Source organism: Oncorhynchus nerka, linkage group LG27 (assembly GCF_034236695.1).
Source record: "Oncorhynchus nerka isolate Pitt River linkage group LG27, Oner_Uvic_2.0, whole genome shotgun sequence".
Taxonomy (NCBI): domain Eukaryota; kingdom Metazoa; phylum Chordata; class Actinopteri; order Salmoniformes; family Salmonidae; genus Oncorhynchus; species Oncorhynchus nerka.
Genome location: NC_088422.1, coordinates 43,322,750 through 43,555,249, shown reverse-complemented (window position 1 = coordinate 43,555,249; position 232,500 = coordinate 43,322,750). Strand labels below are relative to the sequence as shown.

Below are 232,500 nucleotides of genomic sequence, written 5' to 3'. Positions count from 1 at the left end.
CAAGCATGGTGCATCCAGGGGATGAGGTTGGAGGTTTATGCCAAATGTTTAGAACCCAGACAGGGATCCTCAGCTGCGCCGTGTCTCATCAAAACTAATGTGACGTGCAGTGGAACTCTTGGCTTTTTAAAGTTAATAACCTTTGCATAGCTGTCACTATGGAGACGATGAACTTTGAAGTGTTGACCCCAAGTATCAGAGAGAGACGGACGGCAGTTTGTTGTAGCAGTCCTGCTATGAAACGTTAAAGACTGTTGTAGAAGACTAATAATGTGACATGTGGAATGAGGAGAAGTTGTAATGGACCTCACATGACACTCCGAGTAGGGTCTCCAGGGTCATCCTTTTCTTAGGACACAGTCACAAAAGGAGGCGTAGAAACAGAGGCTTTTTGCCATTTTGGCTTTCTTCTAGATGTTTTTTTTTTGTCATTGCTAGGGCTAGCTGCGATTCAACCACGAATTGTCTTTTGACAAAAGTGCTGGGAGACACTTCGTTAAGAGAAGATCGGGAAGTGGAGACTGAAAATAACCCTACCCCCAATATAGCTGGTTTAGCATTTTTGGAGTTAAGCGGGCAATATTGGGGTAAGGTTATTTTCAGTCTCCACTTCCCGATCTTCTCGCGACAAAGTATGTCTCCCAGCACAATGGTTGAATCGCAGCTATGCTAGGACCAGTGTGCTATTGATGTGCTATTATACAGATGCAGTCAAATACACTGAACAAAAATATAAACGCAACATGTGAAGTGTTGGTCCCATGTTTTACGAGCTGAAATAAAAGATCCCAGAAATGTTCCAAAAAGCTTATTTCTCTAAAAATGTTGTGCACAAATTTGTTTACATCCCTGTTAGTGTGCATTTCTCCTTTGCCAAGATTATCCATCCATCTGACAGGTGTGGCATAACAAGAATCTGATTAAACAGCATGATCATTCGACACAGGTGCACCTTGTGCTGGGGACAATTAAAGGCCACTCTAAAATGTGGAGTTTTGTCACACAACACAATGCCACAGATGTCTCGAGTTTTGAGGTGGTGTGTAATTAAGCTACGGACAACGAACACAATTGCATTTTACCAATAGCAATTTGAATGCACAGAAATAGCGTGACAAGATCCCGAGGCCCATTTTTTTTAAGATACAGTATCGGTGACCAAAAGTGAAATCCATTGGTTGGGGCCTAATGACTATTTTCCTCATATGAACTGTAACTCAGTAAAATAATTGAAATTGTTGCATGTTGCATTTATATTTTTGTTTAGTAAATATTGGCACTCTTGCATAAAAATTAAATAATACTTTTTTGGGTGTGATTACACGTGTATTTGTTTGATTTACAGCAGCACAGGACAAATAAGAAAAACTAAATAAAAACAAAGGTAGATTTAAAGTCATAAATGGTCAGACAGTGCATTCGGAATGTATTCAGACCCCCTTATTTACATAAGTATTCAGACCCTTTGCTATGAGATCCTGTTTCCATTGATCATCCTTGAGATGTTTCTACAACTTGATTGAGTCCACCTGTGGTAAATTCAATTGATTGGACAAGATTTGGAAAGGCACACACCTGTCTATAAAAGGTGCCACATTTGTCAGAGCAAAAACCAAGCCATGAGGTCGATGGAATTCTCCTAAGAGCTCTGAGACAGGATTGTGTTGAGGCACAGATCTGGGTAACGGTAGCAAAAAATGTCTGCAGCATTGAAGGTCCCCAAGAACACAGTGACATCCTGCATTCTTAAAAAGTTTGGAACCACCAAAACTCTTCATAGAGCTGGCCGCCCGGCCAAACTGAGCAATCGGGGGAGAAGGGCCTTGGTCAGAGACGTGACCAAAACCCGATGGTAACTCTGACAGTGCTCCAGAGTTTGCCAAAAGGAACCTAAAGGACTCTCCGATCATAAGAAACAAGAATCTCTGGTCTGATGAAACCAAGGTTGAACTCTTTGGCCTGAATGCCAAGCCTCACGTCTGGAGGAAACCTGGCACCATCCCTACGGTGAAGCATGGTGGTAACAGCATCATGCTGTGGGAATGTTTTTCAGTGCCAGGGACTGGGAGACTAGTCAGGATCGAGGAAAAGATTAACAGAGCGAAGAACAGAGAGATCCTTGATGAAAACCTGCTCCAGAGCACTCGGGACCTTTTGTTTGCTTATATTTCTAAAAACCTGTTTTTGCTTTGTCATTATGGGATATTGTGTGTAGATTGATGAGGGGGGAATTATTTAATCCATTTTAGAATAAGGCTGTAACACGACAAAATGTGGAAATAGTCTAGGAGTCTGAATACTTTCCGAATGCACTGTAAATGGCCTGAACAAAATTATTCACATTCATTTGGTTTGAGGCAATGATTTTCGTATACTGTGTAATTGATCTCACCTGTGGTAAATTGCAGGGCCCTTTTATAACCATTGCGTAAACTATTGAGTAAATTTCACACCACATTTCTGAATGCGCTTTTTCTGAAAAGTCTGCATGTCCAGAAATATTGAGATTTATAAACTTAGCGCATGCCTTCCATGTAGGCCTATGCATGTTTCCCGTTAAATATGGGACCTGTCGTAAAACCGTGCGTGTGCGAACGGGTATTAAAACTCAGTTTCGAAAAAAACAACACTTTTTTTATGGTGACAATAACTCCCTGTATTTTGGGGATTATTGGAACTAGGCCATGGCCGTCTCTATAAGAAAGAGCAATGGCAATGTTGATCACATTGTCCGTAGATGTGTGGGCAGAATGTTTTGATATTTTCCAGTGAATTTTTCAAACATGATTTCATTAGCAGATGTGTGTGGAACGCGCAGGAACAGTAGCCTTCACGTTGTTACTCTTAGCTGCCTATATAGCAAGTGCTATGTCCGCGCATTCTGCAAGATAGATTGTATGTTCGAAACTATTTTAAAGTAGGCTAACTATATACACTTGCCGTATGTCCTGCCATAAACTCTGAGATTATTAAATAGGTTTATAATGTCGCACTCCTATTGCGCAGCATACTGTTAAAAATGCTACATAAGCTACCGGTCTATTTACTGTGTTGGCAGAATGTTTTAATCTTTTGCAGTAATTTAATTAATTCATTTTTTAGTTGTATTGTTTGTATAGCGTTGTGTTTGTGTGCTTGTCCTTGTCTAGCAGTGTTTTGTTACTTGTCATGTTTTGTATTGTAATGACCTGACTAGATCATAAATGAACAATTGTCCAGACAGAGGCTTGAGTTTGCGAATTGACGGTTTATTGAACCAACTTTACACAGGCTACTGTTTGGGCCGTAGCACACGCCAAATAGATGACAGATAACCCACAAGCCAATCGTGACCTTCTCTTGTGAAGCCCAGACGTAAGAGAGAGAGAACAAAGGCTGAACCTGGTCTTAACTTCCAATGCCCAACCCCCCTCCACGCCACTCCGCCAACCACCAGGATGCCCGGCATCAGAACATTCCAGGCATTCCCGTGATTGGCAGATAGCAGGTTGATTGACATGTCGGACCCCGCGAACACCGGGTACTGGTCAGTACAACACAACCACCTCCTAGCCTAGCACATAACACACAGCTGTCTGTGCGGGTCGCTACACAGCCCCCCCACCACAAAGTCCCTCGTCCCCGAGGGAACAAACAAAGTCTCTGAAGCGACCCGGAGGTCTCCTTTGCCTGTGTGGCCGTGATGGTCGCAGAGTGCCCCTCTGGGAACCAGGGGATGAAGGCAGGGATATGGGGGACAAGGAAGCGGGAACGGGTAATACAGTCCGTGGTTCTGGGGAACCACGCGGTGACACAGGGGGGGAGACCGGGGGAGTGGGCTGTCTGGAGCCTGAGGGTGGGTGCCTGGAGAATGTCATTGCCAGAGAGGGGAATTGTGGGGGTTCCTGGGGTTTGGGGAGAAGAGGCCCCTCTGTATGGGGCTAACCTGTCCCGGTGCAGTGCCACCTTTCTCCCCCTGGGAGGAAGCTGCACCGGTACACAACCTCCCCTACCCTCTCCAGGACACTGCAGGGTCCCACCCAGTGACTGTCCAACTTGGGGCATCTGCCTTTTTTCCTTAGGGGCTGTAGACCCAGACCAGCTCCCCAGCCACAAAGTGCCTTCCCGGGTGTGCACGTCATAGTTCCTTTTCTGCCTCACACCTGCATTCACCAGCTGCTCTCTGGCGAAGGTGTGGGCTGTCTCCAGGCGGTCCTGGAGTCTCCGGGCATACTCCGGCCCCGGAGGAACATGAGGGCTATCCAGGGGCCGACCAAACGCCATCTCCGCAGGGGTGCGGATCTCTCTCCCCAGCATGAGGAGGGCAGGCGTGCAGGAGGTGGAGTCTTGGACAGCGGAGCGGCATGCCATGAGGACCATAGGCAGGTGCTTGTCCCAGTCACGCTGGTGTTTGGAAGAGACGATGGCCAGCTGCTGTCCAAGCGTTTTGTTGAAGCGCTCCACAAGGCCATCACTTTGAGGATGGAGAGGAGTAGTGCGGGTCTTGTGCATACCCAGCCTCTCACACATGGTGGCGAACACACGGGACTCAAAGTTTCTGCCTTGGTCGCTGTGGATGGACTCTGCAGCTCCAAACCTGCTGAACATCCCCGCTGTCAGGGCGTCGACGATGGTCTCTGCCTCCTGGTCAGGCAGAGCATAGGCCTCGGGCCATTTTGTGAAATAGTCCATGGCCGTGAGCACCCAGCGGTTTCCACTGTCTGTGGTGGGGAACGGCCCAACTACATCCACTCCCACCCTCTCCATGGGAGCCCCCACTGGGAACTGTTGGAGCTGAGCATGAGAGCGGCCTGGGGGCCCTTTCTCGCTGTGCAGTTGTCACAGCGGCGACAAAAGTCCTCCACATCCCTCTTGTGCTGCCCCCAGTAGAAGCCCTGACGGAGACGGCGCAGTGTTTTGTGACCCCAAAGTGTCCAGTCCCCACCCCCCATGAGTACTCTGGAGCACAGCCTCCCGCAATGCTTTTGGGACCACCACCTGCCACCTCTCCTCTCCCGTAGCTGACTCCTTCCATGCCCGCTGTAGCACACCATCAGCCAGCCGCAGTCTCTCAAACTTCGACCACAACCCTTTGGTCGCGAGTGAGAGCGCTGTCACCTCTTCCCATGGTGGCCTCACCTGCGCCTCTACCCACTGTAGCACTGGCTGTAGGTCTGTGTCCCGTCCCTGCTGCTGCCGCCATTCAGCCACGTCGACAGTCTGCAGCTCACAGCAGACAGGCCCGCTCGCCCGACACACTGTGGCACAGACACCCTCCTCTGCCCGCAGCTCTCTCTCCCGTCCCTCTCTCCGTTCACAGTGGCGGCAGCCGTCTGCAGTACAGGGCCGACGGGACATGGCGTCGGCGTTGGAGTGGCGTGCCCCTGCCCTGTGCACCACCGTGAAGTCATACGGCTGAAGCTCCTCCAACCAGCGTGCCACCTGCCCCTCTGGCTCTCTGAAAGACATGAGCCACTGGAGAGCAGAGTGGTCAGTCCTTACAGTAAAGGGCAGACCACCCAGGTAGTACTTGAAGTGTTTGACGGAAGCCACAACAGCCAAGAGCTCCCGCCGGGTGACACAGTAGCGGCGCTCATGTTTGTCAAATGTTTTGCTGAAGTACGCCACCACTCTCTACCCCTCTGGCCCCACCTGGGCCAGCACCCCACCCATGCCCACATTGCTCGCGTCTGTGTCCAGGATAAAGGGCAAGGTGAGGTCAGGGGGGGCGAGCACGGGGGCCTCGATCAGTGCACGTTTGAGGGTGTTGAACGCCTCCTCACACTCCACTGTCCAAGTGAAAGCCTTGTCCTTCGGCAGCAGGCGGTTCAGTGGAGCAGCAACGCTTGAAAAGCCCCGTACAAACCTCCTGTAGTACGAGGCCAGGCCCAGGAAGCTCTTCAGCTGACGCTGGTCGGTGGGGGTGGGCCAGTCTCTGACAGCCCCTACCTTGTCCTCCATGGTGCTGATCCCCTCCTTCCCCACTCGGTGGCCCAAGAAGGACACCTCTCTCCTCATGAAGTGGCACTTCTCGGGGTGGAGCTTCAGACCTGCGGCAGCCACCCTCTCCAGCACACGCCGTAGCGCCCCCAGGGCTGACTGGAAGGAGCTGCCATGGGCCAGGATGTCATCGAGGTATACCAGACACTGCTGTCGGGGATGCCATCCAGCACCCTGTCCATCAAACGCTCAAAAGTAGCTGGAGCGTTGCACAGGCCAAAGCACAGGACCTTGAACTGCCAGTGTCCTCTGTTAGTGGAGAACGCAGTTTTGGCTCTGGCCTCTGGGGAGAGGGGCACCTGCCAGTAGCCGCTGCGGAGGTCTAGTGAGGAGAACCAGGAGGACCCCCTAACCAGGTCCAGCGACTCATCGATACGTGGTATGGGGTATGAGTCCTTCCTGGTTACCTCATTCAGCCGCCTGTAGTCCGCACAGAACCTCAGCTTGCCCCCCTTCTTCGGAACCATGACGACTGGCGCCGCCCAGGGGCTGTCTGAGGGCTCAATGAAGTCTGCCCGCTGCATCTCCAACACGGCCTTGTCTGCCGCCTCCTGGCGTTTCAGCGGGATACGGCGGGGACGCATCTTGATGGGTCAAGCATCACCTGTGTCGATCTCATGCTGCACCAGATGGGTCTGACCCACCTCTTCCTCACTCAACGCAAAGCTGTCTCTGAATTCAAACAGCAACTGCCACAGCCGTTCCTGCTGCTCGGGGTCAAGACCAACACAGTTCCTCCCCCATATCTCCCTCACTGCAGACAGTGTCCTCTCCTCTCCCATCTGGGGTAGCTGGGCTGGGGGGGGGTGCGGCCCGGGCTCACAGAGGGCTGTGTCATGGAGGTAGCTGGGGGAATGTAACACACCGCCGTAGGTGACAGGGGGACTGGGGAAAAGTCACACACAGCTGTGGGGGGGGCGCAGCCATGAGTCTCTGCTGCTTTAACTGTTGGAGTAAAGGGTTTGTTGGGTTGAGTGAATGTGACATTAGGGGGGGCCATGGTGACTTCTGTCCCTCCCTGGAAGCTCAGTGTGCCCCTATTTAGGTCTAACTGGCAGCCTGTGCTCCTAAGAAAGTCCAACCCCAGGATACAAGGGTCCTGCACAGCCGCCACCCACACAGGATGACGCACAGTCCTGCCCCCTACTGTCAGAGTCATTATTCCCTTCCCTTTCATGGGTGCCAGCTCACCTGTGACTGTGCGGAGCTGCACAGTTGTAGGCTCACACTGAGTCCAACCTGGCACAATATCTGGCCTCACCAGGGTTACTGTGGACCCAGTGTCCACCAGGGCGGAGCAGGGCACCCCCTCCACAGTGACAGGGACATGACAAAAGTCCCCAACACAGGTCCGGCCCACCACAACAACAGGCTCCATCCGCTTGCCCTCGTCTGCTTCTGGGGGAAGTGGAGCCTTGCTTCCCCGTCTGTGCCGGTGGGCTCCTCCTGAAGATGATGGTGGTTGGGATAGAAAGCCAGGGGTCCGCACTACCCGGTCTATGCGGACCCCGAGCCGTTTCCCTGAGCTCTGGGGGACATGGGGCAATCTCGGCGCAGATGGCCTGGCTGGCCACAACCCCAGCAGACCCTGGGACCAGGGCTTGTGTTTCGTGCCGCCTGTAGCGACACAGCCCGAATGAGTTCTGTCATTTCGGCCACCCAAGCAGGATTTTCCGGCTCCGGGCTGCTCTGCCCCCCAGCTCGCACAGAGGGTGTGTCTCCCTGCACCCCCACCAAAGCCCCAGCTGAAGCCCCAGCCCACACCAGCTCCCTCTCCAAAGCCATCTCCAAGGCTGTCTGCAATGACTCAGGATGAGCCAGCTGGGTCTGTATGCGCAGCTCCGTAGGGAGAGCGCCTGTATGAACTGGTCCCGTGCTAGCTCGCTCTGCACGGAGGGGGGCATGTGAGCATATGCCCGCCGAGAGAGGCTCTCAATGTCATTAGCTAGCACCCGTAGAGGCTCTCCAGGCTGCCTGCGTCTATTCCTCAGTTCAGGGCGCAGTAGCCCGGGCTGTACACACTGTCCATAGCGCCTCCTCAGTGCTCCCACTAGAGCACCATAATCATGCCTGTCCTCGGGGCTAATTAATATCAAACAGGCCAGAGCTTCATCCGTGAGGCATAAAGCCAACTGCAGTGCCCTTTCTTCATCCGACCACCCCCTAAAATGAGCTAACAGTTCAAACTGAGCATGAAAAGCTTCCCAATCCGCCTTACCGGAATACTTCGGGGTCTTAACAGATACGGACGCAGCCGGGAACTGGGCGCCGCCATGTTTGTTTACATCCTGAGCCCCAGATTCCTCGTCACGCCGCGTCGACGTCGCCACTTCGGTCCGCCCACCAGAATCCGCGCGAAATACACTCGACGAACCACTCATGCTGGCTTCAGCGGCCATCACTCTAACGTCCTCCCTCAAGCGGCCTCTGCGCTCCGACGCCCTGGCGATCTCCTCAGACAGAACCCCCGACGTCCATTCACACGCACCTCCTTGGCCATAATCGTCCCCTACCTCCACCTTCACTTTCGGATTCCCTCGAAGCATTTTCAATCCCCGTTCTCACCTACGGTAGCTAGCCACATAAGTCAGCTAGCTAGCTGGCTAACTTGTATCAACGTTTTTACTTTTGACACCAATGTAATGACCTGACTAGATCATAAATGAACAATTGTCCAGACAGAGGCTTGAGTTTGCGAATTGACGGTTTATTGAACCAACACAGGCTACTGTTTGGGCCGTAGCACACGCCAAATAGATGACAGATAACCCACAAGCCAATCGTGACCTTCTCTTGTGAAGCCCAGACGTAAGAGAGAGAGAACAAAGGCTGAACCTGGTCTTAACTTACAATGCCCAACCCCCCACGCCACTCCGCCAACCACCAGGATGCCCGGCATCAGAACATTCCAGGCATTCCCGTGATTGGCAGATAGCAGGTTGATTGACATGTCGGACCCCGCGAACACCGGGTACTGGTCAGTACAACACAACCACCTCCTAGCCTAGCACATAACACACAGCTGTATGTGCGGGTCGCTACAGTATTTTTGTGGACCCCAGGTAGAGTAGCCGATGCTTCTGCAAAAACTACTGGGTGTCCAAATAAATAAATAGATTTATGCTGTATACCACACACTTTTTTGGGGGTATATTTTGTACACACGCACAGTTTATAAATAAGGCCCCAGGTGCCTACAGGGTAAAAATAGCCATTCAAATGGGTTTGAAAAGAAAGAACAGAACATTCTGTTCCATTGCACTCCATTGTAAACTGAAAGGGTGCCAATATATTTGACTGCATCTGTAGTAGGATGGTGATTTATAGTAGAGCTCTTAGCTGGGTGAGGGAGTGGGTTCAACAGCTCTCTGCATGATCCCAACCTCTAAAAAAATCACATGGTCAAAAACCTGTCGGACAGAAACCAGTTGGAATGTAGGATGAGGGAAAAGGGCCTGTCCCAATACTAACTTCTCTACTGGGTCACATTCATTACGGCACAGCGTAGCAAAAAGTTTTGCAACGAGTTGGTCCAATCCACTACTAAGGTGAACTCCAGCGTTGACCTTCTATGTTCGACTTCCTCAGATATCCGAGAACTTCTACTGTGATCTGAACTCGGATCAGTTTAAAGGGTTCCTGAAACCCCACACGCCACAGACGGACCACTCCACCCTCTCCCGAGCAGCCATCTTCTCCATCACATACCCCTCCCCAGATATCTACCTGGTCATCAAGGTAAGAAACACCATCTTATCCACCTGCATCTATCTACAGTACTTGCTCATTCAGGTAATACGCATACCTATACTGTGCATAGATCTCCAGTTGTTGGTCATTAAGGTAAACATTATCTACCTCCTCACATATTTCCCATGGTGCCTCTATCGTTTGAGTTCATCTTAAGTTCATTGTTAGAACCTTTGTAGGAGCATCATTAAATCTCTGCGCCGTTTCCCAAAACCACAAACACTTGTAATCTAAAACCTGCCCCGGCTAAGTGTCGTTAGATGCTTTTTTTTTGCCCTCCCACATCACTTTAAACACACAAGATCTCCGCTAAACATAGAATCACATGGTTTGTCCATCTCTCTGTGTCCACCGATATCAGAACAAAGTAGACTACAAATACAAAGTTGCCAATGTTTTTGCAATTGATACGTATAAAAATATGCTTAAAATGAAAACCGAGATTACTGCATTCAAATATTAACAGTAAGCTATAGGCCTATGTCAATCATATTGAAATACACTTCTTGTCCAATCGCTTGAGTTATCTTTTGCTACTTGTAGGCTACTGTCCGTAATTTGCCCCAGTATATTGTCTAGCCTCACATGTGCGCAATGATGTGCCAAATTGGTGATTTTGTGCATTTGCAGCCTTAGGTGGTAATATCTATCTGGGAGCTGATCCGTCGTCAGTATTGTGAAATAATTATAATGTCAGGGAAAGATTTGAATGGAGAAAGCTGATCCGAGAGCAACGGCCCCCTTTACATCTTATCAGTATTGACACATGCTCCAACGACACACGTGGCGACCGGTCTCACGTGGTGCGTGGTGTTTTGGGAAACGCATGTCACATCTTCGGGCGTTGTAGGAAAGCTGCACTGTTGAAACACTCGTACGCCTAAGTTCCCGTCGCGACCGGGGAACTGGGCCCTTTGTGTTAAGGTAACATATTTTATGTCACTGACCATAGACACCTGTGTACAGTATTAGCTTGTCCTGGCTGTGTTTCAGATAGAGAAGGTGCTGCAGCAGGGGGAGATCAGTGACTGTGCTGAACCGTACATGGTCATGAAGGAGAGTGACTCAGCGAAGGTAGAGTGCCATGAGGAGGCGCGACACACACACACACACACACACACAGCAGCTATAGGTTGTAATTGTGGTTATGTGTGGTTCCCTGGATCAGAATAAGGAGAAGTTGGAGAAGCTGCGCAGCCAGTCAGAGACGTTCTGTCAGAGACTGGGTCGCTACCGTATGCCCTTCGCCTGGGCCACGGTCAACATCATGAACGTCATCAGCACCGCCACGCTGGACCGGGACACCACCGACTCTGACAGCCTCAATGGTCAGTGTGTGTGTGTGTCTGAGATTGTTTCATTGTTTTGAGTGCGAGTGTGATAAGCTGGTTTACTCTTGATCTGATGAGTCCAAGGCTTGTTGGATCGTACCTTACGTTTACCTTACTTTCCTTTTCTGTACCTAACTTGAGGGACTTGTCATGGTTCAATTCCCCTGTCCAGGTAAATCCAGCAGTCTGGATAAGAGAGGCCAGCTGCCCAGGAGGAACTCTGAGAGGTTCGCTACCATGGAAGACCAGTGTAACATGTCTGCCTTCAAACCTGCTACCATCACCATCAGCACCTTCTGCAAGCAGGTCTGGACACATGCGCTATAGAAAACAATACAAGCGCACACACACACACACACACACACACTACAATATAAGCATCGCTACAGCGATATTAGCACCGATATGCTCAACGTTGTGGGTGTCACCTCAAGACAAGAAATGATTTCATTTCACACATAATCCACAGAGCAGACAAACATGTGATAAAGCCTGGCCATATCTAACCAGATATCATATACACTTACCGTAAATTCTCCATAATATTTGCAACCGTAGATGGTAATCTTTCTCTAGGAGCTGCTCCGTCATCAGTATTGAGAAATAATTCTATTGTTGAGGAAGGAAGGACATAATCCACATAGCAGACATGCATGGAATAGCATCGCACAGCAAGGGTGCATTTTTCCATCCTATCATCATCTGTGGATAAGCCCAAGAATCGGTGTCGCACAAACTCTTAGTTGCACCCCTCAATATGTGCCCCAAGTATTTGTCACTTTCTTACAGTATGTTTAGTTGTTGGAAAAGATGAGAGGTCTGCTGTGCAACACTGCATCTTCACACTGTTTAACTCTTGAGACAGTATATCATCCCCACCACACCTCTTCAGCTATGCAGAAAGCCCTAGTTTTTAGCACATAGTGAACGATTTTTTGGGCTCTGCTTTTTCTACAGATGAACACAAACCCATGTGTATTTGACTGAACTAGGATCCTGCTGTGTTTCAGGAAGGGGACCGTCTGAGTGATGAGGACTTGTTCAAGTTCCTGGCAGACATCAAGAAGTTCTCATCCCTGCAGAGAAGAATTAAAACCATATCAGGTAATCCTCCATTCAACCACACAGAAAGACCTGGCTATCTCTGTATGCTGTTTCACTCCGTTCCACCCAACAACACGTGACTATAATGTACGAGTTCTAAGAGCTAGTTGTGTGTGTGTGTGTGTGTGTGTGTGTGTAAATGTTATGCCTGGGTTTATGTGTCTAAGTGGGACTGCAACTTTCCTTTACGTGTGACCTACTTTGAAATATCTCTCTGAAGAATTTGTGTAGTTTGAGACTGTGTTTGACTTATTTCTGACATGGTCCATGTTAGGTATGATTAAACTGGATGTGACCCCGGTCCATGACAACCCAATGGCATGTCTCTCTGCTGAGCTGATCCCAGTCAAACCAGTGGCTGAGAAGAACCTGAGACCTATCAAAGAGGTGTTGGAGTTCCCTTCCAGTGAGGTCTATGTTCCCCACAGCACTTACAGGTGAACACACACACACACACACACAGAGTTCATGACAGCATTTACAGGTTAGTTCACTCACTGCATCCCTCTCTGCTCTGTAGGATGAAATGCTTTCTGCTGTGAGATGTCTTGAAACACCTTTTCCAATATTGCATATTCTGCAGGTTCTCCTCAAAGCTCATTTCATCACTTCATTGTCGGTGGATATAGCCTTTAGCGAGTTAGACAGAATGTATTTACCAAAGAACAAACACTATACAGTATATCACAAAAGTGAGTACACCCCTCACATTTTTGTAAATATGAGTATATCTTTTCATTTGACAACACTGAAGAAATGACACTTTGCTACAATGTAAAGTAGTGAGTGTACAGCTTGTATAACAGTGTAAATTTGCTGTCCCCTCAAAATAACTCAACACACAGCCATTAATGTCTAAACCGCTAGCAACAAAAGTGAGTACACCCCTAAGTGAAAATGTCCAAATTGGGCCCAAAGTGTCAATATTTTGTGTGGCCATCATCATTTTCCAGCACTGCCTTAACCCTCGTGGGCATGGAGTTCACCAGAGCTTCACAGATTGCCACTGGAGTCCTCTTCCACTCCTCCATGACGACATCACGGAGCTGGTGGATGTTAGAGACCTTGCACTCCTCCACCTTCCGTTTGAGGATGCCCCATAGATGCTCAATAGGGTTTAGGTCTGGAGACATGCTTGGCCAGTCACCATCACCTTTACCCTCAGCTTCTTTAGCAAGGCAGTGGTCGTCTTGGAGGTGTGTTTGGGGTCGTTATCATGTTGGAATACTGCCCTGCGGCCCAGTCTCCGAAGGGAGGGGATAATGCTCTGCTTCAGTATGTCACAGTACACGTTGGCATTCATGGTTCCCTCAATGAACTGTAGCTCCCCAGTGCTGGCAGCACTCATGCAGCCCCAGACCATGACACTCCCACCACCATGCTTGACTGTAGGCAAGACACACTTGTCTTTGTACTCCTCACCTGGTTGCCACCACACACGCTTGACACCATCTGAACCAAATAAGTTTATCTTGGTCTCATCAGACCACAGAACATGGTTCCAGTAACCCATGTCCTTAGTCTGCTTGTCTTCAGTTAACTGTTTGCAGGCTTTCTTGTGCATCATCTTTAGAAGAGGCTTCTTTCTGGGACGACAGCCATGCAGATTTGATGAAGTCAGTGTACGGCGTATGGTCTGAGCACTGACAGGCTGACCCCCCCCACCCCTTCAACCTCTGCAGCAATGCTGGCAGCACTCATACGTCTATTTCCCAAAGACAACCTCTGGATATGACGCTGAGCACGTGCACTCAACTTCTTTGGTCGACCGTGGCGAGGCCTGTTCTGAGTGGAACCTGTCCAGTTAAACCGCTGTATGGTCTTGGCCACCATGCTGCAGCTCAGTTTCAGGGTCTTGGCAATCTTCTTATAGACCAGGCCATATTTATTTAGAGCAACAATTCTTTTTTTCAGATCCTCAGAGTTCTTTGCCATGAGGTGCAATGTTGAACTTCCAGTGACCAGTCAGTATGAGGGAGTATGAGAGCGATGACACCAAATTTAACACACCTGCTCCCCATTCACACCTGAGACCTTGTAACACTAACGAGTCTCATGACACCAGGGAGGGAAAATGGCTAATTGGGCCCAATTTGGACATTTTCACTTAGGGGTGTACTCACTTGTTGCCAGCGGTTTAGACATTAATGGCTGTGTGTTGAGTTATTTTGAGGGGACAGCAAATTTACTGGGTTTGGCGGATGCCAGGAGAACGCATCCTGCCCAAATGCATAGTGCCAACTGTAAAGTGTGGAGGAGGAATAATGGTCTGGGGCTGTTTTTCGTGGTTCGTGCTCCTTAGTTCCAGTAAACGGACATCTTAACGCAACAGCATACTATGACATTCTAGACAATTCTGTGCTTCCAACTTTGTGGCAACAGTTTGGCGAAGGCCCTTTCCTGTTTTAGCATGACAATGCCCCCGTGCACTAGCCTGCACAACAGAGCCCTGACCTCAACCCCATCGAACACCTTTGGGATGAATTGGAACGCTGACTGCGGGCCAGGCCTAATTGCCCAACATCGGTGCCCGATCTCACTAATGCTCTTATGGCTGAATGGAAACAAGTCCCCGCAGCAATGTTCCAACATCTAGTGGGAAGCCTTCCCAGACGAGTGGAGGCTGTTGTAGCAGCAAAGGGGGGACCAACTCCATATCAATACCCATGATTTTGGAATGAGATGTTTGATGAGCAGTTGTCCACATACTTTTGTCATGTAGTATAGCTTCAAGCACTGTTGGTCCATTACTTACTACCCCTAACAGTGTATTCACTGTCTCCATTCTTACCGCCATGTATACATTTCCCTTCATGTGAGCTTTACACATGTTAGACAGCCAGTCTCTAGGTGTGATTGTACTGACCACAGCGCAATGAGCACGTAGCTTCAGGCCTCATAGTTTCCATCAACGTTGTAAACACTTCTACCCAAGAGTCTGACCTGAGACAACCCCCAGTGCTGTCAACACTTCACTCCTTCCTCCTCTTTGCGCTAAAAATGGCACCCTATTCCCCATAGGGCAATGGTCAAAGGTAGGGCATTTTATAGGGAATAGGGTGCCATTTGGGACACACCCTAAGAGTGTGTCTCCTGTCTCAGGACAGATTACCACATCATGCATTTGACTTATTTGAAGTCAACTTCAATAAGGTAGGGACGTCCCAAGGATCCCGGCTAGCACAGACCTTTTCACAGGCTACAAGTACAGCTTGGGTTGCGTCCCTTTTAATATATCCTTTCTCCTGAAGTGTGCATTTACTCACTACTTCCCACAAATCTAAAATAATTGGATTAGTGGAGGCATGGGCTCGTGGGAGTTTCCATATTTCTTATGCCAGTTATTTCCTTTCGAATCAGTGAAGGGAAGTGAACAGGTGGGAGGAAGGAGAGATAATTGGCATATCCCAAGTGTTTTTCCTGGAACTATTATTCTCTCTTAAATGACCAGACCATCCCTTCCTCCATGAGGATGTACTGTGAAAAATCTCTATCTCGCTCTCACTCTCTCCAGGAACCTGTTCTATGTGTACCCCCAGCGGCTCAACTTTGTCAACAGGCTGACTTCAGCAAGGAACATCACCATTAAAATCCAGTTTATGAGTGGAGAAGACCCAAGCTGTGTGCTGCCTGTGAGTTTGACATACACACACACACACACAATGTGTGTCGCTGTGACATTTTTTGGGGCGTTTTTATCGATTTTACTCTGCTTTCTTTTTCCTCCTAGGTCATTTTTGGAAAATCAAATGGTCCTGAGTTTGTGCAAGAAGTATACACCCCAGTCACGTACCATAACAAGCAAGTGGATAGATACTAATAATATAACTACTGCATGAAATGCATATTACATTTTCTAATATAATAAGCTTCATTTTCTTCTGCGTGACTGGGACTCAGGTCCCCAGACTTCTATGAGGAGGTGAAGATAGCTCTGCCTGCCAGGCTGACTGAGAGACACCACCTTTTGTTTACCTTCTACCACATCAGCTGTCAACAGAAACAGAACCAGACAGCCACCAGTGAGACATTCATAGGATTCTCTGTAAGTCTGATCCCTCACACCTGGTCTCACCTGGGCCTATAGTCATGAAGTGCCTCAGAGTAGGAGTGCTGATCTAGGATCAGCTCCCCCCTGTCCATGTAATCGTATTCATTGTGATCGAAAAGGCAAAACTGATCCTAGAGCAGCACTCCTACTCTGAGACGTAATGGCTGCGTTTACACAGGCAGCTCAATTCTGATCTTTTTGCCCAATTATGGGCAATAGACCAATTATTGGCAAAAGATCAGAATTAGGCTGCCTGTGTAAACACAGCCTTTATAAATACGGTCCCTGGTCTCATCTGATCTGGATCACACTGGTTTCACGTGGTCTTACATGAACATGCAGCTACTCTACTGAACGTGGCGATGCACACAACAGTTCATTCATGTGTATGTATGATCAATATGTTTGGTAAGTGATACTCCTCAATGATGTGTAGATAGTCTATCTCCTGTACGTGGGTGTCCATAGTGTCTGTCAATAGTCAATGTGTGCTGCTAGCTGATGTACTGTCTATCCCTCTGTGTACTGTAGTGGCTGCCTATACTGAGTTGTGACAGATTACAGACTGGTCAGTACTGCCTTCCCATCGCCCTGGACAGACTGCCTGTCAACTACTCACTGCACTCTCCTGAGGTAACCATTCATTTGTCCATTTCAGTTCTCCAGACAACAGTTAAAAAAATTAAAAATATCTGTAGAATGTGAAGAGGAGTGGCTCCCCCTTGTGGATAGAATATACTTATTTGCCATTTATTGATTGATTTACTAATTTATTGATTGGGTTTAGATTTTTTGTTGAAGCGCAAGGCTTGTGAGTAGGCTCAGAATTAATAATATGTCTCACTCTCTCTCTCTGCAGAAAATTCCCCCTCAGGTCCCTCCAGTCAGGTGGATGGAGAGCCACAAAGGAGTGTTCAACCTGGAGATACAGGCTGTGTCCTCTGTACACACACAGGTGAGTCTATACACAGGCACACACACACACAGGTGAGTCTATACACATGCACACACACACACACACACTATTTTTCATATATTTGTTAACCCCTTCCCCACCCTAGGATAACCACTTGGAGCGTTTCTTCACGTTGTGCCATGCCCTGAAGGGCGGAGCGACGTTCCCACTCCGGGTTCGGGAAGAGAAGATTCCGGAGAACAAGCTGGAGCACGAGCTGAAGCTGAGCATCATCTCCCTGCCCTCCTCCAGACTAGAACCTCTGGTCCTCTACCTCCACCTGGTCTTAGATCAACTCTTCATCCTCATCATGCAGCCCATGGTCATCGCTGGACAGATAGGTACCTATATATAGGGGGACGTCACCTGGGTTTTCAGACAGACAGGCACCCAGGGGGACATCACTGTCCTGGGCTTTCAGACAGACGGGTACCTAGGGGATTTCACCTGGGTTTTCAGACAGACAGGCACCCAGGGGGACGTCACTGTCCTGGGCTACGGGATAGGGGATGTCACCTGGGTTTTCAGACAGACAGGCACCCAGGGGGACGTCACTGTCCTGGGCTTTCCGGCAGACTGGTACCTAAGGGATGTCACCTGGGTTTTCAGACAGACAGGCACCCAGGGGGACATCACTGTCCTGGGCTTTCAGACAGACGGGTACCTAGGGGATTTCACCTGGGTTTACAGACAGACAGGGTCACTGTCCTGGGCTTTCAGACAGACGGGTACCTAGGGGATTTCACCTGGGTTTTCAGACAGACAGGCACCCAGGGGGACATCACTGTCCTGGGCTTTCAGACAGACGGGTACCTAGGGGATGTCACCTGGGTTTTCAGACAGACAGGCACCCAGGGGGACGTCACTGTCCTGGGCTTTCAGACAGACTGGTACCTAGGGGATGTCACCTGGGTTTTCAGACAGACAGGCACCCAGGGGGTCACTGTCCGCTTTCAGACAGACTGTCCTGGATGTCACCTGGGTTTTCAGACAGACAGACTGTCCTGGGCTTTCAGAGCAGGACAGACACTCCACTGGAAGGACAGACAGGAAGTGGGAGAGTTTACCTGATGTGTTTGACCTGTGTTGTGTTAACCGTGTGTGTGCATGTATTTATTTCCTAGCCAACCTAGCCCAGATAGCTTTTGAGTCGGTGGTGTCCATCGTCAACAGTCTCCACAACAGCCAGGAGCTGGCCAGGGACCAGCAGGGTAGGAACGGTCTCCTAGCAACATACCTGTACTGGGTGTTCCGCCTGGCCGACTCTCCCCGGGATCTCCTCAACACAGGTAGGTACCACCAGACACGTTGTCATGGTGATGGGAGTAAGAGACTGGACGTCACTTTACATGAAATTTGCCTCGTGAGCACTACTAGAATATGCTTCGCTGAACACAGTAACTGCAGATAAGATACATGAAACAGTACTAATTTAAATGAAGGGTAACTATGTAATTACACCAATACATTGCTATAGTATTTTACCTAGTTCTTTTCAGATGATCTCATTTTGCTCTGTTGTAGCTTTGGCAACTGTGTGTGTTTTCTATCCCAGTTTGCTCCTCTCCCTGTAGGCTTTACAGACGCTCCCCACCCCTTAGCTGCAACCCTTCTAATTTAGTGTACCCTGCGCGCACAACCCATGTGGAATTTCTGGGTTGTGCGTTTGGAACTGCCGATCTGAAGTCAAGAATGCCGAGTTCATCTCAGCCTATGCTGCCCTTCAGTCCCTAGACTTTTTGGCCCGGACGGAGACATGGATCACCCCAGAGAACACTGCACAGGGCCACTCATTTCTCCGGTGGAGATTTTGTCTTTTCTCCATCACTCACCTGTCCATCTCCTCATTTGAATTCCATGCTGTCGCTGTCACTTGTCCACTCAAGCTTTACGTTGTTGTCTATCGCCCACCAGGTGCCCTTAGAGAGTTCCTCAATGAGTTTGACACCTTGATAACCTAATTTCCTGACGATGGCTCACCGCTCTTTGTACTAGGCGACTTCAACCTCCCGATGTCTGACTTCGATTAATTTATTTCCAACTCTTTCCTTCCCATCCTTGCCTCTTTCGACCTCACCCTTTTGCAGTCCCCTGTCACTCACAAGGCAGGCAATACTCTTGACCTCCTCTTCACTAGAGGCTGTTTGCCTGCTAATCTCAAGGCAACCCTCCCTCCAGGTCTCTGATCACTACTTTGTTTCTTTTTCAGTCTCCCTCTCCTCCAACCCTAGCCACTCAGCTCCTACCCAGATGATCATGCACCGTCGCAATTCTCTCTCTCTCTCTCTCTCTCTCTCCTCTCCTCTCCTCTCCTCTCTCTATTCTTTTCCTCTTCTATCATATCTCCCTTCTGCTAAATCCTCCTGCCTCTTCGACCCTACTAACCTCCCTTTACACATGCTATGACTTTCTCCTTTCCCCTTTCTTCCCGGCCGGCTCGGCCCTCCCCTCCTGCTCTGTGGCTGAGTGACTCATTATGAGGCAATGGAGGAGAACTTCACTTCTGGAGGACCTATTATCCTTTCACTCCCTCCTCTCTACCTTCTCTTCCTCTGTATCTGCTGCTAAAAGCACTTTCTATTGCGCTAGATTTCAAGCGTCTGCCTCTAACCCTAGGAAACTTTTTTTCCACCTTCTCCTCCCTCCTTAATCCTCCACCCCCCCCTCCTCCCTCTCTGCAGATGACTTTGTCAGCCACTTTAAAAAGAAGATTGTCGACATCCGCTCTTCATTCACTCAGCTTATTGAATCCACTGGTCCCACTCCCACTACCCTACGCCTTGACCTCTTTCTCCCCTCTCTCTCCAGATGAAATCCAGCGACAAGTGAGGTTCAGCCTCTTGACAACCTGCCCGCTCGACCCCATCCCCTCCTCCCTTCTCTCGACCATCTGTGGAGACCTTCTCACTTCCCTCATCCCAGACCACTGACTTAAAAATGTCCAGAATCGCTCCCCTCTTCAGGAAACCAACTGATGTCAAAAACTACAGGCCCTTCTTTCTTTTCTTTCATAAACACTTATGCGTGCTGTCTCTGACCGACTCTCACACTATCTCTCTCAGAACCATCTTCACCCTAACCAGTCAGGCATCAAAACGTGTCACTCAACCGAGACTGCTCTTCTTTGTGTCCTGGAGGCTCTCTGCACTGCCAAAACGTCATCACAGTTGACAACTCCAAGGTGTCCCCCTCCCAGAATGCAAAGAACCTTGGCGTGACCCTGTCGTTCTCTACAAACATCAAAGCAGTGACTTGCTACGCAGGTTCATGCGCTACAACATCTGTAGAGTACGACCCTGCCGCACACAGGAAGCGGCGCCGGTCCTAATCCAGGCATTTATCATCTCCCACCTGGACTACTGCAACTCGCTGTTGGTTGGGCTCCTTGCCGGTGCCATCAAACCACTGCGTCTAATCCAGAACGCTGCACCCCGCCTGGTGTTCAACCTTCCCAAATTCTCCCATGTCACCCCGGTCCTCCGCACACTCCACTGGCTTCCAGTCAAAGCTCGGATCCACTACAAGACCATGGTGCTTCCTATCTTCAGACTCATTCTCAAACCCTACACCCCAACTCCGTTCTGCCACCTCTGGTCTCTTGGCCCTCCCACACCTACGGGAGGGCAGCTCCAGCTCAGCTGAGTCCAAACTCTTCTCTGTCCTGGCACCCCAATGGTGGAACCAGCTTCCCCCTGAAGCTAGGACAGCAGAGTCCCTGCCCATCGTCTGAAAACATCTGAAATCCTTCCTCTTCAAAGAGTATCTTAAATAGCATCCCCTCCTCGCACTTGATTCTTACTTCCTCTTACCTGCAGTGAAGCCGCTCAACATTTACATTACATTCTGTCATCTAGCAGACTCCCGTCCAGAGCCACCCACAGGAGCAACCAGGGTCAAGCTCCCCACCCAGGGGCACATTGACAGATCTCCCACAAAGTCAAATAATTGGGGACCTGAATAACCTCTTGGCCACAGGCCCAAACTCCCAACCGCCAGGCCACCAACCATCCAAGATCCCCCACAGTTCCCCCAAGAGCTGCCCCTCAAGCATTCGAGACCCTCCCACAGCCCCCCTCTACCCCGATAAACCTCCCACTCCACTCCCAACCTCCAAACTTCCCAAGCCCTGTTTAGAGTGTAGGTTTAGTGTGTAGGTTTAGTGTGTAGGTTTAGTGTGTAGGTTTAGTGTGTAGGTTTAGTGTGTAGGTTTAGTGTGTAGGTTTAGTGTGTAGGTTTAGTGTGTAGGTTTAGTGTGTAGGTTTAGTGTGCAGGCTTAGTGTGCAGGTTTAGTGTTTAGGTTCAGTGTGCAGGCTTAGTGTGTAGGTTCAGTGTGTAGGTTCAGTGTGTAGGTTCAGTGTGTAGGTTCAGTGTGTAGGTTCAGTGTGTAGGTTCAGTGTGTAGGTTCAGTGTGTAGTTTTAGTGTTTAGTGTTTAGGTTCAGTGTGCAGGTTTAGTGTGCAGGTTCAGTGTGCAGGTTCAGTGTGCAGGTTTAGTGTGCAGGTTTAGTGTGCAGGTTTAGTGTGCAGGTTTAGTGTGCAGGTTCAGTGTGCAGGTTTAGTGTGCAGGTTTAGTGTGCAGGTTCAGTGTGCAGGTTTAGTGTTTAGGTTCAGTGTGCAGGTTTAGTGTTTAGGTTCAGTGTGCAGGTTTAGTGTGCAGGTTTAGTGTTTAGGTTCAGTGTTTAGGTTCAGTGTGTAGTTTTAGTGTTTAGTGTTTAGGTTCAGTGTGCAGGTTTAGTGTGCAGGTTCAGTGTGCAGGTTCAGTGTGCAGGCTTAGTGTGTAGGTTCAGTGTGTAGGTTCAGTGTGTAGGTTCAGTGTGTAGGTTCAGTGTGTAGGTTCAGTGTGTAGGTTCAGTGTGTAGGTTCAGTGTGTAGTTTTAGTGTTTAGTGTTTAGGTTCAGTGTGCAGGTTTAGTGTGCAGGTTCAGTGTGCAGGTTTAGTGTGCAGGTTTAGTGTGCAGGTTTAGTGTGCAGGTTTAGTGTGCAGGTTTAGTGTGCAGGTTTAGTGTGCAGGTTTAGTGTGCAGGTTTAGTGTGCAGGTTTAGTGTGCAGGTTTAGTGTGCAGGTTCAGTGTGCAGGTTCAGTGTGCAGGTTTAGTGTGCAGGTTCAGTGTGCAGGTTTAGTGTTTAGGTTTAGTGTGCAGGTTTAGTGTTTAGGTTCAGTGTTTAGGTTCAGTGTTTAGGTTTAGTGTTTAGGTTCAGTGTGCAGGTTTAGTGTGTAAAGTGAGGTGTGACCAGGTAGATCATGCCAGTGACATGGCTCTCCCCTGTGTGTCCAGGTCCAGATGGGGTGTTACCTCCCACTGAGGGCCGCTACAGTACTATGGGGCGGGCCTCGGCCTCCACAGTAGGAGCCATGTTACTGCAGTCTCGGCTCCGCAGCAGCAGCAACCCTGATATCCCTGCTCCACACAGTGCAGAGGACACAGAGGTCACAAACATCCTGTCAGCTAAGGTACTGATACACATGCAGAGCCGTGGTTGAGTGGGTAACACACACGGAAAATCCATGTCTGTGTCCCAAATGGCAACTTGTGGGCCCTGGTCAAAAGTAGTGCACTATATAGGGAATAGGGTGCCATTTGGGACGTAGGCATGTCTGTTTGTCTCTGTGTTTCTAAAGCACCAATAACCCAGATGGTTCAGTGTGGTTCAGGTTCTTCCTGACCACCCCGTTGTTGCGGTCTTCTCCGTCAGGGCTACAACAACCCAGGCTGTCGCATGTCCACCTATGTGGATTCGAGCAGCCACCCTCAGAGGTCTACAGGCGGGACCCGGCCCTCCAACAGAAAGGTAACGCATACCAGAAAGACCCACCGTAATAAATTGTTATTCACAACTGTGATACCAACAGTCACCAGTGGAGGGCAGTATTATACTGAGAAGGACAGAGCATATACTAACATGTAAAACTTCTGTAAACTACTGTGTCTTTCATACTGGCTAAACACTGACAATAACATCCCCATTTGCATTCTGAGTAGAATGCTATTTATACATCTCGTTGGGATGTTACGTAGTAGCCAGTAATATCTTACATATAGTGTGATGTGTGGTTCTATGGTTCTGGAGCAAACTACACTGCATGTGATATAGAAGCTGAACATGACGTTGACCTGAGGTTCTACACAGTCTCAGACTTAACAGACATCAGATTGTGTGTGTGTGTGTGTCTGTGTGTGTTTCAAAATGAAATCACTTTGAGACACTGTTCTTGTGTTGTCAGCCATGTGCAAATAAGACCAGACCCTTCCCTTGAAACGGTGTATCTGATTTCCCTGGCTGGGGTCACAGTGGATTGGCTAGCTCTGGTTTGTGTTGAACTGAGGATTGTAGCCACCAGCTATAATGTGACTGTCTCAGTCTCTTATCTCTCTATCTCGCTAGCTAACATAGGTTGTATTTAGCTTATAAGAAGTACCACTGAGATAGTCAGGATGGATGTGGTTCTTATAAAGAGTACGCTGTGTTCTACATGTAGGTTAGCAGACACTACTGTATTAGTGGTGGTAGTGACCCAAGGCTCTCTGTTTCTCTGACAGCAGTTCCATGAAGAGTTGGCTCTACAGATGGTGGTCAGCACAGGAGTCTGCAGAGAGAATGTATACAAATACGCCTGGTTCTTCTTTGAACTGCTGGTAAGTGTGTACAATATATTTTACAATATAGCCTTAGTGCGTTTTGCTTAATGGAGTTGTTCATGGACTACAAAAAGTGTGTGTGTGTGTGGGCGTCTCTCTGTGTGTGTGTGTGTGGGCGTCTCTCTCTGTGTGTGTGTGTGTGGGCGTCTCTCTGTGTGTGTGTGTGGGCGTCTCTCTGTGTGTGTGTTTGGGCGCCTCTCTGTGTGTGTGTGTGTGTGTGTGTGTGTGGGCGTCTCTCTGTGTGTGTGGGCGCCTCTCTGTGTGTGTGTGTGTGTGTGTGGTCTCTCTCTCTCTCTTTCTCCAGGTGAAGAGCATGGCCCAGCATGTGTCTCAGCTGGAGAAGCAGGACGCCCCTCGCAGGAGCCGCTTCTCAGACCGCTTCAAAGATGACATCGCCACCATCGTCTCTGTGGTTACCGCCGAGATAGGGACCATCCTGGTCAAACAGCAGAAGGTTCCGAACAGTGTATAATTCATATACGCTAGCACTTTTTGTAGACTCAATTCATCATATCATCACTTAACTTCCAATACTAATTTTAATCAAAATAAAATAAAATGTTTGATCTTGTGTCTCTCTAATGAGACCATTGGCTGGTATTAACTGAAAATCAACTGTTTGTTTTTGTGTTGTTGTTAGGAAATGGAGCAGGCAGAGAAGGTCAACATCAGCCTTGCCTTCTTCCTGTATGACCTGCTGTCTCTCATGGACCGAGGCTTCGTCTTCATCCTGGTCAAAAACTACTGCAACCAGGTCACTACCACAATACACTTCCAAGCCACAATATTCTACCGTCCTATTTTAAGTGACGCTACAAAAGATGGTAGTTACCTATAGGAAGTTGCTTACAGCATAACTACAAAGTAGGTGACCAATTCTAGACTCTATTTCTATGTCGCTGACCATATCCCATGTCAATAACTTAACTTAACCATGTGACCTGCCGTAACCTTTCTGATGGGTTATTTCCAGATGTCGGCAAAGAGCATTTCCATGCCAACCATGATCGGTATACGATTGGAGTTCCTGCGTATCCTGTGCAGTCATGAGCACTACCTCAACCTCAGCCTTTACTTCAGTAGTCCCGCCTCCGCACCCGCCTCCCCATGCCCATCCATCTCCTCACAGGTCAGTCTGCATGTCAGTCAAAATCCTATCGGCCAGTCCTCTCTCTCTCTCTCTCTCTCTCTCTCCCTCTCCCCTCTCTCCCCCCGTCTCTCTCCCCGTCTCTCTCTCTCTCCCCGTCTCTCTCTCTCCCCTCCCCGTCTCTCTCTCTCTCTCTCTCTCCCCTCTCTCTCTCTCTCTCTCTCCGTCGTCTCTCTCTCTCCCCCGTCTCTCTCTCTCTCTCTCTCTCTCTCTCTCCCCGTCTCTCTCTCTCTCTCTCTCTCTCTCTCCCGTCTCTCTCTCTCTCTCTCTCTCTCTCTCTCAATTCAATTCAAGGGCTTTATTGGCATGGGAAACATGTGTTAACATTGCCAAAGCAAGTGAGGTAGACAACATACAAAGTGAATATATAAAGTGAAAAACAACAAAAATTAACAGTAAACATTACACATACAGAAGTTTCAAAACAGTAAAGACATTACAAATGTCATATATATATATATATATATACAATGTTCTCTCTCTCTCTCTCTCTCTCTCTCTCTCTCTCTCTCTCTCTCCCTCCCCGTCTCTCTCTCTCTCTCTTCCCCCGTGTCTCTCTCTCTTCCCCGTGTCTCTCTGCAGAGCTCCAGTTCATGTAGTTTCCAGGAGCAGAGGATCCTGGGCCTGTTTGATCTGTCCCAGGAGTTTAAACAGCAGCACTACCTTACTGGTCTACTGCTCACCGAGCTCAGCGCTGCACTGGACATGGAGTCAGAGGGGTCAGTAGACACACACAGGGGTAAGGTCCAGATGAAGGCCATCAATGCCACCTACAGTCTGCTGTGTGCCCATGACCTGGACCAGCGCTGTGCCCAGCCTGAGGTCAGGGCCAAGGTGGCCACTCTCTACCTCCCCCTGGTGGGCATCATCATTGACTCCATCAACTACCTGGACTTCACAGGTACTGGCCTTGGCCACATTTCCATATCCACCCCTAGATCGTACCCATTGGCACTTAATGTACACTGGCTAGGGAGTTGGTTGATTGGTTTGGAACTGGGTTCATGTGAACTGTGTTTTGAGTGTTTGGTGCAGAGCCGTGGCTGGTAACAATCGCCGCTCTCAACAAATATGCCACTCCCCACCGGAGACGACCCTTTCAACTTTCTCCCCTCTCTACCTCTGTGTAACCCTTTAGTAACATCTAATCTGTCGAAATAAAGCTTGAAACTACTTTCAAAAAAGTATTTGACCCTTGTGTGTCTCTGTAGTGTCGGAGGCTCGCGGAGGGAAGAACAAGACGGGTGGATCAGACGACGACCCCGACAACGTCACGCCCATCAATCAGTCTATTGCCATGGCGATCGCCGGCAACCCCTTCAACACCTTGGCGAGGAATGCCCTGCCTTCCATGGCGTCTGTGGTAAGACTGTAGGAATGTTGCTATTGTTTCGTATCAGTGGGACTTTCTCTTTTCACCTCCGAGCACACACTGTATGTTTGAGTTCCTCAATCAGACCTGGAGGAAGCTTGCTTTTCAAACTGCATCAACGTGATTTTATTAACATTTCAATTAGAGGAGTCAATTTGCCCACAAACTTGGTGTGTAATTGCTCTGCGTTTTTGTGACTAGCAGTGTCCGTCTGTGTGTTGGCGCATTGTAACAGGTGTGCTGCTGTGAGGTAGACTGATGAGCTGTCAGATGCACACCCGCACTCCATCCATTCTGAGACGCCAGCTCTCTCTCTCCCTCGCTCTCGTTCTCGTTCACTCACTCACGCAGACACACACACGGGAGATGCTTTATGGGCAGGCATTATAATCATAAGTGACCTGGGCTGTCCTGAGCAACACAAGACATCCATCAAGCGTAGCCACGGCGACACTGCAGCCACTGAACACCTTCACTCTTGTCCCTCCTCTCACAACTTGCCTGTGCTAGATGAATGTGTGCCCTATATACGCTATACACAATGCTATCGATGGCTGGTCTACTTGGAGTATTCATCCAACTCAACCCCTTAGTGAGATGGGGGGGGGGGCACCTGTTTCCTCCAAATTGAGAATCCATAAGCCACACTACATCTCCGATCACATTGCAGTGAATCTGTCCACTTTAAAGTGTACATCTCTAATCCCCTTCCTCTACCAGTCTGCTGAAGGCCTTTGCAAGACTGTACCTCGGATTCAGTCTTTGGCGATTACCACGTCACACCGCGCGATGTTACCAAATGTGAAATCTTGATATCAACCTGGGCCAGATTTGTACGATTTTGCTCTGGTTCTGTCGTCACATTCTGCGATTGGCTTGCTAGGCGACGTCAGGCCGACATAGGCTACGTCAACTGCAGCGGTGTATTGGACCTGCGCATGTGCCCAGCACCGGCGTTGCAAGACTCACTCTATGCTTAATGCGCGAGTGAAGTGAGTTATAAAAGAAATAAACGGAAAGTATCCATCTTAGAAATTAGTTTTCACGTGCAAACTTTATATGAGCGTTTTATTTTGATGGCCCATTTTGTGCATTAAAACTTCTTATGGCTGGCTGGCAGTATTGAGTAGATTGGATGAATAAGGTGCCCAGAGTAAACTACCTGCTACTCAGGCCCAGTATTAGTAGATTTGGATATAAAACACTCTAAAGTTTCTAAAACTGTTTGAATGATGTCTGTGAGTATAACAGAACTCATATGGCAGGCAAAAACCTGAGGAAAAATCCAACCAGGAAGTGGGAAATCTGAGGTTTGTGGTTTTTCAACTCTTTGCCTATCCAAGATACAGTGTCAATTTGGTCCGATTGCACTTCCTAAGGCTTTTACTAGATGTCAACAGTCTCTAGAACCTTGTTTGGGGCTTCTACTGTGAAGGAGGGAGGAATGAGAGCTGATCGAGTCAGGTGTCTGGCAGAGTGCCATGAGCTCATTCAGGCGTGTTCCCGTGAGAGTTAGCTGCGTTCCATTACATTTCTACAGGCAAAGGAATTCTCCGGTTGAAACATTATTGAAGATTTATGTTAAAAACATCCTAAAGATGTATATAATCAATCATTTGATGTATGAATGGATTTTTTTTACATTTCGTCTGGCCTGCGCGTCGTGAATTTGGATTTGTGAACTCAAGGCGTGAACAAAAAGGAGGTATTTGGACATAAATTATGGACTTTATCGAACAAAACAAACATTTATTGTGGAACTGGGATTCCTGGGAGTGCATTCCGATGAAGATCATCAAAGGTAAGTGAATATTTATAATGCTATTTCTGACTTCTGTTGACTCCACAACATGGCGGATATCTGTATGGCTTGTTTTTGTGTCTGAGAGCCGTACTCTGATTATTGCATTGTGTGCTTTTTCGGGTAAAGCTTTTTTTAAATCTGACACAGCGGTTGCATTAAGGAGAAGTTTATCTAAAGTCCCATGCATAACACTTGTATTTTCATCAACATTTATGATGAGTATTTCTGTAAATTGATGTGGCTCTCTGCAAAATCACCAGATGTTTTGGAAGCAAAACATTACTGACCGTAACGCGTCAATGTACACTGAGATTTTTGGATATAAATATGGATTTTATCGAACAAAACATACATGTATTGTGTAACATGAAGTCATATGAGTGTCATCTGATGAAGATCATCAAAGGTTAGTGATTCATTTTATCTTTATCTCTGCTTTTTGTGACTTTCTGTGACTAGGTGCTGACCTAACATAATCGGATGGTGTGCTTTCGTCGTAAAGCCTTTTTGAAATCGGACACTGTGGTGGGATTAACAACAAGTGTATATTTAAAATGGTGTAAAATACTTGTATGTTTGAGGAATTTTAATTATGAGATTTCTGTTTCGCGTTTGGCGACCCTGCACTTTCACTGGCTGTTGTCATATCGATCCAGTTAGCGGGATCTAAGCCATAAGAAGTTTAACAATATCCCATCGGGTAGCCTGATTTCAGATGTGTCATGTACCAAGATGATTAGGGAAATAGTTTTTCTTGCGCAGCATGTAGGCTAAACGTTTACATCGAACTATTAGGCCTATATTAATCTGACTTCACAATAATCGTATGTGCCGGCCGTGTTCCTATTGGTTAGTCACCGGGATTGGCTCGTAGCGCCAGCCACACTACACAATTAAGGCAACAAAATTCGGACACTGCTTAAACTTTGTCAGAGCCTACGATCGCACGTAGCTGCACTTAATCGGCAGACGTTGACCCTGTCAGCCTGAACGAGCCAAGACCTCCGACAATCGTTTACGAGCTAAGAATTTGCCCACGTTGTGGAAATTTTGTCTGGAATAGCAAAATTGTTGCATAAGATGGCTGAAATCGTTCAGTCTTCAAAAGTCCGTGGCCACCCTGTGTGTGCATGTTTTCCTATAGTAGTATAACTCTGTCTCCCTCCTCTCTACCAGTCTGGTAAGGCGGTGGCCACCTTGTCAGCAGAGACCAGTCGTAACCTGCTGCTGTGTTTCCTGTGGGTGATGAAGAACGCTGAGAGGAGTCTGATCCAGCGCTGGACTGTCGACATGCCCTCAGCACAGCTCAACAGACTGCTAGAACTACTCACCATCTGTGTTTCCTGCTTTGAGTACAGGGTAACAATGTCTGCACCCTGCATGGAGTACATACCTAATTAATTTGTGTAAATATGATGTAAATGTACATTTTTCTCACTGTGTGTGTGCATGCCTCTGCACTTGTGTGTGTGGTGCAGGGGAAGCAGAGCAGTGATAAGGTGAGCACCCAGGCCTTACAGAAGTCCCAGCAGGCCAAGATGCAGCTGGAGGACTCCCTACTGAGGGGCATCGGAGCACGGGGGGAAATGATGCGCCGGGTTGGAGGTCAGTCCCACCCACTACTCTCTCTGATTGGTCAGAACTACCGTAGCTACATGCACAGTACACGTCTTCTAAGTACATCTCCTGAAGAGCAGCTGAAAAGGGGAGGATGGTACTCCTAGGCTGCTTTTTGATTGAACGAGAGCCTGTCTGCCCTCTTATCCCTGCCCCTTTGACCCGGACAGGAAGTGACCGCGCAGGTCAGAGAGAGAACCTACGCTGGAGGAAAGACCTGACGCAGTGGAGGCAGACCAACGACAGACAAGACAAGTGAGTTAGACACACACACACACACACACACACACACGGGTACATACGCAATTCTTGCAAACATGTATTACTCACCTCTCCTGGTAACTATGGCTCAGAAGACCAATTGTCAGGCAGTGTCTTGTGAAGACAATGTCAAGGAAGAGAACCCATAGAGGCAGAACGAGGTCTCATCCTTGTGCCTTTTTACTCTCAGAACGAAAGCAGAGCTGGACCAGGAGGCTCTAATCAGTGGGAATCTGGCTACTGAGTCCAACCTCATTGTCCTGGACCTACTGGAGACCATAGTACAGGTCACAACATCGCTCTCCTTATTGTTTCTCTACCTGTTCATCTTTCTTCCGTCCTCTTCGATCTTTCCTGTCCTCCTCTCTCCTCTCTCCCTCTCTCTCTTCTCTCTCCTCTTCTCTCCTCTCTCTTCTCTCTCTTCTCTCTCTTCTCTCTCTCTCTCTCTCTCCTCTCCTCTCTCTCTCTTCTCTCTCTCTCTCTCTCTCTCCTCTCTCCTCTCTTCTCTCTCTTCTCTCTCCTCTCTCTCTTCTCTCTCTCTCTCTCTCTCCTCTCTCTCTCTCTCTCTCTCTCTCTCCTCTCTCTCTCTCTCCTCTCTCTCTCTCTCTCTTCTCTTCTCTCTCTTCTCTCTCCTCTTCTCTCTCTTCTCTCCTCTCTCTTCTCTCTCTCCTCTCTCCTCTCTTCTCTCTCTTTCCTCTCTTCTCTCTCTTCTCTCTCTCCTCTCTCTCTCCTCTCTCTCTTCTCTCTCTCTTCTCTCTCTTCTCTCCTCTCCTCTCTCTCTTCTCTCTCTCGTTGTGTTGACGACTGCTGATTGTTTGTAGATCAGTCTGTCACCATATACCCACAATGCTTTACGAATTTGATACTCTCTCGAACACGGCCTGCGTCACAATGTCCTCTCTGGTTCCATTGGCTGACCGTATTCTTTCTCTCACTTGTGGTTGGTTGTCATGACAGTCTGTCTCCCGCACAGGCTGTTCCGTTGGCTGACTGTAAGGACAGTGTAGTGGGCGGAGTACTGAGGGTGTTGCTACACTGTCTCACCTGTAACCAGAGTACAACCTTCCTGTCTCACTGCTTCAGCACGCTTCGAGCGCTCATCGTCAAGGTAGGGTGTGTGTGTGTACACACTATGTACTGACAGTATTGTGTGCTGCGTGCGCGTTTATATACTGACAGTATTGTGTGTGTGTGTGTGTGTGTAGTTTGGTGACCTGTTGTTTGAAGAGGAAGCCGAGCAGTGTGCCGACCTGTGTCAGAAGGTGCTCCAGTACTGTAGCAGTCATGAGGGTGGAAACAGAAGCCAGGCCTGCGCTACCCTATACCTCATCATGAGATGCAGCTTCAGCTCGGCCAACGTGAGTACACGCACGCACACTGATTCTGTCTCATCCGTTTTCCTCTACCACCCAGCTTTAATGTCTTTTCCATGTCTATTTTGAGCTCAGTGGAGACATTTGCTGAGTGATGTGTTTCTGGGTAGTGAGAAGTGAACAGGGAGATATGTCACTGTCTAACCCCTGTGTCCCGGCCTTTCTGTAAGTAATGTGCGAGTTAGAAAAAGGGGGAGGTGGAGAATGAGACGGCGCGTGGGAGGGAGAGGGAAGGACAGAAGGTCATCTGAGCTTCTCCCCTCTTGGCACAATCTCTAATTCAGAGTGAATGACCTTTACCTCTTCTGTTTTAAACAACCTCCATAGCCGTGGTGTGAAGGATCTCCTTCACCCACCCTTTGTTTGTTTTCATCCCCCTCACCACCTCTCCATATCCCATTTAGCATCTAAATAAAACCATGAAGCAGGGGTCATATTCATTAGTGCACACCGTTGCAAAACGTAGCCAAGCGTGTTGCCACAAGTTTCTTATTGGACAAGTTCAGGTTGTCCCCTCCCGGTGTCTGGCCATGTTCCTCTGTTTGGTTCCTGGTGAAAAAGACCAAGGTTTTTCCAGGGAGGACATGGATACGAAGAGAACGAGTGAAAGAGAGGAGGGAGGATGGTGAATGAGAGTTTTTGATGGATTGCCAGTGCACAGTTGAAGTGAGGCCATCTTTCGGGATGATGGTGGAGAGAGGGTAGGGGAGATGGAGACCGAGTGAGGGGATGACAAATAGTGGAAAGAGAAAGGAGAAGGAGTGAGGTCATCGCTCAGAGCCCCCCACACAAGGACAACACACACACGCACACATACATGTACACACACACACATTGTATCAATGCCAGTGATGGCCGTTTAGGCCCTGGCTCCACGTTGGATTTAACAGAATGGGGCCGTAGAGATGATCCATAGGTGATTATGTCGCAGCTAATGGGAGATCGTTTCCCGCTTTGCTGCTGATGGTGGAGATAGATGGGGTTACACACACACACACACACACACACACACAACAATGTCAGGGTTAAACCTTCCATTACCTGGAGGAGACTGTGACACCCTTAACAACAACTGGACTGACCTAGAAAGAAGAAGAAGAAGAAGAAGGATAGAGAGAGGGACATGACCTGGACAGAGAGAGGGACATGACCTGCACAGAGAGAGGGACATGACCTGCACAGAGAGAGGGACATGACCTGCACAGAGAGAGGGACATGACCTGCACAGAGAGGACATGACCTGCACAGGAGAGGGACATGACCTGCACAGAGAGAGGACATGACCTGCACACAGAGCACAGAGGGACATGACAGAGAGAGGGACATGACCTGCACAGAGAGGGACATGACCTGCACAGAGAGAGGGACATGACCTGCACAGAGAGAGGGACATGACCTGCACAGAGAGAGGGACATGACCTGCACAGAGAGAGGGACATGACCTGCACAGAGAGAGGGACATGACCTGCACAGAGAGAGGGACATGACCTGCACAGAGAGACAGGACATGACCTGCACAGAGAGAGGGACATGACCTGCACAGAGACAGACCTAGACAGGACATGACCTGACAGAGACAGAGAGAGGACACATGACCTGCACAGAGAGAGGGACATGACCTGCACATCGAGACAGAGACAGAGAGGGACATGACCTGCACAGAGAGAGACAGACCTAGACAGGACATGACCTGACAGAGACAGAGACAGACCTAGACAGAGAGAGAGGGACATCAGAGACAGAGACCTGACACAGAGAGAGGGACATGACCTGCACAGAGAGAGGGACATGACCTGCACAGAGAGAGGGACATGACCTGCACAGAGAGAGGGACATGACCTGCACAGAGAGAGAGACAGGACATGACCTGACACAGAGAGAGACCTCGAGACAGGACATGACCGAGACAGAGACAGAGAGAGGGACATGACCTGCACAGAGAGAGACAGAGACATGACAGAGACAGACAGACCTAGACAGAGACATCGAGACAGACCTAGACAGAGACATCGAGACAGACCTAGACAGAGGGACAGAGACCTGACACAGAGAGACATCGAGACAGACATCGAGACAGAGACATCGAGACAGAGACATCGAGACAGAGACATCGAGGGACATGGACCGAGACAGAGACAGAGACAGAGACCTAGACAGGACATGACCTGCGAGACAGAGAGAGGGACATGACCTGCTAGACAGAGACATCGAGACAGAGAGAGGGACATGACCTGCACAGAGAGAGAGGGACAGACCGAGACACAGAGAGACAGGGACATGACCTGACAGAGACAGAGACAGAGACATCGAGACAGGGACGAGACAGACCTAGACAGAGACATCGAGACCTGCACAGACAGAGGAGACATGACCTCGAGACAGAGAGACAGAGGGACATGACCTGACCTAGACACAGAGACAGAGACATCGAGACAGACCAGACAGACATGACAGACCTAGACAGAGCACAGAGACAGAGACATCGACAGACCTAGACAGAGACATCGAGACAGACCTAGACAGAGACATCGAGACAGACAGACAGAGACATCGAGACAGAGACAGAGACATCGAGACAGACCGAGACAGACAGAGACATCGAGAGACAGACCTAGACAGAGACATCGAGACGAGACAGACATCGAGACACAGAGACATCGACCTAGACAGAGACAGAGACAGACAGAGACTAGACAGAGACATCAGAGACACAGACAGAGACATCGAGACAGAGACATCAGACAGACATCGAGACAGACAGAGACAGAAACCTAGAGACAGACCTAGACAGAGACATCGAGACAGACCAGAGACATAGACAGAGACATCGAGACAGACCTAGACAGAGACATCGAGACAGACAGAGACTAGACAGAGACATCGAGACAGACCTAGACAGAGACATCGAGACAGACGAGACAGAGACTCGAGACAGAGACATCAGAGACAGACATCGAGACAGACCAGACAGACATCGAGACAGACCTAGACAGAGACATCGAGACAGACCTAGACAGAGACATCGAGACAGACCTAGACAGAGAGACAGAGACAGAGATCGAGACAGAGACATCGAGACAGAGACATCGAGACAGACCTAGACAGAGACATCAGAGACAGACCTAGACAGAGACATCGAGACAGACCTAGACAGACAGAGACAGACCTAGACAGAGACATCGAGACAGACCTAGACAGAGACATAGACAGACCGAGACGAGACAGACCTAGACAGAGACATCGAGACAGAGACATCGAGACAGAGACAGACAGACCTAGACAGAGACATCGAGACAGAGACATCGAGACAGACCAGAGACAGAGACACCTAGACAGAGACGAGACAGACCTAGACAGAGACATCGAGACAGACCTAGACAGAGACATCGAGACAGACCTAGACAGAGACATCGAGACAGACCTAGACAGAGACAGACAGACCTAGACAGACATCGAGACAGACAGAGACATCGAGACAGAGACAGAGAGACTAGACAGACATCGAGACAGAGACATCGAGACAGACCTAGACAGAGACATCGAGACAGAGACCTAGACAGAGACATCGAGACAGACCAGAGACATCGAGACAGACCGAGACAGAGACATCGAGACAGACCTAGACAGAGACATCGAGACAGACCTAGACAGAGACATCGAGACAGACCTAGACAGAGACATCGAGACAGACCTAGACAGAGACATCGAGACAGACCTAGACAGAGACATCGAGACAGACCTAGACAGAGACATCGAGACAGAGACATCGAGACAGAGACATCGAGACAGAGACAACGAGACAGAGACATCGAGACAGAGACATCGAGACAGAGACATCGAGACAGAGACATCGAGACAGAGACATCGAGACAGAGACATCGAGACAGAGACATCGAGACAGACCTAGACAGAGACATCGAGACAGACCTAGACAGAGACATCGAGACAGACCTAGACAGAGACATCGAGACAGACCTAGACAGAGACATCGAGACAGACCTAGACAGAGACATCGAGACAGACCTAGACAGAGACATCGACAGACCTAGACAGACCGAGACAGAGACCTAGACAGAGACATCGAGACAGAGACCTAGACAGAGACATCGAGACAGACAGAGACAGAGACATCGAGACAGAGACCTAGACAGAGACATCGAGACAGAGACATCGAGACCGAGACCGAGACATCGAGACCGAGACATCGAGACAGACCTAGACAGAGACATCGAGACAGACCTAGACAGAGACATCGAGACAGACCTAGACAGAGACATCGAGACAGAGACATCGAGACAGAGACCTAGACAGAGACATCGAGACAGAGACCTAGACAGAGACATCGAGACAGACCTAGACAGAGACATCGAGACAGACCTCGAGACAGAGACATCGAGACAGAGACATCGAGACAGAGACATCGAGACAGAGACATCGAGACAGAGACATCGAGACAGAGACCTAGACAGAGACATCGAGACAGAGACCGAGACAGAGACATCGAGACAGACCTAGACAGAGACATCGAGACAGACCTAGACAGAGACATCGAGACAGACCTAGACAGAGACAGACAGACCTAGACAGAGACAGAGACAGACCTAGACAGAGACATCGAGACAGAGACAGACCTAGACAGACAGAGACCTAGACAGAGAGAGACCTAGACAGAGACAGAGACATCGAGACAGACCTAGACAGACAGACCTAGACAGAGACCTAGACAGAGACCTAGACAGAGACCTAGACAGAGAGACATCGAGACAGACCTAGACAGACCTAGACAGAGACCTAGACAGACCTAGACAGAGACCTAGACAGACCTAGACAGAGACCTAGACAGAGACCTAGACAGAGACCTAGACAGAGACCTAGACAGAGACCTAGACAGAGACCTAGACAGAGACAGAGACCTAGACAGAGACCTAGACAGACCTAGACAGAGACCTAGACAGAGACCTAGACAGAGACCTAGACAGAGACATCGAGACAGACCTAGACAGAGACCTAGACAGACCTAGACAGAGACATCGAGACAGACCTAGACAGACAGACAGACAGTCACACACAGGTGTGAAAGTAGTAGACCAACAGATAGACCCTTAAAGGGGAATATTTACAACCCCAAAGTCTACTTTATTAGTCAATACACGACTGAGCAATGTCATATCATTCTTTAATATGTCCTTTTTATAGCTTGCTTTTATGTATACAGCCAGCCATGCTAGTAAAACTGTAACGTTAGCCTGTGTTACTGTCCTGAACATCTCGAAAACTAAAAGTGTTGTATTTTTGTACGAAGAATTCCAGAAAGTTCTAGACCTCAGCTGAATCTGGTATTGAATAATGTGGCCGTTGAGCAAGTTGAGGAGACTAAATGACCTTGTTACCTTGGATTGCAAAGTGTCATGGTCAAATGGATGGTTGTAAAGATGGGGGACGTCTGTCTGTAATGAAGACCTGCTCTGCTCTTTAGACTCCACACAGCAAGTCCTGCAGGCTCTAGTTGTATCATATCGGCCTTATTGCCCGGTCATAAGGTCAGGTGCTGCAAAGAAGGACTAGGAAAACTGCAGCCGAACGTCTCGCTCTTCACTGTAATCGGAGGGATAATATCGCAACAGCTAATGGGGATCCTAATACGATACCTACATACCCTCCACTCTAAGCCCTGATACTGAGGATAGGCCTCCTCCCTGTCAAATCCACCCCTCAGAAATGACTGTCACAGAGGGCCACATAACAGGTGAAAGCACCCTATTCCCTATACAGTGCACTCATTCTGACCCGGGCCCAAAGGAGTGCACTATGTAGGGAATAGGTTGCTCTTTGGGATGCAGACTAGGTCAACCCTAGATGTTCATGTCAGTCCCTCTCCCTCACTGTGCAGAACTTCTCCCGGGTGAAGATGCAGGTGACCATGTCTCTAGCCTCTCTGGTGGGGAAGTCCGATGACTTCCATGAGGAGTACCTCCGCAGGTCCCTCCGCACCATACTGGCCTATGCCGAGGAGGACACAGAGATGCAGAACACACCTCTACCCTCGCAGGTAACGCACACGTTCGCACACGGACTGCGGGAATGCCATTCACAAACGTGTTGATATCGACCCTGGCCCTCGTCTGTGTAGGTGGATGAGCTGCTGAGGAACCTGAACAGTATCCTGTCAGACACGGTGAAGATGAGAGAGTTCCAAGAAGACCCAGAGATGCTCATGGACCTCATGTATAGGTACACACACACACACACACAGACTCCTGCTTTATGTCTCTGTGGTTTGGTTGTTTCTCCTCTGTTTGTTGCTCACTATGGAAACCATGTAGTAGCAGTTTGGTACAGTGATCTGGGTTTGTGTACGTACAGTAAATACATGCAGGTTGTGTGTGTGGGTGTGAATGCATACTCTCTCGGGTCACGGGTCATCTGCTTACATTCTGCATCTGTAAAAGGCCGTTGAAGCTTCAATTTACGTTAGGCTACCTAAAACTGACCGCCAGCCCTCCCCAGGGGTCAAGAATTTGGCATCACTCACACACTTCCTCCCCCCTCTCTCTCTCCAGGATAGCAAAGGGTTACCAGACGTCGCCCGACCTGAGGTTGACCTGGCTGCAGAACATGGCGGAGAAACACAAGAACAGGAAGTGTTTTACAGAGTCGGCCATGTGTCTGGTCCACGCCGCGGCCCTGGTGGCTGAATACCTCAGCATGCTGGAGGACCACAAATACCTACCTGTGGGCAGTGTCACCTTTCAGGTGCGGTACACGCACGAACACACAATACTGAATCTGGAATGTTGACTGTGGCCAGAAGGGGGAACTGTACACTGAAAACATAATATATAGATTGTTTGGCTGCTATCTTGGTTAATCACTTAGGGACAGATGTTTTAGTAAAAAAACGCTATATCAGTAACACTTGATTGGTTGGTTCCCTTTTGTAATACGCTGGATGAGTCTGATCGGTTGGTTGATTGATTGGTTGTGCAGAACATCTCTCCCAACGTGCTGGAGGAGTCGGCAGTGTCCGATGACGTCCTGTCCCCAGACGAAGACGGAGTCTGCTCAGGGAGATACTTCACCACCGGTGGGCTGGTGGTCCTACTGGAGCAGGCAGCAGAACTCTTCAGCCAGGTACGTCACACACACACACACACACACACACACACACACACACACACACACACACACACACACACTGAGTGGAGGACATGCGCATGCTAAATAATGGTACTGCTGCACTTACATAAACGCACAACAATCGTACACTATGTGGCCAAAAGTATGTGGACTTAAAATGACTTCAACCCCATCGAACTCCTTTGGGATGAATTGGAACGCCGACTGCGAGCCAAGCCTAATCGCCCAACATCCGTGCCCGACCTCGCTAACGCTCTTGTGGCTGAATGCTGCGGGGACTTGCTTCCAATGTTCCAACATCTAGTGGGAAGCCTTCCCAGAAGAGTGGAGGATGTTGTAGCAGCAAAGGGGGGGACCAACTCCATGTTAATGCCCATGATTTTGGAATGACACGTACGAAGATCAGGTGTCCGCAAACTTTCGGGCCATGTAGTGTATGTTGTCAGTGAGTGTCGTTGCTGTTGTTTTCAGGGTGGTCTTTATGAGGCAGTGAACGAGGTGTACAAGATCGTTATGCCTATCCTGGAGGCTCACAGAGATTTCCGGGAGCTGGGCTCCGCTCACCACAAACTCCAGAGAGCCTTCGACAACATCATTCAGAAGGTACAGACAGCCGCATGGACTACCGTTTACGAAGGGCTTTACATCCACAGTACATATGAAGTGTTTACAATCATGGTGAAATGCTTACAATGAAAATAGCCTTTTTTATTTTATTTTTTATTTTTTATACACAATACTGAGTCTCTTTCATGTGTTTGTCTTGTCGTCCCAGGGCCATAAGAGGATGTTTGGGACATATTTCCGAGTGGGGTTTTATGGGGCCAAGTTTGGAGACCTGGACGAACGAGAGTTTGTTTACAAGGAGCCAGGGATCACCCACCTGCCAGAGATATCCCACAGACTGGAGGTGAGAGAGGGTGTGTGTGTGAGGATGTGTGTGTGTGTGTGCCCACCGTTGTGTGGATGCTTTTACCGTAATGATAGAAGTACTGAATCTATTCACATGAGTACCGTATGCATTGCTGTTGTAGAACTTCTACAGTCAGTGTTTTGGAGATGCCCTGGAGATGATCAAAGACTCCAAAGACATAGACAGGAGCAAACTGGATGCTAACAAGGTACAGTATACGACACTACACTACCAAGTCATTACTGCCGAGTCCCATTTGACTACCTTCTCCGACTTGCATATGTCAAACAACAAGATGCATCTCTTCATTTACACCCCCCCCCCCCCCCCCCCAGGCCTACATCCAGATCACCTATGTGGAGCCCTTCTTTGACGATTATGAGATGAAAAACCGCCTGACCAACTTTGAGAAGAACTTCAACCTGCGTCGCTTCATGTACACCACGCCCTTCACCAAGGCCGGGCGGCGCGGCGAGCTCAACGAGCAGTACAAGAGGAAGACCATCCTCACCACCATGCACGCCTTTCCCTACGTCAAGACACGCATCAACGTCATCCAGAAAGAAGAGGTATGCTGGTGGAACTGAGCGCGTACAGCTTCTCAATGCCTGGGTCCCTCGTTGCCTTTTGATCATTTGATCATTACTGACTTTTAGGCAAAAATACTGATATTTTATCTCTCCAAATCTAACTCGCACACTCCCCCTTTCATTCTCCTTCCTCTAACCCCCCCCCATCTCCAGTTTGACCTGACTCCCATTGAGGTGGCCATCGAGGACATGCAGAAGAAGACCAGGGAGCTAGCAGTAGCCACACACAGGGAGCAGCCCGATGCGAAGATGCTCCAGATGCTTCTACAGGGCTCTGTTGGAGCCACTGTCAACCAGGTACCTCCAGTCACCTGCCTTGGCCCCTAAGAATGGAGTCTTTTCCTTGCCTCTCGTCTTTTCTACTCCCGCGTTTGCAGTTTAACATAGAGCTATTTCTGACTTATTGCTGTTACTCAGTGATTGAACGTTACTCCTCGACTCCACACAACAAATAAAGACAAAAAAACTAGTTTGAAAAGCCGACTGAAGTGGTTCGCATGGTGTATATAGCAGGCAATCGTTTGTGTTCTCCTGAATCCTCCTGAATCTAGAGGAAGCATCCAGTCTTGTAAGTTAACGTGACGATAAACAGCAGGTGGGAGACATGACACATCAAAGAGTCCGGTTCAACCCTAACATCGTCTGTACAGTGCCTCTGCTGATTCGTTTTTAAAACCTTAATTCACAACCTCTCCTTTCATGTCTGCGCTAAACACGGAAACCCTTTGATCTGATGGCTTACAGCTCCCGTCAAACGTTGGCTAAAACGCTAGAGTAATGATGTAGTTACAACATCAGGCCCCAGCTTTCTCTTGGATCGTCTAATCTGACAGCAACCCCTGCTTTCACCTGCTGACTGTATACACAACCTTAATGCTCGCGCCGTCCATAAACAAACACAGCCCTGGGCCTAATCAGTAGAGAGGCACGGTTCCCCCCCTCTATGTTCGTCGGTCCGTCTGTCTGTCCAGGCCCTAGCCTAGCACCTCTGCTTCGAATGCTCGTCAGGGCTCGTTTGCTATGCCTGGCGTGACCCGGTGTCACGCGAATGTGCAGTGGTTTCAGGATGATTAGAAGTTAGAATAACAAGATCCCAGAGAGGGAAAGAATGTGAGCCAAAATGGCTGCTCGTAGGCAGGGTTCAGGGGTGACCTTAGCCACACAGCAGGCCAATCCCGGGTCTCTCGTCTGATCTCTTGGCTGAACATCGTGGCCTTTGGACACATTGGCCGTGTCTCATATGGCACCCCGTTCCTTATGGCCTATGAATATATGAAGCTCTGGTCAAAAGTAGTGTCATTTGGGACACGGACATTATTAAGCCTTCTGTTAGGAAGTAGTTTCCTCTACTGAAAGCAAGGCATTCATCATCCACACTCACACACACACTTTCTTCCTCCCACTCCTCCCCGCTCTCCTTCTTCCTCTTTTATACCATTTTCTTCCTCTGTTTTCCTTCTGTCCTTCGCTCTCTCTCTCTCTCTCTCCTCCCTCCCGCTCTCTCCTCCCTTGCTCTCTCTCCTCCCTTGCTCCATCTCCTCCCTTGCTCCATCTCCTCCCTTGTTCTCTCTCCTCCCTCGCTCTCTCTCCCCTCCGTCCCTCCCTCCCGTCTGTCTGTCTGTGTAGGGACCATTGGAGGTGGCCCAGGTCTTTCTGAATGAGATCCCAGCGGACCCCAAGCTCTTCCGTCACCACAACAAACTGCGCCTGTGTTTCAAAGAGTTCATAATGAGGTGAGAGCCAAGCCAAACACCACAGAGAAACCCATGGCTCACCAGCCAGCCAATGAGAGCTAAGAAACCCTACCTTGCTTTGGTTGCAGTCCGATTCTCTAATTTTTTCCCAAGTGTGCACTCGTTATCAGTTCTGGCACGAATACAGTATTTGGTGGAATATACATTTCTGGCGTTAATGGTGTTAGTGGTGTCTTGAAGCACAGACACTCTCTAAAATAGTACTGTCGTATGGTGGAAATAGAAAAGGACACTAAAATAGTACTGCCGCATGGTGGAAATAGAAAAGGACACTAAAATAGTACTGCCGCATGGTGGAAATAGAAAAGGACACTAAAATAGTACTGCCGCATGGTGGAAATAGAAAAGGACACTAAAATAGTGCTGTCGCACGGTGGAAATAGAAAAGGACACTAAAATAGTACTGTCGTATGGTGGAAATAGAAAAGGACACTAAAATAGTACTGCCACGTGGTGGAAATAGAAAAGGACACTCTAAAATAGTACTGCCACGTGGTGGAAATAGAAAAGGACACTAAAATAGTACTGTCGTATGGTGGAAATAGAAAAGGACACTAAAATAGTACTGTCGTATGGTGGAAATAGAAAAGGACACTAAAATAGTACTGTCGCATGGTGGAAATAGAAAAGGACACTAAAATAGTACTGTCGTATGGTGGAAATAGAAAAGGACACTAAAATAGTACTGCCACGTGGTGGAAATAGAAAAGGACACTAAAATAGTACTGCCACGTGGTGGAAATAGAAAAGGACACTAAAATAGTACTGCCACGTGGTGGAAATAGAAAAGGACACTAAAATAGTACTGCCACGTGGTGGAAATAGAAAAGGACACTAAAATAGTACTGCCACGTGGTGGAAATAGAAAAGGACACTCTAAAATAGTACTGCCACGTGGTGGAAATAGAAAAGCAAGCGAATGACAGTAAAACCAGCTACTGTATGCACACACAGCATCTCAGTCTTGGTAATGTGTTATTACTGGAATACATTCATAGGTGATACTAAAGGAAGCTAGACAGGTAACTAAAACATGACTTAATACAACACAACAAGGTATTTCATTTCCCGTTGGGCAAATGAATAAAAGTTGTTTTCCCTTTAATATCATTCAGCTGCATTTGGTTTTGAATGGAACAGAAAAGTTTTATTGTTGCCTGGGGAGGTACATTTTTATTTAGAATGTTTTACAAATAATTTAAACCAACCATCTAAACGAATGAGGCAGGAGATGTGGTTATTTGGTCCAGGGTGTGTGTCTGTGTGTCCCTGTGTGCAAGAGTGTGTGTGCATCGCGTGGGAACGTATCGTTTGCCTCCGAAAGGTGGCTTTCATTTTGGAACCCTCATGCCACATTCCAACTGCCTTGATTCCTGCAAGCAGGCTGGCAAATATTTACCGTAATTTCAAAAAATGTTTATTTTTCTCCATAATCCATGCAAGCTGGCACGAGCTCCTTATATAGTATCCACTTATCATCCTGCTATTTGCGCTGGAAGGGCGATGGTTGCTAGCTACAGCACATTGAAGGTTTTTAAATGATTTTGTTTCCCCCTGTCTTTCCAGCAGTCCCTATGCATTTACCATATACCGTTAGATTACATTTTCCGTATTACTTGCACTAAAAGGGGAGAGATAAGTGCAACCATGTGTTTAGTTTTTTTAAGCATCCTCGTCTTTCCATTTCCCTGTGCCTCGTTTGTCTGTCGCCCATTATGCATGTTGTAATTGTGAATGCAGGCATGACCCTGTTCTCTGGGAATGAGGTTCAACCTCAGGCTAGTTTGTTTGGTCATCGGTCACTCTACTCCCTGCAACTCTCAGCACAGTTACTACAAGACACATTTCTTCCTCGAGCATTCCTGTAGTAAAGTGGCAGGGCTCGGAGAAAGCCCCAATCAAATACAGATGGACACACGGGGGTTGTTTTTAATAAGGTGAAAACATTTATACATTTCAATGTGAACAGATTTGGGGTCAAATCCATGTCAGTCACATTGTTAGCTCAGGAAATGAACTGGAATCCGTTAATAGAAAATAAGTAAATTAAATGAATTTACTCTGACAAATAATAAGAAGGTCCTGCGTAAAGACCTGACCTGAAATGACTTTTCAGGAGGAGATGAGAGGAGACTATTGAGAGAGAGCCTGCAGTATGTCTTTCCCCCCCCACTGTTCCTCTGTAGGTGTGGCGAGGCTGTGGAGAAGAACAAGCACCTGATCACGATGGACCAGAAGGAGTACCAGCAGGAGCTGAAGAAGAACTACAACCGTCTGAGAGAGAACCTGCGGCCCATGCTGGAGAGGAAGATACCCGAGCTCTACAAACCCATCATCAAACTACGCTTGGAGAATAGGTAACTAGTGCTGCGAGGGTTGACGGGTTTAGGGTCATGAAATATTGTGTGGATGAAGGGCTTGTGGGTAGCGGTTGGTTGAGTAAATATGTAAAAAAAAAAATCTAAATTGTATAATTCTTGTGCAGGCTATGTTTACATTTTCTTTAAATAATTTTTGGGCTGTGCCATTAGTGCATAAACCTAAGCTTTAGGGCCTAACTTTACGCGTGCCAAATAACCTACACACCAATTGCGAAACCACTTTTGGGAACAGGCAGAAAAAGTGAACATTTGAGCCACTGAGGCAAAAAGGACAACGCGTAAAGCTGCAAAATGGAAAATAAAGAGAAGGGAGGGCCAGAAAGGTCATGTTTGGGAAAGATTTGGTGACATGGTAAAAGAGGATGATAGCAGTATGTTATGTATTGATTGTGAGCCGCTACACAAATACCACAGTCACAAGACGGTGACTTCAAATAGGTCTAACGCACGTCAAGGGAACTGTAGCCTACTGTTTAGATGGGTTAAATGGAAACTGACATCTGGACACTGACTGTAGGTCTATAACCTTTCACACAGAACTCCTGCAGGATTAAGCATTTATTGCAGTAAAATGATACACCAAAAACATTTTGACTCGGGAACAGGAGGGGAGAAATAAGATTTCTTTCTTTCAGCATTTTGAGAGAATGCTAATGTGCATTTGGGGACCGTATGTAGAGGTGCCATCATTATCATAAAATCTGATAAGATTTCAGTTCGGCCTGGATGCATATTTTATGTGGCTTGAAATACTATCAGAAACATGGGTTGGGTTGTCTTCACAGCTTAGTATTTCCTGACAATCAATCAAACTGATGTAATTTGGAGATTTTAAACAGAAAATCTTTCACATTTTTGGGCTTAGTTATTGGATTTTCTCCCCGGTCCCTAAAAGTCTTTGCTCCGCGAAAGAAGCAGAGATGACAGAGCACTTTACCGATGTCAACTAGATTGAAGCATTCATTCAATCATTTATGACATTATTCTGGTGAGCAATGGTTTATTTAGTCTTCAAGGCCACATATAATGACAGAAGAAAAGCTGCATATATCTAAGTTGACTAACAAATAGCCTACCAAAATATCAGGAAATACAGTATAAGCAGAAACATAGCTACACTGAACAAAATTATAAATGCAACATGTAAAGTGTTGGTCTCATGTTTCATGAACTGAAATAAAAAATACCTGAAATTTTCCAAATGCACTAAAAGCTTATTTCGCTAAAATGTTGTGCACAAATGTGTTTACATACCTGTTAGTGAGCATTTTTCATTTGTGAAGATAATCCATTAACCTGACAGGTGTGGCATATCAAGAAGCTGAATAAACAGCATGATAATTACACAGGTGCACCTTGTGCTGTGGACAATAAAAGACCACTTTAAAATGCCACAGATGTCTCAAGTTTGCAATTGGCATGCTTACTGCACAAATGTCCACCAGAGCTGTTGCCAGAACATTGAATGTCAATTCCTCTACCATAAGCTGCCTTCAAAGTCGTTTTAGAGAATTTGGCAGTACGTACAACCAGCCTCACAACCGCAGACCACTTGTAACCACACCAGGACAGGACCTCCACATCTGGATTCTTCACCTGCAGGATTGTCTGAGGGGGTGTGGGGAGAGGAGAGTGCTGAGGAGTGTTTCTGTCTGTAATAAAGCCCTTTTGTGGCAAAAACCTAATTCTGATTGGCTGGGCCTGGCTCCCATTGTGGGTGGGCCTTGCTGCCAAGTGGGTGGTCCTATGCCCTCCAAGGCCCACCCATAGCTGCACCCCAGCCCAGTCATGTGAAATCGATAGATTAGGGCCTAATGAATTTATTTTTAATTCACTGATTTCCTAATATGAACTGTAACTCAGCAAAATCTTAAATTGTTTCATGTTGCGTTTTATATTTTTGTTCAATATATATTAGGCAACAACAACAGTGCACCCGTTGTTCAAAAATCATTCTGCCGTCTCTGACTGTAGCCTACAGCGCATTTTTCTTTTTGTTTTTTGTTTGGTAATAATAATTGCCAGCAAACATGAATACATACATACAAAACACCCCCCAGTCCCGCCCCGCCCGAGGACCTAAGGGATAACATTAAATAAAAATGACTAAAATTACAAAAGCAGCACATACATCATGAAGTGTTTCAGCAGTTCAAAGTGCCTTCTTTAGCTCCATGAATGCGAGCGGTAGGCAGCTCCATATAAATGACATCCCAAAAATGGAGGATCCCATTGACGGATAGAGAGTGAGTTTGGAGGCTTCCGTTGAACTGCAACTAAAACATTGAGCCACACCTGGAAGACCTCTTTACCATAAAGTATCAAGAGGAAGAGGTTTATAAGAAGTTGACATTTTGGAAACTAGACCCTTTGAGTTGAATAACAATCTGTAGGACGTAGCATCAAAGCTGACTTCCAAGGTACACCATGAGCCCTAAGGTCAGACCATGAGCCCTAAGGTCAGACCATGAGCCCTAAGGTCAGACCATGAGCCCTAAGGTCAGACCATGAGCCCTAAGGTCAGACCATGAGCCCTAAGGTCAGACCATGAGCCCTAAGGTCAGACCATGAGCCCTAAGGTCAGACCATGAGCCCTAAGGTCAGACCATGAGCCCTAAGGTCAGACCATGAGCCCTAAGGTCAGACCATGAGCCCTAAGGTCAGACCATGAGCCCTAAGGTCAGACCATGAGCCCTAAGGTCAGACCCAGACCATGAGCCCTAAGGTCAGACCCAGACCATGAGCCCTAAGGTCAGACCCAGACCATGAGCCCTAAGGGCAGACCATGAGCCCTAAGGGCAGACCATGAGCCCTAAGGGCAGACCATGAGCCCTAAGGGCAGACCTGAGACGTAAATAAAATAAAAATGATAAGGTAGGTAGATTTAAAACGGTCTTTTAAGATCTTGGCATGAACAATGTCCCTCATACCACTTACTACACAGATTCTCTATCCTTCCATTGAGGAAAACATATTGGTCGACGACCAAGTAAAAGACCCGAAGAACCCACATGCCATTTACATATACCACCATTTTTCTGCGGTGCGGCAGGTAGTAACCAGCTGTGTTTGTTACAATGGGACCAAAATGTAGCTTACATTGTTTGATAGAAATGGCTACAGCACATTTTCTATATTTGCGGGTTAGGGTTGGGTGCGGGAATCAGATTTTCACTTTATCGCATATAGTCGGGCGGAAGGGTTATTAGCAATTGCGGGCGGGTGTGGGTAAACAACTACAGGTAATGCATTATCAAAGTGTGCCATGCAGGGTTGAGTCCAGTTGGGACCAAATGTGAGGGGAAATGCCACCCTATTCCCTATTTATTACCCTATTTTTGAACAGATACCTGTGGGCCCTGGTCAAAAGTAGTGCACTATATAAGGACTAGCGTTCCATTTGGAACACTATTGATACCTGAATCTGTTTCATAAGAATGCTTCATTTAATTGAATGTTCACCCTATCACCAGTGCGGTTTGCTTCTGTCCTCAATGTGACAGTTGCTGTGTATTATTATTATTTTTTAAATGTTGCCTATTCCACCATGCAAATGTAATTAAACAGTCACATCCTCTCCCTCTATGCTCTCCCCTTCAAAGAGATTCCATCAAACGGCTCAGTTTCCGCAGAACCCCGGAGGAAAACTCCTGAGAAGGACAGATTTATCTATCTGAGAGAATCTCCAGAGGCCGGAGAAGTAAGGATGTTGTAAAAGTAGAAAAGGAGGTGAAGAGGAGAAGGGAGCTATCAGTCCTCATTCACCATGGAAGAGCAGTACACACATGATTACACAATGGAGGACTTACAATCATGTCTGAATCAACACAACATTGCAATACATTGTCATTGCTTGTTGTTTATTTTTTTATTTTTTTTACAAGAAGCACAAATACATTGTGTGAGACCATAATGAGCACATTACGTAGCAGGTAATGTGCAATATTGAGCAAATTTGGCATTTATCCGTTTTTTTACATTGCTAGTTCTCCTGAGTTCTATGATTACTGTGAGTCCTAACGATTCTGCAAACTGCTGTGGGTATGAGAAAGAAGGGTAAAAGTCCCACATTATAGTCCTTGCAGGGCCAGGGACTGTGTGTGTGTGTGTGTGTGTGTGTATGTGCGTGCCCGTGCACCACAATACAAGGGAACATGTTTTCTTTTTGTAAGTGTCCTGATAAGGAATGCATGAAATCTGACTCATACTAAATGACTGACGATAAATCACTCTGTTCTCTGCAAAAGTCCTCCTTGGACTTGCACTTGTATGTGTGCAACTCTATAGACTCTCACACTGTAAAAATAGAACTCTCCAGTTAACTCGTAATGCTATATTTGATATATACTTAGTGTACAAAACATGAATATTGAGATGCACCCCATTTTGCCCTCAGAACATCCTGAGGGCAAAATTCGTCGGGGCATGGCTAGAAGGTGTCGAAAGCCTTTCGCAGGGATGCTGGCCCATGTTGACCACAATGATTCCCACAGTTGTGTCAAGTTGGCTGGATGTCCTTTGGATGGTGGACCGTTCTTTATACACACGGGAAACTGTTGAGCGTGAAACACCCTGCAGCGTTGCAGTTCTTGGCGCACAAATGTTCAAAGGCATTTAAAAAATGTGTCTTGACCATTCACCCTCTGAATGGCACACATACACAATCATGTACACTGATTGAAGTGGATTTAATAAGTGACATCCATAAGGGATCATAGACTGATAAATTACATCCAGGTAAAAGCTATGTCATGGACAGAGTTCCAAGTGTTTTGTACACATTCAGTATATATATATATACAGTGCCAGTCAAAGGTTTGGACATGCCAATTCATTCAAGGGTTTTTCCTTTTTTTTTTTTTTTTTTTTACTATTTTCTACATTGTAGAATAATAGTGAAGACATCAAAACTATGAAATAACACATATGGAATCATGTAGAAACCAAAAAGTGTTAAACAAATCAAAATATATTTTAGATTCTTCCAATTAGCCACCCTGATGACAGCTTTGCACACTTTTGGCATTCTCTCAACCAGCTTCACCTGGTATGCTTTTCCAAAAGTTTTGAAGGAGTTCCCACATATGCTTAGCACCTGTTGGCTGCTTTTCCTTCACTCTGTGGTCCAACTCATCCCAATCCATCTCAAATGAGTTGAGGTTGGGTAATTGTGGAGGCCAGGTTATCTGGTGCAGTACTCCATCACTCTCCTTCTTGGTCAAATAGCCCTTACACAGCCTGGAGGTGTATTGGGTCATTGTCCTGTTGAATAACAAATGATAGTCCCACGAAGCGCAAAACAGATGGTATGGCGTATCGCTGCAGAATCACAGACAGTGTCATCAGCAAAGCACCATCACACCACCTCCTCCATGCTTCACATGGGAACCACACATGCGGAGAACATCCGTTCACCTACTTACAAAGACACGGCAGTTGGAACCAAAAATCTCAAATTTGGACTCATCAGACCAAAGGACAAATTTTCACCGGTCTAATGTTGCTTGTGTTTCTTGGCCCAAGCAAGTCTCTTCTTCTTATTGGTGTCCTTTAGTAGTGGTTTCTTTGCAGCAATTTGACCATGAAGGCCTGATCCACGCAGTCTCCTCTGTGCAATTAATGTTGAGATGCGTCTGTTACTTGAACTCTATAAAGCGTTTATTTGGGCTGCAATTTCTGAGGTGCAGTTAACTCTAATGAACTTATCCTCTGCAGCACAGGGACTCTGGGTCTTGCTTTCCTGTGGGGGTCCTCATGAGAGCCAGTTTCATCATAGCACTTGATGGTTTTTGCGACTGCACTTGAAGAAACTTTCAAAATTCTTGAAATGTTCCAGATGTCTTAGTAATGATGGACTGTCATTTCTATTTGCTTATTTGAGCTGTTCTTGCGATAATATATGGACTTGGTCTTTTACTAAATAGGGGTATCTTCTGTATACCACCCCTACCTTGTCACAACACAACTGATTGGCTCAAATGCATTAAGAAGGAAAGAAATTCTACAATTAACCTTTAACAAGGCACACCTGTTAATTTAAATGCATTCCAGGTGACTACCTCCTGAAGCTGGTTGAGAGAATGCCAAGAGTGTGCAAAGCTGTCATCAAGGCAAAGGATGGCTGCTTTGAAGAATATCAAATCTTTTTTTGGTTACTACATGATTCCATATGTGGTATTTCATAGTTTTTGATGTCTTCGCTATTATTCTACAATGTAGAAGATAGTAAAAATAAAGAAAAACCCTGGAATGAGTAGGTGTGTCCAAACTTTTGACTGGTACTATATACAGTTGAAGTCGGAAGTTTACATACACTTAGATTGGAGTCATTAAAACTTGTTTTTCAACAACTACAAATTTCTTGTAAACAAACTATAGTTTTGGCAAGCCGGTGAGGACATCTACTTTGTGCATGACACAAGTAATTTTTCCAACAATTGTTTACAGACAGATTTTTTCACTTTCCAGTGGGTCAGAATTTTACGTACACTAAGTTGACTGTGCCTTTTAAACAGTTTGGAAAATTCCAGAAAATTATGTCATGGTTTTAGAAACTTCTGACAGACATAATTTGAGTCAATTGGATGTATTTCAAGGTCTACCTTTTAAACTCAGTGTCTCTTTTCTTGACATCATGGAAAATCTAAAGAAATCAGCCAAGACCTCAGAAAAAAAATTGTAGACCTCCACAAGTCTGGTTCATCCTTGGGAGCAATTTCCAAATGCCTGAAGGTACCACATTCATCTGTACAAACAATAGTACGCAAGTATAAACACCATGAGACCACGCAGCCATCATACTGCTCAGGAAGATGAACATACTTTGGTGCGAAAAGTGCAAATCAATCCCAGAACAACAGCAAAGGACCTTGTGAATATGCTGGAGGAAACCGGTACAACAACATGTGTATCCACAGTAAAATGAGTCCTATATGGACATAACCTGAAAGGCCGCTCAGCAAGGAAGAAGCCACTGCTCCAAAATAGCCATACAAATGCCAGACTATGGTTTGCAACTGCACATGTGGACAAAGATTGTACTTTTTGGAGAAATGTCCTCTGGTCTGATGAAACAAAAACAGAACTATTTGGCCATAATGTCCATTGTTATGTTTGGAGGAAAAAGCAAGCCGAAGAACACCATCCCAATCGTGGCAGACTGATGCACTTCATAAAATAGATGGCATCATGAGGATGGAAAATGATGTGGATATATTGAAGCAACATCTCAAGGCATCAGACAGGAAGTTAAAGCTTGGTTGCAAATGGGTCTTCCAAATGGACAATGACCCCAAGCATACTTGCAAAGTTGTGTCAAAATGGCTTAATTAAGGACAACAAGTCAATAATAGAAAATGTGTGGGCGGAACTGAAAAAGCGTGTGTGAGCAAGGAGACCTTCAAACCTGACTTACACCAGCTCTGTCAGGAGGAATGGGCCAAAATTCCCCCAACTTATTGTGGGAAGCTTGTGGAAGGCTACCCAAAACGTTTGACCCAAGTTTAATCATTTAAAGGCAATGCTACCAAATGGTAATTGAGTGTATGTAAACTTCTGACCCACTGGGAATGTGATGAAAGAAATAAAAGCAGAAGTAAATAATTTTCTCTTACTCTGACATCTCACATTCTTAAAATAATGTGTCGATCCTAACTGACCTAAGATTGGAATTTTTACTATAATTAAATGTCAGGAATTGTGAAACACCTTAGCCAAATACATTTAAACTCAGTTTATGTAAACCTCCAACTTCAACTGTGTATGTGTGTGTATATATAATTTTTTGTTAGCCTATTATGTCTATGTAGATACTAACAAAGATTAATTTATTATGAGTTCACAAATGCATCAAGGCACATACATCATAACTGATGCCATCACCAACCAAACCTAAATGGCAAATCTGTATGTACACAGAGACTGAAATGCTATTTAGACGACACATCAGAGAATGCAAATACAAATGTTTACAGTTATGATACTTTTTATTTTATTTTCTTCATGAAAATATATATTTGAGATAAGATACAGTATCATCACTTTAGCTGGCAATAACAATATTGAAACAATGTTGTTTACCATGACTAAATGTGACAAAGCCAATGCACATATCAAGTTTGTTTTTGTTGTTGAAAAAAATGGTATTAGGTGCCAAAATAAAGACATCCTACAATCTATGTTTACCAACAAGACAGGTTTCAAGTATTTGCCCAGGCTCTTAATCTTGTTTGTTAATGTTGATGTCATGTTGTAGAATGTCATGTATACCAATAGAGAAACCATTTGTAATACTACTGGGAAAACGCAATAATCTGATTAGAAATACTTATGGACAAAGAGACATATATTAATATATGGCTCTGCATATGGGTATTCATTCACATTATATTCTGTGTTCTGTTACAATGTAGCTGCATAATAGTACAGTAAGTGAGTATAGGACATACTGTAGGTAGTGGCCTACCAATAAACACTGGATTCCTTGTTTTTCATTTTGTGGTATTTTGAATCTGTTGTTCATCAGTGCTTTATTGAAAATGTTGGATTTGAATGAATTATAAAGCACACATATCAATGCCATTCAATTGTGTAGGCTACATCTTTGCTGTGGTCATTATTGCCCCACTTATCACTACATTATCATTAGACTTAGCATAGACTAGAGAACTCATGATTTCACAATCCACATTCTTGCAAATATATATACTTTCGTCATTAGCTTAAAATGTTGGATAAATATCCACCTTCAGTTACATGGAAGCCTGAATTGGAATTTAGAACATCTCGAATAGGCCTACAGATTTAACTAGATTCGTAGTATACCCCTCTGCTATATTCCGATAAGCAACCTCGTTTTTATTTGACCAGTGCGCAAGAGCTCCTTTATATAGCTCCACCTGGAAGATTACAACAATAGTCTAGGTACAGTAGGTTAATTCATGAGACATTTTAAACATGACTAGGTTTACTTTCGTATCATAGAATGCATCATATAATCCACATTTCCACCTATCCGTTTTTAATCATAATTCACTGAAAAAAATATATATACAAAAGCATTACACAAATTGAGAAATTATTTTAATACACGGAAAATACACCACTGGTCAGAGTATTTTCCGCGTGAAAAACAGGCAACGTCCCGGGCGCGCAATTTTCCCCACCCTGATGTATATTTTGGATTTGTACTTTAGCATGTGTTACTTTGATTTTCTTTTACCATTGAAGTGTTTTGTATGTTATTATCAGGTTATATTAAGTTGCACTGAGATTGAACTACAATTGTTTTTTTTGTTTTTTATACAATTGCCTTCATACTGTATAGTAATAAAACATGCAGGGAACAGGTCTCGAACCCTCGACCTTCTAGCCCGTGGTCCGGCGCGCTATCGACTGTGCCGCAAAAGCATGGTCGATCTACTTCACGTCGCCTGAATATGACGGCATAAACCCTTGCCATGGACATGCTCGTACTGTCTGTGCCGGGAACTGGATGCAGCCACTCCAACCAGGTTAGTGCCTACGACAGTCCACAAAACAGAGCATTACTGTTTTCGTATTCGCCATAAGATCTTCTGTATTGAATGCACAGGTCTTGTCTCCTTTTACAGAAAACACTGTTAGGAAATTACCCCGCTTTCGTTTTAAAACCATGCACATGTGGCTGAGGCTCCAGTAAGTTTTCCGTCATCGGATGCTTTATTTGAGAGACGACCTGCCACCTCCCCTCTCTCACCACTAACGAAAGTAGATTAATATAATATATAAATATGTAGAAACAAGTAAGAGTTTAGCCTACAAACCTAAATGAAGCAAAATGCCGCAATGATGGAAATACCTTCAAGTTGACATACATGTCAATGTGACATTTATCATGATGTAAAAGTACCAACTATTCACAGTGCATGAGTGGCAACCCAAAGTGTGGGTGGAGTATTAATTATTATAGGCTACCTACTCATCACATAAAGGTTTACTAACGACTGCTGTGAAACTAGAGAGAGAGCAATAGTAATGTTGTTGAACAAAGCCTATGGGAAAATGAATGGAATTTTTGGTTAAACGCCAAAAATATGGTCTCTGGTAAACACCGGCTTAAGAGCTCTTAAAAGTTTTGTTCTATGAAATAATCTTCAGCTTCCAACATCACTTTTTGTGAATTTTGAAGCATTTATGTAATAAAATTAACACAACGCACATAAAGGCTTTCCAAATTCACAAAGGTCGTGTTAACTGACTGATATTATCTCACAGTACAAAACATATCAGATCTCTTAAGCCTGTGTTTACCACAGACCGTATTTTCAGCGTTTCGCGGCGGCCGGTAGACTAGTGGTTAGAGCGTTGGGCCAGTAACCAAAAGGTTGCTAGATCGAATCCCAGAGTTGAGGAGGTAAAAATCTGTCATTCTGCCCCTGAACAAGGCAGTCTACTTTCCATCAGACACTTGGAGAAGAATCCACCTTTCAGCAGGACAATAACCTAAAATGAAAACGGCAAATATTGTATAATCCAAGTTTGCAAAGCACTTAGAGACTTATCCAGAAAGACTCACAGCTGTAATCGCTAACATGCATTGACTCAGGGGGGTTGAATATTTATCTTATCAATATATATATATTTATTTTCCATTAACAAACATTTGATAAAAACATTACAGAGTATTTTGTGTAGATTGTTAACAATTTGTATTTTATTTTAATCCTGCTTTGTAAAACAACAAAATGTGGAAAAAGTCCAGGGGTGTGAATTCTTTCTGAAGGCACTGTATGTCTCTGTGTCACTTTGTTTTTATTCTCCTACTTCCTCTCAGGGAGAGACATTTGAGGAACTCACACTGTACAGTTTAATTGCAGCTTTGGCCTGCCAAGCCTCCATAACCCTGAGGCTGGAGCAGGGGAAATGGAAATGCTAGGTTGTAACGGCAAAGTGGCTGGCTGGCTGGCTCTCATAGGGGACCTTCAGTTTACTGTAAAACAGTTTGCTTTTTGGAGCTTGGACCTGTAGGCCTGCGGATCCATTTCCTCCCAAAATAAATATGTATACAGTATATATATTAAAACATTTTTGGCTGGGGGACTCAGTCGGGGTCTGAGTCCCCCAGCCAAAAGTGCAATTTCGAAAAAGTGCAATTTCGAGATGTGGATAATTAGTTTTTCTCTTGTTATGTTAGTCACAGACAGTCACTCAATTAGCCCATGTCAGCAATTATTTTTGATTGGTATTGTATGTTTGTCAGGCCTATATAGAGCCTTCGGAAACTATTCAGACCCCCTTGACTTTTTCCACATTTTGTTACGTTACAGCCTTATTCTAAATTCTAAAATCCCAGAGCGCTAAGAACCTTGGCGTGATCCTGGACAACACCCTGTCGTTCTCAACTAACATCAAGGCGGTGGCCCGTTCCTGTAGGTTCATGCTCTACAACATCCGCAGAGTACGACCCTGCCTCACACAGGAAGCGGCGCAGGTCCTAATCCAGGCACTTGTCATCTCCCGTCTGGATTACTGCAACTCGCTGTTGGCTGGGCTCCCTGCCTGTGCCATTAAACCCCTACAACTCATCCAGAACGCCGCAGCCCGTCTGGTGTTCAACCTTCCCAAGTTCTCTCACGTCACCCCGCTCCTCCGCTCCCTCCACTGGCTTCCAGTTGAAGCTTGCATCCGCTACAAGACCATGGTGCTTGCCTACGGAGCTGTGAGGGGAACGGCACCTCAGTACCTCCAGGCTCTGATCAGGCCCTACACCCAAACAAGGGCACTGCGTTCATCCACCTCTGGCCTGCTCGCCTCCCTACCACTGAGGAAGTACAGTTCCCGCTCAGCCCAGTCAAAACTGTTCGTTGCTCTGGCCCCCCAATGGTGGAACAAACTCCCTCACGACGCCAGCCAGGACAGCGGAGTCAATCACCACCTTCCGGAGACACCTGAAACCCCACCTCTTTAAGGAATGCCTAGGATAGGATAAAGTAATCCTTCTCACCCCCCCCGCCCCTTAAAATATTTAGATGCACTATTGTAAAGTGGCTGTTCCACTGGATGTCATAAGGTGAACGCACCAATTTGTAAGTCGCTCTGGATAAGAGCGTCTGCTAAATGACTTAAATTTAAATGTAAATGTAGATTAAATAAATACAAATCCTCATCAATCTACACAAAACACCCCATAATGACAAGACAACATTATTGCAAAAAAAACTGTGTTAAGCCAGATTTCGTTAGCCTCCTGAGGTTGAAGAGGTACTGTTGCTCCTTCTTTACCACATTGTCTGTGTGGGTGGACCATTTCAGTTTGTCAGTGATGTGTACGCCGAGGAACTTGAAGCTTTCCACCTTCTCCACTGCGGTCCCATCGATGTGGATAGGGGGGTGCTCCCTCTGCTGTTTCCTGAAATCCATGATCATCTCCTTAGTTTTGTTGACGTTGAGTGAGAGGTTATTTTCCTGGCACCACACTCCCAGAGCCCTCACCTCCTCCATGTCGGCTGTCTCATCGTTGTTGGTAATCAAGCCTACTACTGTTTTGCCATCTGCAAACTTGATGATTGAGTTGGAGGCGTGCATGGCCACGCAGTCATGGGTGAACAGGGAGTACAAGAGGGGGCTGAGCATGCACCCTTGTGGGGCCCCAGTGTTGAGGATCAGCGAAGAGGAGGTGTTGTTTCCTACCTTCACCACCTGTGGGCAACTTGTCAGGAAGTCCAGGACCCAGTTGCACAGGGCAGGGTTCAGACCCAGGGCCTCAAGCTTGATGATGAGCTTGGAGAGTACTATGGTGTTGAATGCTGAGCTATAGTCAATGAACAGCTTTCTTACATAGGTATGCCTCTTATCCAGATGGGACAGGACAGTGTGCAGTGTGGTGGCGATTGCATCATCTGTGGATCTATTGGGGCGGTAAGCAAATTGAATTGGGTCTAGGGTGGCAGGTAAGGTGGAGGTTGGAGGTCGACAGATTATGATTTTTCAACGCCTATACCGATTATTGGAGGACCAAATAAGGCAGATTTATTCATTTGTATTAATGACAATTACAACAATACTGAATTAACACTTTTATTTTAACTTAATATACAGTGGGTTCCAAAATTACTGGCACCCCTGATTGGCAATGCACAAACAATGCTTAAAGAAACATAAACAATATAATTATAGAGAGAAACTCAAAATACCAACATGTGAGAAATACTGTACTTTATTAATGTTTCAATGGAACCAACCAAAATAATTTATTGATTTAATTAAAAATCAATGTCCTCCAAATCAAGGTTTCACAATTAATGGCACCCTTAATTAAAGATTATTGTAAATAACATCTACCAAAATTAAACCACAAATTAAATTCCACTTAAGTTTATCTAAGTCTTAAGGAACTATATTGAGCCATTACATCACTTCCTGTTTCACTAGGGTATAAAAATGAGGTAACACGCATGCAATATCCCGCTGTCATCCAACACTATGAAGAAAACAAAAGAACTAGCGGTTCAAAAGAGACAGATGATCATAAACCTTCATAAATCTGGTAATGGCTACAAGAAGATCCACAAATGATTGAATATACCACTGAGCACTGTCAGGGCAATTATTGGAAAATTCAGAAGATATGGAACAGTTGAAAACCTCACAGGTAGAGGACGCAAATGCATTTTGCCCCCCAGGATAGGGAGGAGGATGGTGAGAGAAGCAACAAAATCCCCAAGAATCACTGTGAAAGAATTGCAGGCCTTGGTGGCGTCTTGGGGTCACCAGGTTTCAAAAAGCACCATCAGACGCTACCTCCACATCCACAGGCTCTTTGGAAGGGTTGCCAGAAGAAAGCCCTTTCTGACCCCAAGACACAGACGCAAACGCTTGGAGTTTGCCAAACGTCATTTAAATTATGACTGGAAGAAGGTGCTCTGGTCAGATGAGACCAAAATTGAACGTTTTGGTCAGATACAGCATCGACATGTTTGGCGTTGAAACAGATGCATACAAGGACAGGCACCTCATACCCACGGTGAAATATGGTGGTAGGTCAGTGATGTTTTGGGGCTGTTTTAATTCCAGAGGTCCAGGGGCACTGGTTAAGATTGATGGAATAATGAATTCTACCAAGTATCAGGCAATTTTGGCTGACAATCTGGTTGCCTCTGCCAGAAGGCTGGGACTTGGCCGTAGGTGGTCTTTCCAACAAGACAATGACCCGAAACATACCTCAAGATCCACACAGAAATGGTTCTGTGACAACAAAATCAATGTTTTGCCATGGCCATCTCAGTTGCCGGACCTCAATCCAATCGAAAATCTGTGGGCTGAGTGGAAGAGGGCAGTTGATAAGCGCAAACCCAAGATTGTGAAGGATCTTTTTAGGGATCTGCATAGAGGAATGGTCCAAAATCCTTCCAAATGTGTTCCTTAACCTTGCCTAACATTACAGGAAAAGACTCCATGCTGTTATCCTTGCCAGAGGTGGTTGCACTAAGTACTAAATGAGGAGTGCCAATAATTATGAAACCTTGATTTTGGTTAAATTGATTTTGTATTAAATAATTGAATGATTTTGGTTGGTTCCATTGAAACGTTAATAAAGTACAGTATTTCTCATATGTTGGTATTTTGAGTTTCTCTATAATTATATTGTTTATATTTTTAAGTATTGTTTGTGCATTGCCAGTAATTGTGGAGCCCACTGTATACAATACATCAATCAAATACATTTTCCCTCAAATAAATAATGAAATATGTTCAATTTGGTTCAAATAATGCATAAACAAAGTGTTGGAGAAGAAAGTAAAAGTGCAATATGTGCCATGTTAAAAAGCTAACGTTTAAGTTCCTTGCTCAGAACATGTGAACATATGAAAGCTGGTGGTTGCTTTTAACATGAGTCTTCAATATTCCCAGGTAAGAAGTTTTAGGTTGAGGTTATTATAAGAATTATAGGACTATTTCTCTCTATACCATTTGTATTTCAAATACCTTTGACTATTGGATGTTCTTATAGGCACTTTAGTATTGCCAGTGTAACAGAATAGCTTCTGTCCCTCTCCTCGCCCCTACCTGGGCTCGAACCAGGAACACATCTACAACAGCCACCCTCGAAGCGTCGTTACCCATCGCTCCACAAAAGCCGCGACCCATGGGGAACAGAGCAAGGGGAACAACTACTCCAAGTCTCAGAGCAAGTGACATTTGAAATGCTATTGAAATGTTATTAGCGCGCACCCCGCTATCTATCTTGCCATTTCACATTGGTTACACCAGCCTAATCTCGGGAGTTGATAGGCTTGAAGTCATAAACAGCGCAATGCTTGAAGCATTGCGAAGAGCTGCTGGCAGACGCACGAAAGTGCTGTTTGAATGAATGCTTACGAGCCTGCTGCTGCCTACCACCACTCAGTCAGACTGCTCTATCAAATATCTAATTATAACATAATAACACACAGAAATACGAGCCTTAGGTCATTAATATGGTCAAATCCGGAAACTATAATTTAGAAAATAAAAAGTTTATTCTTTCAGTGAAATACGGAACCGTTCCGTATTTTATCTAACGGGTGGCATCCATAAGTCTAAATATTCCTGTTACATTGCACAACCTTCAATGTTATGTCATAATTACGTAAAATTCTGGCAAATTAGTTCACAACGAGCCAGGTGGCCCAAACTGTTGCATATACCTTGACTCTGTGTGCAATAAACGCAAGAGGAGTGACACAATTTCCCTAGTTTAATATTGCCTGCTAACATGAATTTATTTTAACTAAATATGCAGGTTTAAAAAATATATACATCTGTGTATTTGATTTTAAGAAAGGCATTGATGTTTATGGTTAGGTACATTCGTCCAATGATTGTGCTTTTTTCGCAAATGCGCTTTTGTTAAATCATCCCCCGTTTGGAAAAGTTGGCTGTCTTTGTTAGGAAGAAATAATCTTCACAGTTCGCAACGAGCCAGGCGGCCCAAACTGTTGCATATACCCTGACTTTGTTGCACAGAACGCAAGAGAAGTGACACAATTTCCCTAGTTAAAAGAAATTCATGTTAGCAGGCAATATTAACTAAATATGCAGGTTTAAAAATATATACTTGTGTATTGATTTTAAGAAAGGCGTTGATGTTTATGGTTAGGTACACATTGGTGCTTTTTTCGCGAATGCGCTTGTTAAATCACTCGTTTGGCAAAGTAGGCTATGATTCAATGATAAATTACCAGGCACCGCATCGATTATATGCAACGCAGGACAAGCTACATAAACTAGTAATATCATCAACCATGTGTAGTTAACTAGTGATTATGTTAAGATTGATTGTTTTTTATAAGATACGTTTAATGCTAGCTAGCACCTTACCATGGCTCCTTGCTACACTCGCTTAACAGGTAGTCAGCCTGCCACGCAGTCTCCTTGTGAAGTGCAATGTAATCGGCCATGATCGGTGTCCAAAAATGCAGATTACCGATTGTTATGAAAACTTGAAATCGGCCCTAATTAATCGGCCGACCTCTACTGGAGGTGATATGATCCTTGACTAGTCTCTCAAAGCACTTCATGATGACAGAGGTGAGGTGCTACAGGCCAATAGTCATTTAGTTAAATTACCTTTGCTTTCTTAGGTACAGGGACAATGGTGGCCGTCTTGAAGCATGTGGGGACAACAGACTGGGAAAGGGAGAGATTGAATATATCTGTGAACACACCAGCCAGCTGGTCTGCACACGCTCTGAGGATGCAGCTATGGATATCATCTGGGCTGGCAGCCTTGCGATGGTTAAATGTCTTACTCACGTCAGCCACGAAGAAGGAGAGCCCACAGTCCTTGATAGCGGGCCGCGTCGGTAGCACTGTATTATCCTCAAAGCAAGTGAAGAAGGGGTTCAGCATGTCCGTAAGCAAGACGTCTGTGTCCACAACGTGGCTGGTTTTCCTTTTATAATCCGTGATTGTATGTACACCCTGACACATACGTCTCGTGTCTGAGCCGTTGAACTAGGACTTTGTCCCTATACCGACGTTTAGCCTGCTTGACTGCTTTGCAGAGGGAATAACTACACTGTTTGTATTCTTCCATATTCCCAGTCCTCTTGACCTGGTTAAATGCAGTGGTTCGCGCTTTCATTTTTGTGCGAATGCTCCCATCTATCCACGGTTTCTGGATGGGGTTGGTTTTGACCTGTTTTGAGTGTAGGGGGCAATATTTTGATGTTTGGATGAAAAACGTACCCAAATTAAAATGCCTATTTCTCAGGCCCAGAAGCTAGAATATGCATATAATTCAGATTAGGATAGAAAACACTCTAAAGTTTCCAAAACTGTCAAAATATTGTCTGTGAGTATAACAGAACTGATATTGCAGGCGAAACTAGGAAGTGCCTCTTATTTTGAAAGCTCCCTGTTCCATTGCATGCCTTCCCTCCATTTAAAGGGATACCAACCAGATTCCTTTCCCTATGGCTTCCACATGGTGTGAACAGTCTTTAGACATAGTTTCAGCCTTTTATTCTGAAAAATGAGCGAGAACGATCACATCGCGTCAGTGGAGTTTTGCATGAGCAACAGCTTGGAGCAGACATCTTCTCTCTCTCTCCTATTGAAAAACCTACGGTCCGGTTGAAATATTATCGATTATTTATTGTAAAAACAACCTGAGGATTGATTATAAAAAACGTTTGACATGTTTCTACAAACTTTACGGATACTATTTGGAATTTTTGTTTGCCCCGTTGTGACACATTTATTGTGTAACTGGGAGTCTTGTGAGTGCAAACATCAGAAGATCATCAAAGGTAAGCGATTCATTTTTATTGCTTTTCTGACTTTCGTGATCAATATTCTTTGCTGCTAGCTGTTTGTAATGTTTTGTCTGCTGAGATAGATGTCCTTACATAAACGCTTGGTTTGCTTTAGCTGTAAAGTTTTTTTGAAAGCTGACACACCAGGAGGATTAACAACAAGCTAAGCTATGTTTTGCTATATTGCACTTGTGATTTCATGAAAATTAAATATTTTCAAGTAATTTAATTTGAATTTGGAGTTCTGCAATTCAGCGGATGTTGACGAAAATTATCCCCCTAACGGGATGGGCGCGCCAAAAAGTTAATAGGCACAGTGGTTACAAGATCTCCTATGCACTTCCTGATAAACTCATTCACCGTATCGGTATATGTGTCGATATTATTTTCTGAAGCTACTCTGAACATATTCCAGACCGCGTGATCAAAACAATCTTGAAGCGTGGATTCCGATTGGTCAGACCCAGCGTTGAATAGTCCTTACCACGGGTGCTTCCTGTTTGAGTTTCTGCCTATAGGTAAGGAGGAGCTAGATGGAATCGTGGTACGATTTGCCGAATGGAGGTCGGGGGAGGGCCTTAAATGCATTCTGGAAGGTAGTATAGCAATGGTCGAGCATTTTAGCAGCATGAGTACAACAATCATAGAATTTCGGGAGCCTTTTCCTCAAATTGACTTTGTTAAAATCCCCACCTACAATAAATGCATCCTCAGGATATGTGGTTTCCAGTTTGCATAAAGTCCAGTGAAGTTCTTTGAGGGCCGTCGTGGTATCCGCTTGAGGGGGATATAGACCGCTGTGGCTATGGTTGCCGAAAATTATCTCGGGAGATAGTACGATCGGCATTTGATTGTGAGATATTCTAGGTCGGGTGAACAGAAGGGCTTGAGTTCCTGTATGTTACCACAGTTACGCCATAAGGCATTAATCATAAAACATATACCTCCACCCTTCTGCTTCCCGGAGAGATGTTTGTTCCTGTCGGTGCGATGTACTGAGAACCCAACTGGCTTTACAGAGTCAGACGGTATATCTCGAGCGATCCATGCTTCTGTGAAGCAGAGCAGGTTACAATCCCTGGTGTCTCTCTGAAAAGCAACTCTCGCCTTGAGCTCATCAATTTTATTAACCAGAGATTGGACATTAGCGAGTAAAATAGTCGGGAGCGGTGGGTGGTGTGCATGCTTCCTAAGTCGGACCAGAAGACCGCCTCTAGTACCTCTCCTTCGCCGGTGTTGTTTTGGGTCAGCCTCTGGAATAAGTTAAATTGCTCTGGGGAGAGCAAACAAAGCATCCGCTCCAGGGAAGTGGTAATCCTGCTCGTAATGCTGGATGTTCTGGTGAGTTACCTACGCTCTAATATCCAATAGTTCTTCCCGGCTGTATGTAATGACACAAAACAATTCCTGAGCTAATAACGTAAAAAATTGTACATAAACAAACAAAATATTTTAGAGTTGTATACAAGCTAGTCGCGATGTTGACATCTTCGTCGGCGCCATCATCATATCATGTCAGTGGCCTCCATCATTCTTAAAAAGAAGAAGTTTGGAACCACCAAGACTCTTCCTAGAGCTGGCTGCCAGGCCAAACTGAGCAATCGGTGGAGAAGGGCCTTGGTCAGGGAGGTGACCAAGAACCCGATTTTCCCTCTGACAGAGGTCCAGAGTTCCTCTGTGGAGATGGAAGAACCTTCCAGAAGGACAACCATCTCTGCAGCACTCCACCAATCAGGCCTTTATGGTAGAGTGGCCAGACGGAAGCCACTCCTCAGTTAAAGGCACATGACAGCCCACTTGGAGTTTTCCAAAAGGCATCTAAAGACTCACAGACCATGAGAAACAAGAATCTCTGGTCTGATGGAACCAAAATTGAACTCTTTGGCCTGAAGCCAAGCGTCACGTCTGGAGGAAACCTGGCACCATCCATACGGTGAAGCATGGTGGGGGCAGCATCATGCTGTGGGGATGTTTTTCAGCGGCAGGGACTGTGAGACTAGTCAGGATCTAGTGAATTATGAATGGAGCAAAGTACAGAGAGATCCTTGATGAAATCTTGCTCTAGAGCGCTGAGGACCTCCGACTGGGGCGAAGGTTTCTTAGATATTACTGCACTGTCGGAACTAGAAGCACAAGCATTTCGCTACACTCACATTTACATCTGTAACCATGTGTATGTGACCAATAAAATTTGATTTGATTTGAGGTTCACCTTTCAACAGGACAACGACCCTAAGCACACTTCGTGACAAGTCTCTGAATGGTCTTGAGTGGCCCAGCCAGAGCCCGGACTTGAACCCGATCGAATATCTCTGGAGAGACCTGAAAATAGCATTGTAGCGACGCTCCCCATCCAACCTGACAGAGCTTGAGAGGATTTGCAGAGACGAATGGGAGAAACTCCCCAAATAGAGGTATGCCAAGCTTGTAGCGTCATACCTAAGAAGACTCAAGGCTGTAATCGCTGCCAAAGGTACTTCAACAAGGTTCTGAGTAAAGGGTCTGAATACTTATGTAAATGTGATATTTCAGTTATTTACTTTTAATAAATTTGCAAAAATGTGTATAGTGTGTAGATTGATGGAAAGAAACAATTTAATTAATTTTAGAATAAGGCTGTAACGTAGCAAGATGTGGAAAAAGGGTCTCAATACTTTCCAAAGCCACTGGATGTGGACCACCTTACCTGGCTGATAAGGTTGATATGTGCTGTATACTGTACATATTGATTGAACACTCTATCAGTTGATTGATTGATTGACATTGCGTTTTCCTCTAGAATTAAATAGATGACCTCTGAAATGGATGGTGATGGTGATATGGACCCAGGCAGGGACGACTTGCCCCTCAGAGCCAACACCAACCACATCCTGGTCAGACACTATGTCTTGGACCTGGACATAAACCTCCAAACTAAGGTTATCACTGGTACTGTGGTGCTCTTCCTGGAGCCAGGCCCACTGGCTGGAGATGGGAATGGGGCTGGGGAAGGCGCCCCAACCCCACCCCAAACATCCCAGACTGATGACTCCTGGGAGGATGAGAGCCACAGAGACTTTACCTTAGTTCTGGACTGCTGTGACCTCACTGTGTCAAAAGTAGAGGAGTTGGACGTGACCTCTGTGTCAGATATGCAGGGTCTCCTAAAGGAGGTCAAGGGTGAGGGGTCAGGTGTTGGCCCACAACCAGACAGCCAATCAGCTGTGCTCATTCAGAGGCTGATCTCCCTACCGTCCACCCAATGGAAAAAGCAACACCACCTGTACTTCCAGTGCAGTCATGCCCCTGCTTCTGAGGGTGGGAGACCCCTCATCTTCCACATTGACCGCTGGAGCCTGCAGGTGAGGAAGAGGGGGGTTCGGACCATCCAGGAGTTCCCCCGAGCCCTGAGGGTCTGCTACAAGACCAAGCCGGAGGGAGGCTCTGTCAGGTGGACTAAAGATCAGGACAACAGGTGGGACATCAATATCTACTGTATGCTTCATGCTCAGACTGATAACATATAGGACACCAGTTGTTTCCATCTGTCTACTCTCAGGGTGAAACAAACTATCCAGTAGATAAACCAAGATAAATCTGTCCCATGAACAGTACGATGAAGGAAGTTGTTTACCGTTTACTCCTCTAGGTCATGTGTTTACACCGCCGGCTCCCCCATCAACAACCGTGCCCTCTTCCCCTGTCAGGAGCCTCCTGTCGCCATGTCGACGTGGCAGGCCCAGGTACGAGCCCCTAGGGAGTGTGTGGTTCTATTGAGTGGAGAGAACCAGGCCCAGCCCACACACCTGCACCACACAGGTACTACACTCCTGATCAGTGTACAGCGGATAAGTGCAAAGTGGTACAGTTCACCAGTTCACTCACCCACTCTCTGTCTCTCTCTCCCTCCTCTGTCTAGGTCTCTCTAGCTGGGACTACTATGTAACTATGCCTATGCCTGCCTCCACTTTTACCTTGGCAGTGGGTTACTGGCGCCAGGCCACAGCACAACTTTCCACAGCACAGCTTACCCCTCCTGTGCAGGGTACAAGGGCTGGGGCCTCCCATACGCATGCTGGCAGGTATGATTTATTTCCCATAAGACCCCTCCTCTCTTGTCCCCCCCCCCCTCATGGTTTCCCTCCAACCCAGCCATACCAGGCGGTAGAACCGGGTCTTCCCCAGCAGTGCTTTCCCCTGCCCTGAAGAGTTCACCACAGGCTGAGGGTTTGAGGGCTCCACCACCATGCTGGCAGCTCTGTCATTCTTCCCGTAATACCACCCTTTCTACCTCCTCCTCTCATGGTTTCCCTCCAACCCAGCCGTTAACCCCAGGGCTTCTCCTGCTACAAGGAGGGCCTTTTTATCCTCAGTGAACGGCTAGAGGAAACTTGGAACACATTTGGGTTTTGCAGTTCCAGTACTGAGATGGAGTTACTGTAACTGAATGGAAGTCCAATTAAATGTAATGTTAGGGTTTTCTCTGGCTTTCCTGTGTGATACAATGTTCCATATTTCCATCCCTCTCGTTTCTAAACCCGTAGTCAAAATAGCGAAAATACAAGCCTGAATTTTTTCCCCCCCTTCTCCCCATCACACAGCTTGGACCTGAATCCATTCACCAACATGGACCATCCCATCATCACCAGCCCACAGTCTACATTAGTCTACTCAGGCCTGAAGGATGAGAAGCACTCTGAGAGCGACTGCTCAGGTCTGGGCGATGACAACTTCACCTGTTGCCATGCGGATTACCCCTGTCCATTCACCGACCCATCCGCCTGGAGCCAAGAGGTGGTCCCTCACCGGATGTTTGTCCCGTCCTCTCTGCTGCAGAAGGCCCAGGTCCAGGTCCTCCCCCTTCTGCCTGGCTGCCTGGCTGCAGCCCACGCTACCCTGGGTGTCCATCCCTTCCCCCGCCTCGACGTACTCATCGTCCCAGCAAGCTTCTCTAGTCTGGGCATGGCCAGGTAAGACTGGAGGGAGGACTGGAGGAAGGGATATGTATCGAGGAATAGATCATTTCACCACTCATGCACGCCTGTTTTGTTACTTTCAAATCTGCTGTTTTATTTACATTTGCAACTCGTTGACATGACTACTTTGCATTCGTGAACACTCGTAAAGCACCAGTGGCAGCCATGTTTCCCTCGTGTGTCTATATCCTTAATGGAAATATACAGATTCCACGTTCGCAATAAAGCTGAATAGCAGACAACCCCATGAACCCCAGTCCAACACCCCAACCCTTGGTCGACCCTCCAGTTGAAAGAGCCTGCTAGCCCCCATTCACCTCCTCGGCAGTGCTAGCTCAGACAGCCAGTCAATAGGGCTCTGTGTGTGTCCATGTTGTGTTGTTGACCTGGTCTCCAGGTACACTGGTCTGTTTGTGTTGGGCTGTTTAGTCTGCAGAGTGGAGGTCTGATGTTTAGAGGAAACCCACGGGTTGGCACACTGCTTTACCCCATCAACAGCCCCCCCCCCCCGTATATCTCACGATGCTGTTGACCTCTTTCTCTCTCTTCTGCACAGCTGTCTTTCCTATTTTCCTCCAGTTCTCTCCTCGTCTTCCTATATTAAGGCCTTGGGGGTTAACCACCACTCTGTTGATGTTTTGACTGCCCTGAAGCAGTCAAATTGCCCTGTTGGACAGCTACTGTAGCAGTTCACTTCATCCATGCATTCATACTTTCATATCCCATTTTGCTCATCCTTATGCAGTAGCTAAGCTACATCTTTCTCTGTGTGGGCTAGACAGAGTTTTGTGTTGCAGTTTTGATGAATGGTTCTTGGTTTTACTGAGAAGGCGGTAGCTCTACTGAATTCATAATATTATTGTTGTATTGCCAAGTACAGTAGATTCATTTGCAACAACATTTTGGTCCAATAACCTTTCTTAGACTGCATGCCCTTAGTTTTACTAATAGTCTACATGAAGTCTGAGAGGCAGTGGATGTTTCGAAATTTGTGTCAAATTATTTTCCTGTAATTTAATGAGGAGATATGCTTGGTACACATACATGCAGTCCCCATTGAATGTTCTGTCGTTTAGATTTTGGGGAAATTAAGTTATGTTTTTCTATGCAAAATAATTTGAGCACTTTTTGTGTGTGTGTGTGTGTGTGTGTGTTTTTTTTTATGGGAGTGAAATCCAGCCAGTGTCATTTAGATTAAGTTTGACTGAAGTTAAAATGCGAAGTTTGGGCCAAATAAAAGCTCAAAACGTCTGCTCTTTTTTTTACCATGCTCTCGATAAAATAAATAAATGCGTCTTTTGGGTGGCCAGTGGACAGTGGCCCAGTGTGTGTAGGCTGCCAGTGCCAACACCCTCTCTCTCTGCACCAGAACTCTGTCTGTAGTCTTCCACAGGAAATGAGGTCAGAACTGAATGTACTCCACAGGTTATGATGTCATTGGGAGGGGATCAGAAACATTGTAAAGGACAAAAGGTTTCCAGAGGGTCAACAACTCTGAGCCCAGAGCTCCAACTCACATATTTACAGTGGCAAGAAAAAGTATGAACCCTTTGGAATTACCTGGAATTCTATATAAATTGGTCATGAAATTTGATCTGATCTTCATCTAAGTCACAACAATAGACAAACACAGTCTGCTTAAACTAATAACACACAAACAATTATACGTGCAGGGTAGGAAAAGTATGTGAACCCTTGGATTTAATAACTGGTTGACCCTCCTTTGGCAGCAATAACCTCAACCACGTTTGCTGTAGTTGTGGATCAGACCTGCACAACGGTCAGGAGGAATTTCGGACCATTCCTCTTTACAAAACTGTTTCAGTTCAGCAATATTCTTGGGATGTCTGGTGTGAACCGCTCTTTTGAGGTCATGCCACAGCATGTCAAATCGGGTTGAGGTCAGGACTCTGACTGGGCCACTCCAGATGGCGTATTTTCTTCTGTTGAAGCCATTCTGTTGTTGATTTACTTCTGTGTTTTGGGTCGTTGTCCTGGTGCATCACCCAACTTTTGTTGAGCTTCAATTGGCGGACAGGTAGCCTTACATTCTCCTACAAAATGTTTTGATAAACTTGGGAATTCATTTTTCCTTTCGATGATAGCAAGCTGTCCAGGCCCTGAGGCAGCAAAGCAGCTCCAAACCATGATGCTCCCTCCACCATACTTTACAGTTGGGATGAGGTTTTGATGTCGGTGTGCTGTGCCTTTTTTTCTACACACAAAAAAGTTGTGTGTTCCTTCCAAACAACTCAACTGTAATTTCATCTGTCCACAGAGTATTTTGCCAGAAGCGCTGTGGAACATCCAGATGCTCTTTTGCGAACTTCAGCAATGTTTTTTTTGGACAGCAGTGGCTTCTTCTATGGTGTCCTCCCATGAACACCATTCTTGTTTAGTGCTTTACGTATCATAGACTCGTCAAACAGAGATGTTAGCATGTTCCAGAGATTTCTGTAAGTCTTTAGCTGACACTCTAGGATTCTTCTTAACCTCATTGTGCATTCTGCCCTGTGCTCTTAGTCATCTTTGCAGGACGGCCACTCCTAGGGAGAGTAGCAACAGTGCTGAACTTTCTCCATTTATAGACAATTTGTCTTACCGTGGACTGATGAACATCAAGGCTTTTAGAGATACTTTTGTAACCCTTTCCAGCTTTATGCAAGTCAACAATTCTTAATCTTGGGTCTTCTGAGATCTCTTTTATTCGAGGCATGGTTCACATCAGGCAACGCTTCTTGTGAATAGTTCTTTATTGGGCAGGGCAGCTCTAACCAACATCTTCAATCTCGACTCAATGATTGTACTCCAGGTTAGCTGACTCCTGACTCCAATTAGCTTTTGGCAAAGTCATTAGCCTAGTGGTTCACATACTTTTCCCAACCTGCACAGTGAATGTTTAAATGATTTATTCAATATAGACATCATGTTTATAAGGTGCTAACACCTTAAGGCTGATTTATTCTTTGCATAGCGAGGTTTGAGGATAGCTTCTTGCCCTGACTGTTTGAACTTGAGCTACGTAGGTGTAGTTGACAAAAAAAGAGACTCTGAGGATTCACTAATCCCAGCAGACTCCTGCCATGCCTGCCCCCCAGTGCCCCCTATTTTCTTGCGTGGGTCACAACCCAGCCCCCCCTCCCCATCTCTTTGCGTGTGGTACACTCCTGCAGGCCTCCAGACTTAACCGCAAGGCTACGCCACATGCAGGAAGGAGGGGGAGGTCGACAAAACATGGACCAGAGATGGAGATTGGGAGATGGGGGTGGGAAAGAAGGGGCATGGGAGGTCTTGAGCCAGACCTAACCACAAGACTGCCTACATGGAGGATGGAGGGAGGTTAACAAAACATGGAGATGGAGACGGGGTGGGAGGAGGAGAGTTTAAGGAGGGGTTTTAGCCATGGATCCCCCAGGATGTGGGAGAGGATGTGTGGATTATTCCCAGCAACAAAAGCCATTAGTCCCTGGAAGGACTTCAGAGGCTGCAGCTCTTTAATCTACAGATTGGGAAGTATGTGGGCCTGAGTTCTTGGGGCCAGGCCAACCGCTGCTTTTCTAGCATGCCCCTGTATAAAGAACAACAGGGGTGGCTGATGAGAGTAGGGGGAGGCAGGCAGGGGGCATTAAGTTATTGTGCTGGGATACAGGGAAAGGAGGCAAGGGGGGGGGTTAAGTTTTTGTACCCAGATACGGAGAGGGAGGGAGGGCAGGAAACCAAAGATTAAGAAGTCAAGTAAGGGCAGGTCTGGACTGACGGCCTGTGCCATGTACATTGTGTGCCCACAAATCTGTGTGACTCTGTAGTGTATAATTAATACTTGCAAAGAGACAGAACACCGTTTACACTTGCAAACAGTCAGTGAGCTACACGACTTTACACCAGCCTCTGTCAGAGCAGATGTCAAATTAGTTGAATAGCCTATTTAGTTTGTTTTGTTATATATTTTATATTTTGTGGTTTCTGTCTGTTTATACACGCCATTCATAAACAAACACTCCTTACCTGGGCCAAATCAGTAGAGGGTTCCCCTCTGTTGGTCTGTCTGTTTATACACGCTATTCATAAACAAACACTCCTTACCTGGGCCAAATCAGTACATTTACATTTACATTTAAGTCATTTAGCAGACGCTCTTATCCAGAGCGACTTACAATAGAGGGTTCCCCTCTGTTGGTCTGTCTGTTTATACACGCCATTCATAAACAAACACTCCTTACCTGGGCCAAATCAGTAGAGGGTTCCCCTCTGTTGGTCTGTCTGTTTATACACGCCATTCATAAACAAACACTCCTTACCTGGGCCAAATCAGTAGAGGGTTCCCCTCTGTTGGTCTGTCTGTTTATACACGCCATTCATAAACAAACACTCCTTACCTGGGCCAAATCAGTAGAGGGTTCCCCTCTGTTGGTCTGTCTGTTTATACACGCCATTCATAAACAAACACTCCTTACCTGGGCCAAATCAGTAGAGGGTTCCCCTCTGTTGGTCTGTCTGTTTATACACGCCATTCATAAACAAACACTCCTTACCTGGGCCAAATCAGTAGAGGGTTCCCTCTGTTGGTCTGTCTGTTTATACACGCCATTCATAAACAAACACTTACCTGGGCAAATCAGTAGAGGGTTCCCTCTGTTGGTCTGTCTGTTTATACACGCCATTCATAAACAAACACTCCTTACCTGGGCCAAATCAGTAGAGGGTTCCCCTCTGTTGGTCTGTCTGTTTATACACGCCATTCATAAACAAACACTCCTTACCTGGGCCAAATTAGTAGAGGGTTCCCCTCTGTTGGTCTGTCTGTTTATACACGCCATTCATAAACAAACACTCCTTACCTGGGCCAAATCAGTAGAGGGTTCCCCTCTGTTGGTCTGTCTGTTTGTCCGGCTGTGTCTGTCTGCCTGCCTCTGTCTGTAGAATCACCATGGTCAAACTGTTAAAGGCTTTGGTATGTGGAGGCACTGTGCGTGTCCTCTCCTGGTGCTGAGACAAGAGGAGGAGAAGGAACAGGAGGAGAGAGGGGAAAGAGGGGGGTGAGGAGGAAGAGGAGGAACAGTAAATGGGAAACATCAATGCGGACAGCAGGGGAGCTACTTAGCTCAGAAACACTTCCACACTTTAGTTAAAAACAACTCATTGTCTACAGTGGATGGAATGACATGAGAAAGTTGTAAAACTGAGACCTTGAAAACACTGAAGTGACTTTGAATGGCTTCTGCAGATAGAAGTCATTCAGCACAAGTCATTTAAATGTAAGGGTGTAATGTTCCCCAAACTCACAGTTCAGTGCTTATTGCGGTTTCGGGGTCACAGTTCAATTCGGTTTCGGTACAGCCGGATGAAATGAAATGCCAACCATTGCTGTAGTACATTTTTGTTTATTTAAGAAAATACAAAGTTCTGGTATTCCTGTTTCCGTATATGATCATGAGTCATATAATTCCTGATGAGAGCACAATCAGGAGTAGCAACACTTTGTATTTTCTTAAATGAATCCACACGATTACTCATCAACAACGATACTAAAATAAAGTGCACCATGCCAATGGGCATACAATGTGATAAAGATGTCCTTTACTGGTTGAAACCAGATCACAACCAGATTAAAAACGTATTTTTCATATTTTGGTTGATATCTGTTTTTGGTAGAAATCTGATTCAACTAAATCAAATCAAATGTTATTAGTCACATGCGCTGAATACAACAGGCCGACCTTACAGTGAAATGCTTATTGATAAGAATAAGGTAACAAGTAATTAAAGAGCCGCAGTAAAATAACAACAGCGAGACTATATACAGGGGGTACTGGCACAGAGTCAATGTGCGGGGACACCGGTTAGTTGAGATAATATGTACATGTAGGTAGAGTTATTAAAGTGACTATACATAGATGATAACAACAACAGAGGGTAGCAGCAGTGTAAAGGTGGGGGAGGGGGTGCAAATAGTCTGGGTAGCCATTTGATTAGGTGTTCAGGAGTCTTATGGCTTGGGGGTAGAAGCTGTTTAGAAGCCTCTTGGAGGCTTCTGACCAGTTATCTAAATGCTACTCAATTAATAGACACCAGTCTATATATACATGTGCAAAGTGTTTGTGATCCATGCACCCATTGCATACAGTGCATTCGGAAAGTATTCAGACCGCTTGACCTTTTCTACATTTTATTACGTTACAGCCTTATTCTAAAATGGATTAAATAAATGTTTTGCCTCATCAATCTACACACAAGACCCCATAATGACAAAGCAAAAAACAGTTTTTATTTTTTGGGGCAAATGTACCCTTTGCTTTGAGACTCGAAATTGAGCTTGGGTGAATTCTGTTTCCATTGATCATCCTTGAGATCTTGATTGGAATCCATCTGTGTTAAATTCAATTGGTTGGAAAGGATTTGGAAAGGTACACACCTGTCTATATAAGGTCCCACAGTTGACATGTCAGAGCAAAAACCAAGCCATGAGGTCGAAGTAATTGTACGTAGAATTCCAAGACAGGATTGTGTCAAGGCACAGATCTGGGGAAGGGTACAAAAACATTTCTGCAACTTTGAAGGTCTCCAAGACCACAGTGGACTCCATCATTATTAAATGGAAAAAGTTTGGAACCACCAAGATTCTTCCTAGAGCTGGCCGCCAGGCCAAACTGAGCAATCGGGGGAGAAGTGCCTTGGTCAGGGAGATGACCAAGAACCCGATGGTCACTCTGACAGAGCTCCAGAGTTCCTTTGTGGAGATGGGAGAACCTTCCAGAAGGACAACCATCTCATCTCTGCAGCTCTCCACCAATCAGGCCTTTATGTTAAAGTGGCCAGACAGAAGCAAAAAAGCACATGACAGCCTGCTGGGAGTATGCCAAAACAAAATTCTGTGGTCTGATGAATCTAAGATTAAACTCTTTGGCCTGAATGCCAAGCGTCACGTCTGGAGGAAACCTGGCACCATCCCTACTGTGAAGCATGGTGGTGACAGCATCATGCTGTGGAGATATTTTTCATGGGCAGGGACTGTGGGACTAGTCAGGATCGAGGGAAAGATGAACGGAGCAAAGTACAGAGATCCTTGATGAAAACCTGCTCCACGGCGTGTCCTTGAGGGCCCAGCCAGAACCCAGACTTGAACCCTATCTAACATTTCTGGAGAGACCTGACAATAGCTGTGCAGCGACGCTCCCCATCCAACCCGACACAGCTTGAGAGGATCTGCAGAGAAGAATGGGAAAAACTCCCCAAATACAGGTGTGCCAAGCTTGTAGCTTCATACACAAGAAGACTCTAGACTGTAATCGCTGCCAAAGGTGCTTCAACAAGGTACTGAGTAAATTGTCTGAATACTTATGTAAATGTGATATTTCTGTTTTACATTTTTATTTTTTTTAAAAAAAAGAGTTGTGTGTAGATTGATGAAGAAAAAACAAAATGTGGAGAAAGTCAAGGAGTCTAAATACTTTCTGAATGCACTGTATAAGACACTAGAACAATTACAGTTATTAAAATTTGAGTAATGTTCAGCAGGGTTTGCATGATTCAGCTTAACACACTTGGCATACAACAGCTGGCAGAGCACACCAAAGCCGGTTAGAGTCTTGGGCCATACTGTACCCAGTCAACACGCTGGGCTCGGGCCTATTCCGTTTGAGATGAATCATATTACTCTGGGTTCCGGCTAATGGTACTTGGGCCGATTCCACTTCAGCTTATCCAGCCCGATTAACTTTTTCAGGAGTAGGGCCATTTGAGGAATTTTATTTGGCAGGTGATGAAATACCAATTTAATATACAAAGTGTTGTGATATTTCACCTCCAAGTCATCGAATTTGCTAGGTCATTAAAATGTCATATTTGTGACACTATCTGGGGTCATGTACTGTAGCTATGAGAGATGGTCCCTAATTTAGAAAATCTCCAATGCTATAAATGCATTTTTTTACTACAGGCTATGGGAGTGTTTTTTTGTACTTGCAGTCCACCCAATTGAAAAGTGCACAGTCACTTCCATAACATTTGTTATAGGCTACCAGCATGTAAGATGAACATGCACAATATTACAGGATACCCTTACAAGAATGCACTGCCGTTAAAATGCAATAAAACTGCAGTACAATGAAATAATGTTTTTTTTTAAATTAATGATATCTGGTAGCTTGCGGTGTGTATTGGCTTCTAATTATAATATTTTGTTGATGTCAACTGCACTGTTTGTGTTACACATTTTCTTTTGTTCCACGGAATGCAATTTTGATGTTCTGTTATGACTAATTACATTTGTTTACAGAATTTAACAAATCACACGTAGGCCTGTCTTTTATTTCAATATCCTACTACAATCCACCAGGGTTTACAAAACCCTTCTTTTATTCCATTTATTTACATCAATAACGAGTAAGAAATTATTGCACCTGAATTTGACCCTGAGAATGTGACAAGTTATATTTCCCCTTAAAGCTTTTAAGTAATTAACGTAAATGTGTTCAGTATTTCCGAAGTAAAGCGGCGGTTTGTTGGAGAGAAGAATGTCAAAGAAAGTTTTGCTAGCTAGCTAACGTTAATAATCTATGGACCTGGTAAGTTTGACTTTGTACCTGTTGTAGCTAGCTAGCTAACGTTAATCATCCATGGACCTGGTAACTTTGTACCTGTTGTAGCTAGCTAGCTAACGTTAATCATCCATGGACCTGGTAACTTTGTACCTGTTGTAGCTAGCTAGCTAACGTTAATAATCCATGGACCTGGTAAGTTTGACTTTGTACCTGTTGTAGCTAGCTAGCTAACGTTAATCATCCATGGACCTGGTAACTTTGTACCTGTTGTAGCTAGCTAGCTAACGTTAATCATCCATGGACCTGGTAACTTTGTACCTGTTGTAGCTAGCTAGCTAACGTTAATCATCCATGGACCTGGTAACTTTGTACCTGTTGTAGCTAGCTGGCTAACGTTAATCATCCATGGACCTGGTAACTTTGTACCTGTTGTAGCTAGCTAGCTAACGTTTTGGCATTTGTATATCTGTTTAGTTATTGACAGTACGTGTGTATGTGTGTGTTCTCTCTCCATGTGTGTGAGAGAGAGAGATGATGATCACAAAAACGTATGTAAAATGTTGTCGTCATTGTGTCATGCTAGCTGTGTGTTTGTGAGTGTGAGAGAGAGAGAAATGGTTGATGAATATACATATAGGGAACAGTGTGTGTGTGAGAGAAAGCGAGAGTGTCTGAGCTAGCCTAATTCTTGAAACATGTATTCCCCAATATGTATGTGAATTTTCCTGATACATCAGGGATACTTGTATTTTGTATTTGACAATACATTTAGCCAATCCCTGCTCCCCCCAACACTCATTCTAACGTTACAACTCTCAACTGCCCTTTTCAATTCTTGATTATTTTTTTTGCAGGAATCTTCTAGCTTGGATTGAGGAAGGAATGAAAGGGAAGAAGTGCAGAAGTTATCCAACTGACTGACTAAGAAATGTAAATAGCTTAGGTTTTGCTGTCTCTCTCTCTCCTGTCTGCCAGATTGCTGAGGGGTAACATAGTCAATGTACTTGCTAAGCCTAACTTAGTGAAGACCTTACGCAATGGTTAATCATGATTCGTCTCTGTCTTTACAGTTCCTGAAACATGTCAATGACCTGAGGCATAGCTTCTGTTACACAATGGCCGCCTACTCAGTTACCAGTGACCTATTCGGCCACATCCCAGTAAAAGGGGAGAGCAGCACCACCACTCCTTAAATCCACATGTTGTGACTAAGGGGCAGTATTTTAATTTTTGGGAAAGAAACGTTCCCGTAGTAAACGGGATATTTTGTCAGGACAAGATGCTAGAATATGCATATAATTGACAGCTTAGGATAGAAAACACTCTAACGTTTCCAAAACTGTAAAAATATTGTCTGTGAGTATAACAGAACTGATGTTACAGGTGAAAGCCTGAGAAAAATCCAATCCGGAAGTGCCTCCTGTTTTGAAAGCGCTGCGTTCCAATGAGTCCCTATTGAGCAGTGAATGGGCTATAAACTCTTTCTCCGTATACCCGAAGGTGTCTACAGCATTGTGACGTAGTTTTACCCATTTATGTTGAAGAATACCCGTAAGCGGCTACATTGCGTAAGTGGTCACCTGATGCTCCCAGAGAGATTCTCGCGTAAAATACAGAGGTAGCCATTACTCCAATCGGTCCTACTGAAAAACAAATTGTCCCGATGGATATATTATCGAATAGATATTTGAAAAACACCTTGAGGATTGATTATAAACAACGTTTGCCATGTTTCTGTCGATATTATGGAGCTAATTTGGAATATTTTTCGCCGTTTTCGTGACTGCAATTTCCGGGCGATTTCTCAGCCAAACGTGAAAAACAAACGGAGCTATTTCGCCTACAAAAATAATATTTTGGGAAAAAATGAACATTTGCTATCTAACTGGGAGTCTCGTGAGTAAAAACATCCGAAGCCCATCAAAGGTAAACAATTTAATTTGATTGCTTTTCTGATTTCCGTGACCAAGTTACCTGCTGCTAGCTGGACAAAATGCTATGCTAGGCTATGGATAAACTTACACAAATGCGTGTCTAGCTTTGGCTGTAAAGCATATTTTGAAAATCTGAGATGACAGGGTGATTAACAAAAGGCTAAGCTCTGTCTCAATATATTTCATTTGTGGTTTTCATGAATAGGAATATTTTCTAGGGATATTTATGTCCGTTGCGTTATGCTAATTAGTGTCAGGCGATGATTACGCTCCCGCATGCGGAATGTGGAGTCACTAGAGGTTATTAAATCCATAGGAGTGTATATTTTGGTAACATCCTTCAGGAACTATAAAAAAAAACACAATGTTTACATCTTACAGTTAATATAAGGGCACAAGGCGAGACCCAAATGCAGACACAGGAGGCAGATGGTAGAGCTCCGATATTTATTATAATAAAGGGAGTAGGCAAAGGCAGGTCGGGGACAGGCGAGAGTTCATTAACCAGGTCAGAGTCCAAACAGTTCAAGATGATAGGCAGTCACTGATGATCATGACATTTTTTTCTCTGCATCAGGTCTTACTGAGACTGGATTCCCCAAGAGACATGGTATGGTACAGCTGCCCATGATTGCCTGATCTTACACTCTTAGAAAATAAAAGCTGCTATCTAGAACGTAAAAGGGTTCATCTGCGGTCCCCATAGAACCTTTTAAAGAACCCTTTTTGTGTCACCCCCTGCACTCGAGGGAGCCAGGCTGCCCTACATTACGTACACTCCTGCCACCATCATTACGCACACCTGCCGTACATCATCACGCACATCAACGATTTATTGGACTCACTTTGGACTCAATCACCTGTTTATTACCTCCCCTATATTTGTCAGTTCCCCAGCTCTGTTCCCTGCTGCTGCATTAATTGTCTTATGCCTGTATTCCCTGGTTCTGACGCTGTTCCTGTCCTGTTCCGATTAAAAAAATTCCGACTCCCCGTACCTGCTTCTCTTCTCCAGCGTCATACCTTACATTTTTGGTTCCATGTAGAACCCTTCTACCTGGAACAAAAAAGGGTTGTCATATGGGGACAGCCAAGGAGATCCAATTGAAATGGCACTGCTTCTAATAATATAAGTTTGTAAAGCAAATAAAATCCCATTTCAACTTTAATTGCAAAAACCTTGTGTCCTGATTCAAGACTCATCCACTGGTGAGTCATGTAAAGTTTCTCCCATTTGTCTCTAGCCCATTCTCCCTATCGCTCACTCAAACTCACACACGTGCACAGTTGCAGAGAAGAGGAAGAGATTTGCAAATTACACCCATTTCTAACAATGTTTGTTGCAGGATTAATATGACAGACAAAACTTAGAGTAAGTGTCATGAAAAGCCAGAAAACTCCGGAGGTTGATGTGTTGCGGGCCCTTTGGAAAGTCCTAAAATATGCCCGGACCGCCATAGTGGAGGACACAAAGTATGTATATGATTAAGTTGCTCTTTTTTGAAGACATCTCTAAGCTATAACTTCCACAAATTTCTTCAACTAGTACCATGGAAATACTTTGAGCCAGCTGAGTCCACAAAGTTTCTTCAGGAATGTCCTCAAATTGATAGTTGTTATGTGCAGATTTTCTTCACTACAGCTCTGACCCATCACACCACTTATTAATCAAATGAAACAATTGGCCTTTATATACCCTGTGTCCCGATCTATCTATGCATGTAATGCCTGTGGGTGAATTATGAAACAATTACTGTATGCAGATGTGCAAAAAAAATGGTTGCTTGGTCTATTTTAAAGTAAGAATATGTTGCAGATTTAAACTTATTGGTGACTAATGGAAACAAATAGAAACGTAATGAACAATATTTTCAAAATCCAACTTTTTCCTCTGCAATACTTTTATTCCAGTAGGTAATAAGCAAAGAAAAATATGTCACATTCTGGTCAGTAATACTGAAGTCACACTGACTTCCTTTCAACCAGGTTTTGCCAACTGGGATGCTATAATGTTAAAGAGAAAAATATGCTCACTTGTCTGACTCTCATAAAAGGGGGCATGTCTGTAGCACAGTACTTCTCATTTTCCCACTCTGGGGTAATGTGATGGGCTGTCACTGTTAAGTAGCTCTCTGTAGCCCTGGAGGTCCATCCATCTGTAGTAAGTGCAACACAGGGTGCATTGGCCAATTCATTGACAATTTCATCTTTAGCTTGCATATATAAAGCCGTGCATGAGGGCAAAGTTCGCAATGTGGCTCGAGCACTTTCACAGGGTGGGGGCCCCAGCATACCTACTGAACGGAGCAAAAGTACCTCAAAGTTTATTCAAAAACGTTTTGGGAAATGTGTCGTTCGGTAAAAACCATTCTGCAACGTAGAAACATTCAAGCAACTAAACGCACCCCTTGTTTAGGGCCTAGTTGGAACAAAATCCTGCAGTACCGGTGGCACTCCAGGAACAGGGTTGCATACCCCTGCTCTAGGGTCCTGTGGTGAAGCAACTACTATGCAAGGTTTTGGGCAACCGCTTTCTTCCAGGGCCCATATTCACAAAGCATCTCTGAGTAGGGATAGTGATCTAGGATAACCTCCCCCTTGTCAATGTTATATTACTCAGTGTGAAGGCAAAACCGATCCTAAAATCACTACTCCTACTCTGAGATTCTTTGGGAATAAGGGTCTTGGCCTGTCAGCATGTTGGCCTGTCAGCATGTTGGCCTGTCAGCAATGCCATTACACCTGAAATGCAAAATAACATGAATAGGAATTAGCTTAGTCAGTAATTTAGCTAACTAGGTAATTAAACACTTATGTAAATGTGCACAAGCCTAATTAGCCAAATGATATGAAAACAACACAGCCTATTTGAAGTGAAATTGTACTGAACAAAAATATAAACGCAACATGAAAAGTGTTGGTCCCATGTTTCATCAGCTGAAATGAAAGTTCACAAAATTTTCCATATGCACAAAACGTTTCTCAAATTTTGGACACATGTATTTACTTTCCTGTTAGTGAGCATTTCTCCTTTTCCAAGATAATCAATCCACCTGACAGGTGTGGCATATCAAGAAACGGATAAATTTTTTTTACCATGAGCCGCCTCCAACGTCGTTTTAGAGAATTTGGCAGTCCGTCTAACCGACCTCAAAACCGCAGACCATGTGTAACCACGCCAGCCCATGACCTCCACATCTGGCTTCTTCACCTGCGGGATCGTCTGAGACCAGCCACCCGGCCAGCTGATGAAACTGTGGGTTTGCACAACCAAAGAATTTCTGCACAAACTGTTAGAAACTGTCTCAGGGAAGCTCATGTGTGCTCATTGTCCTCACCAAGGTCTTGACCTGATTGGAGTTCGGCACGCTGGAGAAGTGTACTCTTCACCGTTGAATCGGTTAGTGTAGGTAATTGAGTAATATGTACATGTAGGTTGGGGTAAAGTGTCTATGCATAGATAATAAACAGTAGCAGCAGCGTATTTGAAGACTGTGAAGGAATGTGAATGTATGTGTGTGTGTGGCGGTAATACGCGTGTGTGTGTTGGAGTGTCAGTGTAGTTAGTATGTGTGAGTGTGTGGTTAGAGTCCAGTGAGTGAACATTGAGACTGCAAGAAAATCAGGACAACAAAAATGTGAATAAATAGGGAGGTCAATGCAAATAGTCCGGTTAGCCATTTGATTAACAGTTCAGCAGTCTTATGGCTTGGGGGTAGAAGCTATTATGGAGCCTTTTGGTCCCAAACTTACCGCTTGCCATGCAGTAGCAGAGAGAATATTCTATGACTTGGGTGGCTGAAGTCTATGACAATATTTTGGGTCTTCGTCTGACACACCGCCTGGAATAGATGTCCTGGATGGCAGGAAGCGCGGCTCCAGTGATGTACTGTGCTGTACGCACTACCCTCTGTAGCGCCTTGTGGTCGGATGCTGAGCAGTTGCCATTCCAAGCGGTGATGTAACCAGTCAGGATGCTCTCGATGGTGCAGCTGTAGAACATTGAGGATATGAGGACCCATGCCAAATCTTTCCAGCCTCCTGAGGGGGAATAGCATTGCTGTCATGCCCTCTTCACGATTGTCTTGGTGTGTTTGGACCATGATTTGTCAGAGCGTATATGGCGTCGTGTGGGCAAGCGGTTTGCTGAAGTCAACGTTGTGAACAGAGTGCCCCATGGTGGCGTAGGGGTTATTGTATGGGCAGGCATAAGCTACGGACAACGGACACAATTGGATTTTATCAATGGCAATTTGAATGCACAAAGATAATGTGACGAGATCCTGAGGCCCAGTGTTGTGCCATTCGTCCGCCGCCATCACATGTTTCAGCATGATAATGCACAGACCCATGTCGCAAGGATCTGTACACAATTCCAGGAAACTGAAAATGTCCCAGTTCTTCCATGGCCTGCATACTCACCACACGTCACCCATTGAGCATGTATGGGATGATCTGGATCGACTTGTACGACAGTTCCAGTTCCATCCAATATTCAACAACTTCGCACAGTCATTGAAGAGGAGTGGGACAACATTCCACAGGCCACAATCAACAGCCTGATCAACTCTATGTGAAGGAGATGTGTCGCGCTGCATGAGACAAATCGTGGTCACACCAGACACTGATTGGTTTTCTGATCCACGCCCCTACCTCTTTTTTTAAGGTATCTGTGACCAGATGCATAACTGTATTCCCAATCATGCGAAATTCATAGTTTAGGACCTAATTCATTTATTTCAATTGACTGATTTTCTTATATGAACTAACTCAGTCAAATCTTTAAAATTGTGCATGTTACGTGTATATTTTTGTTCTGTGTAGTGTAGCAGGTTCAAGGGTGTGGGGTTTCCACGTCACCAAGTTCAATAAATAAACACGAACAAGGAGCACAACTAGAATGCAAATGGGGAGTTTAATAGGGTGTTTTGCACACTGGGGAAAAGGGGGAATTCACCAACCATTTCACAGTCCACAATCTGTTCTCGTTGTTCGTTCCATTCTCCAGGGGTAATCCTAAAACTCGGGTCCTCAGCCAAACTGAGTCGGTACACAGTGGGGTAATCAGACAGTCCAAGTCACAACATGTAATCACACAGATATTTCTCTCTCTTCTCACTCTACACGCTTCCCTGTCTGTTCTCTGCCCCTTTGTGCAGGCTGCTTCCTCTTTTATCCCAAAGTACTCCCTGGCTTAATGAGCAACAGGCTCGCCTCATTGGGGCAGGAAGTCCATATAAGACTCGGGGGTGAAGCCAGCGGGCTGCAAGATATCCCTTCAATAACCACTCACCCACCCTGCTGTCTGCCACACTGGGAGGGAGTGGCGGTCCAGCTCCCTAGAGCATCCCTCCTGGAGAGGGCATTGGCATTTCCATGGGCTGCACCTGATCTGTGGGAGAGAAGGGAGAGAGTCCTGTTGACGCTTGGGGCACTTCTCGGATCGAGAACATCAGGTAGGGTAGCAGCTGATCCCAATTCCTTCCGTCCACCTCCATCACCTTCTTTAGCATCTGCTTTAGGTTTTGATTGAATCTTTCCACCAACCCATCGGCCTGCGGGTGATACACCAAGGTTTGCAACTGGGTTATTTTCATTAGTTTGCATAGATCCTTCATGATTCACGACATGAACAGGGTGCCCTGGTCGGTCAATATCTCATCGGGATGTTTACTCAGGAAAACAGCATGACGAACTCATGTGCAATTCCCTTGGTAGCCATGGTGCGCAGAGGAATGGCTTCTGGGTACCTGGTGGCATAATCCAGAATCACCAGGATATATTGGTGCCCTCGGTTGCTCTTCTTCCCACCAGGTCCATTGCGATCCTGCTGAAAAGGAGGGAAATAAAGGGCTGCGAAAGTGGGGGTTTGGCGCTACCTGCTGGCATTACGGGCAACTGGGGCAGTAATCTTCCACTCTCTTCACCCCCGGCCAGTAAATCGTGCCTTGATCCCTTCCATGGGCTTTCTGTCCTCCACGGTCACCTGCTGGAGAGCGCTGGCCAAGTTGGGATCCTCCAGTTGGGCCGTGCCGAACCGGCCCACTAGAGAGGCGGGCTCTGGTGCCACCTCATGGTGCATCGGGAACATGTCTTCCAGACTCGCCACCTCTCCCTTCAGTCTTGCGCACCCTCCGAGAGGGGTTCTGTTGAAACCTGGGGGTCCACTTCCTGGAATCCACACATCCGGGCATCCCTCCTTCTGACTTCCCTCCCACCTCTCCGGCTTCCTCCTCACTTCTGGTTCCCTACATCTCCGGACATACTGGTCCACAGTTGGCGAACGTCGGGGAAATCCCTCCCGATAAGGACCGGCACAGGCAGGTTCAGGATGACTCCCACTGGCCCCGTGTGTTGTCCCTTTGTGGTCTGTAGGTGTAGGAGTGTGGTAGGGTAGTCCTTGGTCTTACCGTGTATGCATGTGATGACCACGGTGTCAGTCAGGTTCGTGGACTGGGCGATGTCGGGGTCACCATACTCCTGGAGTCCACAAGTGCTGTGGTGTCCTTTCCGTTGGCTCTTTCCGGGGTGACAGGGGAAGGACCACTCTCCTGAGCCCAGCATGCCATCAGAAAGCCACAGGGCCCGCCCGGTGGTGCGATGTGTCCCGGCTCGCCACAGTCGTAGCATTTCCTGCTGTCCAGGAAGGTGCGTCGTCTCAGGGAGCTGGCTGTTGGTGTCCCCCCATCCTTGGCGTGGTCCTCCTCCCTTTTTTGCTCCTTCGGGCGAGTGGAGGGTTCTGCCTTTCGTGGTTGTTCGCTGCACAGGACCTCCAAAGCCACCTGTTGTCCTTCCACCAGCTGATCTGTGCTCTGCAGGTTAGCTTGGCTTGCTCATTTTTTTGCTTCGAACGGGAGAGAGCATAGAAATGTATCTATGACCACTTTCTCGATGGGCGTGAACATCAGTGTTTTAGCAGTTAGCCAGTTCTTGGCCAGCCTAATTAGATCATGCATTTTCGATTGGGGGGACGCTGTAGGATCATCCGCCCAATCATGGAATCTTTGTGCCCTGTTAATCAGGGTGTAACTATACCGGCGCAGGATTTCCTTTTTCAGCCCCTCGTAATGCGTCGCCTGGTCAGCCATCAGATCATGATAGGTCTTCTGTGCCGCACCTGACAGGAAGGGTGCTAGCAGGCTGGCCCATTGCTCATGGGGCCATTTTTCCATAGCCGCCGTCCTCTCGAAGGCTTGGAGGAAAGCCTCGATGTCGTTAGCCTCTGTCAGCTTCAGTATAAACCTACTGGGTTTGGGACAAGAGACTGCTGCACCTGCCGCATTTTTTCAGCTGGCTGAGTTCAGCTCGCAGGAGAGCGGTCTGCTGGCTCTGTTCCTCCAGCAGTTCCCGATGCATAGCCTGCTGGGCTATGTTCGTCTCCACCAGCTGTTTCACCAATGCTTCCGTTGTGCTCCGTGCCTGTTATTGAGTTATTAGTTATTGAGCCTGGTTTGGGTTGCCCACATTCTCCACCACATGTTGCAGTTTCAAGGGTGTGGGTTTCCATGTCACCAAGTTCAATAACCAAACACGTACAAGGAGCACAACTATAATGCAAATGGGGAGTGTATTAGGGAGTTTTGCACACTGGAGTAAAGGGGGGAATTCACTAACCGTTTCACAGTCCACAATCCGTTCTCATTGTCTGTTCCGTTCTCCAGGGGTAATCCTAAAACTCGGGTCCTACAACCAAACCTGTACACAAGTGGGGTAATCAGACAGTCCAGGTCACAACAGGTAATCATACAGGTATTTCTCTCTCTTCTCACACTTCATAACACACCCTTCCAACTCCATTCTCTGCCCCCTTTGTGCAGGCCGCCTCCTCTTTGTCCCCAAGTACTCCCTGGCTTAATGAGCTACAGGCTCGCCTCGCTGGGGAAGGAAGTCCACATAAGGCTCGGGGGTGGAGCCAGCGGGCTGAAATGTATCTCCCTTTAATAACCCCTCACCTTTCCCTGCCGTCTGCCACAGTAGTTTCAATCTATATGGCTGTAGTCCGGTGCCTTATTGTCAAAAGCAACCCACTCATAACAGTCACCTGGTGCAGCCAGCCAGACAGTCAATGGCTCAGTGTTCCAAAACTGTTCACCTGTTTCTACGTCAAGCAAGGTGTTTTTATGGTGCACGTTTAGCACAGCAGAATAATCAATGTTATTTTTTTGCAATTCTGCAGTTATCAAACTGGAGATCTAAACGAGGATGGAGAATCCTCCTGGTTTATCGATCCCACCACTCGCCATCGGACATTTTTAAATACGGCAATTACATTGTGGTTTCATTACGACGTGCATATTGTATCTAGATACAATGCTTTGCAAAAGTATCTTGTATTTTATTTTGATGTATTGTTCTGTCGGGTATCTTGTATTTTTATTAAGATACTTTTAGATGTATCTTTTGACAATGTCTGCATGCATGTACACACACACACATAAACACATACATACACACAGCGTATAGAGATCCAGACACCCCCCACAGGGAGAGGCCTGAGATCAGGGTCACTAATAGCTCCTTCTCGTTATGTGGGGACCTAAAATGTAGTTCCATTGAAAATTGTATTTTCCCTAACCCCTTATATTAACCCTAACCTTAACCCGTAACCTAACTCCTAACCCTCAACCTAACCATTTACCCTAATTGAGACTCTAAACCTAAACCTAACCCCTCATCTTAAAATAGGAAGACATTTTCTTGTTTTCATTTGTGGAGACTTTTTAGGTCTGCACCCACCCACGCACACACACACATACACACACACACACACACAAACGCTGCTGCTGCTGCTTCCTGATGAAAATGTCTTGTGTCTGTATGACATAGTGTAGATGAATGTGGAGGAGTTAACTGCTCTGTATCACTTCTCTTCAGTTTATTTATTGATATCTAACAGATTTGTCATAGCACACACATGACTCAGCTCTGTCCCTGTTTGACTTTGGAATGACCTAATGCAGGTCTGTGTGTGTGTGTGTATGTATGCTACTATGTGTATGTGCGTGCATACACTTTTTGTCTGTGTGTGTGTGTACGCCTGTGTGTGTCTCTGTGTGTGTGTGTTTTGTACGCCCATAATCTCCCCATCACGTCGGGCCACATCACCCTGTTCCAATGGGGAGTTTCAGGAAGGGCACGGCATTTCCACCGCTCTTTGAAGCGGCTGGCTGTGTGTCCCTCAGCAGCACTTTCAGAAGCAGCAGGACATAGCAGGAATACTCGGCTCGCCACGTGGGCAAATAAGGATATTTCTCCCGGCAGGAAAATCTGGTGGTTTCCACAGTTTTTAGACGGAAATGACCCAAGGACTTGAAATAGGGTATTATTCTGGACGGGTTTATTCTCCCTCACATAGCAGAGAGGGTATTGATAGTGCATTTGGATGACGCACAGTTTTAATACAATAGCCTGGTAACGTGCTTAGTAGTGTGCTTGGATGACATCAGACATATCATAGAGAGATATATTGTGTTATTTGTTTGACACGATATAATAGATTGCTGAGATGTATTATCGCGTGTCAGAATGAATCTTCTATTCATATGAGTCTTCTAATAAATCTACTACATAGTGAGTGCTGTCCTATTCATTGTTGATGGACTACATGCAGAACCAGTTTTCTGTTCTGCAGGGAAGCAAAATAACTTTGGAATGAGCACATCGTTTGCTATTTGTTTTTGCCTGATTACATCAGGATGCTTTCTGACTGAAACATCCCACCATTTATCGAACCCAACAGTCTTTTGTCATCATTCTCCCCTTAGGTTGTGGCTGATCCTCACATACAGGATACAATTTGAATAGATTAGGATCCATTGCCCTTATATCTTTTGGTTGTTTTCTCGATGGAGGCAGACTCCCCCCTTTTCAGTGCTAGATGGCGGGCACTGATACACTCATTCTCAGCATGTCATCTCTCTCTCTCTCTCTCTCTCAGCACGTAAGTCCACACAGAGCCCCTGCCAACTCCCTCAATCACAACTATTATCCCAATTAGAACAACACTAAAATAGCACACAACGAACGGCTTAATGCACAAGCAATTACTTTGTTCTCAAGATGTATTATTTTCTATTCAGAGAGAGTTTGACCTGAGATTGCCTCTCCTGCCTCGGTGTGAATGGGTCCTAATGGATAGGGAAACGAGAAGGTTAACCTATCTGGGAGGGAATCGGTGATATAAGGAGAACTACAGTAGAGACGACACCTGGAAGACACCTGATTTAACAAATATGTAAAGAATTAGCAGGTTGTTAAAAGGCCAGATCCACGTCCTCACCGGCTGAACTAGGTGGTAATATACCTGTCAGATACACTAGGCCTGAGTTATGTCCACATCCTGACCTCTGTGAGAGGTCGTAGAGGAAGATTTTCAGCTTGACTTCAGACCACTGCATAGTTTATGGGCATCAGGAAGTAAGGGTGGCCATTGGTACCCGTAAGGAAGAAGTGGAGAAGAGTGTGTGTGCCATATCCCCCAGAGTACAGCTTCTGTCCTGAAGCCGTTTAGTTCACTAGCTGAGCTGTCTGTCACAGGCTGGGGTTATGCTTTGCTCAACCCACTTAACCCTGGGTTGAGTACAGAGGACATGTATCTGTACATGGTCTGTATTCAAAAAGCATCTCAGAATAGTGCTGATCTAGGATCAGTTTTGCCTTTGAGATCACAATTATATGGACAGGGGGGACCTGACCCTTGATCAGTGGTCCTACTCTGAGGCTTTATTGATTTGGGCTCAGGCTTCTATTCAAGCAAACCAATATCCAGAAGTTTCTGGAGTTAGAATAAAAAACTGAACTCATTTCAGTTTCAGAATCCATTTTGTTGGGTTAATAAAACAATGTGTACACTTGTCTTGTTAGTGGTGGATGGGGAGTTTGTCGGAGGAGTTGTATTAGCTAAGTCTTCCCAGCTGATCAGACTCTCTTTTCGTCCAAAACACAACTCTTGTGGGTGGAAACAATGAGCATATGACAATGTCATGATGTCCTCACGTTAGTTGGTGGGACCTAGGACACCCCATAGCACCCCCATGGCACTCCCATAGCACCCTAACCTCTCAGTGTGACCGATGTTATGTGTTAATGATGTTTAACTCCACATTGAACGTCATGTGACCAGAGCTGACAGGACTGGTTGGTGCAGTGAGACGTGAGATTGACCATGATAGGGGGTGCGAGGCAGGGATAGCATAGACGGGTTGGTTGTTTAGCAACAAAACTGACGCGTGCTCAGCTATGGGGGGAAATATACAGGGTTGGCTTTGATTGTTGTCAACGTGTTAGCTATATTTCATCTCCAATGTTTATTGAAAACATAAATCCATTTGCACAATGAGCACCTGTTGTTTATCAAATACATTGTCGCAGTTGTTGGTTAGCTATTTTAGCCATATTAGCATTGACGTGAAATCTGTCAAAACGCCTCAAAACAAGACATGGTGTCAAGAGCAAGACGAAACGAGCTGAGACGAGCAGAGTCACAACAACACGCTGACTTCTGCCCCATGGAAGCGTGCACATCGTTTCCCTGACGTTGTCGGCTAACCCAGCTAAAGGAGAAGAGGGAGGGAGAGGGAGAGGGAGAGGGAGAGAGGGAGAGAGAGGGAGAGGGAGGGAGGGAGAGAGAGGGAGAGGGAGGGAGGGAGAGAGAGAGAGAGAGAGAGAGGGAGGGAGGGAGAGAGAGAACAGGGGAAGATGAGGAAAGCTCATTAGTTGGTGAGAAAAGGGGAGAGATAGAGGGTTGAGGAGGGGAAGACAGAGCGGAATCCCATGTGATGTGGTCACAGTGTGGGAGACAGATGTGAGGCATTATGAATGTGTCTCAACCCTAATAGGCCAGTGGTAGAGAGAGAGAAGGGAGAGATTTTCCTTGCCTTATTGTCACTCTGTCTCATGGTCTCCTTTATTCTCTCTCTCTCCCTCCCTCTTTCTCTTTCTGTCCTTGCCGCCCCCTCCCTCTCCCCCTCCTCTTTCTCTCAGTGGATTCCCTTCCTTTCTTCTCCCCTCTCCAAAGTGAGGTGGTCGGTAACTCTAGAAGTGTGCGACAGAGCGTCTCTTTCAGACCGAGGGACTTTGTCACCAAAGACAGCTGTTAATCAAATAGTCAAGGATGAGCTAGCTCTTTCTCCACGTCTTAAGTGGACTCCTCTCTCCTGTACGCACACAATAGAACCTGACGATTTGGAGGAAGGCTCTGCATGCCTGCACCTGGGGATAAAGGCAGGAATGTTCAGACACACTGTAGTAATTGCAAAACGACTAGATTTCTCTCTCCGGTTCTTTTTTTCTAGGGCCTTATTGCACTTTAATGCATTTTCTGCCCTTTCTCTCACTCCTCCTGTAGTTGAATTCCACCCCTCTTCAGTTCAAACGTATTCTTGGTTGTTTAATGAAGATAGCAGGGTCCAATTTAGAAAGTGTGTTGTTATTGCTAGAACATTCCTCCCCTGGTTATCTGGGGCCTCCACTTCCTTGCTCTCGATCTGTTGTATAGGTTTACCTTCCGTCCCCACAAGGTTCTCAGCACTCGAGTGCCTGCTTTTAACCCTTACTCTGCCACAAAATGCTATGCTGTTTTTGAATTAAACACAACGACTTGCTCTTGTTGAGGCTCTTCGAATCGGTGTTTTGAATTGAATTGGCACACGACAAGTCATAGCAGATGTGGGGGAAAAAAAGAAGTGAACGCGCTGAACAATTGAAAAGGGTGTTTTAAACACTGATCGGAAGTATCGTGTGGGAGATGGAGTAATATCCGCTCCCTGTTTCTGCTTCCACCACCAGTGATCCTTAATAAAGCTTTTCTGAGTGTTCACGGACATGCTCTTTGGTCTGAAACGAGGCTTTGTTGGCAGTACCCGAGTGGTGAGTCACATAGTGCCAGATTCCCGTGCAATAAAGCTGCATCTTCGTTCCCTCGCTCATGAATGGTTATCTAATGTTCCCTCTGGTCAGCCACAGCGAGATGGTCAGAGTTATTTGTTGTTGTCATATTCTCACCAGATGATGGTCAGACGTGGTTATTGCTTTCTCTGGATGACTACTCTGCCTCTGAACGAGGCTATACAAACAATGGGTGCAGGCCGCGTTAAAATCACAAGAGCGGATGAAAAAAGCTGAATTTCATAGTGAGATTGTCTCTTTTCCATCCAGACCGTGTTTTGATTACAGTTTGGGCTACACCACCAGCTGTAGGCCGATGTTCAGCAGACCCAGTGATATAGTATACATTATCTACACTATTTATGCAATGTATTGCCCCATCTATGGCTGTGGTGTCTGAAGAGTGACATTGTATTGCCTTTTCAACCGTCTAATCTGTAATATAAAGGAGCTGGCAGCAGCTGCCATCTGCCCTGTGTTTAACAGTAACACTGGCACACTGTACCATAACTCTGGATTAACAGCCTTTGCAAGACAGGCCTGTCGCTGCACACCCATTCCACTGACTAATGGATGAGTCCAGTGCACCCATTCCATTAGGTGATGGATGGGCTCATTGTGTGGTGAGGGGATGTTTATGCAGTATCTTTTTTTATGACAGGCTCTTTGAGACTGAGGATGGTAGGTAATTTCATTAGTCTGGGTAGAGCCAGACATCTTAACGTCGGAACGAGATATTTCAAACCCAGCGCTGTGTAATGTTCAGTACAAATTGTCTCGATGGGTCGGGCTTTGCCTGCAGTCTGAGGGAAAGTAGCAGGGCTTTCAGTTTTATACTGCACAGGTTGTCAAATATCAGAGTTTAGCTGTTCGGTCTGTATATACATACATCTGTACGTGGGTTATTGAGCATTGACACATCTATAGCTTATGTATGTGATTTACAGATGTTTCAATTTGTTGTTCAAATAATGTTGGTAGCAACGTGAAGATCATTGTGGAAATCTGTTACAGCTCAAGTCTACTACAAAACCTACAATGCAATGCTCTCTATATGGGCTTGCTGGCTACACTATAATGCCACAGTCACAATAATACCAAAGTCAATGTCAGCATTTGAAGTAGCTAGTTACTGTAGATACAAAATCGACTAAACGAACTGCACTTGCAAATTAGGAGTCTACAATCGCACCAGGTTCAACCTGCAGATCGGGTGCTTCGCAGTGTAGAGTCTGACGTTCGCAACGGCACCATGCAATGCACCTGTAACGTCCGTCGATGAATGAAGACCAAGGTGCAGCGTGGTAGGCGTACATTTTCTTTTCATTATAAATGCTCCACCAAAAACGATAAACAACTCAACGAACGTAAAGCTAGGAGTGCAAACACATGCAACAACCAAAGACAAGATCCCACAACTTAAGGTGGGAAAAAGGGCTGCCTAAGTATGATCCCCAGTCAGAGACAATGATAGACAGCTGCCTCTGATTGGGAACCATACTCGGACAACAAAGAAATATAAACATAGATTTCCCACCCTAGTCACACCCTGACCTACCAAATAGAGAATTTAAAGGATCTCTAAGGTCAGGCCGTGACAGTACCCTGGACTGAAGAGGCAGAAAAATAGGACAAATGTGGCGGATCCTCTGTTAAATGACACATTTCCCGAGGTAGGAATATTACAAAAATACGATCAGTGGCTCAATCGAGAGAAAACAACCTCCCGTGTTATGACACTGGCCAGTATTGAAATCTGACATGTATGATAGAAGATCTCGCGATCGAAAAACCATCATCCTATTAAGGTGAATGGCAAGGGCTCAGATACATATGAAAACATGAAATAGCCCCGGGAACCGATAGGACATCGCTCAAAGATGCACAAATACGATATAACATTCAAAATGGTTTCATCTTTCCCTTTGACACTAAGGAGTCGTATCAGTCCCCTACAACCAAATGACTCCTATTATTGTCTGTAACGTCGATCTAACTGGCTGGTCACACCAAATGCGCCGGTGTAGGATTTGAGTAGCGTTGATAATTTACCCGTGTTTCTTTTTTTTGACCACATGATCTTACAAGGAAAAACTCGAATTAAGGCCTTGAGTTTTTCTTGTTCAGGTCACATGGTGTGTGTGTGTCTGTGTCCAGTGCACTGCGCTGCATACGTCTTTGTGTGTGTGTGTGTGTGTGTGTGTGTGTCCAGTGCACTGCGATGCATACATCTTTGTGCGTGTGTTCTCTCTAACACCATAGAGCTCTAGTCAGGTGTTTCCTGTATTCTGATCAGCTGGAGGTGGGACAGGAGATTCCTGTCTGATTACTCCCAACATCTCTGACACACGACTAAATGTACATCCCTCAGCCGTGACGTCGTGGTTCTAGACCTATGAGGACGTGACTGGACTCTTACATACCGTCAACACAACGGATTGAATAAACATCTGCTTTCGCCTCAGAACCTAGTCTCTCTCTCTCTCTCTCTCTCTCTCTCTCTCTCTCTCTCTCTCTGTCTCTGTCTCTGTCTCTCTCTCTCTCTGTGTGTGTGTCTATTCTGTTGTATGTTGAAAGGCAGCTGGCCTCTGAAATGCTAATGGGGAGCAATCAAGTTAACAGGCAGAGAAAGCGGGTCACACTGATACATGACACACAATGTTTGAGTGGCTTCTCTACTGTTCTCCATAGTGTGTGTGTCTGTGTGTTGTAATATACTTGTGCGGACCAGAAATCCAAGAATAGTAAATCAAGGAGAGTTCAGACATTTGGACAGCCCTTAGAAGGAAAAAGGCTTAGGGTTAGAATTGGGGTTAGGGGTTAATGTTAGGGGTTAGGGAAAATAGGATTCTTTAATGGGAATCAATTGTTGTTCGCCAAAAAAAGTCCTCACAAGTATAGTAATACACAACTGTGTGTGTTGTTTTTCTGTAGTCCATATGGATCATATTGCTCTGCTCTGTTATGCTCTGGACATCAGCACGGATACATACCAGCTCAGTTAGAACCAGCCGAGTGTGTGTGCAACTGTGGGTGGGTGGGTGAGGTAGGATGGGCTGACTCTGAGTGTGTGTGTCTGTCTGGTTTTGTGTGTGTGTGTATGTGTGTATATATGCTGGGTCAACACCACAGAATGTGACTGTCTCCTCATTGGTAATGGCGCCTGATATCTGCAGTGATAAGTATTTTCAGGATGTGATGCGAGCCCTGCATGTGATGTGGCCCTACATGGAGTGGCATTTGGCCGGGCCTCTGGGGGCCAGCCTGGGAACAGAACACAGCACAGCAGCACACAACTGATCGTCAGCCAGGCTGGAATGCCAGACATTTGAAGTCAGACTTGTTAAAAAAAAGGACGGAGGGTAGGAGATTGGTCAAATAGTCTCCTGTGTCGAAAAATAAGCCCACAGAGTCAGAGCAGGGAGAAAAAAAACAACAGACAACACTTCCCGCAAGCCAACATTAGTGAGTGACACTCTGCTCTCTGAGTTCTTTCTTATTGAGACCGGGGACCTCAAAGGTGGCTTTGGTGTGTGTGTGTGTGTGGCACTCTTCAGGGAGGAGAAAGAGGAAGTCAAATAGCCTCTTGGGGCAGTCCGAGTTTCAGTCGGTGACACACACCCCCATACCCAGACACACTCTCTCCGTCTCTGTATCTGTCTCGTTCTCTTTCTCTCTGTAAATGGGTGGTGGTGAGATGTCATTACAGAGCCATGATAGGACCTGATGCATAATGCATCCAGCCGTCCTGCTGCTGAGGAGCAAGTGGCCTCTGGTCAGGATGGAGGGATGAATTATGGATGGAGGAGCACTCGTTCACTGGTTTTGCACTAAATCTGGATCTTCCCCCGAACACCTCTTACTTTTAGCCAGAGTTATCTTCTGTGGCATAAAGTTACAGTTTACAGACTAAAAGACTCAGGGCTGTTTTATAACCGTGTATCAGGACTTCTGCTCGCTTTCTGACAGTGAAATTCTTTATGACTATACACACTGCTTTACTCATTCAAGGGTTTTTCTGTATTTTTACTATTTTCTACATTGTAGAATAATAGTGAAGCCATCAAAACTATGAAATAACACATGGAATCATGTAGTAACCAAAAATGGTTAAACAAATCAAAATATATTATATATTCTTCAAAGTAGCCACCCTTTGCCTTGATGACAGCTCTGCACACTCTTGGCATTCTCTCAACCAGCTTCACGAGGAATGCTTTTCCAACAGTCTTGAAGGAGTTCCCACATATGCTGAGCACTTGTTGGCTGTTTTTCCTTTACTCTGCGGTCCAACTCATCCCAAACCATCTCAATTGGGTTGAGGTTGGGTGATTGTGGAGGCCAGGTCATCTGATGCAGCACTCCATCACTCTCCTTGGTCAAATAGCCCTTACACAGCCTGGAGGTTATTGTCCTGTTGAAAAACAAGTGATATGCCTGTGGTTAAGGGTGGTGTACTGCAGCGCAAGCTGCGCCACCAGAGATCCTGGGTTCGCGCCCAGGCTCTGTCATAACCGGCCGCGACCGGGAGGTCCGTGGGGCAACGCACAATTGGCCTAGCGTCGTCCGGGTTAGGGAGGGCTTGGCCGGTAGGGATATCCTTGTCTCAACAACTGATTGGCTCAAACGCATTAAGAAGGAAAGAAATTCCACAAATTAAATTTGAACAAGGCACACCTGTTCATTGAAATGCATTCCAGGTGACTACCTCATGAAGCTGGTTGAGAGAATGCCAAGAGTGTGCAAAGCTGTCATCAAGGCAAAAAACAACAACCTTGGAATGAGTAGATGTGTCCAAACTTTTGACTGGTACTGTACTTGGTGGGCTACAGAAATGTCCCGAAGCATTAGATAGAGTTCAATAAAATGATGCAACACAGCGTCAAACTAGAGCATCACATTGAACTAGACTTAATATCCAATACCATGCAGGTCCCTTTGAGTCAGTAGGTGACATGTCCTAGCAGTCACTGACAGACAAGTCAGGGTGTGTGTGCATCGCGGGGGTATGAGAGTTGCTGTTGTTGCATGCCTCCGCCGCTGGTGGGACGACGTTACTTGTCGCCGCTCTGACGGATTCAACCTCCCTCCTAAGAGCATGTGCATGCACCATCCCTGAAAGACGTTCTTTGTTGGACACACACAAACACACATACACTGCAGGAACCAACAACAAAAGGCCCGCTTATCCAATTGTGGGGAACAAGATTAGGGCAGAAATACACTCATAAAGCAGGCATCTTAGCAGCTGCTGTCCTACTGCTTCCCTCTGTCTCTGCAGCTACTAGCCATCGAGGTAAACAACAGAACACAGCTACTTGTGTAGCTGTATTTCACATTTTTTGTGAGGATGCTAAACATGGATCTTAATAACAGTGGGTGCTGTTACACACAGACCACACGTATAATAGATTCCCTGTCTCCTATCTGATAAATGTGTTAATAATCCCTGGGAAAATATATATTTTTTTTTAGAGGAACAGGAAGACTGTTCCTGTGTGTGTGTGTGTGTTGTGTATCCTTCTCTCTCCCTCTCCAGTGACAGATTTTGATATATCCTTTCCACCCGGTCTCTGCACACACTGGTTTCCCACGTAGTCCACTTAGCTTGCTCAATAATTGGGTTATGGAAAGGAAAGGAAAATAAGGATGGTGTCTTTCAGTGTTTCTGAGTGCTTGCTCTCCTATCATAGAAAGTAGTCCCTCCTTACGAACCCTTGAAGCAGAACTCACGTTTAACATAGACCACATAGGTAGGACTGGGAGGTTTTCCTGCTCCCAAATAGTGCCCTTCTTTTCACCTAGGTCCATTGGGGCTCTGGTCAAGGTAGTGTAGTATATAGGGAATAGGGTGTCATTTGGGATGAACACATGGTCCTAACCGTAGCACAGAAATAGAATGGGGAATGCTGCTGATTCTAGGTGGGCTAGATCAATGTCATATGGTAGGTCACACCTTTTATAGCTGGGTCATGGAACATTTAGGTGTGTCCCAGGGATTACGATTGTAATCTGTCTACTGGTATGTTTGTTTTGAGGAGAACTGTGGTTTTCTAAGTCCTGAGTTTCCAGCAGGTGAACAGTAGACGTGTATAGAGTTCTAGAGCGTCTGAATGGATGGCCGGCCCCTGTTATATGAGCAGGGAAAGGGAAGCCTATTCATTTGCACCTCTCTGACCCCTCTCCCATTCTTCTGCTGTTCTCTGTGTGAAAAATAGGCTGCCTCTCACGCACACCAGCCTCAGGCCCTCAGGGTAGGGTAGGGGTGTTATTTAAGATGGGAAGAAGTTGGTCCAGGAAAGGTTTGCAGCCGTGACCCTGGTTGTCAGCCATGACAAATTAGACCATTTCTACCTCACTGTTCAAAAGGAGTCACATGATTTATGTCACAACTCTCAGATGAAGATATTCTGTTGTCGTTATATCTTTTGTGTGTGTGTGTGTGTGTGCGTGTGTGCGTGCGTTGACAGAATGGTTATAGTAAGTGTATTGTGAACCCTGCATGAATTCTATTGAAATGCACATAACGCTTTCTATTCACCCATTTATTTCAATTGATTATTAGACGGGCTTGAATATCAGTGGCACTTGATATTATGTTACACATCACCTAAGAAATGACATGGCGACACGGTCAGTACACGGTAATAACCTATGAAATACTTGCTACCTAAATGCCTTACAAGGGGCCACCATACATTGGTTTGTGATTGTATGGGAAAGCTAGGACTAACAGTAGACACACGTGTAGGTCAGATAACAGAACACGACACGAATGGGAGCTGTGCTGCAGCATGACCACGGCTGTTTACTGTTTGTTTTACTGTCATCGCGTGTAACCAGAGAAACTTTCCAAACCCTCGTCAAACCTAACATTTACCATTGATTGGGGGGAAAAAAGACAACTCTCTTAATGTGGGTTATTTTATCAGCCACAAATAATGGTCTGAAGGGTAGAACGTCATCTAAATCAGAGTTTGGACTACTAACCCTGTCTCACATTTGTTAAGCATTACGCTGGAATGCAGGGGAGCTGCCTTCATAGAAACCACTGTCTGTTTTTCTTCCCTTTCCTCAACTCTGATTGGCTCAGAGCTTTGATAAAAGGTTCTTATTGGTGGATAGTGTGGATAATCCTGTATCCAGTTTGCTGAGCAGTGTGTACACGGAGCTGTCTATTCCTAAAGGGACGTTTAAGGTATTTCTCTGGCAGAACAAACATCGCTGTGTCCCATTTCACCTGCATGGCTGAATGCATAGTGTATAGTAGTATGTAAAACAAACACACACACACACATGGTCAAACCTAAAGGGTCACATCAGGTATTCCTCTGGCGGAACGTGAACATATCTGCGCACTCATATCATCTATATGATAAACGTGTATTTAAAGTGCAGAACACAGAACACAGTACGCCTGAACCTATCTGAGGGTCATACTCGACAAACATGACTTAATCCACTTCTCCACACTGTGTTCTTGGGGTGCAGAGGAGGGTCCTCTATGAATGCCTCCCAAATCTCAGAGCCCTATGGGCCCTGGTCAAAAGTAGTGCGCTGTAAAGGGGAAACGAGTGCCACTTGGGACGCGGCGTATAACTGCCTCCAAGCGACTGTAAAATCAAATGAAAAACATTGGACCTCCACCGTTTCCAGCAAAGTTGTTGCGATCTGAAGTTTTTTGTTTATTTGCCTGCTAACCTTTTATTTGACTCGTTCAGTTGACTGAGAACACATTCTCATTTACAGCAATGACCTGAGAGTTTTCGCTTATGCAGTCAAGATAAGGTCAATGATGTGAAGCCTAAACCGAGGCAGACCAGAGTGCTTGGGTTCGCGGTAGGTGGTAGAGTGATGATACAGGCAAATGCTGGTTTAAATGTAATTCAAATGTACCTACGCTCTGAAGAGGGCTGTAAAGCCGAAACGTCTATGTACGCTATCCCTAAATGCAGTAAAAAAAAAAAGAATAATTAAGTAAGCTTTTTGCAACATATTTTTGAGTGCGAACCAATTAACCTCTTTGGGTTACCCAGACTGGATGATGACTGGAGTTTCTCTGTCAAACATGTTTTTGCAATGACATTATGGGTTATAAAGCAGGGGTGGAGACAGACAAGGAGAGGCTGTACTCGAGGAGATGTCTCCCACCTACAAACACATATGCAAGAAAACATACACAGACACACACACACACAGTCGTCATGGCGTCGTTAGGGCTATGTCCTCCTCTGTAATCATAGGTTGGGTTCGTTCCTACCAATTGTTGATCTCTCTCCAGGGTAGCGGAGGTGTGTGTGTGTGTGCACGGACGTGCATGCTAGGTTCGGGATTTTCAAGCATTCAGTGGGCTTTTCCTTGTTCTCTCTACATACATGATGTGTTTGTGCTTATACCTATCTTTTAGTTTCCTGCATGACCGTGTATATTCAGGTTTATTCATTCTTGCCTGTTCTCACCCCCCCACACAGCCCCCACATCATTTTCCTGTCACAGAGTGTGCTGTGTGGAGACAGAGAGGGAGACGGAGAGGGAGTTGGAGGAGAGCGGGGCCTGTCTCTGTGTGGGTCTCGTCTGTGCCATGAGCTGTCCCACTCGTGGTTTGGCCTGGCCATCGGGGCCCGGGACTGGACAGAGGAGTGGATCAGTGAGGGCTTTGCCACCTACCTGGAGGACATTATCTGGGCCCGGGCACAGCAGGTACTAGACTATCAGCTGTCCCTTGTCAAAACAGAGTTTACTCCCAGACACACACTGACCTAAGGTTTATGCATTTCCCCCACCTCATGATTAAGGTTATGATTGGGGTAAAGTGAGCTGATCCTAGATCTGTGTTTAGGGGTAATGTCTACACAGGGCCAGTCAAAGGGCAATAAGCAGATGGGTTGGACAGCTATGTGTTATTATGTTTGCTGCTATGGCAACCTGCAGATCAGTGAGGGCTTTGCTACATACTTTCAGGGCCAACCTGGGCCAGAGCAAGGCAGGTATATTGGACTATACAGACCTATATAGAGGAGAGATGAGTCACAGCAGGATACTGGATAGCATCTTCGGACAGTGTGTGATCACTGATGTCTTGGAACAAGGCTTTGAGAGTTTGAGGTTGGCGTTTTAGTCACACAAAAGAGCACAGACCTGTGCAAAACATACCGTAAAACTCATTACAGCCCGAAGCACAATTACATTTGAAACCTTTCGTCAAAGATGTGCGTTTATAAGGGGAATACTATTTGATTTGGAACTGGCATAGAATAATATGCCTTTTCCAGTCATTTGAAGTATTCGGGTTATTCTTGCTCACTGCCATTTGCTGGTGCAAAATGTCGCCCCGAATCTCAAAGGCATCACTTGAAAGGTGCAATGGATAAAAAGAAAAGAGAGGAAAGAAGAGAAAAGGGATGAAGTGGATTAGGGCTGACCCCATTTAGTCGGCTGGTCCATTGTTTGGTTGATAGGCTGTTGGTCGACCGAGATTTCTGCAATCGAGCAGTGGCAAAACACAACACAAAAAATATTCATAGAGTACAAGACACCTGTCTGATTTGCACCTGTCTCAGTGGACTAATCCATTGTGGAGGCCGTGGGGATGGAACAGTCCATCAACTAAGTCATGTGCTGATGAAATTGTATATGGTTAAAGACAATGGTGCAACACTTAGAAAAATAACATTCTTTTATGACAAATGATCTTTCTCCCTGCGTTGGATAGCGGTCGCTGTCCGCGGTTTCTGAAACAACCGTGTGCTGATGATTTGGCGTCTTTTCCTAGACCATGTTGCTATGTGCATAATGGCAAAGTCCACCAGCGTATCAGAGGTAGCGGCGGCGTTAGGAGACGAGGAAACAGCCCTTGCCTTAATCGTCTAAGGAAGGTGAGGAGAGCGGACACCTCAACTTATTTAGGTCTATAATCAATAGCCTGACTGTTAAATGTGCCTGGCTTTATAAATCATCCATATATATCGCTCAGAAATAAGACAGATCCTGCTTCTGTTGCCTGTTTGAGTGTTTGTTTAATAGCCTCACGCAACATCACACGTTGGATAATCTTTGCTATGCTGTAATAAAATGTTCCAAATTGTCTCAAAAATAATATTTATCATAATAATCTCCTTCTTATTGTTATTATTGCTATTTGTATTATGATTGTCATTATAATAATAAGTAACGTCGTTATCCTTAGTAGGCTTAGTATAGCAGCCTTGTATAACCACCATCGAGCTGTAAGGCCTAAGAGCACATCCTGTTTGGTCTTAATACCATCACTTAATTAGGCCTATATTGCAATACTTATACACAGTTGAAGTCGGAAGTTTACATACACCTTAGCCAAATACATTTAAACTCAGTTTTTCACAATTCCTGACATTTAATCAGAGTAAAAATTCCCGTCTTAGGTCAGTTAGGATCACCACTTTATTTTAAGAATGTGAAACGTCAGAATAATAGTAGAGAGAATAATTGATTTCAGCTTTTATTTCTTTCATCACATTCCCAGTGGGTCAGAAGTTTACATGCACTCAATTAGTATTTGGTAGCATTGCCTTTAAATTGTTTAACTTGGGTCAAACGTTTCGGGTAGCCTTCCACAAGCTTCCCACAATAAGTTGGGTGAATATTGGCCCATTCCTCCTGACAGAGTAACTGAGTCAGGTTTGTACGCCTCCTTGCTCGCACACGCCTTTTCAGTTCTGCCCACAAATTTTCTATAGGATTGAGGTCAGGGTTTTGTGATGGCCACTCCTTGACTTTGTTGTCCTGAAACCATTTTGCCACAACTTTGGAAGTATGCTTGGGGTCATTGTTTGGAAGACCCATTTGCGACCAAACTTTAACATCCTGACTGATGTCTTGAGATTTGCTTCAATATATCTGCATAACTTACCCCCCTCATGATGCCATCTATTTTGTGAAGAGCACCAGTCCCTCCTGCAGCAAAGCACCCCGACAACATGATGCTGCCGCCCCGTGCTTCACGGTTGGGATGATGTTCTTCGACTTGCAAGCATCCCCCATTTTCCTCCAAGCAAAACAATGGTCATTATGGCCAAACAGATCTATTTTTGTTTCATCAAACAAGAAGACATTTCTCCAAAAAGTGCGATCTTTGTCACCATGTGCAGTTGCAAACTGTAGTCTGGCTTTTTTATGGCGGTTTTGGAGCAGTGGTTTCTTCCTTGCTGAGCTGCCTTTCAGGTTATGTCGATATAGGACTCGTTTTACTGTGGATATAGAAACTTTTGTACCTGTTAACTCCATCCCATGGTGTTTATACTTGTGTACTATTGTTTGTACAGATGAGCGTGGTACCTTCAGGCATTTGGAAATTGCTCCCAAGGATGAACCAGACTTGTGGAGGTCTACAATTATTTTTCTGACATCTTGATTTCTTTAGATTTTCCCATGATGTCAAGCAAAGAGGTACTGAGTTTGAAGGTAGGCCTTGAAATACATCCACAGGTACACCTCCAATTGACTCAAATGATGTCAATTAGCCAGAAGCTTCTAAAGCCATGACATAATTTTCTGGAATTTTCCAAGTCAACTTAGTGTATGTAAACTTCTGAATTGGAATTTTGATACAGTGAATTATAAGTGAAATAATCTGTCTGTAAACAATAGTTAGAAAAATGACTTGTCATGCACAAAGTAGATGCCCTAACCGACTTGCCAAAACTATAGTTTGTTAACAAGACATTTGTGGAGTGGTTGAAAAACGAGAGTCCCGGCCTCCCGGGTGGCGCAGTGGTTAAGGGCGCCACCAGAGACTCTGGGTTCGCCCCCAGTCTCTGTCGTAACCGGCCGCGACCAGGAGGTCCGTGGGGCAACGCACAATTGGCATAGCGTCGTCCGGGTTAGGGAGGGATTGGCCGGTAGGGATATCCTTGTCTCATCGCGCACCAGCGACTCCCGTGGCGGGCCGGGCACAGTGCACGCTAGCCAAGGTTGCCAGGTGCACAGTGTTTCCTATGACACATTGGTGCGGCTGGCATCCGGGTTGGATGGCGCTGTGTTAAAGAAGCAGTGCGGCTTGGTTGGGTTGTGAATCGGAGGACGCATAACTTTCAACCTTCGTCTCTCCCTGGCCCGTACGGGAGTTGTAGCGATGAGACAAGGTAGTAGCTACTAACTGGATTACTAATTGGATACCACGAAATTGGGGAGAATTTTTTTTTAAATAAGAAGAAAAATAAAAAAACAAGAGTCCCGCTAGCGTGGCAATGTCCGGTGAACCTGGAGGGTGCGCAATTCAAATAAATAATCATAAAAAATATGGATATTAAACATTTAGGTACATATAGGTGTCTTATATCGGTTGAAAGACTAAGTTCTTGTTAATCTAACTGCACTGGCTGATTTACAGTAGCTATTACAGTGAAAACATGCTATGCGATTGTTTGAGGACGGGGCCCCACATCAAAATATTTTTCCACCGTCACAGGTTTCATAAATTCACTTAATAGCGATTAAATATTCACTTACATTTTGAAAATGTTCCTCTGATTTGTCATCCAACGGATCCCAGCTATAACATGTAGTGTCGTTTTGTTAGATACAATTCTTCTTTATATCCCAAAAAGTTGATGGCGCCCAGTTTAGTTGGCGCCATCAATTTGAGTAATCCACTCTTTCAACATGCAGAGAAAGGAATCCGACAATCTACCTCTAACGAGTCAAAATACATTTCTAATTACTCCTCGGATACCCTAAAATGTAATCAAACTATAATATTTCTTACTGAAAGAAGTATGTTCAATAGGAAACCGATTTTCCAAGACACGAATTTCCAAGACTGTGTCCCCATGCTAAAACGGATATTTCTTATTCGTTTTGGAAGTTACAAGCCTGAAACCTTGAACATAGACTGCTGACACCTGTAGAAGCCATAGGAATAGCATCGAGGGAGCTAATTTTCAGTATGCCCTTATACTTACCATTGTAAGAGGATGGTCTCTCTCAAAAAATATTCTGGTTGTTTTTTCTTTGTATTTTCTCCTACCATATCTATTGTGTTATATTCTCCTACATTATATTAACATTTCTACAAACTTCAAATGTACTTCTTTCCAATGGTACCAATTATATGCATATCCTGGCTTCAGGGCCTGAGCATCAGGCAGTTTACTTTGGGCACGTCATTCAGGCGGAAATTGAGATAAAAGGGGCCTAGCCCTAATTAATGACTCCAACCTAAGTGTATGTAAACTTCCGACTTCAACTGTAGGCTACTGTATCAATCAATCATTAATTTGTTCATGTCATCACACAGCATAGAGTCATTCATGATTTGAAATACAATCAAGCATTTGTTGTAAAAATAAAATAACAAAGCGACCCATGAATAATTAGCGTAAACAATAAATAAAGCATTCCATTTTGACAATTGCATTTTTGAATGCATGTGACTGTTTTTAGTATTTTTCTGTAATAAAGGCTTTACAACAGATTCTCTGGTACGCTTTTCATTTATTTTGTATTGTCTACATTGTTCCAAATGGTCAGAAAAATGATATTATACTCTAACAGCACCTGTTTGGCACACATAATATGCACACATAATATGCACACAGCACCTTCTGTTTCTTGATCTCCAATATTTTCCACAATTAGTCAAATGTCTTCTACACATCTGACTTCCCCTTTGCCTCCTGAGCAACCAGTAAACATTCCCCCGTTTTGAGTATATTTGTCACGACATCTGCATCTATTTTGCTGTCACGTGTTACAGTGTTCAGAGTTCGTTATAAACAAATTTATTGGGAATGTTTATCCTAAACAAATGAGGGATTTCGGTAACAAAACGTTTAGGTCAGAAATGTCAGTAATTATGTTGCAGCTTCAGCAACACAGACAGTGCGATAAACACTGTTGATGATCTGTGGTGGTCGCTGCAGCAGGAAGGAGAGAGAGAGACAATGGGTGCCAGTCTCACAGTTGCTCACTGTCAATTTATTTTTACACAGCGCAGCAAGTCTGAGCCTGGCCCGGTCATTTGTATGTCTTAATTATTTCCTCAAACAGAGAGCTTAAAGCATCAGACAATGTCCGTGCATATAGATGCATACAGATGACTCTCAGTCGACCAAGATTTTATTTCGTCCGGAACAGCCCTAAAGTGGATTGTTTCCAAGTACACACTCTTTTTTTCCTCGCCATATACAATTACCGAACGTTGTTCTTCTCGTGATTTGTATCATCCAGAGCCATATACTATATACAGAGTAGTTTGGTAAAGTGACTAAACTCAGCTTGACATTTCAAATTGTGACAAGCGCCACGTTGAAACAAAAACTGTATCCAGTGCAAATTAGACTTACTGTCATGGAACGTTTGGTTCCAACATAAAGTAAAACTCTTCATCCCATCATAAAGACAGTGGGAAGAAGGAGAAAAGGAGGGTGAAGTTGTTTTTCAAGCCTGTATAGTGACAATCCTCCCACAGTCTTCCCCTCTGCATCTAGAATTACCCAGAAATGTTCTCCTTTTGTCTATGCTCTTTAATCATGTCACTTTTATGACATGAGTTTGGCTCAGTGCACACAGTTAAACCCTGACAACAGTTAAACCCTGACATGGGCTGCATCCCAAGTAGCACCCTATTCCCTATAAAGTGCTACTTTTGACCAGGTCCCATAGGGTAATAATGGACTATAGTGAATAGGATTCCCTTTGGCTTACTACTGGTATTACTCCACATGTATCCTTTTTTTATAATCACCCTCTCTGTCGTTCTCTCTTTCTCTTTGTCTCGCTCTGGTCTCTCTGTCCCTCCTCCTCCCTTACATCTTTCTCTCTGTGTAGTTGTCCAGCAAAGAGACAGAGGAACAGTCTCAACTCAAGGCTCTGCTGAGGTGGAGGAGACTCTCAGACGAACTACAGAACTCCGAGGAGCAGCTGCAGATCCTCAGGTCCATTTCTCATTGGTTAACTGGCCTGTCAGTCTATCTGACTGACTATTCGTTGGTTGTTGGTCTGTTATCCGTGCCTTACCGTTTGCCTCTCAGCACAATTGTAAATGCGAATCCATTTGTTTGTAGCTGTAGAGTCTGTGGCAATGGTTATCATCCAATATACTCTTTGAACATTGATGATAACTTGTGGGTAGAGCTGTATGTGTCGAGGTGGAGATAACATCACAGTGCATTCCTGAGATTCAGGTGGAGCAGGTGTGGTCATGCATAGGGTGTGCCGGAGGGGGGAGGGCGTGATTGGTGCAAGGTTTATTGGCACCTGTCAGGACAAGATACATTATTTCTTCATTTAACCTTTTATTTAACTAGGAAAGTCTGTTAAGAACAAATTCTTATTTACAATGATGGCCTACCGGGGAACAGTGAGTTAACCGCCTTGTTCTGGGGCAGAATGACTGATTCTGACCTTGTCACCTCTGGGATTTGATCCACCAACCTTTCGGTTACTGGCCCAATGCTCTAACCACTAGGCAACCTACTGCCACAAATAAATAAATGAATAAAATAAAAAAACTCAGGAATCCTGCCGACAGAATTCACACCAGCCATACATTCTGATTGCTTAGGTGTTTTGTGAAAGCACCCTAGTTCTGACCACGGTAACTCGTTTGTCGAGTGCAATGTCTGGAAAGCTACTAGCAACGAATCCCAAACGCCCTGTAGAAATCTCAAAGCGTGTGAAGAAACAAAAAGAACCCACAAACAAGATCTCATTTGCAACACAGTCCAAGTTGGCCAAAATGCAGAGTAATCCCCTTCGATTAACCCTTGACAACCCTAGCCTAGCGATGGCTGTTTCATAGACTTAGCGAGCCATGTCTCTACGAGTTCTTATAGTCAAATTACCAGTGTAAATGTGTGGAATAACATTGGGCACAAAGTCAGAAGATCCTAGTCAGTCAGGCTGTTGCGGTGTTGGCTACAGGCCAGTGACAGACTCCCTAGACTTCCTCCCTGTACAAAGCTGATGTGGCTTTTTTGCCAGACATTAATTGTGGTGGAATATAATATAAATAACACATAGTTTTGTTGTCAGTGCTCCGAACATTCTAGAAGGCGTGATGAGATGGAACAACCCAAAAACAGTACTCCCTGTCCAAAGCAGCAGATGACTCATCTGAAGGCTGGTTTTGTTGCTCAAGTTCACTCGGTCACTGCTCAAACCCACATTTGAACACATACACAGTTTTGCATGCAAGCACGCATTCACTTACACGTTCATTCACTTACATGGCATGCTCACACACACGGCATGCACACACACACACACACACACACACACATACATACACAAATACTGGTGTTTAAACACTGGCGGGCCCCATAGTTTATCTGTACCGTTCAGAATAGTTATATTTAGAGACTTGAGGCTGAGAGGTGATTATTCCTACTGATTTATCGGTGTGGTTGCTAGTGTTTTTATACCTTATCCGGTTTCCACAGTGAAACCTGTGTAATCTGTAGACGTAACGATATACCCTAAGGAGCTATAAACCTGTGTGTGTGACATAAAGTGCTGTCTACTCTGGTAATAGCCTCTGATTTCCTCTGATACGCACACACCCACAAAGGCACACACACACACACACACACACACACACACACTAAACACAGATTCACCCTCCCACCCATCCATCCAAGGCATTGTAATGGGTGGGAATCCTTTGTCTAACAGGTCTATGATGAATCTGTGTCCACACTTTCTCTCTCCACGCACATCTGTTGCTGTTTCTAACACACACACACACGTACAGTACGCTTTCTCTCTCTCTCTCTCTCTCTCTCTCGCTCTCTCTCGCTCTCGCTCTCACCCTCTCTTTAATGTAATTAAATTAAATTCAGTATACTTAGTTGACATGGAAAGTAAACACTTACATTGTCACAGTAAACATCTAGCGACAATGGTCAAAGACAGAAATATACTAGACTGTTTGTAATTACGCAATAATAGTGATAGTGATATTGTTATATGTCTCTCGCTCTCAGTGGTTTTATATCGCTCACACACACACACACACACACACTGCTCTGGGTAGATATGCTCCGGTCTAAAAGGGGTTCAGTCTTATCACCTGTGGACAGAAAGACAGAGAGAAAGGGGATCACGAGCAGCTTTACATCACATCAGTATTCACAGAGAAATCAACACATCAGAAGACATGAGAGATAGAAGAGAGCTCTGGCTAGAACGTTGGTGAACAAACTGGTTTTGCCTCGGGACCCAAATTGAACCAGGTTCTCAGTATTCGCATCACAATTTTTTCGGGGCCAAAATGCAATCTGGAAAACGGTTTTTAATCCTATATTGATAGTAAATGTACCAATTATATGATCAGGGAACAACAGTCGCACCTTTTTCATGGTAAATAATTCAATATCGCCCATTTTCTTGATGAAGAATGTTAAGCACACTAAAATCAACAAAATCCGCTAAATAGCGCTGCTAATAACTCTATATTGAAAATACTGTGATAGGTCAGAGGTTAAATTATTACAAAATATATTCTACACACTTTCTACCTGGTTTTAGTCGTTTAAGTTCAGATTGGAGTATTTTTCATTAAAAAATCAATAAAAGGGCCTCCCGAGTGGCGCATCGGTCTAAGGCACTGCATCTCAGTGCTAGAGGCGTCACTACAGACCCGGGTCATGTTTCGGAGGACGCGTGACTCGACCTTCGCCCCCCGAGCCCTTGCAGCGATGAGACAAGATCGACATTGGGGAGAAAAAGTGGGTGATAAATAAACGTAATAAATAAAAAATGTTTTGTTTTACAATCGGGACCCATTCAAAACCTCCCGCGAGCCAAATTTGGCCCGCGACCCACCAGTTGACAATCAGTATACAGTCATTTCACTGCTACAGTAGTATGCACATTAGCCAGACTAAACTCAACTCCACCAGTTGATCGGCAACTAGTGTGGCGGACTGGAGCGCCCGGCATCACATAAAACCGACTGATTTCAGCATATGCACACACAATCTGAACAACCTATAGGGTGTTATGACTTGTTCTAACCAATCTTGACTTTGTGTTACCTGCCAACGGGGGAGGAGTCTGTAGTAACTTAGAGTCGTCAGTTATGTCAACCATGTCTGGCTATGAGAAATCTCTCATAGTTAAACCAACCTTTGCTAGTTTTGGTTATCTTTCACAAAAAGATTCTTCCAGGTAGTGCAATCACATATAACGATGTCATTTTGTTCAATGTGATTAATATAATTACTGTAACGTTGATGTTATTCAATTCGCGGTTAACTGTGTCCTGAGCAGATCCTAGTCATGTACTGGATCTGAAATCGATTTCTTCAGCTTCTGCCATCTCCACAGGGAAACGTCAAGAGAGGACAGAACTCAGGAGGTTCAAGTGACACACACGCGCGCACACACACACATACATACAGAGTGTACTAAGAAGAGGTTTCCGGTGAATTCCAGGAAGCTGATGATTTTCCTCTGTGGTCCACTCTGAGCGGGCCAAACACTACTGTCATTTCCTCTCCTCCAATCTCATCCCCTCCCATCACGCTCACCCTAATGCAGTTTATACTCCATTAGCTGCTGGTGGAAGAAGGGTACATTGGGTAGCTGACCAGGCCTGTGTAACCGGAAACAATCACAAACAATCGGCCAGATGGCTGAGAGGAGAAAAACAACCTCAGTAGATCAATTACACAGATACCCAGTGTTGTCATGACGAGCGCTGTGTGTGTGTGTGTGTGTGTGTGTGTTTCACCTCTTTGCAATGTGCAGAGATCTACAGTGTGTTGTCATGAGGAATGTGTGTGAGTGAGTGAGTGAGTGTGCGCCTTTCACCCTGTCTGTAGCCGCGCCTCGTGCTCCCTCAGTCGGAGGGTGCTGAGAGAATGGGCCAGTGATGAGGAGTGTATTGATCAGCTAGCCAGGCCGCCTACCCTGCCTGTGTATCGACGGGAGCAGACTGATCCTTCAAGGGTTCCGTATTGGCAGCCCGAGTTAATCTTCTCTAAACCATCAATACATTTGAACTGGAACTATCATCACATCCTGAGTCAGACAGAGCACGGGAATCACTTTGTTGGTTGTATTGCTTTTGTGAATTCCCACATGAAAAAATACTATAGTTTATTATAGTGTTAATACTGTAGTATTACTATAGTTAAACTGTAGTGTTTTTGCGGACTTTAGTATGCTGTAGTATTTACAGTTTACTATTGTATAAATAATGTAGTGTTTATGTGGACAGTGTTATACTATAGTATTTACTGTTGTGTTTTTGCAGACAATACTGTAGTATTTACTATAGTGTTTTTGTTTTATTATCTTTGACCCTGGAAGTGCTGGCTTTCTCCTTGAGGAAGCCTACATCTATAACATGTAAGAGGTATAGAACTGGGATCTGACTGGATAGTTCACAGATTCTGCTCCTTCTATAACCTGTAGGGAATCAAATGTAATGGTCTATACTTGGCATGTATGTTTCTCACTTAGGGGTGGCACATATTTGTATATGGGGGAGGGAAAGGGGCAGGATATGCAAATGAAATACTTTAGCATTACTATAGTTTTAAAAAACAGTGCTTTTGTGTACATTGATGAGCACTGAAGTGTTTTTGCAGACTGTAGTATAGGATTTATTATAGTATTCTACAGTAAGGACTACACATGATCAAGGGATACTACAGTGTGTAGTATTGTATTCTACAGTATACTACAGTCTGCTATAGAATTCTATAGTAAGTACTGTAGTATTCTATAGAAAACGGAAGTATTTTTTCATGTGAGGTGTGTGTGTTTCATTGTTTTGTGTGTGTGTGTCTTCTGTGTGCGTGCATGTGCATGCGAGCGTGTGTGTGTTCTCATGAAGGCAGAGCTCAGTGAGTCATGGGCAGTAAAGTCAAAGCGTAGCGTGGTGAGGTCGTATAAACACTATAGAATGCCATTATAAATCTGGATGTGATTTGTGGCCTGCCTTTAGGACAATGGCAGCCTGTTTAATGTACAGGACCAATGAGAGAGGTTACACGGGTGGATTATTCCTTTTAACTTCCTCATCTATTGGAAAAGGAGCCCACTTTACATTTCAAAAAGGTCATACCATAGTCATTTCTGTTGAAAGAAATAGGAGCAGGGCAAGTAGTGTAACACTGACTGTCCTGTCTGGCTGTCTGTCCTGTCTAACTCTTCTGTCTGACTGTCCTGTCTGACTGTCTGTCATGTCTGACTGTTCTGACTGTCCTGTCTGACTGTTCTGTCTGACTGTCCTGTCTGACTGTCATGTCTGACTGACTCTCCTGTCTGACTGTCTGTCCTGTATGACTGACTGTCCTGTCTGTCTGACTGTCCTGTCTGGCTGGCTGTCTGTCCTGTCTGACTGTCTGTGTGCAGGCCCAACATGGAGAGTACAGGCCAGGTCAGTGAGTCTGGGTCGTCCCTGGTCAAACATGCCCTCAACCCTGAGAAAACCTTCATGCAAGTCCACTACCTCAAGGTACGGAGAAAGAACACAACATGCAGTAGGACCAGTGTGACAGTAGCTTATCAAATACTGGAGGTGTCTGTCTCCCATCTCTTTAGGTTTTGTATTTGTTTGGTATTTGATGTTCCCTCCTGCTCTGATGGATACGGTTTGTGTGTGTTTTTTCTCTTCCAGGGCTACTTCCTCCTCAGGTTCCTGGCCAGTAAAGTAGGACTTGAATACTTCCTCCACTTCTTCAGACTCTTTATAAAGAAATACCATGGACAACTGATTCTCTCTCAGGTAGGTGCTACTGTGTTATTACAAAGTCCATTTCACATGGAAAACTGATCTACCACTAAGAGAAAGGCTGTTAACCTAAATCTTGGAGTCAACTCTCTCACACAAGTTGTCAGTGGTTACTCGTTAATGCAGACATGCATTCTGCTGCACCGAAACCATTAAGGTGTTGGTTGAGGTGGTATTGAAAGGGATAAAGCAGTCAGCGTTTGAAACACTCTCTCTCTATGTAAATGTTGATCCGAGTGCCTTACCTGTCAAGAGTTGTTGGTCCTGCCAGGACCTTATGGCTGTGAGCGCTCACACCTGGTCATGTGCGTGTTCTTTTGTGTGTGTGTTTGTGCACGTGTGTGTGCACGTGTGTGTGTGTGTTTGTATTCGTGTGTGTGTGTGTGTATGTAAGCCACCACACCTGGCCCTTGGTGCCTGCAGTAGAGGCCCCGGGGCCCCATTCATTAATGAATGTTTCATAAACACGTTCAGACACAAAGCAGTGACCTAGGTTCACAGGCACAGAGTTATTCTAAGAGAACTAATCATTATACACACACAAACACACACACAGACATACTATACATACATACATACATACATACATACATACATACATACATACATACATACATACATACATACATACATACATACATACACACTGTTAAATACATGCACTGAACTACATGCAATTAATCATTGATGTTTTGGTTCAGGATTTCTTGCAAATGCTGCTGGAGACCTTTCCTGACATGGAGCGGTAAGTGGATATTAGTCATTCATAAACTGACAATTGTAAACCCAGATCCATTAATGTTTACTCTGAAAAGACGACCGCTTTCTCACTCTCTGCTATCTCTTTCCTCTCTACTCATCTCACTCCCTCGCTTTCTCTCCTCCTTCATTTATCGTCTCTCTCCTCTCTAGTCAGTCTTTCTCGCGTTGCCTCTCCCTCACTACAAATGATCTGTCCCTCCCTTTATCTCACTCTCTTTCTGTCTTCTCCACTCCCTCCCCCCCTCCTCCCTTCTCCCTCCTCCCTCCTCTAGCCTCCTCCCTTATCCCTCCCTCCTCTCAGAGCGGTGTCTTCTCCCTGCCTGTGCTGTAGCCTGTGTCCAGAGCAGATTGATTAAATTAAAGTGAGAGTTGGAGGGAGAGTTAGGGTCCGTCAATATTTGTGTCTGCTGCGTCTGACTGTAAACACCACGGACTGAAAGAGACTGGAGACAGGCTTAGGAAACTTGTGTGTGCGTGTGTGCACATGCATGCATACGTGTGTGTGTGTGTGTGTGTGTGTGTGTGTGTGTGTGTGTGTGTGTGTGTGTGTGTGTGTGTGAGTGTGAATGTGGGCAGTTGGGTTTGTGCCTGAATTTCCCCTTTCTACTACAGATGTGGGATCTTAATTTGAGCCAGTTGTCCACAGCAGGAAACTAATCCTGCAGCAATAGGACATTTGAATTATTATGTGGATTGTAATTAATGGGCGTTTTTTTGTAGGGGTCAAATTAAGATCCGACATCTGTATTTGAAGGTGTTGCCCGAAACATTTTCGACATTACGGTAACTATTTTCCCAGGATGATGTTCTATCATCGTGTCTTAGGTAATCACAGTGGTTACATTAACAATAATAATTATGTTCTGCCATTGTGTTCCAGACAAGGCCTAACCCTCGAAGCTATTTATGCAGACTGGCTGGATCGACCAGGAGTTCCTAAGGTAAGCTGCGTGGTTGGAACGTACTGTATGCAGTTATACTGGCCAGAAAGGGCCTACTATATTGATGTGGAGGTTGGACTGTGGAGCTGTTCCCCGTTTGTGTTATTACAAGACAGAGAGTTGGCAGACAGAAACACCAGTCAGACACCAGTTCAAGCTTAACAACTATGTATTTTTCATTACAATAAAAACATTGTGGTCGTGTGCAATACCAATACAAAATTACTGAAAATGTGATGCACAAGGTTTGAAATTGAGAGCACACACACACGTGCACACACACGTGCGCGCACACACACACACACACACCCCCGCTCTATCACTCTCTCAATTCAAGGGCTTGAGTGGCATGGGAAACATATGTTAACATTGCCAAAGCAAGTGGAATAGATAATAAACAAAAGTTAAATAAACAACAAAAATGAACAGTAAACATTACACTCACAGAAGTTCAAAGATTATATTACGTCGTATTATGTCTATATAAAGTGTTGTAACGATGTGCAAATAGTACAACAGGGAAAATAAATACGGGTTGTATTTACAATGGTTTTGTTCTTCACTGGTTGCTCTTTTCTTGTGGTTACAGGTCACAAATATTGCTGCAGTAATGGCACACTGGTATTTCACCCAGTAGATATGAGAGTTTATCAAAATTGGGTTTGTTTTTTAATTCTTTGTGGATTTGTGTAATCTGAGGGAAATATGTGTCTCTAATATGGTCATACATTTGGCGGGAGGTTAGGAAGTGCAACTCTGTTTCCACCTCATTTTGTGGGCAGTGTGCACATAACCTGTCTACTCTTGAGAGCCAGGTTTCTCAATAGCAAGGCTATGCTCACTGAGTGTACATAGTCAAAGCTTTCCTTCATTTTGGGTCAGTCACCGTGGTCAGGTATTCTGCAGCTGTGTACTCTCTGTTTAGGGCCAAATAGCATTCTAGTTTGCTCTGTTTTTTTGTTAATTCTTTCCAATGTGTAAAGTAATGATATTTTTTTCCCTCATGATTTGGTTGGGTCTAATTGTGTTGCTGTCCTGGGGCTCTCTCTGTCTCTCTCTTTCTCTCCCTCTTTTTATCTCTCCCTCTTTCTCGCTCTCCCTCTCACTCTCTTTCTACTTCTGGTGTTCATATAAAGTATGTTGCTCTATCAGCATAGTCACACGACTCATTTCTCTTGCAATAACACTGGTGGATATGAATGGTGCTATGTTTCTCTCTTCGTGAGGAGGTCCTAGTGCACAGACACCATTTAAATCTTGAAACATCTCAGCTGCCTGCTAGTCACAGCCCTCCTACTCCCACGACTACCTCACAATCAATCAGCGACTACTCCTCCTGTAATCCCTATGGTCACTGATCTTAATTACCTTTGCGGTGTTCCGCTGTCTAGCAACCTTCACCTCCTGGAATATTCACTGGGATGATGTCGTCATCCGCTACCTCGGGAATGAGTGACGGTTTGATGTGTCCGTAACAGCGGCGGCACTTGGATCCAGTCAGACCCTTTTAGATACCGCCCTTTTATCCTTCCTTGTCTTGATCCATTATCCGAAGGTTAATATTGCGTTGGACTTGAACATGGCTGGAAATAGAAAATGTCAGGAAGCTGTTTAGAGGCCTAATAATAAACAATGACATCCACACACATCCCAGAAAGGCCAAATGGAATGGGAACTGAACAGCGTTCTATTTTAGACCGCTGTTAAGTATGAGTAAGCAGGCGGTTTGGGGATGATGAATCTAGGGTGGGTCATGACACTTCAAATCAAATTTCAATAAGGGCCCTCCAGTCACCAGAGCATTGGAAGGACTTGTCTTATCCGATGCGTTGTGTTTATATTTCCCCTGTTTAGGGTTGCAAAAATTGCAGCAAACTTTTCCAAAATTCACGTTTCCCAGAAATCCCAGTTGGAATATTTCTGGAATCAGGAGGAAATAAACATGAAGTCCTTAAATCCTCTGAAAAGGATTTCTGGACATTTTGCAACTCTACCCCTATGATCAGATGTGAAAACTGTTAGCAGTGTGTGACGGGAAAGGGAACTGGCCTCATCCAATGTTTAGTATTGTGTTTTCCGTAAGCGCCAGCTGACAGTCAAATACCTGGCTACTAACTCAAATCAAATGCCACCAAATGTGATTCTGTTTGGAAAAACAACTGCTGGTGGCAAGTCATAGTGTAACAGTATAATTTTTAGACCGTCCCCTCGCCCATACCCGGGCGCGAAACAGGGATCCTCTGCACACATCAACAACAGTCACCCTCGAAGCATCGTTACCCATCGCTCCACAAAAGCCGTGGCCCTTGCAGAGCAAGGGGAACTACTACTTCAAGGTCTCAGAGCAAGTGACGTCACCGATTGAAACGCTATTTAGCGCGCACCGCTAACTAAGCTAGCCGTTTCACATCCGTTACAATAGCACCTCCATAGATGGCTACTTTTTCATTACACTGGCTATTTTCAGGAACACACCCATTCTACCTGATTTATGCACAGCAGCCATTTTGTACAATAAGGCTGACTACACAGCGCTTAAACGTTTAGTATGTATGTATGTTTGGGCTTGTAGCGTGCATCTCTACAACCTCAAAGAGTGTGTTTGTTTGAGCACTTGGAGTCCTTTTACAAGTGGGGCCTATAATGCGATGAAGGGGTTGAGGGCCAACTCATTTCCCTGTGTAACTCAGTTCCTTTCCGTGTGTGTGTGTGTGTGTGTGTGTGTGTGTGTGTGTGTGTGTGTGTGTGTGTGTGTGTGTGTGTGTGTGTGTGTGTGTGTGCGCGCGCGCAATGCTATGTCTGATATCCTTCAACCCAATGGCACTTTACTGCCTCAACGTTCACTACATTCTACACTATTCTATTAAATTCAAATGGGCTTTATTGGTGTTGGAAACATATTTACAAAGCAAGTAAAAAAACTAAACAACAACGACAAAAAATAACTACATTTAATTCAACAAAACAAACATTACATACACAAAAAGTTTCAAGAGAAACAATGTTTAAAATATTAGATTATTATCGGTTCAAAATGTATTATAAACTGGGTGGTTCGAGCCCTGAATGCTGATTGGCTGACAGCCGTGGTATAGCACGGGTATGACAAAACATTTATTTTTACTGCTCTAATTACGTTGATGACCAGTTTATAATAGCAATAAGGCACCTCGGGGGTTTGTGATATGGTCAATATACCACGGCTAAGGGCTGTATCCAGGCACTCCGCGTTGCGTCGTGCGTAAGAACAACCCTTAGCCATGGTATATTGGCCATATACCCCACCTCCTCGGGCCATATTGCTTATAAACTGGGTGGTTTTAATCCCCTGAATGCTGATTGGCTGACAGACATGGTAAATTAGACAAAACTTTTTAATTATGCTGGTAACCAGTTTATAATAGCAATAAGGCACCTCGGGGGTTTGTGATATATGGCCAATATACCACGGCTGTCTGTCACTCTATCTGACTCTCTCTGTTTCTCTCTCCTCCCCCCCAGTGTTCTTCACTGGTTTCCCTTTTCTTGTGGCAACATGTTACAAATCTTGCTGCTTTGATGGCACATTGTGGTATTTCACTCAATAGATATGGGAGTTTATAAAAATTAGATTTGTTTTTTTATTCTTTGTGGGTCTGTGTAATCTGAGCAAAATATGTGTCTGTCATATGGTCATACATTTGGTCGGAGGTTAGGAAGTGCATCTCAGTTTCCACTTCATTTTGTGAGCAGTGTTAACAAAGCCTGTCTTCTCTTGAGAGCCAGGTCTGCCTACGGCGGCCTCTCTCAATAGCAAGGCTCTGCTCACTGAGTCTATACATAGTCAAAGCTTTCCTTCATTTTGGGTCAGTCACAGCGGTCAGGTATTCTCTGGGGTCTGGTCTCAGGACCAGCTTGCTTAGGGGACTCTTCTCCAGGTTCATCTCTTTGTAGGTGATGGCTTTGTTATGCAAGGTTTGGGAATCGCTTCCTTTTAGGTGGTTGTAGATTATTTTATTTTTTTCTGGATTTTGATCATTTAGCGTGTATCGGCCTAAATCTGCTCTGCATGCACTATTTGGTATTTTATGTTGTACACAGAGGATATTTTTTGCCGAATCCTGTACGCAGTCTCAATTTGGTGTTTGTCCCATTTAGTGAATTCTTGGTTGGTGAGCAGGCCCCAGACCTCACAACCCTAAAGGGCAATGGGTTCTATAACTGATTCAAGTATTTTAGCCAGATCCTAATTGGTATGTCAAATTTTATGTTCCTTTTGATGGCGTAGAAGAGCCTTCTTGCCTTGTCTCTCAGATAGTTCACAGCTTTGTGGAAGTTACCTGTGGCGCTGATGTTTAGGCCGAGGTATGTATATATTTTTTTGTTTGCTCTAGGGGCAATGGTGTCTAGATGGAATTTGCATCTATGGTCCTGGCAACTGGACCTTTTTTGGAACACAATTTTTTTGTCTAACTGAGATTTACTGTCAGGGCCCAGGCCTGACAGAATCTGTGCAGAAGATGTAGGTGCTGCTGTAGGCCCTCCTTGGTTGGGGACAGAAGCACCAGATCATCAGCAAACAGTAGACATTTGGCTTCAGATTCTAGTAGGGTGAGGCTGGGTGCTGCAGACTGTTCTAGTGCCTTTGCCAATTCGTTGATATATTTGTTGAAGAGGGTGGGACTCAAACGGCATCCCTGTCTCACCCCACGGCCATGTGGAAAGAAAAGGTTTTTTTCTTCCAATTTGAACTGCACACAATTTTAACTGTTTGTGTACATAGATTTTATAATGTTGTATGTTTTTCCCCCAACACTGCTTTCTATCAATTTGATTTCCATGCCAAATTGAGTCAAAAGCTTTTTTTAAATCAACAAAGCATGAGAAGACTTTGCCTTTATTTTGGTTTCTTAGTTTGTACATTAGGGTGTGCAGGGTGAATACGTGGTCTGTTGTATGGTAATTTGGTAAAAAGCCAATTTGACAATTGCTCAGTACCTTGTTTTCACTGAGGAAATTTACGAGTCTGCTAATAATAGCCTAGTGGTAGCCTAGTGGTTAGAGCGTTGGACTAGTAACCAAAAGGTTGCAAAATTGAATCCCCAAACAAGGCAGTTAACCCATTGTTCCTAGGCCATAATTGAAAATAAGAATTTGTTCTTAACTGACTTGCCTAGTTAAATAAAGGTTAAAAAAATGATAATGCAGAGGATTTTCCCTTGGTTGGTTTTGACTCATATCCCACGGTAGTTATTGGGGTCAAATTTGGGGTGAACAGTTCTTGTTACAAATATTAGGGAAGATGCCAGAGTTGAGGAGGATGTTAAAGAGTTTAAGTATAGCCAATTGGAATTTGTGGTCTCTATTCTTTATCATTTATTTTAGGAAACCATCAACACCACAGGCCTTTTTGGGTTGGAGGGTTTGTATTTTGTCCTGTGGTTTATTCTGTGTAATCGGAGAATGCAGTCAGTTCTGGTAGTCTTTAATAGTTGACTCTAAGATTTGTATTTGATCATACATATGTTTTTGCTGTTTGCTTCTTGTCATAGAGCCAACATGATTTGAGAAGTGGTTTATCCAAACATCTTTGTTTTTTGATAGATAACTATTCGTGTTGTTGTTTTAGTGTGTTCCAATTTTCCCAGAAGAGGTTAGTTTCTATGGATTCTTCAATTACATTGAGCTGATTTCTGACGTGCTGTTCCTTCTTTTTCCTTAGTGTATTTCTGTATTGTTTTAGTGTTTCACCATAGTGAAGGCGTAGGCTCAGGTTTTCTGGGTCTCTATGCTTTTGGTTGGAGAGGTTTCTCAATTTCTTTCTTATGTTTTTGATTTCTTCATCAAACCATTTGTCATTGTTGTTAATTGTCTTAGGTTGTCAGCTTGACTTCTTTTGATTTGATAGGATTCTCTCTCAATCTCTCTGTACACACTGTAGTATTTGATTACACACTTCTGTCTCAGATCTGTTAGTCACACAGCTAGCCTCTCTCTTTTCTCACTCTACCCCCCCTCTCTCTACTCTCATCTTTCTCCTCCCTCTCTCCACCTTATTATCCTTCTCACCATCTCTCTGTGATTCAAAGTTGAATAGTGGCTTGGGTGAAAGCTTTAATAAGGTTAAGTGCTGTGTGTGTGCGCGTGTGCGTGTGTGTGTGCGTGCGTGCTTTACGTGTACGCTTTGCATGTGTGTGGGCGTACAAGAGATTGTGACTTAGTCCTGTGGGATGCTCTAAACACTGCTTTTGTTAATGAGGGGATTTTCCCTCTCCTCCACCTTCTGTTCTTCTTCTTCCCCCTCTTCCTCTCACCCCCCTCCAATCTCCTACTCCTTCCCCTCATCTCCCCCCTCCAATCTCCTCCAATCTTCCTTCCTCTCACCCCCTCCAATCTCCTACTCCTTCCCTCACCCCCCTCCAATCTTCTACTCCTTCCTCTCACCCCCTCCAATCTCCTACTCCTTTCTATCATCCTCCAAAGTCAAACCGTGAGTTTCCATCAGAAAGAAACAAGTGATCTTGCTCCCTCCCCTTCTTTCTTTCTTTCTCTCTCCTCCCTCCCCTTCTCTCTCCTCCCTCTCCTTCCCCCTCTCTTGCCTACCTCCCCTTCCCTCTCTCTCTCTCTCTCCCTCTCCCTCTCTCTCTTGCCCTCTGCTCAACATTCCTTTTTTCTCCTGTTCAATCTCTCTCTCTCTGTCTTCCTCTCACTGGTTCACTCACTCCTCTCCTCTTTCGTTCAGTGGCTGTGTGAAGGGAGTGTCGTATGGACACAGACTCGGCTGGTGGAAGACGTCAAAGCAGAGGTAAGGACACATCTCCCCCTCTCTCTTTCCCCCCTTTCTCTCTCTTTCCCTCTATCTATTGCTCTCTTTCCCCCTTTCTCTCTCTCTCTCTCCCTCTATCTATTGCTCTCTTTCCCCCCTTTCTCTCTCTCTCTTTCCCTCTATCTATTGCTCTCTTTCCCCCCCCTTTCTCTCTCTCTCTTTCCCTCTATCTATTGCTCTCTTTCCCCCCCCTTTCTCTCTCTCTTTCCCTCTATCTATTGCTCTCTTTCGTCCCCTCTTTCCTTCACCTGCTCACAGAGATTTGGAGTTGTTTCCTCGGCTGTTTCGATGCACATTTTCACTCTCTCGCTCTCTCTCTGTGGCAGCCTTTCTCACTCTCCTTTTCTCTCTCCCCATTTCCCACTCTCTATCTCCTTCTCTCTCCGTACATACATCTGTTGCGAAAGTGGGGAAGCACTGTCTTTTTATTTGTCTGTACCTTACAGGCAGAGCATTCCTTACTGACGGAAAGACGAAGTAACAGATCTGACAAAAAAATGTGTGTGTCTGTGTGTCAGTGTGCGCCTGCAATATGCGCTATTGATAGATAAAGTTGTATTTAGGGTGCTTGTCTACGGCATTTTGGTAGTATAGCCATGACCACACTCTGTAGGGACTGTTATTGTCGTGGCAAGGACGTCTCGCTGTCTGTCTCTACCTTCACCGCTTGACTCGCTGTTGGGGCTTGCGTGCGAGCAGCCGTGTGTGTGTGTGTCTATACAGGGCTCCAGTCCAGACTAACATATTCCCCTGGTGGCACTGGTGCCACTAACTTTTTCAGTCGATGGCACCAGCCCATGATTTGGTGGCACACAGATATTGTTTTTCACGGCGTCACACAATCAAATTCATTTCAATCATCGTCTTATAAAGTCATTATAAAGTATACAATGTTTGATTAATAAGTGTAATAGGCTACTGAGGCGTTATTCAATAAATGATTCCAAATATTTTGATTTGCAACCTAAATCCAGTGATTGTCATGAATTTTTGGTTTACAATGAACTTTTGTTATATTTTACTGTCAAAATAGGGCCCCAGAATTGTCAATTTTTTTTGTTCAATAGAGATGAACTTGCTTTCATTTTTATGGGCACTAATATTATCTATAGGCCTAATTCAATTGGTGCTAATTCACCACGTAAGGCAGTGGAAACTCAAAACACATTAGCTAGATCGCTTGCTTTAAATATAACACCTACTGCTAGTCGACATGTATTAATCTAACAGTAAATGTAAGAATTGCAATGAGGCCTAGTGCACCCGCGATGGCCGATGCGCAATTTCGCGCACTCTGTGTTTCAAAGCCATATCAGATATGATATGATGATGATCATTGAGAAATAAAGAGGATACCTACAGAAAGCTGAGAACCTCCTCTCTTTAATATGGATAACTAGTTGCTTCCAAAATGGTTTTGTTTTTCGCAATTGCATTTTGAAATGTTATACAATCACAAGGGGTTTACACGAGGGGGGAGAGAGTGTGAGAGACTTGCTCATTACAGCAGCCAGCCCCAATGGAACAGGCGGGCACAGTGGCAGGGCAGACCGTTTTATTACAGGAATCATGAGGATAATGCACTTTACAAAATCCAGTTTTTTTTCTGCCCCCAAAATATGACTTTTTAATTCATGGTGACCAGGTAGAATGTGGTGACCAGGTAGAATGTGGTGACCAGGTAGAATGTGGTGACCAGGTAGAATGTGGTGACCAGGTAGAATGTGCAGCTCTCACAGCCAAGTTAAAGGGTCCCAAAATGTGGCTAAATGGTCGCAGTTTGGAGCCCTGCAATGAGTGTGTGTGTGTGTGTGTGTGTGTGTGTGTGTGTGTGTGTGCAAGACAGTGTAAGCAATGGAATGTGTGTCTCTAAAGTCTGTTTATACTGTAGTTACTTACTCGTATTAGATGTGTGCTGTTTTTACCCTGACCTCTCTCTCTCTCTCTCTCTCTCTCTCTCTGTTTTTCTCCTTCCATCCCTCTCTGTCCTTCCCTCTCTCTCACTTTCCCTCTCTCTCCCTCTCTCTTTTTCCTCTATCTCGTTCTCTCCTTCCCCCTTGCCATCTCTCTTCATTTCTCTCTCTCTCCTTCTTTCCTCTCTCATCCCTTCCTCTCTCCCTCCCTCTCCCTGGGCAGGTAGCAAAATGGATTGGTCTCAGTCCGAGCGTTGGAAAAGGCAGAAAGCGGAAGAAAGCTGGACTGAACGTGAACTTCAAAGAGGTACGAGCCCTCTTTGGCCCGAGTGACGCTTTAAATAGACCTCTATCTCATGCGCTCATGGCCTCAGTGTGTCTTTCACTGACTCAGAGCTTCCAAGTGCTCTCTCTTGCTCTCTCCCTCTCTCTCTCTAGGCCTCCCTATGCTTTTCCTTCTCTCTCTAGTATGTTTAGAGCCGTGTTAAGGTGTAGAGTTATGCAGCACTTCACTTCTCTGTGTCATTTCCATTGTGTCCCGGTGTATAGCATTAACACGTCATGTTCCAGACTGTGCCTCTCTCCGAGTGTGTTTGCAATTCACACACACACACACACACACACACACACACACACACACACACACACACACACACACACACACACACCTGTATCACTAATGAGCAAGCACCAACCTACAGTATAAACCACAGAGGTCTAGGAACCTTTAGCCTGTATAATACTGCCTGGGATAATGAACCTCCTGGCTTAGCTGCTACTGAGAATTTTAACTGGAGGCTTTAGCATGTACTTATCACTGGATACAATCATTTTGACAGGGAGTCTTTCGCGAACCATTCATGCATTAACCGTATCTGACCTGCGATGAATGTAAGTGAAAAGTTAGTATGGCACCTGTTTCGTTCTTCAGTGTGGAATACATGTTGTTTTGTCGATTAGAATACAGGTCGTTTTGTCTATTAGAATACATGTTGTTTTGTCGATTAGAATACAGGTCGTTTTGTCTATTAGAATAGAGGTCGTTTTGTCTATTAGAATACATGTCGTTTTGTCTATTAGAATAGAGGTCGTTTTGTCTATTAGAATACATGTCGTTTTGTCTATTAGAATATAGGTAGTTTTGTCTATTAGAATACATGTCGTTTTGTCTATTAGAATACAGGTTGTTTTGTCTATTAGAATACATGTCGTTTTGTCTATTAGAATACAGGTAGTTTTGTCTATTAGAATACATGTTGTTTTGTCTATTAGAATACATGTCGTTTTGAATATTAGAATACAGGTTGTTTTGTCTATTAGAATACATGTCGTTTTGTCTATTAGAATACAGGTAGTTTTGTCTATTAGAATACATGTCGTTTTGTCTATTAGAATACAGGTTGTTTTGTCTATTAGAATACATGTCGTTTTGTCTATTAGAATACATGTCGTTTTGAATATTAGTATCTGGGAACTTCTCATGTTAGATATTTCACGTTAACTGAACTTGAGTCAAAGTCCTAAACCTAGCAAGAGTCTTGTTTCTGTGAAACAGCCTTCCTCCAGTAACAGCCTGGGTAACAGCTTCCCCACCACCTCATCTTGCAGGTTGGCATATTTATGGCCTCTGAGGGGGCACACACACACACACAAAGGGGCAGCGAAAGGGCCTCTTCCTGTGGGAGGGAGAGTACGGAAATCAGACCCATGAAAGAATAGCCAATTACTGTTCGCTTGGCCACGCACAATAGCCTGGGAGAGAGGGAGGGAGGGGAGGTGGGGGGCGTTCAGTGTTTGAAGTTACGCCATAAAAGCCATCCTGAAAGGAAACACGAGGTGACCCAATCTACCTCGGCCCACCCCACCTCTCACCACCTCCCTCCCTATTCCTCTCCCCTGCTGCCCATCATCCCATCATAGCCTCTCTCTCTCTCTTTGTTTCTGTGTACAGAGGGAGGGCCTGGATGGGCCAGGTGTATTTTATATTACTCCTTCAAACGTGCCTGCCGCATTCTCCCCCCCTCCTCCCCCTCTCTTCCCCCATCTGCCTGTCACAGGTCTATAAATCACCAAGCAGACCGGCTATGAAAACCGGCGAGGAGAGAGGGAGAGGGGGAGGAGGGGAAAGGTAGAAGAGAAAGCAGGAAGTGAAGAGCACAGGGGAAGAGAAGGGATGAAAGATGGGGGAGAAGGTGGACAAGAGCGAAGAGAGAGGTGAAGGGATAACGAAGAGAGGAGAGCAGAAGACAGAGAGGATAGAAGGGATGAGAGAGGGTTACAAAATTCCAGTAACTTTCCCCAAATTCCCAGATTTTCTAGAATTCTTAGTTGGCAGATTCCCAAAATCAGGAGGGATAAGCAGGAAATCAGGAATCCTCCAACCAGGATTTCTGGAAAATCTGGGATGTTACTAGAATCTTGCAACCGAGAGAGAAGTACCTGGAGAGAGTAGAGTAAGAGTAGAAAATAAGGAGAAAATATTTGACTATAAGAGAGAAGAGATGACGACAAATATGAAAAAGGATGAGACAAGAGAATCGACAGAACAAGATGAGAAGAGAAGAATGGAGTGAGGAAGAGAAGAGTGCTGTTGACTGGATCCTAGTCCAGACTGGCCAAAGGCATCAGGCATGAGACAGAGCCAGTGTAGCATTTAGCACTAATGACATCATAGATGATTAGAGGTCTAGACACACACACACACACACACACAGTGTATAGAGAGTCAGACACCCCCCCACAGAGAGAAGCCTGAGATCAGGGTCACTTTAATAGAGCCAGACTTTATTACCTCCTTCCCTTCATCACTTTTATGTACCGTGTATGTGTGTGTGTGTGTATGTTTGTGTGTGTACGTGTGTGTGCATGCATGCATGTGTGTGTGTGTACGTGTATATGTGGTTGTGTGTTTGTGTGTCTTTGTATGTGTGGGTGTGCACGTGATTTTATGTATGTGTCTGTGGCTGTGCGCATACGTATACAGTATGTGTGTATGTATGTGGGTGTATCAAGGGTCTACTAAAGGATATTAGTCATGCTCTTGTGGTAATGGGCCTCATTTTGCTCTCATTTTCATCTGTGGTCGGTGTAATGAGAGGGTCTCTCTGCCCCTGCTAATCAGCTCAGGAAACCCTGTAGGGGAAGGCAGTCTGGCACCGGCGGGCAACAGCTTCTTTGGCCGACATCCCAGTCGCTAACCAGGTTTCCATCCAATCTTTTAATGTGAGTATAGCTGGAGAGACTATAATCACTGTGTCCTTGATTAGTGAAATCAGGTGTGTGAGAGTTGGGCTAGAACAAAACCCTTCATACCAAGAATTGGGCTGTTCTGTTTTGCTTGTCTGTGGTAAATCTTCTTGCTGTACACTGCTTGGGAATGTTCCAGAGACTGAGGGAAAATGGGGGAAATTAGTCTCCGATCAACACAATATCAACTCATTCACACCTAGGTGATGACCTGTCCTATATAACACAATCCACCGTTTACAGATTGCCATAGCAACAGGCACTATGCATATCGGCCCCCTCCCTCTGCTGCCTCCTGAAGTCAAGTCAACAGTGACTGTACCACTTCTTACATTTATATTTTAGTCATTTAGCAGACGCTCTTATCCAGATCGACTTATAAGAGCTTAAATATGTTTATTGCTTAAATATAGCATGGTGACCTCTATGTAAACGGTGACATCACCATAGTTGAGTAAGACTAGACAGTGTTCCTTTGCAGTGGTTGTGACGTGTTTATAATGGGGCTTATATGTGTTAACACTAGGAGAGCCAAGAGAATCATGTTGACTCAAAGAAAGTCTTTTTTTAAGTCATGTCCCCCCCCCCCCCCCGTCCTTGACTTTGACTAAATATGTCTATATAACACACTATCATTGTTAGAATCTTAATATCACAAACCAAATTTGTGTTATGAGTAGTTTTAAGAGGACATACATTTTTTCCCCCCCTGCCCCTCATTCACCACAAATCACTCACTGGCAGTCAGCCTGTGTAACTGATGGCCCATCAAAATGGCAAAATGTGTAGATTTGCAGGAAATTAGCTTTCAAACTGCACAATTGTCTCTCAGCCTCATGACAAAATGTGTACAACAGTATTATAAAACTGTACATTTTTCTCTCTGCCCCATGTTTTTTTGGGAGGTTTAGTCGAAAGACAAGTCTTTAAATGATGGGTGAGAATATTATCAATTGTTAAATTGCATATCAAGAATCTGATGAACAGTGCAGCTCGAAAGTGACACAGAGGCAGGTAAACATGTTGATGTCTATATAGTATCAGAAAGACAATTCAACTCTGAACTCCATTTCAAAATCTAACTTTTTGGCAGAATTACCATGATTCCATCCGCTCCCAACGTGAACTCGCAACACTCAAAGCACAGTATTATATTTCAACTCAAAATATGCCATTCTGTTCTTTTGAAATGCATTTTAAATGATTATTATTGCGATTGCATGTACTGTATGAAATGTATGTATTAGACTGTTAAAATGTTGAAGTTCAAAAGATCAAATCAAATTTATTTATATAGCCCTTTGTACATCAGCTGATATCTCAAAGTGCTGTACAGAAACCCAGCCTAAAACCCCAAACAGCAAGCAATGCAGGTGTAGAACCACGGTGGCTAGGAAAAACTCCCTAGAAAGGCCAAAACCTAGGAAGAAACCTAGAGAGGAACCAGGCTATGTGGGGTGGCCAGTCCTCTTCTGGCTGTGCCGGGTGGAGATTATAACAGAACATGGCCAAGATGTTCAAATGTTCATAAATGACCAGCATGGTCGAATAATAATAAGGCAGAACAGTTGAAACTGGAGCAGCAGCACAGTCAGGTGGACTGGGGACAGCAAGGAGTCATCATGTCAGGTAGTCCTGGGGCACGGTCCTAGGGCTCAGGTTCTCCGAGAGAGAGAAAGAAAGAGAGAATTAGAGAGAGCATACGTGGGGTGGCCAGTCCTCTTCTGGCTGTGCCGGGTGGAGATTATAACAGAACATGGCCAAGATGTTCAAATGTTCATAAATGACCAGCATGGTCGAATAATAGTAAGGCAGAACAGTTGAAACTGGAGCAGCAGCATGGCCAGGTGGACTGGGGACAGCAAGGAGTCATCATGTCAGGTAGTCCTGGGACATGGTCCTAGGGCTCAAATAATAACAAAGCTTATAAGCAATAGAATATCAAAAGTCTTCCCAGACTTGATACATAGCAACCAAACAGGGTTTTATTTAAAATAGACACTTACAAACAAATACAAGAACATGTTTCAGTTTAATACAATACGCAAAGAAACAAGACATAGATTAATCAATAATGGCTGTTGATGACAAAAAGGCTTTTGACTGTCTTGAAAGTCCTTCTCTATTCAAAACTTTGGAACTTTCCAGATAAAATAATACATTTAATAAATATGTTATATAACTATCCTAAAGCAAAAATATAAACAAATGATACATTATATGATAAAATCGCTTTAGAAAGGGGCACAAGACAGGGATGTTCACTCACTCCACTCCTGTTTGCAATAGCAATTGAACCGCTTGCAGAAAGAATTAGACCGGACCCAAATATAACAGGTACCAATATTGGTAAACATGAATATAAACTAAATTTATTTGAAAATGATCGCCTGATATACCTGACCAATACTGAAAACTCTTTGCTAAAAATGTTTTCAGAATAACAAAAATGTTTTTTATTTTTATAATGGCAATAGGAAAAAATAAATATATCACTACAGTATCTACAGCAATCATTTGGACCACAAAAATTTGAAATACTTAGGATGCTTAATAAGTGACAACAAACAAAAAAAATCTAAAGATAACTTAAATTCATTACTCAACGATATGAAAGCAGATCTAAGTAAATTTAATAATCTTCCCATAAATCTTACAGGTAGAATAAACCTCTTTAGAATGGCATGGCAGCCAAAGTTTTTGTATTTATTTTCGGTAATACAAATTACCCTACTGATGACATTCTTTAAAAAAGTTTAATCGGTAATAACAGACTTTATACTGTATGGGCAAATAAAATTAATAGAACAAAAATAAAAGTTATACAAGTCCGAGGGTGGTTTTAACCTCGGTACCCAAGGCTTTTACATGCAACATATAGTTAAATACACTAAAGAGGAACAATGGGTACATATTTAAGATGTGCATGCTCATCCCCAGAATCTAAAGCTGAGAAAATGAACAACACAATAACAATATGGAAGAAAATGAAACATATTCTACAGGAACCAATATCACTTCCTAAAAGCACAACCTGATGGAACAATCCTTGGATTCCTTTTCAGAATTCAAAGATAAGTTGGTCCACATGGACAACTAAAGGCATAGTAACTGTAAATGAATTGGTAACAGGAAATACATTTATTTCCATGACGAGGGAGATGATGAGGATTTCCATGTTGTTTTTGTGATATGGAAGACATCTAAACCTTGCAGAGAGCACATCCAACTGACAATCTCTTATAAATAAATATGAACTATTGGAACCAAGACATGAAAAGAATTGATGTTGGCACAAGATAGAGGGATAGTTGGAGTTTAACTAACGAATTTACAGTTAACGAAAATGTACGCTTAATCCAGTAAGGTCTGGGTGCCTTGTAAGGATCCGACGGCGAGTGGGTAATCCGCCTCTACCATCAGTCTTATTAACCAGCGTGCAATCATTGGATAATAAAATGGATGAGCTCCGATCAAGACTATCCTACCAACGGGACATTATAAACTGTAATATCTTATGTTTCACCGAGTCGTGGCTGAACGACGACATGGATAACATACAGATAGCTGGGTTTTCGGTGCATCGGCAAGATAGAACAGCTGCCTCCGGTAAGACAAGGGGTGGCGGTCTGTGTCTATTTGTAAATAACAGCTGTTGCAGGAAATCTAATATTAAGGAAGTCTCGAGGTTTTCCCTGCCTGAGGTAGAGTATCTCATGATAAGCTGTAGACCACCGTATTTACCAAGAGAGTTTTCATCTATATCGTAGTTGTCTATTTACCACTACAAACCGATGTTGGCACTAAGACCGCACTCAACGAGCTGTATAAGGTCATAAGCAAACAAGAACATGTTCATCAATGGCCTGGCTCCCCCTCCACTCAGTATTTTTGTTAAACAGAAAACTCAAACATATGGCAGCAGATCCACAAGGTCTGCCATGAGAGGTGACTGTATAGTTCCCTTTCAGGAAAAGCACCTTTAGTAAATCCGCTTTCTCTGTGAGAGCTTCCCATACACTGCCATCAGACACACATAACTGCACCACCTATCACACTTTTAAAAAAACATGAATACATGGCTAAAGGCCAATCAGATTTGTGAACATAATCCCTAGCTGTGTATTGCCGCTTTCCATGTTGTCTGTTGTCTGTAGCTTGTGAGGTGTGGAAACACTTTGTTCTATGTTGCTCTGTCTTATATGTTGCTCTCTGCGTGTGCTCACTGCTCAATGATTGTCTATATTATAATTGTTTTTAATAACCTGCCCAGGGACTGCGGTTGAAAATTATCCAGCTGGCTAAAACCGTCACTTTTACTGAAATGTTGATTAATGTGCACTGTCCCTGTAAAAATAAAAATAAACTCAAAGATAAACTCAAACCAGAGACAGCACTCCTAGTGGCCGCGGACTTTAATGCAGGTAAACAGACATCCGTTTTACCTAAACTTAGGAATAAACCTTTAGACCACCTTTACAAAGCTCTCCCTCGCCCTCCATTTGGCAAATCTGACCATAATTGTATCCTCCTGATTCCTGCTTACAAGCAAAAACTAAAGCAGGAAGCGTATTGAGCAGTGACTCGCTCAATACGGATGTGGTGAGATGACGCAGATGCTAAGCTACAGGACTGTTTTGCTAGCACAGACTGGAATGTGTTCCAGGATTCTTCCGATGGTGTTGAGGAGTACACCACATCAGTCACTGGCTACATCAATAAGTGCATCGATGACGTCGTCCCCACAGTGGCCGTACATTACCCAACCAGAAGCCATGGATTACAGGCAACATCCACACTGAGCTAAAGGCTGGAGCTGCCGCTTTCAAGGAGCAGGACTCTTTTAAGAAATCCTGCTATGCCCTTCTGACGAACCATCAAAAAGGCAAAGCGTCAATACAGGACTAAGATTGAATTGTATTACACCGGCTCGTCGGATGTGGCAGGGCTTGCAAACTATTACGGACTAAAAAGGGAAGCGCAGCTGCGAGCTGCCCAGTGACATGAGCCTACCAGATGAGCTAAATTACTTCTATGCTCTCTTCGAGGCAAGCAACACAAAGCATGCATGAGAGCATCAGCTGTTCCGGACGACTGTATGATCATGCTCTCCATAGCTGATGTGAGTAAGACCTTTAAACAGGTCAACATTCACAAGGCCGCAGAGCCAGATGGATTTTCAGGACGTGTACTCTGAGCATGCACTGACCAACTGGCAAGTGTCTTCACTGACATTTTCAACCTCTCCCTGACCGAGTCTGTAATACCAACCTGTTTCAAGCAGACCACCATAGTCCCTGTGCCCAAAATACCAAGTTAACCTGCGTAAATGCCTACCAACCCATAGAACTCACATCTATAGCCATGAAGTGCTTTGAAAGACATTCATACTATTATCCCAGAAACCCTAGAACCACTCCAATTTGCATATCACCCCAACAGATCCACAGATGATGCAATCTCTATTGCATTACACACTGCTTTTTCCCACCTGGACAAAAGGAGCACCTATGTGAGAGTGCTATTCATTGACTAGAGCTCAGCGTTCAACACCATAGTGCCGTCAAAGCTCATCAGTAAGGTAAGGACCCTGGGACTAAACACCTCCCTCTGCAACTGGATCCTGGACTTCCTGACGGGGTGCCCCCAGGTGGTAAGGGTAGGTAACACCACATCTGCCAAGCTGATCCTCAACACAGGGGCCCCTTAGGGCCAAGCACGACTCCAACACCATCATTAAGTTTGCTGATGACACAACAGTGTCAGTAGGCCTGATCACCGACAACGATGTGACAGCCTATAGGGAGGAGGTCAGAGACCTGGCAGAGCGGTGCGGTCTCCCACAACGTGAGCAAGACTAAGGAGATGATTGTGGACTACAGGAAAAGGAGGACCGAGTACGCCTCCATTCTCATCGACGGGGCTGTAGTGGAGCAGATTGAGAGCTTCAAATTCCTTGGTGTCCACATCACCAACAAACTATCATTGTCCAAACACACCAAGACAGTTGTGAAGAGTGCACAACAACGCCTATTCCTCCTCAGGAGACTGAAAGGATGGCACAGTTCTACAGCTGTGCCATCGAGAGCATCACTGCCTAGTATGGCAACTGCTCGGCTTCCGACAGCAAATCACTACAAAGGGTAGTGCGTACGGCCCAGTACATCACTGGGGCCAAGCTTCCTGCCATCCAGGACCTCTATACTAGAAGTGTCCGAGGAAGGCCCTAAAAATGGCCAAAGACTCCATCCACCCTAGTCATATACTGTTCTCTCTGCTACTGCACGGCAGGCGTTACCGGAGCGCAAAGTCTATGTCCAAAAGGCTTCTTAACAGCTTCTACCCCCAAGCCATAAGACTCCCGAACAGCTAATCAAATGGCTACTCAGACTATTTGTGTTGTTAGGCCCTAAAGCTTAGGCTTAGGCTACTTACTAACAGCAGATACAAATAATATAGATATGAATTGCACAATAATTATACCTTTATGGATTATTGGTACATTGTTTTCTCTTTATTCAACCCGCCCACCACCCAATTGCCCTTCATCTACACAGTATTTCATGACGCTAAACTCGCCCCGCAGATATAACCGCGGGGACTGCGGCTTATGAGTCAACCAGTGCATCACTATTTTGTGTGTGCTCCATTAGTCTAAGGGTAGGGTAGACCAAGGCGCAGCGTGATTTGAGTTCATCATATTTTATTCAAATGTGAACCAGCAAAAAAAACAATAAACAATACAACGAACGAAAAGCTTCGTCGTCGTGCAAAAATACATGCAACCAAACAAAGACAAGATCCCACAACTGAAGGTGGGCAAAAGGGCTGGCTAAGTATGATCCCCAATCAGAGACAACGATAGCCTCTGATTGGGAACCATACTAGGCCAACAAAGAAAAAGAAAACCTAGATATACAAAAACTAAAGTACCCACCCTAGTCACACCCTGACCTAAACAAAATATACAGAATAAACAGAGATCTCTAAGGTCAGGGCATGACAAACAGGGCTGTTTGGTTCTGGTTCGTCTCAGCATCAGGCAGTGCAGAAGCCTACTAAAGAATGTGCGGTCTGCTGCTAGGTCCAGCTAGGACTCCTATCCTGGTTAGATTCCTCTGATGAAAGACACTACGACGTCTGCTGGACCTGCAACACTACACACACACGAACAAACGAACAAACACACACAAGGCCTGTGGTTGTTGGGGAGATGACGTTTGTAGTTGCTACTATGGTGATGTTATTGGGTTGTGTTGTCAGGGACTGGTATATATTTACAGAGTTTGGTGGATATCAGATAAAAGTCTATTGTGTGACTTGAACAATATAACTCAGAAGTGCATCTTTTAATTGTAGCTCTAACATCCATGTGCATGTCTGAAAGACGACAACCCAATCTATTACTGACACGTTGGCCCCTGCGTTACCAGACACTGGGTTATCAGCCTGGTCTCTGATGGCGTGAGGTAAAGAATGAAAGATTTACAACTCTAAAGTAATTCAATGGCGTGAATTATGCCCCAACCTGGTCTGAGGTTGGTAGACAGGTCATGGTATATGGTATGTCGACCTCTGTGATCCCATGTTGCGTGCCCTATCCATGTGCACCCAGTATTCCTCAGACCGTACCGTGACCCACCTGAACAGAGCATTTGAAGGGTTATGGTTAGGAGGGATGGAGGGGAGGGGACACCACCAAGGAGTCATGTGCTTTCTATTATACACACACGCACACACACACACACACACACAACCACAGGAGAGTGGATTACTGCATTCCACAAAACACACTAGAGGGAAAGATTCCTCTCAGCTTAGATTAATGAGAGAGAGAGAGAGAGAGAGAGAGAGAGAGAGAAACATCTCCTTCTATTGTAAGTGTAGTGAAATATACCCTTATCAAACATATTAGCAGTATGCACAAAGCTGTAGGTAACAGAAGTCTCTCTCTCCTCTCCTCTTAGTTGACGCTTTCCATTGTGGCAGTGGTCCGGACCATGGTCCATTGACTAGAGGATACTGTTGCATGGGAAGCCGAGGGCCGAGAGGCTTCCCTAATGTTAAAACAACGTCCGTTTCACTGATCTCTCATATATAAAGCACTTCACCCCAATAAGAATCTGTTGATTTAGCATTACACGTTTGGCTAGGAATCTCTTGAGCGTGTGTGTATGTGCGCCTCAATGGCACACTTGTGTCAGGCCTGGCCTTATAAACCATAAATCAATCCAATGCTGATTTATTGAGTCAGTTTACACACACACACACACACACACAGACACACACACACACACAACTGTAAAGATGCAGGTTTTATTTGAACTGCGTAGACGTATGCTTTATGTAAGCTGGTAATTGGTACAGCACCTTCCTCTTTATCACACTCCAGAGTCTGGCCTTTAAAAAGTAGGGCCTATCATTAATGGAATGTTATTTGCAGGAAAGTATAAGGGATGTGTGCAAAATGCATAATATGTATCACTGTTTGTGAAATGAAAGGTACGGTGTTTTATAGTACGGACAGACTGTCAGAGATAGTGAGATTGAAAGAAAGTATGGATCTAGACAGAGAGTTGAAAATATCCAGAGAGAGAAAGAGACGGAAAGATAGAACGAAAGATAGAGGTACCTGTCTGTGGTGTATTTGTCTCATTTATCACTCAGCAGTAGGTCTGGTTTTTGGGGGGCATTTGAAGCTCACTACCTGTCTCATCACTCCACAGGAGACGTGTGTGTGTGTGTGTGGGTCTGTGGGTCTGTGGGTGTGTGTGTGTGTGACTCCCTGTAGTGATGTGTGCCCATCCTGACATGTCATTTAACGTCTGGCAGTCGCTCAGTATAATGCCACTTTGTGCTTTATGACTCTCCCAGGAATACACACACACACACAATGGTGAGACATTTCACTAAAATGGAAAAGATATCAGAGGGAAACAGAGGTACGTTCACACACACACAAACCCACACATACACTGAGGTAACATCTGTGTCTATTCAACAGCTCACTCACAAGAGTTCACATTGGATTTATACCAAACACCAATTTGACACATAGTTAATTGTATAGGACAGAGAGTGGTTGGGTAAATTACATTGTGTGTTTTGAGTCATGCTCTCTGTAAAGCAGCCAGTCTTCTGTTGGAATCTGAATCAATACTTTCACATAAAACCTAAAGGGGGGATTCAGGCATCACCTCATTCATAGGTTTTCATGGGGTACAGTATGTAGTGTGTGCGTCAGTGTGTGTCTGTCTGTGTGTGTGTGTGACTGGGGTGGACTGAGTGCCAGAACATGTCTGTGCTGGTACTGATTGAAGAGCTCACGGGACCCTCAGACTGCCCTGACATAATTAGCCTCCTCAACCCTCCCTCACGCACACACACATACACCACACACACACCAGCTTAATTCAGAATTTAGTTTAGAATTCTTGAATTGAAGTAGTAAACAGGATACAGAATTGTAATTTGAATTAAAGGAAATACAATGGAATTCATTGAAATTAAATTAAATTCAAATGCCTTCTATTCTATATTAGGTGTAGTCTATGCAAATATCAGTTTTGTACATAAAACATAAAAAAGGATATTAAATACATGCATTAGTTTAACCCTCAGGTGAACCCTGAGCCATTCAAAAAGAAGCCAAACAAATGAAAGGGTTGATGGAAATATAATTGGCTATTCTAAGCATTCTATTCTAAGGTCAAAAGAGTATATGAACATTGTTTCCAGAGAAAAGGGATATATTATTTGGTATGTGGAAGTGTAATCTGTCAGATTCAGTGAAATTCATGTTCTATGACTGAGTGGGATTTATTTTAATGGCACTGAATTAAATTCTACTTCCTGTGATGTGTGGCCAATTTAATTCTAATTTCCTTTTTTTTTTTTCAAATTTTGGAGTCTTTTCCAAAATTCTAAATTGAGGCCAACCCTGATATACTTAAGTGATAATGCCAGAGATGCCGGTGTTTGGAGGATATATTTGCACAGGTGTGTTCGTCTCGGGCCGGGCAAACCATGCCAATATATCCTCCACCGGCTTCAAGGACATTATCACTTTTACACAATGGGTTACCAACATATTCAAACAATTGATTGACATATTTTCATGAAAAAAAATATTATTTTGATGAATTTATTCATACTATTTCATCCTTCCACAAGATATAGTCCCGAAACAAATCTAGGGTTGCTACCCAAGCCGGCTGGTCGTTCGTTCTATAGGTTCGGTTGCCAGAGACGCGACCAAGTCGTTCAGTCTTTTTGTTCTGTATCTATGGACGCGACCCAGTCGCTCGTTCTAAATGTTCTATTGCCATACTGGCTGGCAACGTTCTTATCCCTTGTTGCTAGCTAGCCAACTGTGGCTAACTTACAGTCACGTCAAACAGTGCAGACAATAACAACAGTAGTTGCATTTGTTTAAGCTGTTTTCTAGTGACATTTCTTTGGACACATAACAATGAGCTAATGAGGCATGATTTCTCCTGGCATAGAAAATGTGCTCTCTCGTTAGGACACGGTGGTTCAGAGGAGCTAGCCAACAACACAGCTAACACAATAACTTTAAACTGAAGCTGGAATGACTGCAAACTAGCTGCACTTAGTTTCATTTGGCCTTTTTTTCAATGACTTTTCTTTGTATATGTCCATAAAAATGATGCCAGCTGATTCATGATTTCGACTGAGGGAGAAACGCTGCCTGCCTCTCTCTCGTCCCGAATCCCGACACCTTCATCACTATGGGACAGCTGGACATCGAATTTGAATATTGAAACAATGTTGCAAATATCGGACAGACAGACAGTAGGGTTCATACAAATCTCCACTGTTGAAAATGATATGTTTGTCTAAAAAAAATGGCTTTTTATAGCGGAGATCAAGTTTATAACTTCCCTGCCTGGGCTGATGAGACAGTGGATTGCGCAGTCAGATGGAACAGATTAAATATGCATTTTAAGGTCATAGCTTTAGCCGGTGGTAACTTGTGGACTAGACACAGGCTGGAATGCGGTTTTAACCAATCCGCATCCAGGATTAGACCCACCTGTTGTATAAACACACACATACACAGAGTAATGAGAGCTTTATGTTACTGGGTTCATAGACGCCAGGGATTATGCTTCCCGCACATTAATCCAATAACTACATGTCTTTGAGATCTGAGTGTGTGTATCTGTGTGCGCATGTGCTGGCACTCAGGCAGTCTAACTCAGGCAGTCTAACTCAGGGAACTTTGATGGAGGCAGAGGCTACAAAATCTGAACTCATCATGGAGGACTGCAGTGGTTCGCGGGTCTGCGTACCCACATCCATACGCACACATGCAGTCAGAGCCGGCCCTCGCCTTTTGGGGGCCCTAAGCAAAATGTAATGTTTACAGTTCATTTCCTGCAGTTCTACTCATTTTGCCAAGAGAAAATGTTGCAGTTTTAAAGCAAGTTTGCCGCAAATCTACACATTTTGCCATGGGGCAGAGATAAAATGGAGCAATTTTATAACAAACATCATGCAATTCTACTGCTTTTTGCCATAGGGTAGAGTGGAATGTTTGCAGTTTTGAATATGATATCAGAGTGAGAGTGACAACCAAAATCAATGGGGGCCCCCCAGTCTATCAGAGTGAGAGTGACAACCAAAATCAATGGGGGCCCCCCGGTCGGTAATTCAACCATGATTACTACAAGTTTAGATAGTCTTGCGTCCAGCTAACTTACAATCTGAAATGTTTTTGCTGACATGGGCTATTGAGTGACTCTCTGTGACTTACATAATACGAGATAAACTGTTGATGCACAACCACATTTTGAAATTGTGCCTTGTGAATTCTACTATCTGAGTGTGGGATGGGCGTAAGCCGCAAGCTCTGGCTCTCCGAGGGTCACGTGTTCAATCCCACTGCTTTTTTTCTCTCTTTTTTTTGTTACCCTATCCCAAACCATAACCCTTAACTTACCATTTAGAATGAATGCCTAAACTTAACTGTCAAGTTACTACTGTTGTAAACCTATCCCAAACTTAACTGTCGAAATTTGACATTTGGAGGAACTTCCAAATGTAATGTTTGGAGAAACGTCGGAATCTGAAGTCAAATAGGTAAAAGTGTGAGACCTTGTTGATATAGCAGGGCCCATATGGTTCTGGTCAAAAGTAGTGCGCTATAAAGGGTATATACAGCGCGGTTTGGGACACAGTCCAGATTGATACATACCACACACAGAGATCAAACATGGGACACCCCATTTCCCAGCTTCCTCTGTGGTCAGGTGCTCTCTAGTCAAAGACAGGCTGGAAAACTGGAAGCAAACCAAACACGCGCACACAGACACGCACATTCCAAACCACAACCCATTATGCCAGACGTCATAGAATCCAAGTCTGAATTGAACGCCGGGCCGTGCTTTTTCCGTCAGAATATCATGTGTTCTTTTCCTCTGCTAAATTGGCTGTGGTTGTGTGCCATTATGATGTTATGCTATGAGAAACCTCTGTCTGTGTGGATCACTTCTCTGATGGATATAGACGAATAAAGGAAATGGCGTCTTCATCCGAATTGAATTGAACTGATGATGATGTATCAGAGTCCAGTTCTACCTGGTCTTCTCTCTGGGACTCAGCACAGAGGTGTCATGCCCATAGGGGGAACAGGGGAATGTGCCCCCCTCAGATTTGGTTTTGTTTCTCTGTAATACTACTAGCCACATAGCAATTTCATGAAGTTGGCTTTTAGCTAGTGCAGATAGGTTCCTAATCTCCTAACCTCATAACTAGCTACCAAGAAGCCATTTCAGGCTATCAATCAAGTTAAAGTAGTTAGCTTGGCTAACTATTTTAGCTGGCATGCGTGCTGGCAAGGTTGGTAGACTTTAGAAAAGCAAGCAATAACTAAATGTACTGAATAAGACTCACATTCCTTTCAATCTTTTGCCCAGATTTGAGCAAAGATGCATAAAAACATATTTAGTTTCATTTAAAAAAAGGCCCACCGGTCAGGACAGCTCAAGTGTTATTCTTAGATATTCAGAAAAATATACATGTTTTTTTTAGATTGAATTAAGCATAATGATTATGGCTCTCGATTGCAGGAAAAGCTGTTTCAGGTGTTTTGAAAAATGCTAAATTCTCCATCTTCCAGACTGTGTGGCCCTAGCCACTCCCCTGGATCATCCCCTAGCCACCCTCACATACCTATTAGACTGGGCTCACACTTCCTGGTTATAATGACCAATTATTGAAGACGATCTCATCCTACATTTTCTGTCATTGATGATGGCAGGTTTGGAGTAGAATTGTGGAGAGGGGGGGTTTAACAGCAGTCAGTATGATCAACAGGGTAGTTTGACAAGCTATTACTTTCAGTCTGTAGTGTTCTATGAATTGTGAACTGACAAACTTGTCCTCTCGATGTCCTCTGCTCCTGTCTCCCAGTCGTGTGTGTGTTTTGAGAATGTCTCTCAGTGGCGCGTGACTTTCTTGATGTGAGCAGATATCTGGGCTTAGTCTCTGTCTGTCTGTCTGTCTTTCTCTCTCTCTCCTCTCTCTCACTCTCTCACACACACACAGAACACATACCTCCGTCAGCTCAGACACATGAATCCAAACGCCAGGGTTCAAACAGGAGGCACACACACCCCACGCACACACACCCCACGCACACACACCACACGCACACACACCGCACGCACACACGCAAGCAGTTCTCTCCCTCTTTCTTACTGTCTTTTTCTTGCTTACGCTCTCTCTCTCTCTCTCTCTCTCTCTCTCTCTCTCTCTCTCGGTCTCTGCCTTTCTTTCAATAGGGACAGATCATATCTCTACACAGTAGGGGTCGTATCAGTGTATGTGTCTTTCACCCCTATTGTTCTAAACATGTGGCTAACCTCCAGCTTCTTAGCTCAATGAATTCCCTTTTCAATTTACAAATGGACTTAGTTTCCATGCCTTTGTGTGTTATTGAAACACAACCCTCATACGACAAGGTCAAATTACCTCCAAATTACCAGATAACATGCCAATTTTATGTTGAGTGACCAAGTTACTTTGTGTGTTGTGTGTGTGTGTGTGTGTGTGTGTGTGTGTGTGTGTGTGTGTGTGTGTGCCCCAGTATGTATGTGAACCCTCACTGACTATTTGTCCGTCTCCAATTAGCCCTGATGACTTTTTTTAACCAGGAACCGTTTGTAGCTGAGATAATATTTAGTCACCCTCCACAGCCATAGTATCCTTCTGCTGGGCGGTCACTGTATTTCACAGGGATAATGTTTAGACACCACCCTTCCACGGGTCTACCTTGCAGTCAAGATTAAGCCAGTACAAATGGCTGGAGGAAATTAAACCTTGAACCTTGAAGCTTTGCTATTATTATCCTATATAGCGCACACGTTCCATACACCTACCTGTGGGTAGGTGCTTTCTGAGACTCTTTCCGGCACCAGGTCGTGCGTAGCTCTGAATTACTCCCCTCTCTTCCTCCCCTCCTTCTCTTGTCTTCCTCATACTTCTCTTTGTCTAAGCTAACCTCCAGATGTTTGTATTTGTCACCACTGGGCCCATTCTCCTCCTTTTTTTTCTCTCTCTCTCTCTCTCTCACACACACAGCGGCTCTTTTGTTCTGGTCCACGTCAAAGGCATCTCTGTATACTTGCGCGTAGACGTGCCTGTATTTTGAAGACCGACCGGTTTGTTTCTCCACTGGGAAGAGAGGGAGGAAAGGAGGAGAGGGAGCCTTTCACAGCGGCGACGTTAAGCAGACTGTGGTTTGTGGCGAGGCACTGAGTGGCAGAAATGATTGAAACTTACACAGGTTTGCGCGCACGTGTGACTGTGTGTGTGTGTGTGTGGATGTGAGGTTTGAAAAGGGTTTGTGAGAAGGACAATTGTGAAATTGCCCCGAAGCTGAAAACTGAAAACGTATCAGTAGGCCAATGGCAGTAGTTTGAAAGGCTTTGCTTGCAGTTAAGGTTACAAGTCTGAACATTGGTGCAGACACACTTCAGAAGCTAGTGTTCACATATGTGTGTTTTCGTATGTGTTTGTGTGTGTGTGTTCTCAGCTGCTGTGTGTTATACAGGGTGCGCCGCAGTAGCTCTTCTCCAATCAGGCAGTGGGCCTAGGAGGCTCTAGCCAATCACAGAGCAGCGTTACGTCACAGGGGGTTGAGAGGTGAGAGAATGGGTGAGGTTCCGGGGGTACCTCCCAGAACAGTTGTGTGGGGAACCTGGTCCTGAGGCCCCTCTGATTGAAGCCACGGACGATCAAGTCCGACAGCGGTACTGCAGGCATTGTTTGCAGAAAACCGGATCCCCAATTATAGAGAATGGAAAAATGTCAATCTTTGTGGTCAATCTTCGTGTAAATAAGTAAAAAATGTAAAGACAATCATGGTACCAACAATTTCTTCTAATACACCAGATGTCCTTGAACCAATTATTAAAACATTGCGTACATGTGAAGTTATGAGGATCATTTAGTTGCTAATGTAAATCTACAGTACCCCGGTCGGCATTCAACTTGAGTTAAGGATCCGCATGCTTCGGTTCGGCTGGCGCCTATCGGAACTCAGCTAGGTGAGCCAAACGAGTGTGCTCTCATACTCCCTCAAAAAACCTTCGCTTGAAAAACGAGAAAAAAGCACCAATAATACTGTTTGTCCATTTTGAGACGCTGTAGCCAGTATACACTTCCTCAAAATAGAACAAATTCATTTTAAGATACCAACAACAACAACAGAAATGTCACAAAATGTTGTCATAATATATGCACAAACTGCTCAAACTGTTTCGAATGGGAAGCATAAATAGTTTTAGTAAATGGTTTAGTAGTTTTAAGTTCCTCGGCGTACACATCGCAGACAATCTGAAATGGTCCACCCACACAGACAGTGTGGTGAAGAAGGCGCAACAGCTGCCCTTCAACCTCAGGAGGCTGAAGAAATTTGGCTTGTCACCCAAAACCCTAACAAACTTTTACAGATGCACTATCGAGAGCATCCCTGCGGGTACAGCCTTGTACGGCAACTGCACCCTCCTCAACCGCAAGGCTCTCCAGAGGGTGGTGCTGTCTGCACAACGCATCACCGGGGCAAACTACCTGCCCTCCATGACACCTACAGCACCTGATGTCACAGGAAGACCAACTACATCATCAAGGACAACAACCACCCGAGCCACTGCCTTTTCACACCGCTATCATCCAGAAGGCAAGGTCAGTACAGGTGCATCAAAGCTGGGACAGAGAGAGTGAAAAACAGCTTCTATCTCAAGGCCATCAGACTGCTAAACAGCCATCACTAGCACAGAGAGGCTGCTGCCTACATTGAGACCCAATCACTGGCCACTTTAATAAATGGATCACTGGTCACTTTCATAAATGGATCACTAGTCACTTTAAACAATGCCACTCTAAATAATGCCACTTTAATAATGTTTACATATCTTACATTACTCATATCACATATATATACTGTCTTTTATACAATCTATTCCACCTTGCCTATGCCGCTCAGCCATCGCTCATCCATATACTTACATGTACTTATTCTCATTCACCCCTTTAGATTTGTGTGTATTAGGTAGTTGTTGGGGAATTGTTAGATTACTTGTTAGATATTGCTGCACTGTCGGAACTAGAAGCACAAGCATTTCGCTACGCTCGCATTAACATCTGCTAACCATGTGTATGTGAGCAATAAATGTTATTTAATTTTTTATTTTAAATAAGCGGATGTAGCACTGAGCTACTGTAGGCTGCAATGTCACTTCCTGGAGTATCTCAAACGGCGCATGTTATGTCTCCATGAGACACCATCTTAACCGACTTCATTTGGTTTCAAAGCGCTATTGAGGCTTCACATAAGAATGATGGTGTGACGTGGTCAATGGCTTTGTCCATTCATATATACCGTCAATGGGTCACACTGATCACACAAACACGCATGAAACACATTTGATACACACACACACACACACACATGGTGGTGTGATGCTGTGGGGTGATGCCTATTTTATTTATTTTTATTTAACCTTTATTAAAAAAAGATATATAAATATAGGACAAAACACACATCACGACAAGAGAGACAACACAACACTACATAAAGAGAGACCTAAGATGACAACATAGCATGGTAGCAATACAACATGACAACAACATGGTAGCAACACAACATGGTAGCAGCACAAAACATGGTACAAACATTATTGGGCACAGTCAACAGCACAAAGGGCAAGAAGGTAGAGACAACAATACATCACACAAAGCAGCCACAACTGTCAGTAAGAGTGTCCATGATTGAGTCTATGAATGAAGAAATTGAGATAAAACTGTCCTGTTTGAGTGTTTGTTGCAGCTCGTTCCAGTCGCTAGCTGCAGCGAACTGAAAAGAGGATCGACCCAGGGATGTGTGGGCTTTGGGGACCTTGAACAGAATGTGACTGGCAGAACGGGTGTTGTATGTGGAGGATGAGGGTTGCAGTAGATATCTCAGATAGGGGAGGGGGGGGGGGGGCCTAAGAGGGTTTTACAAATAATCATCAACCAGTGGGTCTTTGCGACAGGTATACAGAGATGACCAGTGTACAGAGGACTATTGAGTGCAGTGATGTGTCCTATAAGGAGCATTGGTGGCAAATGGTAAAGAACATCTACCCGCTCGAGAGCACCCTTACTCGCCGATCTATAAATGATGTCTCCGTAATCTAGCATGGGTAGGATGGTCATCTGAATCAGGGTTAGTTTGGCAGCTGGGGTGAAAGAGGAGCGATGACGATGTGTCTATGGAGTGGATTGACAGTGTATGGTACGTGTCGTGAATGTCCCATAGTGATAGCAGGAGCCTCTTTGCTAGGCCCTTCTTGTCTGTCCCTCCCTGCTAGATAAATCAGCAGCCTTGTCTGCGGATGAGACACGTTGTGTGTGCTTCTCACAATCAGGCTTAGCATACACTGCAAGCTGTGTTGGGGGGGTTTATCCTTCTAATCAAGATAAAATGTCAGACACACACATAGACACATGCGCGCCGCATTTAAGCAGCTCAATCCCAGAGCATGTTATGATTGTGATAAAAGCAGAACATCCCGGAGGAGAGGAGGAGAGGGGAACAGAGAGTGATATCACAAACATGAGGGGCATCACTCTAAGGCATCCGCTATCTCTAAGGTGACCCAGCTGTGATGTCATCAGCACAGATTGATATCAGCACAGAGAGTCGGCTCTGGTTCCCCGGGCTGAAAGTCCAACAGAGAAACACGTGACTCACCAAGAAGAACCTTTCCCTCTTGTTGTTCACTGTTTGCCCCAATCATTCAATGAATTGTATGAATGAAAAAATAAAAAATATATTTCACCTTTTATTTAACCAGGGAGGCAAGTTGAGAACAAGTTCTCATTTACAATTGCGACATGGCCAAGATAAAGCAAAGCAGTTCGACACATACAACAACACAGAGTTACACATGGAGTAAAACAAACATGCAGTCAATAATACAGTATAAACAAGTCTATATGCGATGTGAGATAAGGGAGGTAAAGGCAAAAAAAGGCCATGGTGGCAAAGTAAATACAATATAGCAAGTAAAACACTGGAATGGTAGATTTGCAATGGAAGAACGTGCAAAGTAGAAATAAAAATAATGGGGTGCAAAGGAGCAAAATAAATTAATTAATTAAATACAGTAGGGAAAGAGGTAGTTGTTTGGGCTAAATTATAGGTGGGCTATGTACAGGTGCAGTAATCTGTGAGCTGCTCTGACAGTTGGTGCTTAAAGCTAGTGAGGGAGATAAGTGTTTCCAGTTTCAGAGATTTTTGTAGTTCATTCCAGTCATTGGCAGCAGAGAACTGGGAGGAGAGGCGGACAAAGAAAGAATTGGTTTTGGGGGTGACTAGAGAGATATACCTGCTGGAGCGTATGCTACAGGTGGGAGATGCCATGGTGACCAGCGAGCTGAGATAAGGGGGGACTTTACCTAGCAGGGTCTTGTAGATGACATGGAGCCAGTGGGTTTGGCGACGAGTATGAAGCGAGGGCCAGCCAACGAGAGCGTACAGGTCGCAATGGTGGGTAGTATATAGGGCGTTGGTGACAAAACGGATTGCACTGTGATAGACTGCATCCAATTTGTTGAGTAGGGTATTGGAGGCTATTTTGTAAATGACATCGCCAAAGTCGAGGATTGGTAGGATGGTCAGTTTTACAAGGGTATGTTTGGCAGCATGAGTGAAGGATGCTTTGTTGCGAAATAGGAAGCCAATTCTAGATTTAACTTTGGATTGGAGATGTTTGATATGGGTCTGGAAGGGAGAGTTTACAGTCTAACCAGACACCTAAGTATTTGTAGTTGTCCACGTATTCTAAGTCAGAGCCGTCCAGAGTAGTGATGTTGGACAGGCGGGCAGGTGCAGGTAGCGATCGGTTGAAGAGCATGCATTTAGTTTTACTTGAGTTGTATGGCATTGAAGCTTGCCTGGAGGGTTGTTAACACAGTGTCCAAAGAAGGGCCAGAAGTATATGAATGGTGTCGTCTGCGTAGAGGTGGATCAGAGACTCACCAGCAGCAAGAGCGACCTCATTGATGTATACAGAGAAGAGAGTCGGTCCAAGAATTGAACCCTGTGGCACCCCCATAGAGACTGCCAGAGGTCCGGACAGCAGACCCTCCGATTTGACACACTGAACTCTATCAGAGAAGTAGTTGGTGAACCAGGCGACGCAATCATTTGAGAAACCAAGGCTGTCGAGTCTGCCGATGAGGATGTGGTGATTGACAGAGTCGAAAGCCTTGGCCAGATCAATGAATACGGCTGCACAGTAATGTTTCTTATCGATGGCGGTTAAGATATCGTTTAGGACCTTGAGCGTGGCTGAGGTGCACCCATGACCAGCTCTGAAACCAGATTGCATAGCAGAGAAGGTATGGTGAGATTCGAAATGGTCGGTAATCTGTTTGTTGACTTGGCTTTCGAAGACCTTAGAAAGGCATGGTAGGATAGATATAGGTCTGTAGCAGTTTGGGTCAAGAGTGTCCCCCCCTTTGAAGAGGGGGAATGCGCGACACACACACACACACAGTGAGAGGCATCCTGCTTACATGTGATCTATAATTCAATAAAGTCACCTCTCCCTATGTGGGAGGAAATCTTGCTGAGAGGGTGGGGAGGGAAGGAGGAGGGGAGGGATGGAGGTCGGAGGGGTAGTCAAAAGAGATTGACTAACATTAAAGCTAGAAATGGGGAAAGGGAAAAATGGAGAAAGAGTAACTCTAGTACCTGAGGAGGGTGGGGGGGGGGCGGCTGAGGCATTTAGCCGCTGGTGCCAGAGAGCTTTTACGAGTCTGCGGTCAGACAGAAATAAAATTCAATGGAGCGACTGAATGGTCTGTCACACACAAACACACACACATGCGCGCACACACACACACACGCACACACGCGGTTGAATGGCCTCTGAGAAATCACTGTTGGGTTTTATAATGTCACAGTGATTCCACGTCTCCATCACCCATAATGCATTGTGACTGAACTAGCATTCTGAGACACACACACTCAAATCGCTGTAAAGGAGGGAGGGATACAGACAGCAGGGGAGAGACATACAGCTCATTGAAATGCCAATGTGACTTAGTACCTATACGGATATTTCGGGAGATGTTGGTAGCAGTAACGTTGATAACAACCACATGATTTAAAAGTCGGAACTATGTGGATGCCACGATAGCAGTGATTCTCTCTCTCTCTCAACGAGCTATGACAGAAGAGGTGTTTTAAGGGGGAGAAAAAGATTGAGAGAGAGGGGTGGAGAGGTAGAGAGAAAAGGTCAAAGATAAAGAAGCTCTCGGTGTCCCTCACGCACACACACACACACACACACACACAGGTTGCTTAGTGTGGTATCCAGTGTCGTTGCCATGGATGTTATGAACGATCACAGGATTCTGTCTGTCTCCTCTCCGTCTGTCTGTAATAGCAGGAAGGTTTTCGGAGTGTTATTACACTCAGCTACTGTTCTACTGGACATGTTTCAGTTGGTAAAGCATGGCTTTAGGATGTGGTTTGTGGGTTCCATTCCCGGTGTCATATATTACAATATTATCACTATCTTATGTTAGTGTAGTTATTGCTCTGGGCGCTCCCATCTGACGTAGGGAGACATGTCTTCTTACAATGGGGTATTCAATGTGCCACTGTGTGTGAACACGCCAGTCTGTATGTATGAGATCAGTGGATATTAAATCCCATTTCACTGACCTCCAAAACAGCAAGTCATCCTCCAGCAAGAATGATAATGATGATGGTTCTCCTAGTCCAGACCAGGCGTTTGAGGCTGATGAGGCAGAAACACACCATTAGACAAGGCTGGGGGGGCTTCATGGTTGGAGTAACCACTTTGGAGAGGGGCGGAGACATAAGCATGAAAATATGGGGGAGAAAACAGAGGGTTTAAACCAAGCCTCTCTTAAATGGCCATTGCTCTTCATGCCACTCTGAGTGGTGTTTGTAAGTGTTCGTCAGTGTATTTCTGAGTAGGAGTTGTGGAGGGTTTTGATAGGTTGAATGGAAGGATGGATGTGGAGGAGTATGAAACAGACCAGCAAGACCAAACACATTACCTCACTAAGTGGTGCTGTGTGTGTGCGTGCGTGCGTGTTTGTGCGTTATCGGGAGGGGAAAAGGTGATCTCCCTGCCTGGGAACTCCCTACCCTTGGAGAGGGCGCCGAGGGTGGCACCACACACACACACACTGTTTGATCTCATGATCGGGTCAGGGCTGAGACTAACAATAGCCCCAATAGTCCGGTGTTGAGAGCATTTTCCCACTAGAGTGGGTAACCTATCCTCTATCTCTCCCCTACACACGAAGCTCACGTGAACTGCTCACACAGACAGATAGAGAGAGAGAAATTCTGGGTTTTATGACTGGATCATGCCTCTCAGAGACCCTTCAAGATGGAGGGACCTAACGGTCAGCTCTCACAAAATGGAGGAGTAGTGAGGTGAGGAGAGCAAGACAGAAACAGGACAGATAGAGGTACAGTAAGAGAGAGAGAGATCTATTTGCAGAGTATCCACATTAATTTACTGTCAGTGTATAGGCTGTAGTTGCTTGACTTGAGGCTTTGAATGGGATTCTCTCAGACCAACCAATGGTTAAATACTCCCTGTGTTTGAAATGGAAAGCTTTCTGGTAGGGCAAAAGTTCTCCTGGTATTTCCTTACCAACAGTTTGTTGTGGATGAGAAAGATTGACAAAGGGAGGAATGCAAAGGAGAGGCAAAAAAAGAGAATACATTTAATGTAGAAAAGGTGTGTGTGTGTGTGTGTGTGTGTGTGGAGAGAGAGCCAGTTCCAGATCATAATGTGATAATGGAGTAAGAATAGCAGCTTGGCCTCCACCCATTTATATTCACACACACACACTGCTCCATTATCACATCGGTCTCTATGGAGCCTCCTTTATTTTATCCCAGAGAGGAGGAATATGTGTCTTGTCTATCCCAGGGAGAGGCAGGCAAGGCTAGGCACAGCTCACAGCACCATGGGGGTGTCTCTCTGGAAGTCCTCTTTTAGAATACCACATAACACAGCATTAATCAGCACTATCCCAACAGAACAAATGTAGAAATGAATGTGTCTAACATATTCTTTCTTTAATCTTCTCTTTACTGTCTTCCCCTGTTCAATAGTCTATTCAGTCATGGGAAATCTGCTTTATTTTTGTATCAAATGATATTTAATAGTCGAAAAGCTTTGGGCCTCAGCAGAGAACAACTTCAATCAAAGGAGTTCCTTCTTTGTGACCGTGTGCTGTTGAGACGTTCGCAAGACTCATCGTGTCTCTCTTCCTCTTTCTTTTCTTCTCTTGTTTCACTCCGTCTACAGAATAACTTATCTGCCTCCCTCCGTCACCGCTCCACTTCAAACGCTAAACATTCCCCCACCGTTTCCCTTATATTCTGAACATTTGCCTTGGCATTATCTTAATATTTTGCAGATATTTTTTTTTTTTAAACAAGTTTCTCTTTTTGTCACTCTTCATAACCCATCCAAACAGACTGTTTGCTGAATAGAGACTGATAGATATTAATGTATTTCGGTGTTATTCATAAAATACCCCTCAAACAAAATGAAGTCAAGTAAATCATACTGATGTTGTCGATCATGTTGAGACCCACAAATGTTGAGACCCACAAATAACCCCTCCTTTCTATTTACGTTGCCTAGGTGATGCCGGAGCAGCTGGTGTTGCTATTGGAGATTCTGCTGGAGGAGGCGGAGCTAAGTGTGACATCACTACGTACGATCAAGAGAACCTACGATCTACCGAAGCAGGACGCTGAGGTAACACTGCACACACAAGTGGATATAGTATGTATAAGCTGGAAGTCGAAGCCTAAGTATTGATGTAGTTTACTCCAGGGTTAGGGGACAATAATATATTTACGAATATATATATTTAAAATAATACATACTGTACCAGTCAAAAGTTTGGGCACACCTACTCATTCAAGAGTTTTTCTTTATTTTTTTTACTATTTTCTACGTAATAGAATAATAGTGAAGACAACAAAACTATGAAATAACACATATGGAATCATTCTCTCAACCAGCTTCACCTGGAATTATTTTCCAACAGTCTTGAAGGAGGTCCCACATGCTGAGCACTTGCTGGCTGCTTTTCCTTCACTCTGCGGTCCAACTCATCCCAAACCATCTCAATTTAGACAGCGCCGGAGAAGATGGTTGACGTTTTACATGCTCCTAACCAATTGTGTTTTATATTTTTTATTTTAGCTTATTTTGTACATTATACTGCTGCTTCCATCTCTTATGACCGAAAATAACTTCTGGACATCAGAACAGCGATTACTCACCGCGAACTGGCAGAAGCTTTTTTTCCCTATTAACGAGTCTGACGAGCCCAACGTGAACGACATACTGCTTTTCCGGGAACAGGCCCAAATCCCCGTCATTTGCGTGAAGAGACAACAGAGAAAAAGAGGACGGAGGTCGGGCTGCCTTCTGAGAATTTGTAGGCGATCGAATAAACCCCCCCTGCCTTCCGTTCTACTAGCTAACGTGCAATCATTGGAAAATAAAATCAACGACCTACGAGGAAGATTAAACTACCAACGGAACATTAAAAACTGTAATATCTTATGCTTCACGGAGTCGTGGCTGAACAACGACATTATTAACATACAGCTGGCTGGTTATACGCTGTATCTATCTAGAGAGTTTTCATATGTATTTTTCGTAGCTGTCTACATTCCACCACAGACGGACGCTAGCACTAAGACCACACTCAATGAGCTGTATACTGCCATAAGCAAACAGGAAAACGCTCATCCAGAGGCGGTGCTCCTAGTGGCCGGGGACTTTGATGCAGAGAAACTTAAATCTGTTTTACCTCATTTCTACCAGCATGTTAAATGTGCAACAATAGGGAAAAAACTCTAGACCACCTTTATTTCACACACAGAGACGCGTACAAAGCTATCCCTTGCCCTCCATTTGGCAAATCTGACCATAATTCTATCCTTCTGATTACTGCTTACAAGCAAAAATTAAAGCAGGAAGCACCAGTGACTCTGTCAATAAAAAAGTGGTCAGATGAGGCAGATGCTAAGCTACAGGACTGTTTTGCAAGCACAGGCTGGAATATGTTCTGGGATTCTTCCTATGGCATTGAGGAGTACACCACATCAGTCATTGGCTTCATCAATAAGTGCATTGATGTGACCGTACTTACAGTTGAAGTCGGAGGTTTACATACACCTTAGCCAAATACATTTAAACTCCGTTTTTCATATTTCCTGATATTTAATCCTAGTAAAAAGTCCTTAGGTCAGTTAGGATCACCACTTTATTTTAAGAATGTGAAATGTCAGAATAATATTGATTTTGTTTCAGCTTTTATTTCTTTCATCACATTCCTAGGGGGTCAGAAGTTTACATACACTCGATTAGTATTTGGTAGCATTGCTTATAAATTGTTTAACTTGGATCAAATGTTTTGGGTAGCCGTCCACAAGCTTCCCACAATACAATAAGTTGGGTGAATATTGGCCCATTCCTCCTGACAGAGCTGGTGTAACTGAGTCAGGATTGTAGGCCTCCTTGCTCACACACGCTTTTTCAGTTCTGCCCACAAATGTTCTATAGGATTGAGGTCAGGGCTTTGTGATGGACTCTCCAATACCTTGACTTTGTTGGCCTTAAGCCATTTTGCCACAACTTTGGAAGTATCCTTAGGGTCATTGTCCATTTGGAAGACCCATTTGCGACCAAGCTTTAACTTCCTGACTGTCTTGAGATGTTGCTTCAATATATCTACATACTTTTCCTCCTTGTGATGCCATCTATTTTGTGAAGTGCACCAGTCACTCCTGCAGCAAAGCTCCCCCACAAAATGATGCTACCACCCCTGTGCTTCACGGTTGGGATGGTGTTCTTCGGCTTGTAAGTCTCCCCCTTTTTCCTCCAAACATAACGATGGTCATTATGGCCAAACAGTTCTATTTTTGTTTCATCAGACCAGAGGACTTTTCTCCAAAAAGTATGATCTTTGTCCCCATGTGCAGTTGCAAACCGTAGTCTGTCTTTTTTAAAGGCGGTTTTGGAGCAGTGGCTTCTTCCTTGCTGAGCGGCCTTTCAGGTTATGTCGATATAGGACTTGTTTTACTGTGGATATATATACTTTTGTACCTGCTTACTCCAGCATCTTCACAAGGTCCTTTGCTGTTGTTCTGGGATTGATTTGCACTTTTCGCACCAAAGTACGTTCATCTCTAGGAGACAGAAAGTGTCTTCTTCCTGAGCGGTATGACGGCTGCATAGTCCCATGGTGTTTATACTTGTGTACTATTTTTTGTACAGATGAACATGGTACCTTCAGGCATTTGGAAATTACTCCCAAGTATGAACCAGACTTGTGGAGGTCTACAATTATTTTTCTGAATTCTTGGCTGATTTCTTTTGATTTTCCCATGATGTCAAGCAAAGAGACACTGAGTTTGAAGGTAGGCCTTGAAATACATCCACAGGTACACCTCCAATTGACTCAAATGATGTCAATTAGCCTATCAGAAGCTTCTAAAGCCATGACATGAACTTTCCAAGCTGTTTAAAGGCACAGTCAACTTAGACTTCTGACCCACTGGAATTGTGATACAGTGAATTATGAGTTAAATAATCTGTCTGTAAACAATTGTTTGAAAAATTACTTGTGTCGTGCAAAAAGTAGATGTCCTAACCAACTTGCCAAAACTATAGTTTGTTAACAAGAAATTTGTGGAGTGGTTGAAAAACAATGACTCCAACCTAAGTGTATGTAAACTTCAGACTTCAACTGTACATACCCCAACCAGAAGCCATGGATTACAGGCAACATTCGCACTGAGCTAAAGACTAGAGCAAGGAACGGGACTCTAACCCGGAAGCTAATAAGAAATCCCGCTATTCCCTCCGACGAACCATTAAACAGACACAGTGTTAAAACAGGACTTAGATTGAATTGTACTACACCGGCTCTGACGCTCATCGGATGTGGAAGGGCTTGCAAACCATTGCAGACTACAAAGGGAAGCACAGCCGAGAGCTGCCCAGTGACATGAGCCTACCAGCTAAACTACTTCTATGCTCGCTTCGAGGCAAATAACACTGAAACATGCATGAGAGCACCAGCTGTTCCGGACGACTGTGTGATCACGCTCTTCGCAGCCAATGTGAGTAAGACCTTTAAACAGGTCAACATTCACAAGGCTGCAGGGCCAGATGGATTATCAGGACATGTACTCCGAGCATGTGCTGACATTTTCAACCTCTCACTGTGCGAGTCTGTAAAACCATAGTCCCTGTGCCCAAGAACACTAAGGTAACCTGCCTAAATGACTACCGACCCGAAGCACTCACGTCTGTAGCCATGAAGTGCTTTGAAAGGCTGGTCATGGCTCACATCAAAACCATTATCCCAGAAACTATAGACCCAGTCCAATTTGCATATCACCCTAACAGATCCACAGATGATGCAATCTCTATTGCACTCCACACTGCCCTTTCCCACCTGGACAAAAGGAACACTTATGAGTGCTATTCATTGACTACAGCTCAGCGTTCAACACCATAGTGCCCTCAAAGCTCATCAATAAGCTAAGGACCCTGAGACTGAACACCTCCCTCTGCAACTGGATCCTGGACTCCCTGACGGGCCACCTCCAGGTGGGAAGGGTAGGTAACAACACATCTGCCACGCTGATCCTCAACACAGGGGTCCCTCAGGGATGAGTGCTCTCCTACAGTCCCCTCCTGTACTCCCTGTTCACTCATGACTGCACAGCCAGGTACGACTCCAACACCATCATTAAGTTTGCTGATGACACAACAGTGGTAGGCCTGATCACCGACAACAAAGAGACAGCCTATAGGGAGGAGGTCAGAGACCTGGCCATGTGATGCCAGGACATCAACCTCTCCTTCTCCCTCAATGTGATCAAGACAAAGGAGATGATTGTGGGCCGAGGAAAAGGAGGACCGAGCACGTCACCATTCATATCGACAGGGCTGTAGTGGAGCAGGTTGAGAGCTTCAAGTTCCTTGGTGCCCACATCACCAACAAACTAACATTGTCCAAGCACACCAAGACAGTCGTAAAGAGGGCACAACAGAACGTTTTCCCCTCAGGAGACTGAAAATATTTGGCATGGATCCTCAGATCCTCAAAAGGTTCTACAGCTGCACCATCGCGAGCATCCTGACTGGTTGCATCACTGCCTGGTATGGCAACTGCTCGGCCTCCGACCGCAAGGCACTACAGAGGGTAGTGCGTATGGTCCAGTACATCACTGGGGCCAAGCTTCCTGCCATCCAGGACCTCTATTCCAGGGGGTGTCAGAGGAAGCCCCTAAAAATTGTCAGACTCCAGCCACCCCAGTCATAGACTGTTCACTCTGCTACCACACAGCAAGCGGTACCAGCGCGCCAAGTCTAGGTCCAAGAGGCTTCTAAACAGCTTCTACCCCCAAGCCATAAGACTCGTGAACATCTAATCAAATGGCTACCCAACTATTTGCATCCGTTCACCTACGCGGTTGGAACCAAAAATCTCACATTTAGACTCATCAGACCAAATGACAGATTTCCACCGGTTTAATATCCTTTGCTCGTGTTTGTTGACCCAAGAAAGTCTCTTATTTTATTGTTGTCCTTTGGGGCGGCAGGTCACCTACTGGTTAGAGCGTTGGGCCAGTATCCGAAAGGTTGCTAGATCAAATCCCTGAGCTGACAAGAATTTGTTCTTAACTGACTTGCCTAGTTTAATAAAATAGTAGTGGTTTCTTTGAAGCAATTTGACCATGAAGCCTGATTCACGCAGTCTCCTCTGAACAGTTCATGTCCGCCTTGGTCAGGGAGGTGACAAAGAACCCGATGGTCACTCTGACAGAGCTCCAGAGGTCCTCTGTGGAGATGGGAGAAACTTCCAGAAGGACAACCATCTCTGCGGCACTTCACAAATCAGGCATTTATGGTAGTGGCCAGTCGGAAGCTACTCCTCAGTAAAGGGCACATGACAGCCCTCTTGGGGTTTGCCAAAAGGCACTTAAGGACTCTCAGACCATGAGAAACAAGATTCTCTAGTCTGATGAAACCAAGATTGAACTCTTTCGCCTGAATGCCAAGCGTCACGTCTGGATGAAACCTGGCACCATCCCTACGATGAAGCATGGTGGTGACAGCATCATGCTGCGGGGAGGTTTTTCTTTGGCAGGGAATGTGAGACTTGTTAGGATGGAGGGAAAGAGGAACGGAGCAAAGTACAGAGAGATCCTTGACGAAAACCTGATCCAAGCCCTCAGGGCCTCAGACTAGGGCGAAGGTTCACTTTCCAACAGGACAAAACCCCTAAGTTTGCACTGCGATGCAGTGTCTTAGACTACTGCGCCACTTGGGAGGTTCCATCCACAAAGTTTTTAATGCTTATCAATTGCCTTGCACCAAGGAAATACAAAATACTAAAATACTACACAGGACTCTTAAAGAATTTCATTTAAATGTTCATTGTATTTTTTGGATCACAGAAACAATGAGAAAATCAAGCCCGAACCCCAAGTAATACATTTGGGCCAGATAACTATCACCGGTATCAAGCCCGAACCCCAAGTAATACATTTGGGCCAGATAACTATCACCGGAATCGGCCCGAACCCCAAGTAATACATTTGGGCCAGATAACTATCACCGGTATCAAGCCCGAACCCCAAGTAATACATTTGGGCCAGATAACTATCACCGGTATCAAGCCCGAACCCCAAGTAATACATTTGGGCCAGATAACTATCACCGGAATTGGCCCGAACCCCAAGTAATACATTTGGGCCAGATAACTATCACCGGTATCAAGCCCGAACCCCAAGTAATACATTTGGGCCAGATAACTCACACTGGAATCGGCCCGAGCTCAATCCCCGCATCGTAGCCAGCCATAAGTAATACTGCCGAAGGCGGCCCAGACTCGGGCCACATGGCGTTAGCCGAGTCTGACTGTCAGCTGAGTGCCCCAACTCTCAGCCGGAATCGTCCCAGATCCACTGTGCTAGCTGGGACGCAGTAGGTTTCACTTCTCCACCCGTCATTTTTAAAAAGACCCGACGGAGCTCATTGCCTTCTTCAATAATGCAAAGATGGGCAGCATGAAGGTCTTGTCATTGATTTGGCTGGAAAGGGGTAGAAATTGTGCTTTACAATGGTATTCATATTACAGTTGACCTGGAGGTATTACGTTTTTGGGGAGCTAAAATAAGGTCAATTGTACGTTACAGCGCAATGTACAAAAGTGTGTTCGCTAACTATACACTTTAATGGTGTTTATGCGTAGGATAAGGTGTGTGGGGGGTTGTGGTGGGAGTTATGTGTGTGTGTGTGTGTGTAGGGGCTTTACTGTACTCTAGCATTAAGTGCAGCAGTCAGAGTAAGCACAGCTGTGTTAAGGCTGGAAACTAAACAACTTAAGCTGTCTTTAACACATGCCCTGTCTTGAAAAGAATTAGTTGATACATTTTTCCCCCTCTTATATGAAGCCATAGTCATTACTGTATATGACCTTTTTGGAAGGAGAAATCAATAATTGATGTTTAGCTCAGATGTTAGTTCATTTCCGGTAGTCATGCAGTTAGTGTTTGGTGCTGTGAAATGTTCAGTATACTGTACAGTATGTACTGTAGGGCTACATTATCAACACCGTTACGTTTTAGTTGAACAGAACTGAGCATCTTTTGTTTGGGACCTATTAAAACAATGAAAATCTTCAGCCAGGAATGAAAGACTTCCTACTGAGAATGTGCTTCACTTCTAAGAATCAATTGGGTGTAAGACTAAAAGACTGTAAAGGATGTTAGTGTACAGTACTTGGCTGGCCTTCAGTGGTTCAACATGAGAAGGTCTCTGTCTAGGCCTCTACAGTCTGGCTGGGGTTAGGAGGCCAACAGAGATGTACAAATACCAGGGAGAAAAAAACGAAATGGTCCCTAAAAGTGGTCACACAGACACATACGCACGTGTGTCCAGCCATTCCTCCAATGCTTTTTCTTTCTTACCCTCCAACCTTTCCACAAAATGAAGGATCAATGTGTTTGAAAGGTTAAATAAATAAAAGCTTAAGTGCAGCATCACTTCTCTCCTGTTATGTTGGGTTAGCAGTGTTTACTTCATGGAGGTGTAGCTGGTTAAAGTGTGCGAATTCATCACGCTTGATGTGCTGTCTGTTATGGTTAGTGCTCCGTCCTTCCATTTGAATGGTGTAGAATGTGTGTGAGATGTGCGTGAGCATTTAATGTAGTGTGAAGGATAGCGTGCGAGCACTGGCTTCAACGCATGTGGGTCATTCCATTTCATTTCAGCAAGTCATGACACCCACCATCTCAGATAGTTCTGAAGTCTTTTCTGTAGTTAGATAAGCATTACTGCGACATTATTTATTTGAAATACAATTTGATCTTTGAGAAATTAAGCTAATTTGATTGCACCCAAATTGGCCATTTTTATTTATACAATTCATATAATATTCAATAAATATAGTACCTAACATCTGATTATGACCCAACTTTTTTTCTAACAATAAGTAAGACATGGTCAAAAGCTACCCACGGATGTAGGATGGTACATAACCCTAACAACTTCAATGACTAATTACTCTGAACAGGGGATAAAAACATCACCAAATACACTGAGAATACATTACATAGTATGAAGAAGCAATACTCCGAGCCGCAGCTCCATACTACTTGTCAAACATAGAGAACTGATACTATATACTCATTGTTGGGGTGGGATTGGTGTGGGGGGCCCGTGGAGGGCTTTTGACCATTTCTTAGAATTTCTCATGTTTTAACTCATTGTTAGAAAAAAGCTGGGTCCAAATCAGATGTTAGGTACTATAAGAGAAAATTGCCAATTTGGTTGCAATCAATTAGCTTAATTTCTCAGAGATCTAATTATATTTCAACAAAATAATGTTGCAAAAATGCCAATCTTACCCGTATCTAACAACAGAAATCATAACAGAACAATCTGAGATTGTGGGTGTCGAAATCCTATTGTGGTTTTTGAGGTGGAACGACCTGTGTGTGTGTGTGTGTGTTGTGTGTGTGTGTGTGTGTGTGTGTGACTGCATGTGGCAGTGTACTGTATGAGTACAGTATGTGTGTGCATGTATGAGAGTGAATGGGTGACTGTGGCTCGCTTCCTTTCATGTGTGTCTCGTGATGTGTGGGTTGGTGCTTATGTGTGTGTGTGTGTGTGTGGGCCATTTGTCGGTCGGTCAAGCATACAGGGCACATTGTAGCACAAAAGGCCTTAATGCCCACGCTAGGTTGAAGGGTCCTGTCAGAGAGGAAAGGAGTCTGTTACACCAAACCACACCAAAGACACTCCTCATGTGTAGAAGCCGAGCAGGAGGAGGACGACAGAGAGAGAGAGAAAAAGACAGATAGACAGAGAACTGCAGGGTTGGCATCTGCGTTTCATAAAGACGTTTTACTCTGTTTAAAAATAATTTAGACATACAGTAACCTTTTACGAGACTATAATGGAAAACTGTAATTTATTAACACATTTTGGATATTATCAACAATAAAATACTGTGAAAATGTTTTACTGTAGTATAATGTAAATGATGGTGCATTGTGATAAAATTGTGTGGGCGGGGAAAGGATCACTGTATTTTGAATGGTACTGTAATTCCATCCCGCAGAATACAGTGCCGTACTGTATTTTTGAAGCACCAACAACCTTTTGACCACTAGTGGGTGCATGGTATTGTTGGTGTGCCTTGTAAGTGGCTATATTTGTTGCAGCCATTGGTAATAGTGCTTTTACCAATTTAAAATGTATAGCAGACAGATTGGCATTAAGTCTTGAACCTTAAATGGTTGAGCATGTTGGCCTTGTAGTCTCTCCCAGTATGGAAGCCTTGTTTATTTTACCAGGTAAATTGACTGCGAACACGTTCTCATTTACAGCAACAACCTGGGGAATAGTTACAGGGGAGGGGGATGAATGAGCCATTTGTAAACTGGGGATTATTAGGTGACCATTATGGTTTGAGGGCCAGATTGGGAATTTAGCCAGGACACCAGGGTTAACACCCCTACGATAAGTGCCATGGCATCTTTAATGGCCTCAGAGAGTGTTTTTAACGTCCCAACTGAAAGACAGCACCCTAATCACCCCCCAATCACTGCCCTGGGGCATTGGGATATTTTTTTAGACCAGAGGAAAGAGTGCTTCCTACTGGCCTTCCAACACCACTTCCAGCAGCATCTGGTCTCCCAGGGACTGACCAGGACCAACCCTGCTTAGCTTCAGAAGCAAGCCAGCAGTGGTATGCAGGGTGGTATGCTGCTGGCTTGTTAAAGCCTTTAGAAATGGAAGGGATATAAAACACTAAATATTCATTGATATGCTGTGATATGTAAACACATTACCTTGCAGCCATCCTGCTTGCACCAATCCCCTGTAATTACAATAACAATACATTGAAATGCAAACCTCACTCCCGTCAATGAATTTATTTCATTCATCCATTCGTTCATTAATACACTGCAATTACGGTAGGATTTACTTTTTTTTTACAGTGTAATACAGTCAATTCTACGATATTGTACTGTGTCATTACATAGTACTTGCTTTGATACCATATTTACATTACTGCAATACGAAATCCAGTAAATGACTTGCCAATTAGCTGCCTGTAAGTTACTGTCAAATTCACAGCAACCCCTTTACAGTGCAGGGAAGGAACATGATCAGCAAGTTTAGGCCAACATGTATTGTAATTAATGTGCGTATCTCTTTGAATGACCTCCAGGCCACCCTGCTCTGCTGCCCCGCGCAGCCCCAGCAGCTGCTCTCTGTGCTGGGTTGCATTCCTGGGGAGAGCCCTGGGGGTAGCCAGCTGCCTGGTGCCCCTCTCACCCCCTTCTTACCCCTCTCACTGGGCCTCTGTCTCTCTCTTGAGGGGAGACGCACCAATTTACACAGGACATTCCTACATTTATTACACACACACACACACACACACACATATCCAGGATGTCACGAGCAGGATTGATTGATTGCAAAAATGAGAGACACGAAGAGGTTGGGATCTGAAAAAGCAAATGCTGCTGGACCTATTGAAAGAGCAAGGTGGGGAAAAAGAGCAGGAAAGAGAGGGAAAATAACACTGAAATGGCAGTAAGTGATGTGATATTACTACGGTTGCAAAATTCCTGGAACTTTCAATCAATTCCCGGTTTATATTATAAGAGAGAGAGGGAGGGGGTCATCTGAGGCCTACGAAGCTCATGTTTATTCAGAAGGCTGCAGAGGTAAAGGGAGCGTTCAGAGACGCTGTTATCAAAGGAGCGTTGCCCGGCTCTGCTTCTCACGCCCCCACACCAGGTGGAAGGGAAAACAGAGTGTGTGCGCATGTGTGTGTCTGTCCATACATCTGTGTGGGTGTGTGAATCCTCAAGCGAGACATAAGAAGGACAAATAATCCTCAGTATTGCTGCTTCCATCTAGGTGAATTTATCGTCTAGGAGAACCCCCCTCGTAGCATTAAATCACAAATCACTCCCGTCACGAGGCTAGTAGAATAACAGCGTAAGGCTAGAACACACACACGCAAAAACATGAGGAGGGGATGATGGAGGCGGGGACAGAGCCAGTCTCTGATCTCTCCGGTCACCGTGGTAACAGAGCTCCCATTGATCCTCTGGGAGAAAGGCCAGGCACCATCCTACACACGCACGCACACATGCAGAGAGAGTGAGTGTGTGAGAGAGAGGGAGAGCTTGCTGGTCTAAAATGTTTTGTATGTCTCCTATCATGAGCTCTTCCAATATGTGTGTTTCAGGTGAGGCATCGCTGGTGTGAACTAGTGATCAAACACAAATACGCTCAGGCTTATGGAGATGTGGAGCACTTCCTCATACACGACCAGGTAACACTCACACACACGCTGCCTCTCTCTCTCACACAACACAGACTCTTGTGCAAAAGCATGTTGTGGGTGTGTATCTGTATGTTAGGCTGATTGTATTTGTGTGTGTTGTCTCTCTAGGCCATGGGTGTTTATCTGTACGGGGAGCTGATGATTCAAGAGGACTCTAGACAACAGGCCCTGGCCAGGCGCTGCCTCTCATTGGTCCAGAATGAAATGGACCAATCAGCTCACAGAGTGGTAGAGGAGATGGTCCTATGAGGGGGCACACAAAAGGTACTGACCCACCCAGCTGTGCCGTCTCAAAATTATTGGTACCATTTGTTTCTGAACATTATTATGTTAAAAGTGATAATGGTCCCTTGTTGATTATGCCCTGGTTAAAGTGGGATCATATTGCTCTGACACTATTTTGTATTATCTCTAGCCTCAGTATGGTAGATAGTGGGCAGACATATACTTCCTCTTCAGTGCTATGTTTTCTCTAGCTCCTCTGCCACGTTTAGATGTGTGTAATGGGTCTTGTTTCGGAGTGCTACTGTAAAAGGACTCTTTGTTTCTGGGTGTAGTGACTTGGCCACCTCTCTCACACATTCCTCCTTGAGCTCTCTCTCTGTGTGTGTGAGGGAGAGAGAGAGAGCTCAGAACGCTGCCTTTTCTGTGGTTTCTCAGGAGCGCCGTCAGGATGTGTTTGTCAGGGCAGGAATTTGGGAATGTGTTCCTCAAACAAACAGACAGTAGAGAAGGAGAGAGAGAGAGGACTGTGTCTCCGGTTAGCCCTGTGCAGCTTTTTACTGTGTTTACCCTGAAATTCCTCTGTGTGTGTGTGTGTGTGTGTGTGTGTGTGTGTGTGTGTGTGTGTGTGTGTAACTGCACTGTCACCCACTGGGAGGGAAGGTGGTGTCCGGCTTGTCATAACAACAAGGGTCTTATTTGTTTCGTCCCTCCCAACGAGGAGAATAGAAGAGAGATTTCTGATTCAGACCAAGAGGGAGAAAGAGTGAGGACGGGTCTCTTTAAAGGAGTAGAGCAGGAACACTAGAACTTGTCCTAAGAAAGCACAGGCCATTCAGGCTACCTAGTCCACTTCCAAGTCATGTCCAATCAATTGAATTTACCACAGGTGGACTCCAATCAAGTTGTAGAAACATCTCAAGGATGAAAAAATGGAAACAGTATGCACCTGATTTCAATTTGGAGTCTTACGGCAAAGGGTCTGAATACTTATGTAAATAAGGTATTTCTGTTTTTATTTGTAAAAAAAAAATATATATATATAATCTTAAAACCTGTTTTTGCTTTGTCATTATGGGGTATTGTGTGTAGATTGGTGAGTGAAAAAACGATTTGATCGATTTTAGAATAAGGCTGTAACGTAACAAAATGTGGAAAAAGTCAAGGGGTCTGAATACTTTCCAAATTCACTGTATATGTGAGATGGCGGTTGTTTTCAGAGGTGCTGCTAAATACTTGTCCAGATCAAGCAGAGAGACATACAGGCCTCACCACACATAGATATATCCTTTATCAGGCCGTGGCCAAGCAAGAGCAAGACGGGAAGGGTGCTTTCATCCACACAAACACCGAGGACAGCTTTATGTGTGTAGAGGGGAGGAGAAAGGTTTTCCAGGCGAGCACTCTGTCTGTCTACTCTGACAAATCACTTTACACGCGCGCACGAAACGCACACTCTGCTGAGGCCACAGTCCGTCAGCCTCCTGTCACAGTGGCTCTCTGTCACTGTCCACAATAACATGTCTCCCTATCCGTCAATAACAAGACGGCCAGTCCAAGCTTTCCTTCTTTCTCACCCCTCTCTCTCTCTCTCTCTCTCTCCTTCTCTTCGCCCTGTACATGCCTGTGGAATCCCTCCTGATCCGCTTACTGAGGGGCATATCGCCGGTGTAGCGGAGCATAGCGAATGGTAGAGGGGGATAGGAGAGGGAGAGTGAGAGCGAGAACGCCACAGGTTTGGCCTTTCATGTCTAGGCTGCAATGGTTACTGGTGTGATGACGCTGGGGGGGAAAAGGGAGAGACGGTGTGAGAGAAAGCGAGAGACGGTGTGAGAGAAAGGGAGAGCGAGGATTGACAGGTCTCGCCTTTAATGTCAGGATTCTGCGGGTTCCTGGCACAACTGAGCTAGGGATAAAGAGAAGAAAAGAGAGAGAATGGGAGAAAGAGACGAAGAGAGAGGAAAAGAAAGAGAGAGAGTATCCTGGTCTTTCATGTCTGCTTTGGGAGGGTTCCTGGCGTGCTGATTTGTGACTTAAGATAAAATCACATTGCCAGGGATTACCACCCAGGCCAGACCCTGCCAGCTGCTATGACAACCGGAGGCTCCACCGCTCAGCCGCTTGCAATAATAACGTCAAATAAGACATGATGATCTGACAGGGTGTGTTTGTGTGGGTGATGATGAGAGGCCCCGTGTAGGGGGGAGGGGCAAACTTTTGGATTATGTGGGTGTCCATGTGCAGCCCTGTGCATGGTGTGTCTGTTTCTGTCTGTGTCCATCAGTCAGGCAGTGACCACTCTCCCACCAGGTACAGAGCTTAGCTGATTGGTGAACAGTGATTGATCTCCTTTGTTCACAGTGGCTAAGTTCTGCACCTAAGGAGAGAATGACGCACCGAATCAGACAAAGAGAGAACAATGGAGAGAGGTGGAATGAGAGGATAAGTTGACACCATTTCCCTCCTCCCCCAATGTGTAAACCATATGAACACTTTTGCATGCAAGAGAAATTCCTGTCTCCTGTCTCTGCATGTCTGAAGATACCCTACGCTGGAGTGGAGATGTACAGTCGGGATTCAGTAGTGAGTGAGTGTGCTCCGTGGGAATTCAACATTTGAGTCTCCTAAGTTTGATGTGCTGCAGTTACTAATAAGCCCAGCGTTATGCTCTCCTGCCCATTCAGTCTCCGTCGCTCTCGTCACCCTCTCTCTATTCTCTCTCCCCTCCCTTTTCTCAGTTTCTCTCGTCATCCTCTCTTTCTCTTTTCTCTCTCCTTCATAGTCTGTGAGCTTGCTCTCTCTTTCTCTCTCTCTCTTTCTCTCTCTGGGTGGACTGATGGTGATGGGGAGGGATGTGGGACACAGGAGACAGTGCTAATGAAAATGAGGAAGACAGGCATTGCTAATGCTGCTGCTCAGTGAGCCACTTTGACAATGGGCCCTGGAGGACCGTCTTCTTCCACTTCCTTACCTTCCTCTTCCTCCTCCTTTTCGTCGTCCTCTTATTTTCAAACTCCAGCAGCACTAACAAATAAGTCCAATTCGGTACAGCAGTATCTGTGGTGGATCTTTGCTATAAGAACTACCTGATCGCTCAACGCCATCTCTTCTTTGAGCGTATGGAATCGGAAATAAATCTTTGGACGTTGAACTGTTGAACAAGCTCAGACCGTAACTAATCAACGGCCCCGGAGTCAATCAAAGGCGCGTTGCCCGCCAAGAGCATTGCACTTTACTTTAAAAAATCATTTTAAAATGGTGATTAAGCTTGAGCTGACATCAGCAGAATGTCAGGAAAATTGCCTTCAAATGGCCAATGCTTTGTGCTGCTCTGTAAACGCACTTTTGATTGTATCCCGACCAATGGGTCAGAATGAACATACTGGACTGGAAAGATAATTGTGGTGTGGTCGGTGGCGGGGTGGGAAGCGGTAGGAGAGCTGGTATAGCCCTATGGTCTTTTCTTTCTCTAACAAAATGGCCGCTGTAAGCGAGGACAGATGTGTGAATTAGAAATTAGGTCCATGTGGAGCCTGACTGGAAAATGCTATATTTAGGGCCCGTTACAAGAGTAATGACTATCAAAGGCTTCTAAAAGAGAGGAATTACCATCGGAGACGATATCTAAAGCCTGATTTATTATAGCCTAATGGAAGGGAAATGGGCTTGCACATCAAAGCACGATGAAAATGTATAGAGAGGACATTTTCACTCTAATGCCAGAAGTAAACCTAAATTTGTTCACTTTAATATCCTACGTAAACCTCACTTTTTTCTATTTTTATAAGTTTACTGTGAGGTGCCATATTCCTGGCGTGGGACTAACTGTTTTCCCAGCTTGGCTCCAGCACCTCTGACTTGCTATTGGTGTTTTAATATGGAGCTGAATGCATGAATGGAACTCTGAGAAATCAGAGCCATGTTAGAATTACAGCCACCTGTTCTTACTTAACCGCTTTCAGTCAGAAGTTACTGTTGCATTGTGGTTGAATATAGGCCCTCAATTCATATTGGAAGACTGTGAAAGAGGCTTGCCTCCCCGAGATGCGGGCATGTCTCAGCAACAAAGACCAAAGGCAACATTTAATTCCAAAATGTTGAAGAAGAGAGCGAGGACTAGTCTAGGACTGTGCCTCCTGTGCCTACTGAGCTGATAACAGTACTACTGAATGACTGGCTCAGTTCAGCAGGAACAGGAGTCCAGCCCATACCAACACACGACCAGACAGGCAGCCATCGGCATCATCCTCCAGCCCTGAAGAGCTACGCAACGACAACACACATGACTGATACCCTCAGCGGACGCATACCAAATGGCACCCTATTCTCTATTTAGTACATTACTTTTGACCAGAGCACATTCCCTACATACAGTGCAAAACACACAAAGCAAAAACAGGTTTTTAGATATATTTTTTTGAATTTATTTAAAATTTAAAAATTTAAAATTAAAACAGAAATAAGTATTCAGACCCTTTGCTATGAGACTCGAAATTGAGCTCAGGTGCATCCTGTTTCCATTGCTCATCCTTGAGATGTTTCTACAACATGATTGGAGTCCACCTGTGGTAAATTCAATTGATTGGACATGATTTTGAAGGGCACACACCTGTCTATATAAGGTCCCACAGTTGACAGTGCTTGTCAGAGCAAAAATTAAGCCATGAGGTCAAAGGAATTGCCCATAGAGCCCCGAGACATATCTGGGGAAGGGTGCCAAAAAAATGTCTGCAGCATTGAAGGTCCCCAGAGACACAGTCGCCTCCATCATTCTTAAATGAAAGAAGTTTTGAACCACCAAGACTCTTCCTAGAGCTGGCCCTAGGCCAAACTGAGCAATCGGGGGAGAAAGTGCCTTGGTCAGGTAGGTGACCAAGAACCCGATGGTCACTCTGTCGTTTCTCTGTGATGGTTGTCCTTCTGGAAGGTTCTCCTATCTTTGCAGCACTCCACTAATCAGGCCTTCATGGTAGAGTGGCCAGACAGAAGCCACTACTCGGTAAAAGGCAAGATTCTCTGACTTGATGAAACCAAGATTGAACTCTTTGGAGATCGAACATCTCTGGAGAGACCTGAAAATAGCTGTGCAGTGACTCTCCCCATCCAACTTGACAGAGATTGAGGATCTGCAGAGAAGAATGGGAGAATCTCCCCAAATACAGGTCTGCCATGCTTGTAGCGTCATGCCCAAGAAGAGTCAAGGCTATAATCACTGCTTCAACAAAGTACTGAGTAAAGGGTCTGAATACTTATGTAAATGTGATATTTACATCAGTGTTTTTTGTTGTTGCCATTTTGCTTTGTCGTTATGGGGTAGATTGATGAGGGGGAAAATGATTCAATCAATTTTAGAATAAGGCTGTAACATAACAAAATGTGTAAAAAAAAGTGAATCGTTTTGGAATGCACTGAAATGGGCTATGCCTATGGGTCCTAGTCAAAAGTAGTGCACTATACAGGGAAAAGGGTTTCATTTGGGAAGCAAAATACTCCCATGACTGTATTAGGAACTGTACACCAGCTGTTATTGTCTGTTCTCATAGCAGCTCTCTTTTCTCCCACTGTTCTCTTTTGTAGGCTGCCCAGCTGCCCGCCTTGGGACATGGAAGGGAGAGGAAACACTGAGAAAGTAATGCTCTCACTACTTCCCCTCCAGACAGGAAGACCAAACGCCAACCTGTTTTCTTTCCTGCATGATCAATGAAGTTAAAGCACTGTACTGTACATACTAATAGAAATAGGTGATGTGTAGATAGGCCTGCGTCCCAAAATGGCACCCTATTTCCTATATAGTGCACTACTTTTGACCAGTGCCCTATTAGCCCTTTGACTTTGGGCAAAAGTAGTAAACTATAATGGGAATATGGTGTCATTTGGTACGCCCATAGTTACGTTCTCCAGAATTCTCAAAAATATAGGAATCGAAAAGACTATTCTCATGGCATTTGTATAAATATAATAATGCCTCTTTACTGAACTTTCTGATTTAGCCTCAGTTTCAATTCTCCTCATTAGGAAATGCGACAGAATGAGATTTGGGTCTTGGAGGTGTCCTTTGATGTGGAGATTTGGGTCTTGGAGCTGTGGTTTGATGTGAGTGTCTCTTGTGTGTTTGAACGTGGGATCGTTTGTACATTCATTCTGCAAAAAAAAAACAGTACAGCTAGTCACTCACCCTTCTAGATAACTTGAAACAGTCTAACCAGGTCTTGTGTCTGGAAGCCACCTGCAGATTCATACTACAGCTATGACAATCAGTTTGTATTGCTAGTAGTATGGGTTGGGATTATGGTTCTTTTTTTTTTTTAGCTAGCTAGCTACATTACACGGCCCATCAAGTTAGCCAGTTGTATCTGGGGGTGATTACGGCCATCTACTGTATTTCATGAACATGTGTACATGTCTAGACAATAGTGACCCATCCACTTAGCTGGATGTGGCTGGGGAGTGGTTATAGCATGACCCATCCAATGTAAACAAGTGTGTATGGGTAAGCAGCTGATAATGATCAAATATTTTTATCTGGACACTTTGTTTTTTGATATTGCTACTAATCAAATATGTAAGTAAACATTTCACTGTACCGTTTACACCTTTGTATCCTGTGCATGTGATAAATAAACATCGATATGATTTGATATAGTGTTTTTACCAGAGAAGGTCATGTGAAGAACAACATTACCTGCACTAAAATCAGATTAGGATATAGGCCAAGGACAATAAAATTGATTTTTACCTGGAGTTTTCCTTATTGTAGGCTAATACTTTTACCACTTTTAGTCTTGAAATCTTTGGTTGTTTACCACACTACCTTACTCACTTGGTTTAGCACATGGCCTAACATGTGAATCCACTAAGAGATGGGTGGGGCAAAGGCTTAAGAGGGTCTGAACAATGCTCAATAAGTGTATACAAAAAAGAGCTCTCCAGAAGGTGTACCAAAACATTGAAGGGCTATTTTCTCAAAAGTGGGGTTACAAGTTTTTTCAAATGTCAAAGCATAATTACTTTCCCATTGTTCCTCAATTGCAGTGTATGATATACAATTTGTAGCTCTGAGTCTCTACTTTTATCCAATGTAAAAAATCAAATAAAAATTGACATTTGAATTTGAAAAACAATTCAAATTTTGCTACATACACTACATGACCAAAAGTATGTGGACACCTGTTCGTCGAACATCTCATTACAAAATCATGGGCATTAATATGGAGTTGGTCCCCCTTTTGCTTCTATAACATCCTCCACTCAGCTGGGAAGGCTTTCCACTAGATGTTGGAACACTGAGATCAAGCACTGATGCTAGGCGTGGCTCGCAGTCAGCTTTTCAATTCCTCCCAAAGGTGTTTGATGGGGGTTGAGGTCAGGGCTCTGTGCAGGTCAGTGAAGTTCTTCCACACCAATCTCAGAAAAACATTTCTGTATGACCCTCGCTTTGTGCACAGGGGCATTGTCATGCTGAAACAGGAAAGGGCCTTCCCCAAACTGTTTCCACAAAGTTGGAAGCACAGAATCATCTAGAACGTCATTTTATGCTGTAGTGTTAAGATTGACCTTCACTGGAACAAAGGGGTCTAGCCCAAACCAATTTTAGCTATGGAGATTGCATGGCTGTGTGCTCAATTTTATATACCTGTAAGCAATGGGTGTGGCTGAAATAGCTGAATCCACTCATTGGAAGGTCTGTCCACATACTTTTGTATATATAGTGTAAGACCAAATCGAGGCGGTCGGTCACATACCCTATATTACACATATTTTAGTTGTCTCATTGGATACTTTCGAATTTCTGCAATGTATAGTTGTTTGAGGTCATTTACATTTGGAGCTATTGACATTTGAAAATATTGTCCCATGTACATTTTGTAATTTATTGATGGTCTCTAACTAGTCCCATAGGGATGTCGAATGTCAAACCCAACTGACCATGGGCATTAGAATCACATGGGCATTAGAGTCCCAAATTGATGATAACTTCGGTGCCGCCAGCTGTAGGCAGGATTCAAATAAACCCAAGGAAAATTCTTACGATATTTCTGTGACATACCATTTTTCCTAATTATCTAGCAAATCTCAGTTTTGGACGAGACTGACTTGATGACCAAAATTATCCTATTTACACTAGAATAAATGTTTTCTGATTAATATCAGTGCCACATAACCAGGTGAAGCTGGTTAAGAGAATGCCAAGGGTGTGCAAATCTGTCATCAAGGCAGAGGGTGGCTACTTTGAAGAATCTCAAATATAAAATATATTTCGATTTGTATAACACTTTTTTGGGTACTACATGATTCCATGTCTGTTATTTCATAGTTTTGATGTCTTCACTATTATTCTACAATGTAGAACATTTTAAAAATAAAAACCCTTGAATGAGTAGGTGTGTCCAAACTTTTGACTGGTACTGTACATATGATTTTATTGTTTTATCCTACATGTGAGTCAGCTAATATACAGAATTAAAAAAAAACATGACTCAGATCAGGTTATAGACCATTACTCTGATTGTAATAATTAACTAATTAGAAATATTTCCATATTTATAATGAGACTTGAAGAAGGGTTGACGTCACATTTCTTTAGTATAGGTTTGTACCATACAATGCAGTATAGTTGGTGTAGAGGCATTCTGTAGAGAAAGACAGTGTCCATATCAGGTGCTGTTGCATGTCATTTCCCTTCTTCAAATCAACAGATGTTTCCCCATGTGTGTGTAATGAGAGGAATGTGTTCTGAGGCAATAATATGAGTGGAAGGGTTAGGGCACGTTTTATGACTTGCTGCTCTTGCACAGCTAAGAGTGTGTCCTGATACGTTTGTGTGTCTAGTTGTGACTGTATGTCCTCCCACTGTCGTATCTATAGCGTCTGTTTGTGTGTATCCTGTCAGTGTCATAGCGCCCGGGTTGGTTGAACAGCCTGGCACGGCTGTGTGTGTATCCCATCGCTGCCATAGTGGCTGTGTGTCTGTGTCATAGCACCCGGGTTGGTTGAACAGCCTGGCACGGCTGTGTGTGTATCCCATCGCTGCCATAGTGGCTGTGTGTCTGTGTCATAGCACCCGGGTTGGTTGAACAGCCTGGCACGGCTGTGTGTGTATCCCATCGCTGCCATAGTGGCTGTGTGTCTGTGTCATAGCACCCGGGTTGGTTGAACAGCCTGGCACGGCTGTGTGTGTATCCCATCGCTGCCATAGTGGCTGTGTGTCTGTGTCATAGCACCCGGGTTGGTTGAACAGCCTGGCACGGCTGTGTGTGTATCCCATCGCTACCATAGTGGCTGTGTGTCGTGCTGTGCCATGTGTGTGAGTGTGCCCCGAAGAGCCCTGGTCCTGAGCGTAACTCTGTCAGTGAGGCTGGAGGAGGCTCTCTCTCTGTTTAGTCGGAGCTCAACCATGTCGAGAACACACACTGCCTCACGGACCAGCCCTGACCGCTGCACCACCTGGAACACACACCACACACAATATACACAGGTATATTAGAGCCAGACAATTGTGTTCACATAACAGTGACGCCATCATGAGCAGAGAGGGATGGAGAGAAAAAAATGGTTCTTTGCTCTGTCTGTCACACACACACACACACTATTTGCTTCTGAGGTTTGGTCCAACAGAAACGGTCGATTCCCCTTCTAACGGTACCCTTTACAGAGCAGACCCTACTAAAACGGGAGTATCAATGAACATGATTGTGGAAAATGAATGCTCGGTTTGTCGCATGCGGCATTGAGGTACCGCGAGCAGCATTTTAGCTACACACTTATGTGCAAGCTGTGTAGTCCGTGTTTTATAAATGTGCAATGAGCATAAAAAGATGCATTTATATAAGGAATTGGTAACTCGTTCTCATTCGGAGATATAAGCATCTAAATCCAGGTAGACCACTGGAGTTCAACATCTTAACAAAGTGAACAGGCCATGTTGTTCAAACAGTTGGAGATGGACAGGAGGGTGTATTCGTAACAGTTCAACTGTTCTACCTTGTTAGCAAGCAAATAGATGCAAGTTGGCTAGACTTCTAAAGATTAGCAGGCTACTCCCTAGCACGTGGGCTTGTGCTTCAGAGATGGTTTATGAGACCTGTGTTCATTTTCTGTTATTCCTGCTAGAAGAAGTTGGTCATTATTAGCGGATGTGCAAGGATCTGGTTAAATTTTATACAAAAAAAGGCATTTTTATAGACAAGACTTGAAAGTCAGATCAGTAATTATTCCAAAAAAAGCAGGTTAAACTATTCTGATGAAATAATGAAATTATCAGTGGATCTTATGGTTGTGGAAGGCTATATATTTAGCCTAGGTATAACTTTACAAGCCCTGGATTTGTTCTGTTACTCCGGACTGTTTGAAACGCAAGGTCTCGACCTTTAATTATGAAACAATGCTTATTTAGAGAAAACCATTTAAAAATATTTAGATATACACTGAGTGTACAAAAACATTAAGAACACCTGCTCTTTCCATGACATAGACTGACCAGGTGAACCGAGGTGAATGCTACGATCCCTAATTGATGTTACTTGTTAAATCCACTTTAAAAATCAGTGTAGATGAAGGGGGAGAGACGGCTTAAATAAGGATTTTTAAGCCTTAAATGATTGAGATTGATGTATTGTGTGCTATTCCGAGGGTGAATGGGCAAGACAAAAGATTTGTGTCTTTGAACAGGGTATGGTAGTAGGTCCCGGGTGCACCGGTTTGTGTGAAGAACTGCACCGCTGCTGGGTTTTTAACTGAACAGTTTCCCGTGTGTATCAAGGACATCCAGTCAACTTGACACAACTGTGGGAAGCACTGACATATTGAGTCTGTTATGAGGACAAAAGAGGGGTGCAACTCAATATTAGGAAGTTCTTCATGTTTTGTACACACAGTGTATATCGTCAATTGCCCATGAGTTTGAAAAAAATCAAGACATGATTTTTAGGCCACATCGCCCAGCCTTGTTGTGGTTTTGTGTGAGCGTGCATCAAGAGGGGTAAAGTTGTGAGCTCACCATGCGGACTATCTCCCTGGCACCACTCAGGGGGTTGTGGGAGAAAACTGCAAAGTTGCCCAGGAGGCTGACGACCAATAGCGAGTCCAGGGACGGCTGCTGGGGGACGGCTGACATCAGCTCGGCCAATGACTGCAGTCGGTCAGCAGGAAGGGGAGGAGCCGAGAGCAGGAAGAGTGACCTCAGGTGATCCCAGACTTCTCTGGCCGCCACCTGGAAACAGAAAGAAGGAACGGGAGGAAACTAGCTTCAGCTGGAAGCCTGTCGTTTCCAAATGTAGTCGTTTTCCACGACAACGGCCGGACGGATAGGCGCAAAAGAATGTCTTCAGAGTCAACCAAAGTTTATGCCCTCTATAGACCTCAACTTCTCTCTGACCACAGTGTGTGTAGGCCCCTCAGGGTAGAGAGGAGACAGCCAGGAGACACAGGAGAGATGAAACCCAGGAATAGCCAGGCAGACGCACTCCGAGTGGGATCAATACCAGATCAGCCTCCCTCACCCTTCTCCCTTTCTCCATGTCTTTTTCCCTTCCTCTCGCCTTCTAACCCGGAGAAGCAATCTATTATTCATCCCTCAGTCCATTATTCATCTATCTATTGGCCAAGCTATTCTGAGACCAGCCATGACAGGTCAGTAAGGACAACGACATCTAAACAAAACATTTCCATGTCATAGACTGACCAGGTGAAAGATATGATACCTTATTGATGTCACTTGTTTAATCCACTTCAATCAGTGTAGATGAAAGGGGGGGAGGTAGGTAAAAAATATATATTTTTAAGCATTAAGACAATTGAGACAAGGCAAAAGATTTAAAGTGCCTTTGAACGGGGTATGGTAGTAGGTGCCAGGCGCACCGGTTTGTGTCAAGAATTGCAACGCTGCTGAGTTTTTCCTGTGTGTATCAAGAATAGTCCACCACCCAAAGGACATCCATCCAACTTGACACAACTGTGGAGTCAACATGGCCCTGCATCCCTGTGGAATGCTTTCAACACCTTGTATAGTCCATGCCCAGCAAATTAAGGCTGTTCTGAGGGCAGAAGGGGAGGGGCTGCAACCTAATATTAGGAAGGTGTCCATAATGTTTGGTACACTCAGTGTATCGAGGGAGTTGACAACAGTAACCCTTTCCATCCAGCCAGCCAGTACATACCAGCTGCTGTGTCCGGTGGTGCCCCCTGTTGGTAGGGTGGTGATAGAAGGTGAGGAGCCACAGCAAGGGGCCACAGTCCTGAGGTCTGGCTGAGACCAGTAGTTGGTTGGCTACCTCCAACCAGTCAGCACACTGCACCAGCAGGAACCAGGCCTCAAACACTCCACACTGACCCCTGGAGGACAACACACACACAGGGAATTAACCTAGGACCCAATCATCATCTGAGAGATGGCGGGAAGATGAAGGGCGTGTTCTAGAACATGCAGAGAGAGAGGAAGAGGACAGAGAAAGATAGGGAAGAAGATTAGTAAGAGAGTAAGACGATGAGATAATGAAGGGGGATCACTGGCTGGGTACGGTTGGGAATTTGGTCCGGCGTTCCGGAATAGAGCGGTCAAGATAATGGGCCAAGTTAAAAGCCGCAGCTGGAGCCACGATTGCTCTCTCTGTTCTCAGTGTTTCTCTCTCTCTCACTCCCACCCTCTCTCTCTCCCCCCCTCTCTCTCTGCTATTGATTTCTACCACTCTCTCTCTCATTCACTACAATCTTCCCCCTCTGCTCTCTAGCTAAGAAGCTTTAATACGTTGGTGGAATCAGGAGTGAGTAGTGTGTTCTGATTCAGGGGATAACACAAGCGATAGAACAATATGATACAGTAGAAGTCGGAGTCATTAAAACTCATTTTTCCACCACTCCACAAATTTCTTGTTAACAAAATATAGTTTTGGCAAGTCGGTTAGGACATCTGCTTTGTGCATGACACAAGTAATTTTTTACAGACAGATTATTTCACTTATAATTCACTGTATCAAAATTCCAATTCAGAAGTTTACATACACTAAGTTGACTGTGCCTTTAAACAGCTTCGAAAATTCCAGAAAATGATCTCATGGCTTTAGAAGCTTCTGACAGGCTAATTGACATCATTTGAGTCAATTGGAGGTGTACCTGTGGATGTATTTCAATGCCTGCCTTCAAACTCAGTGCCTCTTTGCTTGACATCATGGGAAAATCAAAAGAAATCAGCCAAGACCTCAGAAAAACAATTGTAGACCTCCACAAGTCATCCTTGGGAGCAATTTCCAAATGCCTGAAGGTACCACGTTCATCTGTACAAACAATAGTACGCAAGTATAAAACACCATGGGACCACGCAGCTGTCATAACGCTCAGGAAGGAGACGCGTTCTGTCTCCTAGAGATGAAACTATGGTGCGAAGTGCAAATCAATCCCAGAACAACAGCAAAGGACATTGTGAAGATGCTGGAGGAAACCGGTACAAAAGTATCTGTATGCACAGTAAAACGATTCCTATATCGACATAACCTGAAAGGCCACTCAGCAAGGAAGAATCCACTGCTCCAAAACTGCCATAAAAAAAGCCAGACTACAGTTTGCAACTGCATATGGGGACAAAGATCATATTTTTTGGAGAAATGTCCTCTGGTCTGATGAAACAAAAATAGAACTGTAATGACCAACATAACGTTTGGAGGAAAAAGGGGGAGTCTTGCAAGCCGAAAAACATTATCCCAACCATAAAGCACAGGGGTGGCAGCATCATGTTGTGGGGGTGCTTTGCTGCAGGAGGGACTGGTGCACTTCACAAAATAGATGGTATCATGAGGAGGAAAATGATGTGAAAATATTGTAGCAGCATCTCAAGACATCAGTCAGGAAGTTAAAGCTTGGTCGCAAATGGGTTTTCCAAATGGACAATGACCCCAAGGATACTTCCAAAGTTGTGGCAAAATGGCTTAAGGACAACAAAGTCAAGGTATTGGAGTGGCCATCACAAAGCCCTGACCTCAATCCTATAGAAAATTTGGGGGCAGAACTGAAAAAGCGTGTGCGAGCAAGGAGGCGGCCCACAAACCAGACTCAGTTACATCAGCTCTGTCAGGAGGAAGGGCCCAAATTCACCCAACGTATTGTGGGAAGCTTATGGAAGGGTACCCGAAACGTTTGACCCAAGTTAAACAATTTAAAGGCAATGCTACCAAATACTAATTGAGTGTATGTAAACTTCTGACCCAATGGGGATGTGATGAAAGAAATAAAAGCTGAAAGAAATCATTGTCTCTACTATTAATCTGACATTTCACATTCTTAAAATAAAGTGGTGATCCTAACTGACTTAAGACAGGTGAAGTCTTTTTTTTGTGAAAAGCTGAGTTTAAATGTATTTGGCTAAGGTGTATGTAAACTTCCAACTTCAACTGTATATGGGGGAAGATATCATGTAAGCTGCAGCGGAGAGAGAAAATAGAGGTGAGGTGATGCTGGGAACCGCATCATTGGAGCTGAAGAGACATATAGCTCATAAAACATGAACAACTCCCAGACACACAGATCATAACCAACTTGAAAAATGAAGTTCGAAGTTGTACAGTCTATTACATATTTATAACTGTTCATATTTATTGCTAGACTGACTGAACCAACGTCAGCACTCTGTGCCTGACTAATGAAAAGCCCAAGGTATTCCCCTCTCACCTGTTGCCTTCCTCTTCCTCCTCTTCCTCAGTGAGTCTCTGTAGTGATGCAGTGATCCAGGCCAGGTGTTCTGGCCACGCCTCCTGGGCCATTTCTGGGGGCGGGGGAAGGAGATGAGAGGGATGCATAACTCAAACCATGCATTGGTGTCAATTGGTCGCACGCAAATACTCAATCACTCAGGCAGGCACGCACACACAGTGTGTAATGATTAACTTTGAGTGTTGGCTGGTAGCCAGCATGTTCCTAAACGGCAATGCTAGATGTCAATAAGCCATGCCTGCGGGGTACTTGGGTTTGGCAACACACTTTAACATACCTCAGAACAAAATGGATAGGTGCAGTGAAATGAGTTGTCCTGCGGTGAAATGAGTTGTTCTGCGGTGAAATGAGTTGTTTCAGAGGGTCAGCCATAGTAGGTCGGCGCCCCTGGAGCAAATGATGTTAAGTGCCTCGCTCTAGGGCAGATCGACAGATTTGTCACCGCGTTGGCTCGGGTATTCGAACCAGACCTCTCGGTTACTGGCCCTAACCGCTAAGCTACCTGCCATCCTAGAACATTCAACATACTCATACAGGTATACAGGTATAGCCTAGACTACTCTGGCAGATGTGGATAACTGTATCATTCTGTGATGAAACATTCCCCTACACAAATAGACCAATATCCAAGCGCAGTAGAGATTGATCTTGATCACTTTAAACATTACTGTGATGAAAGCAGATATATTGAGTAAAGGGTAACCAAGGATAACGCTCAGTTACTGATATGATCTTGTGAGTATTGATGATGGAGAGGAATAATGAAAATTAGTAACTACCTTTTTCAAAGTACCATGTAGCCTAGTGGTTAAGAGCGTTGGGCCAGTACCCGAAAGGTCACTGGTTTGAATCCCCAAGTGGACAAGGTGACAAATCTGCCAATGTGCCCTTGAGCAAGGCACTTAACCCAAATTGCTCCTGTAAGTCGCTATGGATAAGAGCGTCTGATAAATTACTCAAATGTAAAAATGTTAATCACTTACTGATTTTAATGTAGCTGTTACACAGATGTTATAAGTAACAGTTATTGATTGGTGAGACACAGAAAGCCATTCATTCACTCGGAGGGTAAAATGATTTACACATAAGAGATCCCACACGCATCCTACCTGAAGGATGGGTCAGCAGAGGGGCCAGTAAGCTCTGGGGTGTGTGTGGGAAGAAGGCCTTCAAGGACACACACTCCTGAAACAAGAGGCGCGCACACACAGGTAAGAGGCAACAGACAAAGTGAACCTATAATACAATGCAGAATATTGTCAGAGCCCTCCAGTCGAGTTAGCAAGACAACAATGCAATACATCTAAAAATCCCAACTGTACATCCCAACCTAAAGGCTGTCAAATGAACGTTTTAAAAAAACATCAAGGCTTTTCCACTGCTAGAACAGAAAGAGGACCAACAAGACTGTGTGTCCTAGAGAACTGACTACACTGTAGATCGTATGGATGGAGGTCCCCTATAGCTGGCCCTAAAGGTGTGGCTGGCTGTACAGTTCAAATAGGGGTGAGCTCTATCTCATGATTTGTAGAAGCTAAGGGATAAGGGTGAGTGTGTGTGTGTGTGTGTGTGTGTGTGTGTGTGTGTGTGTGTATGTGTGCTTGGTGGTGCAGTATGGGGTGGTATGTAGATTGATGTGTTATTGAGAGTTGAGATGGAGTTCATATACTCAGGTAACACACCCTATAGTCGTGGTTGTAGTCTAGGCAACCTATGACTGTTCTGCCTGCTTAGGAACACCGAAACAGAACCACTAGAATGGGTAGCCCAATTCAAGTCAATGATGCCATTAATGGATGGACTGGCGTTCATTTTGAGTGCACCCATGACTTTACCAGTCAAATTGCCTAGAGGTTCCAAGGCAATTCTATTAATTATATTTCTATGTTTAGGAGCCTCCATACCTGAGGCTGCAGGGCTGCCAGTTCCCCGAGGAAGCAGATGGTGAAGGTGTGGATAAGAGATAGCAGAGTCTGGTTTCCCTCCACCTGCACCAGCATGGACCTACACAGAGCAGAACAGGACAATTAGCCTTTACCAGGAAACTAGGCTTATGACGCACGTCACTACTTCACAGTAGAGGCATTTGAACATAAACATTTATTTTGATCAAAATGCATTTTCCGGCAGAAATGCCTTCTGGAACATGTGAACATGTGCCTTAATTTAATAACAAACATGTATTCCATCCGTAAATACAAATAAAATTGTTCAATTACGAGCCTAGTTGGTTTAGCCATGGAAGAAGTCAGGAACCTTCCCGCTAGCCATGATTGGCTGAGATAATGGATAGGCTGGACATGCCAGGAGATGAGTTTGTATTGGTCTGCCATGTAGCATGCTTCTATCTATAATGTGAGTTGCTCAGTATATGTTGATAGTCCTTTCTACCGCTCTGTTTCTGAAAGATATAATGTTAGCTATCGAGAACTACAAAAGTTTGACTACTTTAATCAACAACATTGATGCCTTGAATTTAGCAGTGTTTTCGACAGAAAAAAGTGACGGGCTACTTTCTGCACACGCCACGGTCAGTGTGAACCGGAGTGACTTGACACAACGCTGGCAGAACAAGATGTAGCTACAAACAAATGTTAAATGGTTCCAGTCTACCGTAAAGCGTTCATCCATGAGTCTAGCTACATTTTCAGATATTATAAGTTTCTAATTTAGTCAGAAAGTCATTTTCAATGCAAGTTAAAGTGTACTGCTAGCTAGCTAGCGAATGTTAGCTTGCTGGCTCGCTAGCTAACATTATGTGTATGATCTGTGTAGTAATATTATTTGAATCAGAAATCCATTTGCATTGATAGTTATAGACTAATATTAGATAGCTAAATTGAGCCTAGTTGGTTAGCTTTAGCTACCTGCAAATTCATACTACGGCTATGACAATGTTTGTATTGGTAGTAGTATGAGTTGGGATGATTCCAGTTCATTGTTTAGCTAGCTAGCTAGCTAGCTACATGTCTTAACAGAAGACTCCACTTCTCCAGATGATTACATGACCTATCAAATCCAGGTGTGTCTGGTGGTGACTACGGCCATCTATTGCATTTCATGAATATGCCTAGACAATAGTGACCCATCCACTTAGCTAGATGTGTCTGGGGGAAGTTTACAGCTCTTCAGTAGGTGTACAAAAACATTCAAGGGCCATTTTCTCAAAAGTGGGGTTACAAGTTGATCCAACTTTCAAAGCAAAATTACTTTCCCATTGTTTCTCAACTGCAGTGTATTATATACCATTTTGTAGCTCTGAGCCGCTACTTTTATTCAATGTAAAAATAAATCTAAAATCGGGGCGGTCGGTCACATATACACATCAGTGAGTAATCAAATTGTTTACAGTAGGAATATTGTATATCTACTTTATTCACTTGTGTGAATGAAGCGTCCCAATGGCTCACCTGAAGATGTCGTTCACTATTAAGAATATGGAGCCGTGCTGGGAGCAGGCTTTAGGCTGAAACACATACAAACACAAACATGGTTACATATCAGCAGTCGCCTGTATGGATCAATTCATCTCATACACCACTTGGTGTCACTGTTGCGCCGTCTACCCTCATCAAAATGACACTTCCCCATTTTCATACAATGTTCCTTACCATTAGTTTACCAATATTCTACTCTCTCTCTCTCTCTTTTCTCTCCATCTCCTAATGCAGCGCGCCATCATGTGTTTTAGATTCAACACGTTTTAAAAACGCCCCTGTGAAAACATTCAACAGCTGCACTGTGCATGCGTGCCTCGCTCTCTCCTCGCGTCCTCTCCATGCATCTTTTACCCCCAGAACAACCTTAATTATGCTCCCTCCAATCCCTCTCATGGGCTAGAAGGCAGTAAAAACATGCCACCTTCTGTTCCTCTCATAGCAATAACCCTTCATATAGGAAGACCACATGTCTCTCCTGGGCTTTGATCCTATATGAGAGAGGAAGGGAAGGAGGGAGAAAGTAAGAGAGCAAGATAATCTGTGGGAAAATGCTGATTGCATATTTCAAACTACCACCAGAACTTCGCCGACCCATCCCAACGCCAACCACCATCACTCCAACCTCCATCTCACCCCACCCCTGGGCTCTGGTCAAAAGCAGTGCACTACATAGGGAATAGGGTGCCATTTGGGACACAAAGGTTGGAAGGTAAAAGGTTGGCGAGAGACAGCCTAATTGATGCTCTGCTCCAACCCTGGAAGCAGAGAGGCAAGAGTAGTGACACTGCCCTAGCCACTGATCTACGGTCAGTTTTTTACCTCCCATTCCACCAATGGTTGAGGAAGATTTAGAGAGGATGAGCTGATCCTAGAACTGTGTCTAAACTTGTAGCAGACACTGAATGGGAGGTGGTCTTTGTAAAAGTAACTAGCCCCCTCTAGTGTTCATATTATATCATTGCACCATCCTACCCAAGACCTACTCCATACACTGGACATCCCATCCTCGGACTCCCATCATCAATCGTGATACATATTTCTCATGCAGTACGTAGCCTCTCCTCTGCTCAGTTTAACAAATGAAAGATCAAATATGACAATCCTGGAGCCATATAAAAGGTGTGTGTGCGTGCATGTGTGTGTGTGTGATTGAGGGATGATGGTTTCCTAGTGAAAACAGATGGGTTTTTAGCGTCCTCCTCCATACATTCCACTAACACTTTAAGGAGGGTCAATTACAGCACGCACCAAACATCCTGTTGTTGGCAGCCTAGCCGGGTCCAGGAAGGCCTTGTGTATTGTTATTGGGGGAGGAAGAGGGAGAAAGAACTCAAAACAAGAATGTGATACAAATTTTTATTTCCCATTTTTGATTGCAGTTTAAACAACTGAGGGAGAGAGGCGAGCCAGTCAGCTCCTAAGCCTTTCACACACTCACACGTACAAACAAACACGTGGGCGCACGGGCACACCCACACACGGAAACACACAACACACACACACACACACACACAGAAACACACACACACACACACTACATGTCTCCATGATCCAAACAAACAGAAAGGCTAGGTGAAACACAACCTAAGCCTCCCTCGCTGTTAACAAGTTACGACAGACGCAGCCAACCAGATGCACTCAAACAAACAAAGCCAAAGACGCGTGTGTGTGTGTAAAATGCCAACGTGATAACGACAGGCCAATCAGCAGACGGATGAGGTAGAGTAAATAAACAGATCGAGGCAGGATGGAGAGAGGGATGGAGTGAGGGATGGACGAAGGAGTAGTTTGTGTAAATAAACACATACATAGTACAGAGAGACAGAATTGTTTACAGAAGTCCCCTCTCTCCAACACACCCGATGAGCAGCTTAGATTTATCTCGATATGAGAAGGGGGAGATGGAGAAAGCTGCAGGATTAAAGTACACCTATACTGTAGATGCTGTGCTTTCCTGAGTGTACACTGTAGGGCCCCAATCACTCTCCATCTTGGTAGAGGTAGAAGTTGCCCCTGACCACAGATCACAGGAGGCTGCTGAGGGGAGAACGGCTCAGAATAATGGCCCGGAACCATGTGTTTGATATATTTGATACCATTCCGCTCCAGCCATTACCACAAGCCCGTTCTCCCAAATTAAGATTCCACCAACCTCCTGTGCCACAGATCTAGGATCATATTACTCTTCCCCTAATTCTCTACTTACCATTTGGGAGGGGGGACATATCTGACCCTGTATCATTGGTTAGAGGTAACTTCTGCCTACTCCAAAATACATACCAGTAGTGAGTGAGTGATGGTGCTCTCTAGGTTGTGCGGGTTGGAGGCTGGGTTGGAGAGCACAGAGTCCAGTAGAGACATCACTGCCCCCTCTAGGCTGGCCAGGTTATGGCACCACAGAGACACCACTGCCTGGGCCTCCAGAGACACACACTTTCTGCAACACGCACACACACACACATTCACAGTGAAGGTCAGTGAGATGTCAGTCAACAAGATGTACTGAATGAAGCAGTGTGGTTGGCCTGGTGGTGACACTCCTTCAAACCTCAGGGAGTGTGACATCACGGCATGATTAGTATCGGATATCCCAGACCTTGGAGCAACGTAAAGCTAGGCAACGGCACAAGGCCTGGGGAGAATGTCGGCTTCTCTCTGACATTTTAAAAGGGGAAAAACATTTGTTCCCAGGAGGTTGATTTTCAAACAGAACTCTCCCAACAAGTTTGGGTAGGCGGGGCATAAAACACGGGTGGGAATTGTGCTCATGGTTAGCTAGGCAAACAAGCGCATACGGCAGTGACCTTACCGGTGACGCGCTCCCCATTTCCGACTTGTCCTCTCTTGTCTCAACTAACGCCGGAACTTCTACAGCGGTGTAATCTGGAGCATTGGTACATTGCCGGAAGCAACCAGTCTGTCTAGAGAGACTACTGCATGATGGGTTTGTGTTCACTAGCATTCTTGTTTTCTACACTTCCAGCTCTCTGGTTCCTTCAGAGCTCCAAACACTAAGGGTTTAAGCCGCTGGAGAATGTTTTCACAGCCTCGGTCCTTACCTGGAGTAGGCGGAGCTTACAGCATCCAGGAAGTCCTGGCTGAGGGCTGCCTTATCGCAGGTCACCGGCCGCTGCAGCAACGCACCAATGAGAGGAGCAGTCTCAGGACATGTGACCAGGGGGACACATGCCACTGATGCAGCAAGAACGCTGTCACACGAACACCTGGGGGAAATGAGGTCACATCAGGGGAACGGAACAGAGCTAGAGTTGGGACAGTGCATGTGGTGGAGAGTAAGAGGAACAGACGCAGTACCTCTGGTTAGGGTCAGCCAAACTGCTGCAGCTCTCCCCAACCTCCTCCACTAGCAACCACACCATCTGACCAGCCAGAAGGACAAGTTACAGTACATACAGACACACACACACATGCATAGACACATATGCGGGCGCACTTACACAGTCATGTAAATAAATACTATGAAATATATGACCTTTTAAATAATATCCTTCATTAAATGTGAAAGAACATCAACAAGCATTCATACCTTTCTTAGAACCTTTACATTGTATTCTTTTGGTGACAGGCCCATATGTTTCACTAACATATGTGTTGCACTGTTCTCTTCTTCTGTAGCAAGCTGACATAACACATTCTGGGAGGAAAGAAAATGTTCAGTAGGCTCCCACATGAAAAAAATACTACAGTATACTATCGTATACATTCAAAAGTATTCACTGTGGGGTTTTAAAAAAAATCGACTTTACTGTAGTATTCACTGTAGTATACTGTAGTATTTAGTTAACTATAGTAGAAATACTGTAGTAAAATAAACACTATTATATACTATAGTTATTAATGCAGTGTTTTTGCGGATTGTAGTATACTGTGGTATTTACTGTGGTGTTTTTGCAGAAATTACTTTAGTATTTTACCTACTAAATGTTTAGGAAACCTACTAAATGTTCCATAATATAGGTAGGTAGAACAGGGGTCTGAATGCATAGTTCAGAGCTTCTGCTCTTTTCTATAACCTGTAGGGAAAACAATATGGTCTATACTTGGCATGTAGGTTTCTCACTTATGGCACAAATTGCAATATGGGGAGGGGATACATGCTAATTAAATACTGTAGTATTTACTAGAGTTAAAAAAGTGTAGTGTTTTTGCAGATAATACTTTAGTATTTTACAGTATACTACAACATTATTTAGTAAGTACTACATGTGATCGAGGGATACTACAGTGTGTAGTGTAGCATTCTACAGTATACTTCAGTTTACTATATAATTCTATAGTAAGTACTGTAGTATTCGATAATAAACTAGTATTTTTTTTCATGTGGGCTAATGACAGTATAAATGACTAACCTGATATAGTGTTTGAGTGTGTCTACAACTTCAAAGCTAATGAGTACATAGCATGATCATATGGTATCATATCATACCAACCACATGTGGACAAGAAAGGCATTCCAGTGGCTACATGAGAGCGCATGTATGGACAACATATGAGCCACTTCAGAAACTAACATTCTTCTACGGGGGCCCTGGTTTTAACAAGCATATTTCCGAGGGGGTCTCCGATACACCAATAAACCAAACATGTATAAATCAGAGTCACAGAGTGAAAAATAATCTCATAACTAACACTAGCCCTATCCTCCATTCTAGGTCCTACCTAGTCCTCACTGGACAACACAGGAAAACAACACCGGGGGCCCGTTTCAGTAGGCACCAAACAGGAGAAAATACATTGAAACAGAACAAGTAGCCTAAGATCGCAAATGTTCACTGTGTGTGTTGTGTGTATTGAGTTGTGTCTCAAACACACGTTGCCAGTTTGACTTAGCCATCATGCCACAGTCTCATAGACACACAGCAGAGACCCCCACAGCAGTCTTCCTGTAATGCTGGGGCAAAATAGGAGGATCAGTTTTGCCATTTAGATCACAATGAATAAGACAACATGGAGAGGGGGGCACCTGATCCTAGAGGCTTGATACATACGGCCCCTTGTCAACTGTACAGTGTAAGGCAGTCTGTGCTGATGCACTGATCTAATGCTAAGCCCTCTCAGATGTGGTAGTGCTGGAAGGGTAAGCCCTAAGTCCAGGCCTCGGTTAGGGTGCTGCTAAAGCTGCTGGTGGTGGTGTGGAGGTCACACTTTTCTCTTTCACCTTTTCACCTGACAACAATAACTGAGTGAACATTCTGCAGCTATTCACTTTGATCACAGCTACTATACGGTACATCCTCATGACTGGAGCCTTGAATCCATTCAAAAGTGCAAAAGAGCCAGATGAAACACTATGGATCGAGGACTACTGGTGAGTAGCAACTGTAGATTAGTAGAAACGTGTGTGTGTGTGTGTGTGTGTGTGTGCATGCGTGTGTGAGTAGAGAAGACTGGAGATCAGAGACAAGATGTGGGACAAGAGAGGAAACAGAAGATGTGAGATGAAGGAGAGAGAGAGGAAGGGAAGGAGACTGGGGAAGGACTAAGAGCCCTGAAGAGAAAGGCAGCCAGTCAGTCAGTGGGCTCTGTGGTTTCACACACATACAACCCAGGGATGGGCAGAGTGGGTTTAGTGGGGAGCGCAGAGGAATGGAATGGTGAAGGAGAGAAAGAGAGAGAGGGAAAAAGGGATCCAGTCAGACTCTCGGATGTGGGACGATGAGGGAGAAGGAACAAAAATGGATGGGTGGCAAATGTTTGAGTTGTTTTTCTCTTGAAGTCTGTAGTTAAGCTGGTCTTGGGGGCACGGACGTACAGTTGGTGAACAGAAATCACTCCATAAGTCTAAAATTAAGAAAGAAAAAAACAGTGCAAGGACTTGGGCTGGTTTTGATGGGCGATTCTTTGACTGCTGTTAACAATTACACAGTCATGATCGAGTTCTCCAAAACCCCTAAGAGACTGAAGTACTGCCTACGGTGAAATTGGTAGAGGACGAGCAGAAAGGGAGAGAAGGAGAGGAGAGAAGAGAGAAATCAGATAGTGACAGTGATGTAGTGGTGTCTGGAGAAGTGAGAATACTCTAATTTTGCCCAACATTTTCCAAACAGCCAGCCCGGGGAAAGAAAAGTGCCCTGTGTGAGAAATTCTATTAGAAACAGTGACATACACTCTAAAATGATAAATCCCACATTGGTCTTTCACAATCAGGCCAATCCAAGCGGTACTGTGCAAGTAGGCTAATAGTAGGCCAACTATTGAAATAGATAAATGAGGCTGTCAACTGAGTCAGAAATTCACCAGTTTCAGATTTTTCTACATTTTTTCAGGTTTTCGCTCTCAAAGTCACACTTTGTTTTTACAGTAAAACAAACAAAAAAAGTATGTTCCAAGTCCACAACAATGCTTAAACCACATCAGGAGACCACTTTTTAGGTCTGGGAAAAAAATCTAAGAATGTTTTTTTTTTTACCCTTTAATTCAAGTGTGCAGGCACCTAGAACTGTTGGTTGGTTTGCACTGTTTCTGTAGCACATGAGATGGAGACTGCAAAATAAATGGCCACTTGATTGATGCAAATAATCATGATATCATTCTGACAGGTAGGCAGTTTAATAGAGAAGGGTTTTGGGAAAGCCTTTCCATCTACCAGAAGACGAGCAGGCCTATCATTAGCATCGCTATATTCTGTTTGAAACCTGGACGTTTTACTTCATATTTTGAGGCATGTCTTACCTTGCTTCAAAGTAGTCTATAGCCTAGGAAGGGATTTTGGAGGCAATTATTTTGATAGACTTCCTCATATGAGTTCTCCTGCTCTAGGCTATTGGTTTTCATGAACCTTTCTTTCATTGCCTAGCAGCCAAAATACATTATCCTAATCATATTAGTAACCCATGATAGTGGTTGCATCTTTAAATCCCCCCCTCTTTCTAATGGATATTTCCATCTCTGTCCATAAAACCACCCCCATTTTAGAATATTATTTTCCCGCAAATTGCATTGAGGATCATTCACGCGTAGGCCTACCACCGTGCGTACATTGCTGTGCCTAAAATGTGCAGAAATAATAGTTTATCGACATTTGAAGCTAAACATTCCGATCTGTTCCATCAGCCCTATTCAGTGATACGCTGTATACCTCCACTATCACTACTTTGATAGGTATCAGTGGGGATTAAGAAGTGAGTATACTCAATTCCCACTGAAAAATACATGGGTATATGGCGTATACCCTCCCACTACACTAATGGATAGTGATGAAGAGAGAATGAGATTAGCTGGACGGCAGGATATAGAGAGTAAGCGGAAGAAAGGATAAGGAGGTGGTGGTGAAATAGATATGGAATAGTACTTTGTTGTCCAAATAGTTACTTTGTCCCTCTCATACTATATGTGACTCGATTCAGGAAACTAGGCGTATGTTGCACGTCACTACTTCACAGGAGAGACAACTGAACGTAAACTTTTTTTTAAACATTTTATAAAAACGTGTTTTTGGGCAGAAATGCCTTCTGGAACATGTGAACTTTCATGTGCTTAATAACAAAATTGTATGCCATCTGTAAATACGAATACAATTGTTAAATTACGAGCCTAGTTGATTTAGCCACAGAAAAAGACAACAACCTTCCCGCTAGCCATGATTGGCTGATATAATGTGTTTGGCTGGCTCCATCAAAAAAAGTAAATGCAGCCTTTAGCTATGTAGCCACCAGCACCCATCAAACACTATACCCAGTCTGATGTGGAGGAGACAGGGATGGCCGGCTTGGTGCAGAAGGAAGGCAGAGAAGAAAGGATGAGATGGAGAGAAGGAGAGGGGGTCCCATAATGAGAGAGTTGTGATACACTGGGGCTCCAGAGCACTGCCACTCCTCCCTTTCCCTTCACCACTTCACACAGCACCAAATGCTGGGCTCACACACACACAGAGACGACCCAAAGTTTCTGATTTAATAACATGCTGATAATAATAACTTTATTTGTAAAAACCAAAGAGATTTTCATACATTAGGCTCAAAGTGCTAATTTAGACGATGCCTTTGAGCCATACGAGCAGCTGATCAGTGTTAGCTAGGGCCTTTACAGACACAGAGACTGGGTGGCTAGAGCCTTTACAGACACAGAGACTGGGTGCCTAGAGCCTTTACAGACACAGAGACTGGGTGGCTAGAGCCTATACAGACACAGAGACTGGGTGGCTAGAGCCTTTACAGACACAGAGACTGGGTGGCTAGAGCCTTTACAGACACAGAGACTGGGTGGCTAGAGCCTTTACAGACACAGAGACTGGGTGGCTAGAGCCTTTACAGACACAGAGACTGGGTGGCTAGAGCCTTTACAGACACAGAGACTGGGTGGCTAGAGCCTTTACAGACACAGAGACTGGGTGGCTAGAGCCTATACAGACACAGAGACTGGGTGGCTAGAGCCTATACAGACACAGAGACTGGGTGGCTAGGGCCTTTACAGACACAGAGACTGGGTGGCTAGAGCCTTTACAGACACAGAGACTGGATGGCTAGAGCCTTTACAGACACAGAGACTGGGTGGCTAGGGCCTTTACAGACACAGAGACTGGGTGGCTAGAGCCTTTACAGACACAGAGACTGGGTGGCTAGGGCCTTTACAGACACAGAGACTGGGTGGCTAGAGCCTTTACAGACACAGAGACTGGATGGCTAGAGCCTTTACAGACACAGAGACTGGGTGGCTAGGGCCTTTACAGACACAGAGACTGGGTGGCTAGAGCCTTTACAGACACAGAGACTGGGTGGCTAGGGCCTTTACAGACACAGAGACTGGGTGCCTAGAGCCTTTACAGACACAGAGACTGGGTGGCTAGAGCCTATACAGACACAGAGACTGGGTGGCTAGAGCCTATACAGACACAGAGACTGGGTGGCTAGAGCCTTTACAGACACAGAGACTGGGTGGCTAGAGCCTATACAGACACAGAGACTGGGTGGCTAGAGCCTATACAGACACAGAGACAACAACAACGACGCCAGAGACATGGAGAGAGAGAAAGAAAGAGAGGGAAAGAGCGAGAAGAGAGCTAACAGAAAGCAGGCCTGCATTCCAGGCCAGACGGCATAAGACATAGCATCACAAGGATGAATGGTTCTAGTTCTGGTTCCAGTCAGACTCTACTGGATGATTCTAGTTCTGGTTCCAGTCAGACTCTATTGAATGATTCTAGATCTGGTTCCAGACAGACTCTACTGAATGGTTCTGGTTCCAGACAGACTCTACTGAATGGTTCTGGTTCCAGACAGACTCTACTGAATGGTTCTGGTTCCAGTCAGACTCTACTGAATGGTTCTGGTTCCAGTCAGACTCTACTGGATGGTTCTGGTTCTGGTTCCAGTCAGACTCTACTGGATGTTACTGGTTCTGGTTCCAGTCAGACTCTACTGGAGGTTCTAGTTCTAGTCAGCTGTGTGACTGTCACTCTCCATCTAACACAACCACTTTTCTGTCTCTAACGATTACAAAACTATTGAAGACATACAAGGGCTTTCCCTCACTCTCTTTCTCACATTATAAGTCATGAGTGGCTGAAGAAAAAGGCTGTGCGCTATGTGAGAAAGTACTGTAAGGCAACAAATCATGCCTTCACCACACACACACACACACGCCTCTCACCCCACTTCCCCTCTTATAGGTCAAAAAACATCTGGCAAATTAAAAGTTTACTTTAAAAGCACTGTTTTAATTAGCGAGACATTTTATTAGATGAAAAATTAATCAAAAGAATACACACACACATTTAATCTGGAAAATGTGAAGGTTCAGTATTGTTTATGGTAAGCCATCTGTGTGAACTCTGTGAAAGTTGAAAACCCTCGAATCCTTTCTTCTTCCTTCTCTCGCTCTTTCTCTGTCTCTAAAAACACACTGTACATTCAGGTTAAAAGAAGGAGTAACTAGAGCTGATATAAGTTCTGCCTTTCATCTATTCTAAGGGTGAAAATTCATGCTGAAGCCATTTTATTTGCTTTTCATAACACGTTTTAGGGTTTGGGGAACAAAGGCTTGCACTAACCCAGAGACTCAATCAAACACATTAATAAGCCATTTCTTATTTGGGAAGAAATGGACTACAGGCAAGAGAAGTCCTGTTGAAAATACATTTTACCAAAAATCACTTCAATAGGCTTAGAGAAGAGTCAAAGTTATGGAGCGATTTAAGTGCCAAAAGAAACTATATTTGAATTCAGTATTTTTTAAATTTGTATTTAGATATTGAATTTGAATTCATAGATGAACTTATATTTCATGATTTGAAACTGAATTGAATCAATTGAATTCCATTTCAATTTAATAGAAAAATCCAATTCTATATTTCAAATACAGTACCAGTCAAAAGTCTGGACACACAAACTCATTCCAGAGTTGTTTTTAATTTTTTACTATGTTCTACATTGTAGAAAAATAGTGAAGACATCAAAACTATGAAATAACACATATGGAATCATGTAGTAACCAAAAAAAAGTGTTACAAAATTAAAATATGTTTTATATTTGAGATTCTTCAAAGTAACCACCCTTTGCCTCGATGACAGCTTTGAGCACTCTTGGCGTTCTCTCAACCAGCTTCATGACGTAGTCGCCTGAAATGCTTTTCTAACAGTCTTGAAGGAGATCCCAGATATGCTGAGGACTTGTTGGCTGCTTCTCTGAAACTCTTCCAATCCAAATCATCCCAAACCATCTCAATTGGGTTGAGGTCGGTCGGGTGATTGTGGAGGCCGGGTCATCTGATGCAGCACTCCATCACTCTCCTTCTTGGTCAAATAGCCTTTACACAGCCTGGAGGTGTGTTTTGGTTCATTGTCCTGTTGAAAACCCAATGATAGTGGGACTAAGAGCAAACCAGATGGGATGGCGTATCGCTGCAGAATGCTGTGGTAGCCATGCTGGTTAAGTGTGCCTTGAATTCCAAATAAATCATTGACAGTGTCACCAGTAAAGCATCCTTCATGCTTCACAGTGGGAACCATACATGCGGAGATCATCCATTCACCTACTCTGTATCTCACAAAGTCACGAAGGTTGGAACCAAAAATCTCACATTTGGACTCGTCAGACCAAAGGACAGATTTCCACTGGTCTAATGTCCATTGCTCGTGTTTCTTGGCCCAAGCAAGTCTCATCTTCTTATTGGTGTCCTTCAGTAGTGGTTTCTTTGCAGCAATTCAAACATGAAGGCCTGATTAATGCAGTCTCCTCTGAACAGTTGATGTTGAGATGTGTCTGTGACGCATTTATTTGGGCTGCAATCTGAGGTGCAGTTCACACTAATGAACTTATCCTCTGCAGCAGAGGTAACTCTGGGTCTTCCTTTCCTGTGGTGGTCTTCATGAAAGCCATTTTCATCATAGTGGTTGATGGTTTACGACTGCATTTGAGGAAACTTTCCAGATTGACTGACCTTCATTTCTTAAATTAATGATGGACTGTCGTTTCTCTTTGCTTATTTGAGCTGTTCTTGCCATTATATGGACTTGGTATTTTACCAAATCTTCTGTATACCACCCCTACCTTGTCACAACACAACTGATTGGCTCAAATGCATTAAGAAGGAAAGAAATTCCACAAATTCAGTTTTAACAAGGCACACCTGTTAATTGAAATGCATTCCAGGTGACTACCTCATGAAGCTGTTTGAGAGAATGCCAAGAGCATGCAAAGCTGTCATCAAGGCAAAGGGTGGCTACTTTGAAGAATATCTTATATAATTTGATTTGTTTAACACTTTTTTGATTACTACATGATTCCATGTGTTATTTCATAGTTTTGATGTCTTCACCATTATTCTACAATGTAGAAAACAGTCAAAATAAAGAAAAACCCTGGAATGAGTAGGTGTGTCCAAACTTTTGACTGGTACTGTATACACAGTTTCAATATGGTAAATATTGCATTCATTGTCTGTGTATCAAGTTTACAAACTATCATTTGAAGTTTACCAAAGTTACATATATTATATGACCGACCGGCTCAATTCGATCTTATCCAGCAAAATTTGCAATTGTATTTTTTACATTGGATAAAAGTAGAGAAAATGGTGTATCATACACTACAGTTGAGAAACAATGGGAAAGTAATTCTGCTTTGAAAGTTGATAAACTTGTAACCTCACTTTTAAACTTCTCAGATGCATTCAGATGAAGTTTTGAAATTCAGTTCTCTAAATTCAGATTCAAAAACATCCTGGTACTTTGCCAGCGAGGAATGCTAGAAGAGAACAGAAAGAATCAAACACTCGCTGTGTTAAACAGGCTTCTGGCGGTTTCTGAAGCCAATGTTGAATTAATTTTTCTTCCTGAATTTTGTTCTAGTATTTGAACCGTTTGGGCTAGAAGTTATTATGACACCATTCCTGAAAGCTAAGAATCTCTGAAACATGATCGTGCCTTGTTCCCCTCTATGATGTTCACAGGACGTGCAGAAGGTAGTGTGAAAAACCCAGCAATTTTCCCCACATATCAAAATATACTGGGCTTTATTACAGACAGAAATACTCCTTAGTTTCATCAGCTGTCTGGGTGGCTGGTTTCAGATGACCCTGCAGAAGCCGGATGTGAAGGTCCTGGGCTGGCGTGGTTACACATGGTTGTACGTACTGTGAGGCCGGTTGGACGAAGTGCCAAATTCTCTAAAACGATGTTGGAGGCGGCTTATGGTAAAGATATTAATATTCAATTCTCTGGCAACAGCCCTGGTGGACATTCCTGCAGTCAGCATGCCAATTGCATGCTCCCTGAAAACTTGAGACATCTGTGGCATTGTGTTGTGTGACAAAACTGCACATTTTAAAGTGGCCTTTTATTGTCCCCAGCACAAGGTGTACCTGTGTAATGATCATGTAGTGATATACCACCTGTGAAGTGGATGGATTATCTTGTCAAAGGAGAAATACTCACTAACAGGGATATAAACAAATGTGTGCACAAAATAGAGAAATAAGCTTCTTGCGCATATGGAATATTTTATTTCAGCTCATGAAACATGGGACCGACGTTACATGTTGCATTTATATTGTTGTTCAGCATAGTTTAATAGCCCTGTCATAGCCCTTCTATGGATAGCATTACCCCTCCCTATTTAATTTTGCTGGGTTCAAACCAGGTCTCTTTAATGTCACAAGACTGTTAGCCCACTTACCTAAAGTTCCAGGGGTTGCATTAACCCAGAATGCATAATTCTTCAAAATGTTTTGGGTGTTGCATTCTGAAAATGCAGGTGTATTGACAATTACATTTTAAGTTCAATTTTTTATATATATAGATATATACAGTGCCTTGCGAAAGTATTCGGCCCCCTTGAACTTTGCGACCTTTTGCCACATTTCAGGCTTCAAACATAAAGATATAAAACTGTATTTTTTTGTGAAGAATCAACAACAAGTGGGACACAATCATGAAGTGGAACGACATTTATTGGATATTTCAAACTTTTTTAACAAATCAAAAACTGAAAAATTGGGCGTGCAAAATTATTCAGCCCCTTTACTTTCAGTGCAGCAAACTCTCTCCAGAAGTTCAGTGGGGATCTCTGAATGATCCAATGTTGACCTAAATGACTAATGATGATAAATACAATCCACCTGTGTGTAATCAAGTCTCCGTATAAATGCACCTGCACTGTGATAGTCTCAGAGGTCCGTTAAAAGCGCAGAGAGCATCATGAAGAACAAGGAACACACCAGGCAGGTCCGAGATACTGTTGTGAAGAAGTTTAAAGCCGGATTTGGATACAAAAATATTTCCCAAGCTTTAAACATCCCAAGGAGCACTGTGCAAGCGATAATATTGAAATGGAGGGAGTATCAGACCACTGCAAATCTACCAAGACCTGGCCGTCCCTCTAAACTTTCAGCTCATACAAGGAGAAGACTGATCAGAGATGCAGCCAAGAGGCCCATGATCACTCTGGATGAACTGCAGAGATCTACAGCTGAGGTGGGAGACTCTGTCCATAGGACAACAATCAGTCGTATATTGCACAAATCTGGCCTTTATGGAAGAGTGGCAAGAAGAAAGCCATTTCTTAAAGATATCCATAAAAAGTGTCGTTTAAAGTTTGCTACAAGCCACCTGGGAGACACACCAAACATGTGGAAGAAGGTGCTCTGGTCAGATGAAACCAAAATTGAACTTTTTGGCAACGATGCAAAACGTTATGTTTGGCGTAAAAGCAACACAGCTCATCACCCTGAACACACCATCCCCACTGTCAAACATGGTGTTGGCAGCATCATGGTTTGGGCCTGCTTTTCTTCAGCAGGGACAGGGAAGATGGTTAAAATTGATGGGAAGATGGATGGAGCCAAATACAGGACCATTCTGGAAGAAAACCTGATGGAGTCTGCAAAAGACCTGAGACTGGGACGGAGATTTGTCTTCCAACAAGACAATGATCCAAAACATTAAGCAAAATCTACAATGGAATGGTTCAAAAATAAACATATCCAGGTGTTAGAATGGCCAAGTCAAAGTCCAGACCTGAATCCAATCGAGAATCTGTGGAAAGAACTGAAAACTGCTGTTCACAAATGCTCTCCATCCAACCTCACTGAGCTCGAGCTGTTTTGCAAGGAGGAATGGGAAAAAAATTCAGTCTCTCGATGTGCAAAACTGATAGAGACATACCCCAAGCGACTTACAGCTGTAATCGCAGCAAAAGGTGGGGCTACAAAGTATTAACTTAAGGGGGCTGAATAATTTTGCACGCCCAATTTTTCAGTTTTTGATTTGTTAAAAAAGTTTGAAATATCCAATAAATGTTGTTCCACTTCATGATTGTGTCCCACTTGTTGTTGATTCTTCACAAAAAAATACAGTTTTATATCTTAATGTTTGAAGCCTGAAATGTGGCAAAAGGTCGCAAAGTTCAAGGGGGCTGAATATTTTCGCAAGGCACTGTATATATATTTTTTAAAGACTTGATTATCCAAAACATCTCCTCAATCCTCCAAACCACTTGCTCTCTCTCTCGGACTGTCTACAGGGAGGATGTAGGCTATGTGACGGGAGTCTCTGTCAGTGGAATTTGTGACGTTACAATGTGGTTACAATGAAGAACGTGTGTTGCGAGCTTGTAATTTTTCCATCCCACCTATAGCGTTTGTATTTCATCAACACTGTCGAGGAGGCTACAAGCATATTACGGCCATTATATCATTCAGATTAATGATTATTACGTGTGATTATAATGACATGGGGTAAAGAAAACTACGTTTTCACATTGCACCGATCTTGAACTGACCAGTAGGAGATCAGGAAGTTAATGTAAAGGAGGACACACTGCTTGGTTCAGGGTTCATACACATTTTGACAGATGGAATTTAATGACTTTTCACCAAATTTCCATGACCAACAATTGGTGGTGTCTCAACACTGGAAGACTGCTCTCAGATGCCATGTTCCATCCCCTGTCATTGAGCAAGACGCTTAACCCCCCAAAGTAGAATACCTGTTAGGCAACTGTCTAAAACACGTGGTCAACCCTCAGTCTGGAGAGATACTGGGAATGCAGGCTTCTAATCAAGCCCTGCTCAAACACATTAGTCAGTTTATCAAGGTTCGATTGAGCAGCTCATTTCTAAATTGTGGTTTGTTAGAGGGGATAGGAATAAAAGCCTGCACACCCAGTAGCTCTCCTGGAGGATGGACCACCCTTGATGTGAAACATTAAAACCAAAGTTTTATGCCTTTTTGAAATAATTCACTCATTCAATATATTAAAGATAAATGACTATGGTAGGCTACACATTTTTTTATTGAGCTGAGGCAAGCCCACAAATTGTCTTCAATATTTATCACAGTTAGAACAATGAGACAAATATTTCACCAGATGTATAAATGTGAAGCATCCATTTGGCGTTTCCACTTATTTACATTACATTTTAGTTGCTCTTATCCAGAGCGACTTACAGTAGGATACGTTTTCATACAATTTTTTTATCGTACTTGTCCCCCGTGGGAATCGAACTCCCAACCCTGGCATTGCAAGCACCATGCTCTACCAACTGAGCCACACGGGACATAATATGGCATTGATATGGTAGTTAGAGGAAGTCCAGTGGTCGGCAGTTGTTGAAGATGGATGTTGGCAGACATTCTGCAAATTCTCTCATCGATGAAAACATTTGATCGCAATACAGTTCTCTGTTACCAAAACTAGAATTGGTTAAGAACAGAGTTGACTAAGTTTTGTAGACGTTTCCAAAATCGGTGTTGTTTAGGAGTGCAAAGGCTAATTGAGTTATTGCACACGTGCACTTCACAGAGTAGGTGTTCCCTAATGGAAATATGCTAATTAATGCTAGAACATGTCAATAGCATCTCGCTAGCTCGTGCTTGGCTTGGCCCACCCCATTATTGCTTGTTCTGCCCACTATGACTCATTTGTTCCCATTGGAAAGGACAGGCTGTCGTCTATCTTCGGTTAGTTATACACATTTTTTGTATTTATATTAGAAGTGTTTAGTTTGCAGGCTGACTAGCATTGAGTTACAGTGCCTTCAGAAAATATTCATACCCCTTGACTTATTACAGATGTTGTGTTACAGCCTGAATTCAAAATGGATTAAATTTATATTTTCTCTGACCCATCTAGACACAATACCCCAGAATGACAAAGTGTAAACATGTTTTTAGACATTTTTGCAAATTTATCGAAAATGAAATACAGAAATATCTAATTTACATATGTATTCACTCCCCTGAGTCAATAGTTTGTAGAAGCAACTTTGGCAGTGATTACAGCTGTAAGTCTTTCTGGGTAAGTCCCTAAGAACTTTCTACACCTGGATTGTGCAATATTTGCCCATTGATCTTTTTTTTTTAATTCTTCAAGATCTGTCAACCATTTTCAGGTCTTACCATAGATTTTCAGGATAGATTTGTCAGATTTATGTCAAAACTGTTACTCTGCCACTCAGGAAGATTCACTGTCTTCTTAGTAAGCAACTCCAGTGTATATTTCGCCTTGTGTTTTAGGTTATTGTCCTGCTGAAAGGTGAATTTATCTCCCAGACTGAACCAGGTTTTCCTCTAGGATTTTGCCTGTCCTTAGCTCCATTACGTTTCTTTTGTATCCTGAAAAACTCCCCAGTCCTTACCGATTACAAGCATACCCATAACATGATTCAGCCACAACTATGTTTGAAAGATGGAGAGTGGTACTCAGGAGCGTGTTGTATTGGATTTGCCCTGAACATAACACGATGTATTCAGGACAAAAAGTGAATTGCTTTGCCACATTTTTTGCAGTATTACTTTAGTGTCTTTACATTTTTATTCTGTACAGGCTCCCATCTTTTCACTCTATCAATTAGGTTAGTAATGTGGAGTAATTACAATGTTATTGATCCATCCTCAGTTCTCCTATCACATACATTAAACTCTGTATTGCGAGGCATTGGAAAACCTCCCTGTCCTTCATGGTTCAATCAGTGTTTGAAATTCACTGCTCGACTGAGAAACCTTACAGATAATTGTATGTGTGGGGTAGAGATGAGGTAGTCATTCAAAAATCATGTTAAACACTATTATTGCACACGGAGTGAACCCATGCAACTTATTATGGTGACGTAAGACATTTTTAATCCTGAACTTATTTAGGCTTGCCATAACAAAGGGTTTGAACCCCTCCTGCGTTGTCTTGGCCGTGTGCTTAGGGTCGTTGTCCTGTTGGAAGGTGAACCTTCATCCCAGTCTTGAGGTCCTGAGCGCTCTGGAGCAGGTTTTCATCAAGGATCGCTCTGTTCTTGACTCCGTTCATCTTTCCCTCAACCCTGACTAGTCTCCCAGTCCCTGCCGCTGAAACACATCCCCACAGTATGATGCTGCCACCACCATGCTTCGCCGTAGGGATGGTGACAGGTTTCCTCCAGACGCGACGCGTCAATCAATCTTGGTTTCATCAGACCAGAGAATCTTGTTTCTTATCGTCTGAGAGAGTCCTTTAGGTGCCTTTTGGCAAACTCCCAAGCAGGCTGGAGTGGCTTCCTTCTGGCCATTCTACCATAAAGGCCAGATTGGTGGAGTGCTACAGAGATGGTTGTCCTTCTGGAAGGTTCTCCCATCTCCACAGTGGAACTCTGGAGCTCTGTCAGAGTGACCATCGAGTTCTTGGTCACCTCTCCGACCAAGGATTTTCTCCCCCGATTGCTCAGTTTGGTCGGGCAGCCAGCTCTAGGAAGAGTCTTGGAGGTTCCAAACTTCTTCCATTTAAGAATGGAGGCCACCGTGTTCATTGGGACCTTCAATGCTGCAGAAATTGTTTGGTACCCTCACCAGATCTGTGCCTCAACACAATCTACGGAGCTCTACGGACAATTCATTTGACATCAAGGCTTGTTTTTTTCCCTCTGAAATGCACTGTCAACTGTGGGACCTTATATAGTCAGGTGTGCCCCCTTCCAAATCATGTCCAATCAATTGAATTTACCACAGGTGGACTCCAATCATGTTGTAGAAACATCAAGGATGATCAATGGAAACAGGATGCACCTGAGCTCAATTTCGAGTCTCATAGGAAAGGGTCTGTATACTTATGTAAGTAAAGAAGGTACTTTGTTTTTCAGTAAAAAAAAAAAACATTCAAACATTTCTGAAAATGTGTTTTTGCTTTGTCATTATGGGGTATTGTGCGTAGGTTGAGGGGATTTTTTTTTTAAATCAATTTTAGAATAAGGCTGTTGCGTAACAAAATGTGGAAAAAGTGAAGGGGGCTGAATACTTTCCGAATGCACTGTAACATTTCACATTTCCCCTAATGTTATTAGACTACCTCTTTTTTTCTTTCTCGATTGTTACTTAATTTCTTCCTTGCTTTCAACAGTTAAATTAAATAATTTCAGTTGTCCTTATCGTCATCATTCTAATGACATCGTTGAATAATAAAGGACTAGAATTAGATGCAGAGGCTTTCTTCTCTTCACAAAGGTTGAAAGGTTATGGGTGCGAATGAATAACTGCTATAGCCTACCGCCATCGCGCATTCGCTCTTCTTTCAAACTACCCGTGAGTTCTATTGGCTGCTGTATTTAACATTCAGCAAACAAGAGCTTGCGTCCCTCTTCAAATAATATATTGGTATAAGAAATGCACAACAAAAAATATCCAGCAAGCTATTCTAGTCTTGCTTTTCCAGCATGGGACTCCCAAGAGCTCAGGAAAGCTTTTTAAGGAGAGGCCAGCAGAGCACAGGTGCGTGCATATTGCGCAAGAGACAAAGGCTATAAATTAGAAGCTTATTATACATAACCCATTATTAATTAGCTAAATATAAGGCTAATACTGCATTGACTATTACCTGAAAGAGGTAGGCTAGGACATCTATCAGGCTAAATAAAGTATCAATCTAGAACAGGATGATGTATTTTGGATGCAATTTGAATTGGTGGAGAGAGAGAAAGACTGCGAGAGTGCGCTCATGCATGCACCAACAATATTTGAGTGATAAGCTGTTTTAAAACTCTGCAGCTGCAATAAAACATTTTTAAAAATCTTTAAAATTACAAAATAAGGTGACCCCCGAAAGCCAGACGGAGATGGGTAAATTAAGACACACATTCGGCCTTTATATTACTGTAGTACAGCCTATGCTAAGAAAATACATGCATTGTGAACTGTGCTCCATACTGAGATGGACTGTCTGTCCCCACCCTGAGCGTTGATGTCTCATCATGCAGAGGCTGTAGAGAAGCCAGATTTAGACATCTCATATCATTTAACAGTTCCATTTCACACCATGCTCTTCAATTCATTATAATTTACCGGTTTCTCGCAGTTACTTATCCTGGGAAAAGGTTGTGGTTTTGGGTGGTAAATCTCGGTAACCGGGTTCCTGCCATTCAACCCTAGCTCAGACACCCATACATACCCCACAAGACATGCCACCAGAGCAGACTCTTGGAAACACACAGTATTACATTGAGCCATGACTACATGGAACTCACTTCCACATCAAGTAACTCAAGCCAGCAGTGAAATCAGACATAAAAAAAACACCTCACTGTGTTGAAACACACACACACTCTACACACAAACATTACAATATTGTAGTGTAAATAAATGTAAGTATTAAAAAAAATGGTATATTGTAAATGTGTAATAATAGAGTAAATATGTAATATCTTGTACGATATATTGTTGTGTTTTTGACAAAGGCTGTTGTTTTGTTGTGATGTAATTGTTTTAATCCTGTTTGGACCCCAGGGAGAGTAGCTGCTGCTGCCTTGGCTATTGAGGATCCTAATAAATACTAAATACTGCTTCCCCCTATTTCAGCTCATATGGAGACTTGAACTCAGGACCTCTGCCCCGAAAACACTGTCGGAGCTAGGAACAATATGGATTTCGCTACACCCTCAATAACATCTGCAAAATATGTGTACACAACCAATTACATTTGATTTTAAAATTGAATGCAATATCCATTCAATTTAGTTTCAAATCATGAAATACAAGTTACATTTATGAATTCAATTAATCAATTTGTGCATAAAAATTCAAAGATATTGATTACAAATACAGTTTCTGTTGGCACTCAAATCACTCCATACAAAATACTCTTTGCTTTAAGAGAATTTACTATGGCTGTTAAAGTATACACTACCAGTCAAAGGTTTAGACACACCTACTCATTCAAGGGTATTTCTTTGTGTACTATTTTCTACATTGTAGAATAATAGTGAATACATCAAAACTATGAAATAACACATATGGAATCATAGTAATCAAAAAATTGTAAAAATATCAAAATATATTTTATATTTGAGATTCTTCAAAGTAGCCACCCTTTGCCTTGATGACAGGTTTGCACACGCTTGGCATTCTCTCAACCAGCATAATGAGGTAGTCACCTGGAATGCTATTTAATTAACAGGTGTGCCTTGTTAAAACTGAATTTGTGGAATTTCATTCTTAATGCACTTGAGCCAATCAGTTGTGTTTTGACAAGGTAGGGGTGGTATACAGAAGATGGTATTTTACCAAATAGGGCTAAATTCATATTATGGCAAGAACAGCTCAAATAAGCAAAGAGAAACGACAGTCCACCATTACTTTAAGAGATGAAGGTCAGTCAATACGGAACATTTCAAGTGCAGTCGCAAAAACCATCAAGTGCTATGATGAAACTGGCTCTCATGAGGACCACCACAGGAAAGGAAGACCCAGAGATACCTCTGCTGCAGAGGATAGGTTCATTACAGTTACCATCCTCAGAAATTGCAGCTCAAATAAATGTTTCACAGAGTTCAAATAACAGACATAACGCAACATCAACTGTTCAGAGGAGACTTTCGATTTGCTTCAAAGAAACCACTACTGAAGGACACCAATAAGAAGAAGAGACTTTCTTGGGTCAAGAAACACGAGCAATGGTCAAAGACCAGTGGAAATCTGTCCTTTGGTCTGATGAGTCTATATTTGAGAATTTTGGTTCTAACCGCCATGTCTTTGTGAGACACAGAGTAGGTGAACGGATGATCTCCTCATGTGTATGTTCCTACCGTGAGAAATGGAGGTGGTGGTGTGATGGTGCTTTGCTGGTGAGACTCAGTGATTTATTTAGAATTCAAGGCACACTTAACCAGCATGGCTACCACAGCATTCTGCAGCGATACTCCATCCCATCTGGTTTGCGCTGAGTGGGACTATCGTTTGTTTATCAACAGGACAATGACTCAACACATCTCCAGGCTATGTAAGGGCTATTTGACCAAGAAGGAGAGTGATGGAGTGCTGCATCAGATGACCTGGCCTCAATCACCCGACCTCAATCCAATTGAGATGGTTTTGGATGAGTTGGACTTCGTTGGACCGCAAAGTGAAGGAAATGCAGCCTAAAAGTGCTCAGCATATGTGGGAACTCCTTTAACATTGCTGGCAAAACATTCCAGGTGAAGCTGGTTGAGAGAATGCCAAAAAATTGTGCAAAGCTGTCATCAAGGCAACGGGTGGCTACATTGAAGAATCTCAAATATATTTTGATTTGTTTAACAATTGTTTGGTTACTACATGATTCCATATGTGTTATTTCATAGTTTTGATGTCTTTGCTATTATTCTACAATGTAAAAATAGTCAAAATAAATAAAAACCCTTGAATGAGTAGAGTAGGTGTCCAAACTTTTGACTGGTACTGTATGTCTCACTGTAAGTTATGGAATCATAGACAAGGACACAGGTGTAAGTGCTAAATGTTTTTGTTTTTTTGAGCATACAAAAATGATTGATGAAGGGATAGAATGATTGATATATTGATAGATTATTACCCGTATCCACTGGTTGGCCTTCCTCTCAACAGCGTTATGAGGTTCCTCTGAATACAGACTCCACAGACTCTGGAGCAGGAGTGAGCGGCTCTCAGCTGAACACAGGACACACAACAAAACACAAGATAACACATTAGGCAAGGCATCCATCCATCCATCCATCCACCGAACCATACCCTATTGACAGTCCACTCACCATCCACAGTGACATAGGGGTTCCAGCAGAGGCGGCCGAGGAACTGGCCTACGAAGGGAATAGTCCTCATGGTCTCTGTGGTGGAGCTCTGGAAACGCACAAAGCACGGACACTAACACACTCCACACCAACATGACTGGGCCAAACCAAGGCTGTGTCCCAAATGCCACCCTATTCCCTATGTAATGAACTACTTTTAACCAGGACCCATCTGTTCAAAAGTAGTGCATGGGATTAGGGTGCCATCTGGGACAATACCCTATAACTGACTGTATGTACTGTAGCATACACTACCATGTACTGTAGCATACACTACCGTTGAAAAGTTGAGTCACTTAGAAATGTCCTTGTATTTGAAAGAAAAGCACATTGTTTGCCCATTAAAATAACATCAAATTGATCAGAAATACAGTGTAGACATTGTTAATAATGTACATTCCTATTCTAGGTGGAAACGGCAAATATCTACCGAAACAGACGCCTCACAAGTCCACAACTGGCAGCTTCATTAAATAGTACTCGCAAAACACTAGTCTCAACGTCAACAGTGAAGAGGTACTCCGGGATGCTGGCCTTCTGGGCAGAGTTCCTCTGTCCGGTGGGCCAAACCAAGGCTGTCCCAAGAAGGCCAGCATCCCAGAGTCACCTCTTCACTGTTGATGTTGAGACTCATGTTTTGCTGGTACTATTTAATGAAGCTGCCAGTTGAGGACTTGTGAAGTGTCTGTTTCTCAAACTGGACACTAATGTACTTGTCCTCTTGCTCAGTTGTGCACCAGGGCCTCCCACTCCTCTTTCTATTCTGGTCAGAGCCAGTTTGCGCTGTTCTGTGAAGGGAGTAGTACACAGCATTGTACGAGATCTTCACTTCATTTCTCACATAGAACAGCATACACAACTACAGCGTGTACTGTAGCGTACACAACTACAGCGTGTACTGTAGCGTACACAACTACAGCGTGTACTGTAGCGTACACAACTACAGCGTGTACTGTAGCGTACACAACTACAGCGTGTACTGTAGCGTACACAACTACAGCGTGTACTGTAGCGTGTACTGTAGCATACACAACTACAGCGTGTACTGTAGCATACACAACTACAGTGTGACCTGTAGCATATATAGTACCATGATAGGGTTTCCCAAACAGATTGCACAAGTGGGTCCTGGCAATCTTAAGTAACTAGAGTAAAAAAACTAAAAACAAAGCATTCATAAGTTTAGTACAAGTTTGTTTTTCACATTTCACCCATAAACATTTCCTGGGTTTAATTTTCCCCCAGAGCGAGAACACATCATGTGTTGAGAAGTGTGAGAGATACACAAAACAGATGGGTGTGACGGGCCAGGTAGTTTGGGGTGTTGGGGCTCAGCTTTGCCCGCTTACAAACTGTACGCAAGTGTGTGAGTGTGTGTGCTTTTTTAAGCGAGCATCTGGTTGTGCGTGGAAGACTCTTCAGCTCACAGCAACAAGGGGCCATTTAAAACATTTCTCTCCAGCCAATTAAAAATGGAGAGCTTGTAGCAGAACACTGTAGGGAATGGCAGCTAGTCGTTGCTAGCTTAATACTGACCAATGACACAAAGGGTCTGTTCAGAAGGGTGTGACGCTACGGAATGTTCAGAAATCACTGATCTCTACCTGATTTGATAAGAGAAAGCAAGGTTACCAACCTAATTCCAACCTATGGTTACCCAAGGTAGAGAGGAAGGAAGGAAGCATGTATTTCTCCAGTCTTAAACAGAGTCCCTGATGTCATTCATTGGAACCTGGGGCGTTAACGATGTAGCATCTCTTAAAAATGTAGACCTAGCATCTTGCGTGTGACACAGCCAGGGCGGTACTGTTGTCGCATTTCTTTTCGATGGCCTCTATGCATCACTTCAACATGTGCTCGCCCTGCCAATGTACTGTACACTGGAACACACTCAAAGCGTCACACTCTTTTCAATCCTGTACATAACACATGGTCTCAGTTTAACATGACACGCCTGTGTGTGTGTGTGCGCGCCCCCCTTGTATGACGCAACCCAGAAGGAATATTTATTTACAATAAGATCTTTATTACAGTTTGAGGCTATTGAAACATACCATACAGGCCTCAAAGAAAGAAAGAATGAGCCGTCGCAACAGAAAATAATTATCACCAATTACCAGAGAGCCAAATCAGCATCACGTTAGTGACTGGGCACACTAATACTGTCCCTCGTTAAAAGCAGAGCTTTAGACATGCTGTATCTACTGTGCATACCCAGACATCTAGGAACAGAAGTGGCTGATTACGTGGTGATCACAGGGAGTTTATGGGACCCTTTGTCTGTCCAACGATGTCATCAGGGCAAAGATATGACAAAGCAACGTCAATCCACTGATCTATAGTGCACTACTATGGGCCCTGGTTGAAAGTGGTGCACTACTGTGTACAGGGAAATGGGGTGCATTTGAGACTCAACCCTTGCCTCCCTGGGCAGTACTGGAGACATTCATTCTCATGGAAGGTGTCAGTGGTATAAGTAAGTATCTAAGAGCTGCGTACTCCACGTATGCACACACTGTCACGCACACACTGACACCAACTCACACTCACTCGTTCGCACATGCATGCACACACACACGCATACAGACTTGTAATGCTGACTCTTAAGTGAGTGTGTATATGAGTGTATCCAGCAGGCCCCCACCAGCCAGAAGGAAAACCAAACACACATACAGCTCCTTGGGTCCTAACCCAAAGCAAATTAGGAAATGGATATTAATTGGAATATTTTTTTCATCCTCGAGGCGAAAGCCACAATAAAGTCTTCTAGTCATCAAAGAAGGCAACACTGGTGCCGAGAAGTATTTTACTTAACCACTCTTTTATGAGCCCTCTGCCGGGAAAGGATTTCACTCCAATTAAGCGATCCTTCCCTCTCTCCTTCACACTCATTCACTCTCTCCCTCCCTCCCTCCCTTTCACATTGCAGATGCTCTCACCCTGGGGCTGACATAAAGTGGGGTTGAAATGATTGACCCCTTGATAAAGGTGAGCAAATATTACTGTAGAAAATAAATAATTCAAATACCGTGCTGTATTGTATGCAAAAAAATATAGATATATTTTATAATAATACAATTGTGTGAAAAAAAAAAAAAAGAAAAAAGTCAACATTATTGACACCTGTTTTCAATACCTCCTCTTCCGTGGATAACGGCAGCGAGCCTTTTTCTAAAATGTTTTCTGAGATTGGAGAGCACATTGGGATGGAGGGAGAGATGGAGGGAGAAATATATATATATGGAGAGAGAGACAGAGAGAGAAATTAGAAAGAGAAAAAAAGATTGAAAAGATAGAAAGAGCATGATGGTTAGTTGGAAGGTACAGCCCCTCTAACACTGGATCCTCACAGTCACTCCCCCCTCTCCAAAATCTGGTACACTTGAGGATACATTAGGTTAGTGTTGGCAGTCCCCTGACAACTATTAGCTGGCTAACTCAACATTGCAGCACTGCCAACTAGTCACACAGACCAGCCAGTGTTAGAGAGGGAGACCTCAGGTGTGTGGAGGGGGGGGGGGCCTGTTAATGTTTACAGTAGCATAGAGCTTCAACCGAGCTCTTAATGGATCAGCCTAATTGATGAACTGCACTAATTAACTGGATGAGCCTGGGTGTTCTGTCAGTGAGTCTGTTCTTACACACAATCCACAACTCTTCTAAACCTTTCAGAGTTGGTGCTGACATGGGATCAGTTTTGCCTTTTAGATCACAATGAATGAGATTAAGTGGACAGGGGACAGGCATCTGATCCTAGATCAGCACTCTTATTCTGAGAAGCTTAAAACATATGGCCCCTGATCTGGTCCAGACACTACCCGTTCCTCTTCTCCTACCCATTCAATGTACAGTAGCTTAGCAATATGATCCACCTATCTGATACATTCAAATATGCTAGCAGACAGGAGAAGGGGCCAGAAAAATGGGTGTTGGGTTGTTTGGGATGGAGCAGGGCACTGTCCACTTACCCGCATGTGTATGTCTGTGAGGAGGAGCTGGAGGAAGGCCCTGAGAGGGCCCAGGTGGAGGCTGGTGTCTCTCTGAGTGTCTGGGCTCTCAGTCTGGCCCCACTCCACTGCCTTTCCTAGCCAGAAGGCTACCTCCTGGGGCTTTAGGCCAGCCATGGATCCCATCTGGGCCTGGGACATGGTGCTATTGGGGCTGGGGCAGCCTGTTGCAGAGCAGGGTCTATGGAAGACAAACAGACAGATATGATACACGGCTCAGGGAACACTATTCCTTGTGCTAGCAGGACAAGGGATCCAAAGTAGGGTTGCAAAATTCCCAACATTTTCAAGTTTTCCAGAAATCCCGTATGGAGGATTCCCGTACTTCCTACCAATTCCAGGAGTATTCTATCTGGGATTTTGGGAAAACCTGTGGATTTTGGGAAAGTTACCAGAATAGTGCAACCCTTCTCCAGAGGCATGGAGGGCTGAAGTAGAACAATAACATGTTCTGTGGGTGTTGCAAAGTGACAGAAGCAGTAAAAATCACAACAAGGCTCTTCAAACATATGGCCCATCTGGGACAAAGTGAATTTGTCCTCACCCTGTATTCCATTCGAGCAGCCAGAAGAAAACAGACATGCACAACACCAGGGTAGTGTTTTAAAGGACTCAGGCCTCGACATCCCAACCTCATCAAGGATGTAGAGAACAAGGCACTTTTTTAAAGTAGCCCAACTCTTTTTTATTCAGTTAAAGAACAAATTAAGAACAAATTCTTATTTTCAATGACGGCCTAGGAACAGTGGGTTAACTGCCTTGATCAGGGGCAGAACAACCTATTTTTACCTTGTCGGCTCAACGATTCAATCCACCAACCTTTCGGGTACTGGCCCAACGCTCTAACCACTAGGCTACCGGTCGCCCCTGACTCTTAGGGCCGGTTTCACAGATACAGATTAAACCTAGAAGTGAATTAAAAAGCATGCTGTATGGAGAATCTCAGAACACGTGCTTGTATCACAGATGTAGGCCCATGTACTGTAAATGGCAAATACAGTTGAACTTACAGCAAGGAGGGGAGTGCTGGGCCGTCTTAGACCGAAACCCCATCTCTCTCCATCTCTTCCTCGTCTCTCATCGAACCCTACTGAGAAATAAACCACACATTCTTCACCTTTTATGATGATGAGGATAAACTGGTGGGGGGTTGTGATGTGTGTGTGTGTCAGGTGTGTATGTGCTTGTGTGTAGCCTGAGAACAGAGTGTGTGTGTCCGGAGCTGGCAGGCGTGTGTTATTGTTGTTTTTAGCTATAATGATAGGTCTGTAAGGGACACCACGGGTTGTGTTTTACGACCACCTCGTTACACACCACTTGTTTAATGTCTTGCCATCATCTCTGCTGGAAAGCCCCTATGGCTCAGCGATGTGAATATATAATTACTTGTTTAAAAGAGAGAAAAAAAGCCCAACCAAATTAAGGACAAACGCCCCTTGTTGACCTGTGATGGGAGCACAGCTTTCAACGCACAAGAGGTTGAGTATAGTGGTATGCCGCATACCCAACTGGCTCACACACACACGCGCGCTTTGTCCAAAAATGCATTTAGAGTGTGAAATAAGATGCGACTGAGTCAATATTGTTGTAAAATACTTTTTCGAAGATATGTTTGTGGACTTTGGGTAAAGGAAGGTTTTCTTAAATTGTTGACGTCATTTCAAAAGAATAAAAGATCAGTTCTCCAATAGGCTATACTGAGTCTTCCCCCATTTAGACAGCCTAGCATCAAGCAGGTTCCATCAGGTGTTAGCCTAGACTAGGTTGATCGACTGTAGTTTCCTTCTTATAGTTTCCTACCTTCGAATTATAACTGAGGGGGTGGCAAGTAGCCTAGCGGTTAAAAACGTTGGGCCAGTAACCAAAAGGTTGCTGGTTTGAATCCTGAGCTGGCAAGGTGGAACAATCTGCCATTCTGCCCTTGAGCAAGGCAGTTAACCCCCAACAACTGCCGTGGACGTCGAGTAAGGCAGCCCCATGCACCTCTCTGATTCAGCGAGGGTTGGGTTAAATGCAGGAGACACATTCAGTTCAATGCATTCAGTTGTGCAACTAAATAGGTATCCCCTTTCCTTGATTATAAGTATTAGCTAATCTTGGACACCTAGAACTAAAATCTTGCGAATTTGCAACAGGCTTTTTTTTGTGTCGCAGTGGTCGAATTTTGAAAGTGTATTAATTTAGACTTTCTGTATTTTTTTTTTTATCTTGAAAACTTGATCAAAACATTTTGGGACTGTATGGACTAATGAAAACATTTGTGGTATTTTTCTTTAAAATGTTTTTATAATTCTAATTCAAATTCATACTCAAAAAGCCCACACAGTCCAATTTCAATTCAATAACTTGAAGATTTATAAAATTTGAATTTAATTAAATGTAAATTCTCCACTTCTTCTTAATTCAAGAATTAAAATGTTGAATGAAATTGGAATGGACCCCAACAAAATTATTTCTGTTACATTTTTTCAAGAAACATAAACAATAAAAAAATAGATATAATTGCTGCCAAATCACCCATTTGTGTTATGCAATGTGCATCTGTTCACAAAAATATGACAGGAACCATAGGCCAGAACATTAACTAAAGGGCCCTAAAATGCACAAAAGAAATGTAGCTAATTATTTTCATATTTAAACATAAATGCATCAGATGTTATTGTACAAAATGAGACCACCCTTAGCAGTTGTTAATGAGACATTATCTTCTTCTCTGGTCTGGTCACCCAGTAGTGTTTAGAAGAGAAGCAAACATTGGAGCCCACACTGTTCTTCTGTGCTCTATTACTGTTGGTGACATCACAGTAACTGCTTCTGCCAAACCAGATCTACTACGCTTTTTACATCTCACACACAATGCATTGGAATAAAACTTTTCAGGCTCCACATGATATAAAATACATCACTTTTCCAGCCACCCTTAATGGCAACTGAATATAAATTATGTACTGTATGTTAGGAACATTTTCAATAGAGACTTTCTATAAAATTGCTTTATTAAAAGGTAACTAGAGAAGTAACTATCAAAAACCAGAGCCAGGTATATGGCTAAAACAAATGTTATGACATTAACATGGAATCATGTAAGCCCCTAAATTCCACACGAGCATGCTGTTAACTGTGCTGTGACTGTTTTTACTGTACTCAGTGGTGGAAAAAGTACCCAATTGTCATACTTGAGTAAAGACACCTCCATAGAAAATGACTCAAGTAAAAGTCACCCGGCAAAATGCTACTTGAGTAAAAGTCTAAAAGTATTTGGTTTTAAATATACTTAGGTATAAAAAGTCAATCTAATTGTTAAAATATACTTAAGTATCAAAAGTACAAGTATAAATCACTTCAAATTCCTTATATTAAGCAAAGCAGACAGCAACATTTTCTAGTTTTTATTCATTTAGAGATAGCGAGGGGCACACTCCAACACTCAGACAATTTACAAACGAAACGTGTTTAGTGAGTCCAACAGATCAGAGGCAGTAGGGATGACCAGGGATGTTCTCTTGATAAGTGTGTTAATTAGACCATTTTCCTGTCCTGCTAAGCATTTAAAATGTATTGAGAACTTTTGGTGTCAGGGAAAATGTATGTAGTAAAAAGTACATAAATTTGGTTTAGGAATGTAGTGAAGTAAAAGTAATCTAAATATAAACAGTAAAGTACAGACCCCTCAAAATACGACTTAAGTAGTACATTAAAGTCTTTTTACCTAAGTACTTTACTCCATTACCTGTACTTCAATTGGAATGCAATACTTATGAGCCACCTCGAGATGTCAGTATTTCATGCTCTCGGGTTGAGACGTAAATATACACTCTCTCGTTTGATAAGACACCCAGAAAGTCCTCCTGCCGTTGACACACAAAACACACTCAACCTACATGAGTGATGTAGGTAGGAAATAAATGATGCAGGAATCAAAATAGTAACGTTTACCACCACGTTTTACTACTGCTTGTTTGGCTAACGCGCTGTCACAAGCAAAGGCATAGCTAGCATAGCAATCAAAATTGTTTCAAATGTAGCTACATACTATCCTAAAATAAGCCGTCATAAAATGTGTATGTAGCTAATACACCATCAGCGACATTAAATTACCAACCTGTATGTTGTGTTCAAATTCACTATCAGAAAACGTTCTCCTTTGTAAAGTAACAACAGTGAACTTCCCTCTGCAGCGAAGCCGGATATGTCCGAATCCCATTGGCTGAGGTCCCACCGCGCCTTCTCAAACGTGGGCGGTCGCTCGCGCCTTAAGTTGGCTCTTTGTACGGATCTAGGATCAGTTGACCCTGCCCAAATCTAAAACTTTACCATTAGATGTTGAAATACAAAACCAACTTTAGGTCAGTATTTAGGGGCAACTTGTTGTGATTTGACCAGTGCTCCATTTATTGGCGTTAGAACAGATAAATAAAGTAAAGTAATTTTGGTGTGTATGATAATAAATAGCATAAGGCCAACACTTGCATTTAAGTGAAATTAGTTCAACTACACTATAACTTGCTGACAGCAAATAGGTAGCAAGGATAATTATTTGCACTTTTTTATATACTGCCGTATATATATTGCCCCCCCCCCTTCTTACAGTTGGTTCCACTTTGAACCATTGGGTGGCACTATGCAAAGGAAAAACCCTGTTGTTACTCACTGCTTGTAGAAGCATGAGAACAGGAACATGTCAGTTGGAGGCTGGGGGAGAGTATGCTTCATTGACACCAGGTTAGGGCCCCCAATTTTCTGTTGTTATGTCAGTCACTGGCCATCACTTAATTAGCCATGTCAGCTATCAATATTTAGATTGGTATTTAGTCTAGCCAGCTATCTAAACTTGTAGCAATCATGGCCGAATACCGACCGGGCACGCAGGGCAGATGTCATGTTAGCATGGTATAAGTCCTTACAAAATGGGTAGAATTGTAGGAAATTTGCTTTAAAACAGCAAACATTTTTCTTCACCCCATGGCAAACATGGGTAGTATTGCAGGAAATTAGCTGTACAGCTGCATCATGTTTCTCGCAGCCCCATGGCAAAATGTGTAGAATTGCAGAAAACTTGCTTTAAAACGGCAACATTATTCTACGCCCCATGGCAAAACTTTAATTTCTGTCCACCGTCAACAGGGGTGCCACTTAAATGTTTTGCCGTGAGAATTTCACTAAGGACCCCCAGGCATCAGTGACCAAGTACACTGTATAACTCTCTTAGTAGCTTATTATTAGGAGCCTATTATAATAGTACACTACATCATATATCATATCTATACTGAAAAATATATATAAACACAACATGTAAAGTGTTGGTCCAATGTTTCATGAGCTGAAATAAAGGATCCCAAAAAAATGTCATGCGTAAAAAATGTTTATTTCTCTCAACTTTTGTGCACAAATTTGTTTACATCCCTGTAAGTGAGCATTTCCCCATTGCCAAGATAATCCATCCACCTGACAGGTGTGGCATATCAATAAGCTGATTAAACAGTATGATTAAAGAATTTGGCAGTACTTCCAACCTGCCTCACAACCGCAGACCACGTGTAACCATGCCAGCCAAGGACCTCCACATCCAACTTCTTTACCTGCGGGATTGTCTGAGACCAGCCACCCGGACAGCTGATGAAACTGTGGGTTTGCAAAACCAAAGAATTTCTGCCCAAAATTGTCAGAAACCGTCACAGGGTAGCTCATCTGCATGTTTGTTGTCCTCACCAGTCTTGACCTGACTGCAGTTCGGCATTCTAACCGACTTCAGTGGGCAAATGGTTTCAACTGTACCGGGCAGATGGTAGACAGTGTGTATGACGTCGACGTCGTGTGAGCGAGCGGTTTGCTGATGTCAACATTGTGAACAGAGTGCCCCATGGTGGCAGTGGGGTTATTGTATGGCAGGCATAAGCTACAGACAACAAACACAATTGCATTTTATCGATGGCAATTTGATTTGATGATGAGACCGGGATGAGATCCTGAGGCTAATTGTCGTGCCATTCATCCGCCACCATCACCTCGTGTTTCAGCATGATAATACACGGCCCCACGTTGCAAGGATCTATACACAATTCCTGGAAGCTAAAAATATCCCAGTTCTTCCATGGCCTGCATACTCACCAGACATGTCACCCATTGAGCATGTTTGGGATGCTCTGGATCGACATGTATGACAGAGGGTTCCATTTCCCGCCAATATCCAGCAACTTTGCACAGCCATTGAAGAGGAGTGGGAGAACATTCCACAGGCCACAATCAACAGTCTTATCGACTCTATGCAAAGGAGATGTGTCGCTCTGCATGAGGCAAATGGTGGTCACACCAGATACTGACTGGTTTTCTGATCCACGTCCCTACCCTTTTCTACGATATCTGTGACCAACAGATGCATATCTGTATTCCCAGTCATGTGAAATCTATAGGTTAGAGACAAATTAATTTATTTCAATTGACTGATTTCCTTATATGAACTGTAACTCAGTAAAATCTTTGAAATTGTTGAGTGTTCATGTTTTTGTTCAGTGATATTGCATGGAGGATATTAATGCTTTGGGAAATGTGGGATAAGGTTATTATAAAGACCTAGATTGTAATGAATTTGACACTAACACTGAAAGACACTCTTGGTAGGTTATAACAGTAGGCTAGTAAATATAGGCTATTAACAAAAAGTGAAGAAAAACCCTCTGACACAAATACATTCAGCTGTGTGCCAGGAACATATTTTGCATCATAGATAGTTGTATTGTGTTTTCACTCTAAAGAGAAAAATATGTTACAGAGCGTTAGCAGTCATTGTGTCATCAGTGGCGTGGCAAGTTGTCATACATCATCCACTTATCCCCTTGTACAGCGAGAGAGTGATGGAGAGAGAGAGATCATTTATTTGAATTGAGAGAGAGAGAGAGAGAGTTGTGTGTGGTGTGGTGTGGCAGAGCAGCATTGACTGAGCCCCTCAATAAGAAACAGGACAGCAAGGCTTAGGCTGAGACCTGCAGACAATGCTGCCATTTTGTGGGCTCTAATTGGCACATCTGTAACCATGCTTCATTCTACACTGCTGTCTTCATAGGAAGAACTGAAGTGCACTGCCGTGGTGCGCTGGGGAAGGTATTTACGGGAGCAATTTGGTCTTTCTTAACGCTTACCTTCTGGAGACAGATGTTGCCTCAAGATCAATCACTCTGGGTGGGTCTCTGTCTCAGTACTGTAAAATGGCTTCCTTTCCTTGTCTTCTTTGCCTCTTTCTCGTTATCTGTAAGAATATGATCCCAATGTCGTTTGTATGCCTACCTGTCTGCACCAAGATTTGATACCATGCTTACAACACAACAGTGGACTTCTAGAGCAGAAATATAGCCTGTAACTCCTTGTCAGACAATTGACTTGGATCTTCGGAAGGTGATGTCAGACACATAGAGCAGCACCCCCGTTATTGTAACCAGAGTAAGATAGAAAAGGGCTATGTCATAGGGATATGGAAGGAGAAGGGTGTCATAAGGATATTAAATGATAGAGAAGGGAAGTGGAATATTGGACATTACATATGAGTGGATATTGGACATATGACCTCAGACGTTTGTTTGTTTACTTTTCTAGCCTTATCGTTTGTCTTTCACCACACTCGACATAGTGTTGTTTCAACATAGTCATGGAATAGCTTTGCAAATTGTCAAATTGAACTAATCAATCAAACCAGAGCGTATTATTTCCTTAAACCCAGTCCTAACCTTGAACAGTCCTTGGAGGTGTGAAAGATAAACCTGTCATGTGGTCCTCTGAGGCCCTACTGAGCAGTGCCTGAAATGGAGTGGCTAGGTCTCAAAGCCTTCGACAATGCTGTGTTAGTTAGAGTATATGTGTGAGCGTGAGCATATCTGTGTATACCTTCATGTGTGTGCATGTTTGTGTGTGTGTGTGTGTGTGTGTGTGTGTGTGTGTGTGTGTGTGTGTGTGTGTGTGTGTGTGTGTGTGTGTGTGTGTGTGTGTGTGTGTGGATACTAGGCACAGTGTCCTCTTGTGTGGAGCAGAGTGCACACTATGGACAGGAATTTGGGGTCTCAGAGTCTGTCCCTCTGGAACCCAAAACAAACGTTGAGAGGTTCCTAGTGTGCCTGAGTGGCTCCACTGACAAATCACCTAGAAAGGGCTTCAGAGCAGACCCGAGCAGCCTGCCCATATGGCAGGAAGAAGTTGTTTAAACAGAGCTAATGTAGTTTGTGTGTGTGCGACTGTGTGTGTGTGCATGCATTATGTGTGTATGTTTGAGTAAATGTGCATGCATGTCTTATAGTACTGTTGCTTCAAACATGCTAAACATGTATTAGTTGAAGTTCAAGTTTTATTGTCACATGAACAAGTACAGTGAAATGCTTAACTTGTATACTCTACCCAACAGTGCAGTAATCAAAACTAAAATAATATAACTTAATTCAAACAAACAAATATATATATATATACTGTATATATATATACAGTAGGGAAAACAAGTATTTGATACACTGCCGATTTTGCAGGTTTTCCTACTTACAAAGCATGTAGAGGTCTGTAATTTTTATCAAAGGCACACTTCAACTGTGAGAGACGGAATCTAAAACTAAAATCCAGAAAATCACATTGTATGATTTTTAAGTTATTAATTAGCATTTTATTGCATGACATAAGTATTTGATCACCTACCAACCAATAAGAATTCCGGCTCTCACAGACCTGTTAGTTTTTCTTTAAGAAGCCCTCCTGTTCTCCACTCATCACCTGTATTAACTGTACCTGTTTGAACTCGTTACCTGTATAAAAGACACCTGTCCACACACTCAATCAGACAGACTCCAACCTCTCCACAATGGCCAAGACCAGAGAGCTTTGTAAGGACATCAGGGATAAAATTGGAGACATGCACAAGGCTGGGATGGGCTACGGGACAGTAGGCAAGCAGCTTGGTGAGAAGGCAACAACTGTTGGCGCAATTATTAGAAAATGGAAGAAGTTCAAGATGACGGTCAATCACCCTCGGTCTGGGGCTCCATGCAAGATCTCACCTCGTGGGGCATCAATGATCATGAGAAAGGTGAGGGATCAGCCCAGAACTACACGGCAGGACCTGGTCAATGACCTGAAGAGAGCTGGGACCACAGTCTCAAAGAAAACCATTAGTAACACACTACGCCGTCATGGATTAAAATCCTGCAGCGCACGCAAGGTCCCCCTGCTCAAGCCAGCGCATGTCCAGGCCCGTTTGAAGTTTGTAAATGACCATCTGGATGATCCAGAGGAGGAATGGTAGAAGGTCATGTGGTCTGATGAGACAAAAATAGAGCTTTTTGGTCTAAACTCCACTCGCCGTATTTGGAGGAAGAAGAAGGATGAGTACAACCCCAAGAACACCATCCCACCCGTGAAGCATGGAGGTGGAAACATCATTCTTTGGGGATGCTTTTCTGCAGAGGGGACAGGACGACTGCACCGTATTGAGGGGAGGATGGATGGGACCATGTATCGCGAGATCTTGGCCAACAACCTCCTTCCCTCAGTAAGAGCATTGAAGATGGGTCGTGGCTGGGTCTTCCAGCATGACAATGACCCGAAACACACAACCAGGGCAACTAAGGAGTGGCTCCGTAAGAAGCATCTCAAGGTCCTGGAGTGTCCTAGCCAGTCTCCAGACCTGAACCCAATAGAACAACTTTGGAGGGAGCTGAAAGTCCGTATTGCCCAGCGACAGCCCCGAAACCTGAAGGATCTGGAGAAGGTCTGTATGGAGGAGTGGGCCAAAATCCCTGCTGCAGTATGTGAAAACCTGGTCAAGAACTACAGGAAACATATGATCTCTGTAATTGTAAACAAAGGTTTCTGTACCAAATATTAAGTTCTGCTTTTCTGATGTATCAAATACTTATGTCATGCAATAAAATGCAAATTAATTACTTACATTTTCTGGATTTTTGTTTTAGATTCCGTCTCTCACAGTTGAAGTGTACCTATGATAAAACATTTGACCTCTACATGCTTTGTAAGTAGGAAAACCTGCAAAATCGGCAGTGTATCAAATACTTATTCTCCCCACTGTATATATATATAGTACCAGTCAAAAGTTTGGAGACACCTACTCATAACACATATGGAATCATGTAGTAACCAAAAAAGTGTTAAACAAATCCAAATATATTTAATATTTGAGATTCTTCAAAGTAGCCACCCTTTGCCTTGATGACAGCTTTACACACTCTTGGCATTCTCTCAACCAGCTTCATGAGGTAGTCACTGGAATGCATTTCAATTAACAGGTGTGCCTTGTTGAAAGTTCATTAATATAATGGATTTCCTTCTTAATGCGTTTGAGCCAATCAGATGTGTTGTGATAAGGTAGGGTTGGTATACAGAAGATATACCTATTTAGTAAAATACCAAGTCCATATTATGGCAACAACAGCCCATCATTACTTTAAGACTTGAAGGTCAGTCAATGTGGAAAATTTCAGGAACTTTGAAAGTTTCTTCAAATACAGCCGCAAAAACAATCAAGTGCTATGATGAAACTGGCTCTCATGAGGACTGCCACAGGAAAGAAAGACCCAGAGTTACCTCTGCTGCAGAGGATAAGTTCATTAGAGTTAACTGCACCTCAGATTGCATCCCAAATAAATGCTTCACAGAGTTCAAGTAACATAAATATTTAAACATGAACTGTTCAGAGGAGACTGTGTGAATCAGGCATTCATGGTCGAATTGCTGCAAAGAAACCACTACTGAAGGACACCGATAAGAAGAAGAGACTTTCTTGGCCCAAGAGACACGAGCAACAGACATTAGACCGGTGGAAATCTGTCCTTTGGTCTGATGAGTCCAAATTTGAAATGTTTGGTTTCAACCGCTGTCTTTGTGAGATACAGAGTAGGTGAACGGATGATCTCTGCACATGTGAAGCATGGAGGAGGAGGTGTGATGATGTGGAGGTGCTTTGCTGGTGACACGAGCTGTGATTTATTTAGATTCAAGGCACACTTAACCAGTATGGCTCCCATAGCATTTTGCAGCGTTACGCCATCACATCTGGTTTGTGCTTAATGGGAATATCATTTGTTTTTCAACAGGACAATGACCCAAAACACACCTCCAGGCTATACCCAAGAACACTAAGGTAACCTTCCTAAATGACTACCGACCCATAGCACTCACGTCTGTAGACATGAAGTGCTTTGAAAGGCTGGTCATGGCTCACATCAACACCATTATCCCAGAAAACCTAGACCCAGTCCAATTTGCCTACGGTCCTAACAGGTCCACAGATGATGCAATGTCTATTAATACAGTATATTAATACAGTATATTAATAAAGTATATTATAATTTTGTTTCACCTGGTCTCCACACCCCCTCAATGATCATGCTGCTCCCACTATGGTCATTACCCCCCACCCCTTCAACAGTCTTTACTCTGCCTCCACCCCAATGGACATTTATTTATTCATCACTGCTACAGTTGTTATGATTTATAACGTGCTATTTCTATATCTATTGTTTTTATATTACCATTTTCATTATTTTATTTCACTTAGTCCTGCATGTTGGAGTCTAAGATTTTCACTGTACTCTGCAATCACACCTGCAACTCTGTACATGTGACCATTAAACACTCTGAATCTGAATCAGCTTGAGCTTGAAGACCAGAGTACATTCAAAGCAATTAAACCTTTACCCCTTTCCTCTCCAACCACAGATTATCAGTTGTAGATTTACTCATGGGCTGAATCCTACCTCCCCGTTGAGTGGCAATATAATGCCTAATGTGTAGCTACTTGAAGAAATGAGTTTGAGGTAACTGAAAGTGAGATGCCAGTTGTTGGAAGGATGATAGTTCACCTTCTCTATACCGATGACCACGTGTTTTATTTCCTTTGTTTAACCATGAACATGTAATACCATCTCTCAGGGGTTTGGGTAAGATGGGGTTATTATAGAAAGGTGTTCATGTATAGATCTGTACCCGTCTATTTGTCTACAGACTTCAATCCATATATTTAGAGTGTTTTTACTGAAAGGGTTAGTTGTGAGACCCATTGGGCTAATATAATGTATAGATGCCAATGAAACAGGGGAAAGACACTCTTCCTCTATCTGTCTCCAAGAGGGTGAACTTGTTGTTGTATCTTGGTATACCCACGCAGCCTTTAACTGAGATACCCAGTAATAGGACTGGAAGTCAGGTAGAGTAGGCCCTCATTCTGAGTATAGGCTGCATGAAGTTGGGAGTTTCACTCTGGGAGGTTTACCTTTACACTGAAATGAAGAGACCTTCCTATTAAGTTAAAACGTTGGGAATAGGAAAGTGCAAGGTTTGAAAGAGGAACAATAATTGTTGTAATAAGTTCATCTTATACACAATTGATCTGCACAATAAGAGAAATTGGAAAATCCTGCCATCCCATACTCTTTCTGGATGTCAACTCATGCTTGGAGTGAAACTTCTGGTTTAGTGAGGTAAAGAAAAATGTCATCCTCGTATAGCGAGACCAGATGTTCAAGCACACCTATGCGAACACCATGGATGGATGAGATCTAAAAGCATCCGCCGAGGGCTCGATAGACAAAGGGAAAAAGGAGAGGACTAGAGGGACAACCCTGTCTTGTGATAGGGGGAACTAGCAGGAAGCATTTCCATCGGTCAGGTTCTGAGTTACCGAACATTTGATTAGTTATCTTATCAGACGACATCCTCTGTAAAACTTCAAACAGGCAGTTCAATTCTATGCGTTTCAAAAAGCGTATCTGCGTCTAATGAAGCCGCCACTACAGGTTCTTGGTCATTCTCTACATAATGCATAATATTAAAGTATCTTCGGATATTATCAGGTTTCTTGCGAAGACTGTTTTGTCCATACCCACCAAGTCAGGAAGATCTTGATCTAGTCTAAGAGCTATGACATTCGCAAGAATCTTATATGAAGTGTTAAAGAAAGGTATTGGTCTATACGACCCACAAAGCAGAGGATCTTTCCCAGGTTTAACAAAACTGTGGTCAGTGCTTGTTCAAGTGTGTCTGGGAGCTTTTCTGCCTCTATGGCATGATTAAACATGTTGCAAAGAGGTAAGAGTTCAGGTGGGCCTTCACGCTTCAGCAAACAAAGAAAAGGAGGGGTCCTCAACAACAATGACAAAAATCATGAGAATGGCTTACCGAGAAAAACTCCCAAAAGGACTAATTCAAGGTACAAAGGAGTTTGCAGAGATGGACTTCTTTATGCTCACTTTAATCCATTGTAAAGGATGCGAACAGGGGACTGATATTTCAACGTCAAGCTGACAGCTTCCTCACCTCCTCTTGGTGAAATTTGGACGTGTTCTATGGCTACAAAGTGCAGGGTGGAAGGTGAGCCATAGTTGGCTTCAATCACAGGAGGTTGGTGGCACCTTCATTGTGGAGGTCTTCCCGGAACATATTCCAGTCAGCGCTAGCAAAGCAGTCCTGTAGCATAGCCTCTGTTTCAACCGACCATTTTTCAACAGAGCGCATCAGAAGTACTTGAGATTGTGTCTGTAAACAGGAAGCAGTAGTATAGAGTCGTGATCTGATTTTTCCAAAGGGAGGACGAGGGAGGGCCTTGTATGCTTGCTTGTGGATTGAGTGATAGTGGTCCCGGACTTTATCGCCCCTAGTGGTTAAGGACACCTATTGATAGAAGTTGGGCATCATGTGTCTTAGTGACGCAGAATAAAAATCACTGGCAACAGGAAAAGCAGCCTGGTTTCTTGTTTGTCTATAGCCTTGTTCAGTTCGTCAAGTGCCAGCTCGTTGTTATTGTTGTGGTCCTGAGGGTGAATATATACAGCATTCAGGAAAACAAATGAAAATTCTCTCAGGAGGTAGATGAGTCGGCATTCGACCATCAGGTATTCGAAGAAGGGTGAACAGTAAATTGAGAATAGAGTCAGCACACCAGTCAGCTGAGTCAGCACACCAGTTGTTGTTGATGAAGAGACATAACTCTCTCCCTCTGGATTTCTCTGAATCTCCCCCTATAGATTTCCTTGAATCTGATGACCTGTCTGCTCTTTGAATGGAGAATGCATCGAGTTGGATGGCCATGGGGGGTATCTTGTTCAAAAGTTTTAGAAAAACAGAGAATATTGCAGTTACGAGAGTCCTGTTGATAGCAAATCGGCGATCGGAGGTCATCTATATTATTATCAGGTGATATTAAGATGGATGGCCAATAGAATGGAGGGAAGAGCTGGCTGGTTTTCTCGTCGCCTTAGTCTTACCAAGAAGCCTGCTCTCCTGCCTTTCTTTCACCAGCATTTCCTCTTGGGTATCCCGAGGATTGGATCGGAGGTACACAAAGAGCACAGGAAAGATGAGTCAAAGTCGAAGTTGAAGCAGGAATTGACGTCAGTAACTGTTGATCTGATGTTCAAAAGTTTTTGACAGAAATAGCGAATAAATTTAGAGATAAACGGCAGAAGAATCACAAAATAGAAAAGTTGAGTCAGAACATTATGGCGCCATCTTAAACTATAACGTGGGTGTGTGGGTGTTGGAGCAGAGAGAGAATGCCACTCTAAAATTAGCAGTTTTGTCACACAACACAATGCCACAGATGTCCCCAGACCATAAGCCACCTACAACGTTGTTTTAGAGAATTTGGAAGTACGCCTTACACAACGCCTTACACATGGTCTGCGGTTGTGAGACCGGTTGGACGTACTTCCAAATTCTCTAAAACAACGTTGTAGGCGGCTTATGGTCTGGGGACATCTGTGGCATTGTGTTGTGTGACAAAACTGCACATTTTAGAGTGGCATTTTTGTTCAGTGTAATAGGTGAATTACCCTGTCTATCTTATAGCCTATTTTCATTACCAAAACGTTTCATTTACAACCACGGAAACCAATAGGCTACCAAGAAAACCATAACAGAATGTAGGCTGTTTCTATGATGAAACATACCGATATGCAGGTATTTGGGTTCTTGCATTGGAATTATATAGAATTATGTTTATATCACACTACACCACAATAAACATACAAGTTAAAATGCTTTTGATCAAGAAGTGACAGGTTGGCACTAAATTTCCGCAATGCTCTGTCAGCACCATGGACAGCACCCTACAAACTAAAGTATGTTTTTGATTAAAACCAACCAGCTAGATTGTTTCTTACCTTTCCAGAAGAGCCACATTTGCGTGTCCTTAAAAACGAATTACAAAAACACTATTCTTTGTGTTTCAATCTGTAGAATTATAGCCTATTGTTTTATTTCTTTTTACTTTCCTAAAACAATAATTGTCAACCTCATGGTTCAGCTGTCAGGCCTTCTGGCTTAGGCGTCCACTGTATTATTAAAAATGATATGTATATGATATGACTTTTTTAAACATTTTGTTACGTCAAAGACATGTTCTAAAATGGATTACATTTTTTCCTCAATCTACACACAATATCCCAAAATGACAAAGCAAAGACAGTTTTCTTTATTTTTTTTTGTTGCAAAATGTATATAAAAAACAGAGATATCACATGTACGTAAGTATTCAGACACTTTATTCAGTACTTTGTTGAAGCACCTTTGGCAGCGATTACAGCCTTAAGTCTTTTTGGGCATGACGCTACAAGCTTGGCACACCTGTATTTGGGGATTTTCTTTCATTCTTCTCTGCAGATCCTCTCAAGCTCTGTTAGGTCGGATGGGGAGGCTCACTGTATGTATAGCTATTTTCTCCAAAGATGTTTGATCGATCGGGTTCAAGTACGGGCTCTGGCTGGGCCACTCAAGGACATTCAGAGACTTGTCCCAATGCCACTCCTGCGTTGTCTTGGCTGTGTGTTAAGGGTTGTCCTTCTGGAAGGTTCTCCCATTTGCACAGAGGAACTCTGGAGCTCTGTCAGAGTGACCATCGGGTTCTTGGTCACCTTCCTGACCAAGACCATTCTCCCCCGATTGCTCAGTTTGGCCTGGCGGCCAGCTCTAGGAAGAGTCTTGGTGGTTCCTAATCTCCTTCCATTTAAGAATGATGGAGGCCACTGTGTTATTGGCGACCTTCAATGCTGTTCAAAGTTCTCTCACGTCACCCCGCTCCTCCGCTCTCTCCACTGGCTTCCAGTTGAAGCTCGCATCCGCTACAAGACCATGGTGCTTGCCTACGGAGCTGTGAGGGGAACGGCACCTCAGTACCTCCAGGCTCTGATCAGGCCCTACACCCAAACAAGGGCACTGCGTTCATCCACCTCTGGCCTGCTCGCCTCCCTACCACTGAGGAAGTACAGTTCCCGCGCAGCCCAGTCAAAACTGTTCGCTGCTCTGGCCCCCCAATGGTGGAACAAACTCCCTCACGACGCCAGGACAGCGGAGTCAATCACCACCTTCCGGAGACACCTGAAACCCCACCTCTTTCAGGAATACCTAGGATAGGATAAAGTAATCCTTCTCACCCCCCCCTTAAAAGATTTAGATGCACTATTGTAAAGTGGCTGTTCCACTGGATGTCTTAAGGTGAACGCACCAATTTGTAAGTCGCTCTGGATAAGAGCGTCTGCTAAATGACTTAAATGTAAATGTAAATGTAAATGCTGCAGACAATTCCTTCAACCTCATTGTTTGGTCTTTGCTCTGACATGCACTGTCAACTGTGGGACCTTATATAGACAGGTGTGTGCCTTTCCAAATCACGTCCAATCAATTTAATTTACTACAGGTGGGCTCCAATCAAGTTGTAGAAACATCTCAAGGATGATCAATGGAAACAGGACGCACCTGAGCTCAATGTTGAGTATCATAGCAAAGGGTCTGAATACTTATGTAAATAAGGTATTTCTGTTATAAAAACCTGTTTTTGATTTGTCATCATGGGTATTGTGTGTAGATTGATGAGGAAAAATCTTTAAGAATAAGGCTGTACCATAAAAAAATGTGGAAAAGATGAAGGAGTCTGAATACCTTCTGAATGCACTGTATAAAGGAAGAGAAGCTAAGGCCACGAAATTCCCCAGAGAGAGATAGAGATATGCTGGCTGCATGCTACAACACCGACATGAATTTCTTCATAGCCTACTTGTCAGATAGGCTACTGTGTCTGCATACATTTTTATTTTTATTTTATCCCCGTTTTCTACCCAATTTCGTGGTATCCAATTGCTAGTAGCTACTATCTTGTCTCATCGCTACAACTCCCGTACGGGCTCGGGAGAGACGAAGGTTGAAGGTCATGCGTCCTCCGATACACAACCCAACCAAGCCGCACACAGCACGCATCCAACCCGAAAGCCAGCCGCACCAATGTGTCGGAGGAAACACCTTGCACCTGGCAACCTTGGCTGGCGCGCACTGCACCCGGCCCACCACAGGAGTTGCTGGAGTTGCTGGAGACAAGGATATCCCTACCGGCCAAGCCCTCCCTAACCCGGACGATGCTATGCCAATTGTGCGTCGCCCCACGGACCTCCCAGTCGCGGCCGGTTACGACAGAGCCTGGGTGCGCAACCAGAGTCTCTGGTGGCACAGCTGTGCCAGCAGCTAACCACTGCGCCACCTGGGAGGCCCCCTGCGTACATTTTCAATTAGAATATTTTTATAAAGATAAGCATTATATTGTTAGATTATAGGAGTAACTGGTAGGCCTAAAACATTCTTCCTCATCTGTCGGAGTCAGTTGGAGCTCCTGTGCGCACTGTCTTCATACCATAGGCCTACAGTATGGTAGGCTAATAGCCACACCACACCAAACCTTCACAAAGTTTCTAAACTTTATTAGGGTAATATCAAAAGTAAGTCAAGCCATTGTTTATATGGAAAATATGAGCAGGATATTATATTGCGGCAAACACATTACAGTTGGAACTTAATTTGGCCAAAGAAAATGTCTCAAAGGAATGAAACACCTTTTACATATTTAAAGAACCGGTTCGAATTAATAAATAGGCCTACAATAATAACAAGGATTTTACAATAATAATAATGATAAAAATATATGTATATTATAAAGAAGAAAAAAAATATAAATTACAGTTCCAAAATTGCATCCTATCTGAATAGACAGATGCACAATAGCCTGCTTTTTTATCAGCTTTTCATTTATTTTATCGTCCAAATGCCGGCAATTACCGGGAAACCCTGTACCTCAGTGGCTTTCCATAGCCCCTCTGCACACACTGCGGCACCGCTGTCCAATGTCCTGACAGCGCAGCGAAGAAAGAGATTTTGCACCAACATGTCACTCAGTGTTTTGGTATTTTAAAACAAGGACATAAAACTCAAACTGAGGGGGCTAAGGCCCCTTTTGCCCCCTCGTGGTGCCGGGTACGGTGTGTGTAATGAGAGAGGCATTAGAGGCAGTGTGAAAGATGGGGAATGCGTTTTAAGCGGTCTAATGGACATCAGCACTGCTGTGTCTGTGTCTGTGTGTGTGTTGTTCCTCCAGTCCAGGGTGGTGCCCACGGCCTGCTTGCTAAATGGAAACATGGCTTTTGATGAAACTGCACTGAAGCTGCACTTTTGAGCGGGGAAAATATTAGCTTTGAAAGCATTTTAAATATCGCCCTGTGAATGTCTGTACATGCATGAGTGTGTTCGAGCATGTGTGTGTGTGTGCATGTGTGTGTCTCCGGTTTTGCAATAAAACAATACCTCTGTGATGCGAAGCTGATTTTATATTGTGCTGACCACACCATAAAAGACACACTCTGCCAAAGGGTAAACTATTAGTGACTTGGAACTGAAGTACCTCCATTAAACATCTTTAAACATGTTTACATTAGTGTCTCCATCAATAAACCTCCATGGAAATGTGAATAAACACCAGACCGTGTATTCCCTAAGTTAGCAGTGGACAATCAGTTCCTGCCTAATTGTCTGTCAGGGACAAAATCTGGGTCAAGCAGGGATAGATTCCTCTGGTTGTGTAGCGTTGAAAAAAACACCATCATCTGGCTTTGGAACAACTTCTTTGGCAACCCTCGAGAAAAAAACGAGGGAAAGAGAAAGAGAAAAAACACCCCATACGTGAGAGAGTGTGTGGTTTGGTGCCTGACGTGGAAAGCTGGGGTGTTTTTACTCTACTGCAATGCTGTGATTACAACAGAGCCAGCAGAAGGATTTGTTAAGAAGCGGGCGGTGGCTGCGGCTGCGGTGTGTGTGAGTGTGTGTGTGTGTGTGTGTGTGTGTGTGTGTGTGTGTGTGTGTGTGTGTGTGTGTGTGTGTGTGTGTGTGTGTGTGTGTGTGTGTGTGTGTGTGTGTGTGTGTGTGTGTGTGTGCACGAGCGTGTTTGTGGGGCGGTGGCTGTGTAATGGCCATAGATATGACATCACTAAGTGGGTGGCAGAGAAGCAGGCTAGGCTGAGGCTGATCTCTAAAACACAGCCCCATCGCTCCACCCTAAACTTAACATCTCTGCAAACGGTTTTCTGCACCCAAATTGTTTCCTGAAGCATATTGAAGCTAACAGAGGGGTCCACAGAGAAAATATGTACTAATCCTATCAAACAAGTTAGGAAAAATATATGTTTTAATATGTACATCTCCACGTTACCTATCTTCCGTATAGGCCTACATTAAAATGCAAATAATATGCAAACTGCTCAATTCTAAATATGTCATATGTTTTTGTTTATATCAGTGGTTGTTCGTATATGTTTGTAGATCGACTGAGGTGAAGGAACTAGATGGCGTTCACATTTGTATTCCTAGGCATTACTAATCAAGCTCCGCACAAACAGACATCAATGGAGCACACAGATGATCGTATTATCACATACACACTCATTATTAGAATGTTACTGACTCTGTACTAATATCAGTGATGCAGTGGTAAAAACAAGGTGGGTAATGGATAAGATGAACAACCACTGATATAAATTAAAACGTATTACATTTTTAGAGCTGTTTTCTTTGCCTATTGATTGCATTTTAATGTAGGCCTATAAGAAAGATATGCCATGTCCAGATGTTTATATTGAAACATAGATCATTTTTTAAAGTTCCTAACTTGTTTGATAAGATTAGTACAGATTTTCTCTGTGGACCCCACATTTAGGAGCCACTCTCTCAGCTTGCTTCCTCTCTCGCTGTCTCCTCTGCTTCCTCCTTCATGCATTGCAGCCTGCCTCAGTCTCACCACTGAGCACCACATCCCTGTCTGTCTAGGTAGCCTAAAGCAAAGTTATTAGTCTATTCCTGTTGTTTACAAAGCATGTGACAAATAAGATTTAATTGAATTATTCTGAAAACATATGTTTTGCTCCTGCTGAAGTAGGCTCTGTTTAACGCTTCTTACTTCATCCTTCAGGATGTCTGTAGACACGGAAGGAGTCGAGGAATGGTTTTAACACTTTGTCCGGCATCTCGCAAACACATTGTCAGCAGCGTCTGTAGTTTTGCCTACTTCCTTAGTGAGCTGACTTCGAGCTGGGGGTTTGTTTCACGTCTCAGGCCCTTGGCCTGTGCCCGCGTGAGGGCGGAGTAAGCTGTTTATCAAAGTGGTGAATGTGCTGCTAAAAAGCAAATCCAGGGGGCAAATCCAGGGGGCAAATCCAAGGGGGCAAATCCAGGGGGCAAATCCAGGGGGGCAAATCCAGAGGGGCAAATCCAGGGGGGCAAATCCAGGGGGGAAAATCCAGGGGACGCAGGTGAAAATAACAAACAAAGCGTTGTTTATGATTCCACTCGTTCGTAAAGAGGCAGATGAGATTATAAATACAGTACTGAACTTTGATCAACACTGGGAACAATATTTAAAAATGTACCCATAATAGATTATCTCTTTTGTGTCCCCCAAATATATATATACAGTACAAGTCAAAAGTTTGGACACACATACTCATTCACGGGTTTTTCTTTATTTGTACATTGTAGAATAATAGTGAAGATATCAAAACTATGAAATAACACATATGGAATCACGTAGTAACCAATTTTTTTAAACAAATCAGAATATATTTGAGATTTTAGATTCTACAAAGTAGCCACCCTTTGCCTTGACAGAACTATAGTTTCTTGACTAAGTGCTATTAGCCATACAATATATTTTAGTTGTGTATTTTCACTAGTGGAACAGCCATCCCTGCCCTCTTCCAGGACAAGCACAGTCATCTACAGGACAGAAAGAAACAATCTCACCAAAGCAGAGGAATGTGCCATTAAAAATCCAAAGATTCGACATGGTTTTCCTCTCAACCTCAGAGAGAAAGAGAGAAGATGAGCAAAATGAAGAGAAAGGTAGAGTTGTCAATGGTATCTGTTAAAAGCAGCCAACACGCCCTCATAAACGTGTTTTTCTTCACATTCAAACTCTGAGTTTTTTTTAGACACCCTCAGTCGCTCTGTGTGTCACGTGTGTTGTTTGTGTGTGTGGCGTGTGCGTGTACGTTTGCCCCCACATACCAGCGGTCTCTGTGTCATCGGTTCCACCAGCACAGTCCCCCTTACCCCTTACCTCCTAGGCACTTGTGGAGATCAGAAAGGACCTGAAAGGAGGAGACAATTATACTTACCACATGGATGAGGATCTCTTAGTTCATTACGTATACCTATCAGAGCCTCTATGAGGTAGGGGCTAGGGGGTCTGGGCTCATTTGTGACTGGGCGGGTGACACATCCTCAGAGATAGAGAAAGAGAGAAATACACACACAGACTTTACTGCAATTCCCTGGCATTTGTGGAAGCACGTTCCTTTATTGGTAAGTGAGGAAGCAGGGGATTGGCTAAAGTCTCCGTGACCAATCTGAACCAGCGCTGGGCTCCCACATCTCTGTTTTACACACCCACATGCACACGATAGTGGTGCACGGGTCAGCTGTTTGTTCATCTGCACCCGCCTGCAATTGCTAATAACCCATCAGCGACCGCCCGACTATATGTGATAAAGTGAAAATCTGTGGCTCGCACCCAACCCTGACCTGCTAATATCGAAAATGTGCTATAGGCTTCAGAACGATTTTTTGACAGGGGGCGCAGGATATTTTTGAGCCTGATTTAGATACATTGATGCTTATAATTTCCGACATTTGGGCAGGCTATTTGTAAGTCAGCTTGTCTATAATTAGATACATGTAGCTTCTCTTTTGTCATGATATGTTCCCACAGAAGACTCAATAAACCATTTGCTCAACAGAATAATATAATAGATCGATAGAACGAATCATTCAATGTCGTTGACATACAGTAAGTCAAGTTTTCTCTGTCTTCTTTTGGGGAGCAAAGACATTCAGGGACTGAAAATACAGTAACACAACAACAACAACAACAACAAAAATGCGCAAAATGTCCAAATGACATCAGTTTGATATAAGAAAACTGAAAATAACCCAACATGTTTCTGATGAGATTTCAGTTTGGCTTCGATGCATATTTTATGTGGATGAAATACAATCAGCTTTTATGATGAAGAGAGCACGTACAGATGGTATCTAACTGAACATTACATTCTCTAAAGATGCAGAAAGAAAGACATCTCTCCAATCCTGTTCCCAAGTCCAACTTTTGCCAACATTTGGTGTATTATTTTACCACAAGAAATGCTATTTACCACTTCACCAAAATATTTTCCGAACTTTTCTGGCCCTACCTTCTCTTTATTTTCAACTATCCTTTTGTCTTATTGAATTCAACTTCGACAATGTCCCTTTTGCCTCCGTGGATTGAAGTGAACTTCTTCTGCCCGTTCCCTAAAGCACTACTTGGCAATTGACTGTGTAGGATATTTGGTGCGTGTACAGTTAAGCCCTGACGTTTAGACTTATGCACTAATACCAGATAGCCTAAAAAATGAAAGAACAAACTCAATGTAGCCTATAGATTTAAATGACACAAGAATAACACATGAATGGATGTTTTAAAAGGTATTGTTTCTCTTTATTCAATCCGCCCGCCACCCACCCACCCACCCTTGATCCACACAATATTGAATAACCCTGAACCCGTCCACCCCGATGAGTCAAACCGTACATCACTAACAGACACACGCACACACACTCACTCACTCACTCATGTCAGGACTTCCGAGTTGAGAGCCTTCCTGATTGACCCTCCAAATGTGATACACACACACACACATGCTTTCGATTAGTCCCCAGGATTCAAAAGCAATGTAAAGGCAATGTTTAAACACACATATCCATCTATCTACATCACTGACAGTAATCACACACACTTCCTGCTTCCAACCCAACTTTACAGTAAATTATTATTATTGAAAAGTCCTTGGTTCCAACCTGTCATTAGACAGGCCCCTCAGCAGCAGGGCATGGTTACACTTTAACATAATAAACTAAAGAACTAGCTAGCAGCTCTATATTTAAGGCACGTCTAGATATGTCAATGAAAACACCTCAGCGCACCGCTGCATGTTTTGACTGACCCAGTTGTGTTGTATTCCAGTGGTCAGTGTGCAGGTACGTGTGGGTGGATGTGTGTGTGTGTGTGTGGAAAGTTTGTTCATGCATGTGTGTGTGTTTGTGTGTTTGCATCAGTGGAGGTTCCTCAGAGGAGGAAGGTTGGAGAACCATCCTCCTCAGTGAATTTCACAAAAATATGGTGACAATGATGTAGGCTGTGTGTGATGGTTATGATATGATTTGTCTTGGAAAGGCATTTGCATTGAATTCCACAAGCGAAAGGGTGAGAGGAGGAGAGTGCGAAGATGCGAGAAGGAATACAACGTGGCTGCTATCAAAGTGAACTGTGTTTAAACCTGATCAGGGGTGTATTCATTCCACCGATTCTGAAGAAAAACATTTCTTAAACGGAAGCAAATGGAATGAAACGGGGATAAACATACTTGAATTTGTCAAATAGAAACTCTCGTTTGAAACTGTTGGGCTAACGATTACACCCTAGATCAAATAGATGCAGGCAAGAGTGTGCAAGCCGGTATTGAATGTGTCGCTGTCTGTCACCTCAGATTTGTCTCTTAACCTGTGTTCACCTACGTTGTAAACTTTCATTCATAGGCTAGGTTGTAGCAACCTCATGATGGGTATAGGGAAATGTAGTAGCCTAAATCTATCGCTGTAACATTGAGCTGGGTGAATGGAATATGAATGACAGTCATCCAATATGCTGTAATAGAAATAAGGCCATGCTCATAACAAAAATGAATCGTCCTCCCTTAACTCACCGACCGCCACTGGTTTGTATGTATGTGTGTGTGTGTGTGTGTGTGTGTGTGTGTGTGTGTGTGTGTGTGTGTGTGTGTGTGTGTGTGTGTGTGTGTGTGTGTGTGTGTGTGTGTGTGTGTGTGTGTGTGTGTGTGTGTGTGTGTGTGTGTGTGTGAGTGTGTGTGTGTGTGTGACTGTGTGTGTGTGTGTGTGTGTGTGTGTGTGTGTGTGTGTGTGTGTGTGTGTGTGTGTGTGTGTGTGTGTGTGTGTGTGTGTGTGTGTGTGTGTGTGTGTGTTGATTCAGACAGTGGGCCCCTCCCTCTGGGGTCCTCAGCCCCTCCAGCCCTGTTACTCATTAGGCATCTGCACAGTGCCAGAATAAATAAGGAAAGACGGAGGAAAAGAATCACTCTGCTCTCCTCTCCGTTTGTGAATGGGTAGAACATTAACGAATTCCAAAGTGTTTACAAACACCAGAGCCCCCCACTTCACTCTTTCTGCCGTCCTCTCTGTCATTAATTCGCTCTCTTTGCCATTTGAAAGAGTGGAGATGGGAGGTAGAGGGAGAGAGAGACTTTTCCTCTCGGAGAGAGGGGTCTTGTGAAATCAGATGCCGTAATTTTATTTGGATTAACAGAATCGTGTCGTCGCGCAACACTCCCAAATACACATTCAAGTACTTAACTGTTGTTTTCTCCCTCCTCTCCTTCCCTTTCTTTTCCTCCTCTTTAGATGACGCATCTGTTCCTATACATCGTTACATGTTTGCTGGCAGAGACAAACAGCCTTAGTTTAAACAAAGGGGAGGGTAGTGTGTGTGTGTGTGTGTGTGTGTGTGTGTGTGTGTGTGTGTGTGTGTGTGTGTGTGTGTGTGTGTGTGTGTGTGTGTGCGTGCGACGGTGCGTGTGTGTGTGTGTATGCGCACATGTGTTTGTGTGTGGTGTGTGTGTGTTCCTGCTTCCAGGGTTATATAAACCAAAGGGAAGGATAAATGACAGCATCCAGCATTAGTTTGTCATCATCAACATAAACACACGTACATCATCTTAAAGACTAACATGTGCTGGAGCCAATATGCACATTCACATAACCAGACGGGGGAATCAGTTAGAAGAGAGAGAGAGAGAGAGAGATGGACAGAGGGAGGGAGGGGGATACATATATAGAGGAAGAGAGGAAGAGGGAGAAAGAGACAGATTGGGGGAGAGGGAGAGAGAGAGGGGGAAGAGAGAGAGAGAGAGAGAGAGAGAGAGAGAGAGAGAGAGGGGGGGAGCGTTATAAGTATATCCAGTGTTGGTCGAGCTTGGCGGTCTGGTTCATGAGACCTTGGTGTAGGCTGGCCCTCCTGAGTCTCTGGGGCTGAAAGGTAAACAATGGTTTGGTTTTCCACCTAACCATGCAGGAGAAATAACTAAATGATGAGGAAATGAAAGTAAACAACATCATTCATTGTTATCACTCTCATACCACTACTCCCTCCCATACATCACCCAACACTCCTCCTGTCTATCCTTTCATCCACCCCTCCATCTCTCTAACACTTCATCCACCCCTCTTTCTCTCTATCCTTTCATCCACCCCTCCATCTCTCTATCCCTTCGTCCACCCATCCATCTCTCTAACACTTCATCCACCCCTCTTTCTCTATCCTTTCATCCACACCTCCATCTCTCTATCCTTTCATCTACCCCTCTTCAGCTCTATCCCTTCATCCACCCCTCCATCTCTCTATCCTTTCATCCACCCCTCTGTCTCTCTCTATCCCTTCATCCACCCTCTCTCTCTATCCTTTCATCCACACCTCCATCTCTCTAACGCTTCATCCACCCCTCTTTCTCTCTATCCTTTCATCCACCCCTCTTTCTCTCTATCCTTTCATCCACCCGTCTTTCTCTCTATCCCTTCATCCACACCTCCATCTCTCTACCCCTTCATCCACCTCTCTATCTCTCTACCCCTTCATCCACCTCTCCTCATCTCTATCATTTCATCCACCCCTCCGTATCGCTATCCTTTCATCTACCCCTCTGTCACTCTATCCTTCCATCCACACCTCCTCATCTCTATATTTTCATCCACCCCTCCATCTCTCTATCCTTTCATCCACCCCTCCATTTCTTTACCCCTTCATCCACCCCTCCATCTCTATATCCCTTAATCCACCCCTCTATCTCTCTATCCCTTCTTCCACCCCTCCTCATCTCTATCCCTTCATCCACCCCTCTGTCTCTCTATTCCTTCATCCACCCCTCAATCTCTCTATCCTTTCATCCACCCCTCTGTCTCTCTATCCTTTCATCCACCCCTCTGTCTCTCTATCCTTTCATACACCCTCTGTCTCTCTATCCTTTCATCCACCCCTCTGTCTCTCTGTCCCTTCATCCACCCCTCTGTCTCTCTATCCTTTCATACACCCCTCCATCTCTCTATCCCTTCATCCACCCCTCTGTCTCTCTATCCTTTCATCCACCCCTCTGTCTCTCTGTCCCTTCATCCACCCCCCTGTCTCTCTATCCTTTCATACACCCCTCCATCTCTCTATCCTTTCATCCACCTCTCTGTCTCTCTGTCCCTTCATCCACCCCCCTGTCTCTCTATCCTTTCATACACCCCTCCATCTCTCTATCCTTTCATCCACACCTCCATCTCTCTATCCCTTCATCCACCCCTCTGTCTCTCTATCCTTTCATACACCCCTCTGTCTCTCTATCCTTTCATCCACCCCTCTGTCTCTATGTCCCTTCATCCACCCCTCTGTCTCTCTATCCTTTCATCCACCCCTCTGTTTCTCTGTCCCTTGGTTTGGGTTAAATGCAGAAGACACATTTCAGTTGTACAACTGACTAGGTATCCCACTTTACCTTTCCTTTCATCCACATTTCTGTCTCTCTATCCCTTCATCCACCCCTCTGTCTCTCTATCCCTTCATCCACCCCTCTGTCTCTCTATCCTTTCATCCACACTTCTGTCTCTCTATCCCTTCATCCACCCCTCTGTCTCTCTATCCTTTGAACCTTCCTGAATGCATAGTGAATCAGGTCAGCTGTTTCTAGGAATTGGATGTGTCTGACTCTGTCCCTCTCTCCCTCTATCTCTCTTTCTCTAGCCTCTGTCTTTTCCCTGTGCTTTGTAAGATCCTTGGAGAGCGGAGACAGAGTCAGTTGGCTGGGGAAATATGTTTGCCTCGCACACACACGCACACACACACACACACACACACACACACACACACACACACACACACACACACACACACACACACACACACACACACACACACACACACACACACACACACACACACACACACACACACACACACACACACACACACACACACACACACAAACTCTGGGTCAATGCTCTCCCAAATATGTCCACAGCTCACATTATCAAATAGCATAAATATTTCTCAGTGTGCTCACATGGAGCAGAGTAGAGCAGAGCCGAGGCTGCTGTATCTGGACTGTAGTTCTAGCTTCAGGTTATGTAACAGAAGGGACATCCAGTGAGACTACAAAACCCACATCCTCTTGAACACCCTACTGTTTTCTCTCTGGGCTTGGAACGGTCAGCTAATCCAACTGGATCCCTGGGTGGGACCCAGCCAAGCCAAGCCAAACCTCCTATCACAGTGAGCTACCTACCCCAGTACTGCTGGAGCCTTCCTGGATGTGGGCGCACTGCCATCTCTGCGAAGAGGTCAGGATCTTCATGGCACAGATGGTAAAGGCATTGCCCATTAAATGCAGGATTGCCGGTTCAAGCTCAGCTCAGACTCTGCCACATCAATCTCTACACATTCCCTGAACAATCCAGCCAGCATACTGTATCACCAGCATAACAGTGTAGTGGCACTCGTCTCAGACATGTCTGTAGGATTTTCTAAACACCATTACTTAAGCAATAAGGCCCGAGGAGGTGTGGTTTATGAACAATATACCACGGCTAAGGGCTGTTCTTAAGCACAAAGCATCACGGAGTGCCTGGATACAGCCCTTAGCCGTGGTATATTGGGCATATGGGACGGCAGGGTAGCCTAGTGGTTAGAGCGTTGGACTAGTAACCGACAGGTTGCAAGTTCAAACTCCAAATCTGTCGTTCTGCCCCTGAACAGGCAGTTAACCCACTGTTCCTAGGCTGTCATTGAAAATAAGAATTTGTTCTTAACTGACTTGCCTGGTTAAATAAATTAAAATACACCACAAACCCCCCAACATAATTAGAACAGTAAAAAAGTACTTTTGTGTCATACTATGGCTTTCAGCCAATCAGCATTCAGAGCTCAAACCACCCACAGTTTATAAATACAATTAGCATATGATCTGGCCTTCTGTAGTTTGGTTCAGTCATGCCAACTGAACTGTAACAGCATCAACACACTTGTTGATAAACCCTCTTCCCACATTTGTCAGAAGCAACTCATAAGTCAGGTTAGACAGT

At 44.3% G+C, this 232,500-nt stretch overlaps 3 protein-coding genes across 15 annotated transcripts in view; 2 read left to right on the top strand and 1 right to left on the bottom strand.

Annotated features, from left to right (window-relative positions):
* dock8 (dedicator of cytokinesis 8) overlaps nucleotides 1-52,733 on the top strand; it is a 92,551-nt gene extending 39,818 nt beyond the window's left edge. For 2 of the 4 annotated variants that reach the window (XM_029638300.2, XM_065011694.1), the window contains 39 exons: nucleotides 9,568-9,717; nucleotides 10,723-10,803; nucleotides 10,898-11,057; nucleotides 11,233-11,366; nucleotides 12,071-12,164; nucleotides 12,439-12,601; nucleotides 15,679-15,796; nucleotides 15,895-15,965; nucleotides 16,065-16,209; nucleotides 16,747-16,848; nucleotides 17,075-17,170; nucleotides 17,277-17,511; nucleotides 18,295-18,459; nucleotides 22,443-22,618; nucleotides 22,861-22,956; nucleotides 23,706-23,801; nucleotides 24,109-24,270; nucleotides 24,445-24,558; nucleotides 24,778-24,933; nucleotides 25,534-25,852; nucleotides 26,163-26,314; nucleotides 29,304-29,486; nucleotides 29,606-29,732; nucleotides 29,915-29,999; nucleotides 30,196-30,292; nucleotides 30,979-31,113; nucleotides 31,211-31,363; nucleotides 37,269-37,427; nucleotides 37,509-37,609; nucleotides 37,939-38,131; nucleotides 38,366-38,509; nucleotides 38,987-39,118; nucleotides 39,291-39,425; nucleotides 39,550-39,636; nucleotides 39,764-39,997; nucleotides 40,172-40,315; nucleotides 41,645-41,751; nucleotides 43,959-44,129; nucleotides 47,756-52,733. In XM_029638300.2, the coding sequence (XP_029494160.2) occupies nucleotides 9,568-9,717; nucleotides 10,723-10,803; nucleotides 10,898-11,057; nucleotides 11,233-11,366; nucleotides 12,071-12,164; nucleotides 12,439-12,601; nucleotides 15,679-15,796; nucleotides 15,895-15,965; nucleotides 16,065-16,209; nucleotides 16,747-16,848; nucleotides 17,075-17,170; nucleotides 17,277-17,511; nucleotides 18,295-18,459; nucleotides 22,443-22,618; nucleotides 22,861-22,956; nucleotides 23,706-23,801; nucleotides 24,109-24,270; nucleotides 24,445-24,558; nucleotides 24,778-24,933; nucleotides 25,534-25,852; nucleotides 26,163-26,314; nucleotides 29,304-29,486; nucleotides 29,606-29,732; nucleotides 29,915-29,999; nucleotides 30,196-30,292; nucleotides 30,979-31,113; nucleotides 31,211-31,363; nucleotides 37,269-37,427; nucleotides 37,509-37,609; nucleotides 37,939-38,131; nucleotides 38,366-38,509; nucleotides 38,987-39,118; nucleotides 39,291-39,425; nucleotides 39,550-39,636; nucleotides 39,764-39,997; nucleotides 40,172-40,315; nucleotides 41,645-41,751; nucleotides 43,959-44,129; nucleotides 47,756-47,807 (5,424 nt within the window). In that variant the 3' untranslated portion in view covers nucleotides 47,808-52,733. The remainder of the gene's footprint in view (nucleotides 1-9,567; nucleotides 9,718-10,722; nucleotides 10,804-10,897; nucleotides 11,058-11,232; nucleotides 11,367-12,070; nucleotides 12,165-12,438; nucleotides 12,602-15,678; nucleotides 15,797-15,894; nucleotides 15,966-16,064; nucleotides 16,210-16,746; nucleotides 16,849-17,074; nucleotides 17,171-17,276; nucleotides 17,512-18,294; nucleotides 18,460-22,442; nucleotides 22,619-22,860; nucleotides 22,957-23,705; nucleotides 23,802-24,108; nucleotides 24,271-24,444; nucleotides 24,559-24,777; nucleotides 24,934-25,533; nucleotides 25,853-26,162; nucleotides 26,315-29,303; nucleotides 29,487-29,605; nucleotides 29,733-29,914; nucleotides 30,000-30,195; nucleotides 30,293-30,978; nucleotides 31,114-31,210; nucleotides 31,364-37,268; nucleotides 37,428-37,508; nucleotides 37,610-37,938; nucleotides 38,132-38,365; nucleotides 38,510-38,986; nucleotides 39,119-39,290; nucleotides 39,426-39,549; nucleotides 39,637-39,763; nucleotides 39,998-40,171; nucleotides 40,316-41,644; nucleotides 41,752-43,958; nucleotides 44,130-47,755) is intronic. The other 2 variants (XM_029638302.2, XM_029638303.2) reach the window with 2 other exon arrangements.
* Nucleotides 52,734-53,597: 864 nt separating this feature from the next.
* On the top strand, nucleotides 53,598-167,727 carry aopep (aminopeptidase O (putative)). 5 transcript variants are annotated; one of them, XM_065011690.1, is made up of 18 exons: nucleotides 53,598-53,665; nucleotides 64,153-64,344; nucleotides 64,710-65,384; nucleotides 65,559-65,728; nucleotides 65,829-65,991; nucleotides 66,511-66,879; nucleotides 98,716-98,944; nucleotides 105,050-105,156; nucleotides 110,588-110,690; nucleotides 110,853-110,960; nucleotides 111,668-111,711; nucleotides 112,609-112,669; nucleotides 119,391-119,453; nucleotides 121,611-121,694; nucleotides 147,859-147,975; nucleotides 159,029-159,115; nucleotides 159,236-159,391; nucleotides 164,927-167,727. In XM_065011690.1, exons 3-17 carry the CDS (start codon nucleotides 64,720-64,722, stop codon nucleotides 159,374-159,376), a joined length of 2,511 nt encoding a protein of 836 aa, XP_064867762.1. In that variant the 5' UTR covers nucleotides 53,598-53,665; nucleotides 64,153-64,344; nucleotides 64,710-64,719; the 3' UTR covers nucleotides 159,377-159,391; nucleotides 164,927-167,727. The 5 variants fall into 5 exon arrangements, with proteins under 5 accessions (XP_064867762.1, XP_029494158.2, XP_029494159.2 ...); XM_029638298.2 differs by having other exon boundaries at nucleotides 64,153-64,403; XM_029638299.2 differs by lacking the exon at nucleotides 119,391-119,453 and having other exon boundaries at nucleotides 64,153-64,403.
* Nucleotides 167,728-167,742: 15 nt separating this feature from the next.
* fancc (FA complementation group C) lies at nucleotides 167,743-208,202 on the bottom strand. Of its 6 annotated transcripts, none has more exons than XM_065011693.1 (17): nucleotides 208,091-208,200; nucleotides 204,999-205,078; nucleotides 204,778-204,893; nucleotides 203,950-204,169; nucleotides 199,943-200,030; nucleotides 199,747-199,841; nucleotides 181,034-181,141; nucleotides 180,802-180,866; nucleotides 180,546-180,710; nucleotides 179,767-179,923; nucleotides 177,457-177,512; nucleotides 175,951-176,050; nucleotides 175,156-175,231; nucleotides 174,005-174,098; nucleotides 171,505-171,679; nucleotides 170,346-170,558; nucleotides 167,743-168,793 (listed from the first exon to the last, which is right to left on the bottom strand). In XM_065011693.1, exons 4-17 carry the CDS (start codon nucleotides 204,127-204,129, stop codon nucleotides 168,617-168,619), a joined length of 1,749 nt encoding a protein of 582 aa, XP_064867765.1. In that variant the 5' UTR covers nucleotides 204,130-204,169; nucleotides 204,778-204,893; nucleotides 204,999-205,078; nucleotides 208,091-208,200; the 3' UTR covers nucleotides 167,743-168,616. The 6 variants fall into 6 exon arrangements, with proteins under 6 accessions (XP_064867765.1, XP_029494151.1, XP_029494150.1 ...); XM_029638291.2 differs by having other exon boundaries at nucleotides 204,808-204,893; XM_029638290.2 differs by lacking the exon at nucleotides 204,778-204,893.
* Nucleotides 208,203-232,500: the final 24,298 nt, after the last annotated feature.

Excerpts from the sequence above, each read along its gene's own strand:
- aopep (XM_065011690.1), top strand. The coding sequence starts at position 64,720 with ATGACCTCTGAAATGGATGGTGATGGTGATATGGACCCAGGCAGGGAC. Across the intron at positions 105,157-110,587 it reads GAGCAGCTGCAGATCCTCAG|GCCCAACATGGAGAGTACAG; the intron begins GTCCATTTCTCA and ends GTCTGTGTGCAG. Across the intron at positions 111,712-112,608 it reads ACCTTTCCTGACATGGAGCG|ACAAGGCCTAACCCTCGAAG; the intron begins GTAAGTGGATAT and ends ATTGTGTTCCAG.
- fancc (XM_065011693.1), bottom strand. The coding sequence starts at position 204,129 with ATGTCCCAGGCCCAGATGGGATCCATGGCTGGCCTAAAGCCCCAGGAG. Across the intron at positions 179,924-180,545 it reads GTAAGCTCCGCCTACTCCAG|AAAGTGTGTGTCTCTGGAGG; the intron begins GTAAGGACCGAG and ends TGCGTGTTGCAG. Across the intron at positions 170,559-171,504 it reads ACCACCGGACACAGCAGCTG|GTGGCGGCCAGAGAAGTCTG; the intron begins GTATGTACTGGC and ends TTCTGTTTCCAG.